Genomic DNA, 220,609 nt, shown 5'->3' on the forward strand with positions numbered 1-220,609 from the left:
AGACCAAATTTTTATAGAAGAAATTGAGACATTTAAGAAAGAATATCCCCCCCACCCCGGTAAGTTTTTGGGGAGTCAAAAGCTATATATGGATTTTTTACTGCATGGGGGGATACCAGTAACCCCAACATTGTTCAAGTGTCAACTGGACTTTCTTTTACAATTTTAAATAGTTGCCCTAGAGTTCACAATAAAGAATTACAATTAATCTATGTCCACTTTCAAAAAAACACTACCATTTCCCAGGTAGTATCTCATCTACTGATGAGACATCAATAGCATGCTTCATTTCTGTTACAGTGGTTTTGAGTTCTAGCATTTTTTTTTGTTTGGTTGGTTTTTGTCTTCACATTTTATTTTTATTTTCGTAGATTTAGGGGTGCAACTGCAGTTTTGTTACATGGATATATTGCATAGTGCTGAAGTCTAGGATTTTAGTGTAACCGTCACCCAAATAGTGAACATTTTGCCCATTAAGTAATTTCTCCTTCCTCATCCCCGTCCCACCCTCCCACCTCTCTGAGTCTCCAATATCTATTATCTGCTTTCTATATCCATGTGTACACATTATTTAGCTCCCACTTATAAGTGAGAACATATGCTAATTGACTATTTCTGAGTTGTTTCATGTAGGATAATGGCCTCCAGTTCCATCCATGTAGCTGCAAAGGACATGATTTCATTCTTTTTTATGACTAGTATTCCATGATATATATGTATATTTTCTCTATCCAACCATCTGTTGATGGACGCTCAGGTTGATTTCCTGTCTTTAGCATTTCTTTTTATTCTCTGAGTTTCACTGCTCTGCTTTCAGTGCCCCTCTGTTCTTCTATGTGGCCCACTTTTCCCATTTCAGCCCTTAGTATATTAATCCTAATACTTCAAATTCCCAGTCCAATAATTCCAAAATGTCTGCCCTATCTGAGTTTTGTTCTGATGCTTGGTCTCTTCAGGCTGTGTGGGGTTTTTGTTTTGCTTATTTTGCCTTTTAGCATGCCTTGTAACTTTTTGTTGAAAGCTAGATATGACGTATTAAGTAAGAGGATCTGAGGTAAACTGGCCATTGGTGTGAGATTTATCTGACTAGCAATTAGGCTGTTTACCGCCTCCTGAAGCTGTGGTGTTTGAGTCTGAACTTTCCCCTAATGATGTTGTTTTTGTCTCCTCTGTTGTCTTTGGGTCTCCCTGGAGACTCCTTCTTAAATAAACAAGTAGCTCTTTCTGTAATCCTCTGATATTACATAGGAACCCCACGGATGTAGTGATAAGGTGTGGGGATGAGGAAGCATTCTTTAGTTCTGTGGTTAGGTCTCAGTCTGTTAGTGAGAAGGTCACCACCCAAGTGTTTTTCTTGCCTTCACTTTCCCCCCTTAAGTGTGATGGAAAAATAATGGGCTGCATTGGGTATTTCCCAACATTCAAGGCTAGGGCAGGCTGGATTCCAGTATTTCCCTTGCCATGGGTCAGACTGATAGAACCCAAGTCAGTTAGGCTCTGGTTAAATAGTTTCCCTTGAGAGCAGGCTTTGGTCAATGAGAATAGACAGTGCTGGGCATACTTAAAATTGGCTACTTTTCTCCTTGCTCTGCCACAAACGCTGGGGGATTCTTCTCTGCTCTTCACCCTGAGAGCCTGGTGTAGCTTCCAGGACTAAAACTCATAAAAGTGTGAGGACCCCTAAAAGTGGGCCCTAAGGGGTTTTAAGCTCTCAACTTAGCCCACGCTTAGTCTCCAGCAGTTCATCAATTACCCTTTAAGTATTTCCACTGGTGCTGACTCTGCTGGGGCTTCTCCTCCCCGTAAGCTGTGATTGTCTCTGTCCACCTGTCTGTCTCTCCAGTGTTCAGGGAGGTATTTTGTTCTGTGACCTCACTTCTCTTATGAATTTAAGAACAGTTGTTGATGTTTAGTTTGTTCACCTTTTTTCTTGTTGTAAGGATGGGAGTGATAACTTCCAACCTGTTTACATGCCAAAACGGAAGCTAGATGTCACTCAGATACTTCTATAAAGAGACATCTCGTCTTCTACTATTTGGTTGCCTAGTGACAAATTTATATAGAAAAGACAATGTCTTATTCTTTTCTTTAGAAGCTCTTGAGATCATGTGATTGTTCTTTTTCACCATCTAAAGCGGGCCAATTAGCTTTTAAATGTTTTTTTTAGGTCATGGATTTAAATGTATTTGATGGGTTTCAATTCATTGCAATTATTATTTCTATGAAAGCTCAAATTGCCCCATATTTGTACAACAGGAGCTTTGCCAGCTTGGTTCCTGAGTCCTTTTAACAGTGCTGGGCATAATAGTACTAATGGTATCTGCTAGCTTTCTTTTATATGGTTTGACAAGATGTTCAGGCTCATCTGGTCTATTTCCTGCCTAAGACCTAGAGTCAGTCATTCCCCCAAGAAGTCTTGTTTTTTTGTAGTCAAACATAGTATTACAAGAGCACGATCTGAGTGCTCGGGAGATCATTGCACTGAAGTTGGGATGTAAATTCCAATTTAAGTCCAGAGCTACAGAGTTTTTACTTATATTCTTTTAAAAAAAAAGCAATCTGTAGTTTGTATTCCATATTGAAAATACTTTCATCAGTTCTAACAGTTTTAGCGTTTTGTGGGGGTTTTTTGGGTGGAGCCTTTAGGGTTTTCTATATATGAGAAATAAAATGTCATCTGAAAACAGAGACCATTTCATTTCTTCCATTCCTATTTGGATGTATTTTATTTCTTTTTCTTGCCTGGTTTCTGTGGCAAAGACTTCCAGTACCATATTAAATGGAAGTGGTGAGAGTGGGCATCCTTGCCATGTTCTTGATCTTAGAGGGAAATTTCAATTTTCATCATTGAGCATAATGTGTTTCTCAAGGAGGTGATAGCCCATAATTATTCATTTGTTTTGCCACACATTCACAAACAACAATCTCATAATCACATAATTAATGTGAACACTACCAATATGATGACTGCAAACAGCTCAGATGTTTTGGTATGGCCTTTGTTTCCTCGCAGTCTTTAATATTTGTAACTATACTTACATCGCTGGAGCACATGCCAATTATGTTCTCTTCCCTTTAACTCTCATTTAGTGTTAGTGCAACAAGTGACTGTCTATTTAATTCTGGTCCTTGAATAAATGTCTCTTATGGATGTTTCAGGAAGGGCTCATGGAAGCAACCTTCCCTGATTTCCTACAAGTATATCTGTGTTCGTTTTATTCAAAGGGCAGTCTTCCTGGATATAAGTACTTGGCTCCCTTTTTCTTTGAATAAGTATCTTACATGTGGAACTCCATTTTATTATAACATTGAGGCTTGTTGTCAAAAATATCTGATATTAATAATTCATTGTCATCCCAGCACTTTGGGAGGCCGAGGTGGGCGGATCACCTGAGGTCGGGAGTTCGAGACCAGCCTGACCAATATGGAGAAACTCTGTCTCTACTAAAAATACAAAATCAGCTGGACGTGGTGGTGCATGCCTGTAATCCCAGCTACTCGGGAGGCTGAGGCAGGAGAATCGCTTGAACTAAGGAGAGGAGGTTGCAGTGAGCTGAAATCACGCCATTGCATTCCAGCCTGAACAACAAGAGCGAAAATGCATCTCAAAAAAAAAAAAAAATTTGTTGTCTTTCTGCTATGTCATTGGTCTTAGTGTTGATCTTTCTGAATTGATTCCCAAGTAGATAATGTGCTATTTTAATACTAATATAACATTTCAAAACTTTTTCTTTTTTTCTCCAAAGTTTACTGACTCCAGGTTACCAGCCCTTGTTAAAGTTATATAGACTTGGGTTTCTTGTTTGTTTGTTTTTAGTGGCTTATTTATTCATTTATTTTTGTAGAGAAGGGTCTCACCATGTTGCCGAGGCTGGTCTCAAACTCCTGAGCTCAAGCAATCCTCCTGCCTCAGCCTTCCCAAATGCTGGGATTACAGGTGTGAGTCATCATCACACCTGGCTTCAAAACTTTTCTTAATTTAGGAAAAGTTTTAATTATATTTTATTATTTGTTCTAGTATCTGAATCTTCCTTTCTTCTTAGGAATTCTATTAGTTTTTATTTTAAACTCTTCTGCCTACTTTATTTTTAATCAATTTTATCAAACTTTACTTATCAATTTCCTTGGGTCTTTCTTACCCTTTTCTTAATTCATCTTTCGTTTTTAAAATTGCCTTCCTGTCTGCTAGCTTAATTTTCATTTATGAGATGATTTTTTAAATTTTAATATTTTCCTAAGTACTATCACCTCATTTCTATGTTTTTCTAATTCTGACTTATGCTGTTTTTTCATGTCTTGTATCTTTTTTTTTTTTTTTCCGAGACAGGGTCTCACTCTGTTGCCAAGCCTGGAGACAGTGGTGCAATCATGGCTCACTGCAGCCTCAAACTCCCGGGCTCAGGTGATTGTCCCGCCTCAGCCTCTCAATTAGCTGGGACCACAGGTTTGTGCCACCATGCCTGGCTACTTTTCTTTTTTGTAGAGACAAGGTCTCAGCATGTTGCCCAGGCTGGCCTCAAATTCCTGGGCTCAAGTGATGCTTCTGCCTCAGCCTCCCAAAGTGCTGGGATTACAGGCGTGAGTCAGCACACCCAGCCATTTTCTTTTTTTCTTTTCTGAGATGGAGTTTCGCTCTTGTTGCCCAGGCTGGAGTGCAATGGCACGATCTCGGCTCACGGCAACCTCCACCTCCTGGGTTCAAGCGATTCTCCTCCCTCAGCCTCCCAAGTAGCTGTGATTACAGGCATGTGCCACCACGCTCGGCTAATTTTTGTATTTTTAGTAGAGACGGGATTTTGCTATTGCTGTCAGCCAGGCTGGTCTCGAACTCCTGACCTCATGTGATCCGCCCGCCTTGGCTTCCCAAAGTGCTGGGATTACAGGTGTGAGCCACTGCACCCAGCCCAGCCATTTTTTTTAATCTGTTTTGAAATAGTAGATTACAGTTTTCATCTCTTTTGAGTGCTTCTCTTTCTGGCATGCTTTCTTGTCTGTAGGGGTATTATTATTCTCTTTTCTCTTGCAATAATCTTGCAGAAGATTTGATCTCAACACTTTTGCATTGCTTGTGTTTGTGAGAAATTAAGTCTTTCTGAGCTTTTATAAAGAAGCATACTTTAGGATAATATCTTTCGTTGTCTTCCTGTACCATGCATAACTGTGGCAGCTTATTTTCCAAAATTCCCTGTCTCCATTTCCCGCTTTGACTTTTTTTCCCGCCCTTCTCTTCATTTTGTCACTATTGTCCATAACCTCCCCTATTTTGCCTCCACTGCCAATGGGGTCTCCTCAATGGGACCTGGTCCCAGAAGGGAGGCTTGGGGGGCCCTCCAGCACCACCGACTCCCTACCCAAGCTGTGCCTTCTGTAGTGTGGGCTACTTGTCTTATGCTGGCCCATGTGTAAGCTGCTGCTGGCTCTCTAGGGATCTCCTATCTCCAGGCCCTCGATGCCGCTTCCACCGAGCAACACTCTTAAACATGTTGCAGCTGTTGGTGGTTTACCTTTCTCTGCTTGTAATGTGGGAAGTAGGAGAAGCCTTATCACCTAATTTTATTGTGAATGTCGTCTGTTTCTTTTACTCTCCAGTTGCTCTTTAAAAAAAACAAAAAAATTGAGACAGGGTCTTGCTCTGTCGCCCAGGCTGGAGTGCAGTGATATGATCACAGCTCACTGTAGCTTTGACCTCCTGGGCTCAAGCAATCCTCCCACCACAGCCTCCAGAGTAGCCGGGACTACAGACATGCACCACTATGCCCAGCTAATTTTTTAGATTTTTTAGTAGAGACAGGGTCTTGCTGTGTTGTCCAGGGTGGTCTCAAACTCCTGGCCTCAAGCCATCCTCCCACCTTGGCCTCCCAAGGTGCTGGGATTACTGGTGTGAGCCACCACACCTGGCCTGCTCTGTCTATTTTATGTGGAGATTCAGAGAGACCTCAATTCTATGTCATTGCCACTGCCACTTCCAGAATTCCTCGTTTGTTTTCAACAACCATTGTTATTTTCTACTCACACACATATATTTACTCTTTAGGGTCCTCTCTATAGAAGGCATTTATCCAAGGAAGAGTCGTGACTCACATATATTTACTCTTCAGGGTCCTCTCCATACAAGGCATTTATCCAAGGAATAGTCGTGAGCATTAAATACAGTCACTTGATGTACTAATAATAAATGAGAATGAGACGGGAGAGACAGTAGTGTATAACAGGATGTGCTCCAGTGGTGTAATGATAGTTACAAATATTAAAGACTGCAGGGAAACCAGAAGACCTCTTCTCCATTCCTTCTTGCAGTCCAATGCTTAAATTTGGGATCACTGCCTTTACATGAACTTCTACCATGGCGGGTATGAAAAGGGAATGGAGTGATAGCTACGGTGGGGAATATGAAAAGGGAATAGGGTTGGAGGGGACTCCCTGGAGCTCAGAATGTCCTCGATCTGACTCCAGATAGTTGTTACAAATGGGCTCACATGCACACAGATTCATTGAGCTGCTCCCTTAGAGTGTCCTCTTTACAAACGTAAATGAACACTGATCATAGAAAAATGGTATTAATAATATTTAACGAGGTTTGGGAAAAATAGAATTAGAATACTAGATATCAAAATGTAAAATTGCGGTGGAGGGAGTAGGGCTAAGGTGTTCTAAGGTCTTGTATTATCCAGGGTGAGAGTAAAGATTTTGATTAACTTTAGACTTTAAAGACTATATGCTGTAATTTTAAGACTAATCACTGAAAGAACAGAAACAGAGTTTGTCATTGTAATTAATAATGGAGGAAGTGGAGCACTAAAAAAATTTTTTAAAATCAGCCAATCCACAAGAAGGCAGGGAAAAAGAGAAAATGTAGAAAAGCAAGAAAAAATAGAAAGCACAAAATAAGGAGGTATACATAAAAACCAAAACATCAGCAATTACATTAAACTTACAATATAATACAGTTAAAATCAAACATTGTCAGGATGGTTACAAAAAAAGAAAAGAAATGCTATTACAATAGACATACCTAAAACAAAAATTAATTATAAATTTATTAAATAGAAATTTAATGTATGATAGAGAGGGCCAATAAGGTTAAAATTTGGTACTTTGAAAGAACTGTTCATTTTTCTAAGTCTTCAGATAGTTGTGTTTTATATTTTTATTTTTATTTTTTACATATTTTTTGAGACAGGGTCTTGCTCTGTCGCCCAGGCTGGAGTGCAGTAGTGCAATCTTGGCTCTCTGCAACTTCCACTTCCTGGGTACAAGTGATTCTCCTACCTCAGCCTCCTGAGTAGCTGGGACTACAGGCGTGTGCCACCACGCCTGCTTAATCTTTATGGTTTCGTAGAGATGGGGTTTCACCGTGTTGCCCAGGCTGGTCTCGAACTCCTGGGCTCAAGCAATCTATCCACCTTGGCCTCCCAAACTGCTGGGACTGCAGGCTGTGTCTTTAATATTTTATCTAGTTCTTAGTTATTTATGGGAAGGTTGAACTGATAGGAACTACGTAGCCATTAACAGAAACAGAAAGTACATTCATTAACTCACAGAGAAAAAAAATCATATGATTATCCCAATTAATGCCTTTATAAGGTTCAATATCTATTTATGATTAAAATATATGTAGGGCAAACTTGAAATATCAGGGAAATTTTCTGCCTTGGCAAAGGCTACATTTAATATCCAAGAGCAAGCATTATACTTTTTCTTGAAAAAGCAAGGTATAAAAATTTTTAAAATAAAAGTAAAGCATTATACTTTTGTAGAAAGTTTCAATTCTCCTAAAGACTGGGAACCATATAAGAATGTGTTAGATATCATATTGGGCATGTTGACCAAGTAGAAGAAAAGGGCTGGAAGAGAAGAAATGAAACTAATGTTATGGCAGATGATGGGATGATCTATCCTCCTAGAAAAATCTGCAGAATCAACAAACTCTTCAAACATTTTTAAATTCAGCAAGTTTGCCAGATACACAATCAACCTACAAAAGTCAGTTACATTTATTGCCATAGCTAGTAAATATAATCACAAAGAAAGAAAACAAAACCGTGAAGTATACATAAAACTCCTATGGAAAAAGCACTCCCACTCTAAGGAAAGGCAAAGAAGAGGAAACGAGACATCCCATGCTCTTGCATGAGACAATGTAATATTAACACATGTCTAGTTTTTCTCCAATAAATCCATATATTCAAAACAATTTTAACCAAAATTTCAATTGGATATTTTTGAAAGAACTCCATAAATTTAATCTGGAAATGTATGTGGTGGAACAAAAGGTCTGTAAATAGCTAAGTCAACCTGAACGATAAGTATAAAGTTATGAACACCTACTTCAAAGCTGTGGTGGTCTTAGTAAGAAAGCTTCTGCTTTGATGAAGGACAAAAAGGCCCGTGAGACAGAACAGAGCTCAAACAGATGCACAGTGAATGTGCTCCCCAGACAAGGAACAGCCAGGCTGCTTAGTGTAGATCATATCAGGAAACAGGGCTTGCCGTAGGGAGGAAAATAAAACTGGGTTTTACCTAACATCGCCCTTGAAAATGGCCACAGGGCCAATTAAAGACCTAGATACAAAACTTAAAATGGGAATCAAAAATGCAGAACATCTTTGCAACCAAGGACTGGAGAAGAGTCTCTCACATAGAGGCTCAAAAGCACAAACCATCTGAGGAAAAAAGGTTATTTAATTCCAGCAAGTCAAAGAACTTTTTTTTGAGACAGGGCCTCACTGTGTTGCTCAGGCTGGAGTGCAGTGGTACAATCATGGCTCACTGCAGCCTCGAATTCCTGGGCTCAAACGATCCTACTGGCTCAGCCTCTTGAATAGCTGGGATGACGGGCACACACCACTACACCTGGCTAATTGTTTTTAAATTTTTTGTAGAGGTGGGGTCTTGCTATGTGGCCCAGGCTGGTCTCAAACTCCTGGGTTCAAATGATCCTCCCACCTTGGCCTCCCAGAGAACTTTGGAAAGGCCAGGCCACTGGCACATGCCTGTGGTCCCTCCCAGTGCTTTGGGGGACCAAGTCAGGAGGATTGCTTGAGCCCAGAAGGTGGAGACTGCAGTGATCTGTGATTGTGCCACTGCACTCTAGCCTGGGCGATAGAGCAAAGACCCTGTCTCAAAAATAAATAAATAAATAAAATTTAAAAAGAGAGCCAAAAGTGGTAATAGCCCAAGTGTCCATCACCTGATGAATGGATAAAGCAAACATGGGCCATCCACACAGTGGAATAACATTCAGCCATCAAAAGGAATAAATGACTCAGGCCACAATGTGGATGAGCCTTGAAAGTCTGATGCTGAGTGAAAGAAGCAAGACTCAAAGGGCCGCAGAGTGTGTGATTCCACTTTGGACAATGTCGAGAATAGGCAAAGCCCGAGAGACAAAAAGCTAGCTGGTGGTTGTATAACTGTAGAACCAGGCCAATCTGGTTCAACTTTTATATAACAAAATTGTGAATTGTTTTTCAGTTGTCATGGACCCCAGATTGCAAGTTACCTGAACACATCCAGGTGAACCAAGCTTGCAACCACAGGCAGAACCTAAGTGCTAGACCAAGGAACAGGGTAGTGAATTAAGAAACTGACACCACAGGCCGGGTGCAGTGGCTCATGCCTATAATCCTGTACTTTGGGAGACCGAGGCGGGCACCCTAGCTCTCTTTTGGTATGATTTTCATGGGTTATCAGGAGTTCAAGACCAGCCTGGCCAATATGGTGAAACCCCATCTCTACTAAAAATACAAAAATTAGCCCGGCATGGTGGCGCGTGCCTGTAGTCCCAGCTACTCGGGAGGCTAAGGCAGAAGAATCACTTGGACCCGGGAGGCGGAGGTTGCAGTGAGTCGAGATCACGCCACTGCACTCCAGCCTGGGTGACAGAGCGAGACTCTGTCTCAAAAAAGAGAAAAAGAAAAAGAAAAAGAAACTGACACTGCATAACGGGATCCATGCTCCAATCAGATTAAGCCCCGGTGTCACCCCATGGCGGGATCCAATCAAATCGCGCCTCTCAACATCACCTCATTGCAAGATCCAATCAGATCATGCCTCATTACCCTCTTTATGAAACCTGCCTCAGATCCCAGCTCTGGGAGACAGATTTGAGCACTTCCTCCTGACTCCTTGCCAGTCAACACACAGTAAAGCCTTTCTTTTCTCAAAAGCTGGTGCCATAGTATTGGCTTCCATGCATGTCAGGCAGCAAGCCCATTACTCAATGACAGCTGTTAGGGGATGAAGGGAAGGGAAGGCAGTGTGATTGCTAATGGGTACAGGTTTCTTTTGGGGGTGATGAGAAGATTCTGGAACTAGACAGAGGTGGTGGTTGCACAACGTTGTGAATGCACCTAGGGCCACCAAGCTGTTCATTTTGAAATGGTTAATTTTATACACAAAGCTCACCTAACAAAAAGAAATGCAGTCACACAAAATGATTATGCACACATTGCAAGAATGTATTCCAGTAAAAGTGCACCTTAAAAATATGTAAATGATTACCTCAGGTAGAGAGGGAAAGGAGAATGAATGTGGCAAAAGATAGCCATAAAGAAATGCACAGATGCTGGAAAAAATAAAAAAAGAAATGCACAGATAAGTACCTGAAAAGAGGTGTGGCCTGCCCAGATCGGCAAGACCAGAGGGAAAAAGGAAAAAAAAGAATGCCGATGTCCCTGTCCCTCTGCTGGTCAAGTGGCATGGCTTGTGAGGCTCCTGTGCTGGTGAGACCTGGGCCAGGCTGGGGTGGGGAGACACCAGACCCAGGACGGGAGTTGGGGAAGGCATGGGTGGGGTCCGTCAGCAGAGGTATCTCCTCAACCCTCCAAGGGGCTTTACAAAGGCAGGTGCCATCGCACTCTGTTTTTCTTCTTGGACTTGAGATTGTGCAGGCCTGTCCCTTGGCATGCCCAGTAAGTTGTACATGCACTCCAGACCCTTTTGTATACAAATTGTACAGGAGCTATACAGTGGCTCATGCCTGGAATCCCAGTACTTTGGGAAGCCAGGGTGAGAGGCAGAGTTTGCTTGAGCCCAGGAGTTCAAGAGCAGCCTGGCAACATAGCAAGACCTCGCCTCTAAAAAAAATTTTAAATTAAAAAAATTAACCGGGCATGGTGGTGTGCACCTGTGGTCCCAGCTACTTGGGAGGCTGACGGGGTAGAATCGCTTGGGCCCAGGAGTTTGAAGGTGCAGTGAGCTATGACTGAGCCACTGCACTCCAGCCTGTGTGACAAAGCAAGACCTTGCCTCTAAAAAAGCAAAAGAAGAAAAAGTTGGACAAGATGCGATGACATTGCTTATGGGATGTGCCAGAACTGGCAAGTGCCTGGGAGAGGCCTCTACAGGTCCACAGCTCACCATGCCACCCAGCTTTCCACTGAGGCCAGGCTGTTCCCCAGCACCCCTCCCCACTGTGGTCTTTGTCCTCCAAAGACCATGCAAAGACCTCCAATGACCATGCAAATGCTCATTTTGATGAGCACCCACAGGTGCCTTCAGAGAGCTACTGATGCCTGCCCCTTCTTGGGCAGGGACTGTCAGCTCCAAAGACCTCTTTCAGAAAGTGACCTGCAACCCTGATCCTCCAAATTCACTGGCTAGGCAAGTCCCATGACCACACCTTGCTCTGGAAGGGGATGGGTCAGGTCCAGGGGAGGAGTCCACCTGTGGGCAGATGAGGGTCAGAGAGACTGGGACTGTCTACACCTGCTGCTTGGGGTGCCTGAAGATTCTAGGGTTCACGATCCAGCCTTCTCTTCTGTGGATTCCAGGATCCGCCTCCCCGCCCACCCCTGCGGGCATGGTGGGCATCCTCAGCCTGCTGTGTTTATGCAGAAAGGTGTTCCTGGGACCCTAAGGCCAGCAATCCCATGCAGTTCCCAAGCGTGGCTTTCTCATCTGTAACTCACAACTTTACAAAGTTACATCTGCAACTCTCAAATGATTTTCCTTCAAGGACAGACCAAGGGGCGGCCTTTTTCTGGTGGTGGCATCCTGAAATCTCCCACCACCAGGGAGCATTTCTCTGACGTCCAGGAAACTGAACTTCCCAGGACCCCAGTAAATTCGCATGGACTTCCCAGTAGATCCCTTCACTGCCCAGTAGGGCAGGCAGTGCCCAGAGACCCACCGGTGTGAAGCACAGTCATGGCATGGTGACACTGGGTTTAGGGGTGCTGAGATTGGCAGTGGCAAAAGGCAAGTTGAATCTGGGGGTTCCCCAATCTTTCATTTGTCTTGAGCATTGGAATGCCCCCACTAATAGAAGCTACCAGAGAGACCATGTCTATGCACAGATCACAGGTTGCAGAAAGCCCGGCCCATGGGGCTCCCTCTCACACTCTAGCCAGGCCCCACAGGGGCACACGGGGGACAAGGCCCAGCAGACTGCAAGGGCAGAGGCTTCACCATGGTGCCTGGCGGCCTGTGCACTCCAGCATTGGGCCTAGCCACCCAGCACTCGGCTCTGGCCGGGCACTAGGGCCTGCTGCTTGTGGGCCCCTTGGGGGAGGTCCTGCAGAGTGGACACATCTACTCCTGCAGGGGCTGCCTCCAGGGGAGACCTCCTGAGGGGCCTCTGCTTTGCCACCCAGTGCTGGGAATGCCACGCACACTGTGCAGAAGAACCTCAATCTGCCCTTCTGCAGCCTATGTCTATTCCTGAGATAGTGGCAGGGAAACGTGCTTCCTACACCAGCATGATCTTCCCAGATCCAGCCCCTGGCCAGCTTCCGGTGAACAACTGGCCATGAAATCCAGACAGACCGTAGTGTCTGGTGCTTGGGGTGAGGGTTTAGGAGACAGGCAGGTGCACCTGCTCCTAACCCACAGCAAACTCTTCTCTTTTTTTCCAGGTGAACTCTAGGACGCCTGAGTCTGTAAACTGAACCACATCTGGAGATGTTGTTCACAACCTGGAGATGTGAGCTGGGATGACACAGCTGCAATCTCCCTGGGGTCCCCGGCATTCGTGCCAGTGTCTCTTACTGCATAGAATCAATCCATTTTCATTGCTGTGTCCCACCGCTTCTCCAGGAAGGCTCCAGCAGGTGACATCCGCTCTCCTGACCCTCTCAGTGCCTCAGTGCCTCAAGGTCCCCTGTGTCTGTCATGATCCAAGGGCCTCTCCCCGTCAGGAGGCCTCCCTGGAAGCTGCCCATCTCATGCCCTCCCCTGGCAGTGCATGCTCTCACTCAAATCACTTTATCTTCTGCCCACCCCTGCATCCACCATGGTGGTCAGGAGCCTCCCCTGAAGTGTGAAATATCCTCTCTGAAATGTGGAGGGCAGTACAAAGGCTGCGACATTCTTCTAATGGCAACTGTGGAAGGACAGGATAGATAGAATGACGGGACATAACACCTGCAGATATAATGGACAATAATCTTCCATTAATGAAGAAAGTATGTTTTCCACTTGATAAATCCCACTAAAGATGTAGATGCATATTTTTAAGTTCATATTTTGTACATCTTAGTAAAACTTTGGAAAACCAAAAATAGATAGAAAAATCTTAAATGCTGAAAATAAACAGAAGGAGATTCAAAGTGAAATCAAGCTAATAAGGAACATACTGAATACCAAAAGAAAGTAGGGTCATATCTTCAAAGACAAAGGGAAAATAATTGTGAGCCTAAGTTTCTACACCCAGTCAAGCCAACACACCTGAGTGAGAATGAAATGAAAGTGTTTTGTCAGATATAAAAGGACTTAGAATGGACACTACAAAAACTGAAGGCCACTGAAAGTCACTACAGAATGTACACAGTGAGGAGAAAACTGAGCTCACACATACGTTCTCTGATTACAGTGAAGTTGACTAGAAATTAATAACAGAAGGATATCTAGGAAATCTCTGTGCGTTTAAAAATGGAGAAATGCACTTCCAAATAACCTATGAGTCAAAGAGGATATTAGAAAATAGTTCGAACTGAATTTTTTTACCCAAACTAAATTTTTTAAAAGGAAATAAAAAAAATAAAAATAGGGAACATCAAAACCTGATCTACAAGAACTACCCTACGAGAAATGCCAAGGGGCCCTTCAGGCTGAAATGAAAGAACACGGGACAATAATTCACAGCCACATGGAGAGATAAAGCGCACTGGTTCAGGTGCCTACAATGGTAATATGAAGGCCAGTAGAATTGTAAGGTTTTTTGTAATTCCTCTTCTTTCCCTATATGATTTAAAGGACAAATACATGAAACAACAATTACAAATATATGCTAATGGGCATACAATATATAAAGATGTAATTTGTGACAATAATAAGGAAGGAGGAATAGAACTGTGTAAGTTCAGGGTTTTTGTATACTATTGAAGTTAAGTCAGTATTAATGAAAACTAGAACATTATATTAATAAGTTTAAGGTGTTAATTGTAATCCCCAAGGAAACCACTAAGAAATAACTAAAACATATACAAAAATGTAAATGAGAAGGGAACCAAAATGATATACCAAAAAAAAAAAAAAAAAAAAAAAACACCTCAAACTAAGCAGAAGGCAGTAATGGAAGGATTGAGAAACAAAAAAAAAGAAACATTTCTAAAAATAATAAAATGGTAGTAGTCTTTTCTTATCAGTAATAATTTTAAATGTAAATTGCTTAAATTATCCAATTAAATAGCAGAGATTGGCAGAATGGATACCAATAGCAACAAAACCCCAACAAAACAAAGCTTATGGTTCATCTATATGCTATCTAGAAGAGACTCCTTCAGATCCAAAGACACACATAGGCTGAAAGTGAAAGAACAGAAAAAGATAACCCATGAAAATCATACCAAAAGAGAGCTAGGGTGCCTATACAGACAAATTAGGCTTTAGGTAAAAAACAGTTACGAGAGACAAAAAGGGACATTATATTCAAAGGTTCAATCCATCAAGAAGAGACAACAACCATAAGCATATATACACCTAACAAGAGATCTCTAAAAAACGTGAAGCAAAAATTGACAGAATTGAAAGGATAAATAAAGTTTCACAAGAATAAAGATTTCAATACTCCACTTTCAATAATGGATAAAATAACCAGACAGAAGATCAATATGAAAATGGAGGACTTGAACAATACTATAGACCAGCTAGACCTAGTAGATATATACAGAACACTCCATCCCCAGACAGCAGAATATATATTTTCCCCAAGCACACATAGAACATTCTCTAAGATATACTATATGTTAGACCACAAAACAAGTCTTAATAATTTTCTAAAAGTTAAAATTATCCAACTTATCTTCTCCAACCACAATGGAATGAAACTAGAGATTAACAACAGAAGGAAAACGAAATTCACAAACACGAAAATTAAATGACATATTTTAAAACGATCAATAGGTCAAAGAAGAAATCACAAGGGAAATTAGAAAACATTTTGAGGTGAACAAAATCAAAAACACAAAATATCAGAAGTTGGTTATGCAGCAAAATCGGTGCTCAGAGAGAAATGTATAGCTGTAAACATCTACATTAAGAAAGAAGATCAGTCCAGTGATCTGGTGGAGTTGTACAAAAAAAGAAAGAGAGAGAGAAAGAGAAAGAAAGAAAGACAAAGAAAGAAAGAAAGAGTCAGTTAATACAGTTGAAAAAAAGAGAAGTATAACAGTAACCTAGCTTTTCACCTTAAGAAACTAAAGAAAGAAGAACAAAGTAAACTCAAGCTAGCAGAAAGAAGAAAATAATAAAAATTAGAGCAGAAATAAAAAATAGAAAAATAGAGAAAATAAATGAAACAAAAGTTGGTTATTTGAAAAGATTAACAAATTTGCCAAACCTAGACTTTCTAAGAAAAAAAAGAGAGAAAATTCAAATTGCTAAAATCAGAAAGTGGGAACATTACTATTGACCTTAGAGAAATAAGAAGGATTGTAGCGGAATGCTATGAAGAATTGTACACTGACAAATTAGATAACCTCGGTGAAATGGACACATTTCTAGAAACACAGAAACTACCATAAAGGCCTCAGGAAGAAATAGGAAATCTGCACTGACCTATAATGGGTGAAGAGCTTGAGTCCATAAGAAAAGCCTTTCTAACAAAGAAAAGCTTAGGACCAAGTGGCTTTACTGGTCCTAAGGGAAGTGCTGGGTGCAGTGGCTCAAACCTGTAATGCCAGTGCTTTGGGAGGCTGAGGTGGGAGGATTGCTTGAGGCCAGGAGTTTGAGACCAGCCTGGGCAACATAATGAAACCCCATCTCTACAAAAATAATTAAAAATTAGCTGGGCGTGGTGGCGTGCATCTGTAGTCCTAGCTACTCAGAAGGCTGAGGTGGGAGGATTGTTTGAGCCCAGGAGGTCAAGGCTGAAGTGAGCTATGATTCTACCATTGCACTCCAGCCTGGGTGGCAGAGCAAGACCCTATTTCTAAAAAATAAATAAATAAAAATAAAAAATAGCACCAATTCCTCTTGAACTCCTTTAAAAATTAAAAGAGGGAAGAACACTTCAAAACTCATCTTATAAAGCCAGTGTTATCCTGATACCAAAGCCAGACAAACACATCATTAGAAAAGAAAATTAAAGAGCAATATTCCTTGTGACTATATATATGAAAATTTTCAACAAAGTACTAGTAAAATGGAATTGGAATATTAAAAGTATCATACACCATGAGCAAGTGGGATTTATTATAGGACCCCCAGGGTGGTTCAAGATACAAAAAATTATCGATGTGAAACACCATATTTATAGATAAAAACACCATATTTATAGATAGAAACCATAAGCATCTCAAGTGATGACAATAAAAATTTAAAAATCACTTGACAAGAGCCAATATCTTTTCATGATTAAAAAAAACAAACTCAATAGAATGAGCATGGTGGCTCACATCTGTAATCCCAAGGAGGCCAAGGTGGGTGGATTGCTTGAGCTCAAGAGTTTGAGACCTGCCTGGGCAACATGGTGAAACCCCATCTTTACCAAAAATACAAAAAAATTAGTTGGGCATGGTGGCACATGCCTGTGGTCCCAGCTACTTGGGAGGCTGAGGTGATAGGATCTCTTGAGCTGAGGAGGCAGAGGTTGCAGTGAGCCAAGATCACACCACTATGCTCCAGCCAGGGTGACAGAATAAGAATCCATCTTAAAAAAAAATACCACTTAATAAACTAGGAATAGAAGGAAACACCTTCAACACAAAAAGGGCATATTTGAAAAATCCACAGCTAAGAGCATAATCAATGGGGAAAAACTGATAACATTCCCCCTGAGATCAGGACAAGACAAAGATGCCTGATTTCTCCACTGTTATTCAACATTGTACTGGAAGTTCTAGCCACAGCAATTAGACAAGAAAAAGAAAACTCATTAAAATTGGAAAGGAAGAAATAAAACTATCTCTATTTTCACATGGCATTGTCTTACATATAGAAAACAAAGGATTTAAAAAGACTTATCACGGCTCATAAATAACTTTGGCAAAGCTACAGGATAAAAATCAGCATGAAAAAAATTGTATTTGTATACACTAGCAATGGACAATCCAGAAAGGAACTTAAGAACACAATTCTGTTTTCAATAGCCTCTAAACAATAAAATGCTTAGAGAAATACATTTTATCAAAGAAGCACAAGACTTGCACACCATAAACTACAAAACATGACTGAAAGAAATTAAAGAAAACCTAATAAATGGAAAGACATCCCATGTTCATGGATTGGAAGGTTTAATATTGTTAAGATGCCATTAGTCCCCAAAGCAATCTACAAATTCAATGCAATCACTATCAAAATTTCCCTACTGTTTTTGCAGAAGTGGGCATGCTAGAATATGAGACCAGAAAACCACTGGCTGGCACATTCCACAGGAGGGCCTGAAAAACACTGCATTTATCAAGAGCATACAGCATGTCCCAAATGGCTGTCCTCCATGGGAGATGCTTTTCCCAAATGGGTGGGAATGTTGGGACTCTGGAAGAGTAGTAGCCAGGGCAACACAACTATCAGAAGCAGCATGGGCATAATTACCATTATAGTCAGCAAAGTCAGAACAGCAGCTATAGGAATCTGACCTTTGAGTGTCCATGGAAATAAACTGAGTGAGAACTTGGTGTTCCTGGAGCAAGTTTGACAGGCAGCCAACAAGAGTATCACTAATCTATAAAATGGGAAGTGGTCACTGATGAACAGAAGGCTGAGGTCAACCATCCTAGTGGAGACTCACAGTCTCTTCCCTTGCTTCCAGTTCTGAAACAATTTTCAGATCCAGAACCTGGGTCCCTATGAGGAGAGACCCTACAGCTCCTAGAAAGACTGTACAGTATTGATCCCACATCCCTTCCCAGTGGGATCTATGGCCACTTCCACGGTAATCCTATCTTAGGTAAAGGGAAACCCCTAGATACTTCAAGGGCTGTTGAACACAGGGTCCAAATGGAAACTGACCACTGTGGATCCAAATGGCCCATGCTACTACATTGCATAGGTGCCCAGAGCAAGAAAGGGCTCCAGGTGCAGTAAGAGCAGACACACCTCCAGGTGCAGGTTCCAGCTGCAGTACAAGCAGACCCACCACTTGGATGGCATGTCTCAGCAGATTCCATGGTACCAGGTAGATTTAAGGTAGAAACAAACCCTGTGTGGGGCATCTGACCAGCCCCAATAGGAGGTGGGCAGGGCAGCCCCTCCCCTTGAGCCACTGTTAAAATGCTGTCCTGGGCATGCCACCAGAGCTTAGTAGAAATCAGGCATTCAGCCAACTGACCAAGTGACCACGTGGCTGAAGCTTCCCCAGACGAGGTGAGTACTGACAGACCCACTAAGTCATAAACTTAGGTGGGCCCAACTTCTAACCATTGTGATACATAGGGATTGTGTCCAGACAGGTTGAGAGGGCACAGTAACCTACACAAACAGGCAGCCCTATCCTCTGTGTCACCTGCTAGTATTGTATGGATGCCTTTCCTCAGTTCACCCCTGGCCCCACGGGGGTCCTTAAAACCGGCTGACAGAGAAGGAGGAAGCCTTGAAGTCAGTGGTGAGGGGAGCTTCCCAATGGTGGAGCTCCCAGCAGGGCATTTGGGCATCCACCTTGTGCGAGAGAGAAGTGGTCCAAGATAAGGCTGTAGGGAATACATCTAGTGAAAGATGAGCTGCAAATTGCTTAACTGGTTGGTCAGGAGACTGGAAGGAGCAACTTCCAGAAAAAATCAGGGACAAGAAGATTGGAGAAGAGACACCCAGTGGACTTATGGAAGTGGGTACAAAGTGTGAGAACATTTCATTGCATGCTAAAGCCCAACTGAGACCATCCACCACAGGAGAGGCACCCAGCCACTAGAAGGACATGATGACAGGCCCAGAGACATCAGCACATCAGCAAGCCTATGTCCCCAGCCATCCTGTGAGCCTCCATGAGGTCATGGAGCAGCCCAGAGGGCAGAGAGGGAGACCAGGCATGAGCCCTCCAGGGTGGGCTCCCTTCCTCTCCCCAGACTGACTTCACTGATGTTGCTGCCCCTGAATCTCCACTTGCCAGCAAGAGAGGCCAAAGCTAAGGCCCTGTGCAGTACAATCTTTTGAAGAGACCAACCAACAAATTTGGGGGCAAGTTTATCACCTTGGACAAAATTTTATTCTGACCAGGACTGACATATATCCCAAGAATGGGTTTGCCTCTCTGGCCTGCAATGATTCAGCCAACACCAACCTCTGACAGCTCATGAAGGTCTGATTGACATACATGGGATCCCACCGAGCCTCATCAAGGGATCACTTTTGAAGCAAGTGAGCAATGACAGAGTGCACATGTTTTGCAGTGGGCAGATCTATGCACACCTATCCCCAAAGTCTGAAGAAGTTGAGAGGCCAAAGAAAGAGGCTGACATGTGCTAAGTAGCAAGAGGAAAAAAAATATAGGTAGATGATAGATAGATAGACAGATAGATATAGAGATGATATAGATATAGATATAAATATCAATACAGAAGAAAGAGGCTGACAAATCCAGTCAGTCTCTCAAGAAGAAACATTTAATAAGGACTTACAAGCAGAAGCCAGGTCTGTGTCATGGTGGCGGTGAGACAAGATGGTGAGTCCCCATACCATTCCCCCTAGACCCAGGGCTTACATAAACAGGGAAAGAGTATACATGATTCAGAAGAGCTGTGTGGGACAACTGAAGTATGATAACATTAAGGTTGTTTGGCAAAGGGCAGGATTTATGGTAAGTACCTGCTCTTACACAAAGAACAATAAAGTGAAAATCTTAGACACCTTCCCAGAACTGAGGTTAAGTGGAAGTCAACATGGCACATTGGCATCCAAGATGGAGCTGCTTTAACTCCACAGCATGTGACCATGGGATCCATCAGCCCCTCTAGATGCTGCACCATTTGGAAGCTGCCAGCTGATAAAGTGATGGGTGGATTGTCCTCTTGAAGGTGCAGCTGAGACTCCATCTTGGAGGTAAAGCCCTATGAGGATAGGGTGCTAACTTTCAGAATATGGTATAGACCTTCAACCAATGGCCACTGTATGTGGTTGTCTCCCCAGATGGTAGGATATATAGATCCAAGAACTAAAGGAAAGACACAAGAGTAACTCCATTCACTATCTGTCCCAGTTGGAGAATGTGAGCTTCCCATCCCTGCAACCTAAAGTTTTGTGGGTCCAGAGATCTTGGTTCCTGATATATTTTGGATGTTTGTTGCCTCCAAACTTCACATTGAAATTTGATCTCCAGTGTTGGATGTGAGTCCTAGTAGGAGGTGTTTTGATCATCTCTCATGAACTACTTGGTCCCATCCTCATGATAATAAGTGAGTTTTTGCTCTATTAGTTTCCGTGGGAGCTAGTTGTTAAAAGGGGCCTAGGCGCACCTCCCTTCTCTCTCTCTCTCTGTCTCCCTCTCTCACTCTGTGATCTCAGCACAAACCAGCTCCCCCTCATTGAAGGGGTGGGTTGCCCCTCCTCACCTGTGGGTGTTTCTCGTTAGGTGGAACGAGAGGCTTGGAAAAGAAAAAGACACAGAGACAAAGTATAGAGAAAGAAATAAGGGCACCCAGGGAACCAGCGTTCAGCATATGGAGGATCCCGCCAGCCTCTGAGTTCCCTTAGTATTTGTTGATCATCTGTGGGTGTTTCTCTGAGAGGGGGATGTGTCAGGGTCACAAGACAATAGTGGGGAGAGGGTCAGCAGACAAACACGTGAACAAAGGTATTTGGATCATAGACAAGGTAAAGAATCAAGTGCTGTGCTTTTAGATATGCATACACATAAACATCTCAATGCTTTACAAAGCAGTATTGCTGCCCGCATGTCCCACCTCCAGCCCTAAGGCAGTTTTTCCCTATCTCAGTAGATGGAACGTACAATCAGGTTTTATACCAAGACATTCCATTGCCCAGGGACGGGCAGGAGACAGATGCCTTCCTCTTGTCTCAACTGCAAGAGGCATGCCTTCCTCTTATACTAATCCTCCTCAGCACAGACCCTTTATGGGTGTCGGGCTGGGGGACGGTCAGGTCTTTCCCTTCCCACGAGGCCATAATTCAGACTATCACATGGGGAGAAACCTTGGACAATACCTGGCTTTCCTAGGCAGAGGTCCCTGCGGCCTTCCGCAGTGTTTGTGTCCCTGGGTACTTGAGATTAGGGAGTGGTGATGACTCTCAACGAGCATGCTGCCTTCAAGCATCTGTTTAACAAAGCACATCTTGCACCACCCTTAATCCATTTAACCCTGAGTTTGACACAGCACATGTTTCAGAGAGCATGGGGTTGGGGGTAAGGTCATAGATTAACAGAATCTCAAGGCAGAAGAATTTGTCTTAGTACAGAACAAAATGGAGTCTCCTATGTCTACTTCTCTCTACACAGACGCAGCAACAATCTGATCTCTCTTGCTTTTCCCCACACCTCACCTTCCATGGGTGGAAGCTTTCTGAGGTCCTCACAAGAAGCAGATGCTGGCACTGTGCTTCCTATACAGCTTGCAGAACCATGAGTCAAATAAACTTCTTTTCTTTACAAATTACTCACCCTCAGATATTCTTTATAGCAACACAAATGGACTAAGACAGTTCCCATAGGGAGGAAACACCCACCAGGAAATGCAGCAAGATTCCAGCGGACTTACAGCAGCTGCTTCCACCTGATCACTTTAGGCAGAGAAAGGAGTCACAATGACAGCAGGGCTGATGGACATGGCACCATGAGTCGGGGCTGGTGACACGCCATGGGGGAAGGGGTGCTGATGAATGTACTTGATGTGCAATGTCCCTTGCTCTCCCTGTGCCATAGCCCATGAAGGGTCACAGACTCCTCAGGGATGAGGCCCTGGGCTGCTGCACTGGGTCATCTCCATCAGCAAAGGGAAGTGGGCCGTGGTGGTGGAAGAGGGAGATGAGCATCTGTTATGGCCTCAGGACGACCTGCAGCAGCTCATCTGTCTTTTATTATCCCGCTGACTCTCCATTTGAACATCTTCTCAGGAATTGGGACCCACCAGAACCCTGAGGAAGCTGGGCCAGATGGAGTGCATTTGGTCAGGGAAGCCAGGATGTGGTGGATGCTGTTGGTTTCCTGCCCAGATCCTCTCCAGCTAGCAATGCTCCCTGTGCCAGCTGTGGTGAGTGTTGGCTGCCAGCCCCTCACAGCTGTCCTCAGAAGTGTCAGCCTGAACCAGGTGGAGCACCTGGCCTGGGAGGCCCCATGCCACTGCCCACTGCAGACCAGACCATGGTCATGAATGACCTGGCAGGAGGTGCACAGGGCAGCTGCCTTGCCCGAAGATGACAACAACTTTGCCAGCTGCTCTTGGGCACGAGGTTTCCTGCAGGCTCCAGCCGAGACCACATCCTGCTTAGTTTTCCTCCTCTGTCCTGCCCGCCACTTTGCTGCTGTTCTCCTGAGAACACACCCTTGCTCAGTAAATCTGCTTTAACAAAACCAATAAACTCAACCTAAAACAATTACCATTTCAATAATTTTTTAAAAATCATGATTGATAATAGACAATTTCATCATCTACTTAGGAATAAATCTAGCAAAATGTGTGCAAGATCTCTACCCCACAAAGCTACAAACGATACAGAGAAAAATTAAAGAATCCTTCAATGAACAGAGCTGTGTCATGATGCCCCTCCAAAATTCATGTGTTGGATACTTAATCTCATTGCAGCAACGTTGGGAGGTGGGGCCCAAGGGGAGGTGTTTAGGACCTGGGGGCTCTGGCCTCATGAATGGATTGATGCCTCTGTAAAAAAGCCTGTTGGGAGTGGGTTTTCTCTCTTCCGCTCTTCTGCCATATGAGGACACAGTAAAAAGTCCCACATTGGATGCTGGTGCCTTGATCTTGGACTTTCCAGCCCTCAAAGCTGGGAGGAGTACATTTCTGTTCTTTTTTTTTTTTTTTTTTTTTTTTTTATTATACTCTAAGTTTTAGGGTACATGTGCACATTGTGCAGGTTAGTTACATATGTATACATGTGCCATGCTGGTGCGCTGCACCCACTAATGTGTCATCTAGCATTAGGTATATCTCCCAATGCTATCCCTCCCCCCTCCCCCGACCCCATACATTTCTGTTCTTTATGAATTGCCCAGTGTGTGGTGTTCTTTTACAGTAGCACAAACAGACTAAGGCACATAGTCAGGAGTTGGAACACTCAGTATTGTAAGGCGCCAACGCTTTTCAAACTGGTCTATAAATTAAATGCTATTGCAGTAAAAACTTCATTGTGTTGTGTAAATTGATCCTGATGCTAAAACTTCTATAGGAAAAAGTAGTCAAGACACACTTGAGGCAGAGAAAGGAGTCACAGTGACAGCAGGGCTGATGGACGTGGCACCATGAGTTGGGGCTGGTGACACGCCATTGGGGAAGGGGCACTGATGAATGTACTTGGTGCCTGATGTCCCCTGACAAAAGAAGTCAAGACATACTTGAAGAAGCAGAACAAGGTGGGGTGACTTCCTCTGTGGGATATTAACAAAGCTACGGTAATTAAGACAGAGGACATTGGTGTGTGGATAAACAAATAAGCCCATGCAATAGAATAGAGAGCTGAGAAATGGTCATATCTGCATATGGACACGATGCAAAACCAAAATGATTCTGCATGGTAGTGAAGAAAGAAGTGTTTTCAACATTTATATGGAAAAATAATGAAACTTGACCTCTATCTCCCAACTTGTCAGTTCCAGGTACATTTAGGTCCAACTGTGAAGACAGAACAAAACTTGTAGAAGAGAATATAATGTATTTTCACAACCTCATCATAGGCAGATATTTCTTTAAAAGGATGCACAAGTTAGCAAGGCATGTTGGCAGGCACCTGTGGTCCCAGATACTCAGAAGGCTGAGGTGGGCAGATGACTTGAGCCCAGGAGGTTGAGGCTGAAGTGAGCGATGATTGTGCTACTACACCCCAGCCTGGGTGATAAAGCAAGACCATGTCTCTAAACAAAAAATATTTAAAATTAAAAAATTAAGGGGACCTGGCAAGATGGCCAAATAGGAACAGCTCCAGTCTGCAGCTCCAAGCAAGAGCAACACAGAAGGTGGGTGATTTCTGCATTTCCAACTGAAGTGCCTGGTTCATCTCACTGGGACTGGTTAGACAGTAGGTGCAGCCCACAGAGGGTGAGCAGAAGCAGGGTGGGGTGTCGCCTCACCCAGGAAGCACAAGGGGTTGGGGAACTCCCTCCTCTAGCCAAGGGAAGCTGTGAGGGACCCTGCCATGAGGAACAGTGCACTCCGGCCCAGATACTATGTTTTTCCCATGGTCTTCACAACCCACAGGCCGGGTGATTCCTTCAGGTGCCTACACTACCAGAGCCCTGGGTTTCAAGCACAAAACCGGGTGGCCATTTGGGCAGACACCGAGATAGCTACAGGAGTTTTTTCATACCCCAGTGGCACCTGGAACACCAGAGAGACAGAACTGTTCACTACCCTGGAAAGGAGGCTGAAGCCAGGGAGCCAAGTGGTCTAGCTCAGCAGATCCCACCCCCATGGAGCCCAGCAAGCTAAGATCCACTGGCTTGAAATTCTTGCTGCAAGCACAGCAGTCTGAAGTAGACTTGGGACACTTGAGCTTGATGAGGCGAGGGGTGTCCGCCATTACTGAGGCTTGAGTAGGTGGCTTTCCCCTAACAGTGTAAACAAAGCCTCCGGGAAGTTCAAACTGGGCAGAGCCCACCGCAGCACCACAAAGCTGCTGTAGCCAGACTGCCTCTCTAGATTCCTCCTCTCTGGGCAGGACATCTCTGAAAGAAAGGCAGCTGCCCCAGTCAGGAGTTTACAGATAAAATTCCCATCTCCCTGGGACAGAGCACCTGGGGGAAGGGGCAGCTGTGGGTGCAGCTTCAGCAGACTTAAATGTTCCTGCCTGCCGGCTCTGAAGAGAGCAGCAGATCTCCCAGCACAGCGCTCAAGCTCTGCTAAGGGACAGACTGCCTCCTCAAGTGGGTCCCTCACCCCCATGCCTCTTGACTAGGAGACACCCCTCAGCAGGGGTCAACAGATACCTCATGCAGGAGAGCTCCAGCTGGCATCTGGCAGATGCCCCTCTGGGATGAAGCTTCCAGAGGAAGGAGCAGGCAGCAATCTTTGCTGTTCTGCAGCCTCCGCTGGTGATACCCAGGCAAATGAACTCAAGAAGACCTGCAGCAGAGGGACCTGACTATTAGAAGGAAAACTAACAGAAAGGAATAGCATCAACATCAACAAAAAGGACATCCACAAAAAAACCCCATCTGAAGGTTACCAACATCAAAGACCAAAGGTAGATAAAGCCATGAAGATGAGGAAAAACCAGCACAAAAAGGCTGAAAATTCCAAAAACCAGAATGCCTCTTCTCCTCCAAAGAATCATAACTCCCCACCAGCAAGGGAACAAAACTGGACGGAGAATGAGTTTGACAAATTGACAGAAGTAGGCTTCAGAAGGTGGGTAATAACAAACTCCTAAAGGAGCTATTCTAACCCAATGCAAGGAAGCTAAGAACCCTGAAAAAAGGTTAGAGGAATTGCTAACTAGAATAACCAGTTTAGAGAAGAATATAAATGATCTAATGGAGCTGAAAAGCACAGCATGAGAACTTTGTGAAGCATACACAAGTATCAATAGCCAAATCGATCAAGCAGAAGAAAGGATATCAGAGATTGAAGATCAACTTAACAAAATAAAGCATGAAGACAAGATTAGAGAAAAAAGAATAAAAAGGAACAAACAAAGCCTCCAAGAAATAGGGACCAATGTGAAAAGACCAAACCTACGTTTGGTATACCTGAAAGTGACGGGGAGAATGGAATGAAGTTGGAAAACACTCTGCAGGATATTATCCAGGAGAACTTCCCCAACCTAGCAAGACAGGCCAACATTCAAATTCAGGAAATACAGAGAACACCACAAAGATACTTCTCGAGAAGAGCAACCCCAGGACACATAATCATCAGATTCACCAAGGTTGAAATGCAGGAAAAAATGTTGAGGGCAGCCAGAGAGAAAGGTAGGGTTACCCACAAAGGGAATCCCATCAGACTGACAGCAGATCTCTCTGCAGAAACCCTACAAGCCAGAAGAGAGGGGGGACCAATGTTCAACATTCTTAAGGAAAAGAATTTTCAACCCAGAATTTAATATCCAGCCAAACTAAGCTTCATAAGCAAAGGAGAAATAAAATCCTTTACAGAAAAGCAAATGCTGAGAGATTTTCTCACCACCAGGCCTGCCTTGCAAGAGCTTCTGAAGAGGCACAAATATGAAAGGAAAAACCAGTACCAGCCACTGCAAAAACATACCAAATTGTAAAGACCATTGACACAATGAAGAAACTGCATCAACTAACTGGCAAAATAACCAGCTGGCATCATAATGACAGGATCAAATTCACACATAACAATATTAACCTTAAATGTAAATGGGCTAAATGCCCCAATTAAAAGACACAGACTGGCAAATTGGATAAAGAGTCAAGACCCATCTGTGTGCTGTATTCAGGAGACCCATCTCACATGAAGAGACACACACATGCTCAAAACAAAGGGATGGGGGAATATTTTCCAAGCAAATGGAAAGCAAAAAAAAAAAAAAAAAAAAAAAGCAGGGGTTGCAATCCTAGTCTCCGATAAAACAGGCTTTAAACCAACAAAGATCAAAAAAGACAAAGAAGGACATCACATAATGGTAAAGGGATCAATGCATTTGATAAATGGTAAAGGATAGCTAACTATCCTAAATATATATGCACCCAATACAGGGGCACCCAGATTCATAAAGCAAGTTCTTAGAGAACTACAAAGAGACTTAGACTCTCACACAATATAGTGGGAGACTTAACACCACATTGTCAATATTAGACAGATCAATGAGACAGAAAATTATAAGGATATTCAGGACTTATCTCTGGGACACAGCTAAAGCAGTGTTTAGAGGGAAATTTATAACACAATGCCCACAGGAGAAAGTGGGAAAGATCTAAAATTGACACCATAACATCACAATTAAAAGAACTGGAGAAGCAAGAGCAAACAAATTTAAAAGCTCGCAGAAAACAAGAAGTAACTAAGATCAGAGCAGAAGTGAAGGAGATAGAGACACGAAAAACCCTTCAAAAAATCAATGAATCCACCAGCTGGTTTTTTGAAAAGATTAACAAAATAGATAGACCACTAGCCAGACTAATAAGAAAAAAGAGAAGAATCAAATAGACATAATAAAAAATGAAAAAGGGGAGACCACCACCAATCCCACAGAAATAAAAACTACCATCAGAGAATACTATAAACACCTCTACACAAATAAACTAGAAAATCTAGAAATGGATACATTCCTGGACACATACACCCTCCCAAAGCTAAACCAGAGAGAAGTCAAATCCCTGAATAGATCAATAACAAGTTCTGAAATTGGGGCAGTAATTAATAGCCTTCCAACCAAAAAAAGCCCAGGACAAGATGGATTCACAGCCAAATTCTATCAGAGGTACAAAGAAGAGCTGGTACCATTCCTTCTGAAACTATTCCAAACAACAGAAAAAGAGGGACTCCTCCCTAATTCATTTTATGGGGCCAGAATCATCCTGATAACAAAACCTGGCAGAGACACAACAAAAAAAGAAATTTTCAGGCCAATATCCCTGATGAACATCTATGTGAAAATCCTCAATAAAATACTGGCAAGCCGAATCCAGCAGCACATCAAAAAGCTTATCCACCACGATCAAGGCGGCTTCATCCCTGGGATGCAAGGCTGGTTCAACATACACAAATCAATAAACATAATCCATCACATAAACAAAACGAATGACAAAAACCAAATGATTATTTCAATAGATGCAGAAAAGGCCTTTGATGAAATTCAACACCCCTTCATGATAAAAACTCTCAATAAACTAGGTATTGATGGAACATATCTCAAAATAATAAGTGCTATTAATGACAAACCCATAGCCAATATCATACTGAATGGGCAAAAACTGGAAGCATTCCCTTTGAAAACTGGCACAAGACAAGGATGCCCTCTCTCACCACTCCTATTCAACATAGTATTGGAAGTTCTGGTCAGGGCAATCAGGCAAGAGACAGAAATAAAGGGTATTCAAATAGGATGAGAGAAAGCAAAATTGTCTCTGTTTGCAGATGACATGATTGTATATTTAGAAAACCCCATTGTCTCAGCCCAAAATCTCCTTAAGCTGATAAGCAACTTCAGCAAAGTCTCAGGATACAAAATCAATGTGCAAAAATCACAAGCATTCCTATACACCAATAACAGACAAACAAAGAGCCAAATCATAAGTGAACTCCCATTCACAACTGCTACAAAGAGAATAAAATACCTAGGAATGCAACTTACAAGGGATGTGAAGGACCTCTTCAAGGAGAACTACAAACCACTGCTCAAGGAAATAAGAGAAGACACAAACAAATGGAAAAACATTCCATGCTCATGGATAGGAGAATCAACATTGTGAAAATGGCCACACTGCCCAAAGTAATTTATAGATTCAATGCTATCCCATCAAGCTACCATTGACTTTCTCGACAGAATTAGAAAAAACTACTTTAAATTTCATATGGAACCAAAAAAGAGCCCATATAGCCAAGACAATCCTAAGCAAAAAGAACAAAGGTGGAGGCATCACGCTACCTGACTTCAAACTATACTACGTAGCCTTGTACTCACTGTAGCCTTCTGTGACCAAAAGCATGGTACTGGTACCAAAACAGATATATAGACCAATGGAACAGAACGGAAGCCTCAGAAATAACCCTACATCTACAACCATCTGATCTTTGACAAACCTGAAAAAAACAAGCAATGGGGAAAGGATTCTCTATTTAATAAATGGTGTTGGGAAAACTGGCTAGCCATATGCAGAAAACTGAAACTGGAGCCCTTCCTTACACCTTATACAAAAATTAACTCAAGATGGAGTAAAGATTTAAATATAGGACCTAAAACCATAAAAACCCAAGAAGAAAACCTAGGCAATACCATTCAGGACATAGGCATGCGCAAAGACTTCATGACTAAAACAGCAAAAGCAATGGCAAAAAAAAAAAAAGCCAAGATTGACAAATGGGATCTAATTAAACTAAAGAGCTTCTGCACAGCAAAAGAAACTATTAACAGAGTGAATAGGCAACCTACAAAATGGGAGAAAATGTTTGCAATCTATCCATCTGACAAAGTGCTAACATCCAGAATCTACAAGGAACTTAAACAAATTTACAAGAAAAAAGCAACCCCATGAAAAAGTGGGCAAAGGACATGAGCAGACACTTCTCAAAAGAAGACATTTGGCCGGGCGCGGTGGCTCACGCCTGTAATCCCAGCACTTTGGGAGGCCGAGGCGGGCGGATCACGAGGTCAGGAGATCGAGACCATCCTGGCTAACACGGTGAAACCCCGTCTCTACTAAAAATACAAAAAATTAGCCGGGCGTGGTAGCGGGCACCTGTAGTCCCAGCTACTCGGGAGGCTGAGGCAGGAGAATGGCGTGAACCCGGGAGGTGGAGCTTGCAGTGAGCCGAGATCGCGCCACTGCACTCCAGCCTGGGCGACAGAGCGAGACTCCGTCTCAAAAAAAAAAAAAAAAAAAAAAAAGAAGACATTTATGTGGCTGACAAACATGAAGAAAAGCTCATGATCACTGGTCACTAGAGAAATGCAAATCAAAACCACAATGAGATACCATCTCATGCCAGTTAGAATGGCAATCATTAAAAAGTCAGGAAACAACAGATGCTGGAGAGGAGGTGGAGAAATAAGAACGTTTTTGCACTGTTGGTGGGAGTGTAAATTAGTTCAACCATTGTGGAAGACACTGTGGTGATTCCTCAAGGATCTAGAACTAGAAATACTATTTGACTCAGCAATCCCATTACTGGGTATATACCCAAAGTATTATAAAGCATTCTACTATAAAGACACATGTACAGGTATGTTTATTGCAGCACTATTCACAATAGCAAAGACTTGGAACCAACCCAAATGCCTATCAATGATAGACTGGATAAAGAAAATGTGGCATCTATACACCAAGGAATACTATGCAGCCATAAAAAAGGATGAGTTAATGTCCTTTGCAGGGACATGGATGAAGCTGGAATCTATCATTCTCAGCAAACTAACACAGGAACAGAAAACCAAACACTGCATGTTCTCACTCATAAGTGGGAGTTGAACACATGGACACAGGGAGGGGAACATCACACACCAGGGCCTGTCGGGGGATGGGGGGCTAGGGGAGGGATAGCATTAAGAGAAATACCTAACGTAGATGACGGGTTGATGGGTGCAGCAAACCACCATGGCACATGTATACCTATGTAACAAACCTGCACGTTCTGTACATGTATCCCAGAACTTAAAGTATAATAATTTAAAGAAATTAAATAAAATAAGGATACATGTACACACAAAAAGGAGTAGTCATCAAGGAAATTATTGAAATTTTTAACTATATTGTAATTAAATTTTTATGTTTATCAGGAGACACTATTAAGAGAGTGAAAACCTATCAAATCTAAAAAAAGTGTAACTCATAAAACTGACAAATATAAAGAATTCAAAAAAAATCAACAAGAGAAAGACAACTCAATATAAAAAGGGATAAGAGACTAAAATGAACACCACAAAAGAGTATATTCAGATGACCAATATGCACACATCAGGGAAATGCAAATTAAAACTCTAATAAGATAAAACTACATACCCACCAAAATACCTAATATTAAAAAAAAAAGAAAGAAACCCAGACAATAACAAGTATTGGCAAGAATGGAAGCAAGTGAAAATCTCATGCACTGCTCGTAAGAGTTCAAATTGGTTCAACTGGTTTGGAACATGGTTTGGTATTATCTACTCAAGGTGAATATGAATCTATTATTTGACCTGGTAATTCCATCTTTAAGTATATCCAAAAAAAGAAATATGTGCACATATACAGCAAGAAATGTGGAGAAGTTATATTTATAGCCTCATTATTAACAACTGTCCCAAAAAGGAAAATAACCGAATATCCAGCAACAGAATAAGGCATTAAAAATAATGGCAGCCGGGCACAGTGGCTCATGCCTTAGATGGGAGGATCACTTGAGGCCAGGAGTTTGAGACCAGCCTGGGCAACATAACGAGATCTCATCACTGCAAAACATTTAAAAATTACTCAGGTGTAGTGACATGCACCTGTAGTCCCAGCTACTTGGGAGGCTGAGGTAGGACAATCACTTGAGCCCAGGAGGTTGAGGCAGCAGTGAGCTGTGATCATATCACTACTACTCCAGCATAGGTGACAGAGTGAGATCCTATCTCTAAAAAAGAAAAAGAAAAAAAAAATAGTGGTACAGCAATAAAAACAAACAATTCAAAACAACAAGCGACAATATGCATGAATCTCATAACTCTAATATTGAGCAAAAGAAGCTAGACACAACAGAATATACATTGTATGATTCCATTTATGTACAGTTCAAAACAAAAGCAAGACTAGACTGGTATTTAGGAACACAGGTGTAAAGAAAAGTGAGGAAAGTATTTTATAAAGCTCAGGATAGTGGTCACCCAGAGGAAGTGACAAGGAGGAGGGAAGAAGGAGTTCTCAGGAGGGGCACCAGAATGTCTCTAGGGTGCTAGGAGTATATTCTGTCCTGATCCAGGTGGCATTCCCATCATAAAGATATTTCTTTTGTTATCACTCTTTCATCTGTACAATCTTCTTTTATGAAATTTTCTGCATGGATGTTATTTCTCAAAAATGATTTTAAAAATGGGAAATGAAGGATGCAATTACAAAAACAGCATATAAAAGTAAACCTTCAGGAATTAATGGAGTTGGTTTTTATAATGTAACCTCAAAAATGTAAAATATAATTGCTTAAATTAAAAAAAAAACCCACAGTACATGGGTTCAGCAGGCTACACACAGTTAAAGAGAGAAGTAGTAGAGGAGAAGAAAACCCAGAGAAGACGGGAAGATGAGAAACATGAAAGAGAGAGTAAGAGACATGAGGGGATTCAATGACAGCATCTAATATGTGTCTGTTTGAAATCTCTAAAGAAGATGGTAAGAATTTAAGAATTTACATTAAGAGAATAATGTATTATACATTAAAAGAATTATGTATTAAGATAATTTTCTGGAACTGATGAAAAATATGCATCCAAAGATCAAGGAAACACAATATTATTCTACACCTAAACATGTTATGGTAAAGTTGAAGAGTATCATCAACAAAGAGAATATCTTGCAAGAACCCAAAGAGAAGGGAGAATCACCTATAAGGAAAAGACTTGTAGACTTCTGAACAATAGCAACATGATCACCTGCCTCCAAGATGGCCTCCAATAATCCTCACCTCCTGCCATCTATGCTTTTGTGTAGTCCCTCACAACACACTGGATGGGGTCACTCCTGTGTGAGCAAGAAAGTACTGAGGAAGTGATGATGTAGGACTTCTAAGGATAGATCATAAAAGGCACTGAAGCTTCCACCTTGGTGTCTTGAGTTGCAAATCCTGGAGGAAGTTAACCACCGTACAGCGATATCACTCAAGCAGACTGTGGTGAAGTCCTCTCGGAGTGGAACTGCAGCCTCCAGCCAACAGCCATGTGAGTGAGCCATGCTGGAGGCAGCTCCTCCAATCCAACCTCTAGAAGGCTGCAGCCTCAGCCAACATCTGACTGCAATCTCATGATACAGCATGAGGCAGAACAGACCAGCCAAGTCACTCCCAAATTCCTGATCCACAGAAACCATAGAAAGAAATAAATCATTATTGCTGTGTGAAGCCATCAGTGTTTATGTAATTTGTTGTGCAATAATGGATAATCAATTTATTAGAATAACAGCTACAAAGTGCTGAGAGGAAATAAATTGTATAAATTGTCAATCTAAAATTGTATATTGAGCAAATCTATTTCTGTAAGACAATGGCAAAATAAAATCTTTTCAAAATAAATGGAAATGGAGGGGATTTAACATCAAAAGCCTGCTCTCAAGGGGTTTCTACCGTACATGCTTCAAGAAGAAGGAAAATAATCTGAGGACAGTCCAGTGTGCCAGAAGGAATGGTGAACAAATAGAATGGTAAAGAGGTGGATAAATCCAAACATCATCTATAAAATAATAAGTCAGCATTTGGGAGGCTAAAGACAGAACTAAAATACTCAATAAGATTAATTTGGGAAGGGATGGTTGGAGCTAAAATGTTCTAAAGTCCTTTTATTGCCTTGGGAATGGTCGAATGTTGTTTAAATCTTTATGAACTGGAAATATGTATGTAATAGCTCAAGGAGCAACATTAATAAAAGAATAGAATGGTCATATATACATTTAAAACACATATGGAGAGAAAAATCAGTAAAGGGGAAAGAATATTAACCCTTTTCCCATTTAGAAAAAGGAAGTGCGGCTCATAGCCAGCGCTCATTTAATTTTACATAATCACACTCTTTGAAGCTGAAGCAAATATGACTGATTTTCAATGTGAAAATAAAATACACAAATTGTTCTTGAAGTTATTTAGAAACAGAACTAACATCAGAATCATCTGAATTATCAGAATCGTCCATTTCAGAAAAATCAGATTCATCAAATGAATCCTCAGCCAACTGTTTGAGAGCAATGTTGACATCACGCATAGGAATCCTATATTTTCTAGGATTTGACATTTTCAGCGATCAAGAATTACTATATTTTGAAAATGAAAATACCACTACCCAAAACAGAATGCTATAAATAGAATGATGTCTCTTGTTTCCAAAGTCAATCAACTAGAGCGATGTGAATATAATAATAAAAGTTGAATATTTCGTGGTAAAGTTATCTCGGTAAATGTTGCAGCCGCAAGTGCTGGCGGCAAGTATTCTCAGGGCAAATGAGAAAAGGGTTAAAACAAAAATCTCTGTTTAAAAAAACAAGGCAAGAAAGTAAAAACAAACAAACAGAAAATTTGGTTACAATGGAAATAAAATGTAAAATGATAGAAACAAGTCCAAAGATATCAATAATCACTGTAAAAACAAATGAGCTATTCTTACCACCTGAAAGAGCATGTCAAAGTATTTTTTTAAGTCTACAACCCCCAGCTATATGCTATTTTCAAAAAACACATCAATACAGTAGAATGCAGAAAAGTTCAAAGCAAATATATGGGGAAAAATATATCAGACCAATATTAATTAAAAGAAAACTGGTACAATTATTTGAATATCTCACCTGATAGACTTTAAGAGAGAATACATTGCAAAGAGTCAGTGCTCTCTGAGAAAAGGCTCTTATCACATAAACTTGACCTAATAAATGTGAACAGAATTCTGCCCCAACAACAATGGGTGTGGTGGCTCATGCCTGTAATTCCAGCATTTTGGGAGGCCGAGGCAGGAAGATTGCTTGAGCCCAGGAGTTCAAGACCAGCCTGGACAACATAGAGAGACCCCATCCCTACAAATAACAAAAAATTAGCCAGACGTGGTGATGCACACCTATGGTCCCAGCTACTCGGGAGGCTGAGGTGGGAGGATCATGTGGGCCTGGGAGGTCAGGGCTGCAGTGAGCCATAATTACATCTCTGCACTCCAACCTGGGTGACAGAGTAAGACCCTGTCTCAAAAAGCAAAAACAAAAACGAAACCATTTTCAACACATTTCCAACAGCATATACTATATAGACCAAGGTCTCTGACTACAAAACAACTCAATTAGAAATAAACATATAAAAGATTGTTTTCAAAAATCCTTATTTTTGGAAAGAGTTGCTAAAAAATGTTTATAGCAAGGTGGTTGGATATAAGATCAATATACAAAAGTCATTTAGATTTTATAAGGCAATAAACCATTAGAAAATATACTTAAAAAAAGACACAATTTACAATAGTAACAGCCACAACCAGAACTCCAAAAAATGTACACTCATGAATCAATGCAGAAAACATGCAAAACCCACATCTTATAAAATCATAAATCATAAAACCATGCATACTGCTGAAAACAGTCATGCCATGGCTTGACTCCCATCCCAGTGAGAATGGGGCGAGAGGAACAAGAGAGGGCAGAGAAGAGGGGAGAAGGCAGGGACACACAGCTGTCTGAAATCTGAGAGTCAGGCAAGCAGTGAGGGGAGGCTGTGATTCCTTTCTCAGGTGGAACTTCATGAACACTTCGTGCTGCCAGGCATCTCCCTTGTGTCTCCCTCCTCCTGCCCCCAGCATGCATCCATGCACCGAAAACACAAGGCCATGGGGGCTTGGATGCACTTCTGGCCAGGTGGCTGCAGCAGGTCAGCCTGCAGTTCCTGGGTCACCCCACCTGCCCACCTGCGGGGACGCTCTCCTCAGCCACCACTGGGCGTTCACTGCAGCCTGCTGCTTTTCCACGTGAGCCTGCAGGGCCAGGCTGGGGGTCTCACCCCGAGTGAAGGGGTGAGGCGAGGCTGGGGGGTTCTTGCCCTGAGCAGAGAGGTGGGGCCAAGGGGAAGGGGCTCACCCACCAGGCCCAGTGACGTGGAGGTCAGAGGTTGAGGCACACTGACTGGCTGGGCCAGCACGGGTGTCCAGGCCTTGGCTTCAGGTGTGGTCACTGGGGTCTCTGGAGGGCTCTCTGGCTCCTGATGGTGAAGCAAGACCACCCCTTTCCCACAGATCCATTAAATCAAGAATCAGAGTCCTCATGGGGTACTCCAACCTCAAGGACAGAAGCTAGAAAAGCCGGAGAGCAGAATAAAGCAGTTTGGCTCACCAGGTCTGGTTGACTCTTCTGGGGACACCAGCTGAAGGCCTCAGGAGCTGGGCTGGGGCTCGCAGCCCAAGCCAGAGAGGCCCAACCAAGCCCAGTGTTTCCTTGGCCGCCCAAGCCAGTGTTTCCGGTTCTCAGGGCTGGGGCAGCTGCGCTGGCTCTGTTCATGGTCCTCTGAGTACCAATTGCACGGAGCCTGTGTGCCCATCCCTAGCTCCCTGTTTGCCCATCCCTAGCTCCCTGTGTGCGCATCCCTAGCTCCCTGTGTGCCCATCCCTAGCTCTGGCCCCGACGGACCCCCGGACCCCCATCATCTGGAGTGTCCGCCTGGCCCTACTTCCAGGGACCTCTGCCCACCCCCACCTGCAGGTAGCCTCAGCTAACTGCTCAGCCCCTCCTAGCCTCACTTGCCCACGCACATGGGGTCTGCTTGGCATCCCCACGTCTCTGTAGACACTCGGTGCATGCCAGCCAGCTGGCTGGGCTCACATGGCAGCCACTGGTATTCATCCTTCCTCCTCCTGGGAGCGAGTCTTGTCTAGAGTGAGTGTGGCCAGAGGTGGGGCCACTGAGTCTGAATCCCCCTCTGCCCCTCACCTGGGTGTCACCAAGCTGTTTTAGCCTCTCTGAGGACCATTTCCTCTGTGAGATGGGACCGTAGTATGCTGTGTCGTGAGGTCATCCCCACATGGATGCCACTTGGAGCCCACGGCAACAGGCCCACATCTCCTGGCCCCTGTCACCTGGGCAAGTGACCAGAGCCTTGGTGGGTCCCCGGGGAGGCTGGGAAGGTGTGTGCACAGGGTCCACCTGTAGCCCGATGGACAGGATGGTATGGGGAGACCGACACACTGCAGCCTGGAGACCCCTGGAGGCCTTGATGTTCATCGTGGGCATCAGTCTTGGCCCCTCCCCCTCAGCCTAGCCTCGTCCAAGTCCGGTCCTGTTCCTGTCCTGCCCGTGTGGAGAGGCGGGGCAGGGCAGGGGGACAAGGGCACCCCAGGGAGCTGGCTGCACTACCCCTCCACCCCCAGTCTGGGGTGCCCTGGGCTGGGCTGCCCATCTGGGCCCGCGCATGGAATCAGGAGTACATTAGCTGTTCCTGAGTGAGCACTGTTCAGGCCTCCCTGCAGGGGCCATCACTCCTGTGTGCACAGATAGGAGGTCTCAGAGTCCCCCGCCCACACCGCAGGAGGAAGCCCAGAGGAGGGGCTGCAGGACCCCCACCCACAAGGGCGTTCAAGGCATCTCTGCATCGGGTAGGACATTTGGAGGGGAGGGGGATCCGTGAGTCAGAGGCCCACTGGCCCTGGTGCCCCCCAACTCCCATGCCCAGTGATAGACCTCTTTGCCTCTTCACCTAGACCTGACCCCTCCCTGCAGACCCCCCTGAAAGCCCCTTTCCTCACCTTGTCCCTGGGACCATGGGACCCCCACCCACCCACAACTCTGTTGGAAAGCTCCTGTCCTCCCTCTGTCTACTCCTTGGGAGCCGCCCAAGGCCCCTCTCTTCACCCACCCACCCCCTTCATGGGAACCCCCGAAGGCCCCCTCCCTCTGTCATCCCCGCTCCTCACCCTACCCTCCCTGCTCTCCTGCCAGCCTCCTGTGGGGCGCTGCCTGTTCCCTGTGCCCTGGAAGTTCAGGGGCCCAGGTGCAGCAGAGGGCAGGCGGAGGGTGCAGCTGCTGTGAGCAGGGCAGGCCCAGAACTCTGTCTGCACCACCGCTGCAGACTCAAATACATGCCTGTGTGCAGACCACAGGCCAGCTGTCCCATAGGGTCTCAATCTGAGACCCCAGAGGCAGGTGTGGCCCCCCTTTGCAGGTGAGCAGCCTGTGGTGGGGAGGTCCGGATGCAGGCCAGGCTGAGGTTCCAACCCTCACAACAGGACTCCGCCCTTCCTCCGCCAGGGTTCTGCACACTGTCTGTGCTTAATAAGTGCTAGGCACCCAGGATGGCCTCCCTGTGACCTTTGGGGCCAGAGCAAAGCCCCTGCCCCAGGGAGATGGGTAAAGAGAGGGCAGCAGGACCCCTTCACCACCCCTTGTGACCCTGCAGGGGCTGTGAGACAGGCCCACGTTGCCGGCAGCCCAGCTAATCACATAGACAGCTCCTCACCCACCAGACTCGCAGGCAGGTCTACTGGCCTCTCCTCAGTAGTTTAACGACCAAAACAGACCCTCCCGGTAAAAAGCCATTTTTTGACTGCAGCCAGGACCCAACCCATGAGCCGATCCCACGCTGTTCCTGTTCCGCTGTTCACCCAGAGGCCATGAGTCAGCCATGGTGGCCCGAGGCCAGCTGAGGAGGCAGGCCCAGTCTAGCCTGTGAGAACTTACCTGTTGGGGGCAGCCAGTGGCCACCCAACCTGGGCCATTACAGACAAGGGTAGTCAGGGCAGGACTGGACCCCGGGGTGTGGGCAGTCACTCCTGTCTGCTTACAGGAAGAGCAAAATGGGGTGGGGCCCGTGTCCCCCAACCACTTGGGAAGTAAGCCTAGTACTGTGCTGGGGGGCAAGGGAGTCCCTTGTTCTCAGGCTCTACCCTGGCCCCAGCCTGTCCAGAGCTGGCATAAACACAGCATGATCTGTAAGCCAGTCAGCACCAGACAGCTGGGGTCCCTCCCTGCGCCCTCCCTTGTCCAACAGACTGGCTGGGACTCCCCTGTGGCCCTGGGGCAGGCTTGAGGCCAAGGGGACAGTGGGGGGCTCCGTGGCTGCAGCAAGAGCTTAGGCGGGGCCAGGGGTATCCTGCAGAGGGACCCCCATGGGGCTCCAGGTGGGAGGGTCCCACCCACCAGCTCAGTCACAGAGATAGGGCTGCCTGGATCTCCTGGGATTCCCAGACCTCTCCCCTGCCCAGCCTCCCCCACCCGAGACCTCTCCGCTGACCCCTTCCCCGGATGCTCCCTCCCTAGGACTGTTCCCCCCAGGCCTCTCCCCCACCTTCCCCCAGGCCTATGGTGCTCCCCTCCTGAGCAGCAGAGCCAGCCAAGCTTCTCAGCTCCTAAGTGGGGCTCTTGCGTCTTTACAAGTCTCCCACCCCATAAAAGAGATCACCGCGGAGCTGTCCAGAACCCCTGGAAACAGCTGGGTCGGACGGTGACAGGGTGGGTGGAGAGAGGCGGAACGGGAGCCCGGGAAGCCTGGGGGTCGCCCTGGGAGCTCCAGACACCCTGTCCAGGACCGGGCAGCTGCAGCCCTCCCCACGCAGGTACCTCCCCACCCACGACCCCGACCCCCACCCCGGCGCTGAGCCTCTCTGCTGGCTGCAGGGGTGGGGGGCTGGACAGGCCCTTCCAGGACATCCAGGAGTATCAGGCAGGGTTGACAACAAATGCCTGCTGATTAATAACAGTTTGATGGGAATTTCATACGCTGCCTGGATCCTAAACATTCTCCAGGAACATCTGGCTGAGACCGGGCAGCCTGTTTATGTTCACAATGAGAACATTTTTTCCGACGCAGCCCGCAGCGATTGTCTCCCTCAGAAGCAGCGCTGGGGACGCCCTCCTGGGCCGGGCAGGGGGCGGGGGACTGGGGCCGGGGCTGCAGCCAGCCAGCCTTCCTTGGGGCCCAACCCCTTCGCCGACCCTGCAGGGTGGGACCCCACCCCCGAGTGGAAGAAGGAACCGGAAGCCAGGCCCGCGGGCAGGGAGGGTGGGGGCGAATCCCTACCCCACCCGAGGGGAGGGGCCTGAGAAGGGCTTTTCCCCCCCTCTTCCTCCATTCTGCCCCCTTACTCCTCCCTCTCCAAGATTCCAAATCCCCTTCATCCCATAGAGGGGCTTCCTGGCTTCTGGCCCGCCCGCGGTGCACAGCCTTGCTGGGGGAGGGGAGGTAGTCAGCGGAGTGGTGTGGGTCACCAGGGAGGGGAGGGGACACCCAGCTGGGGCTCCCAGGCTCACGTCTACGGTGGGGACCGGGCTGTGGGCCCCTTTGGCCCTCACCTCCCTGGCCTGGTCCAGTCCCTCCCGCCCTGAGCTTAGGGCCTCCAGGGGTCCCTCTGGGGGCGTCCAGGAAGGGGAGGGCAGCCGTGGCGTGGAGGGCCTTGCGCACCCAGGTGGTGATGAGGGCGGGCGGGGCGCGGGGAACGTGCAGCCAGAGACCGTGCTAAGACCCCGAAGTCGAGCCCTGGGCAGGGGCGGCGGCACCGTCTGCCCCTCACCCCATCCCCACCGCAGCTAACGTGGCCCGCCCGCCCATGGGGTCAGGGTTTCCAGGCGGCCGGTCCTGCCCCCGGGGCTGCACCGCGCCACTGTGTGTGGTCCTTGTGGGAGCCACTCATTTATTTTTCTTTCTTTGTCCCTCCTCTTCCTTTTTAATAAAATGCATCAGAGCGGAGTGCAGACGCCACCTCCGATGTCCTTATAAAACGTGTGCGCGGGTGCTGCGCATGCGTGTGTCGCTGGGGGCTGTAGGCTGGGAGCCTCCGGGAACTCCCCTCGCCAGGCCACCAGCCTTCCTACTCATGGGGAGGGGGCGTCGAGCCCAATGAGCTCATGCTGGGCCTTGGAGACCCGTCGACACTTTGCACATAAACAGGGAAGCACCGGGTCCCCAAGGCGGTGGGGGCCAGGCTAGGAGGGGATGGATGGTGGCCACCCCCAGGCCTCCCTCCACAGCCCCGAAGGAGCTTTACGGGGTCCACTATCCTGGGACCTAAGGCCCAGGGTGCCTGTTCTTGGCTGTAACCCCTGCCGGTGGACCATGCTCAGGCAAAGAAGGGGAGGGGCCTGAACCCACAGCAGCTCAAGGATGAATCCTGCTTCTGTTGGGTAGGAGAAGGGTCGGCCTCTGTGAGCAGGTGTCCCCCACCACTAGGCTTGCAGTGCTGGATAATGTGGTCCTGCAGGCCTGTGTGAGGGCCCAGGCCTCCCCTCCAGAGGGGTGCCCAGCACTGCAAGGATGTGGGTGGATGGGACAGGCACTCCCAGCACCCAAACACTTGCTCTAAGTGACAGCCCAGGTGTTCCCTGGTGTTTATGTTTTCCTGCAGAGCTGATCTCAGCGCCTACCTGCCCACCACACAGGCAATGTCAACAAATCCCTGTAGGTAGGCCCAGCCCGGCCTCCCCTGCAGCGCCTCAGGGACCTGCCACCCCCACCGAGTCCAGACACGCACTCAGGCATCCCAGGCTTCAGGTGCCCAGAGATCAGGTGTCCAGGGCTCAGGTGCCCACAGCCCAAGTGTCCACAGCCCAGGTATCCAAGCCCCAGGTGCCCACAGCCCAGGTATCTAAGGCTCAGATGTCCACAAGCCAGGCATGCATGGCTCAGGTGTCCACGGCCCAGGCATGCAAGGCCCAGGTGCCCACATCCTGGTGCCCACAGCCCAGAGAGCAAGACTGCAGCTGGCGGAGGGTCCTGGGCTGGCTCTTCACCCCCTGACCTGGTCAGGCCAGCATTATCAGGTGTCACCACCAACCGCTGGCCACTATCTCCTGGAGGAGCTCTGTCCTTCCGACAGCACTGATAGGGCCATCCTCTTGTCACTCAGCTACAGATAGCATTATCCACCAGCCCTGCCCGCTCCCTACCCCCCCACTCCCCTGCCCTACCCATGCACCCAGGAGCCTGGGAGGGCGGGGGCTGCTCCCATGCACCACAGCCCTAGCACCTCCCATGGGAGGCCCTGTGGCCCACTCCCCTCCCCACTGTAGACCCCTTCCCAGGTAGCTCTGGGGGCTCTGTGGCACCCACGGTGGGAAGGGGCTCAGGGTATGCATCTGGGAGAGGGGTGAGTGGAGCAGGTAGGGGCTGGTGCTGCCCTGTGGCCTCTGAGGCTTGGCCACTCTCCAGCCTCACTTTCCCCTTCGCTGCAGACACTCACTGGGGGCAGCCACCTGCTGCACAGAGCCACCCAGGACACTGCCTCCCTCCATCCCCTCCTGGTCTGCCCCTCCCCATGCTCCAGCCACTCTCCCCTCAGATCTAGAAATGCCACTCCCAGCGACTGTCCCTGCTACCTAGGGCAACCCCCCTTATCCTGCTCTGGGGAGGACCTCTGACCCCTCCTGGCCTTTCTCGAGGGAGCTGTGGAGCCAGAAGGAAGGCTCAGAGGATGCCGGCAGCCACGCCGCCCCAGTCTCAGTGATGAGGGTGTGGGGAAGAAGGGCTTCCACCATGCCAAAGGCTTCCAGCAGTCTTTACTCGGGACAGCAGGACAGCATCTGGGCAAGCAGGAAACTGGTCGGCAGGAACCAACCGGAAATTTTAGGGCCCCTTGGAGGGAGTGCCCCAGAGAGGGAAGGACCAATCCCACCCTGCAAGGCACCCAGGGGACTCTCAAAGGCAGGACGATTCCAGAACCCTTCCCTGGGTCCCTGGCCTCCCAGTGTCTGTTCCTGTGTCCAGAATGCTGGGTCTGGAAGTCTCAGCAAGGAGAGCCCCCAGCCATCATGGGCAGGACTTGGCAGAAATGACGCTTTTTCTAGAAGACTCTAACTTGCCTTGGGTCAGAGGTGGCCCAAGGGACCCACAGAGAGAGGCAGAAGGGGTGTGCGTGGCCTCTGAGGCTGCATCACAGAGGCATTGCAGCTTCGGTCGTTGTCCCGGGGACTGGCCATGTCATGAGGACACTCAAGCAGCACCGTAGAGAGATTCCCATGCAGAGAAACCGAGGCCTCTGGCCAACAGCTGGCCCCAACTCGAGGGGGCTTGAGCCCATTCCCCTCGCAGATGCCCCGCCCAAGCCAGGCCCCAATCCTGACCCACGACGACCACAGAGGCAGCAAACAATGGTTGAACAGAAACCAGTTCACTTGGGTTGGGGGTGCATGGTTATGCGCCCAGAATACATACCCTTAAAGTCTGTTGGCGGATGATTTCCTGGGCACCCATGGGTGTGACCTGCTATGCTGCTGGGAAGCTGCCCCAGGGCCCACTGAGGCATACGGGCACACACATGCACACCCAGACACTGATGGCTGTGGGAGGAAACGGCCCCGAGAGTGCAGCTGCAGCATCCCAGGGCCAGGGGTGGTGCTTACATGTGCCCACTGGGGCACCAGAGGGACTGTCCATCCACTCGCACCCCAGCCAGGGGGAGGCTCCAGGCCTCCAGGGCAGAAAGAAGAGGGTGGGACCTCAAGACAAAGAAATAGGATCCAGGAGACACCTGCAAAGTCCTTCTGCAGGTGCGGGGCAGGTTAGGAAGGCCGGAGGTCGTGGGTGTCCTGTTGAGGCCCTCCATGGGAGGCCACAGGTCCAGTGAGCCACCTCTCTGTCCCTGACCAGAGACAAGGGTACCCAAGGAGGGGATCACTCTCACTTCAGCCACCTTGTCCGTGGCCACCCAAGCCCAGGGACCACCCTGTGTGCAGATGGGGAAACTGAGGCTCAGAGAGCTGGTGAGAGCTCTGACTCTATATGGCTTCCTCAGCCCCAGGATCAAGCCAGAGGTGCTCCTGGAGTTTGGGGGAGATGACATACATTTCTCTGCCTACCCAGGGGGCCGAGGAGCCAGGCCCAGATTGGGCAGGTGGGGAAAAGTCGTCCTGACCCTTCCAAGCAGCGGAAGAAGCTGCACAGACTGCACAGGAGGGGATGGGAGAGCCAGCTTGTGCTTAAGCGATGCTCACACACACACCCGTGCACACGTGTGAGCACACACACACACACGTGTGCCTGCCAAGTTGGCATGAGCTTGGCCTGGGACTCCCCAGCCTGGCCTCCCTCCTTGTACCAGGGAAGGCTCCGTGGGAGGCTGGGCAAGGCCGCCTGCAGCTGCACCCCAGACCAGCCCTGGAGCTTAGCTCCCCGGAGGGCAGCCATGGGGGCCGAGCACATGTGCTAGAGGCCCCGCCACCCCCTGCATGGGTGCAAGGGGGACCCCATGCCTGATTTACGACGGGGCTCCCGCACATGTGTCAAAGACGCCGTGTTAAGCACCGGCATAAAAGTAATATATAGGTGACCACAACATTTTTATGACCTTCCTCAGCCCAGCCCTGGAATGCTGGGATCCAGCAGGTGAAATAACACACATTTCGGCGGCTGCAGCCGCAGTGGCCCAGGGCAGGCAGGGAGTCGGGGAGGCTGCATCTGGCCTCAGCCCTGGGGGGACCCCGTGTTGGAGTGTGCAGGGTCAGACAGAGAAGGCAGATGCCAGGGTGGTGTTAGGATAGAGGCCTGGAGGACTCAGGACACACAGCATGGTGGGGCAGCCTGGGTTGTTCTGAGAGAGGGCCACCTGGCAAGGGCTCCAAGTGTCCCTTCCTGTTTACCCTGCACCTGCTTTCTGCCCCAGGGAATGGGGAATGCAGTGTCCCACAGACAGGCTGCAAAAGAGCCTTCCAGAGCCTACAGCTGTTCTAGGGTTCCCTGTCATCATGGGGGCCTCATCCCAGGGGAGCACAGCCCTTGAATTTGTGATGACCTTGGGCTGCAGCAGTGGGGAGGCTGGGAATGTCCCCCAAGTGAGCTACAGTTACAGTGAAGCAAACAGCATGTGCTGCCTGACAAACACACCCACATCATCTCTACCTGTCTTCAAGTAGTAACGGTGAGGAGTCCTTCTAAAGGTGGGGCCAGCAGGGCCTGAAGGTGCAGCTTGGGGGTCATGGCGGAGGCTGCGTTTGGACCATGAGGACACCGGGCTTGCAGAAATGGCCACAGCAACACCTCCATCAGTCTCCAGCCTTTCACTGCTTTCACCTCCCATCAGGGAGGAGAGGCCCCCAGGGCTGGGTGGACCTTTGTGATGCAGGTGGGCAGGGAGATGGGAGGTTCCAGGTCTGGACGAAAGGTGGGCCCAGCTCCCAACCATGCACTCTATCTCTCGTCTCTGCCTCTTGTCTCTCTCTGTCTCTGCCCCTCTATCTCTCTCTGGGTCTCTCCCTATCTCTCTCTCTGTCTCTCTGTCTCTTCCTCTCTCTCTCCCCCAACCTGCTCTTGGAGCCCAGTGCCGGGTAGTCAGGAAGCCCCTGGGGTGTCCAGGTGGCCCTGCAGGAACCCCCAGGCTGCCAGCCCTGATTGCTTGGTGCAGTCAGACAACAGCTGCTGTTCCACCCAAGACACGGGGGCAGCTGGGCTGGTGGCCGTGTAGCCCTGTGTGGAGCCAGGCCCTAAGATGGCGCTGGGAGCACAGAGCCCTGGATCCCACCCAGCTCAGAAAGGAGATGGGGAAGGAATTCCGGGAATTCGCAGGAAGCGGGTGGGAGGAACGAGGCTGGCGGGGCTCGGGTGGGGCTGAAGTGCCTGACTGTTCTCTTCTTCCTGGTTCTCTGAATTCCGCAAGAGCACATAGTACGTTTATGATCAGAAAAAACATCTTCTAACCCTGAGGCTCCCCTGCCCTCAAGCCAGAGACTGAATACGACTCCTGGTTCCCAAAGCCTGTGTCCCCATCTCCCCTGCTGACCACCTCCAGCCCAGGCCCCTTCCCCACTCTCCCTCCAGTCACTTCCCCCCTGCAGCCACCCAAGGCTGGCCTCTAGGCAGTGTCCCATGAGCACTTTCCAGGGAGCTGAGCCAGCGACACCGCAGCACCCACATTTTGGGGTCTGGGGAGGGAAGAGGGGCAAGGGGAAGAGCAGGCAATGACGGCTAGGGGTCTTTTCCACCTCCAGTCCCCTGAGGGCCATCAGGGTTCTTGGGCTTCCATGCTTGACCCACCAAGAAAGGGCCTCCGAGACTCAAGTTCTTCTGCCTTAGGGCCCAGGAGCAGCGAGAGAGTGAGGTCCAGGACAGGGAGTGTCTGGGAAGAGGAAGGCCACAGGCTTGAAGGGCCTAGGAACCCCCAGCCCCTTTCAAGGCTGCGGTTTGATGCCACAGGAAGGCCACGGTCAGGTCAGAGACACCCCAGCCCTGACTGTGGGTCCGTGCCTGCTGTGCTCACCAACCTGGGAGGACAGAAGAGGCCAGCACTGACCTGCCCTCACCCCTAGCTCGGGGGCTGGCTGCATCCCAGAGCCGTCCCATTGCCCACAGGCTAGTGGGTAGTTTGGGGCAGTGGCCCTGCTGGGTCTCCAGCCCATGTGGCTGGGGGAAGGGGAGTGCTTGCTGAGGAGGAGGAGAATGCAGGAGCTGGGAGGCCTGAGCCCTGAGGGTCCCCGTCTGGTACATGACCTTTCTGAGCCTGACATCCACAAACCCAGTGGGATCCTCCTTTGGCCAGCACCTCCTCCTGCAGGAAGCCCCCTGACCATTCCCTTCTTCCATTCGGCTTTCCCCCAGAGACTTTGGGGGTGGCACAGGGGGTTCCCGAGGCCCTCAAGGCACCACTCAGGGGCTGAGGGTATGTAGGGTGTCCCCAGAAGTCTGCCCCTGCTGACCTCTTCTAGCATAGAGACTGGCTCTTCTGTCCCGGCCGCCCCTCGTGCCACCAGCAGCTCCACCCCACCCATCCACCACATTCTCAAACATTCACGGCCTGACTCGGAGGCAGCAAGAACAAAAGCACAAACACAACGCGAAGGGAATGGACTTATCTGCTGCGGCATCTTGGACATTCTTCTTCTGGACTTTAGAAACGCTGCCTGGAGGCAGTTTCTCTTGGACTGCATTCAATGTTTCCGCAGGAGAAGGGGAGCAAGTGGGGCGGAGTGACTGCATCCTTTGGGTACTGGCATGGGACAAGGTGGGTGCCCGAGAGCCCTGGAGCACAGATGTCTGTGCACGGCTCTGTGCACCAGCCCAGGTGCAGGGTGTCCACAGTGCAAGAGCCCACAAGCACACAACCACAATAGGTGTTCGCACACGAGCCCAGGATGTGTGGTGCCTGCAGGCATGTGCCCAGGACCCAAGGTGTCCACAAACGTACCCATGCCCTTCACATGGACTCAGACACAGGGTGTCCACGATGCAAGCATCCACGCACGTGCCCATGCCACATGCACACAACCATGAAGGGTGTCCATACACAAGCCCCGGACACATGGTGCTTGCAGGCATGCGCCTGGGACCTTTGGTTTTCACGAACGCGTCCATGCTCTTCACATGGACTCAGATGCAGGGTGCTATGACACACGTGTCCATGCACACGCCCGTGAAGCAGAGTGTCCATACATGAGCCCAGAGACATGATGCCTGCAGGCATGTGCCCAGTACACATGGGGTGCACCCACACCCATGCATGGCACCTCCTGCCACTGTTTTCAGAGTCCACAGCTGTAAACACACACATAGATCCCTTTTCTCTGCTCACAGACCAGGTGGGAGCACATGCTTGTGCTCACAGTCATATGGCAGACAGGTTGGAGAGCACACACTCACACCTGTCCAGGGGCCCACACAAGCAACCTCCGTGACACATCTACCCCCAGGCTTAGAGGGTGGGAGGCCTTCCGGGCTTATGGAGGGGGATGGGGCACAGGGGCTGGGGCTGAGGCCAGGCTGCTGCAGGACCGTGCCCCTAGACGCTGGGTAGGCTGGTGACTCAGGGTTAGCATGGCAGCCAGAGTCATCTACCCTTCCACTCACCCATCATGCTGTCAGCCAGGACAGTAGCATTCCTGTTGCCACCGGATGGCCCATCAACAGCATGGAGACACGGGGTCATCCCCTGGACTTGCTGCCATGCTCTCTGTGAGGAAAAAATTCCTCATGATGCGTGTTAACGTCAGTGAGGAAGACTGCACCAAGGCACATCACGTGGGTGTGGGCCCCTGCCTTGGGGCCTTGGGGGAGATGGGGCTGAACCCCGACACAGCAGGGCAGTGGGTGGGGAAGCCGAGGAGCAGCATGGGGTCGGTGTGTGGGAATGACTGAGAGGAGACAGCAGGGCTGAGGGGGGTCTGGCTAAACCCACCTCACAGGGTCCTTGCTGCAGGCAGGCAGGGTGATCAGACATCACCTGGGGACAGTGGAGGATAAGGGACCCCATCGGATGTCATTGAGGGTGAGCAGATATCCAGGGTGTGGGGTTCTGCCTAAAAGGACTAAGTCAGGTTCTTTATAAAATTGGACCATGTAAGCCAGGTGCAGTGGCTCATGCCTATAATCCCAGCACTTTGGGAGGCTGAGGCAAGAGGATCTCTTGAGGCCAGGATGGCGAGACCAGGCTGGGCAACATAGCAAGACCCCATCTCTACAAAAATGAGAATAAAAATGAGCCATCAGACACAACTACGGAAGTGCAAAGGTCAGTCCTGGAGGCGGCGAGTTGGCAGTAGCCTGAGGGTAGGACTTGCGTCTCCCTGTGTACCTGCCGCCTCCAAGTTCAGATGCACTGGCCGTTCTCGCTGGGGCCATGAGCCAGGCAGCACCCGGGGCCCGGCACCCCAGGCCTGGACTCCTGGGCCTCTGCTCGCTCCAGTTTCCGGCACCTTTCCCAGGAGGGGCTCTGGGTGAGTGCTGGCCCTGTAGGTCCCTCGGCCTGTCGGGAGAGCCACTCAGGACAGCGGCTTCAGGCCCCCAGGCACTCTCAGCTCAGGAGGCCCGGCCTGGTTTCCTGCATTCCAGCAGAGGGCCAGATCTGACAGGCCAGCATTCCTCTCGCAGAGCATGCCCGGGGCGGCCACTCAGCACCAGGCCCCGCTGGGAGTCTCACTGGGCAAAGGCACCCAGCATCCAGCTGCCTCCCCTGCAGGACCCCAGGAGCATGGCCTGGGCTGCCAGGTGGCCTTGGAAGAGCACAAAGAGCTGTTTGTCTTCAGGCTCGGGTGAGGAGGAAGGGCCTGCCAGGAGGCTGGAGTCAGACTCTGACTCCTTCTGACACCACGGCTCCCTCTTCCCAGCAGCTTCAGCTGGTGCCTCCCCTCTCTCAGCCTCAGCTTCCCCACTGCCATCCATCCGCTCAGTCAGTTTTTCCCAGAGTGGTCACTCATGGACTCTGTTATGCGGCAGGGGCTCGAGCCTCCGCCCTGCCCGGGAGGGGCCCACAGTCAGGAGGGAACGCGGGCAGGCAGCCGTGGGTGAGGCCCAGGACAGAGGATCCAGGGAGCTCTCAGCATCCAGAGCTGCAGTCAGGGAAGGGGAGCCAGGTGAGGGGACCTCTGAGATGGGCTTTGCAGTGTGACTAAGAGTTCACAAAGAGAAGCGTGTTCCCTGCCGGAGTGTGGTCCTCAGGGGCCTGTGGTTCCAGGTTCCCATGATTAAAGCCTGTGCCCAGGAGAGATGAGCAGGGACAGGGTGAGGGCAGATGGGCCAGGAGGCTTCCACAGGGTAGAAGCTTTGGTTACAATGCCCTTTCCTCTTCCTGCAAAGCAGTGGCCCATGGGCCAGCCCTCCCACACCCCCGTACCTGCCAGGCTTCGCAACAGCCCACAGGGACACACAGAGCCCCTGCCCAGTATCTCAGCTCCTGTCCCCAGGCATCCCAGTGCATGGAGGCTTCAAGAGGCAGAAGCCCTGTGTTTGGGAGCAGGCCTGCTGGGGACCACTAAGGGTCAGGGTCCCTCATAAGACTTTGGGGGCAGCCTCGGAGGCCCAGGCCACTCAAACATGGGAGCCAGGCTGGTGGACAGGGCCACAGCCCCACCCAGAGTCCCCCAGCACTGGGCTTGGGCCCCCGCTTCCTCCAGGGGAGACCACGTGGGTGACTGAGTCCCACTTGTCCCCTCCAGCTCCTCCCCTGCCCCATGGGTCCTCCCTCACCCCTCACAGCCTCAGTGTCCTTATCCGGGAGATGAGCTGCCAGCCCCTCACATACAGGCTGCAAACCATCTGCCACACTGCGGGAAATCTCTATTTCCTGGGTTCTGCAGTGTGGGGATGAGAGCAGGGAGACAGGACAAAGAGGAGGGGCCCTGAGACTGGCTCTCAGCCCTTGGTGCAGGCCACAGCTGGATTGGGGTATGGGGCTCAGGCCCAGTACTCTGTATCCAGCTGACACCCACAGGACATTCTTGTAGCCTCCCCAGCAATGGGGAGCTCCCACCTCCAGGGACAGCCCATGGCTCTGGGGTCACCATCCCACAAGTCAGCTCTGCCCAAGATGGTGGCCACCGGCTCCTGGCTGGTGATGGGCCTGAGGTGGAAACAGGGCTGTCTCCTCCCTCCAGGCTGAATGGCTCTGGACCTGGCTGTTTCCAGGGATAGAGCCCCGTTGCCTGGCTCAGCCAGCCTCATGGTTGTCTAGAGAATGCATGGATGAATGAACGAATGATTGACCAAACAAATGAATGAATAAATTAATGATTAACTGAACAAATGAGTGAATAAATGAACTAGTGATTAATCAAACAAATGAGTGAATGAACTAATGATTTACTCAACAAATTAATGAATGAATAAACTAATGATTGGACAAATGAACAAAGAAATGAATGGATAAATGCACAAACAAGTGACTGAACTGATTGGATGAATGAACAAAGGAATCAATGAGTGAACAAATGATTGAACAAAGGAATGAATGAATGAATGAATGAATGAACTAGTGATTAATCAAACAAATGCATGAATGAACTAATGATTTACTGGACAAATTAATAAATGAATGAACATATGATTGAACAAAGGAACAAATGAATTGATAAATGAACTAAGGAGAAAATGAGTGAATGGCTGAATGAATGAACAAACGAATGGCACCCGGCCAGTGAGGAGTGAATGCATTTGTCCCTTCAGCAGATATCTGACCACCAGGGTCAGCGGTGCTAACAGGCCAGGGCCCAGCTCAAGCCCCCGTTTCCTTTTCTGAGGAGTATCCCCAGGGTCTCATCCTCCCAGTGATTCAAGGCCCCTGCCTGTGGCCCAGTCCCCCAGCCAGCACTAGGAGGGTCCCACCTGCCTCCTTCAGCCATAGCCCCCATGTACACCCATGGGTCTCCTCCCTCACCTCTCGACTCTGAGGTGGGTGGCAGGAGGTAAGAGAGCTGACCACCACCGGCCCAGGGATCTCACACATTGTAAAAAAAAAAAAAAAAAAAAAAGGTGCCTCAGTTTCCCCACCCCATTGCCCTCCTTTGGAATTTCTATGAAGCATACGTGGGGTGGTGCACACTTGGCACACACGGACGGACACACACACAGTCACACAGCCACACACAGACCAGGAAGTCACACACAGAACCTTGAAACCTCACATGAGACCACTGAGAATCCCATGGCAGAGGACGCCCTGCCTGTGGGCAGCCCACGCACTGACAGCTTCCTGGGGCCCACAGTGAACAAGGCCCAGGCCCCTAGGCAGACACACGCAACGAGAGGATGGACAGGTGGACAGAGGCAGAGGAAGGAGTGGATCCCTGGACGGCTGCCTGGCGAGTCAGGCAGGTGGTGTGGGTGGGGTGGGGGTCATAGTGGGAGGTGGGTGGATGAATCCTGGGAAGTTGATGGGACTGGTTTCTACCATGGGGGACACCACAAAGCTCCAAGCTTGGCTCGGGAGGCTGGGCACAGAAGCCCATCCTTGTCCCAGCTCTGCAGACCCCACTGTCCTTGCCAGCCCCACCCTCTGCACCTCCCAGTCCCTTCAGATATTTCAGTCCCCAGGTAAGTGCTTCTGTCTCCTGACACAGGTGCTCCTGCACACACACGTTCTCATGCAGCACACTCAAGCGCAGGCTTAGGCACACAGGCCACCTCTCACAGCTAACATAGGTCAAGTGACAGTGGGCCAGGGGGTGCAGGTGGGAGAGCCGGAGAGGGGGGTCTCAGAGAACCACAGGGGAGTGGCCAGAGCAGGGGGAGGGACCAGGATGAGAGGAAGGGATGGGGTAGCTCCAACAGGCGTATGACAGCAGGGTCACAGGCTGTACCCACCCTGCCTGGCCGCTGACACAGGGGGCCAGACAGGGGGCACAGGGCAGAAGTGCAGGGCACTGGGCCAGGCTGAGGACCTTCTGCTGCCCTCGGGAGAGCTACCCCCCGCCAGCCCCTGGGTGACAGGCCCTCCCCTAGATGCCACTGGTTCACCCCTGCCCTCCCCAAAGTCACGTCCTAGGCACCCCTGCCCTCTGTCCCCTCTTCTTCCCTTGCAAAGTGGCAGGTGCAGGTGCTCACGCCAGGCTCGGCAGCCCCCAGTCTGCTTTGCGGCTCTCTCTTTCAGTCTGTCTCTCTGTTTCTGTCTCTCTGTCTTACCTCTCTGCCACTCTCTGTCTCCCTCTGTCTCTGTCTCTCTGCTTCCCCCCTCTGTCTCTATCTTCCCCTCTGTCTCTCAATCTCTCTCTCTCTGTCTCCCTCCATCTTTCTCCGTCTCTCTCCTTTCCTCTCCCTATCTCTTCCTCTCCCTGTCTCTGTCTGTCTCCCGGCATGTCCCTCCCGCTAGTGTCTATGTTCAGCTGTTTTCCTCTGGCTGTGTGAGGGCAGTGGTGGGTGCAGGGGCGTCCCATGCTGCTCTGCTGTTGGAAGTTCCTTCATCCAGGGCGGAGAATGTGCTTGGGCCAGGGGTAGGAGGCGGGGCGCAGGCGGCCTGCAGTCCCACAGGAACTCGTGCAAGGAAAACTCTCTGAAGCTGCAGGGCCCACGCACCCACCTTGGCTGTGGGACGGAGAGAAGCCCCTCCGGGGTACAACTCCGCCAGACGGCCCAGCCTGAACCTCTTTTCCACGCACTTCCCCAACTTCCACAGCCTCCCCACAGCCCTAGGTCACTGGCCTATGCCCCACCATGCTGGGACCAGACCCCGGAACGCCTCCCACCTGAAAATGGCCTTGAAACACATGACTCCGTCACAGTCACAACAGACTGCAGGCAGGGCACCAGCCTAGTGCCACAGCCCACCAACAGCGTGCGGCCAGACCAGAGCACAGGCCCACAGACCCACAGGAGCCATGCTCAGTGTCCCTCCCTCAGTGTCAGCCCACAGAGGCTGGTGGCCATGGAAGCAGGAGAGACAGGACAGTGAGATAGACACATAGGGACAGACAATATCAGTGTCCCGTCTCCACAGGGTCCCCATGTCCTTGAGGTGACCTGGGCCACATGTCCCCTCAGTGTTCTGTCTTTCTACAGTGTCCCCATGTCCACGGGGAGGGGGGGGGGAAGTGGGCCACACATCCCCTCCACATCCCATCCCTCCACAGCATTCCTATGTCTACAGGGGGACCTGGGCCATGCGTCCCCTCCACGTCCCATCCCTCCACGACATTCCCGTGTCCATGGCGGGACCTGGGCCACATGTCCTCTCCACATCCCGTCCTTCCACAGCATTCCCATGTCCACAGGGGGACCTGGGCCACACGTCTCCTCCACATCCCGTCCCTCCATGGCATTCCCGTGTCCATGGGGGGACCTGGGCCACATGTCCCCTCCACGTCCTGTCTCTCCACAGCACTCCCATATCAATGCAGGGACCTGGGCCACGTGTCCCTTCCAGGTCCTGTCCTGTCCGTGTCCTGTGCTCCTGCCTTTGGGGCTGTAACTTTCAATTTCTTGGCCCAGTTCCAGGCTTGTCAACAGCCTCTGGCAGTCAGGAATTGGACATTCTCAGAAGAGTATCAGGCATGGTGCCCATTGGGTCTGTGCAGTTATGTTGTGCCAACTGTTTGCTTTTCCCGCCATGTAGGCTCATTCTTGTGTAAAAGATTCCCAATTGCACAAGAACCTGGCTGGTCTTTAGGGCTGGGTAACTGGGAGTAGGAGGGCCCCAGCCTTTTCTTTTGGGCCTTTGAATTGATAGAAGCTCAGGGTCCATCGGGAGGGATCTCCTAGTGACCTTGGAGCCCACAGACCCCAGCAGAGACCCCCCCGCCCCACCAGCCCTCCTGGTTACCTCCCCGGCCCAAAAGGTCCATCGGGGACTGGCCCTGGGAGTCAAGGATGCTGCGATACCTCCCCCTGCAGAGCTCCCCTTCCTAGGGAGCCTGGACCAGACCCAGCCTCTCCCAAGCCCTTGGCCAGCCCTCCAGCCCTGATCCAGTGGAGCTTGACGTCATGAATTCAGCAGCATTTCCATGAGTACCCCTCCTCCCCTGTCCCAGCGACCGTGCTAGACCAAGCAGTCTGTGGGGCTGTCTGGCCTCCTCCTTGGCTGTACCCAGGGTACATCAGGCCTCCTGTCCACACCAAGCCCCTGCTGGGGACAGGCACTGGGACCTTCCAGGCAGCCCACCGGGCCTCAAAAAGCCCCTCTCCCATGGGCATCATCCTTGAAGGCACCTGGCCCAGGATAGACACGTTGTCTCTGAGAGTGGCACCTAGGCCTGGGCAGGCAATCCCGGGAAGCTGCCTGGAGGAGGAGGTGGCACACTTGAGTCATTTGTGATGGGAGTTCCACCTGCACGTGAGAAGGCCAGGAGGGTCCAGGCAGAGTTCCTGGGCCTGGACAGCATGTGGGCCATAGGCAAGGCAGGGACACTGGCCTCAGGGGTCGGAACATTGTCAGGGGAACAGATGGAGGGGCAGACTTGGGGCAGGTGACCGCCCGAGGAAACTGAAGTCCAGCCCTAGGTCCAGGTAGTAGGGAGAAGGTGGGTAGGGACAAGACAATGGGGACAAGCCTCACGGTGGAGAAGCTCGGGAGGAGGGTGGGGGTGCCCATGACAGAGCCCCAGGATGGGCTCCTGCGAGGGCACAGCTCCACCCCCCGCCCCCCAGGCTGAGCCCACTTCCCATCTCCAGCATCCCCAGGGATGGGAGAGGAGACTCCAGGTGGGAAGAAACCCCTGATCTGAGGCTGCTCCTAGGGGAAGAGGGATGGCTTACCCTGACCCCTGATGGCCAGGCCAGGCCAGGCAGGTCTCTGTCTCTCTATGTCTGTGTGTCTGTCTCTACCTCTGCCTCTCTTTGTTTCATTCTCTCTCTGTCTGTCTCTGTCTTTCTGACTTTGTGTCTGTCTCTGTCTTACTCACTGTCTGTGAGTGTGTGTGTGTGTGTGTGTGTGTGTGTGTGTGTCTCTGTGTGTGTTGCTGGGTCTCCCTGGTGGCCTGGGGAGGTCCTGCGGGTGGTGTGGCCTGGTTGAGCCTAGTCAGCCGTGGGGAGGGGCCTCTCCTGCTGGCCCCGGCCTCCTGGGCCTTTGTCTCCCTACCCGTGCATTGAGGAAAAGAGTCATCGGTCTGGGATAACAACCTCCTGCCGTCCAGAGGCTGGGGGCCCAGAGCCACATGTACAGGCCAGGACAGTGGGCAGACGGCTCCATCCTGGAACTCTCAAGACAGCAGGGGGTGGGGCTGACCAGGGAGGGAGGCGGCTTCACATTGCCTGGAACACCCAACCTGAAAGAGCAACTGCTCCCCAAGCCGAGACCAGGGTACCAGGGGCCAGGCAGGGCTCGGGAACCCAGGACACGCCAGCCTGGCCTGTCCTGTGGCGCCGCCAGACCCCCATGCCTGGGCTGCCTCAGTGCTCCTGCCATCCTCTCCTCCAGTCCCACTGTGGGCACCAGTGGGGCGGGGATGCCTGATCGTGAGCAAGGAGGGGCTCCCCAAACCCTAGGCTGAGGCTGGGGGCTCTAAGGAGACCCGAGACAGTGTGGGGCAGTGGGGGGACTGGGCAACTGGCATATCCCCACATCCTACAGCTCCAAGGAAGACCTGTCCTTCCCGCAGCCCTTGAAATTCGAGCCTAAGAGAATCTAGAGCCAGGGCCTGGCCTCTGCTCCCAGCCAGGCACTAGGCACTGCAAACCCCAGGGTGGGACCCTGACCACCTCACAGACCTACCCCACACACAGCTGGCTCTGGAGCCCCACCTGGGCCGTTCACAGACTAGCCAGGCCCCGGATGGTGGCTGGAGACGGGCGCCCCTCCTCCCACACAGCCAGACCCCTCAGCCAAGAAGGTGCAGCCCCACGGGCACCACAGGGCACCCCTTGCCCAAAGGCCTCCAGGTGGAAAGGAAGCCAACACCTCATGGCAGGAGAGGAGGCCACGCCTGCCTGGGGTGTGGGGGATGCAGCCCCACCCTGGGGTCTTGGAAACACGGCCCTACCCTCGGGTCTGGGGGAAGTGGCACCACCCTGGGGTCTTAGGGATGTGGCCCCACCCTGGGGTCTGAGGGACACAGCCTCACTCTGGGGTCTGGGGGACATGGCCCTACCCTGTGGTCCGGGGGATGTGACCCTACCCTAGGGTCTGGGAAATGTGGCCCTACCCTGGGGTCTGGGGGACATGGCACTGCCCTGGGGTCTTAGGGATGTGGCCCCCCTGGGGTCTGGGGGACACAGCTTCACCCTCGGGTCTGGGGGACATGGCTCAGGGGATGTGGCCCCACTCTGAGGTCTGGGGGACACAGCCCTGCCTTGGGGTCTGGGGGATGTGGCCCCGCCCGGAGGCCTGGGGTACACAGCCTTACCCTGGGATCTGGGGGACATGGCCCCGCCCTGGGGTCTGGGGGACGTGACCCTACCCTGGGGTCTGGGGGATGTGGGCCCGCTCAGGGGCCTGGGGTACACAGCCTCACCCTGGGGTCTGAAGGATGTAGCCCTACCTTGGTTCTGGAGACACAGCTGTGATCACAGGGCTGGCAGCTCCCAGAGACCTAGTTGAACCCAACCTTGGCTCTGCCCTGGTCCTCTCTGGGCTGTGACCTGGGCATGTCAGGTGGAGGGGTGGCCAGAAGCGCACAGCGGGCCAGGCGGGCCATTCCCCATTCCTGCTAGAGCATGCCCAGCCGAGCTCCAGTCTAGACCCAGCTGTTCATGAACCCTCTGCCAAGGCCATGTAGCCCTGTGACATCCCGGCTCCCAGCTGCAGTCTTTCCCAGCCTGTCATGGGGACAAGGCAGTTGGGCCCTCCCTGACCAGGCAGGCCTCGTGGGACCCCCAGCCCTGCCCTGGGTCTGCCAAGGGGACTTTGTGCTCTGGGTGCAGACGGGGCGGGGGTGTGCATCCCCACCATGCCACTGGGGCTTGGCACTCGGCCAGTCACCCTTGGCTGGGGGCAGCGGGAGCCAGGGCAGCAGGAGGTTAGCCGGGTGTCAACGAGGCGATCTCCTGGGGTCAGTGGGCACCAGCTGAGGGCAACATCTCCATGGGATCCCGGGTGGCGGGCATGTTCCCTGGAAGGTTCGCTGTGGCTCCTGTCTGTGCCTGAGCTCCCAAGAGCATCTGGCCCTCGCATTCCATCAGGGGAATAAGAGGGCAGCTCTCACACGGCCCCAGCCCTGGACTGGGGAGGGTCATTGTCCCCTAAGCCTGGAGGTGCTGTTCATGGTGGGTGGCTCTGCAGATGCCCCTGTCCGGCCGGGTGGGCAGCCACCCTTCCTGCTGTGAGCCTCAGGCACAGTGCCCACAGCCAGCCCTTCTGTGGGGACCGCAGCCAGAGGCCCAGGAGTGGGGCACAGTCCCTGGTAGCTCCTGGACCACTCAACATGGGGTGAGAGGCCCACAAAGCCCCGTCATCTTCACACACAAGGCTGCAGGAACTAGTCTAGGGGCCTGGGCACCCCTCAGGGTCACTCCAAAAGCGCCCTGGCTCCAGTCTCTGTGTACCTGGGAACCTCAGTGCTCCTCCTGGGCTCTGCTCCCTCCTAGGCTCGAAACTGCCAGGGCACCCAGGCCCCTCCTCCTAGGATCCCTGCCCCCGGGCAGCCCCTGCCTCACCTCTCCCTTCAGGGCCATCCCTGGGAGGGGTTCACCCAGCAGCCCCTGGACAGAAGGAGTGGGCCTACTGTCTTCTTTCGTTCATGTGGCATCTGAGCATGCATTGAGCCACATGCGTTGGCCAGTGTGGAAAAGGAGCTGAGAGGCCAAGTCAGGATGGGGTCTCTGGGCCCCCGCCATGCCAGCAGGGTTCCAGCCTCCTCCCAACCCCATGGTTGCAGATTGGTGGGGGCCTTGAGGAACCAGCGTTTCCCAGCTCCCCAGTTCAAGTCACACACTTCGCAGAGATCAGCCCCGCTTCCTCTGGGAGGGCAGTGAGGACTCCTGGGAATAGCCTGGCCCACCCCCACCCCAGGCCACAAGGTCCCAGATGCCCCCATAAAACGTTCAAGACCTCCATGTGGGCCTGGGTTTCATATGTTTGTCCCCGATATGTAGGCCTTGTTATTTGGCACTGAGGACGCCCCTGGGGCTCCATAAATGTCACTGGCCGCAGACATTCGGTGCCTATTTCCACCGTTCAGCGCTGGCCACCCTGCCCAGGCCCTCGCTGTGGGCCAGGTCGGGGGACAGCTTGTTCCTCCTTCCCACTTGCGGTGTGATTCCAAGAGCTCTAGGCCTCTCTGGGCCTTCAGGTGGGCCCTGTGGAAAAAGCTCTGCTCCCAGCTGGCCAGGCCCAAGCTGAATGCCCCTGGAGGGACCCACGCCCACGTTGGAGGCAGGAGACTCCAGCATTGGAAGTACAGGATCCAAATGCCTGGGGGTCTCCAGCTGCCCATAAAGGAGTCACAGTGACACCTTCTGGCTCCATGCCCGCTTCCCTGGGGAAGGGCCCTGTGGCCAGCATGGTGGGCACTGCCTGCCTGCCCTGGCCAAGCTGCACAGGGGACCCACGCCCAGGGAAGCCCTGTCCACGCCACGGACAGAGGGGCAGGGCCTGACCCAGCACTGCCCCTGGAGGCTCCCAGGGGACTGAAGCTGGAGGAGCCTGGTCTCCATTGCTAGCCACAGAAGAGTCCACACCTCCAGCTCCCGCATTAACCGAGGCCGAGCAGACGGAAGGGAGGGGAGCCGCCAACTCCCAGTGCTAGAACTCCAAGTCCTGCCTGGGCATGGGCTGCCAAGCCTCCCACTGCAGTGGGTCCCTTAGGAGGCACTCAGCTTAGCAGCTCACTGGGTTTCCCGTCCCTGTGGCCTGGCCCTGTCACCATTCTTTAGCCCCAAGGTCCTCCTGGCAACTCAGGTCCCTCACACTGGCTCCATACAGTGCCTCCCTGCCTTCCTGGCCTCTGCGCACCCTACCCACCACCCTCCTCCTCCCTCCTCCTACTCCCTCCCTCTCCCTACTCCCTCCTCCTCCCACCATCCCCCTCCTCCCTCCTCCTACTCCATCCTCCTACTCCCTCCCTCCTCCTCCTACTCCCTCCTCCCTCCCTCCTCCTCCCTCCTCCTCCCACCCTCTCCCTCCTCCCTCCCTCCTCCTACTCCCTCCTCCTCTCACCTCTTCCCACCCTCCTCCTCCTCCCTCCTCCTGCTCCATCCTTCTACTCCCTCCTCCTCCCTCCCTCCTCCTACTCCCTCATCCCTTCCCCCTCCCTCCTTCTACTCCCTTCTCCCTCCTCCTACTCCCTCCTCCCTTCCTGCTCCTCCCTCTCCCTTCCTTCTTCCTCCCTTTCTCTCCCTCCCTCCCACTCTCCTTCCTCCTTTCCTGTTCCTGCCTCTCCCTCTCCCTTCCTTCTTATTCCTCCCTTTCTCTCCCTCCCTCCCACTCTCCTTCCTCCTTTCCTGTTCCTGCCTCTCCCTCCCTCCTCCTTTTTTCCTCCTCCCTCCCTCTTCCTCATCCTCCTTCCTTGTTACTCCTCCCTCCCTCTCCCTTTCCCTTCTGCTTCTCCCTTGCCTCCCTCCCTCCTCCTACTTTCTTCCCTCTCCCCTCCCGCTCTCTCCCTCCCTCCTAGAGGCTGCTGTCTTCTGCTGCTGTCCTGAGCAGCACAAGACATAACCAGGCCCATGCCCATTTGTCTTTTCACAATGGCAGGCTGTTACTGATGCTATTTCAATTATAAAAGCCACGAGCTGCAAGGAGTTCCCCGGGAGGCAGTGCTCCTTAGTACTTCCCGTTCACCGGGTTGTCAGGGCCGGAACCCAGGCTCAAGCCACTGCACAGGGCAGTAGTTACTGCATACCTCGCATCAAAGCACACTTAAGCCACGTGTAATCGTATAGATTAAGCATTCCACAACCAAGTGACACCTAACAGCAAGAGAAAAGGGATAGGAAAAGGGGTCAACGATCTGGTCCAAGGAGAGCCACATGGACAAGGAGCATCCTAGCCTGACCCTAACGGATGTCAGCATCTTGCAAAGAAGAGGCCTTGATATGGGCAGAGATTTGGTCTGCGGATGCTGAATCTGACCATGAGTGATAGCAGGATGGCGTCTGTTATGATGGCCGCCTCGAGCTGGTGAAGCCCTGCTCTTTTTATGGCCACAGAGTCCTTGGTGAGGACGGATGGTAAACAGCGTGCCTGGCTACGCCCTTATCTGGTGGGGGACAGCCTCTGGATTAGGCGAACGTCTGGTCCCTGCTGGCCTGATGCCCTCTCAAGTGGAGGAAGGAGTCTTTTCCTAAGAGGGAGTGACTATGTGGAGAGTGCTCTGCACACCTGTGCAGCTTGTCCCATGCCCCACCCATGCCCAAGCAAACCATGCCAGCCTCCACACCCGCATGCCAGGCCTGTCTTAGTGACCCTGGCACCTGGACTCCCAGCCAGGCCGAGAGAAGCCCACTCCTCCCAGCCCCTCACCAAGGGGCTGCCTCACCCACAGCCCACAGCCGCCTCACCAAGGGTGGCCCACAGCCGCCTCACCAAGGGTGGCACCCTGCAGGTCCCTAGGCCTCCTTCTAGATGTGGCTGACACCTGTTCTGCCACCTTGGGGGCCACTGGCTCAGAGTTACAGGGACATCAAGGCTGCGCTGGCTGTGTGGGGGCCCCTGCCACTCTGAGTAGACAGGGATTTAATGTGTGGGCCAAGTGCTTAGAAAGTCCCCAAGGGCTGGGCACAGTGGCTCATGCCTGTAATCCCAGCATTTTGGGATGCTGACGCAGGAGGATTGCTTGAGCCCAGGAGTTCAAGAACAGCTTGGACAACATAGTGAGACCCCCGTCTCTACAGAAAATCAAAAATTAACTAGGTGCGGTGGCACATGCCTGTCGTCCCATCTACTTGGTAGGCTGAAGTGGGAGGATTGCTTGAGCCCAGGAGTTTGAGGCTGCAGGGAGCTGTGATTACATCACAGCACTCCAGCCTGAGTGACAGAATGAGGCCCTGTCTCTAAAAAATTAAATGAATAAAACAACAGGACCTACGACCATGCCATGGGCCCCTACACTTAAAGAATAAACGGTGTTCTAACTGTACTACAAGGGTTTTCTTTTTCTCCAGCAGCTAAAGAAGCACTGGCCTCCAGCTAAGCAACGTCAAGACAACTGCAGCTTACCCAGCTCACAGAGGCTGACTCTCCAACCCCCTGCTCCACCAGCCACGACAGCAGCGTTCACTGGACCAGGACACTGACTTCAGGAGCTTTCTCCTGGTGAGAGACCACGACCGTGGGCTGGTCCTGGCCAGTTTACAGAGGCTGTGCACTTGAGCCCCTTTGAGTCCTGGAAAGACCTAATTGGAATACATCTACATGTGAAGCCTCCACCCCAAGGTAAGCATGAGTCACATGTCACATGCATGTGTGTTCCACGAACATGTGTGAGGGCCACCCTCATGGATCTCCATAGACCTCCTGTAGCCTGTGGAATATGTGTGTTTGGCCCCTGGACTGCACACCCTTCTCCATTCTCTGCCTCCTCCCAACCAGCTCCTCCTCACGGTCTGTGCTGCTCCTGCACGGCTCCCCAGAAGCTGATCTGGCCACACACAGGCTGGCCAATGACCTCGAAGGCCCAGTCCACCTGCCGAGTTCTTCCTTCATCATGCTCACCGTCAGTCCCCTCGTCCACAGCCTCTTCCACCGTTAGAATGACTTTCAGAAAACCAAAACTAAACAGTATTGATTGTGTCATGTATTTGTAAAAATCAAGCAAAATATAAATGCACCATGAGAGTAAAACACGACCCCAGATTCCTTCCCTGAGAAGTAAACTGTGCTAATCCTATGTGACATTTAATCCAGGCCTCCCTCGTGCATTCTATAGGATCCTGGGGTTAACATACAGGCCAAGAGAATTACAGTTTATTTAATTATAGGTCTACCTTAAATGAACAGTGTTGACTGGAAATATGTTCTTTAAATTATGGGAAGGAAGGAATGAGAAAGAAGGAAAGAGGAAAAAAGAAAAAAGGAAGAAGGGAGGGGGAAAAGAAGAGAAAGAGAGGAAGAAATAAAAGAAAGAAAAGAAAACAGAGGTGGGGGAAGGAATGATGGAGAAAAAGAAAATATGAAAGGAAAAATGAAAAAAAAGAAGGAAGGGAGGGAAGGAAAAAGAAAACAAGAACGAAAAAAGAGAAAGAAGAAAGAAGGGAGAGGAGGGAGTGAGGAGGGGAGGGAGAAGGGAAGAAGGAAGGGAGGAGGGGAGGAAGGAGGGAAGGAGGGGAGGGAGGAGGGAAGGAGGGGAGGAAGGAGGGGAGGGAGTAAGGGAGGAAGGAGGGAAGGAAGGAGGGGAAGAGGTAAGGGAGGAAGGAGGGGAGGAGGGAAGGAAGGAGGGGAGGAGGGAAGGAAGGAGGGGAGGAAAGGGGAGAAAGGAAGGAAGGGAGGAGGGGAGGGAGGAGGCAGGAGGGGAGGGAGGAGGGAAGGAGGGGAGGAAGAGGGGAGGAAGGAAGGAAGGAGGGAAGGAAGGAGGGGAGGAGGAGGCAGGAGGGGAGGGAGGAGGGAAGGAAGAAGGGGAGGAAGGAGGGGAGAAAGGAGGGAAGGAATGAAGGGAGGAGGGGAGGGAGGAGGAAGGAAGGAGGGAGGGAAGGCAGGCAAGTGAGGAGATTATCTGGAAAGATCACTGAGGGACCCTGAGGTAAATCTTTAACATGTCAGATATGTGTTGTTAAACAATCCTTCTTCTGGCTGGGGGCGGTGGCTCATGCCTGTAATCCTAGCACTTTGGGAGGCCAAGGCGGGTGGATCACGAGGTCAGGAGTTCAAGGCCAGCCTGGCCAACACAGTGAAACTCCGCCTCTACTAAAAATATAAAAACTAGTCGGGCGTGGTGGTGGGTGCCTGTAATCTCAGCTACTCGGCAGGCTGGGGCAAGAGAATTGCTTCAACCCGGAAGGTGGAGGTTGCAGTGAGCCAAGATCACACCACTGCACTCCAGCCTGGGTGACAGAGCAAGACTCCGTCTTGGGGGTAAAAAAAAGCTTCTTCCATTAAAATAAATGGGAGGATAGGAGCTGAGACAGAAGCCTTTCAGCCCGTGCTGCAGGCAGCCCCAGCCCCAGGCATCATTGCGGTGGGAGACTGTGACGCTGAGAGGTTTCTGCTCTGTTCCTCCAGGGTTCAGGCCTCGGAGGATGGTAAGTGGGCTCCCCTCAGCCCAGCCTCCTCCCTAGATGTCTCCATGTCGAGGTCTTTATTTTTATCTTAACACAAGGACCTGCTTTGTTTTGTTTTGTTTTGCACAGAGACTCACACAGGCTGGCTGTCAGGCCATGGCTATCCCTGCCTCTCTGCCTCCCTGCCCTGGCTGCAGGGCCAGCCCTGCTGCAGCTGCCGCCTGATTCCCTTCCTCACCACCCAGGGGAGCTGCTCCTTGGGACCTCCAGAATTCCTCTCCTCGGTTTGTGCCCAAGCACACCCTCAAATCGTTGACTGGAAGAGATGTGAGGGTGGTGAACTTTGCTGGAATTTGCCTGCCTGAAACTGTCTTTATTCTAGTTTTTTAAAAGCAAGCTTGGCTAGGCGTGGACTTCTAGGTTGCAAATGACCCTTGCTACGAGTTTGCAAGGGGCCGCTGCATTTCAGCCCAGCATCCCTGCCGCAGGCCTGATACTCCAGGCTTGATGTGCACATCAGTTAGGAATGACTTGGGTGGCAGATGACAGAAAACAGCCAACTCTAGCTTAAACAAACACACTTTCATTTGTTTTAAATCTCACACACAACAAAAGCTAGGATTTGGCCTGGCGTGGTGGCTCATGCCTGTAATCCCAGCACTTTGGGAGGTTCAGATGGGAGGCTCACTTGAGCCCAGGTGTTTGAGATCAGCCTGGGTAACGTGGTACGACCCAGTCTCTACCAAAAATACAAAAATAAGCTGGGCATGGTGGCACCTGCTGTCTTTATAAAACTCATATAAAGCTGGCGCCTATGGTCCCAGCTACTCGGGAGGCTGAGGTGGGAGAATAGCTTGAACCTAGGAGGTTGAGGCTGCAGTGAGCCGAGCTCTCACCACTGCACTCCAGCCTGGGCGACAGAGTCAGACCCTGTCTCAAAAAACAAAACAAAACAAAACAAAACTAGGGTTCATGCGAGAGCACCATGAGGTCACTGGAGCCTTTTCTATTTTTGCTCTGTCTTCCTTAATGGGTCGCTTCCTTACTCATGATCTCAAGACGGTTGCGGTGACTCCACCATCACATCCTGTGTCCTATGCAGGAAATGGGTGCAAGGGAAAAGATATGCTGAGCAAAATGGGCATGCTTTCAGCAAAGCTTTGCCTGCTTGCTGGAGAAGAGACCTTCTCGCTGTAGGAATTTATCATGACATCTCATCGTCCAAAAGGGTGTCAAGTGCCCACCATAGATTCTCCTACAGCCAAAGAAAAGCTGACCTATTTTTTTTCTCACTAGATTTCTTGGGCTTTATATTTCCAATTTTTATTGAAAATAATTACTTCACTGGCCATATTTTTGTTTTCAGTAGTTTACTTTTTTGTTTTATTGTTCCTTTTTCATAGATGATTTTCTTTTTCTTCTTCTTTTTCTTTTTAGACAGATTTCACTCATGTTGCCCAAGCTGGAGTGCAATGGCATGATGTCGGCTCACCACAACCTCCACCTCCCAGGTTCAAGTGATTCTCCTACCTCAGCCTCCCAAGTAGCTGGGATTACAGGCATGCACCACCATGCCTGACTAATTTTGTATTTGTAGTAGAGATGGGGTTTCTACATGTTGGTCAGGCTGGTCGCAAACTCCCAACCTCAGGTGATCCACCCGCCTCAGCCTCCCAAAGTGCTGGGATTACAGGCGTGAGCCACTGCGCCCAGCAGATGATTTTCTTTCTTTTCTCCTTCCTTCCTTCCTTCCTTTTCTTTTCTTCCCTTCTTCCCTTTTTTGAGACAGAGTAGTGGCATGATCTTGGCTCACTGCAACCTCAACCTCCTGGGTTCAAGCGATTCTTCCACCTCAGCCTCCCAAGTGGCTGGGACTAGCTGCGCCCACCACCTATAATTTTTAAAAAATTGTTGTGCAGAGAAAGGGTCTTGCTATGTTGCCCAGGCTGGTCTTGAACTCCCGGACTCAAGCGATCCTCTGGCCTCAGTCTCCCAAAGTGCTGTGATTACAGGTGTGAGCCACTGCCCTAGGTGGTATTTTTTTCCCCAGGTCTTCCTAATGATACTTATTAGAGTTTATTTAAAACTCTTGTCTGTGACCTGGATTATTTCTGTTTCTTTCAGCATCATTTTTTGGTCTGTCTCCCTGGAGCACTCACATTGATTCTGTGGACACATAAATCAGACCACATCTCACTTCTGCCTCAAACCTCTGACATCCAGAAAGCAAGGAAGTCCTCAGAGACTCAAAGAATCACAATGGCACTGCATTGAAACACACTGAATTTGAAAGAAGGAAGGACCCATGCATCTTTAGCAATACTAAAAAACAAACACAAATAAGGGAGGGAGAGTTTTCTTTCCTGAATAATGACATCTCATCAGTGTAGCAGGGGAAACGGAATGAGAAAGCTGGAAGTGCTGATGTCAGGACTGAAACAGGAGCATCCGTGGGGCCCAGGAGAATCGCCGTTCAAGGGCAGCTAACTCTTTACCTACCGAAGCAGACAGTCCCCAAAGACGAGGCATGGCCTTGATTGGAGCCTGGATCCGGGAAAAACACAAAAAGCAAGAGCAGCTCAAAGGAACACCACGGGAGGGAGGATAGGGCAGGACAGTGCAAACGCTGTGGGCCCCAGCCCATCCCGTCACGCTGTCACATGTGAAAGGAGAATGCCGATTCACGTACGGTACCAGATGCCTCCAACTTCCTCTCTAAGGGGCCAAAAAGCAAAAAGACATGCATCTTGTTTTTAGAGACAGAAGAGAAGAGAGATCAAATGACTACAGCTCATCCTGGAATAACGTGGGGGTTAGGGGCACCAGCCCCCATGCAGTTGAAAATCCCCACATAAGTTTTGACTTCCCTGGAACTGAACTGCTAACAGCCTCCTGCTGACTGGAAGCCTTGAGGAGAATATGAACAGGTGATTAGCACGCATTCTGCATTATCTGTGTCACATACTGTGTTCGCACAATACAGCAAGCTAGAGTCTAGAAACGTTAGTGGGAAAATCCCAAGGAAGAGAAAACATAGTTCCTCTTCCCTGCATTGAATGGATCCTCCTAAACGCCTTTGTCCTCCCGGTCTTCAAGCTGCAAGGCTGAGGAGGAGGAGGGAGGGGACTTGGCCTCACTGTCTCAGAGGTGGCAGAGGCAGGAGAAAATCTGCATGTAAGGGGCCCACACAGGGCAAATCCATGTTATTCAAGGGCCAGCTGTAAATGTGAGCAGTTGGTGAATCCTGGTGCAGGATGCTGGGCGCCATGGCAGACCCTCAGGCATCCCGTGACCCCTGTGTCCCAGGTTCCTGCCCTGACCTGCTTCCTGCCCAGCAGAGCAGAGCAGCGGTGCACCCTCCCCACCCCTTTTGGCAGCTCCGCAGACTTCAAGGCCCCTCCTTCCAGCATACTCTCTCCATCACCCCCGCCTTGGGAAGTGGAGGAAGCCGCCCCTCAGAGAGGCCCTCATGGCAGGTTGCTGAGGATGGCCTCGGGAGGACAGCTCCCAAGGACCCAGGCCCTCCTTCTGACAGGGCATGGTGCCTGGAAGCAGAACCTGCCCCAGGCGAGCCTCAGATGAGACCCTGGCCCTGGCTGACACATCAAGAGACCCCGGGTCTGAGGCCCCAGTCCCCCGAAATGGGTGCTGATAAGCCTGTGTGGGTGAAAACCCATGCACGTGCACTCATCTGCCACCCAGCCCTGGACAGACCCAGGGTGCCTGTGAGAGCCACTGCTCCCTTCCACAGCTTAGGACTTGCTGCAGAAGGCAGGGAGGACTGGCTGCAGAGCTAAGGCCACCCCTGGAGGCCTGGCCTGGGCCACGCCCCACCCCAGCCTCTTCCCCTGTCTCTCCCCTCCTCTCCCTCCTCCTCTTTTAACTCCCCTCCTCCATCCTCTCCTCTCTCTCCTCTCCCCTCCTCCTTTCCCCTCCCTCCCTGCTGGGGAGGCCTCTGGCTGGTAAGCACAGCGGGAGCCCCCAGCTGTTGCCATGGATGTGGGCCCAACACAAACACAGGATGCTAGGCTCCTCTGCCAGCCCTGGACCCCCCACCTCCAGTCTGGCCCTGCGCAGGGTTGGGTGGGCAGATGAGGTCATTGCCATGGGAGCCCCCTCTGCAGGGCTGCAGGGGGAGTGTTTATTTGGTCTTGTTTCCCTGGCAATCTGCTGGACCCCTGCTCCACTCCGTCCACCATCCACGGGGGCGTTCCAGCAAAGCCGGCCAGCCAGGCCCCGCTGCCCTTGGTGCCTACGCCAGCCCCTCCACCTGGCCTGGCCAGCCCCACAGCAGACCCCTGCCCAGAATCCCAGGCTATCAGGCAGGGGCTGCCTCCTAAGGGGTGGATAGGGAAACTAAGGCCCTGGAGCCTGGCAGAGGCAGGACCAGGCACAGCCAGGACTCTGGTCCCCAGCCTAGGCCCTCTGCAGCCCCCAGGAGTGGCCTGCTCTTTCCCGATCAGCCCCCTGGGCCTGGCTGACCCAAGGTCACCTCCAGGGAGGTGACAGCTCTGCCCAGCATCCGCTCCTCCTGGGCCAGCCAGTTGCTGTATGCACTGGGCAGTGGGCAGGGAGGGGCTTCCGAGGAGCACAGAGGCTGCAGAGAGAGTGAGCCCAGTGGGGCTTAGAGGAGCAGGGGCTCTAGTACACGTCAGGGGAACTAAGAAGACAGGCAGCATGGTCCGGGGACGAGATGCAGGATGGGTCAAGGCCACCCCCTTGTGAACATCCACCCCTGGCCCCAGGATGAGGCCCACCTACATGAAAAGGCCCCAGGAATAGAGTGTGCAGGCAGAGAAGGTGAACCCCTGGGACCCCAGGCCCCAATGCAGGGGCTGTGGCCTGTGTAGCCAGGTGGGGCAGGGAGTGAGTCTGAGCCTCCCACACCTCCAGACTCCTGCACCCCGGGGCCTCCTGGGCCACCTCCTTCTACCCTGACAGCAGCTGCCTGCCTCAGGAGCTGGCCCCAGAGCACCTACAGTGTGCAGCCTGGGCCAGACCCCATGGAGGCAGTGAGGACATCATCCTGGGGTCCCTAGCAGTTCCCAAGGTCCATGACACAGGAAGGGCAACACAGGACCCCACCACAGTCTGTCTGGGCTCTGGGGCGCCAGACTCATTCTTTGCACCCTCCCCTCCTCCTCCTCGTCCTTCCTCTTCCCTCGTCTCCTTCACCTCCTCCCCTACTCCTTCTCCCACCCTTCCCCCTCCTCCTCTCCAGCTTCTCCCTCCGTCTCTGAAGTCAGCCTGGAAGGCCAGGCAGGATCCCACTCAAACCTTCCTGCTGCACACCCCGGGCCCTTCTGAGACATTACCTAACCGCGCCTTCTTACCTAATCCCCTAGCCATCCCCTGCCGCTGCCTGGAGGGGAGCCAGATGCCTGCCACCGCCCCAGCCGCCTGGGCCCCACCAGCCTGGGCTCAAGCCTGGGCTTGCCTCTGGCCACCTGTGTGTCCTGGGCCTGTCTCCCACCTGCGAATGGCACCAGAGACCGCTCGGCTAAAGTAGCTCCATGCCCTCTGGGCCCTGCTTTCCTCACCCCCGCAAGCCAAGATGGGGATGCCCTGTTGTCCGGAAACTGCTCAGGAGCATCTGACCCGTGCTCGAGCAGGTGAGGAAGCACCTCGTGGATTCCAAGGTGTCTCCACCCACCTGGTGGATGTCGTTGGACAGGGTGGGCCCAGGGCCAGTGGGAGCTTGTCAGCTGGAGACCAGAGTGGGGGTAGGGGCCAGGCCTCAATCACCCAGGAAAGTCGAGGTAGGAGGCTAGAAAGGAGATGAGCTATGGCTCAGCACACACCTTCAGCACACACCTACAGCACTCAAGCACATGTGTGCATGCAGAGAGAGACGCATGACACAGACACATGGACATGTGCATGCATGTGCATGTACCCACATGGACACATGCACCTGTGTGCAGAGACACACAACACAGACTCATGGACACATGTATGCACACATATGAATGTAGCTGCATGAATCCAGCCACACATATGCACACATACATGCACTCACACATGTAGACAGATACACGGACCCAGCCATACATACATACGAGACACACACAGACACAGATGCATAGGCCTAGCCATATACATGGATGCATGCAGACACACAAAAGATACACATATGTATGCACATGCATGCACAGACACCAATGCATGGAACCAGCCACATGCACGCAGACACACTCGAGACACACATGCACATACAGACACAAATGCATGGAGTTAGCCACATATATGCATGCACACATGTGGACACATGCACAGACCCAGCCACATGTATGCATGGAGACACATGCACAACACACACACATATGCATGCTCACATGTGGACAACACAAACCCAGCCACACACACATGCATGCTTGCATATAAATGCACACAGACATGTGGACACATACAACACACATGCACACGTACACAATACCTGCAGACACAGATGCACTGACATGCAGACCCACACGAATCCAACCTCACACATACACATGTGCAGATGCAGACCAGACACACAGAGCATCCACCATACACAGGGAACCCTAGCCCACACAACTGGACCCAGGACAAAGGGGGAGGGTTGGCTGTGCACAGTGGCCTGTCCAGCCAGTCCACCCACCAGCGACTTGTCTCCTCAGCAGCCTGGCCCCCGCCTGCCTGTCGCCTGCACCCGGATTGAATTCAGCTATGGTTTCACTGCTGTCACTCAGAAGAATGGTCTCATTCAGGCCACCTGCTCCCTGGCTGGACAGCTCACATCCCCCTCCCGCCTGGGCACAGAGGCCCAAGCCCCTGACCACCCTGCCCTGCACAGGCCTGTCCCTCCAGGCAGAGCTATCCAGTGTGGCTTCACCCGGCAGTGGCCAGAGGCTGAGGGCCAGGGGCCGGCACCAGGAAGCCCCCACCGGCCTCTTAGTAGGAGCTGTGGCCATGGGTCTGGAAAGGAAGCCTGGACTGTTCCCATCAGGGAGATAATCCCACATTCCTCAGTGGGCAGCCCCTCCCTCCCCGGTGCTGTGGTGGGCGTGGACCTGGATGTCTGGGAGGGCACAGACCAGACGCGAGGTGGCAGGAGAGGGGCAGGCAGGGTCTGGAAGGGCGAGTGAGGGGTTTCCTGCAGGGCATGTTGCAGTGGTGGGGGACCCACAATGTGGGCTCAGAAGGGTGATGGAGGTGAGAGGAAGGTGAGGACTGTGGGCTGGGAACTGGCTTCGAGTCAGGGAGGTGAGGGGCTATGCCCAGAAGACCCCACATGCAGGGCAGGGGGATGATGAGGCCCTGCTTGTGACCCAGCAAGAGAGTGAGGGGCCTCCTTCAGCAAGAGGCTGTGGGCAGGAGTGGGATGGAGCTAGGTGTCTGAGAAGACGGGGCTGGACAGGGCTTCCTGTGGCACCCCAGGCTCTCCAGCCTGGACATGGGAAGCACAGAGACTAGGGTCAGCTGGGGCCATACACGCAGCCTGGAGATGCCTGCCCAACAAAGGTGCCAAATGTGGCTGGGAGATGGGGCTTCTCCCCCAGGGTTCCTTCTTAAGTCCTCCTCCTCCCAACGGTCCTCCTCTTCCTCAGGGCTGTCCTCCTCAGGTCCTCCTTCTTCCCAGGGCCCTCCTCCTCCCCAGGTCCTCCTCTTCTTCAGGGCTGTCCTCATCAAGTCCTCCTTCTTCCCAGGGCCCTCCTCCTCTCCAGGGCCCTCCTCTTCCCCAGGGCCCTCCTCCTCCCGAGGGCCCTCCTCTTCCACAGGGTCCTCCTCCTCCCCAAGTCCTCTTCCCAAGGGCCCTTCTCCTCCCCAGGTCCTCCTCTTTCCCCAGGCCCTCCTCCCCAGGGTCCTCCTCCTCTCCAGGGTCCTCCTCCTCCTGAGGGTGCTCCTTCTCCCCAGGGCCCTCCTCCTGTCCAGGTTCCTCCTCCTCCCCAGGGTCCTCCTTCGTGGATACCCCTTCTCCCCAAAACCTCCCCCTTCCTCCTCCTCCCTGGTCCCTCCTCCCAATTTCTCCTCCTTCCCAGGCATACCTCCCCGAGCCCACCTCCTCTCCAACCCTCTTTCTTGTCCTCCTCTTCGCAGAGGCCAACTCCTAGGCCTCCTCCTCAGGCCCTCCTCCTCGTCCCAGGCCTACAGAAGCCCCTGTGAAGGCAGCAGACTGAGATGAGGCTATAATTTAAAATACATTTATTTAATGTTTCCATTTGTTTCTGGTTCTGTGACACAAAGCTGTTAAATAAATACATTCTCCACAGTCCCTCTGGGACGGGCCACACAGATGAGGTAGAGAAATCATTGCACGCACGGAGACTCGGAGCACAGACAGGGCCCCTCCCACCCACCCACACCTGGCCAGAAGCCACCTGGGGGTCCAGGTCCCTCAAGGCAGGGCCTGGTGCAGAGAAGGTGGCTGGGATCCCCTGGCCAAGGAGCGGGCTGAACCCCTCCCAACAGCCCTTTCTCCTCTACTGCCCCTCAGAAGAGAAGCGCATGAAACAGGAGGCTCCGGCTGAGCGGCCTCTTCATCCAGCAAGACATTCGAATATGTATTTGTATAGAAACCAACTAGCTAGCAGACATTTTTGGTCTGCCTTGTTTAAAAAAATAGTTTTCTGAATATTTATGACATAGAGCTAAATGTGGTATTTGATTAAAAATAAAAACCTTCCTCTGACTTGACGCCCTTCATAGACCCAATAGTGACTGAGTGACAGTCTTGTCATGTCATGAGGGTGTGGCCAGCTATGCTGCTCAGGGACCAGTGGATGCGGACACTGCAGAGGGCAGGGGCTACCACCCCCACCCCTTCTAGCCAGGCTTCACCAGACAAAGGACAAACCCAGCGTCTTGCACCCACACTGTGGTACGGGGATGCAGCTGCAGGCACATGTCGGGGTGCTCTCTGAACCACAGGAGAATAAAGGTTCTTATGTACTATAACACAGGGACGGCAGAGACCCACAGCAACATAAATAGGTTTTCTTTTAAAAACACAGACACCCCGGCTTTCTGGAGACCCTTAGGGCTCTGAGACACCTATTCACTCAGTAGTTCCTGTATCCATACCAGCAACCCGCCCAGAACCCAGCCCACAGCCATCAGGACACCCACAAGACGGAGCCCAGGGCGAGAGGCTCTGGGAACCTAAGGCACCGCCATGCCACTGACAGCACAGCACAGCCAAGCTGACCATGCCAGTATACACACACACACACACACACACACACACACACACACAGACCATGCCAGCATGCATTTATACAACACACGCTTACACACATTGACCACGCCAGCACACACGCACTCACAACACTCACAACATACGCACACGTATGCACACTGACCACGCCAGCACACACACTCTCACAACACACACACACACTACACCCTCAAACCAAGCCAGGTCAGTGCAGGTCACCCTGTCCCCAGCACACACAACAGCAGGGCCATAAAGCATGGCGTTCCATGGCCAGATGCGAGCCCAAGACTGCCTCCACCGGCATCTGTCCCAATCTGTCCCCCAGTGACACAAAGCAAGCAGCTTCCTCATGACATGACATGAACCAATCAAAGGGCTGCCCTGCCCCCTCACCATGCCCGCCCCTCTCCACCACCCCCAGCTCGAGAATCTGCACTGAGCTGCCTGGAGGCCGGGCGTCTGCCCACAGGGTGCAGGGCAGGGGCCGCCGGCTGGCCCACCACGTGGCAGTGGCTGGCTGGCATGGGGCTGGGGGAGCTGGCTTCCAGAAGCCCCAAGGGCTGTGGCCAGACGCAGCTCACTGTATTTCCTTAACTACACACATCTATCTCGATTTAGTGGTTTCAAACAACTAAGCAGATCAGAGGCAGGGTTAGGAGGGAATATGTCAGGGACGGAAGGCGGGGCCCTCCCAGACTGGGGCTTGGCCGAGAGCGGGGAGCTGCAGCCGGGGAGGTGGCAGGGATGGAGAAAATAATAATTATTATATTAGTTAAATAATCATAATAATTTAAAAGTCACTGATATTTACTCCAAAGAGAAGTGCTCAACGTCAGAGGTCGGCAGTGTCCCCCCGAGCCTGGGCACCCGCACGGCCGGGCCCTGGGAGTGCAGAACAGGCTGCGTCCTCTTCTAGTGGTTTGAGTCTCTGAAGACAGTGCTGGTGTTGGGGCAGCCTGGGCCAGGCCAGTCCCCAACGGGTGGCCCACACGGAGGCCGCATGGTCACCAAGGTGCACCTGCCACCCATGCCTCAGAGGAGGTGGGGAGGGAAAGCCAATGGACTGGCATGGGGAGCCGCTTCCCAGGGACTGGTGTGTTAGGGATGGGAGAAAGCTCAGAAAGCATTGGTGCAATGCTCTCGGGTCAGAGGGAGGAAGCTGAGGCCCAGGGCACAAGCAGAGAGGTTGCATACGCCAGACCAGAGCCAACCCCCGCCTCTGGGTCCTGGAGAGGGGGAGATACAGGGCTTGGACAGCCAACCCAGAGGACCCCCGGCACCCTGCTCCAGCTGTACGCCCCGACGTGCTAGAAAAGCCTCTCAGTCCTTGCAGGTGTAGACCCCTCATACTGCATGCATGGCCCTCACCCTGCACAGCAGGGTTGGCCAGGCCCGGGGACTCGTCCCTTGCAGGTGTAGACCTTCTCACACCATGTGCAATGCCTGCACTCTGAGCAGCAGGGCTGACTGGGCCCAGGGCCTCAGCCCTTGCAGGTGTACACTCCTCACACCGTGTGCAATGCCTGTGCCATGTGCAGCAGGGCTGACTGGGCCCAGGGATTCAGCCTTGGCAGGTGTAGGCCCATTCATGCTCTGTGCAATGCCTGCACCCCATGCAGCTAGGACTGAGCCCAGGGACTCACCCCACGCTGCTAGGTCTGAGCCCAGGGACTCAGCCCATGCAGGTGTAGACCCATTCACACTGTGTGCAATGCCTGTACCCCACGCAGCTGGGCTGGTCGAGCCCAGGAACTCAGCCTGTGCAGGTGTAGACCCTTCACACCGTGTGCAATGCCTGCACCCTGTGCAGCAGGGCTGGCAGGGCCTGGGAACTCAGCCCTTGCAGGTGTAGACCTCCTCACGCTGCGTGCACTGCCTGCACTCCACATAGCAGCACCAACGCACCTGGCACTGGCAGGGCCTTGTCACCACCCGGCTCTGTGTGTTATGGCCGCGGCCACAGCAGATGCTCTCGCAGTTCTTCTCACGGTGGCACCTACGGCCAGCGGTGCCCGGGGAGAAGCGGCCAGCCAGGCAGAAGCTAGGCGAGTCATCCAGGTGCACCAGCTCTGGAGTGCGGGGCAGCGGGTCGCTGCCACCTGCCCCCGAGGCACGGCCCCGTGGTGGGGAGATGGCACCTGCCTCGCCGGCAGCTTCATTGGTGGTGCTGCCCACCTTGAGTGCCGTCTCATACTTGTGCTTCAGATGCTTGCCCACCTCATGGAAAGGCGCCAACTGCCGCCAGCAGGTCCGCACCGTGCATGAGCCTGACACGCCGTGGCACTTGCAGGTGGTCTCCACCCCAGCCTTGATCACCTGGCAGAAGGGTGCGGGAGGGAGGGCAGTGTGAGGGCTGTGCAGGTGGGCCCAGTGAGCAGACCCTGCCCTGGACCCCCAGAGGGACCCCACACCCCCACCCAGGCCCAGGCCCTGCCGGCGGGCGTCACCACTGCACATCTCACATCCAGCTCAGTCTCCCGGCTCGTAGCATTGTCCTACCTCCTCCAGGCTGCCGACTGCCCAAGACAGAGGCTCCAGGGCCGGCACCTCAGCCCCTGGGGTGGCCACCCTGGCATCTCCACAATGGGAGGCTCCTGCCTGATGTCCACCCTGCGTCAGGGGCTGCCCTCAGCAGGGGCTAGACCTTCTGCCCCCATTCCCATAATCCCAGTCCTGCCGGGACTTCACATCTGCTCTCAGCACACAGCTTGCTGGACAGGTGAGGACAAACATGACCTCATCTAGTGGTGTATGTCTGAGCTGACCGCAACCTCCCTACCCCTAATATCGGGAACCAGGTGCTACCGCACATGCAGACGCGACCCCCAACCCACCGGTGCTGAGGGTCAGCCTGCTGGGGGGCCAGTGAAGGCACCACAGGAGCAGGGAGGCCCACGCTGCAGGGGAGAGGGGCTCCTGGGGAAGAGAGAGCTCCTTATACTGCAGGAGAGTGTCCAGGCTGGCCCCAGAGGGGGGTGCACCCCTCACCCTCAGCAGGGAGGGCCAGGCACCCACAATCCATACTGGGGGCTGCCACAGAAGCCTGGCTGGGCCTGTCCCCTCCCAGGACTTAGGGCCCCACCTGCAAAGACAGGCCTGGTGGGGAGGTCCCTTCCCAGGTGGGACCCGAGCCAGGCGGCTCTGCTCCCACGCCAGCAGCCCCCAGGAGGGCCGGCTCAAGGAGGATTAAGAAATCCAGCCACCTCTGGCCCGGCAACCGAAGAGTCACATTTAATGATGCTTTGCAGAGAAACCCGGACCAATTTAATTAAAATGTCGCTGACCCAGGCTCTGTGGAGCTAATGGAGCACCTTCATGTTCCGACTTCTCATTAATCTCTTACAAAGCGGCGAAGAGGGGAAGGGGGGTCATACACAAAGGAAAAGAAAGGGCCTTGCTTAGGGCTTGAATCTGCCTTCGAAGGCTCTCCCCTGCCCAAGAAGGCGGAAGGAGGCACAAGAGACCCAAACAGGGGAGGTTGATCCTTTAGTAAGTTGGTGATTGGGTACTCTGACTTCTCAATCAAGTGGGGCTCACAGCAGGGCCGGCTCTATTTACCTTACCCCTCCCCAGGCTGGGGCTCTACATTCCCAGCCTGCCTGGCAAATGTGAAGATGAAGGCAGGAGGGAGAAATGCCCCTCAGCTTCCAATAGAGGTGTCAACCCTGCCCATCCCTGTTCAGGAACTGCAGAGATGCTGGGGGCTCTGTGCAGAGTGGGGTTACAGGTCCAGCCCGGACTCCCCCAGACATGTGGACCTGGGCACTGACAGGCTGCAGGTAGCATGAAGGATGACCAGAGAGCCAGGGTCACCCCGGGTCAGCCACCCCAACAGCCAGTGGCCCCTGGAAGGGCTCAGGAGAGAGAGTCCTTTTATCTCGAAGTCTTTAGGTTGGGATTCTGTCTCTCAGAACAGACGCCTGGCCACGGAGAGGGCTGGTGGGGCAGAAAGAGACTCCCCTGACTTGGGTGAGTGGGTTCCGTACCCCTAACCCTTCCCTGGGATCCCCTGCCCACCATGCCTCCCACCTTGGTCTGTGGGGGGCACATCTTCCTCCCACCGGTCTTCGTGACAAGCCTGCCAGCTGGCTGACAGGTGGGGCCCACAGTGCCATGATACTGGTTAGACTGCCTAACCAAGGACACCCTCCTGGTGGCCCCACAGGGACCGTGGGGGCCCCTCTGCAGGCAGACATGGGGTACCCCTCTAGAGAGAACCTGAGATACCTCTCCATGGCTAGTGCCCCGTTTGGTGGGTAGGGAGCCTTATGGGCACGAGAGGCTCCAGGACCATGACTGGCGCTGCACGGCCTCCACCCTCCTACAGGAGGCCACTCCACTGTGTGCCTGCCTGCCCTGCTGCAGCCCCGCCCCCAGTCCCACGCCCCACCCCCAACCCCCTGACGCTCTTTCTGACCCTCCCTTCCCACCCCGCCAGCCCCACCCCACTTGCCTTCACACCCACGAGGTTGTTGTGGAAGTCCACACGGGCTCGCAGATCCTTGCTTGACCGTCTGCCCAGGAATTCCTTGACGAACTTGCTGCTGTACTTAAGGTTGTCTCCGCAGCCCCCCCACTGCCAGGCCTCACGGTTCTCCAGGTCGGGTGCCTCATCGCAGGTACAGCGCTCCATGCGGCCCGCGCTGCACGCCTTGGCCAGTGCGTGCGTCAGGCCAGCCGAGGAGATGGCATAGAGGAAGGCAGTCTCCTTGAAGCCTGGGGTTGGCAAGGGCCGATCAGTGAGCCCAGGCTGCCCAGAGTTCCCCCTTCACTGTCCTGCAGCCAAATCACCCCAAGAGTATGAATCCCATGTTGGGGCTCAGAGCATCTTTCCTGGTGCTGCACTCGGGACAGGGTGTGGGTGTGCCCTGGCCACCACAGGGTAGGAAACGCCTGGGTGTCCCAGGCGCAGGGCTGGCTGGGGGGAGAAACCAGAGCCCGCCATGGCCATGGCTCCGGCTCCGTGGTCACAGTCCCCATCAGGGTCTCGAACCTCCCAGCCTCACCATGGGGCCATTGGCAAGGCCTGCCTGGCCCTGGGCCTTGGGTCCCCAATTTTTAAACAAGCTCATGCAGTGCAGTGGCACACAGCTGCAGCCCCAGCTACTCCAGAAGCTGAAGTGAAAGGGTTGCTGAAATAGGCAGTGGAGAGCCCCTGGGAGGGGGCGGGAGGAGGCTGGGTGGGAGGGTGGCTGAAATAAGGCATCAGAGAGCCCTCATGAGGGTGGGAGGGGCAGGAAGAGAGTCTGCACAGGCATAGCCCACTGGGCACTGGGCCACCTGGCATGAGCCGAGGGCTGTCGGGGCAGCCCCGGGTAGCCTGGGGCCCCGTCAAAGGCCGAGTCAGCATGCCCTGGCCACCAGCAACGACTGTGCGTGTGCCTAAAGCAAGGCAGGGCAGGCAGCACTCAGGGAGGTCCCGGGGCTGCCCTTTCCAGGGCCTAGGCCCAGGAGCTCTGGGCAGGCTGGGCCCGGCGTCCCCAGGAGCGCAGCCTAAGAGGGGCCTCTTGGGATATGGACAAGGCCTGGGCTGCCACCTGTCTGGGGCCTTCCTGAGGGCCAGGCCGGCCACACTCACCTCGCTTGAGCAGGCTGGCCCGGTAGCGGCCCTCCAGCGTGCAGTTCCAGCGCTCAAAGCGGAACTGGAACTGGCACTCGAGCGCACTCATGCTCACGGCCTCCACCAGCGTCTCTGCCACGCCCGGGTCCCGGCGGCACATGCGCCGCTGCTTCCGCTCCAGCTTCAGCCGGTCGCAGGCCTTGTAGTGCGCCTGGGCAGCCGCCTCTGGCTCCAGGGTCAGCGGGAGGATGGTCAGGGGCTCGCTGCCCGTCAGCCTGGGCACAGAGAGGCCAGCATGAGCCCGGCCCCAGGAAGCCCTGCTGGAGCCTGGCCAGGTGTCTCGGTGGCCAGGGTACAGGGGACAGGCGTGTCCATCCGGGGGTGAGGGGGCAGAAAGAATCCAGGATGAGCCAGGCAGGGGAGAGGGAGGCGAGAAGGGCCTTGGCCCCCTGCACACCCATGGCCCCCACTCCAGCGAGCATGGTCTCAGTGACCACAGGGCTGTCTCTGCTGCCGACTCGACCCCCACAGTTTCAGGGAGTCTAGCTGACTCTGGCTGCACTGGACAGATAAGACCCCCACAACACACACAACATACGCAAGAGGACAGCCCCGCCTAGGGCTGTGGGCAGGGAGGAGGCTCCGGAGCCTGAATCCCAAACTATGCCTGATGGGCGTCTGCCACATCCTCCACCCTCTTTGGCCCCAGCTGACCCGCAGGATCCCGCCTGAGGTCCCCCTACCCTCTGCCATGACCTGCTGGGATGTCTACAGTCCTGTGGCCCCCTGCAGCTTCCCAGCACTCCTGCAGTCTACGCATATGTCCCCAGGTTCCAGCTGGGGTCTCCCCACCTCAGTGCCTGGGTGTGGCACTGGGAAGCAGCTCTTGGTTCTCTGACACTCTACCCCTCTCACCTCACCAAATCTGGACATCCTCCTTTGCAGGACAGACCCCAGCTAACCCATCCCCATAGGCCACCCCTGGGGGCCTCTGAGCTGATGAACACCACCCTCCATCTTTACACGAGGCCTTGCACCAGTACCCAGCACTGAGGACGCATCCCCAACCTCAACTGCTCCAGGAACCCGGCTCCACCCCACTGGGTGCCCCCTCCCCCCAGCTGGCTGCTGGCTCACCTGCTGCTGCTGCTGGGCTCACTTCACAAGGCTTCCCTCACACCCCGCCCTGGCCCAGCCCAGCCCATATCGAGTCAAGAGCCCTCAACCCCAAACCCTGACCCCGACCCCATGTCACCTGTCTATCCTGGGACTGACCGAGCATGCTCTGCAGCTCTGTGTCAGACCTGCCAGCCCAGTGTCCCCACATGGGTGGACTGAATGTCAGGGGCCCCAGGCACGGCCACCTCAAGCCAGACTCAGCCCTCCAGCCCTTAGGAGGGCACCCACCTGGACAGGGCCAGGGCTTGGAGGCCCCTCCTGAAAGCATCACTGGACACATGACGACCAACCCACCCCCAGCAGAGAACGGCAGACTCAGGATGTGCTGGGAGCCACCGGGGTGCCAGCTTGGGAAGGCTCCCCCCACACCCTCACATGGCCCTGCTAGACCCTGCCACCCACCCCGAGGGAGTAGCTCCTGCCCAACGGTATGGAGGGGAGGGGCCCAAGAGGCTCCCTAGCATACCCCATCAAAGGCAAGGCCACATAGGTAACCCCAAGGCTACTGAGGGGCACCTGCCTCCAGGGCCACAGGCGCAGGCCACAGAAGGAGCAGGTAGTGGCCCCAGGAAGGATCCCACAGCCCCTCCACAGGAGCCACCCACCTGGTGGTCATGCTGAGATACCCTGCCCGGCCAAGCTGACGTCCTGCCCCCTAAGCTGCGGTCTGCTTCTTCAGGATGCTCAGAGCCAGCCCGAGCACCCATGAGCCCTCGGAGTTGAGCCAGAGTTGCAGAAGGACCTGCAACGGCCCCCATCAGTCAGTGAACCACCAAGAGGTGCTGCAGAGGGGGTCTTCACTTAGGGAGGCCATGCCCAGGATTCAGGACACACACCCATGTGCCAGGCTGCCAGGGAGTGGGTAGAGGAGGAGCCCAAGGGCCCTTCTAGCAAATCCCCAAGGTCCCAGAGGCACGGGCCCCATGCAGCACAATGGGCCCCATGGGGAGGACAGGAGGGACCAGCCAGTCCTCTGAGCCTGGACACTGCCGTGGGCTGAGGTTGGAAGAGGCCGCCTGGGTGAGGGAAGGAAGGGCAGTGCAGGCAGGTCCCCTCAAATGCCCTGGGGGTCAGGACAGGAGCACAGGGCGGCACTGTGGGCATCCATGCACAGACACCTCCAAGCCCCAGGGCTAGGGATGGGATGTCCCAGGACATCTGGGCACACAGAGCACGGCTAGGGCGGGAGGCAGGCGGGGGAGTAAGGCCAGGAGAGCCGCACCTCACACACAAGGGCAGCTTGCAGGTGGAGACCTCCATCCCCAGACGGAACGCCACAGCTGTGACCAGAACAGCCCTCAGGAAGACGACAGCCTCCCACCTGTGCCTCCCCAGGCCTGGACCCGCCAGGACCCACGAGCCCCAAGCCACTGTCCCAGAAAACCCCTATGACCAGGCCAGCATGGGCCCTCCACAAGCTGCAAAACCCAACTGTGGGTGTGGACAGGGGACAGGGGGAGGGGAGAGGGAGGGCACTAAGAAGAAGATGGGGAGGGGAAAAGGGGAGAGGAGGAGGGTAGGGGATGAGGGGACAAGGGGAGGAGGGTGAAGGGAAGAGGGCAGGGGAGGAGGAGGAGGGGGAGAAGCCCCATCTACCAGAGCCACCCCTCCCTCCCTGTCAAGGATATCAGCCTGCCCTGCCCTCTCCCTGTGACCCACCGCCTTGCCCACACTGGTCAGTGTGAGGCCCGAGCACGCCGGGGCACTGAGAGCTGGTTTGACGGTGACTAGCTGAGTCCTCCAGCCTTCCCTAGGGCACCCCTGAAGCATGCAGACAGCAGGGCAGCAAGTGTGGCTACACCTGGAGACTTGCCGGGCAGCTGCCCTCCCCTCTGGCCCCAGGACACCCCTCTATCAGAGGCAACTCCCTAAACGCAGCTACGGGTGACTGACCCTGATCCAAGGCCAGGCAGGGTGGGCAGGGTGGGCCGTTGGCACTGTCAGAAGGGTGTGGAGGGAGGGTTGCCCCAGCCTAGCAGTGGCAAGGGATGGCCTGAGGCCCAAAGGCTACGCCCTTCCCTGGAGTATTCACTGAATTCTGTGCTGCTCTGGCCATGGCCTTCTTAAGCTCCTGCCCCCTCACCTCTCCCACCCTGGGTAACCCCTGCCCCATGCCTCCTTCATTGTCAGGGTGGGCTCCACATGCAGCCAACTGAAGGGACTCACAGCCTCAGGGGGTGCAGGTCTGAGGATAAACAGGCAGACCACAGGCACCACAGGGCATGCTGGGGAACAGGATGGGCGATCTCAGAGCCTGGGCCCAGCAGAGGGGGCCCAGACCCTCCTGACAGGCAGGGCTTCCAGGTGGGGCTCTCTTTCTGCCACACGACAGAGCCACAGAAGGGCTGAAGAAGGGAGGAGTGGTTCCCAACACAACCTCAGAACAGAGAAGCTTTCTTCCGTGAGACTCAGAACTCAGAAGTCACTGAAAAGTGAATATATTTGACTACTTAAAAGTATAAAAATCTCTGCACAGCAAAGAACAAAAAAGAGGCAGCGCAGAGTCCAGAGACCAACAGACAAATTACATCTGGGGCAAATGCCTACAACTCACACCCCAGACCAGGGGCCGGCGCTGTGCACGTGTGTGTGTGTGTCTGGATGCATATCTCTTCCTATAAACCAATAACAAAGGAACCGACTGAAGACAGACAAAGGGTATAAACCTACAGGCCAAGGGAAGGAAACCAACTGGCTCTTCAAACCTGTGAGCCGACACTCAGCCCCACTCTAAGACATTCTGTGCCTTCCTTCCCAGCTGCTCCAGAGACCGTGACGGGAGGGTTGTTTGAGCCCAAGAACTGGAGACCAGCCCAGGCAACATAGCAAGACCCCATCTCAAGAAAAAAAACTATATTGATACATTATGCTTTGTTAATTAATAAGCACAAATCAAATGTCTGATGGGAATATCGTCAAGGACACGGGGAGACACTCTTCCACGGCTGGAATTCCAGACTGACATATCTAGGAAACTTTAAAAATAATCCACTGTAGTGGTCTGAATGTTTGTGTCTTCCCCAAATTCATATGGTCAAACCTAACACCATCAAAGTGGTAGCATTAGGAGGTGGGGCCTCTGGAAAGTGATTAGGCGATGAACAGGATTAGTGTCCTTACGGACCCCAGGCTGGGTGCGATGGCTCACGCATGTAAACCCAGAACTTTGGGAGGCCAAGGCGGGAGGATCACTCGAGGTCAGGAGTTCAAGACCAGCCTGGGCAACATAGTGAGACCTGGTCTCTATAAAATATTTAAAAATTAGCCAGGCGCAGTGGTGCATGCCTGTGGTCCCAGCTACTCAGGAGGCTGAGGCGGGGGAAACACTTGAGCTTGGGAGGTCAAGGCTGCAGTGAGCTGTGGTTAAAATAATAATAAAATAAAATATAAATAAATAAAAGGGACCCTAGAGAGACCCTTGCCTCTTCTGCCATGTGAGGACATGGTGAGAAGGCAATGTCTATGAACAAGGAAGTGACCTCACCAGACACAGAATCTGCCACACCTTGACCTTGGCCTTCCAGCCTCCAGAGCTGTGAGCAGCATACTTCTGTGTTTTATAAGCTCCCAGGCTGTGGTGTTTTGCCATAGCAGCCTGCGTAAACTAAGATGCCTGACAATTACAGATATAATCACATCTTTCTGGAAGCATAGCCTGCACGTGCATTGTACCTTCCCAGTATGCCATTCAACACAGCCTTGTTATAGGAACGTGCTGGAGACAGCAGGAGAGCAGCTGGGAACGTCGGATCCACACGCTCTGTGGCGTGTCACGTGGTCCATGAGCAGCCAGCCACCCTATGTGAATCCATGCCGAGTCGCGCCCCAGGTGTGCTCAGTGGACAAGCAGAGCCCAGGAGTGGGTGGATAAGCTCAGCAGGGGCTGCATGTGCATGCGCGTTTGTGGCTGCACCGGACCAAGCAAAGACCCAAAGATGGAGGAAGCACGTTCTTCCCCATACAGCTGTGAGTTGTGCCGGGGCACAGATGGCCTATCCAGAATCCATGGAACTCGCTCCACACTCAGCAAATGGCACAGGCCTGGGAGGTGGGGGTTGCAGTGAGCCACGGACACACCACCACACATCAGCCTGGGTGACAGACTGAGACCATCTAAAAACAAACTAACAAAAAAACCAGCCTGCATCACCCCGGTTTGCATAAAGGTGGCAGCCGCCATCCTGGTCTTGCTCTTCATCTTCAGAGGAATGCTTTCAACATTTCAGCATGAAGCCTGACGCCCAAACACCGTTTCCGGCCACAGAGGCGCCCTTTGGTTCTTAGTTTGCTAAGAACCTTTAAAAATCATAAATGAGGCCAGGCGCAGTGGCTCACGCCTGTAATCCCAATGCTTTGGGAGGCCAAGGTGGAAGGATCACTTAAGGTCAGGAGTTCGAGACCAGCCTGGCCAACATGGTGAAACCCTGTCTCTACTAAAAATATAAAAATTAGCTGGGCATGGAGGCATACGCCTGTAATCCCAGCTACTCGCTTGAACCCGGGAGGCAGAGGTTGCGATGAGCCGAGATCACGCTACTGCACTCTAGCCTGGGTGACAAGGGTGAGACTCCGTCTCAAAAAAAAAAAAAATGAATATTGAATGTTATCAAATGTCATCCCTACATCTTTTGAGGTATGACTCTTCTCTCATCTTCCTTCCTTCCTTCCTTCCTTTTTCTTAGAGGAAGAGTCTAACACTGCCACCGAGGCTGGAGTGCAGTGGCACAATGACAGCTCACTGCAGCCTCACTGTTGCAGTGAGCTACAGAAACTGACCAATGTTCTGTGGAAGTTTGTCTTCCTGGACTCAACCTGGCCAGGACGGGCTCCATCCTCTTCTATGGGGCTAGATGTCTTCCGATAGTGTCTTCCTAGGATTTTCACGTCTGTGTTTGTGATTTTCTTCTCTCTAGCTCTTCCCACTGAGTTTCAGTGCCTGTGTGAAGGGTCTTGTTTCATTTTCCTAGGAGAGTTTGTATCAGATGAGAATTGTATCTTCTTAACTGTTTGTTCTGAAGAACTGGCCATGAAGCCATCTAAGGACTGAGCTATTCTTGGCAAAAAGATTTCCTTTCTGATCCAGTTTCTTTTTTCTTTTCTTTCTGAACAGCTTTACTGAGATACACAGGCACACCTTGAAGATGTTGTAGCTTTGGTTTCAGATCATCGCAATAAAGAAAAGGTCAGAAAAAAGCAAATCACATGAGTTTTTTTGTTTCCCAGTGCTTCTACAAGGTATGCTTACACTACAGTCTTTAAGTGAGCAATATAGCATTATGTCTTAAAAATAATACATATACTTTAGTTAAAAACACTGGACTGCTAAAAAGGCTAACAATCATCTCAGCTTCACTGAGTTGTCATCTTTTCGCTGGGGGAGGGTCTTGCCTCCATGCTGGTAGCTGCTGACTGGTCAGCGTGGTGGCTGCTGAAGTTTGGGGTGGCTGTGGAAATGTCTTTTTTTTTTTTTTGTATCTTTAGTAGAGACAGGGTTTCACCATGTTGGCCAGGCTGGTCTGGAACTCCTGACCTCTTGATCCGCCTGCCTTGGACTCCCAAAGTGCTGGGATTACAGGCGTGAGCCATCACGCCCAGCCGGAAATTTCTTAAAGCAAGACAACTATGAAGTTTGCCACATCAATGGACTCTCCCTTTCATGAAAGACTTCTCTATAGCAGGTGATGCTGCTTGCTAGCATTTTACCCACAGTGGAACTGCTTTCACAATTAGAGTCACTCTTCTCAAACCCTGCCACTGCTTTATCAACTAAATTGATATCAATTCTAAATCCTTTGTTGTCATTTCAACAATGTGCACAGCATCTTCACCAGAAGTAGATTCCATCTCAAGAAACCACTTTCTTTGTTTATCCATAAGAAGCAACTTGTCATCCATTCACATTTTATCATGAGACTGCAGCAATTCGGTCCCATTTCCAGGCTCTACTTCCAATTCTCATTCTCTTGCTGCTTCCACCACATCTGCAGTGACTTCCTCCCCTGAAGTCTGGGATCCCTCAGAGTCATCCCTGAGGGCTGGAATCAACATTTTCCAAACTCCTGTTCATGTTGCTGTTTTGACCTCCTCCCACGAATCATGAATGTTTTTAAGGCATCTAGAATGGTGAATCCTTTCCAGCAGGTTTTCAATAGACTTTTCCTAGATCCATCAGAGGAATCACTGTCTATGGCAGCTGTAGCCTTATGAAATGTCTTAAATAGTAAGACTTGAAAGTTGAAATGACTCCTTGATCTATGAGCTGGAGAATTAATGCACATTGTGTTAGCAGGCATGGAAACAACATACATCTCCTGGCACATCTCCACCAGAGCTCTTGGGTGAACGGGACACTGCCAATGAGCAATAATACTTTGCAGGAATCTTTTTTTCTGAGCAGTGGGTCTCCACAGTGGGCATAAAATATTTAGTAAACCAGGCTGGGAACAAATGTGCTGTCATCGAGGCTTTGTTATTCCATTTCTAGAGCACAGGCAGAGTAGACTTGGCGTAATTCTTAACAGTCATGGAATTGTTGCAATGGTGAATGGGCATTGGCTTTAACTTAAAAGTTACCAGCTGCATTAGCCCCTATCAAGAGAGTCACCCTGTCCTTTGAAGCTTTGAAGCTAGGCATTGACTTCTCCTCTCTAGCTATGGAAGTCCCAGATGACATCTTCTTTCAGTAGAAGGCTGTTTCATTTCCGCTGAAGATCTGTTGTTACTGTGGCCCCCTTCATCATTGATCTTAGCTGGATCTGCTGGAGAGCTTGCTGCAGTGTCTCCACCAGCTCTTGCACTTTTATGTTACAGAGACCGCTTCTTTCCTTAAACCTTGTGAACCAACCTCTGTTTGCTTCCACCTTTTTTTCTGCAGCTTCCTGGCCTGTCTCAGCCTTCATAAAACTGAAGAGGGTTAGGGCCTTACTCTGAATTAGGCTTTGGCTTAAGGGAATGCTGTGGCTGGTTTGATCTTCTATCCAGACCACTCACACTTTCCCCATGTCAGCAATAAGACTGTTTCACTTTATCATTTGTATGTTTACTGGAGTAGCACTTTCCATTTTCTTCAAGAACTTCTTTGCATTCACAGCTTGGCTAACTGAGGCCCAGCTTCCAGCCTGTCTTGGCTTTGGACATGCCTTCCTCACTAATCTTAATCATTCTTCACTTTAAAGTGAGGGACGTGCGACTCTCCCTTTCACTTGAACACTCAGAAGCCACTGTAGGGTTATTAATTGGTCTAATTTTAATATTGTCTCAGGACGTGCTTGTGACAGGGCTGCTACTAATCCTTGACATGCAATGGCACCACAGAGCCAAGCACAGTGGAGCAGGGTCAGGCTGCAGCTCACACACCACAAACTCACCCACTGCAAGATTCGCTGTGAATTCACCGATATGGGCAACAATCACCACAGTCAGACGCAGGGCCTGCCATCTCCTCAGAAACCCCCCAGCCCTGATCCGCTTTCTGTCTTGATGGATTTGCCTATCCTGGATATTTAAGTGGAATCACGCAGCATTGACCTTTTGTGGCTGTCTTATTTCACCGAACACAATGTCCTCGAGGTTCATCTGGGCTGCAGCCTGTGTCAGAACATCCCTCCTCTTAAGGGTGAATCCTATTCCATTGTGTGGATGGAACACGTTGTGCTCATCCATTCATGTGCTGAGAGGCACCTGGGTTGTTCCATTTTCCAGCTTTCATACCTGCTGCCATTATGAACATTCACACATGTGTTTGTGTGGACATATGTTTTCACTTCTCTTGGGTATACACCTGGGAGTGGAGCTGCTGGGTCACAGGGAAACTCTGTGCTTAATCCCTTGGGAAATCAGATGTTTTCCAATGTGGCTGCACTTTATATTCTCAATGCCCCACTTTCTTTAATTATTATAGGATTAATGAATATTTCTGTATCTTGACTTAGTTTCTATTACTTTTCTTTTCTGGTTTTGTCAGTTTCATCTAAATTTTCAGATTTATTGTCATGAATCTATTAATTGCTTTCTCCTGTTTTTGTCTGAAGAATCTGTAGGGATTCCCCTAGACAGGAAACTAATGCAATGAGCCTCATCTTTCTGGATTAGTCTCAGATATTTCCAAGAAGTGAGCTGTCATCTCTACGGCATGTCTACTCTTATGTAATTACTGTTGGCACTATTTCCAATGTCTTCCTTCTATTTCCTTTCACGTTGGCCTGTAGTTCTCTCTCTAGCTTCTCAACAGTACTGTGCGTTCTAGTTTCTCTCCTCTTCTAAAATGTGCACTTAAAGCTATCACTGTCATCATTTCAGTTGCTCCTAAACTGGAACCTCAGTCACAACTTCAGGTCACGACGCAGAGCCTGAGTCACAGCCTCAGGGACCTCTACAAAGCCTGAGTCATAGATTCAGTTCACCATACAGAGCCTGAGTCATAGCCTCAGGTAAGCTCAAGCTGATCATAGTGGGGGCTGTGACCCCAGTCACAACCTTAGGTCACCATAGACAGCCTGAGTCACAGACTCAGGTCACTATAGACAGCCTGAGTCACAGCCCCAGTTCACCACATAGAGCCTGAGTCACAGCCCCAGTTCACTATACAGAGCCTGAGTCACAGCCTCAGTTCACCACAGAGTCTGAGTCACAGCCCCAGTTCACCATACAGAGCCTGAGTCACAGCTCAGTTTGCCATACAGATCCTGAGTCACAGCCCCAGTTCACCATACAGAGCCTGAGTCACATCCCCTGTTCACCATAGCAGAAACTGTGACCCCAGCCACAGCCTCAGGTTGCCAAGCAGACCCCAGATCACACCCCCAGTTCACATACAGAGCCTGAGTCACAGCCTCAGTTCACCATACAGGGCCTGAGTCAGACACAGTTCACATACAGAGCTTGAGTCACAGCTCCAGTTCACTATAGTGGGGACTGTGACCCCAGTAACAGCCTAGGTTTCTGTTTGCCATAGAGAGCCTGAGTCACAATCTCAGGCTGCCAAACAGAGACCAAGTCACAGATTCAGGTCATGCTGCAGAGCCTGGTTCACCATCTGGCCCTCTCCTCCTTCTTCTCTCGAGATTCCCTCTGTGCCCTAAGCCCTCTGAGTTGGTGAGTTCTCTCCCCTCCTCTAACATTCTGTATCCTCCATCCTTGGAGTGTCTCTTACAGGGAAATTAGACTAAGCCCTTAACCACACTCCAATCAACCCAGGCTTTCGCCTGGAGCAGTTCATCCCCTAGGGTCTGGAGCCTCAGTTTACCCTCTTGTCTCATCCTTTCTGTTGACCATGCCTGTCCTGGGTTTTTTCATCCTCTTTTCCTCTTTTTGGGTTTTTGTTGTTGTTGTTGTTATTCCACATATTCCCTCTGCTCATCTGAAGTTGCACAATATTTTTTGTAATTTCCACAGTCACCTTCAATGCTATACCATGTGTCTGTGACCTACCTAAGCCTGATGCTGGTTAGTGCCTTCTCTACCTGGGCAGCACAGGGCCAGAGAACATATTCCCATCGACTCTCCCGCCCTGAGTTATGTGCTAATTGCATGTTTTACCTCCATTTGGGGGCCCAACAAGACACTGTTTTATCAGTCAGCACTACCTCCATGGCACCTTCAGAGCCCACGCTCTGCCCTCACTCCTTCCTGCATCTTGTTATGCAGCAGGGCCTCCACCTCCTGAGGTCGGCACCAGCTTGTTGGTGTCCTCACGCCTCATCTGTATTCTTCTTTCTCAGGATGGCTTTTATGATTCTGTCTTCAATCTTGTGCAGTTTTTCTTTTTCTTTTTCTTTTTTTTTTCAGACGGAGTCTCGCTCTGTTGCTCAGGCTGGAGTGCAGTGGTGCCATCTCAGATCACTGCAACTTCCACCTCCTGGGTTCAAGCGATTGTTCCTGCCTCAGCCTCCCAAGTAGCTGGGATTACAGGCAGCTGCCAACATGCCCAGCTAATTTTTTTGTATTTTTAGTAGAGACGGGGTTTTGCCATGTTGGCCAGGCTGGTCTCAAATTCCTAACCTCAGGTGATCCACCTACCTTGGCCTTTCAAAGTGCTGGGATTACAGGAGTGAGGAACTGCACCTGGCCACCCAGCTAATTTTTGTATTTTTAGTAGAGACGGGGTTTCACCATGTTGGTCAGGTTGGTCTCAAACTCCTGACCTCAGGTGATCCACCCACCGCAGCCTCACAAAGTGCTGGGATTACAGGCATGAGCCACTGCACCCAGTCTTTTTTTTTTTGAGACATGGTCTTTGCTCTGTTCAAGCTGGAGGGCAGTGGCGCTATCTTGGCTCACTGCAGCCTCCAGCTCCAGGACTCAAGTGATCCTCCTTCCTTAGCCTCCCAAAGTGCTGGGATCACAGGCACGAGGCACTGTGCCCAGCATGCTGTGTGCTTCTAATGTGTCATGTTCCAGGGTGAACTTATTTTTACTTTTGGCCTGGGAAGACACTGGGCTTCTGGAATCTTCTTTACAGCTTTATTCAATTTCGGAAAACTCTCATCCTCTCCCCTCATACATATCAGCCCTGTCCCACTCCCGCACCCTTCTCAGCTGCCTCTGGCATGGCCTCCCCGTGTCACCGAGGTGTCCTGCCCTCTGTCTGACATCTTGCCGCCTCTCTGGTATACTCTGGGTAATTTCTTCTGACCTATCTTCCGTTGTGCTAATTCCCTTCAGCTGTTTCTAATCTGCTTTTAAATCAGGCCTTACTTACTTTTCTCCCCCTCTAGCTCTATTTGGTTTTTCCAAACTTGCTGGGTCAGTCTTTGTGGTTTCCCGAGCCTTGCAGCCATCCCCAAGTGTCTTCCTTCCTAGAGGCAGAGTGAGGAGAGCCGCTGCACTCAGCACCGCTGCTCCGCTTCCTGGGCTGCGGCTGTCTTTTCGAGGCCCCTGTTGTGTTTCTGTGCAGGCCTGGTTAGCTCTGACCCCGGGCTGCTCACTGTACTGAGGAAACAGTTGGCAGAAACAAGTTGAAGGAGAGGATAAAGGTACTACAGTAGGTGGAATGGTGTCCCCCACCAAATGCGTCTAACGCAACCTCAGTCAGGGGCCTTATGTGGAATAAGAGGCATTGCAGAAGTAACTGAGATAAGGATCTCAAGGCAAGATCATCCCAGACATGGTGGGCTCTTTAGAGCCAGTGGAGGCTGTCCTTATAAGAAAAAGGAGAAGACACAGAGGCGGACGAGAGGGCCACGTGAAGATGGAAGCAGGGCGTAAAGTGGCCAGTCAACCAGCCAAGGAGCCCCACGGTTCGCAGCCATCGCTGGCAGCTGGCAGAGGCAGGAAGGACCCTCCCCTCAAGCCTCCAGAGGGGCATGGCCCTGCGGACGCCGTGATTTCAGACTTCTGGCCTTCAGACCTGAGACAGAAGTCCTGTTGTTTTAGGCCAGCCAGTCTGTGGTGCCTGACAGCAGCCCCAGGACAGCAGCACAGATTTTGGAAAGGATCTCGTTATGTGCACACCAGCCAGGCTTCTAGGGCCACCTGCGGTCCCAGAGCCAGGCCACCCAAAACCCAGCATGAGGCCAGGGCCCGGGACCACGCTGGTGACTCAGGCCTCAGCGCACACGTGGTGGCTGTGCCCTGCCCTGGGGGCCACCTGGGACTGTGGGAGGGCCTCCTCTGAGTATTCTCTCCTTAGCGGGTCCTGGCCTTTACTATGCACCCTCATCCCATGAGACCAAACCAACCTCACACTTTCTTGTTCAGCATCTGTTCTTGCTATTTCTAGGGATCCCCACCAACCATTTCATCAGCTCTTTGACACTTATAAAGTTAAATATACACACACACACAAACCCCCCCACACAGATACACCCATACACACGGACACACATGTGTACACACACACCCCCATACAAACCCATAAACCCATACACACACGCATACACACACACATATACCCATACATACACACCCATACAAACCTATACACACAGACACACGCATACACACGTACAGGAACAAACACACCCACACAAACCCCCTCACACACACACACACAAACACACCCATACGAACCCATAAACCCATACACACAGACACATGCATACACACATCCACAGGAACGAACACACCCACACACACAGATACACCCATACACTCATGTGTACACACAGACACACCCATATGAACCCGTAAACCGATAGAGATGCACGCATACGCACGTGCAGACACACAACCCCCCACATGCATACATGTATACACACATGCACATGTCCATCCAAACACAAACACACATACATGCACATACACATACATATACATGCATGTACACACATAAGATCCATGTAAAAATTCGCTTTAGTTGTTTCAAGCAGAAAAGCCTCTGAGTCTTGTGGGCCTGTTGCTGAAAACAGGCATCTATGCTCTCCAGTGTCTCATGTCTTCATGTCCTAAACTACCTGGTGAGTGTGTTTTTGACTCTGCTACACCGGCAAGAAACTGAGGTTCAGGGGATTAAACAGTGTAGCGGCATGTGCAGCCTGTGAGTGCAGAGGCAGGGCTGGGACCTGAAAGCGGCCTCTGACCTGGCTGCACCCCTGCCAGGCTCACGGCAGCACCAGTTCATGACTGCTCTCCCCGGTGAAGGGCCCGGATGACGACGGCTCCACGGGACACCCATACCTCTCAAGCCCCAGCCACTTCCCACCTCTGACTGTCATTCCAGGTGCAGCCATGCAGGAGGACACAGGCCAGCTGGAGAGAAGGAAGACGTCTCAACACCCATACGTGGCTGCGGCTGCCATGCCACAGGGCACACAGAACAGTTCCACGCTGCAGATGGGGCCGCAGACAGTGCTGGTCTCAGGAACCACGGGGGAGGTGGCTCCAGGGAGCGGTGACCCGGTCGCCTCCTTGAGCCCTGGAAGCTGGCCGCGGTGGTCAGCACTGACCCCTGCAGAAGCTCCGTGGAGACCATTCCCCAGCCCCACAGGAGTGGAGCTTAGCACACATGGTGCTGAGTCTGGGGACGGCCCCCCGCTCCTCTGGCTAGGCCTGATGCTGCCATGTCCTGGCTGCTTGGGGATTGGGCCACCCTGGGAGGACCCACTCAAGACACCTTGCCCTGAGCCTGAGGGCAGCTAAACGGGCCTTGTCCCCAGAGAGAACCTGAAACACACAGGGACAGCCACCCCACACTGCCAGGTCCCTAAAGCCACAGGCTCCTTCCAGCTCCCAGCACAATAGACAGGAAGTCCTACGGAGGGAGCACACATCACCAAGGCCGGACTCCGACCTTCCTGCCTCCTGCCAGCAGGTCTAGCCACCCTGACCGGGACCCAGCTTTCTCCCCCAGGCTGGGGCAGAGGGAGAAGAGACTGCAGTTCCAGAAGCCACAACACCCCGCCAGCAAAACCTCAGTCCTGCCAGACAGCGTTTAATTTCTGTGTGAAACAAAATCAAAACAAATTCTAGCACTGAGAAACCGGGGCTGAGATCAACTCTCCACCCTCCCCGTGGTCTGCAAATCAACCCAGCCCGAGCCCAGCTTCCAGCCCAAGCACGTCTGCTGTGTCCCTCAGGGCTGCAACGCCACCAGGGCCCAGCTGCACCCAGGAGGTGGGGCACATGCCGCAAGGATGGCACGGGTGGCCTGTGCAGATGCCCAGGTGCCTGCCAGGTGAAGCATCCTCGGGCCTGAGAGAAACACCCCCCTCCACCCTGCTGAAAGCACCGTGTCCCATGGCAGCCCCTGGAATAAGCCCTGCCCTGTCTGTGTCTGCAGCATCCATGGGGTCCCCCAAACCAGACCACAGAGGCCAGCCCAGCTCCCCCAGGCTACTTGGGCTGACTGCCCTTTTCTGGGGCAGGGTCCTGGACCCCAGAAGGGGCATGGCTGGTCTGTGGGCTGCAAGACAGGCAACCAAGGCTGCACGCAGGACCCCCCGGGGGAAAGGTGAAGAGCAGAAGCTTCCAGGAGGCCTCTGTGCTCAGTGACCACAGCCCCCCATGGCCTTCCCAGACAGCCGCAGACCCACACAACTGGTCAGCAGGACAGGGAGAGCCACGCAACCTTCCAGTGGCCACCAGTGTCACCTCCCACACTGTCATCCCTTCTGGAGCTCACTCTCCTGTAGGTGTCACAGAGGGAGCATCCCAAAGTCCACCTGGCTCCCCTCCCCACCCCACAGTGACTCCAGGTCTGCAGCCTCTGTCCCCATCTGGCCAGGAGGGACGCCGGCCCTGACGTTCTCCAGCTCTGGGAGGCTCTGGCAGCAGCTCCTCCTGGGCCAGACCTCCAGCCCACTTCCCCTGGCTGCACTGACCTCAGGTATCGCTAAAAAAAACAAATGCAGCCTGCGGCTTGCCTTTTTCCATCGTCCCATCCGGCCACTGGTCCTGAGGTGCTGCAACTGCCAGCTGGACAGCTGGGCTTCCTCTGGCGGGCAGCGGCGCCCAGCCAGCCAGGACCATGCCGGGAGGGCAACAGGCTCCTGGGAGGGCCCAGGCTGCAGGTCACGGGGCCGGGGCGGCCCAGTGCCACCCAGGTCAGCAGGCACAGCAAGACCATCCCCAGCCACCTGCCACCCTGCCCGGCCTGGACCACGGATGTGCTTGAATATGACCCCTGAAGGAAAACCAGGGTCACGTCCCCGCCGGGGCTGCACTCTGCATGGCTGCTCTGGTGGGGCCATCAACACCTGGCCTATCGTCCACACACGGGAAGGTGCGGCAGCCTGGCAGCCAGGTCTGCACTGCACTACGTCTGGCCACAAGTGTAGACACAGCCCTGCCAGAGTCAGAGTCCTGTAGGACCCGGGGCTGGGCTGCCAGGTGAATGAGTGACACAGATCCACCTGGCAGGGAGAGCCTCAGGCTTGAGGGAGTCTTGGGATAGGAGGGCACACAGAATGCAGCTTGGAGAAGACCCCACAGGGACCCTTCTGGCCAATCCCAGAATTGAGCGACCAGGGAGAGAAGGATGCATCTGAGGAGAACACAAGGGGACCCTCCTGGCTGATCCCAGAGTTGAGCGACCAGGGAGAATAGAATGCATCTGAAGAGACCCCACGGGAACCCTCCTGGCTGACCCCAGAGTTGAGCAACCAGGGAGAGAAGGATGCATCTGAGGAGACTCCATGGGGACCCTCCTGGCAAACCCCAGAGTTGAGCATGCAGGGAGAGAAGGAGGCATCTGGGCAGTCACTGGGCTTCCTGCAAGAAGCAGCAGCTGGGGCCGACCTCAAGGGACAGGCGAGGCCCTGGGAGCACAGGGGAGATGGCACCACTGTGCCCCAAGGGCCTCACCTGACCCTAGGGGTCAGCCCCATCAGAGGTCAACTTCCAGCCAGAAGGCATGGGGTCTGGGGAACCCCCACTCGTGGCTGGCCTTCTGGGTTCTGGGGGCCTGGCTCAGTCCCCAGTCCCACAGACACTGCTGCGGGAGCCACCCTGGTCCCAGACAACTGCACCGGTCCTGACCCCGCCGCCCAGCACAATGCACAAAGGGAGCCCGTGCCGCAGCTGGGATCAGGTGGCGCGACCGAGGCCTGTCAACAGGTGTCGCTTTCCCGCAGCCCCCACCCTCCCACAGGCATCACCTCCTCCCTGCCCCAGGGTCCAGAGCCTCCAGGAGGTATCCGTGCCTGTGTGCTCTTTCCTAGGGGAAGAGTCACCCACACGCTTCTTTGATGGCCAAACCCCAGAGCAGGGCACCCCCAGCCCGGGCCACCCCAGCAGCCGGCGGAAGGTCCCAGGCCAGGGCAGGCACTGGGGCCCTCTGCAGCCTGCAGCAGGGCGGGAGCAAGATGAGGCCAGCTGTCTCCCCAACCAGACGTCCGCCGGCTGTGGACAGGACATCTGCTCCCTCAGCTGTGGCAGGCCAGGCACTGCTGCTCCGTCCTTACCACACACCCTCCACACCCTCCAGGGAGCCAGGACCCCCAAGCAGGTGGGGCAGGGAGAGGCTGGGGGTTCCAAGGCCCCTGGGTGCAGAGCAGGAAGGAGGAAGGCCACCAGCGCCTGCAGGGGCCATCAGGCTGACACTCCAGACCCTCCCACTTACGGCCCCACTGTCAGGGAAGCCAAGCACCTGGGTCCCTCTACTGGCCACGGGGTCCCAGTCCAGGAGTCCTGGAGAAATGCCCCGACTTTCCACTGGCCCTGTCCTCTCCTCTCCATGCTAAGAAGTCCCCAGGGAGTCCCCTGGCCCCCAGGGCCCCTCCTCTCAGCCCTCTGCTGAGGTCTGCCCCACTGAGCCACTTCCACGATCTCTCGAAACAAGGCAGCTCCCTGGCCCCTTTCCTCCCTGCCCTTCTGGCCCTCCAGAGCACTCTGTGTGGCCTTTCTTCCTGATGCCAGGCCCCACATGCTTCCTGGGGTGTCCTAAGTTGTTGGAGGGGGTGGGTCTCCAGGACAGTGCCTGCCCAAACCTAAGCCTGAGCTCTCAGCTGCTCCCAAACCCCCCGGCCCACAGTGCTCAGAGCACCCGACCCAGGCCCCAGCCATGGGGTCACCCCAGATGCCGCCTTCTTGCCAGCTCCTTCCCAGGCTTCTCTTGCCCAGCACACAGCCCCATGATTCCACACCTCAGGCCCACCCCTCCTTCTCCGGCCCTGCCAGGGACCCACAGGTGCCCCTCATCCAGGCAGCCAGCTGTGCCCCAGGCCTGATGCACAGAGAGGCAGAGCCATGGGACCAGGCAGGGTATGTCCTGCCCACAGCCAGCAGCCTCCCTCTTGGACCCTGCGGGGTCTGATGTTGGCACTAATGTGAGAAACACATCCCCTCCCCACGCCCATGACAGCAGCCTCTCCGCAGCCTCCTCTTGAGAGTCCCCTGAGCACCCAGAACTGCCCCACACCAGGCTCTAGGCAACGGGGGATGTCCTGGCTGCCCCCACCCACCCAGTGGGGCTGCCAGGGTGTCGCTGGCTCCTTGTGCAGGGGTAAGAGCGCCCACAGGCTCACAGGTCTAGAGACAAGGTTCTTCTCAGTCCAAGGAGAAATCCAAATATATAAAGAGCTCTCATAAACTCAACAGGAGAAAGACAAGCAGCCCCACTAAAAACAGGCAAAGGAGCTGCATGGACATTCTCCAAAGAAGACCCATGGCCCATGAGGCCACGAAAAGATGCTCAGCGCCACTGGCCACCTGACAAATGCAGTCAGAGCCCCACAAGGTGCCATTCCACACCCACTAGGATGGCTGCGGTAGAAAATAAAACAGAAAACCAGTGTCAGCGAGGAAGTGGAGAAAGGAGCCTTTCTGCACTGCCGGCAGAAATGTAAGATGCTGCATCCAGAAGGGTTTGGCAGGGCCTCAAAAACCTAAATGCAGGCGGGGAGCAAGGGCTCACGCCTGTAACCCCAGCACTTTGCGAGGCTGACGTGGGAGATCCCTTGAGCCCAGGAGTTCAAAATCAGCCTGGACAGCATGGTAAAACCCCATCTCTACAAAAAATAAAATTTAAAAAAATTAGCCAGGATTAGTGGCTTGTGCCTGTGGTCCCAGCTACTTGGGATGCTGAGGTGGGAGGACGGTTGAGCCTCTGAGGTGGAGGCAGCAATGAGCCTTCATCACATCGCTGCACTCTAGCCCGGGTGACAGAGCAAGACTCTGTCTCAATAAAACAAAACAAAAACATCACATGCATGTGACCCAGTACCTCCACTTCTATGTACCCCAAGAACTGAAAACACACACACACACACAAAACCTCACATACCAATGCTCACAGCAACATTATCCATCATAGCCAAACAGTGGAAGTGATCCAGATGTCCGTCAACTGATGAACGGTCAAAAAATCTCTCGGAGAGTCTTCCAGTCGAGTCTAACTCAGTCATAAGAAAGAAGGCAATACTAACGCGTGCTACAACGGTGATGCTGAGTGAGAGAAGCCAGGCGCGGAGGCCACACGGCATAGGATTCCATTTCTAGGAAACGTCCAGGACAGGCAGACCCGTGGAGAAAGAACGCAGACAAGTGGTTGCCAGGGACTGGGGGAGGGGAACGGGCAGCGACTGCCTAATGCGTATGAGGTTTCTGGGGTGAGGAAAATGTTCTGGAATTAAACAGTGGTGAGAGCTGCATGGCCTGGCAAATGAGGTACTCAAAATCACGGGGCTGTATACATTAAAAGAGTGGATTTTACAGGACGTGAGTTACGGCCAATAACAAAAAGCCTCAGCCAGCCCTGAGGCCCACCAGGCCCCCAATTCACAGTGGTCACTCCCTCCAGCCTGGCTTCTGGACCAGTTCCAAGCACCTTTCCAGCCCCGATGGCTGGCTCTGGGGCCACAGCCGGGGGCACCTCAACAATCCCTCAGTGCCAGCCTTGGTTATGCCTCTTCCAGGCAGGCCTCCAGGCTACTGAGGCCCAGAGAAGGGGGCAAATTGGCAGGGCCTGGCCTCCCACCATCGTGCCCCCGCAAAGTAACCTGCAAATGTTTCCTGAGTGATGTAAACTGCAAGGGCCACCACCACAAAACAGCCTCAGGGTCTTTAAAAAAGAACTCCAGTGGGAAGCCTCAGACCTCATCCCGAGCCAGCCCAGGACCCCTAAGGAAAGGGCTGCAAGGTGCCAGGGAGCCAGGCAGCCTAGCAGCCAGGGGTGGGGGTCCAAGCCCCGCTGGGCAGGAACAGCCCCCAGACCCAGGCCCAGCCCTGACTCCACATCCAGAGGGTCTGGGCCCAGGAGAGAAGCAGCCCCGGCGTCTAATCCGGATCTACCATCTCAGCTGAAACCACAACCCAGCAAGGGCGAAGCGAGAGGGGCCTCCCAATGGAGGACAAACCATGTCCTCAGACCACCACCAGGCCCACCCTCTTGCTATAACCTTGGGGAGAGGGTCTGAGTCTGTACCCCAAGCCCTCCCTATGACCTCGGGCTGGCCTCCCTGCTTACCCCTCTGTCTAGAAGGGCTTGGGGCCAGGCCAGCGAGGAGGCACATGGACATAGCCATGGGAGAACCAGATGGAGATGCCACCTGCTAGCCAGGCCAAGGTGCAGGGCCAGGCCAAGGGGAGCCTCTTCCCCACAGGGGGTCCAGCCTGGTGGCCAGAGGCCTCTAGGAGGGCAGCGGGCGCCAGCCAGGGTTGGGTTGCAGCTCAGGGAGCAGGCAGGGAGGGCTCCCGTGGGTCCACGTGACCCTCCCCCAGGCCAGCCTCTCCTCTCCGGGTTCCTGGGCTGTAACTGGAGCCGTGTTCCTGCCTGGGAGACTCCGTGCCAGGCAGAGCTTTTGAGAGGGGGAAGGGAGAAAACGGCCCTAGATCCCAGCCCCTTCTCCCTGCTTCCTGGACTGGAGCTGGGAAGGGCCACCCCAGCCCCCCTCCAGCTCCAGCCCCGCCTGGCCTTTAATGCCCTGGGCCACCCCCTGCCTTTGCTGGGCCAGGAGCCACAGCAGGAGAGGCCTCCGCACAACCCAGCCTGGAGCCCTTTGTGCCCTGCTTCCCCTCCCCAGCCCAACCTTGGGAACTGACTTACAGGGGGCCCAAGGCCTCCAGCAGCCCAGATGGAACCTGGCCTGCCCTGACCCAGGATGCCCCCCCAGCCCCTGGTTCAGGAAGGTGCTCATTCTCCATCAGTCAAACAGAGTCCTAGCTGCCCTCTGCAATGCCAGCTGTCCCCAAAGGCAGCACACTTGCCCTCTGGACTTCCCACAGGGCAGCTACATGGAGAGCTGCCCTCAGACAGGACTCAGGAATTCTCCCTTGATGGGTCCTTTGGAGCCAAGAAGCAGGGCCAAGGGGGCCTGGCCAGAGAAGCCACAACAGCACTTAAGTCCTTGCTATGCGCCTGGCACCAGCCTGGACTTACTGTCTGCAAGAGAGCTGAAACACACGCACACAAAGCAGCAGAGCCCCTTGACCTTCTCTAGGGCACAAAGCCCAGAGATAGGTCAGAGAAGGAGAGGCCAAGACCCAGCGCCACCCCGTCTCCAGGAATCGGATCACAGCAGGGACAAAGCCGCTGCAGCCTGGACAAGCCCAGGGTGTGTCCCCAGCCCAAGAAGCAGAGCCTCCGCTGGGCCGGAGAGCAGGGAAGCACAGCTGGCTGACAAGGCCACGGTGAGTCACCGCGGACCTGTGGCCCTCCCTCCTGCCCTCCCGGGTGAGGCTACGGGTTGCACAGATGGCGTGCAGTGGCGTGCCAGCCCAGGCCCAGGGCCGTACCCACAGTTGGAGCCAGGAGAGGGCTGCGGGTGGGGGCCCCAGGGAACTGAGACACCGGGCTGACCCTGGAAGACGACCCAGAAGAAAGGAACAGAGAGAAGAAAGGGAGAGAAAGAAAAACACAAAGGGAAAGTTTCCCATGAAAATATTTTATTTTCTTTGAGAACAGGATACACCTGCAGGGCTCCTCGGCCCAGGCGGCCTCTCCCTGCCCGGGCGGGTGCCAGATTCCTGGACCAACGGGGCCCTCTGCCGGCCAGCCCGCCGCGCGCTGGCGCTCAGGCCAGAGGGCCGGGAACAGGTGACCGGCGGAGGGCGGCGGCCCGGCTGAGGGAGCGGCCCAGGGCGTCCAGGTCGGGGGCTGGGATCCGAAGGCCAGCCAGGGCTCCCAGCGGCGGCGCTCGGGGTAGGAGGCTGGAGGGTGGCGGGGAGGCCCGGGGCGCTGCCTCGCACGGCGCCACCCTGCACCTCAGCGCGCCCAAAGCGCAGCGAGGGTCCCTGTAAAGGTCGCAGGACTGGGCATCCCAGACCTCAGAGAGGGGGAGGGAAGAAGGAAGGGAAAGAAAGGAAGAGAGAGACGCGCCGACAGCCCGGCAAAGCGCTGCTGCAGAGACACGTGAGCACGGGCAATGACACCGCGGGACGCCCCGGCCGGGCCCTGCGCTCCCGGCCAGGTTCCATGGACGCGCTCCCGCGGGCCGGGGCCCGGGCCACAGAGTCAGAAGCAAAGCGCAAGAAAAATAAATTCCTCCAGCTTGGAGGATTTCTCTCTTTCTCTCTCTCTCTCCGTTTGGGGCTCAGCGCGAGGAACATCTGGATTTTGTACGTATTTTTGTTATTGTTAAATTAACTTCTCGAGAAGAGAAAGGGGGGGAAGCTGCTAGGTGGGCGATGGCCAGGGGCTGAGGACTCAGGCTCCAGCCTTTTGGCAAGGACACGGCGGCCCAAGGAAGTCGGGACCTGATCCCAGTCCCTAAGCGCGAGGCAGTCCTGCTCACGGCGGCGACTACGACGACGACGACTCTGCGGTCACGGAGGACCGCGGCCCGGCGCAAGCCGGACGGGTCCACCCGCCTCTCTAGCCGTGCCGCGCAGCGGACGGAGCGACGCGCGCGCCGCAAACAAACAGCGCCAGGCAACCCGGCGGCCCCGCCGCGCCCCGGCCCCAGCCACCCCGGGTGCCTCGGGGACTCCGGACGACCCCGCCCCGGCCCCGCCGCCCCCGCCCACCAGTGCGCGCCGGCCGCCGAAGGCACCTACCCGAAGTAGGCGGCCGAAGGGCGCAGCGCGGCGAGCAGCAGCGTCAGCCCGAAGGCCGCGGCCAGCCAGCGCGCCAGCGGGGACCCATCCAGCATCTTGCCGCGCCTCGGCGGCCGACCATCGCGCTCCCAGCTCCGCGCAGGGCGCGCCGCGGCCGCCGCCCTCTTATAGCGCCCGGAGCGCGGCCAGCTGGGCCCGGCCCCGCCCCGCGCCCGGGAGGGGATCACGCCGGCGCCGGGGGCGGGCCGAAACCCGAGCCGCGCGCGCCAGCCCGCCAGCCCCTCCCGGCCACTCGGGGCCCCGGCCGCCGCTCCCGGCGCGGGTCTCGGGCGCGCCCTGCCCGGCGGGGATGGAGGAAGGGGAGGCGGAGAGCGGTGGGAACCGAGGGCGGGGCGTGCGAGAACCCGGGGCGACCACGGCGGGACGGCATTGGGGGGCCGGAGGCGGGCATCGGGAAGCGGGTAGAGCGTTGGGGGCGCTGCAGTGGGAGCTTGGGGCGGCCCCCGGGGCGGGATTGAGGGGGAGGGGAGGGGAGGCGTTGGCCGCCGGGCTAGCCGCCGGCGGGGCTCCAGGCCGGGACGGTCGGGGATGGTTCCACAGAGGACCCAGCCGTCTGCCCCGAGCTGGGCGCTGCGCGGCTGCTCCGGGGGAAGCTTGGTGAGGAGGAGTCGGGCCAGCCGGTGATGCCTGCGCCTCTTGCGCATGCTGACCCCCTCAAGGAGCGGGGCCAGAGAATCGCTCCTTTCTGGCAGGGACTGTGGCCGCTTTCGGCCTGGGAATGAAGCGACGTAGCCTGCTGGGGCTGTGAGGTGAGTAGCTCTACCTTTTGGGGTCCTGATGGTCTCCCCATTCTTAAATTGTGGGAGTGGAGCTAGCGGCTAAGTCAATGAAACACCAGCCATCGGGCAACGCCCTTCTCAGAGCCTGTGTCCTGGCCGGGACGGGGAGAAAGAGGACTCCTGGGATGGAAGGTGCACACCCAGGCAGCTGGAAGCGCTCAGTCACAGCCCGGGGACTCGTCCCCTCTGCGATACGGATTCGGAGCTGCTTCTGAAGCAGAATGGTGTCAGAGGACCCAGAGCTGGCATTAGGATACAGGTGCACACATTCCAGACAGACCTGGGGGTGGCATCCAGGAGAAGGCTTATAAGTTCCCTGGATGGGGCCTCTGTGCCATGCAACAAGGGACACAAGAACAGGGCTTGGGGTCCAGGCTGGCGGTGGCATGCCTGCCACCTGCAGACCCTGGTCAGTGCAGGATGGTGCCTCCAACACGGGCTAGGCTGCCAAGGCTGAGGACACAGGGCCAGCGAGCCTGCCCAGCCACGTGCTGCAGGGGCCTCAGAGACCTGGGCTGCGGTGCCAGGTCTCTAGGCAGTGCCCTCTGTGCCTGCAGGGACTGATTCTGGCACAGTGACCGCAGAACCTGGGGGGCGGAGCACATGCCCCCGGAAGGCTGTGAAATCCCGCCAGTGGCAGTGACAGAGGCGAATATGAGGGTCCTCAGAGGAAAAACAAAGAAGATAGGAGCAGCAGAAAATGGCCCCCACGAGGATCTGAGCCAACCTCGCCACCCCTAGGGCTCCCGGCCCTGCTTCCCTGGGAAAGCCTGGCCATGTGGGTCACCCCTGTGAGCATACCCTTTCTGAGTGTCTGATGGCCAGTTTGCCAGGTGAGCTTCAGGTGCATGTGGGGCAAAGCAAGGGTGGGGAAGGGAGGAGACCGGGCCTGAGCAGTCACTCCCTCTCGGGGCCTCGGTTTCCCCATCTGAGACCCATCCAACTCCAGCGAGTGGTGGCTTTTCTCCAAGGCATGATGTCCTGTGTGGGAGCCCTGGCCCCTGGTTCTGCTTTTCCACTAGGTGTGACTGGTCTCACATCCTTCCCCATCCATAGGACCCCCCTCCTGTGGGGAGAGGGCACTTGTTTGTCCTCTTTTGCTCAGGGGGCTGGGCCACCTCCCTTGAAATGGGGCTGACTCAGCAGAGGGAGTGCAGACGGCAGCCCAGCCCACCCAGGCTGCAGCGACCCCAGTGGGAGGCCCACCCGCCCCACGGCCATGGGCTCCAGTGAGCCCCCAAAGTCTGGCTCCAGCACCAGGAAGTGAGAGGCAGCAGAGGGAAGCAGACAGGACGGGAGACCCTCCCCACCCCCCACACACCCCCCTGCAATGATGGCATGCTTAAAGGCATGGAGGCTGCCTCCAAGAAGACGTGTGAGATTGTAAATGTGCATCACAAGCGCCTCCGGCATCACAGAGCTCCCTTCCACTGGGGGTGAAGCACTCTCCCAGCAGCAGCTTAGTGGTCCCCAAGGAAGGAGGCAGCTGCCTGGCCGGCTGAGGGGCAGGGGGCTCTAGTCCCAGTCCTGGACTCTCAGGACCACATTTGGTGCAAGAGGGTGCTGAGAAGGATGATCCGACATCCATGAACTCGGGAAGGACCCTGCTGTTTCGCCAGAGAAGGGAGGCCATCAGCTCATGGCAGCTTTTGGTGGTGGTGGGAGTGGCAGGCCAGCCCTGAGTGGCCCCACCAGACCCCCACTTGAAGCCCTGGCCCAGCTCCAGCCAGGAGCCTATCAGAATGCCCAGGAGCCCAGGGCATGTGGTTGGTAGGACCCAGTGCCCCAGGCAGGGTAATATCAGAGATACACCTGAGGTCTGGCAGGGCTGGCCCAGCTCTTACCTCCCTGCACCTAGGATGATGGCGGCAGATAGAGGCAGTCCCCTCAGCCTACCTGGACCCAGGGAGAATCACACCCCCTCCCACGAATGTCCCAGGCTCTAACTCCCTTTCACGTCTGGCTGCCCTCGCCCACCGTGGCCTACCTGCTGCCTCAGCCACAGCCGCTAGTGTCCCTTCCCAGAGGGCAGCATTCACCTGCCCCCACCTCCTGCTTCTCTCAAGCCATATCCAGACAACCTTGGGCACAGTGTGAGGTGGAGACGTTTCCCAGGAAGTGTGGGCTTTTTTATTCTCATCTGCCATAATGCAGTCTGGCCCCTATGTTTCTGTTGGAGAAGCTGGGGCTGGCGGTTCTCTGGCTGGAAAGTGCATTGTACCCCACAACTCCCCACGGCCTCCCAGGCCTAAGAAGCTCTCCAGGTAAGGGATGGCTTGTCCAGGTAGGCAGGACAAGCCATCACTGGGCCCACAGTCAGGTGAACAGAAATCCACCTCCAGTCAAAAACAGGCCAGGTGTGGTGGCTTACCCCTCTACTCCCAGCACTTTGGGAGGCCAAGGCTGGAGGTTCATTTGAGGCCCAGGGTTTGAGACCAGCTATAGACACATTGCAAGACCCTGTGTCTATTAAAAAAAACAAACAAACAAATAAGCGGGCCAGGCGTGGTGGCTCATGCCCGTAATCCCAGCACTTTGGGAGGCTGAGGTTGGGGGATCACCTGAGGTCAGGAGTTCAAGTCTGGGCTGACCAACATGGTGAAACCCTGTCTCTACTAAAAATACAAAAGACATTAGACAGGCTTGGTGGTGGGTGCCTGTAATCCTAGCTACTCACGAGGCTGAGACAGGGGAATCACTTGAACCCAGGGGGCGGAGGTTGCAGTGAGCCGAGATCGTGCCATTGCACTCCAGCCTGGGCAACAAGAGCAAAACTCCATCTAAAAAAAAACAAAGAAGAGAAAATAAGAAAAACAGATTAGCAAATTAGCTGGGCCAGGCACAGTGGCTCACACCTGTAATCCCAGCAATTTGGGAGGCCAAAGCAGGCGAATCACTTGAGGCCAGGAGTTCAAGACCAGCCTGGCCAACATGGCGAAACCCCGTCTCTACTAAAAATATAAATAAATAAATAAATAAATAAGTTAGCTGGCCATCATGGTGTGTGCCTGTAGTCTCAGCTACTCAGGAGGCTGGGGAAGGAGGATTGCTTGAACCCAGGAGTTCAAGGCTGCACTGAGCTATGATCGCACCACTGCACTTCAGCCTGGGCAACAGAGTGAGACTCTGTCTGGGAAAAAAAAAAAAAAAAGTCCAAGCTCCTCAGTCAAGTCCCAAATTTGAGCCAGTTTGCAGACCCAGAACCCGCTGGATGGAGGGGACTGGGCCCCCTTGAGGGGGACCCGCTGCACTACCAAAAACTTACTGTTCTTACCTTTCTCCCAGCCTTCCCCAAAGGCACTTCTGGCCTTTTACCAGGGTGACCATGCAGTGGGGAGAAGAGATAATCAGACCTTTCAGGGATAGCTGGACACAGCCCTGCACCGACATTGATTCCAGGAGAACCAGCAGGTCGCAGTGGCCCCAGGCACAGTAGGGGCTTGTGGAGGTCCTGGAACCCATGGAATTGTAGCTCAGTCAACTCCCAGTTGGTCCCACAGCTCCTGGAGCCCCTCCTGTGGTGGTTTCCCCAGCTCCAGATGTGTAATTATAATGGATGCGCTGGGCCCCTGGCAGAAGCCCCAAGGGATTGCAAGAAGTGTTTAAGGCCAGGCTGGGTTTTCCCTGCCCTACCCGCAACTAGGGTTCAACATGCTTTCCAAGGGGTGGGGAAGGCACAACCCTGACAGGTTGTGTCAGCGCCAGGGAGGAGGCGTGGGCTCAGGAAGGAGCCTTACCACATAGAGAGAAAACCCAAAAGTAAGCTGCCTGTGAATGCTCATCACGTCCAGGCGCTCTTGCAAACATCCGTCTTCGTGCAGACCCCTGCCCTGTGAAGTGCTGAATCCCCCACAGCCGCAGACCCTGACTATGCCCACACAAGACAGCATGTACAGGGGCTGCCTGAGCTGCCGTGGTGTCTGGGCGCTGCTGGGACACCCTGCTGGGCAAAGGCAGCCACCCCCCGAGGCCAGGCTCATCCCGACTCCCCTTCCAGGCCCAGTCTGGATTCCTCAGGGAAGTGGTGTGGGTTGTGAGGAGCTTGGAGGGCTCTGGGCTCACACACCCCCAACGGTGGGCCCTTCTCGAAAGCCAGGGTGCCCCCACCAAACAGAAGCAGCTCTAACATCCTTCGATCCACTCAAGTCACCATGTGGCTGGGCAGAAATAAGTGCTTGTTACCCTAGGCCTTGCCAGAAAGCTCACGAGGCGGGACCCTTGGGAAACTGAGCGACGCCTCCGCCCCAGGGCCACTCCTGCCCCACTGTCCCTGGCTGCGCACAGCAACTGGGCTGGGTGAGGATCCTGCTAGTTCCTATCTCCACCTCTCCAGTCCAGTGATCCAACCTCCTCAGTCTCATGCTCCCTGGGCCAGAGTCAGAGAGAGAGACAGAGATGGGAAGAGAGACAGAGATGAAGATAGGGAAAGAAAGAGAATGAGAGACAGAGACGGAGAGACAATGAATGAAAGACACGGAATTAATGAAAGATGAAGAGAGAGAATGAGAGGGAGACAAAAGAGACAGATGGAGAGAGATACGAAGACAGAGAATGAGAGACAAAAAGAGATGGAGAGGGAAAGATAATAAATGAATGAGATAGAAAATGAGAAACAGAATAAGAGCATGTGAGAAAGAGACAGAGAGACAGCATGAACCAGTGAGAGAAAGGGATCCTTTCCCTTGGGGCAGGGAGGACAGAGAACAGGAATGCCCACAGCCACAAGCCCCTGATTAAACCCTTGCAGGAGGGGTGTGCAGCAGGGCTGCCTGAGCTGCCACAGTGTAGGCGCTGCCAGGACGTCCTACTGGGCAAAGGCGCCCCCCGCCACCATGCCCACCAAGGCCTCGGAGAGCAGGGGGAGGCCTCTTCCCCAGCAGATGTGCCCCTCTCTGGACCTGGCCCAGCTAACAGAGTACATGAGGATGGGGTTCCAGGGAGCTGCACACCACTGCTCTGAGCTCAAGAGGCCGTGGGGAGGCCCAGGACGGGGCGGCTGTTGGCACCACCCAGGGAGGGGGGGCCAATCTCTTGGGTGGTCTTGGAGGAGTGGGGCGAGAGGCTGCTTATCAGGAAATGTTGCCTCCTTGGGAAGGTTTATGACGCCAGGCAGGGGGTGTCCCTAGGGGAGAGGGCAAAAACCACTCATGAGTCATCTGAAATGGAGCTGGACAAAGAGCTCAAGCAGAAGCAACCCACCCAGACTGCCAGCCGTGGGCAGAGTGAGCTCACAGGCTGCGCCGTGTGTGTGTGTGTGTGTGTGTGTGTGTGTGTGTGTGTGTGTGTGAGAGAGAGAGACAGAGACAGAGACAGAGACAGAGACAGACAGAGACAGAGACAGACAGACAGACACAGAACAGCTCCTCGGCTCACAAGGCCAGGCCTGGGAGGCTGAGCCCAGCCCAGGGGCGTCTGCTGAGCCCAGATCCCTGCAAGGCGGGGCTGCCCCCTGCAGGCCAGCTAGAGAAGGTGCCTGCATCCCCGCCGGCACACACACACCCCTCAGGCGGCATCCAGCACAGGACCTGTCCTGCTTATTCTCATGGATAGCACCATGTCCTCTGTCAGATGCATGCTGGACACTTGCATAGAAATAGTGCAGAGAGACCCTTGGTATCCTTCCCCCGGTTTTCCCCAATGGTAACCGCTTGCAAATCTCTAGGACGTTATGACAGCCAGGAAGTTTACATTGTTACAGGCACTCATTTGTGTGTGTGGGTGTTTAGGTCTATGCTAGCTTCATGTGTCCACCGCCACAATCAGGATACTGGACATTTCCATCAGCACTGGACCCCTCCTGCTGCTGTTGCATAGACACAGCCCAACCCAGGAACCCACTCATCTGTTCTCCATCTCTCATTTTGTCTTTTTGAGGATGCCATTTACCTGGAATCCTATAGCAGGTAACTCTTTGGGATTCATTTTTTTACTCAGCAGAATTCCCTTGAGATCCACCCAAATGGATCAATAGTTCTATGGATCAATATTTCATGACTTTTCACAGCTGCATAATATTCCACTCTACAGATATACCACAGTGCATTTCACCATTCACCCATGGAATCTGGGCTGTTTCCAGTTTCTGGCTGTTACAAATAAAACTGCTGTAAGCATTCATGTCCATGTTTTTGTGAACATGAGTTTCCTATCTCTAGGAAATATGCCCAAGAAAGCAAAGACTGGGTCACAGGGCAACTGCATGTTGAGTTTTGTAAAAATCTACAAACTGTCTTCCAGAGGGGCTGTGCCAGCAGGCACATTTTCCACCCTCACCAACAGTGAAGGAGTGATCCAGTTTCTCCACACACTCACCGGGATTTGTAGTTGTCACTTTTTTATTTTAGCCATTCTGATAGATGTGTCATTGTGGGTTTAATTTGCATTTTCTTCATGGCTAATGATGTTGAACATTCATGATTTTTATTTGCCATGAGTGTATCCTCCTTGATGGAATGCCTGTTCATCTTTTGCTCATTTTCCTTTTTAATTTTTAAAAATATTTTAAATATATATAATTTATTATTTTTGCCCATGGAGGCAAAAAGCCTCTGAAGGTCCTGAGAACATGTGCTCCTGCCCACTCTCTAACTGGATTTTTAATGTTGAGTTTTGAGAGTTCTTTATATATTTTAGGTATAACTCCTTTGCAAATGTGGTTTACAGATATGCCCTTCCAGTCTGCAGCTTGTCTTTTCATACTCTTCACATGGACTTTTGCAGAGCAAAACTTTTAAATTTGATGAAGTCCCACTTAACAATATTTCCTTTTGTGGATCATGCTTTTGGTGTCAAGTCTGAGAAACTCTTTGCCTAGCCATAGATTCTGAAGATTTTCTCTCATTTATTTTATGTGTTTTATAGTTTTACAGTTACGTTTAAGTCTGAAACCATTTTACGTTATTTTTTGGATAAGGTGTGAGATTTAGGTTCAGATTCAGTTTTTTGTTGTTGTTGTTGTTGTTTTTGCCAATGGCTATCCAGTTGCTCCAGCACCATCTGTTAAAAGGGCTGCCTTTTTTCTATTGAATTGCTTTTGAACCCTTATAAAAAGAATCAGCTGTGGATAGTCGGATGGAGCTATTTCTGAGTTCTCTGTTCCATTGATCTATATGTCTATCCCTCAGCTGTTACCACACTGTCTTGGTTTCTGTAGCCATATACTGTAGGAAGACTTACCATCATGTAGAGCAATTCTTCTCATTTTATTCTTCTTTTCTAAGATAATTTTATGTAGTTAGGATCTGTGCCTTCCCATACATTTTAGAATAAACTTGTCTATACCCACAAATTGGCTGAGGATTTGATAGGAACTACATTATTCCTGTGGGAATCAATGTGGGAACAATTGGCATCTTTGCTATTTGAGTCTTCCAATCCATGAACATAGTATTCCTATTTATTTAGGGTTTTTGTTTTTTTACTTTTTTCATTATCAATTTTGCAGTTTCAACACATACTTGATCCTATACATGTTTTTGTTAAGTGTAACTGAATATTTCATTTTCTTTGGAGTGATTGAAAATGGTGTGTTTTTATATTTATTTCAGCTTCCACATGTTCACTATAAGTATATGGAAATAAGATTATTTTTGTGTGTTGATATTTTATTTTGCAGCCCTACAGAACCCATTTATTGGTTCTACAAGGTTTATTTTTTAGGATTCATTGGTGTTCCTATGTAGATAATCATGTCATCTGCCAATAGGAACAGTTTTATTTCTTCCTTTCCTATCTGTATGCCTTTTATTTCCTTTTCTTGCCTTATTACACCAGCTAGAACATTCAGTACTGTGTTAATAAGAGTGATGAGAGCTGACATCCTTGCCTTGTTCTTGATCTTATGGAGAAAGCATTTCTCTTTTATCATTAATTATGACATTAGCTATAAAGATTTTTATATTTTTAATATAAAATATATTTTTAAAGTCCCCCTCTGTTCCTAGTTTGCTGAGAGATTTTGTTATTAATGGGTGTTCCTATTTTGCTAAGAGATTTTGTCATTAATGGGTGTTAGATTTTTCCAAATTCTCTTTCTGCATCAATACAATCATATGCTTTTTCTTCTTTAGCCTGTTGATATGATGGATTACATTGACTTTCAAACATTGTCCTAGCCTTACATACCTGGAATTAATCACACCAGGTCATGGTATATAATTCTTTTTATATATTGCTGGACTCAATTTGCTAATATTGTGTTGAGGATTTTTGCTTCTAAGTTTGTAAGGGATATTAAAAATGAGTTGGGATTGATTCCCACCTCTTCTGTTTTCTAGAATAAATTGCATAAACTTCCTAGAATAAATTGTATAAATTCTTTATTTTTTCTTTTTTAAAAAGTACATAGACAGATTCTCACTGTGTTGCCCAAGCTGGTCTTGAACTCCTGAGCTCCAGTGATCTTCCCACTTCAGCCTCCCAAAGTGCTGAGATTACAGACATAAGCCACCATGCCTGGACTTATTTCTTCTTTAAATGTGTAGTAAAAGTCTCCAGTGAAACCATCTGGCCTTGGACATTTGGGGAAGGAATGTTTATTTACAGCAATTTTTAAAAAATGGCCATAGGACTATTCAAGTTGTCTATTTCATCTTGATGGAGTTTTGCTAGTCTGTCATTTGTGAGGAATTGGTTCATTTTTCCTAAGCTTCTGAATTTGTGAGAGTAGAAGTGTTCATGGTGTTACCTGATTATTCTTCTAATGTTGCAGGATCTGTAGTAATATCTCCAGTTTCATTCATAATATTGGTGATTTGTGTCTTATCTCCTTTTGTCTTTTTCAGTCTTACTAGAGGTTTATAAATGTTACTGATTTTATTTTTTTATATTTTTTTATTATTGTTATTATTTAGATGGAGTTTCAATCTTGTTGCCCAGGCTGGAGCGCAATGGCACAATCTTGGCTCACCGTGACCTCCGCCTTCCGGGTTCAAGTGATTCTCCTGCCTCAGCCTCCTGAGTAGCTGGGATTACAGGCATGCGGCACCATGCCAGGCTAATTTTGTAACTTTTTTAGTAGAGACGGGATTTCTCCATGTTGGTCAGGCTAGTCTCAAACTGGCAACCTCAGGTGATCTGCCCGCCTCGGCCTCCCAAAGTGCTGGGATTATGGGTGTGAGCCGCCACGCCCAGCCCTGATTTTGTTTTTTAAAGCCAAATTTTTGTTTCATTGGTATTTCTCTATTTTTCTGCTTTTGATTTCATTTACTTATTTTTCTTGTTTTTATTATTTTCGTCCATCATCTCACTTTTGTTTCATTTTGCTCCTCTTTTCCTAGTTTCTTGAGGTGGGATTTTAGAATATTGATTTGAGAGCTTCCCTCTTTTCTAGCATTTACCGTTACAAATGTCCCTCTCAGCACTGCTTTAGCTGAATCCCATATATTTTGATATGTTGTATTTTCAGTTTTGTTTCCAAATGTGTATGCACCAAACAACAGAGCCTCAAAATCCATGAAGCAAATCTGATAGAGCTGAAGATGTAGACAAATCTGCAATTATAGTGGAGGACTCAAAATCTCTTTGTCAGAAGTTGATAGAACTACTCTAAGAAAATCAGCAGGGATATAGAAGAACTCAATAATACCATTGACCTGGAGGGTCTGCTTGACACCGATAGAACACTCCACCCAACAACAGCAGAACATACATTCTTTTCAAATGCCCATGGAACATTTGCCAAGATGGGACACACTATACACTTCAATGAATTTAAAAGAATCGAAGTCACAGGATGCACTGTCTAACCTCATGGTGGAAGATGAGGACACCAAGCATGAAGCTGGCCAGCCCCGTGGGGAGGCAGGTGAGGTGCTGGGCCAGGTTTTGGTCTTCCCACTGGGTTGGTAGCCCTTCTCTCCCGAGATGTTCTCTAGACTTGAGATTCACATCTGCAAAGTTTCCTTTTTCATCATGGCAGTAGCTTTGAGCAGTAATCCAACTAAAAGCCGCTCTAGATTCTGCCTGGCTTTTCACCTCCCCATGGCTGGGACCCCCGCCCTTGACTATAGCTCCCTAGTGGGCCTCAAGGGGCATGAATTCCTGCATCAAGGCCCTTCCTGGCCCCAAGTACTTGTCCCTCCAAACCCCAAAGCAGCCCAAATCTAGTCAGGGGCCCCTGGTCCAAGGGTGCTCACTGATTCTCCTGGGAGGAGGGTGTGGGCAAGCAGGAGGATGCTGAGCTCTTCACCTGCTCATTGGCATGTCCCTGAGGGTGGGGCCAACAGCCTCCAGGGTTGGCTCTGAACTAGTAGCTCTTCCCCACATTTGACAGGCTCAGCCTTTGAGGCCAGGAAGGCCTGTGAGTGGCCCCTTCACCCCTCTGAGCCTCTCTGCCAAATTTAATTGACTCCCTGAGCTAAAACACGATTCCAGGGAGTGTGGGCCCCAGGAACATTTTTGTCTGAGATTTGGGTAAAGGAGCACCTTGTGTCTTTAAGCCTGGATGCAGGCACAGGCAGATCTGTCCCACCCAACAGTCAGCATGGGACAGTGACTAGGTCCATGGCTCCCTACTCCTGCTGCATCCTATTTTATTTTATTTTTTATTGTATTTTATTTATTTTATTTTATTTTATTATTTTATTTATTTTATTTTATTTTATTTTATTTTATTTTATTTTATTTTATTTTATTTTAGAGATAGGATCTCACCCTGTCACCCAGGCTGGAGTGCAGAGGTGTGATCATGGCTCACTGCAGCCTCAAGTGATCCTCCCACCTTGGCTTCCCCAATTGCTGGGATTATAGGCATGAACCACTGCACTCAGCTTTCCTGCTGGATCTTTTGCCTTGGCCCCGCCCCCCACAACCCTGACCAGCCAGCGGGTGTTTAATGCAATACAAAAGGCAACATCCTCTCCTGCATGGACCCATCACTGAAGGTAGAGGCTGGGAGGTGGCAGGAGATCCTTCCGGGTCCTGCTGCACCTTCCTGGGCTGTGACTCTGCCTCACAGGAGCCTCATATCCACCTCATGCCCATCTTCCACTTCCATCTTCCCATGCCACGAACTTTCAAGTCAACAGCTTTCAAGAAACAGTATAGGCCGGGCGCGGTGGCTCACGCTTGTAATCCCAACACTTTGGGAGGCCAAGGCAGGCAGATCACCTGAGGTCAGGAGTTCGAGACTAGCCTAGCCAACATAGTGAAACTCCATCTCTACTAAAAACACAAAGAATTAGCCCGGTGTGGTGGTGGGTGCCTGTAATCCCAGCTACTTGGGAGGCTGAGGCAGGAGAATCTCTTGAACCCGGGAGCTGGAGGTTGCAGTGAGCTGAGACTGCACCACTGCACTCCACCTTGAGCAACAAGAGCAAAACTCTGTCAAAAAAAAAAAAAAAAAAAGACGGTATAACCAGCTCCCAAAGTGATGTGAAGTCAAAAGTCAAATTTCTGTCATTAGCAGGTACACATCTCCAAGCTGTTTACTTCTCCAATCAAACCCTGACTGATAGATACCTTGGGGTATGATGATAAAGCCATCTTGTCTAGGGGCAGTGGCTCAAGCCTGTAGTCCCAGCATGTTGGGAGGCTCAGGCAGGAGGATCGCTTGAGTCCAGGAGGTCGAGGCTACAGTGAGCTATGGTCATGCCACTGCACTCCAGCCTGGACATAGAGTGAGTGAGACCTTGTCTCTTAAAAAATAATAATAATAATAAAGACATCTTCAGGTGTGAGTCAGCTTTGCAGTGGGCGAAGGTGCTATAGTCTAGAATTGGTTGGTACGTAGCGGTTCTGGTATCCATATCCACATCATTATAGCAGGGCCGTCAGGATAAAACTGGGGTAGATTCCAGGGCTCTGAGAGAATATTTGGTCCTGGGGATCCTCCCTCCCCAGCCAGACACGACCGCAGGCCCAGAAGCCAGTGTTACCCTGTGTATCTCCCTTGCAAGCACCCAGGTATGGCCCCAGCTCAATTTGAGGAGGGGAAGGAAGGAGAAATGTTCCACAAAGAGGTGCCAATGGAAACCCATTTTGAAGAGAGGAAATTAACTGTTTCCCAAATAAAAATAAAGTCACACCCTCGCTTATGCCATAAACAATTTTCAGGTGGATTAGGGAGAGACTTTAAAATAATTGAAATATAGGAAAACTTTTTATTGATTCCAGAATAAGAAAGTGCTTTGTAAGCATAGGAAGAAAGCGTTGGTAGTATCTGGGTAGAATGATACAAAATTTTTGGTGGCCTTCTGGCAATATACCTCAGAGGTTTTAATTTTGTCAAAGATTTGACTGAGTCTCTAAGCATTTATACTAGAAAAGTAACCGAGATGCACAAAACATTCTGCATGAGGGCAGTGATCAAAGCATTATTTACAATAGTAAAAAGTTATAAGCATTGTAAATGTCCCCCAGGAGAACATCTGCCTTCAAATAATGTTTCCAAGAAACTTTAACTGTTTAAAGACATGAGGAAATGTCTGGTGGAAGACGGCAGTTTAACCTGTTTACACTCACTGGTTTCTTCTTCCTTTGAAGATCTCACTAAAATAATCATGAATGAATGAAAACATAGAAGACCCATAGGGACAAGTTGATCAGGAGAAGCTCACTCAAGAGATTACAACAAATCTTTGAAAGAAAAAAAAACAGAGAAGAGGTAACTGATAAGTCACGGCAGAGAGAGCTACAAGAGGACGGATGGCAGGGTCTCTGGGTAGCAACCTGGGACTCTGCTGAGGGCCACCAGGGCTGGGATGAGGATGGAGTGGAAAACAAGAGGACGGGTTAAGCAGCTGTATTGTAAGACTTCTACTCCAGCTAAGATTAAGTAAAAAGGATCAAATTTACCCTCCCTCCTGAAACAACTGAAAAATCTAGACAAAATGGATGGAACCACAATTTCCAACATTAGCCAACAGGCAGCACAGGATAACAGGCCCTAAGAGGGGACAGAGCGAGGTGGGTCCAGGCAGGGGCCAGTAGTCTCCCTGAGGAGATAGAGCCAGAGTCCCAGAGCCTGTTCTGGGCTGAGTCCTGACACTTTCCTACCCCCAAAATCCATATGTTGAAGTCCTAACTCCCAGTACTTTAGAATGTGACCAGATTTGAAAACAGGGTCTTTAAAGAGGTGATTGAGCTAAAATGAGGCCACAAGGGGGTCCCTAATCCAATCTGACTGACGTCCCTATAAGAAGAGGAAGTCTGTACACACAGACACCAGGCTGCGTGTGCACAGAGGAAAGGCCATGTGAGGACATAGCAAGGAAGTGGCATCTGCAAGCCACAAGGAGAGGCCTCAGGAGAAACCAGCCCTGCCCATACCTTGACCTCAGAATTCTGGCCTCCTGAACTGTGAGAACATAAATGTCTGTTGTTTCAGCCCACCAGCCTGAGATATTTTATTATGACAGCCCAAAGCAAGCTGGCTGGAGTTCACAGGGCAGAAGACTGGAGAGGAGGAGGGAGCTGCAGAGGGCTGCAGAGTGTCTTCGTCAGGACTGATCAGTGCACAAGGGCAAGAAAACTACCTAAGACATGGGAAAGAACCACCCAAATTGCAGGAGAAAAAATCAGTGGAGCTCACACAAAGCTGGGAATAGGTCGCTAATAGCCAGATCAGAAAACTTCACAATTAATGGGACATAGAGAAGAGGACAAGAAGGACACAGAGATGGCCAAATGAGCCCTTGACTATGAGTCACTCTGTGCTTGTTGAAAAACACTCAAAAGCAGTCTTTGAAAGGATCAGATTGCATCCCAAAACAAAGCTCAAAAACATTTAAAGAAATAACATTCAACAAGGTGAAGTTCACAATGCCAGACATCCAATCAAATATAACTAGGCATGCAAATAAACAGGAAAATATGACCCATAATGAGAAAAAAAATTATCAACAAAAACAGATCTAGAAATGAAAGAGATAATATAATTAGTAGATAAGATCACTTAAGCAACTGTTACAAATATACCCCACATGTCCGAGAAGATAGAGGAAAGCAAGAGTATACAAAGGAGGTCTGGGCGCGGTGGCGCATGCCTGCAATTCCAGCATTTTGGGAGGCCCAGGTGGGAGGATGGCTTAAGGTCAGGAGGTTGAGACCAGCTTGACCAACATGGCGAAACCCTGTCTCTACTAAAAATACAAAAATTAGCTGGGTGTGGTGGCAAACACCTATAGTCCCAGCTACTCAGGAGGCTGAGGAGAATCACTCAAACCTGAGTGGTGGAGGCTGCAGTGAGCCGAGATCATGCCAATGCACTCCAGCCTGGGTGACAGAGTGGGACTCTGGTCTCTCATACAAGAGGGAGCACACCAGACCTGATTGGCAAATTATTGTGCATGTCTGTCCTAAGCTGCCTGAGGGCTAGGGAGAGGTGCCTGAAGGACTCATACAAGGTGCTTGTCTTTGTTTTGCCTAACTCAGAATGCATATGGAAACATGGCAGATATTGTGTGTGTATATATATGTATATATATATATATCTACTATATATATAAAAATACTCTAATATTATATATATAAATATATATATGTCTGTAGTGTATATGTGTATGTGTGTGTATATATATATTACATTTTACAGTTTCAGAGAAAGTTTGATATTTATCTAAAATTTTTCAATGTATGAACTTTTTCATTTGACAAACCATAATTGTACATATTCTTGGGATACAGAGTGATATTTCTTTACATGTATAGAATGTGTAGTGATCAAATCAGGGTAATTTCCACTAATTTAAAATGCCACCTTTATGTTATTGTAATTTATATATATACTATATATATATACACACACATATATATACATGTCCACATACAGTGTGTGTGTGCACAGGTACACACATGCATATGTGTATATAATGCCCAGTATAAGCAATGTGCACAAATAAAATTAGCTAACAGAGATAGTATAGAGTGAGAGGAGAGGCAGATTAATCTTTGAGGAAAAGCACAATTTTATGGCTGCATGGAGAAAGCTGAGGTGGTTTCTAAGATGGAGAATAAGACGAAAAATGTAAGTACGTTGTTTGACTGAATTCAAGAAAGAAGGGTAAAAGAGAAGAAAGTAGTGGTCTTATCATTAAATGCCACAGAGAGGTAAAGATAAAAACAACATATTGTTTTGGGTTTAGTAATTTAAGGGTTACCAAATTCTGTTTTGGAGGAGGAACAGATTCCATGTCCACTAGAATGGAATGAACAAGAAATGGAGGAGGAAAACAGGTAGTTTTTCAAAAGTTTTCAAAAATATGAAAAGAAGAAATGAAATGGTACTTGGAAGAGATTGTTGAAATGGGAGAGACTATGGTGGCTTGTTTAGAAGCAGTTGAGATAGATCCAATTGAGATAGAGATATTGACTATATAAACAAAAGAATGACAAATTAATAGTGTAATGGATAACTTGACTTTGGCAAATATTGTGAATTTTTGTGAAAGTACAACTAAAAGGTAATGTCACTCCAATAATCACCAGAGTAATCAATTTGCTTATTGCTGTCCCTTTAAATATAGTTCTCTGGTTTTAACTAACATATTTTTAACTAATGATGCTTCTTAAAGAAAAGGGAAAAGACCTTTTTCTTTCTTTCAGTCTTCAATGATTCACTGCTTCATCTCGCTCCACCAAAGATAAATGAAATCTACATCTCTTATACATTAACAATGCATGACAATTTATAAATAGCTAAATTTTTGGAGCTAACTTTAAGTACCTGAATGGAATTTAATCAACCCACTAATCTCCTTCTCACTTCTCAGTTATCAAGTTTATGTCAAGGGACAAGGAAAAATTATCCAAACATTGTTTAAAACAATCATCATTAATTAGTAACACTTATCCAGGGGGGTTTTTAACCTTTCCCCCACTCAAGGATTATTCTAATGTCAGAGTAGAATAAAAAATAAGTGCAGCGATGCTGACTCTTCCAAGCTTAACATTTCTCACAAGTCAATTAGCTTTGTACTGGGAGGAGGGCGTGAAGGGCTGCTTGCGGTAGTTATGTAGCAGCAGCACAATGGCCGCAGACAAGGAAAACAGTTTCTAGGAATTCCTCGTATATAATTTTATATTTTTGACAAGATTAATGACCCATGCTCCCTTCCTCTCCATTTCTTTTTTAGGAATTCTGTGTTGGTATGTAGTTACTATATTTTATTAAAGGAAATTAGCCTTATCTCATTATATTTTATTAAAGAAAATTATTATATTATTCCTTTATATTTTTATTAAAGGAATTTATTATTATTAAAGGAAATTAGCCTTATCTCTTATTATATTTTTTATGACCTTCAAAGTAGTGTCTCTGCTTAAAAGTGTACCCTGGCTGGGCGTGGTGGCTCAAGCCTGTAATTCCAGCACTTTGGGAGGCCGAGGCGGGTGGATCACGAGGTCAGGAGATCGAGACCATCCTGGCTAACATGGTGAAACCCCGTCTGTACTAAAAATACAAAAAATTAGCAGGGCACAGTGGCGGCCGCCTGTAGTCCCAGTTACTCAGGAGGCTGAGGCAGGAGAATGGCGTGAACCCAGGAGACGGAGCTTACGGTGAGCTGAGATCGCACCGCTGCACTCCAGCTTGGGCGACAGAGCAAGACTCCGTCTCAAAAAAAAAAAAAAAGTGTACCCTGAAGCACACATCAAGCGACATGTAGAGTTCATAAATTCTGGCCAAATGGTCATACCTCAAACCTAATCAGCACTAAGGCTCTTTACTTGCACTGACAAATATGAATGCTGGGGAATTTGGAAATGATATATAATATATAATATTATATATATAATAGATATATAATATATAATATTATATATATAATAGATATATAATATATATTATATATATAATATTATATATATAATAGATATATAATATATATTATATATATAATATTATATATATAATAGATATATAATATATATTATATATATAATAGATATATAATATATAATATTATATATATAATAGATATATAAATAATATTATATATATAATAGATATATAATATATAATAACTGTAGGGAGTCACCATCCCTACAGAAAAATACATGAATTAGCCTAGTGTGGTGGCATTTTCCTGTAGTCCCAGCTACTTGGGAGGCTGAGGTGGGAGGATCACTTGAGCCCAGGGAGGCTGAGACTGCAGTGAGTCATGATCAGGCCTCTGCACTCCAGCCTGGGTGACAGAGTGAGACCCTGTCTCAAAACAACAAAAAAGTAGCAGCTAACATCAACTGACCTTTCATACCAGGTGCCTATTGATATCATAGTTTAATTTCTTATAACTGTTTCTTATTTCACTTACCAACTCTGTCTTCAGTTACTCCCAGATTTTTACTGTGTTTGTACAGATGACCTTTTGTTTAGATTGAATTGTCTCCCCAGAAGTAAGATTACTGTGAGACATGGTGAATGGACATTCTCATTACCCTTGATGTAAATTGACAGGGTTTTGTGTGCCTCCCAGCTATAATCTTAGCACTTTGGGAGGCTAAGAGAGGAGGATTGCTTGAGGCCAAGAGTTGGAGGAGGCAGTATGGCAGTATGGTGAGACCCTGTCTCCATTATTTTAAAAAATTGACAAGCCTTACCCGGGAAGGCTTATACACAATTTAAACACCCCTCACTATGTAGTATAAGAAAGTGCCCATTTCACTGCACCTTTGCCAGCACAGGGTATTATAATTTGGTAAGTCATTTTTTGTTTGATTATTTTAAATAGATAAAAGACCTCATATTACTTTACTTGTCACATTTCAACATCTTTCCTTAGCTTATTAGCTCTATTTCTTTTCTGTCTGTAAATGGTTGTTGTTGTTTTGTTCTTTGAGACAGGGTCTTGCTCTGTCACCAGGCTGGACTGTAGTGGCATAATCATGCCTCGCTGCAGCCTTGACCTCCCAGGCTCAAACTTCAGCATTCCGAGTAGCTGGGACTACAAGTGTGCACCACCACTCCCAGCTAACTTTTTTCGTTTTTTGGATAGAGACAGGGTCTCACTGTGTTGTCCAGACCAGTCTCTAGCTCCTGGCCTTAAGCAATCCTCCTGCATTAGCTTCTCAAATTGCTGGAATTTCAGGCATGAGCCACCATGCCTGGCCTGGGCTAGTCCTGTATTCTCTAGAGTTCTCTTTACTTTGTGCTAGCCAATCTCTCATTATGCTGTTCACCTGTTATAATGAATAATTCTCCATATTAAATTTTACCACTTTAAACTTTTGAGTGGTTTATGCTTCCTGATTGGACTCTGACTAATATGTTAGGAAGAGTCCCAGGAGATAAACCCACACAGATGGGATTTGGGCCTAGGTTTGGTTTCCCAGGGGGCAGTGCTGAGCTCTTTGCCAGTGGGAAATGGGATGCTGGTGATTTCCAGGAATTGACCTCACAGTGACTCAAGCTACCACTTACTGTTGATTGTGATGAAATGCCAGCTGAGGCACATGCCTTGGGAGCTAAGTGGTTGCTGCCCTTGACCACTATGAAGACCGGTGTGGGAATGTGGGAAGGGTCGCTTTGGATGCACTTGAGCAGGGGTCCCCAACCCCTGAGCCATGGAGCCGTAAGGAGCCACACAGCAGGAGGTGAGTGGTGTCGAGTGAGGGAGTGAGGGAAGCTTTGTCTGTATTTACAGCCACTCCCCTTTGCTCACATTCCCGCCTGAGCTCCACCTTCTCAGATCAGCAGCAGCATTAGATTCTCATAGGAGAACGCACCCTGTTGTGAACTGTGCATGTGAGGGATCTAGGTTGCGCTATCCTTATGAGAATCTAATACCTATTGATCTGTCACTTTCTCCCATCACGCTCAGGTGGGACCATCCAGTTGCAGGAAAACAAGCTTAACACGCCCACTGATTCTACATTATGGTGAGTTCTATAATTATTTTATTATATATTACAGTGTAATAATGGAAATAAAGTGCCTAATAAATGTAAATGTGCTTAAATCTTTTGGCCCAGCTCCTACCTCCCAGCAGCCTCTCCAGGCCCAGAACTTTCTCCAGTCAGCCTCTACAGACCAAGCTCATGACTCACAATGGCCTATTTAGGCCCATACCCTACCTCACGGCAGTCTCCGCAGATGAGCCTACTGCCTCACAACAGCCTCCACAGGCACAGCTCCATCGTTACAATGGCCTCTTTAGACCCAGCTCCTGCCTCCCAGCCTTCTCTCCAGGCCCTGAACTTTCTCAAGTCGACCTCACCAGGCCCAGCTCATGCTTCTTTGCAGCCTCTCCAGGCCCAGCTCCTGCATCTTGGTGGCACCTCCAGGCCCAGCCTCTGCCTCCCGTCGGCCTCTACAATCCCAACATCTGCCTCACAGCAGATTCTTCAGGCCCAGCATCTGCCTCACTGTGGACCCCCCAAGCCAAGCTCCCAACCTTTCAGCAGCTTCTACACACCCAACTCCTGCCACCCAGTGGCCTCTTTAGGCCAAGCTCATGCTTCACAAGGGCCTTTCCAGGCTCAACTTTTGTCTCATGGCAACCTTTCCTGGCCAGATTCCTGCCTGTCTCCCAGCAGCCTAGACAGGCCCAGGTCTTGCCTCACACTGGCCTCTCTACATCCAGCTCATGCCTCACGGTGGCCTCTCCAGGCCCAACTCCTGTCCCAGGACGTCATCTCCGGGCCCAAAACTTACTCAAGTCAGACTCTCTAGTCCCAACTGCTGCCTCCTGGTGGCCTATGAAGGCCCAAAATCTCCTCAAGTGGACCTCTCCAGGCCCAGCTCCTGCCTCCTGTCAGCGTCTACAGGCCCAACCTCTGCCTCATGGGGGCTTCTCCAGGCCCACCTCTTCCTCTTGGCTGGGTCTACAGGCACAACTGCTGCCTCACAACAGCCTTTTTTGGCCCAGTTCCTGTCCAGCTCATGGCGGCCAATGTAGGCCCAAAACTTCCTCAAGTCAAACTCTCCAGGCCCACCTTCTGCTTCCCGGTGGCATGAACAGGCCCAGCTTTGACTTGAGAACAGCCTCTGCAGGCCCTGCTCTTGCCTCCCAGGGGCTTTTTCCAGACCCAGCTCCTGCCTCATGGCAGCTGCCCCAGGCCAAATTTCTGCCTGCCTGCCAGCAGCCTCAACAGGCACAGCTCCTCCCTCACAGTGGCCCATTTAGGCCCAACTCATGACTGTCGGGCCATTTCCAGGCCTAGTGCCTGCCTCGTGGCTGACTCTTGAAGCCCAAAACTTCCTCAAATCAGCCTTTTGCCCAACTTCTGTCTACTGTCGGACTCTACAGGCCAGCCTCTGCCTCACAGTGGACCCTCCAGACCCAGATGGTGTCTCACTGTGGCATCCTCAGGCGAAGCTCCTGCCTTTCCGCAGCCTCTACAGGCCCAGCTCCTGCCTTGCAGTGGCCTCTTTAGGCCAAGCTCATGCCCCATGGCGACTTTTCCAGGCACAGCTTTTGCCTTTTGCAGCCTGTCGAGGCCCAGAATGTCCTTAACTCGGCATCTCCAGGATGAGCTCATCCTCCCAGTGCGTCTACAGGCCCGTCTCCTGCCTCACAACAACCTCCTTTGGCCCAACTCCTGCTGAGCTGCTGGCAGCCTCTGTAGGCCACAGAATTCTTAAGGTAAAGCTTTCCAGGCCCACCTTTGGCCTCCCGGCAGGCTCAGCAATCAAACTATTCCCTCACTGCGGCCACCGAAAGCCAAGTTTCTCCCTGCCTCACGGCATCCTCCGAAAACTGAGCATTTGCCTCACGGTGGCCTCCCCAGGCCATGAATCTGCCTGCCTCCCAGGCAGCTGCTGCCTCACAATGGTCTCTTTAGGCCCAGCTCATGCTAAAAGATGGACTCTCCAGGCACAGCTCTTGCCTCCTGGCAGCCTCTGCAGGCCCAAATTCTCCAAAAGTTGGCCTCTCCTAACTCAGCTCCTGCCTCATGTCTGCCTACACAGGCCCAGACTCTTACCACACAGTAGACCCTCCAGGCCCACCACTTGCCTGATCATAGCCTCCTAAGGCCAAGCTCCTGCCTTTCGGCAGCCTCTACAGGCCAAGCTCCTGCCTCGCAATTGCCTCTGTAGGCCAAGATCATGCCGTGAAGTGGCCTTCCCTAGCCTAACTTTTGCTTTTTGACGCATACTCCAGTCCCAAAACTTCCTCCAGTCAGCCGGTCCAGGCCAAGCTCTTCCTCCCAAAGGCTTCTGCAGGCCAAAATCATCCTGAAGTCACCCTCTGCAGGCGCAGCTCCTGCCTCCAAGTGCTGTGTAGGCCAAGCTAATGCCTCACAGCACACTTTCCAGGCTGAGCATTTCCTTTTGTGCATCCTCTCCAAGCCCTGAACTTACTCCAGTTGGCCTCTCCAGACCAAGCTCTCCCTCCCAGTGGCCTCTACAGGCCAAAATTGTCCTCAGGTCAGCCTCTCCAGGGCCAACTCCTAGCTACCGGTGGCTTCTGCAGGCCAAAATCGACCTCAAGTCAGCCTCTTCACACCCAGCTCTTGCCTCTGAGTGGCCTCTCCAGGAGCAAAACTTTCTCAAGTCGGCCTCTCCAGGCCCAGCCTCCTGCTTCCCGAGGGCATGTACAGGCCCAGCCTCTGCCTCACAGCAGACTCTTCACACCCAGCTCTTCCCTGTCTGCGGCCTCTCCAGTCCAAAGCTGCTCCTGCCTTTTGGCAGCTTGTACAGGCCCAGCTCCTCCCTCACGGTGGCCTCTTTCGGCCCAACTCATGCCTCTTGCAACGTGCCCAAGTGTCAGCTCCTGCCTCACACTGGCCTGTTGAGGCCCAGCTCATGCCTCTCGTGGCCTCAACGGGCCCATCCCCTGCCTGTCGGCGGCCTCTACAGGCCCGGCCTCTACCTCACAGTGGGCTCTCCAGGCCCACCTCTTCCTCACCGTGGCCTCCTGGGGCAATGCTCCTCCCTCTCGGGAGCCTCTGTGGGCCCAGCTCCTGCCTCCCAGTGGCCTCTGCTGGCCAAGCCCGTGCCTCAGGGCAGCCTTTCCAGGCCTAGCGTTTGCTGCTTTGCATCCTCTCCAGGCCCTGGACTTCCTCCAGTCGGCCTCTCCAGGCCCAGCTCTTCCTCTCGGCGGCCTCTGCAGGCCCAGACTGTCGTCAAGTCGGCCTGTCCAGGGCCAGCTCCTGCCTCCCGGCGGCCTCTGCAGGCCCAAGTCGTCCTCAAGTTGGCCTCCCCAGGCCCAGCAACGGCCTCTCGGCGGCCTTTCCGGGTGCAAAAGTTCCTCGAGTCAGCCTCTCCAGGCCCAGCTCCTCCTGCCTCCCAGTGGCCTCTTTCGGCCCAGCCCAGCTCATGCCTCCCGGCGGCCTTCCCAGGCCCTGCTTTTGACTTTCGGTGGCCTCTGCAGGCCTCGACAAGGCCAGGCCTCCTGCCTCCCAAAGGCCTGCACAGGCCCAGCCTCTGCCTCACAGCAGACTCTCCACGCCCAGCTAGCTCTCGCCTCACTGCGGCTTCCCGAGTCCAAAGCTCCTGCCTCTCAGCCGCTTCGGCAGGCCCAGCTCCCGCCTGCCAGTGGCCTCTTCAGGCCCATGGGGCTCATTCCTCACAACGGCCTTTCCAGGCCCAGTTTTTCCCTTCCGGCGGCCTCTCCGGGCCCAGAACCTCCTCAAGTCGGCCTCTCCAGACCCACTTGCAGCCTCCGGGCGTCCTCTCTGGGCCCAGCTCTTCCTCCCGGCTGCTCTCCAGGCCCGACTCCTGCCTCTCAACAACCTTTTTGGACTCAGTGCCTACCCATCTCCTGGCGGCCTTGGTCGGCCCACAGCTTCCTCAAGCCAAGCTCCCCAGGCCCAGGTCAGGCCTCACGGTGGCCTCTCCAGGATGAGCTCCTGCCCTCCGATGGCATCTGCAGGCCCCAAATGGTCTCCGGTCGGTGGGCTCCTCCACGCCAAGCTTGGGCCTCCCGGCGACCTCTGCAGACCCAAGTTGTCCTGAAGTCGGCCTCTCCCGGTCCTGCCTCCCAGCAAGTAAGCAAGCTCTTTTGGCTCAACTCCTGCCCAGCTCCCAACCGCCTTTGTAGGCCCCGAACTTTCTCCAGCCAAGTTCTTCGGGCCTAATTCCTGCCGCCCGGTGGCCTGTACAGGCCCAGCACTGGTTGGAGAACAGCCTCTGCAGGCCCCGCGCTTGCCTCCCAGGGGCCTCTCCAGGCCCAGCTCTTGCCCCCATGGCGGCCTCCCGGGGCCAAGTCCCTGCCTGCCTCCCGGCAGCCCGCGTGCGGCCCAGCTCCTCCCTCACGGTGGCCTGTTGATGCCCAACTCATGCCTCTGGCACCCTGCCCAGAGGCGTGAGCCCTTGCCTCACACCGGCCCCTCCCATGCTGACAGAGGTCAGCCTGAGCCCCTATTCTCACACCGGCCCCTCCCAGGCTGACAGAGGTCAGCGTGAGCCCCTGCCTCAACAGGCCACCGTGAGGGAGGAGCAGGGTCGCACGCGGGCTGCTGGGAGGCAGGCAGGGACTTGGGCCTGGGAGGTCGCAGTGGGGCGAGAGCTGGGCCTGGAGACACCCCTGGGAGGCAACAGCTGGGCCTACAGACTCTCTTCTCCAGCCGGAGCTGGGACTGTTCAGGCACTGGGAGGCGGGATGTGGGTCTGAAGAGCTTGGTTGCAGAAACTTCGGGGTGTACAAAGGCTGGCGGGAGCTGAGCCGAAAGAGCTTGTTTGCTGGGAGGCGGGAGATGCAGCCAGGAGGAACAGCTGGGCCTGCAGAGGTGGCCATGCAGGAGGCAGAGGCCGGGCCTCCTCAAGTCGGCCTCTCCAGACCCACTTGCAGCCTCCCGGCGTCCTCTCCGGGCCCAGCTCTTCCTCCCGGCTGCGTCTCCAGGCCCGACTCTGGCCTCCCAACAACGTCTTTGGACTCAGCTCCTGCCCAGCTCCCAGCGGCCCTGGTAGGCCCACAACTTCCCGAAGCCAAGCTCCCCAGGCCCAGCTCAGGCCTCACGGTGGCCTCTCCAGGATGAGCTCCTGCCCTCCGATGGCATCTGCAGGCCCCAAATGGACTCCGGTCGGTGGGCTCCTCCACGCCAAGCTTGGGCCTCCCGGCGACCTCTGCAGGCCCAAGTTGTCCTGAAGTCGGCCTCTCCCGGTCCTGCCTCCCAGCAAGTAAGCAAGCTCTTTTGGCTCAACTCCTGCCCAGCTCCCAACCGCCTTTGTAGGCCCCGAACTTTCTCCAGCCAAGTTCTTCGGGCCTAATTCCTGCCGCCCGGTGGCCTGTACAGGCCCAGCACTGGTTGGAGAACAGCCTCTGCAGGCCCCGCGCTTGCCTCCCAGGGGCCTCTCCAGGCCCAGCTCTTGCCCCCATGGCGGCCTCCCGGGGCCAAGTCCCTGCCTGCCTCCCAGCAGCCCACGTGCGGCCCAGCTCCTCCCTCACGGTGGCCTGTTGATGCCCAACTCATGCATCTGGCACACTGCCCAGAGGCGTGAGCCCTTGCCTCACACTGGCTCCTCCCACGCTGAGAGAGGTCAGTGTGAGCCCTTGCCTCACACCGGCCCCTCCCGCGCTGACAGAGGTCAGCCTGAGCCCCTGCCTCAACAGGCCACCGTGAGGGAGGAGCAGGGTCGCACGCGGGCTGCTGGGAGGCAGGCAGGGACTTGGGCCTGGGAGGTCGCTGTGGGGCGAGAGCTGGGCCTGGAGACACCCCTGGGAGGCAACAGCGGGGCCTGCAGACGCTCTTCTCCAGCCAGAGCTGGGACTGTTCAGGCTATTGGAGGCGGGATGTGGGCCTGAGCGCTTGGTTGCAGAAACTTCGGGGTCAACAAATGCCGGCGGGAGCTGAGCCAAAAGAGCTTGTTTGCTGAGAGGCAGGAGCTGGGCCGGGAGATGCAGCCAGGAGGAACAGCTGGGCCTGCAGAGGCCGCCATGGGGGAGACAGAGGCCGGGCCTCCTCAATTCGGCCTCTCCAGACCCACTTGCAGCCTCCCGGCGTCCTCTCCGGGCCCAGCTCTTCCTCCCGGCTGCGTCTCCAGGCCCGACTCTGGCCTCCCAACAACGTCTTTGGACTCAGCTCCTGCCCAGCTCCCAGTGGCCCTGGTAGGCCCACAACTTCCCGAAGCCAAGTTCCCCAGGCCCAGGTCAGGCCTCACGGTGGCCTCTCCAGGCTCAGCTCCTGCCCTCCGATGGCATCTGCAGGCCCCAAACGGCCTCCGGTCGGTGGGCTCCTCTAGGCCCAGCTTGGGCCTCCTGGCGGCCTCTGCAGGCCCAAATCGTCCCGAAGTCGGCCTCTCCAGGCCCAGCTTGGGCCTCCCGGCGGCCTCTGCAGGCCCAAGTCATCCTCAAATCGGCCTGGAATTGGGCCTGGAAGAGCAGCAAGTCGGCCTCCCCGGGCCCAACTCCGTCCTCTCGGCGGCCTCTCCAGGTGCAAAACTTCCTCGAGTCAGCCTCTCCAGGCCCAGCTCCTCCTGCCTCCCAGTGGCCTCTTTCGGCCCAGCCCAGCTCATGGCTCTCGGCGGCCTTCCCAGGCCCCGCTTTTGACTTTTGGCGGCCTCTTCAGGCCCAGAACTTGACCTCCAGTGGGCCTTTGCAGGCCCGGCCTCCTGCCTCTCGAAGGCCTGCACGGGCCCGGCCTCGGCCTCACAGCGGACTCTCCACGCCCAGCTAGCTCTCGCCTCACTGCGGCCTCCGGAGTCCAAAACTCCTGCCTCTCGGCCGCTTCAGCAGGTCCAGCTCCTGCCTCCCAGTGGCCTCTTTAGGCCCAGCTCATTCCTCACAACGGCCTTCCCAGGCCCCGTTTTTCCCTTCCGGCAGCCTCTTGGCCTCTAATTTGTTTATCTTTTGGGTATAAATCCCAAAATATTGAATTTTGGAATATTTCCACCATTATATAAATATTTTTTTCGGCAATTTATTTGGAGTGAGTTTCTGCACCATGCCCGAATTTTTTATTCTATTTTCCTTATTATTTGGTGTTAAACAGGTTTAATGACGGTCATGGCAACTTTTTGGCACAATGAAAAATATCGCCCATGATCAACGTGTTCTTTTCTGGGGAAGGGGGCAAAGGCAGGGTGAATCACTTTCTTAAAAAGTATAGCTCAAGTTGGGAGTGCAGAGGGAATGGGGAGAAAACCCTCCCGCTCCCTGTGTCGAAGTGCAGGAGCCCCCACCCCCATACTCACCTGAGTCCAGCCCCTCTGAGGAAAGAAGGGGTGCATGAACTCCCCCTAGTCCACAGGCGCCTCCCTGTGGCCCAAGGCCCTCTTCACACTCCATCTTGTAGCCCCAGCAGGAGCTATTTTCCGAAAAGTGAAAAGCTCTGAAGGTCCCACAATTCATGGTATGTACAGGGGCTCGGAGGAGGGAAACTGCCCAGCTTTCCCCCGGCACAGCTGCAGGGGTAGGGGGTATAGATAAGAGGAGCAGGCCTTGGCCAGGCGTGGTGGCTCACGCCTGTAATCCCAGCACTTTGGGAGGGGGAGGCAGGCAGATCACGATGTCAGGGGATCGAAATCAGCCTGGCCAAGATGATGAAGCCCCGTCTGTACTAAAAATACAAAAATTAGCTGGACGTGGTAGCGTGCACCTGTAATCCTAGCTACCCGGAAGGCTGAGGCAGGAGAATGGTGTGAACCCAGCGGGAAGAGGTTGCAGTGAGCCAAGATCGCACCACTGCACTCCAGCCTGGGCGACAGAGCAAGACTCGGTCTCAAAAAAAAAAAAAAAAAAAAAAAAGAGGCAGGCCTTATTCCGTCCCAAACTGAAAGGATTAAATGGCTTTACCTGGGAGAAGATAACCATCCTGCCCTCCATTGCTACCCCCACATACTGTCCATGTTCTCAGGGGGTACTGTGAGTCCTGGGATCTTCTTTGGGGTCGCCCACCTGCCTGTGGTAGTTATGGAGACCCCCAGGTGTTGAGGCAGGGCTGGGGTGTCCCCTTCCAACCAGGCTGTCAAGGCCCCAACTCTGGGGCAGAGGCAGTGGCAGGGCAGCCAGGGTTGCGCCAGAGCCTGAGCAGGGTGAGGTGGGGTCAGGCAGGGCTGGGAGTCAGGGCAGGGGCAGCAGCAGTGGACCCGCTATGCACACATCTTCTTCTCCAAGGTTTGTGTGCAGAACATCCTGCCCATGCTGCCCCAGCAGCTTCAGTTGGCACCTGCCCCAGTCCAGCCTCTGGGAACCATGCAGCGGCTCCCAGCGGCCCTGCACCCACCACCAGCATCCGTTTCACCTGCAGTTGAAGATCCGTGAGGTGCCCAGAAGATCATGCAGTCATCAGTCCCACGGAGCAGCCCGCGAGGCTGAGGCTCCTCCCACTGGACCGCCCCCCCAACTGGCACCACTGCTGCCCCTGCCCCTACTCTCAGCCTCACGTGACTCTCGGGCAGAGGCAGTGGTGGGGCAACCAGGGCAGCGTCAAGAGTCTGAGCCAGGTGAGGTCCGGTCAGGAACCCCACAGGGCTGGGAGTCAGGGCAGGGGCAGAACAAACCTTGGAGGGGAAGATGTGTGCATAGTGGGCCTGGAGAGCAGCTGTGGCCTAGTGGACAGGAAGAAGCAGTGGGCCTGGAAGAGCTGCATGATCAGGGCCGGCACTGGTCCGGGGCGCGTGCAGTGAAGAGGACAGCGCCTTCTCGGTCTCCGGTTCCCTGAGCCTGTCCTCAGCTTCTCCACCTGTACAGGCAAAGGGGAAGCTGTCCCCATCACACATGGCACACTTGGGGGTGTTGGGCTTTGGGCTGCAGCTGGAGCACCTTCTCATCTTGCATCTGGGCGTGGTGGGGTCCTCCAGTGTGGGATCCATGTCCGTGGGGTTCCCTCTGCCCTGACCCCAAAAGCCCAGTCAGTTTCTCTTCAGGCTCTGCCCCCTGGGTGGCTCAGCCCAGCTCCTGCCTAGGAAAGCCTTAGTGTTGGGAGGGACCCTGATGACTGAGGAGCCTGGTAGTTCCAGGTCGCCCACACTTTCAGGTCTCTTGCACCAGAAGGTGGCAGGATCCATTGGGAGGAAACAGATCGCCTTGGAAGGCGTCCCTGGGCCCCCATCCCCAGGGGTAGGGGCCGTAGGGGGCCCGCTCTGCTGTCTTGACCAGACTCCTGGGCTTTGAAGGCTCCTGGGCCCAGTAAGAAGGAGGTGGGTGCCAAGGTTGAGGAGGAAGCATCCGAGTATGTGTAGGAGGAGGACAGGGTGGGACCATAGACTTTGCCAAAAGCTGCAGGTGGATCGGGGGACCCTGGGGGCTCAGGATCTAGCAAGGGGCGGCAGGAGTAAAGGAGGAAGGAATGACAGGTGCAAATACCTTCCCACCAAAGCCCTTGTTGCCCTCTGGCTCCTCCCCAGAGTTGTCCCCACTCTCAGTCGGTCACCCACTCCTTGAACTTGAGATCAGTGTCAGTGGTGCTAAAGCCATCATCAGCAATGACATCATCACCCCCTCCTCCTCATGGATGACCGTGTGCTCCTCGTCACTCGCTATGTCCTCACTGGCCATGTGCTGGGAATGAGCAGCTCAGGTGGGCAGCAGCAGGGCTGCCCACTGGTCACCTCCCTCACCAGGGGCTGCAAAGTGGCCTGGAGCTCCATACTGAGTAGAAGGCTTTGGGCCAGAGTATGATGCAGTGCCAGACACCACCTGTGTCAGTTCCTGTAGTGCCTGACGGTCTATTTCCCTGCCGTCCAGGCTGTGTACCCCACTGTGGGAGAAGGCTTGGGCCAGGCTGAGCCAGGTTTCCTGACTGTGTGCAGCCGTTCTGCCCCACAGAAGCTGCTCCTTGGTATCCGAGCTCTGGAGTGTTTGGGCTGCAACTGACAGGAGTTCAGAGGACACCCCAGGGGCAGTGGCAGTGCCCATCTCTGATATGCTCCACTCCCACGAGCCCTTGTTACACTCCTGCTAGCCCCTGGCTTGTGGGCTTGGCCTCTGAGCTGGACTTCTTTTGGTCCTTGTTGCAAGTGGGCCACCTTCACCTGGAAGGCCAGGTCGTATTTCTGCATCTCATTGGGCCCCAGGGTGTACCATTGCTCGCTCAGCATCTGGCTGATGGTCCGGTTATCCTGGTTGGGGTGACCCTGGTGCGCCCTGCCAGGGCCTGGTGCTGCTTGCTGAAGATTATGACTGCCACTCATGGGCCACCAGATGTGGTCCTTGTCCCATTTGTTGGGGCTGCGTCCATCCTTCTCAGAAGATGAGTCCTGTTCCTTGCGCAGGGCACTGAGGGACTGGGCCTGACATCATCTGAGTGGTAGAGGCAACTGGGTGTCAGGAGACATGATGGAGAGGAAAGCATCATCATGGTCATTCTCTGTCTCACTGTCCAGCAGGGACTCCCCTGAGGGGCTCAGGGCCCCTCCTCCATGGTGGGAGGTGAGCTTTTACCAGGTTCCACCACCCCCAAAGTGTGTGGGGTTGCGGGCCCTGGGCTTTCAGGGCAGGTGGCTCCAGGGGGCCGCCCAGGGTCAACACTCCCCGTCCCACCTGGTGGACGCTCATGAGCAACAGCTGCCAACTTGGCAGGTTGTTTTCTCTGGTTGGAGGCCACTGAGTGACTGGCAGTTTGCTGGGCCTCATGTGGCTGCAGGGAGGGGTCAGGAAGGGGATGGAGTACCAGGGGAACACGGCCACAGAGTGACCTTCCACATTCCTCCACACGAACATGCTGACGCCACGGGAGGCCTCACTGAACGCAGGCCTGGGGGCCGAGTACTTGGTCCGGGCAGGGGGTTCCTGGCAGGGGCTCACACCTCCTCGCCCCCTCCTCAGCCAAGGTGGCTTGGGCCCAGAGAAGGGGGGGTTGGAGAGGAGCAGAAGGCCAGGCCTCAAGTTTTGTTTTTTTTGTTTGTTTTGTTTTTTGTTTTTGAAATGTAGTTTGACTCTTGTCACCCAGGCTGGAGTGCAGTGGCACGATCTCAGTGGCCTTCATACCTGGCTAATTTTTTGTATTTTTACTGGAGGTGGGGTTTTGCCATGTTGGCCAGGCTGGTCTTGACCTCCCGTCCTCAGGTGATCCACCAACCTCGGCCTCCCAAAATGGGATTACAGGCATGAGCCACCGCTCCCAACTTCATTCATTTTTACTTGAAAAACTCCGTTAAGCATTTTTTTAAGGTAGACCTAGTGGTCCTGAATGCCCTCAGCTTTGTTTGTCGAGGAAACACATTATTTCTTCTTTCTTTCTGAAGGACAGCTTTGTCAGACATAGTATTAGTTGCTGGCAGTTTTTTTCTTTCAGCACTTTGAATGTATTATTCGATTCTGTCCTGACCTGCAAAGTTTCTTTAACTTTTGACTATTTGATTATATTGTGACTTGGTGAGTATCTATTTGGTTTGAACCTCTTTAGGAATCTTTAAGCTTCATGGATTTAGATGTCTAAATATTTCCCATGATTTAGGCAGTTTTCAGCCATTCTTTAAATAAGCTTTCTTTTCCTTTCTCTACTTTCCTTCTCAAACTCTCATAACCTGACAATGGTTTGCCTAATGGTGTCTTGTTGGCTTTCTTTTCTCTGTCTCTTTTTTTTTTTTTTTTTTTGAGACAGAGTCATGCTCTGTCACCCAGGCTGGAGTGCAATGTGTGGTCTCGGCTCACATTGCACTCCAACCTCCGCCTCCTGGGTTCAAGCGATTCTCCTGCCTCAGCCTCCCAAGTAGCTGGGACTACAGGTGTGTGCCACCACACCCGGCTAATTTTTGTATTTTTAGTAGAGATGGGGTTTTGTCATGTTGGCCAGGCTGGTCTTGAACTCCTGACCTCTTATTCTGCCTGCCTTGGCCTCCCAGAGTGTTGGGATTACAGGCTTGAGCCACCACGCCCAGCCTTCTTTTCTCTTTTTTATTCTTTTTTTCTTTGTCCTCTGACTGGATAATTTCAGAAGATCTATATTCAAGTTTACAGATTCTCTCTCCTGTTGAAGTTTACTATTGTGTTATATCACCCAGTCTGGTCTTGAACTCCTGGGCTCAAGCGATCCTCCCACCTTGGCCTCCCAAAGTGCTGAGTTTACAAGCATGAGCCACTGCATCCAGTCAGTCCCAGCACTTTGGGAAGCTGAGGTGGGAGGATCACTTGAGCTCAGGAGTTTGAGACCAGCCTGGGCAACATACCGAGAACTTGTCTCTATATTAAAAAAAAAAAAAAAGTCTTTGAGAGGCCAAAGCGGGAGGATCACCTGAGGTCAGGAGTTCGAGACCAGCCTGGCCAACATGGCAAAACCCCATCTCTACTAAAAATACAAAAATTAGCCAGGTGTGGTGGCACACGCCTGTAGTGGTGGTGCATGCCTGTAGTCCCAGCTACTCAAGAGGCTGAGGCAGGAGAATCACTTGAACTGGGAGATGGAGGTTGCAGTGAGCTGAGATCGCACCAGTGCACTCCAGCCTGGGCAACAGAGTGAGACTCCATCTTATAAAAGGAAAAAAGAAAGAAAAGAAAAATTCCATATCTGAGTGTTTACTCCTGAGTTTTTGAGATTGCTATTAAGATCGTGCTCTACTGTGATGATTTGGGTTTGTTTGATAATCAGAAAAAAGCATATCCTTTTGGGTGTTCAGCCACACTGCTTTGGTGTCACAACTGCACATTGGTTTCACAGCTGCAGGACAAGTTCGAGCATCTTAAAATCATTCAACAGGAGGAGATAAGGAAGCTCGAGGAAGAGAAAAAACAACTGGTAGGAGAAATCATAGATTTTTATAAAATGAAAGCTGCCTCTGAAGCACTGCAGACTCAGCTGAGCACTGATACAAAGAAAGACAAACATCGTAAGAAGCAATAGTTTCTCTTACTATTCTGAGAGACTTATCATTCTACATCCCATGTTCCTGTGAGATTGTCTTTGTAGCATTTAACTCTAATTGCAGTTCTCATTTTAAAAATTGGCTTGCTTATTGTATATTTTCCCCAACTAAAGCGTGAACTCCTAGCAGGGCATGGTGGCTCATGCCTGTAATCTCAGCACTGTGGGAGGCCGAGGTGGGTCGACTACCTGAGGTTAGGAGTTCGAGTCCAGCCTGACCAACATGATGAAACGCTGTCTCTACTAAAAATACAAAAATTAGCTAGGCGTGGTGGCTGGGACCTGTAATCCCAGCTACTTGGGAGGCTGAGGCAGGAGAATCACTTGAACCCTGGAGGTGGAGGTTGCAGTGAGCAGAGATCTCACCATTACACTCCAGCCTGGGTGACAAGAGCAAAACTCCATCTCAAAAAAAAAAAAAAAAAAAAAAAAGGGTGAAATTGAAGGCAGGTCCTGTGTCCATCTTTTCAGATTCTGTATCCCAGCACTTAGGACATAGACAAACACGAAGATGACAATCAATATTTGCCAAAATGAAAAAACAAAAGAAACATGTAATATCATGTAAAAGAAGCTGGTTAGGTGGAGAAATTTATTTACCATAGTCTTGCTTGTGGATCCAGTAGTGACTTTTACATTTTATATCTAAATAGAAGCTGGAGGCTTTGTTGGGGACTCATAGGCATAAAATATTATGTTATTTATTATAGAGTTAAATGCTACAAAGACAAATCTAATTAATAGGCCTATTTTCCTTTTTAAATTCTACTCATAATTTCTTCATAGTTTTTATGATAAAAGGTTGGATTTTGATTAGAACTCCCATGCTTTTGTGTCAGAATTAAAACTGGTATTAGAATAAATAATTCAAAAGCTAGAGAAAGAGTACAATGAGAAGCCATGAGTTGCATTTGAATTATAATATTATGTCTTACAGATTTGGGGTATATGCTAAAGTTACCAAAGTTGTAGAAAATAAGGCCGGGCATTGTGGCTCACATCTGTAATTCCAGCACTTTGGGAGGCCGAGGTGGGCGGATCATTTGAGGTCAGGAGTTCGAGACCAGCCTGGCCAACATGGTGAAACTCCGTCTGTACTAATAGTACAAAAATTAGCCAGGCGTGATGGTGTGCATCTGTAGTCCTTGCTACTCAGAAAGCTGAGGCAGGAGAATCGCTTGTACCCAGGAGGCAGAGGTTGCAGTGAGCAGAGATTGTGCCACTGCACTCCAGCCTGGGTGACAGAGTGCTATGAGTCACCACACCTGGTATGAGCCACCGTGCCTGGCCCACAATGACTTTTACACATGTTGTTAAATCATCTTACAGATTTTATAATTTGGGGGAAGAAAAGTTTTACTAAATGGTCTTTTAATGGAAACTCTACAAGAACCAGAATCTTTGCTTTGTTCACTTATGTATCCATTCCTAGGCCTAGAAAAATGTCTGACACATAGCGGCAATTATTCATTGAATAAATGGACCCAGCGATAGTACATTAGCTGTGCTATATGCATACATTAAAGATGTAGATTATTGACTTTCAAAAGATAATTAATGTAACTTCTTACTGCTTCTGAACATGTTTGTGAGTTATATTGCTGAGGGACCTTTATCTTCTCATTCTTTCATCTTAACCCAGTGTTATAAAATTGAAATCACCAATATTATTCCATATCTAAAATTAATATCTACCTTGTAAAAAATATCACTCTGCTGCATTTGAGAATAGACTTTTTAGGTAACAATGATGCAATCCATAGGGTTTTTTGGGGGCACAGAGGGATTCATGCTAACAGAACATTTTATTTTCTATTTTCCCAGAGCTGTAAAACATGAAATTAGGGTAGTATAAGGCATATTTTTACTCTTTTTATAATTTTTTCTAAAAAAAATTAGTGTTTGTTCCCTATATAACTTTTAACTTTATAGGTAAATATTTGTCTCTTTCAGCTCCAGTTTTATGTGAAATAGAGTTTTCAGATTTATGTAGCATGGAAAGTTTTAATACGTCAGAGTTACTGATTTTTGCCATTTTCTCAATTATTTCTTTTTTATCTTTAGTTGATTTTTTTGTAGTGACACATTTTGTTTCTAGTCTCATTTCCTTTTGTTTATATTCTATGTATATTTCATTTTTGGTTACTATGAGAATTACATAAAACATCCTAGAGTTATAACATTTTAATTTGAATTTATTTCAACTTAAGTTCAATCACATACCAAAATTCTACTGCTATATATATAGCTCTACTCTTTTTATGTTATTGATGTAACAAATTATGTCTTTATTCATTGTATACCAGCTAACAGATTTACAATTACATTTTATGCATTTGCCTTTTAAATTATGTAGAAAATAAAAAGCAGAGTTACAAACCAAAATTACAATAGGACTGTTTTTATGTTTGTTTATGTATTTACCTTTACCAGAGAGCTTTGTATATTCATACAGCTTGCTTATTTACTTATATAGTTATTGCCTAGAGTTCATTTATTTCAACCTGAAGGACTTAACACTTCTTGAATGGCAAATTCAGGGATAAATGGATTTTTTTCAGTTTTAAAAAAAAATCCGGAAATGTCTTAATTTCTCCCTCATTTTTGAAGGATAAGTTTTCCAGCTATAGATTTCTCAATTGACAGGTTTCTTCATTATTTTAAATATATAATCCACTGCCTACTGGCCTTCAAGGTTTCTGCCGAGAAATCAGCTGCTAATGTTATCTGGATCCCTATCTGTGAGAGTTGCTCTTCTCTCTGAGTTTTCAACATTCTCCCATTATCTTTTTTTGTTTGTTTTTGAGACAAATAATTGTACATATTCATGGGATACAGAGTGATATTTTGATACATGTATACAATGTCCAATGATCAAATAAGGATAATTAGCATATCCATCACCTCAAATATTTGTCATTTATTTGTATTGTGAACAGTCAACATTCTTTCTTCTAGTTTTTTAAATTTATAAACATTTAAATTTTATTATAGAAATTTAAATTTTTTGATTCTGAAAAAGTCATATATGTATGCAACATCTTTTTATCATTTATTTGTATATTTATGCATCTTTCCTTTTAGTTTTGACAGAGATTTTCTATTTTATCATTATTTCAAAAGAACTCTTACCTGTATTTATTTATCAATTATATTTCCCTTGTTTTTTCCTAGTATATTAATTTATTTACTTATCTTCTAAAAATCCTCCATATAATCTGTTTATTTTGTTTCCTTTCTATAATTTCTTCAATGATTAGTTCTGTTCTATTTTCCATTAAAATATTTAAATCTCGTATGAATTTTTGTCAGATTAGAAATTTAGGGCATTTCTTAATTTCTCTATATTCTAGCTTTTGACTTTTTTTTTTTCTGACCTAAGAGGTATTTAGGGCACATTTTAGATTTTTTATTTTGACTAATCATTTAAAATGTATACTAATCTTCAATTTAAATAAAAAACTGGTCTATAGTGACAAAAATTACAAATGAGCCTAACTAATAAATTATCAGCTGTGTTTATATGTATAAGCATGCACAGATTTTGGTAAATATGTACATAGTATATTGGTGAGCTTATTTTTATCATTCTTAACTCGTTGTGTAGTCTAAACGCTGGGGAAAAAATAAAATACAATAATCAGATGGTGTGAATAGGAAAATAGTTCTAATGTTTGTAAACCAAGCAACTGTTTTAACTGCTCCCCTCTTCCTGATTGACTTCTAAAAGGGATTAATCCATATTGGGTCCTATCATATATGTCACGGTATAACATCTCCAGCTATAAAATGGAAATTTGAGAATAACTTTGCTGCTACTCGGATACATTTTATTTCAAAAACATACACTAAGGTGTTGCTGTTGGATCTTTCCAAAAACATATTCACACAGAACTTTCAATCACACTGAGCCATATTTGAACAATCTTTCAAGGTCAGCTCTGGCATAAGCTAACATTATACCATTTAACTCAGAAATTTCTTTAGTATTTGATTAATGGGTTTATGTTTGATATGTAATGTAATTTTCTAATGCTAAATCAAGTGGTAATTTTGTTAGTCAAGTTGATTTAGTGGCTTGGGAAGAAAGCTTTTAATGTTCCCCTAATTTTTCTTACCTTTGACATGATCCTTCACATGTCTTATTTTGCTTAGTGATTTTTCTTTTTTTTTTTTGAGACAGGGTCTTACTCTACCACCCAGGCTTGAGTGCAGTGGTGCGATCACAGCTCATTGCAGCCTTGACCTCCCAGACTCAAGCTATTCTTCCACCTCAGCCTCCCAAGTAGCTGGTACTACAGGCACATGCCACCAAACTTGGCTAATTTTTGTATTTTTTGTAGAGACGGAGTTTTGCCAAATTCTCAGGCTGGTCTGGAATTTCTGGGCTCAAGTAATCCTGCCTTGGCCTCCCAACATGCTGATATTACAGACATAAGCCACAGTACCTGGCCAGTTTTCTTTTTTAAAAAATCTATTGGTTATTAATTTGAAGCCTTCCTTTTCATAGCTGTGCTCCTTAATTGGGAGCAAACATGAATGGACTACAACTTAGCCAATTTTTTATATACAATCTTTGCCATCCTAATTTAAAGGAATATTAATTCTTTCTTTTCCTCTTTCATTCCACAAACCTGTATTGACTACATCTAAGTTCTAAATGGTGCACTGGATGTTGAAAAAGTTGATGATGAGCAACAACAAAATTCCTCCTTTCAGGAGACTTACAGTTCAATATGGGAAATATAATTTGTTAAAATATAAAAGTGCAATTGTGTTACATGCTGTACGAAGTACATGTTGACATGTGAGCATATAATAAATGGGCTGGAGGCCAGAGGATTGCCAAAGAGAATGGGCCTCCTGCTGAGACGAAAAGTTGAGCAGGGATTAGTTGGCGAAAGTGGAGGGACGATCCTTTCTAGGCAGGAGGAAGAACATGTACAGAATCTCTGAGGTGTGATGCAACAAAGTCTATATAAAAAACTGAAGAAAGGTCTAATGTGGCTTAAATACAGAAGCTAGTAGGAGAGGAGTTGAAAAGAGGCTGGAGAAGTAGAAAGTGTCTGCATTCTGCAGGAACTTATATTGTATAAAAAGAATTTCTCTTTATTCTAAGTGCAATGTGAAGCCAATGAAGTGCTTTAAACAGGTGATGTGATTTGATTGAATTTATTACTTCACTTAACAAATATTCATTACATGCCCACTGTTTGTCAGATATTGCTGTAGCCCCTGGTGATACAGTAGGGAATAAAACAGGCAAAAATCCCTGTCCTCTTGCAGCTTATAATGGACTGCAATGTTTAATATGTCAGAGGAGGTCCACGGAGGAGTGACTTCTAAGCAAGAATCTGAAAAAAATGAGGATATCTAAGGAGGGAACAAATGGTTCAAAAGCCCTATAATTGCAAGCAGGCGTGATGAAGCAATTGTAGTTTTCCTGACTCTCAACACCATGGAACTCAAAGGAGATGGAAAGATTCTTTCTCTCCCTCATATATTTTCTCCCTTTCTGTCTATATATATAGAATATGAGACATTTCCCTAATCATTATGCGTAATTACAATTACATATATATATGTATGTAATATATAAACATATATATATGTAATTGTAATTACACATAATGATTAGGGAAATGTCTCATATTCTTCTACTCAGAAATAAGCAATATAGCAATTACTTGCTATATATATATATGTAGCAAGGTGAACTCACATCCTGCAGATGCCTAGGGCAGAAGATTATAGTTGAGACCTACAATAAAACACTTAAGACCCAGTAGTAAAAGCTGGTGAGGGTTTATTTGGGAAATCAGGGCATTCAAAAGCACCCATGTGTACAAGGGGATTTAGAAGGCCACATGCATGCCCAGGGCAAGATGCATCCTCAGAAAACACCTGAGGAGATCCTAAGCTTCCACTTTGGGCTGATCCCTAAGCTAAGTGCAGGCTTGGGTAAGTGTTGAAGGAGTGCCTGGCACAGAGTCAATCTGCAAAGTCTGGGAGTGGTTATTTGGTTCCTGCTATTTGTTTGTTTGTTTTTAGTTCCTGATATTGAAGGGAATCTCTGTCAAAACACAAGCTGAGATCGAGTGCAGTGGTTCACCCTTGTAATCTCAGCACTTTAAGAGGCCAAGGTGGGAGGATTGCTTGGGCCCCAGGGGTTTGAAACCAGTCTGGGCAACATAGTGACACCTAGTCTAAAAAAAATTTAAAAATTAGTCCAGCATGGCAGCACACTCCTGTAGTCCCAGCTACTCAGGAGACTGAGGTGGGAGGATCGCTTGAGCCTAAGAGGTGGAGGCTGAAGTGAACCATGATCATGCCACTACACTCCAGCCTGGGTGATAGAGTGAGATCCTGTCTCAAAAAATAAAAATATAAAATAAAAAAACACAAGCTGAACACAGGCTATGGACAAAATGTCAGTGATTGAATATGGCAAGGAATACAGTCTTTGCAAAAAATAGTTTGGGAAAGTCATTATAGAAATTATCTGCTACAGCCTTCAACAATCAAAAATCCAGCAAACACTGGGAAAAGGGGTAATCTGATTTCCAAAGTTATCACATTATAATATTTAAATGTCTAGTTTTCAAAATAATTACACAGCATAAAAAGAAACATGAAAGTATGGCCTATTCAAAGGAACAAAATAGATCAAAACTGTCCCTAAGGAGCCCAGGCATTGGACGATTGGATAAAGACTAAAACAATGATCTTAAATATGCCCAAACAGCTAAAGACAATGAAAATCAGGAAAACCATGTATGACAAAATAAGACTCTCAGTAAGAGATAAGAATTATAAAATGAGACCAAACCAAATTTTTGGCATAAAAGGTGGGATAACTGAAATGAAAATTTCACTAGAGGGGCTCAATAGCAAATTTCAGCAGGCAGGAGAGTCTGCAAACCTGAAGGTAAGACAACTGAAATTATTACGTCTCAGGAATAGAAAGAAAAAAGAACAAATAAAAGTAAAGAGAGTCTAAGAGCTGTATGAGACACCATCAAGTGGACCGATATACACAGTTAGAGATTCACAGAAGACAGAAAGAGGTAGAAAGAATAGTTGAAGAAATAATGGCTGAAAACTTCCCAAATCTGAGGAAAGACATGAATATACTTGTCCAAAAAGCTCAATGAACTTCAAGCAGGATAAACTTAAAGACACCCACACCAAGACAAATTATAACCAAATTGTTGAAGGAAAAAGACAAAAAGAAAAATTTGAAGGCAACAATATGAAAACATCTCATGCACAAGGGATTCTCAGTAAGATTAACATCTGATTTCTCATCAGAAAAATAAATGATGCCAGAAGGCAATAGGATAACATATTTAAATCTTGAAAGAAAAAAGCCCTGTCAACTAAGAATTCTATATTTAACAAAAATTTCTCTTTATTCTCATTTGAGAATAAAAGATAAATTAAGACATTTCTAGAAAAACAGAAGCTGAGGGAGTTTATTATCAGAAGATTGTTCCTACAAAAAATGCTAAAGGGAGTTCTTCAGGCTGAAAGGAAAGGACATTAGACAAAATCAAAGCCATAAGAAAAAATAAAGAACACTGGTAAAGGTAATTACATAGGTAAATATATAGGCCACCACTAATGTACTTTTGGTATGGTTTGTAACATCTTTATTTTTCTATATGATATAATAGGCATACACATAAAATAATATCTATGTATCTAACTTAATTGGCATATAATGTATAAAGATGTAATCTGTGACAAATAATAATATAAATGGGGAGGCACAGAGATGTATAGAAGCAGAGTAGTGTATAGAAGACAGAATTGAAACTAAGTTGGTATTATTCAAACCAGGTTGAAAGTGGTTACCTTGGGGTAACCACTAAGAAAATAACTTTAAAATACACAGAAAAGGAAAGAAGGGAATCAAAATTGTACATTACAAAAAATCAACTAAATATAAAAGAGGTAGTAATTGGGGAGCAAAAAATTATATAACATATAGAAAACAAATAAATGGCAGAAGTAAATCCTTTTATCAGTAATCACATTAAAGGTAAATTAACTAAAATCTCTAAGAAAGCAGATTGGCATATTGAATTTTAAAAGTCAACGTGCATCTATATGCTGTCTACAAGCGGCTCACTTTACATAGAAGGATGCAAAGAGGTTTAATATAAAATAATAGAAAAAGACTTTCTATGTAAATAGTAATGAAAAAGAGCTGGGATGGCTATATTATTGTCAGAAAAATATACTTTACAAGAGACAAGGAAGAACAATATATAGAGAGGAAAGTCTTCATACAGCAAGACATTATGGCTATAAACATATAAACACCTAACAGACACAAAAAATTTATAAAGTAAACATTGACGGAATTGAAGGGACGAACGGTTCTACAACAGTAGTTGTAAACTTCAATATCCCACCTCAATAATGGATAGAAAAACCAGACAGAAGAACATTCAGAAAATAGAGGATTTAGAAAATACTATAAACCAATTAAACCTAAAAAAACATATAGAGCATACCACCAAACAACTATAGAATGCACATTATTTTCAACGGCACATAGAACATTCTCCAGGATAAATCACATGTTAAGCCACAAAACAATTCTTAATAAATGTTAAGAGATTGAAATAATCTGAAGTATTTTTCTGATCAGAATGGAATGAAACTAGAAATCAATACCAGAAGGAAAACTGAACATTTTAGAAATATGTGTAAATTAAACAAAACACCCTTAAACAACCAAGGGTCAAAGAAGAAACCACAAAGGAAATTAGAAAATAACCTTGAGACACATGAAAATAAAAAAGAAACATACCAAAACTTCTGGGATACCATGGAAACAGTGGTAATAGAGAAATGCATAGCTGTAAACACCTACATTAAAATAGAAAAAATATTTCAAATCAATAATTGTACACCTTAAAAATTAGGGGAAAAAAGAGCAAACTAAACCCAAAGCTTCCATCCAAGAGAATGGAAATAATAAAAATCAGATCAAAGATAAATGAAAAAGAAAATAAAAACACAATAGAAAAAAATCAATAAAACCAAAAGTTATTTCTTTGAAAAGGCCAGCAAAAAATGACAAATCTTTCAATAGAACAGCCAAGAAAGAGAGACACAAGACTCAAGTTAATAACATCAGAAATGAAAGTGGGGACATTACTACTGATTTTACAGAAATAAAAAAAATGACTAAATGCCATGAACAATTGTATACTAACAAATTGAATAGCCTAACTAAAATGGATATTTCTAAAACACAAAATGTGTTAAAACTGACCCATAAAGAAACAGAAAAATTGGAACAGACCTATAACCAGTAAGGAGATCTAATTAGTAATAAAATCAAGGCCAGGTGACCTCACTGGAGAATTCTACCAAACATTTACAAAAAAGAACTGGGTGTGGTAGCTCATGCCTGTAATCCCAGCACTTTGGGGGACCAAGGCAGGAAGATCACCTGAGCCCAGGAGTTTGAGACTAGTCTGGGAAACCTAGTGAGACCCTGTCTCTACAGACAAACAAACAAAGAACAAATAATTAATTGGGCATGGTGATGCACACATATAGTTCCAACTACTTGGGAGGCTGAGGTGGGAGGATCACTTGAGCCTGGGAGGTCAAGGCTGCAGTGAGCTATGATCATGTCATTGCACTCCAGCCTGGGCAACAAAGCAAGACTCTGTGAGAAAAAAACAAAAACTAATACCAATCCCTTTCAAACTCATCCAAAAAATTGAAGAGGAGGGAGCGCTTCCTGACTCATTCATTGAGACCAGCATTACCCTGATACCAACACCAAAGTACAAGAAAACCATAGACCAATATCCCTTATGAATGTTGATGCAAAAACCCTCAAAAAATAAAAGCACAATGAATTGAGTAGCATAGTAGAAAGATTATATATCTGACCAAGTAGGATTTATTCCTAGAATGCAATAATGGGTCAACATACAAAAAACAATCAATAGAATACACCATATCAACAGAATGAAGGGGGAAAAAACATGACTATTTCAATTGATTAAAAAATGATTAGAAAAATCATTTGACAAAGTCAAACACCCTTTCATGATTTAAAAAAAAAAAAACACTCAACAACCCAGAAATAGAAGGAAACTTTCTCTAGTTAAAGGCCATATATAAAAACCCCACAGCTAGCGTCATATAATCAATGGTAAAAGACAGATAGCTTTCCCCCGAAGACCAGGAACAAGAGAAGGATGTCCACTTTTGCTATTTCTATCCAATGCAGTAGTAGAAGTTCTAGCCAAAGCAATTTGGCAAAAAAAAAAAAAAAAAAGGCCAGGCACAGTGGCTCACACCTGTAATCCCAACACTTTGGGAGGCCGAGGCGGGTGGATCACCTGAGGTCAGAAGTTCAAGACCAGCCTGGCCAACATGGTGAAACCGCATCCCTACCAAAAATACAAAAAATTAGCCGGGCGTGGTAGCAGGTGCCTGTAATCCTAGCTACTTGGAAGGCTGAGGCAGAAGAATCCCTTGAACCCAGGAGGCAGAGGTTGCAGTAAGCTGAAATTACGTCACTGCACTCCAGCCTGAGCAACAAGAGTGAAACTCCATCTCAAAAAAAAAAAAAGAAGTTAAAAACACAATGGAAAGGAAGAAGTAAAATTATCTCTGTTCACAGAGGATATGATCTTATACAGAAGAAATCCTAAATGATCCACAAAGAAACTGTTAGAGATAATAAAGAAACTCAGCCAAGTTGCAGGATACAAAATCAACTTGCAAAAATCAGTTGCATTCTATACAGTAGTAATGAACAATCCAAAAAGAAACTTAAGGAAACAATCTCAGGCTGGGGACGGTGGCTCACGCTTGTAATCCCAGCATTTTGGGAGACTGAGAAGGGCAGATCACTTGAGGTCAGGAGTTCGAGACTAGCCTGGCCAAGATGACAAAACCCCATCTCTACTAAAAAAAACAAAAATACAAAAATTAGCTGGGTGTAGTGGCTCATGCCTGTAATCCCAGCTACTTGGGAGGCTGAGGCAGGAGAATAGCTTGTCTCCAGGAGGCAGAGGTTGCAGTGAGCCGAGATCACAGCACTGCACTCCGCCATGGGCAACAGAGCAAGACTCCAACTCAAAAAAAAAAAAAAAAAAAGAGACAGAGAAAACAATTCCAAAAGCTACAGTTATCAAAACAGTATGGTACAGGCATAAAGACAAACATATAGAACAATGAAACAGAATAGAGAGCCCATAAATAAACTCTCATGTACACAGCCAAATGATCTCCAACAAGACTGTCAAATCCATACACTAGAGAAACAATGCACTCTTCGATAAATGGTGTTGGGAAAAATGGAGATGCACATGCAAAAGAATGAAGTTGGACTCTAAGTTTACACCATAAACAAAAATTAACTCAAAATGGATTAGAGACCTAAACTTAAGACCTGAATCTATAAAATTTCAGAAGAAAATGTAGAAAATTTGACATTGGATTTTGCAATGGTTTCTTGAATATGACACCAAAAACACAGGCAACAAAGGCAAAAATAGACAAATGGGACTAGATCAGACTTTAAAACTTCTGCACAGCAAAGGAGACAATCAACAGAGAAGACAACTTACAACATGAAGAATGGGAGAGAATACTTGTAACACATATATTTTGATAAAGATTAATATCAACAATATATCTAAAAACTCTTACAACTCTTCAACAACAAGCACAACCAAATAACTTGACTAAAAAATGGGCAAAGGACTTGAATAGATGATTCTCAAAAGAAGACATACAAATGGCCAATAGGCACATGGAAATATGCTCAACATCCTAATCATAGGGAAATGCACATCGAGACCAATGAGATACCATCTCACACTCCTTAGGATGGCCACTATAAAGAAAACAAAAACAGAAAACATCAAGTGTTGGCAAAGATGTGGAGAAATTGGAACCTTTATGCACTGTTGGTGGGCACGTAAAATGACACAGTTGCTATAGAAAATAGTATGGAGGTTTTCTGCAAGATTAAACATAGAATTACTGAGCCAGGCAGGGTGGCTCACGCCTGTAATCCCAGCACTTTGGGAGGCCGAGGCGGGTGGATCACGAGGTCAGGAGATCGGGACCATCCTGGCTAACACGGTGAAACCCTGTCTCTACTAAAAATACAAAAAATTAGCCGGGCGTGGTGGCGGGCGCCTGTAGTCCCAGCTACTCAGGAGCCTTAGGCAGGAGAATGGCGTGAACCTGGGAGGTGCAGTTTGCAGTGAGCCGAGATTGCGCCATTGCACTCCAGCCTGGGCGACGCAGAGAGACTCCGTCTCAAAACAACAACAAGAAAAAAATACAAAATTAGCTGGGCATGGTGGCGCATTCCTGTAATCCCAGTTACTTGGGAGACTGAGGCAGGAGAATCACTTGGACCTGGGAAGCGGAGGTTGCAGTGAGCCAAAATCATGCTGTTGAGCTCCAGCCTGGACAACAAGAATGAAATGCTATCTCAAAAAATAAACATAAATAAATACATAAATAAATAAAAATAGAATTACCATATTATCCCTCAATCCCACTCTGGGTATAGATCCAGAGAACTGAAAACAGGATTTTGAAGAGATATTTGCACATCCATGTCCATTGCAGCATTAATTACGGTAGCCAAGGGGTGGAAGCAACCTAAATATCAGTTGACATAGGAATGGATACACACATACACACGCACATGATATATAGTATATATACAAATGTGATATGTGATATATACAAATGTGATATATATACACAAATGTGACATATACATATATACAAATGTTGGCTGGGCACAGTGGCTCACGCCTGTAATCCCAACATTTTGGGATGCTGAGTCAGGTGGATCACCTGAGGTCAGGAGTTTGAAACCAGCCTGGCCAACATAGTGAAACCCCCTCTCTACTAAAAATACAAAAGTTAGCTGGGCGTGGTGGCATGTGCCTGTAATCCCAGCTACTTGGGAGGCTGAGGCAGGAGAATCAGGAGAATTGCTTGAACCTGGGACGCAGAGGTTGCAGTGAGCCGAGGTTGCACCGCTGCACTCCAGCCTGGGCGACGGAGTGAGACTCTGTCTCAAAAAAGAAAAAAAAAGTTATATATACGCATATATAAAAATGTGATGTGTGTATATATATATATGTATATATAAATGTAATATATATTATGTATATATATGAATGAGATATATACAGTTGGCCCCTCAACAACATGGATCTGAACTGCATGAGTCACTTACACTCAGATTTTCTTCTGCCTCTGCCACCCCTGAGACACCAAGACCAAGCCCTCTCTTCCTCCTCCTCCTTACTATATTGTAAGAATACAGTATATAATACATATACAAAATATGTGTTAACTGACTGTTTGTGTTATTGGCAAGGCTTCTGTAGTTAAATTTGGGGGAGTCAGAAGTTATACATGGATTTTCAACCATGCAAGGGTTGGCATGCCCTCGGTTAGTATGGTCACTATGAAGAAAACAAAAATAGAAAACAGCAAGTGTTGACTGCAGAATGAAAAGGCACCCTACAAAATGGAAGAAAATACTTGCAAATTATATATCTGCTATGGGATTAATATCCAGAATATATAAATAACTCCTACAACTCAACAACAAAAAACCAATTTAAAAATCAGCAAAGGACTTGAACAGACATTTTTCCAAAGAAGATACATAAATGGCCAATAAGCCACACTGGAGGAGGTTGAAGAGACATGACGGCTAAATGCAATGCATGATTCTGACCAAGACACTCTTTCTTTTTTTTTTTTTTTTTTTCTGAGGTGGAGTCTCGCTCTGTCGCCCGGGCTGGAGTGCAGTGGCGCCATCTCGGCTCACTGCAAGCTCCACCTCCCGGGTTCACGCCATTCTCCTGCCTCAGCCTCCCAAGTAGCTGGGACTATAGGTGCCCGCCACTACGCCCGGCTAATTTTTGTATTTTTAGTAGAGACGGGGTTTTGCCGTGTTAGCCAGGATGGTCTCGATCTCCTGACCTCGTGATCCACCCGCCTCGGCCTCCCAAAGTGCTGGGATTACAGGCGTGAGCCACCACGCCCGGCCCAAGACACTCTTTCTAAACAAGGCTTTTTGGGACAACTGGTCACCCTTGAACTGCTGTGACAATTAGACAGCAGTAATAGGTCAAGGTAGTGTCTTGATTTCAATGGTTGTTATTGTAAGTATCAAAGTTCCCAAGACCCTGCCTTGTGGGAACCCACCCATCCCTCAGTAGGAACCTAACCTCCCACCCAGGCCCTGAGCATTCACTCATTCCTTGGTCCTTTGACTCAGAGACCAGGCTGCTCAAAGATTAGACAGTCAGGTGGAGGGGTGGGGACAGTTGTTCTCATGCCATTGGTGAGGTTTCTTTCTGAATGTCAGTTTAATGATATGTAGTAAAATCTTCAATGTGCATGACACCTTGGGGCCAACTGTCCCACTTTTGAGGAATTTGTCCTAAGAAGGCCTTCAGGGAAGGAAGAACACAGCTGCCTGTTAGCAGCCCCAGGACTCATTTGACAAGCCCTCCCTGAGGAATGAGATTCTCCCCGCCCTGTAGTGTCTCTCCCCCGGAGGCATTCTCCACCATCTCTGTCTACAGGCTTGTAAAAGCAGAGTCACCCCGGAGGGGAGGAGGCAGATGGGGAGATGGACCAGATAGGACAAAAATGTCCAGAGCGTATCCTTGCATGTGAACACAAGATGGGATTCTCCTTGTGTTTGTCTTCTCTGGAAAGGGCCAAAATGGGTACCTAGAGAAGAGGGAAAGCCCTGCAAGAAAGGGAGGGAGCAGAGACAAAAAGCAAGATAGAATCAGAGAACATGCAGAGAGGTGGGGGGGACAGGCCAGCCGGCCAGGATGGAGGGTCTGGAGGCACAGGGGGCTCCAGTCCAGGCCCCATCACTATGTGCTATGTTTGGATGCAAGTCCGTAGTCTCTCTGGACTGGTTTGCCCACCAGTGAGATGTGAGGCTGGGCGTTTGGGCTGGAATTCTGGGATTTTCTATTCCATGGCACTGCCTAGGACAGAGTAAGACCCTGGAGGCTGGAAGTGTGGAATTAGTGTCTATTTTTCCAATGTCACAATGGCTCCCCTTGAGTTTATGATGGTCTGAAAACTGTGCTATTTTCTGAGTCAAGATCTGACAGAACTGGGCTAGAAGAGGGGGCTCTTTGGAGACCAAAGCCCAGCTAAGCATCTGCCGTACTGCAGTGAAGGGTAACTGCTAACTCTGCTGCAAAACCCTGAATCTTGGTCCATTTGCTGTTGCTTATGACAGCATGCCTGAAACTGGGTAATTTATTAAAAAAACAAAATTTATTTCTTATAGTTTTGGAGGATGGGAAGTCCAAGACCAAGGGGGTGCATCTGGTGAGGGCCTTCTTGCTGGTGGGAACTCTCTGCAGGGTGCTAAGGAAGTAGTGGACATCCCATGGGGAGGGTGCTGAGCATGCTAGCTCAGGTCTCTCTTCCTCTTCTTATAAAGCCATCAGTCCCACTTCCATGATGACCCATTAATCCACTGATCCATGAATTGATTAATCCATTCACAAGGGCAAGACCCTCTGACTCAATCACCTCTCAAAGGCTCCACCTCTCAATACTGCCACATCAGGGATTACATTTCAATATGAGTTTTGGAGGAGACAAATGTTCAAATCATAGCACCCAGCTTGAACTAGGAAAACGTAAGCCCACCTTGGACAGGTGATAGACAGGTGAGCTCTCCACTGTGGTTTTCCAGGCTGACCAGAGCCAGCTGAGCTCACACATGTCCTGACTGCAGAGAGGGCAGAGCTCATTTCCCAAAGGAAGAGCAGAGACTTCTCATCCCAGGCTCTCTACCAGCTGCACTAGAGATTGAGCCATCCATGGCAGTAGCCACCAGCCATGCGTGGCTACCTACATTTAAGTTGAAATTCATTAAACTTAAAATTCAATACTAAGTTCCTCAGTTGCATTAGCCACACTGTCTAGAGAGAGTTTACACTGCAGCAGGGAGGAGGACTGAGTCCAGGGAGTTCAAGTTGGCTGGGGTTCACAAGGCAGAGTGCCAGAGAGGAGTGACTGCATGGAGAGAGCTCCCAAGACTTTCAGAAGGGTTCCTCAGTGTATCTACCTGAGTGCTGGCCAGTGCACACATGTGATGAAACTACTTCCTCAAAGAATTAGAGAAGCAATCTTCAGAGCTCACACAGTGCCAGCAACAGTTTGTCTTCCCAACAGCCAGAGTGGAAAAATCTAGTGATTCATAGGACATCAGGTGGAATGATCAGAAGGGTATTGCCTCAGTACTGGGGAAAAATTAGCCCTAGACTAAATGCTGCTTAGGTTCTGCCTAACAAAGCTTAAAAGCAAGCCTCAGAAGAATTAAACTGTTTTCAAGTAATTTTACTGCATTCCAGAATAAAGCTGAAAAATATTTATAAGAATACAAAAGTATTCAGAACCAAGTAAGGTAAAATTCACAATGTCTGGCATCTAATCAAAAATTACTAGGCATGTGAGTAAGAAGAAAAATGTGACTCATGAACGAGGAGGAAAATCAATCAAGCAATAGAAACAAACATGATGATACAGATGATAAAATTAATAGACAAGCACATCAAAAAATTGCCTCTAGTGCTTCCACATGTTCAAGAAGGCAGAGGAAAGATGGAGCATGTTATGTGTGGAGAAGGAGTAGATATTTAAAAGCACCAAATCAAACTTCCAAAGATGAAAACTATGATATCTGAGCAGACACATGCACTGAATGGCATTGATGGCAGTTTAACACTGCAGAAGAAAAAATTAGTGAACTTGAAGACATAGCATAGAAAAAAGGACTGCAAATATGAAAAGAGAATCAGTGAGCTATGGGAAAACTTCAAGCAGCCCAACATAGATGTAAGTGGAGTCCCTGAAGGCAGGACAGAGTTATCACAAGGAAGTGCCTTATGCATTTGTAGAGGCTGAACATGTCCAAAATTCATAGGCCAGGAACTCAGGAAGACCATAGACAGGCTCAACCCATGGGCTTTCTGTCTCTATCCAGACAACCCAGGAAAAAGAGAGAGGACAATGACTAATCTCAATAATTAGAAAGGTGACATCTCTACAGATTCTATAGATATTAAAAAATAAACAGGAATAAACATCTACATGTGTATAAATTCAACTTCTGTAAAATGAACAAATTCCTTGAAAGACATCAACTACCAAAGCTCGCACAAGAAATAAATAAACAAAATGGTTCTATAGCTATTTAAAGAACTGAATTGTGGTTACAAGCCTTCCTACAAAGAAACTTAAAGGCCAGATGGCTTCATTGGTGAATTCTACCAAACATTTAAGCAAGACATAATAACAATTTCCACAAACTCTTCCAGAAAATTAAAGAGTTGGAAATACTCATGAGTATCTCATGAGGCCAGAATTACCCTAATGCCCAAATCAGACAAAGACATTATAAGGAAAAAAAATTCTAGATCAGTACTTCTCAGGAACATAGATGCAAAAGTTCTTAACCAAGTTTTAGCATATCCAATCCAACAATATATAAAGAGGATGATACACCATGAGCAAGTGGGATTTATCCCAGGAATGCAAGGTTAGTTTAATATTTGAATATAAATTAATGCAATTCACTATATTAATTGGCTAAATAAAAACATATAATTGTCTCAATAGATGCAGAAAAATCATTTAATAAATTCCAATATTTATATAAAAACTCTCAGCAGATTAGAACTAGCTGTGAACTGCCTAAACCTGATAAGTGGCATCTATGAAAAACTTCAGCTCACATCACACTTTAATAAAACACTGTGTGTTTCCTCCCTAAACATCAAGAACAACACAAGCACATCCACTCTCACCACTTTTATTTGACACTGTCCTGGAGTTTCTAGCTAGTGCAATAAGACAAGAAAAAGAAATGAAAGGCATCTAGAATTTAAAGGAAGAGGTAACCTGTCTTTATTCACAGGTAACACAATTGTTTATATGGAAAACGCCAACAAATCTACAAAAAAGAATAAGTCTGCTGGAACTAATAAGTGAACTTAGGACAGTTGCAGGAAACAACATCAATGTACTAAAAGTCAGCACTTGCAACAAAACATGGAAATGGAAAGAAATAATACCACTTTAAATAGCTGATAGCTTCTGGACTAAGAGGAAGCTGCAGGTAGAGGGGGCAGGTGGAAGATTTAGGAGAGTATGGAGGTGGTTGCTGAGCCTGATATGAGAAGAACCTGGACAGAACAGGAACAAATGCTTTGCCGAAGCTTCTGGACCCACTGGGCTGGAGGACAACCAGCAAGGAACAGCAAGGAAGGAACCAGCAAGGAAGCTTCTGGACCCGTTGGGTTGGAGGACAACCTCAGCAACCCTCTGAGGAGGGAGAGACAGAAACTCTCTGCAGAGACTGCAGGTTGTGACACAGAAGCTGATGGCCTCGATTTCCCTCCATGAAATGGGACAGTAGGGTGCCGTTGACAGTCAGAAAGGGTGTGCAGGAGGTGGATGCTAGGGAGGAAGCCCACAAAGGGGCTGATGGACTGGCCTTGTAAGAAACAAAACATCATGTCTCCTTGGAGCCATGTCTCCTGTGCCTCGCCAGGGACAGTGGGCCCCAGCTTCTTCGACCAGGGAAGATGGCAGTCAATGGATACCCCAATGGCTTTTTCTCTTCACCTGTTCCCCCCACTCTCCTGTTCCCTAGAACCATGTTCCCACATAAACCACCTGCACTCACTACTTGTATCATGTTCTAAAAATCCCACCATGTCCCTGGAGCTCAGGATCTTCAAGGCCAAGGGGAGGCCCTAAAGGTGAAGTTGGGGGTGAACCAGAGTGAAGGAGAGCATCTCCAGTGATGAGGGAGTCCAAGACCCATGATCCTGGGTGATGGGGGTGGACAGGAGGAGCGTGACTGTCAAGCTGCCCAGGCCCAGGCCCATGTGTGAACAGCAGCCCTGTGAATCTTGCTCTTGGCCTCTGAGCCTTGGCTCTGGCTTATGCTCCAAAGATGGTGACACTGCATCTCCTGTGGTCTCAGGGATCAGCTGGGTCATGCAGGTTTCAGCAGGGGTTGTGGTCACCACTATTCCCATGAGAGAGGTCATACCCACAATGTAAAATCCCACTTGGGCTGCAGGACAGCCAAGGGCTAGGGAGGAGGCGCCGCTCATGTCACCCACAACCTTGCCCAGAAGGGGCACTGCCTCTAGGGGAAGATTGGACCCAGGCACCCCTTCAGTGCCGCCCTCCTCTGGCATCTCCACTTGGTGGCAGTATTGGCCCAGAAGCGGAACTCCAGCAAGCAGCCACCAACCGGTCCCTAAGAGCTGCTGTGGCAGCAAAACTTAGCTCTTTCCCAACAGGAAAGTCTGGGGAGTCTATTGCCCTCATTTCACAGGGAAGTAAGTTATGGCCTGGGAACCAGGATTCTGGATAATTAATCTGCAGGATTCCAGAACTCCATGATACTGTGATTTTTTTTTTTTTTTTTTTGAGTAGTGGTCTCTCTCTGTCACCCAAGCTGGAGTGCAGTGGCACAGTCATGGCTCACTGCAGCCTCGAACTTGTGGCCTCAACCAGTCCTCTCACCTCAGCCTCCTGAATAGCTGGGACTACAGGTGCATACCACCATACTCAGCTAATTTTTTATAGAGACGGAGTCTCACTATGTTGCCCAGGCTGGTCTCAAACTCCTGGGTTCAAGAGATCTGCTGGCCCCAGCCTCCCAAAGCACTAGAATTACAGGCATGAACTACCTGTCTGGCCCATTGTGATTTTTTTTTAATTCTCAAATTTGATTTTCTTATGGTTCTAAGACTCTCCATCTATGGGTCCATGCTTGAAGAACCATAAGATTCTAAGATCAGAGGGTTCTACTGACTCAGTTCCCCTGCATCCTATAATTCTGTGTTTGGATGATTCCAGCATTTCATGGCCATTTCATGGGATCAACCAGGATTAACCACATGGCTAAAGGGAGAGGCTGATGGCCCTACTTCCATGGTTCCCAGATTCCATCTTCTCTTCCTCATAGGGAGGTCCACAATTCCCCACATATCACCAGGCCACCTGCAAGGAGAGCAGGTCCAAGAAGTCACCTTGCAATGAGAATGAGATCGTGTGCCTCCTACATCATGCCCTAAGGGAGAGAGGACAGCATGGAGCTAGGAGGTGGATGGCTGGGGTGTCAACTGAGAAAGACATGCCTGTTGGACCCCAGAGTTGACTTTTATGGCATCCAAGAGCTGCCTGTGAGAACACACATGGTTTGATTTGTGAAGGGATGTTCACACAACCATCATGCGTCAGCCTTCTCAAAGGTGGCGTTCGTAGCACAGCATGCGAAGGGCTTTGAGTCAACAGACATTCCTGGAAAGAAAGCAGTGTGGGGGTATGGAAGGATCCCTGGAGGCTGGGACCTGGAGACCAGGGTCTTTCCTGCGGGCCCATTGCTCCTTCCACTTTGCCTTGAGCCCACTCTTTCCATACAAGGAGAGGCTGACCTAAGGTTCCAGTTGCTTTCATCAGGTGGGATCTGGTGAAGGGTCAAAATGGAACTCTAAGATGGGTAGTTGAAGGGGTGACACCCGAGGAGAGAGTGATGTCTCAAAACAGACTGAATTATTTCCCAAAGAGGTGCCCCAAGCCCCTGCAAATGCACTCTCTAGGAAGTCTGGCCACTGGGCCCCTTGCCCTCGTCCCACAGGGCAGCTCAGAAAGGCAAGCTCATGAGGACCGGCTCGTGTCCACCTACCCCCCTCATTGCCTACAAGGACTCCCGAGCATGCCCCCCATCCTGGCGCAATCTTCTGCCCTGGAGCCAGGAAAGGATGGCCTTCTGAGTTGGAGTCCTGCAGTCGGTCTTCCAGTCTTGGAGGGAAACATATACTCTACAAATGGTGAGCCTCGGAGAGAGCCCAGCCCTGCTGTGCTGCCTCCAGGAGGTTCAGGCGGCTATGCCTCCTCATTCAGCCTCACTGAGCCTTTTCCACTTCCAGAACATGGTGAAATTCACTTCCCTCTGACCACACAGTGCTTGGTGGATCACCGGGCACACAGTGGGCCTACAGTGGGCATGGTAGTCGCTGTCATCACTCCGCTCCAGGAGCCTTCAAGAAATCATCTCATCTGACAACCCACATTTACCATAAGGACCTTTTGGAGGCCAGGCGCAGGGGCTCACCCCTGTAACCCCACAGTTTGGGAGGCCAAGGCAAGAGGATTGCTTGAGCCCAGGAGTTAGAAACTACAGTGAACTATGATGGCACCACTGCACTCCAGCCTGGGCGACGGAGTGAGACCCTGTCTCAAACAAATAAAAAAGAACCTTCCGGAGAACTGAAGGAAAGTGGAAATTTGATAAGAGATCTGGGCTGGAGAGGAGAAAAGTCTTTTAAAATATAAATATAACGGCAAGCTCAGAAAGATAGATACAGGGCAATGGTAAGAAGCAGACAGGTAACCAGATTGGGCTAGTGGGAGATGCTCATTGAGACAAGCAGTGCAGTGGTGTGCCACTGTGAGGGGGAAACGGGGATGGTGCCCCCGCCATCCTGCTTTGTGACTGGCGTGCACGGCAAGGGGGCAGAGCAACAACTTCTGTGGGCTGGACCTGCCCTGGGCAGGGGCCACGGGGAGGCCACAGACTCCGGTCTGAATAAATACACAGCAGGAACCCAGAGCTGTGGATATGTAGACCCCACACACAGCCTCCCACAGAGGGCAGGTAACCCACAGGAAGACAGACAGCCCTGAGCTCACAGCCATACCTGCAAAGCCCTGCCAGGACATACCCACATCAGTAATGTCCACGGGGGCTCTCATGGTGATATTAACGCGGAGGAGGTAATTCCCACAGTGCCTGAGCTGAACAATGCCAACAAAGGTGGAGACGGGGCGGAGGGACAGACAAGGAATGTAGAGAGGGGCTGCAGACAGGAAGAGCAACTCACAACTGTGCAGGAGGGCTCATCGGCTGTGACAGGAAAACACACAGAGACTGATAGAAAGACAGGACAGCCATAGACAGGAGGTGGGAGGCAGACAGGTCTGTGGCCCAGAGACCCTGTCTCACCACAGCAGCTTTGGGGAAGCAGGTGGCCACGTCATTTTCCTTGTCTCTGTTTGGCTGACCTGTGCATCTCAGGCCCAGCCCTGGCTGCTGTTTTTCCAGCTGCAGTTCCCAAACTGTGTGCTAAGGCACCCTGGGACGCCACAGCAAATTCCCAGGGTGTTGCAGAATATCACGCCTGTAATCCTAGCTCTTTGGGAGGCCAAAGTGGGAGGATCACTTGAGCCCAGGAGTTCAAGACCTGCCTGGGCAACATGGTAAGGCCCTCGTCCCTGCAAAAAAAATTTGTTTTAAAGAAAGTACAATTGAGTCTTGGACAACATGGGGGTTAGGGGCACCAACCCCCTGCAAAGTCAAAAACTTGAGTATAACTTTTGACTCCCTGAAAACGAAACTACTAACAGCCTCCTGTTGACCAGAAGCCTTGCTGATCCCACACACAGTCAGTCAGAACATACGCTGCATGCCACATGTGTTATCCCCTGTGTTCCTACAATAAACTCAGCTGGAGAAAGGAAATTCCTGCTCAGAAAACCTAGAAAAGAAGCCAGACTCACAGTTCATGAGGCGGCAGTGGGTCCTCATAAAGGTCTTCATCCTAGTGGCCTTCATATTGAGTGGCTGAGGAGGAAGACAGAAGCGGGGCTTGGTCTTGCTGTGTCAGGGTGGCAGAGGCAGGAGAAATCCATGTATAAGTGACCCACACAGTGCAAACCTGTGTTGTTTGAGGGTCACCTGTCCTGCATGAACATCTCCTTGTATGGCCTGAGAGCCAGGACCTTGAACAAGAAGTGAGAGTGTTGCTTCTGGAGGGCCAGTAACTGCAGTTATGTGAGGATGAAATAAAAATATGATTCATTTATTTTTAACTGATATGATTTTTTTTCAAATAGCTACTGATCATTAAGTGGTTGGACCTAATTACTTAATAAACAAAGCTCTTAGGTATTTATTTTAGCCTGAGGAGCTGGGCAAAGAATGACTATAAGTTGTTTTCTTGATTAATTTAATTTAATTTTATTTTATTTTATTTAGAGTCAGGGTCTCACTCTGTCACCCAGGTTAGAGTGCAGTGATGCAATCATAGCTCACTGCAGCCTTGAACTCCTCAGCCCAGATGATCCTCCCATCTTGGCCTCCCAAAGTGCCGGGATTACAGGTGTGCACCATCACACCTGGCCAATTGAAAGTTTTGATCTCAAGAACCCACTGCTTATGGAGAAGGCATCCAAAGAGTGACCCCCACAAGGAAGGTCAGGGAAGCTTCCAGAAGGGACCAAGTTCCAATGGAACTGACTGTGGAGGGGCACTCCGTCTTCTGACCCTGGACCCCTACCCTGTCCTGCTGCTGTTCCTTCCAGGGTCCCTCAGCCAGAAAGCCCCCAGAGCCTTGAACTCTGTCTGCCCAAACCCCTTCTCTGTTTTCCCCCAACTTATTTTTGCTCAAATGAGAAAAAAAGGAAGCAAAAGATGACCAGTTAGTGTCTGAAATCCTGGCTTGCCCCACCCATAACAGGGACTCACACCCGCTGTAGACAGGGAACCCACTACCTCACACAGCAAACTGTCCATCAGAGATGCCCCTCCCACCTGGCTTACCCCACCCAAGCAGGTATCTTACAGAGCTTCCGGGGTGGGCAGCGCCTCCTCTCGCCTGGGGGCCTATTCTGGAAGGAGGGAGCACGCTCCCTGGGCCCTCCAGCAGGCCAGAAATGATGTTCCCTCCAGCACCATCCATACATGGGGAGTTTTGTTTTATCAAACACATGGCTGGCTGCTCAGGGCTTAGCTCCAGAGCTGCCCGGTTGTCAGGCCTTCTCACACGTGCCCTCTCTGAGGACGATTAGCCCTTTCCTGACGCTGGCTTGCAAAGGTCTCACCCACCTCCCCGTTCCAAGTGTTGGAATGTGGGTCTGTGTCCTGGCCAACAAGGAGGTCTGTGGAGACAGGACCGGGTCTCAGTCACCGTTCAGCAGCCACCCGGCATGCCCCCAGGAGCCTGCCCTATGCCTTGACCTCAACCTACGCCATCCCAGTCCCCAGCGCAATGCACAGGTGGGGACATAGACCTTGACAGACTGGTCAGGGACAGCTCCCTTTAGGCAACAGCAGAGGGCGCTTCCAGGGAGGCCCCTCACCTTCCTCTGCACCCCAAGCAAGGGACAAGAGGTGCTGTAGGCAACATCACCCGAGCCTGGAAGACACTCAGGAGAAGCCCCTCAGGCCCCTGACACCCAGCTGGGGTCCCACCCTTGCTCTCCCACTCTGCTCTCCACCCCACCCCAGCCCAGCCCCACTGACTTGGCTGCTCAGGAGCCGAGGCTCTCGGAGGCTCACAGAGGGAAGGAGGAGCCCCACGTGGTACAGGCAGGTACCGAGGAGCTAGTTCCAGAAGCCTCCGCTCGTTCCTCCATGCAGCCTACCCTGGCTCCCTGGTATCCAGAGTCTTCAGAAACAGGAGCCCTCGCTTGAGAGCCTGGCCTGGGCAGGCTGAGCTCCTGCCTGGGGCCTCGGAGTCTGCTCCTCCCTTCATCTTCTGCAGCCTGGGAAGCGGCCGGATCTCAGTGTGTGTACTACCCAGGTGGCACGGGCAGAGGATGGGGCCTGATGGGGGAGAAGAAAGCAGCCAGGAGGAGGGGCTTGGGAAACCAAGGGGCAAGAGGGCAGGACTGAGCAGGCTGCGCTCACCTGCCCCCTTCAGTGAGGTCACGAGGCCCATCCTGTCGGTGGGCAGAGCTGGCATCCTCTAGGGGGCTCTAATCCCCGAGCCTCATTTCTGGGGAGGTGGGGGTAACAAGAGTCTGCGTGCCTCAGGCTGGGCTCAGGCGCCCACCCCACCTGCAGCCCAGGTTTTCCCCAGTACCACAATTGGGTGGGATTTTTGCTGCAAGGCCAAGTCCAGAGGAGCACAAACACGCTCCTCCCCTCCCCCTCCCTGACCCCACCGCCGCTTCATTCCAGAGCTCTTCCCTCTTTCCCTCTGAGGGTGGGGGCCCCGCAGTGCCTGGGAGAAGCGGGTGGGCGGCCGGGCATGCGTAGCGGAAACTGGATTCCCAAGGTAGTGAGGAGCAAAGGGAACTTTTTTTCAAAGAGAAAGGCTGTCACTCTGAATTCAGGACTCCTGACATAGTCACCAGGTGACCCCTAGGGCCGGTGTCCACAGGACCACAGGCTCCCTCTGCAAACGCAGAACCAAGTTGTGAGTGGGGCACACTGTGGGAAGCAGCTGCCTCCATCAGCCAGCCAGTGACACACCTGGGGACATCTCAGCCACCCCCTCCCTGAGAAGCTGCACAGAAGCGGCCACATGCCCATCCCTGCCTCTCCATGCACCTCCCTCCCGCAACTCTGCAGCCGCACAGGAGGCCTAGCCCACAGGCTGGGCAGTGCAGTATCCCCAGAGAACACACCACGGATGAGTCTGGAGTTGCTTGGAGCTCTCAGAAGCTCCCGGAGCCTCCTTCCTCAATTCCAACGCGGTAACCAAGATTCCTGCTGAGCTTAGGTCACAGTGTGACTGCAGGAGGACCAGCCGCGATGGGAGAGTGCCTCTTAACCATCCCAGTTATCAGGTCCCCCGGGGGAGGCTGGGGACACTTCCCCTCTGCAAATTACAATCTCCCCAGGCGGCTCCCGGGGCAACACATGGATATGCAAATGACTGGGAGCTGGAGAGTTGACTGGTCACTGGGTGACCTTGGGCAAGTCACTTTCCCTCTCAGGTCTTCCCCTCTCCATCAGCAAACTCCTAAAGCTTAACTAAACAGTCAGAAATCCCTCTGTCGGAACAGGCTGCATAGCTCTGGGCAGACCTGGAGGTTGGTGGTCCCAGAACCTGGGGGCAGCACTGCGCTTCCCCACCGTCCCATCGCGTCAGGGGCTTCCACTGTTCTCTTCCCTGGTGGAGTGATGGGGAGAAAAATGGAGGGGTCAATCCCTGCGCCACAGAGAGAGTCCCACTCGTCCCCAGCTGTGACCCACAGACGCGTGGCTGCACCTTGGAGGTCCACCTGGCCGCTGTCCCCATTGCAGGCTGCACCCATCCCGGACCCTTTCTATCCGCCGAAGGCGCAGGCAGCTCTGGTCTCAGCGGAAGGAGTCCGGCCGCAGGCAGACGGGGCCAAAGGACGTGCACCCGACAACCGTCCGCTCCCTCCCCAAACCCCCGCCCCGAGAAGGTTGATGGATGAAGGGGAGCCCTAGCCCAGCCACCTCGGGGGCAAGAGACGGAGCTCGCCACAGACCAGGAGCGAGAGGGGGACTGCGGGTCCCACCGTGAGCGCAGGGCGCGCGGGGCTGGAAACCCAGGACGCGGCCCGGGAGCTCCAGGAGGGCGCCTGCGGATCGCGCGGCCCCGGGCCGGCCGCCTGCCCATCTGGCGCACCCCAGCGCGCCGCGCACACCTGGGGGCCCGCACACCAGCACGTCCTCAGACACACCGACACCCACGGCAGCAGGCGGGGGCCAACGCCGCCGCCGCGGTTCGGGCTCCCGTGGCCCCGCCTGCCCCTGCCTGCCCCGCCCGGGCCCCGGCCCCGGCGGGCGCCCCCCGCGGCGCTGCCCCGCCCCCGCCGCCCCGCGCCGCCCCGGGCCTCGGCCCGCAGCCCGGCCGCCGGCCCACCTGGCGCAGCGCCGCCCTCGGAGCCCGCGCACACCCGCGCACCCGCGGCCGCAGGAGGGCCCAGCGACGCCGCCGCGCCAGCTCCCAGGGCCCGGCCCCCCCCGGCGCTCACGCTCTCGGGGCGGACTCCCGGCCCTCCGCGCCCTCTCGCGCGGCGATGGCCCCACTCGGATACTTCTTACTCCTCTGCAGCCTGAAGCAGGCTCTGGGCAGCTACCCGATCTGGTGGTGAGTGAGCCTCCTCGCGTTCGCCCCTGCCCCTGTGCGCCGCGCCCGCAGCAGACGGTCCCCTCGGGCAGGGACCCCGCGGTGGCCCGAGCCCGCGCCCTTCTGCTCCAGCCCCGCGTGCGGGCCGCGGGCGGTTGGTTTTCCTTGACGGCCACTTTGGACCTGTTCAGGCCGCTGGGACGCGTGGGTGGCGGAGTTTCCGGAGACATTGATTCCCGAGCGGGGGAGTAGGGGAGGTTGCGGAGGTCCTAGCTGCCCCTGGCGTCGGACAGGGCGAGCAGTGGGCTGGGGAGAGGCTGAAAGAAGGTCGGCACGCACGGTCACCGAGGGGACAGGCAGCTCGAGGCCAGGGGACAGGCGAGGGAAGAGGGCCAGCGAGAGAGAATTCGCCGGAGACTTTCCTCAAAAACCGTATCTTACACACAAACACACACACACGTTTTAAAACAAAGTCGATGAGACAAGACTGAACAGCTCGGAGCAGCGTGGTTACGTAAAGAAAGCTGGGACCCGGCGGGGAGTGGCGCAGAGCCGGCGGCGGGGCGCACTGGGGGCCGGCCCTGGGCCCCGCGCGCCTCCCCGCCGCAGTCCGGGCACGGGGGTTTCCAGGGGCCCTCTCTGCGAGCCCTCCGCATGGGTCCACCTGGCAATGAGGGGCTGCTGTAGAGAGAGTTAAGGGTGAGTTAAGCACGGGGTGTGAGGGGCTCCAGGACCCTCAATCAGAAAGCGCTGTGCTGCGCCCTCCACACCAGAAAAGGCGCGTTCCGTGAGACCCTCCCCAGCCTGGCGATGGAAGTGCAGATAAACCAAAGGAAGGGTCCCGAAAGGTCTCTCTCAGGCCTCCCACCTCCACTGCACATATCCTGTGGGAGGGGGAACGGTGGCCACACTTTCGCCAGGGCTTGTGATCCCTCAGAGCCCTCACCAAGCAAGGATCACCCCAGTTCCGAATTAAGGGCGCTCTGAGATGCCCAAGATTGAGGAACACAAGTGGGAGGAATGTGGGCGCGCAGGGCCGGGCGCAGCGCTGGTAGGACCCACAGTTGGAGAGAAGCCTCCCCACAAGCATGCACACTCCCCCCCATCCTTCTCCGACGGCAGCCTGGAATTATAATAATTACGCCGAGGGGAAGGGGGGAGACCCAGCGAGCCGAGGTACATCTAATCCGATAATAATTTTTCTCTTCGAGATGGTTCAGGAGCGGGGGCTCCCGCGGTAGGGGCGCCGGGCCAGGAGCAGCGGGGAGGGGAAGGGGCAGCCCTAGGCAGCTGAAGGGCCTGGAAGAGGCCACGAGGCCGCGGGGACGCGCTTCGGGGACCCCCGCGCGCCCCTATTTCCGCGTGCCCCATTTCCCGTGCGGCACCTGCTGCGCCCAGTGGCCCACCTGAGGGTCAGGCTCGGGGCTCGCCTTGGGGTGCGGGGATACTGACGCGCGTCCAGACGGCCGCAGGGAGCCAGGGGCAGCGCGTCCGTCCGAGAGAGCCCCGAGGGCTGCCGGCTTACGCACCAGGCTTCTAATTAGAACCCGCCGCCGCGTTCCTGAGCGCAAAAGGAAGCTCCTTCGCCCCGCGCCCTTCCCATAAATGTCGCCAGCCTCCTGGCAACCCCGCGCCCTAGGATCTTTGTCTTGTCGGCCCTGAGGGTTCCTAGCCTCGGTCCCCATCCACCTCATATGCATGTATACCTCCTTTTCACCTGGGCCCCCTGTGTTCTACCCTGAATGGACCCTGAGACACCCTCGGGGACAGTCAGGCATTCTGCAGGGGAGCCAGGAGGAGCAGAGAAGTGAAGTCCCTGTACCCTCCGCACCCTCCTATCAAGAGTCCAGGACAGCCCTTTGGCCACACAGGGAAGCGGGGCATAGAACCCCACCTGACACTGACCGGGGTGGGTGGTGAGGACCCCTCCCCCATCCCCACCACCACTTTGTTCTCAGTAGGGTTCTCACACTTGGGGATTCTCTGCTTCCTGAGAAGCAGCCTCCCCTTGGGGGAGGCTGGCTCCCTGGGGACAAGTCTGCCCCCTTCTTGATCCCCTCTCTGCTCCCAGGCAGGCTGCTCGGGCTGGAGCAAAGACATGGCTTCCCCCAGGCATGAGCAGCACCCCGGCAGCATAGGGAAGAAGACTCACAGAAGGACGCAGTGCTGCAGGACCCCTGCTGCTGGACCCCTGCCGCTGGCATCCTACAGTTTAATAGCCTTAATAGCCGGGGAAGATTCTCTCTCTTTCTCTGGTCTTCTACCCAGTAGAGCATCTCCTCCTTTCTCCTGCCTCCCCGCATCCACCCCAGATTAAGCATCACCAGGGGAGGAGGGGACCTTGGCCCCTGCCAGGTGGGCTCCTGGTGAGCCCCAGTGGAACAGAGCAGGCTGGGGTGGGGGGCCTCCCTGTAACTCCTCACCTGTGCCCCCAGCCCCTCCCTAACATGAAGCCGCTGGCCCCTTGATTCTCCCCCCTCCACCATCACCGGCACATGAAAGTGAAAGTGAAGGGGAATCTCCTCACCTGGAGAAACAAACCAGGAAACAGCCCAAATCAGGGTAATTAGGCTTTTGAAGTTGGCAGAGGGAGAGGCAAAGGTGTCCCTGTGGCCAGCAGCCCTGTGAGAGTGTGAAGGGCCACCTGCCTCCCCAGGGCTGGGTGGCCCAGAGGTGTCTTATACCCACGCAGCAGATGCCAGTGGTCCCAAGGCTGAGCGGGTCTGAAATGCAGAGAGACGGGCCTAGCCTAACACTGAATGGCCCAGAGCTGCACAGATGTCCAGGGGCATCCATTCTGAGCTCATCCAGTGACAGAGAGGAGACAGGCAGGAGACCAGACCAATGCATATGCATCTGCCCACCTGCGTCCCATGAGGCCACAGACGGCAGGAACCTAGTGGCCCCAGCCTCCCAGCACGCCCCTTCTAAGCTGAGTTCTCAGGAACAAGAATTCTTGGAAGAGCCCACATGGACAGAGGACAGGGCAGCTGCGCTGCAAGGAGACCATGGCTCCATCTGAGAACAATCCCCAGGCACACCCGCACTCCAGGGCACTCTGAGCACCTCTCCCTTCTTCCCATGTCTGGGTTAACGGAATCTTGTCATCTCCCCAGGGACCCCACCAGGACCCTAGAGGTGGGCCTGTGCCTCCCGCCACCGCCTCCCCAGGGTCCAAGCCCACTTCAGGGCTTGCAACTGGATTTTGTTCATCTTTCAAGTCCCTCTGCTGCCTTTACCAGACTGGGCTGTGGCACTCCCGCCACGGCCACCTCCTGCTTCCGTTCTCAGTCCTGGCCCTCCCCTGGGACCCACACCCTCCCAGCCACCTGGAGTTGCTGCCAGGCCTGGCCATAGCCACCGTCGCTGCCTAGTGGAGCACAGCAAGCTCCACCCCTTACCCAGCCCTGCTCTCCCTCTCAGGCCGTTCCTTCTGCCCGGCCGTCACCAGCTCCTGCTGGACTATGGGATCCCAAGCACAGAGGCCTGGCTGCTTGCAGATGGCCACCCCAGTTGTCCCAGCGAAGTGCAGTGTGGGCTGTGTCCAGCCTTTTGCCTGCCCCTGGCCTGCTCCACAGCCTCGCTCATGCTCCCTCCAGGGTCTCCCTCACATCCCTCTGGGCCTCGAGCTTGTCACTATGACAGAAACACATCATGACCTCCATTTTTATAGGGCACCTCACACAGCCCTCAACAGAAGATGTAGGCCCTTTCAGGCCCCCACTCTCCTACACACTCATGGGTGCAAACAACCTCCTGGGCACAAGAGCTCAGCCCCTCCTCCTAGCCCTTCATGGGCTGGAGGGCCAGCACACTTGGAGGCCCTGCTCAGCCAGTGTCTGCACTGCACCACCGCCAGGCACTTCGCCCCTGTGTCCTCAGTCCTGGTGGGCCTCATTGTGGTGGGGAGACAGCCTGACTGGAAGAGGGGTCGGGTGAAGAGGCAGCTTAGAGAGGCAGGAGCCAGGAAAGGGTGCAGGAGAGAAGGAGCTCGGCTGGAATGATGGGTCAGGCATACGTGTGTGGTGTGTGGGCAGGTGGCTGCAGCATGGGTGTTTCGGGGACTGAGAGGGGCCAGTCGAGCAGGGCAGGGACATGGCCCAGGGTACCCAGAAGCTCAGATGGGAAGGGCCTTGTGATAGGAGGGATGGTTGCCACTCCCAGAGTCACCCTGCCTCCACATTAGCCTGCCACTGGCCCACTCCCTCTGCAGGCCTGGCCTCACCCTAGCCCCTTCTTCCTTCTCCCTTCGCCCGCATCTGTCTGTGTCTCTCTGTCTCTGTTTCTCTCTTCCCTGCCTCTGTCCCTCCATATCTCCATACCTTTGTCTCTCAGTTTCTCCCTGTCTGTCTCTCTCTCTTCCCTGTATCTGTCTCTGCCCGTCTCTGTCTCTATCTCTCTGTGTCTGTCTCTCTCTTTCAGTCTTTGTCCTGTCTCTCTCTGCCTGTTTCTGTCACTCTATCTCTTTTCATCTCTGTCTTTCTGTCTTTTGCAGTCTCTGCCTCTCGTCTCTGCCTCTGGTGCTGAGGACAGCAGTCACTAGCAAATAAAACTCGTGAAACGAGCTGAGTGGAGCCACCAGGCCAGCCCTCCCAGAGCTGTGGGATCTCAGGGCCCTGGGGGTGGCATTGCTTCTCAGAGCTGCCCACACACAAACCCCTCCTGAGGGTGACGGTCAGGAGTGGCCACACGTCAAGTGTCTGCAACCAGACATTGGCCCTGCATAACTGCCAGGATCCGTAGCCGCCTCAGGGACGCACAGCACCCTTCCAGAGTGCAAAGCTCCTCCTGCCTGGTGCTCGCACCTCAGGCACTGGCCAGCTTGGGCCCTTGAGGCCAGCTGCCCCTCTGACTCACGGGGCTTGTTCTAACGATGTTTGCTTCGCATAAGCCTCCTAGAATCTTTTGTAGCAGGGAGAGCAGGATGAGTAGATACAGTCATAGCAGCCCAGTCTTAGGGGTGGTGACTGCCCGGTGGCCACTTCTTCCACTGGGTCCCTTGTGCACATCACCGTACTGTGAGGAGGGAAGCTCCGGTGTCCAGCAGCCCTCCCAAGATACAGGTGACAGGGCTCCCGCCATCTCCATCCAGGGACCCCGTTGGGGCTTCTCAATGTGGGGCCTACCATGCAGAGCCCAAATGTGAATGCTTGGCCACCTGCCATGAAGAAATCAGAACAGAAATGGGAATTTAAAAAGGATTTGGTGACATTGTAGCGGTTTGACGGTGCTGCAACCATTTCTGTGGATTTTGTAATAATGGAAATTTAAAAACAAACCAACCACGTCCCTCTGTTGGGACTCTAGTCTGAGAAAGCCAGCCTGAAGCCACACCTGGAGTAATGGGGGTGGGGGGGCTCTCTCAATGTGGACCACTGCCTGTAGCCCTCATCCATTGGATTTTTGACCCAAACGTGAGACTTCTAACTTGCCCCCTTTAAGAGTAGTTGAAGGGCTGGTTGCTGTTTCTGTTCAGAAGACCCGCTTCATGTCTCTGAAGGCTATTGGCTGGGGAAGAAGGATTAGACTGTGGCTCAAGGGGCAGGGGCTGGGGCAGAGGTTGCAGGTGCCAAGGAGGCTGGTTCTGGCTCCCAAAGAGAAAAAGCTCCCTAGGGATGAGAGCCTGTGCCCCAAGTGGTACCAGGGAGGTGCTGAGCTGCAGCTACCGAGGCCGAAGAAAAGGAATGTCATTCACAAAGGAGACCTGTACAGCCCCACAGACAGGGTCTCGCTCTGTCACCCAGGCTGGAGTGCAGTGATGTGATCTTGGCTCACTGCAGCCTCGACCCTCATGGGCTCAAGTGATCCTCCCATCTCAGCCTCCTGAGTAGCTGGGACCACAGGCGAGCACCACCACTCCCAGCTAATTTTTGTATATTTGTAGAGATGGGTTTCTCTCTCTACAAGAAACCATTTCTCTCTCTAGAAGAAACCATGTGGCCCAGGCTGGTCTCGACCTCCTGGGCTCCAGCAGTCCTCCCATCTTGGCCTTGTGAGTAGCTGGGATTACAGGCTCGTGCCACTACGCTTGGCTAGTATTTTTCATTTTTTGTTGAGATGGGGTCTTGCTCCGTGGCCCAGGCTGTGCACTTTAATGTTGGACAATCCCCCACCCCACCCCTCACTGGTTACAGCCCTGAGGCTGGTGAGGGGCACATGGCCTCTTCCTTGGCCTCCCTACTGGCCTCCCCAGGTGACACCCTGGAGGTGTCTCTCACGTTGCTGCTTCCACATTCCTTCCCCGGCAAAACGTGCCGCTGCCGCCCAGGGAAACTGGCAAGTGCGTGGCCGCGGGCACAGGAGCCGCTGTGCCTGCTGGGACTCGTTCAAAGTATGTGTCAGTAATCCCAGCTGGGCCGGCGGGCAGGAGGAGGTGCGGGTTGGGAGAGCTCCAGGCAGGGCTGGGCAGCCTGGACTGGGAAGGGTTGCCGACACCCAGGAGGGACCTGGGGGCCTTAAGTCCTGGGGACCCTGGCCGGCTCACAAGGTGCTTGAGCTGCCGAGAGTGGTCTTCTAGGCAGCTGCAGTTCCACCACTGGGTGTGAGAAGAAACCAGAACCTTGGGGGTCTCCCAGGCAGGTGGGTGCCCTCGGGCAGTCTCAGCCTGGGCGAGATGGGAGGTCATCCACCAACAGGGAAACACTTCGAGCCTCAGGTCTGAGGAAGGAAGCCTTATCACCGCCCATGGAGTGGCCCTGATCTTAAGAAGACAAAGATTTGGAACAGGATGTTTGCTCCAGAGGCCCCACAGAGGGGAAGCCCACCTGCCCAAGCAGGACCCTCAATGGCAGAGACACCCACCTGCCCTGGTCCTCCACACCTGCCTGCATTGCAGCTGTGCTGGAGCCAGAGGGGTCCCAGGAGGCGACCAGCTGGACTCAGGGCACAAATTGCATCCTGGAGGGGTGGCCCTGGCAGGTCCGCGAGTGGGGTGCACTGGGTCCCTCTCAGGCCAGGAGGAGGCTGAGATGACATCCAGCAGGGCAGCAGGGCCTGAGATCAGTGTCCCCATTCCATGCACTGCTCCCCTCCTCTCTCAGAGCTTCAGGTAGGAGAGGGGTCCATTACCCCATTTGACAGATGGGGAAACTGAGGCCCAGGAGGGGAAAGAGAGAAAGAGCAAACAAACAAGCGAGTAACAGGGCCCGAGTTGGAGCCCATGCCCACCTTCCAGGCCTGTCCACACGCCTGCATGGAGCATTACTGTGAGGTCCCCACGCCCCCAGCAAACATGCAAGCACAGAGCCGTGCCCTTGGTACATGGGTGCTCTGAGTTCGCTAAATTTTACTGCTAAAAGACACCAGGCCTGGACTTGAGAAACCTAAGAGCCTGCCAGCCTCAGAAGGACTTGCACAGGAACAGTGGAGGCTGGATATGGTGGCCACTCAGGACCCCCACAGCTGTGTGGCTGCGAGAAGGCCCCCACGCTTTGCCCTGAGCTTCCATCCACAGGGATTAGGTAGCACCTCCAGTGCCGCCACGTAAGATGGGAAATTGCACATGGGACCAAACCAAGCCGGGGAGGCCAGCGTGGCCCGGACTGGGCTGGCCTACCGCCCGCCTTGTGGTCCTGGGCCAGCCTCCTTCTTCCCCTGCATGTCACAGCCAGCATCTCTGCCGTACCTCTGGCGAGCTGCCCAGCCTTTCAACAGAAGTGAGGGAGTGGGGAAGAAAAACCATTAGTGCTTGTGGGCTGGAGGCATGGCTGCTGTGACTTTGGCCACAGGCGGAAGCCATGGGTCTAGGGACTGGGGCCATTTTATAAAACTACATTTGTGTGTGTTCTGAGTGAATATGACAGCCTCCCCTTCAAAACAAACGATTGTTAGGAAAAAAACAAAACAAAACAAAACAAAACCTAACAGCATTAGTGAAAATCTGGAAGGAAAGACAAGTCTGTGATCTTATCAACTTTTTCAACTTTTTGTTTTTCTAAGGATAGAAACAGTTTGTGTTCTGTTTTTGAAAACTCACTAAGCATCATCTCCATTTCTGGGGCCTTCTGGATGATCACACGATGGTTCCACTAGGTCTTGTGGTGCTGGTACTGCGATCTGCTAGCCCAGCCCTGCCGTTCCCTCCAGAGCTGGGATTCCAGGGAAAGGGGACAGAGCAAGAGAGGCTGGAGATATTGGAAGAGCAGGGTCACATTCCCTTGGGACACCAATTTTGCACAGCCAGAGGGATATCTGGTGTCCCATCCAGTTGGGCAGTTAGAATTCCAGCCACTCAGCTGTGTGGCAGCTGGACGTGGGAAACATGGACTCTTCCTGGGACGCTGTGGTGTTGGCAGTGAGAGGGGAGAGGGAATGAATTCCTCATCCGGTGAATCACAGGCTCGGGGTGCAGGGCATGGGGGCAGGGAGGGCAGGCTGGCCTCAGCCTCTCCCCGGGGACTGGGCCCAGCCTTCCTGCCCCTGCTGTTCCCACCACCCTGAGGCAGGGCCCAGACCTCACTGTGATCCAGATCGTTGGCATCCAGGAAGTGAGTAGGGAGTGACGGATGGCAAGACCACCACCCCCGCCTCCCCCCCACCCCCGCCGCCCAAGTGCTTACCTGTGGTTCCTTGTGTGAGTGATCCTCAGCAAGGACCCTTCGTCCTTGACCAGACACTTGTTTGCATGCCTACAAAGCGTGGGAGAGGTCGAAGGGGAGATTGGAGAATTCATCAGAAGCCCCAGAAGCCCAAGTGGGAGCTCCTGGCCCTGCCTGCTGGCTGGGGCCACGCTTGTCTTAGGGCACCAGGCAGGACAGTGGCCAATCGTGGCTGCTCCGCCTGAGGCCATGAGCAGGCAGGAGCCACGGACTGACAGCCAGTGCTCAGGGTCTGTCTGTGCCCGTCACCTTCTGGGCACCCGATGTTGCCCCTTTCTGTCCCCCGCATGTGCTTTAAGCGCCTGCTACTACCTTGCTCTTTTGGGGATCCTACTGACTAGAGGGTGGAGGTAGGTCCCTGACCCCCCAGGGTGATTATCAGCAAGGCTGACTCCCCAGGGACTCAACCCAAGGGAGCCCCCAAGGACCCTCAGAGTCCTCATGAAGACAGACAGGGGCCATGGAGCAAGTTTAGACTCAAGGAAGCCATAGAAGTTTCCCCGTCAGCCTTAGAATGTCCAAGCTAGAGGCAGCCTGGGTGAACCCAGCACACATTCCCTGTGGCACTCACGCTCCTGGGGCCACCCTGGGAGGACCCTGTTCTAAACCACAACTGCCCAGTTCAGTTGGGGAAACTGAGGTTCCAACAGTCCCAAAGCTGCAGGTGCAACTGTTAGGGCCACCACCCATGTCCCCCTGGGTGGCCTCCTGGGGTGGAAAGGGGGCTGCATTGGGGACAGGAAGCCCTATGATGTCTTGGGTCATCAGCTGCAAGGAGGCTGTCCAGGGTCTGTGTGACTTGCGCCATTTATCTCTGACTCATTTATAAATGTTATTTTGCAGGGACTGGGGTTTCATACGTGTACTTGTCCATTCTGCATTGCTATAAAGGAATGCCTGAGACTGGAAAGAAAAAAGGTTTAATTGGCTTAGGGTTCTGCAGGCTGTACAAGCATGGCACCGGCATCTGCTGAGGCCTCAGGGAGCTTCCACTCATGGTGGAAGTCAAAGGGGAGGTACGTGTGTCACACGCGGGAGAGGGGGCAGGGGAGGGTGCCAGGCTCCTTCTAACAACCAGCTCCTGCATGAACTCAGAGGGAGAACTCCCTCATTACCGCAGGGAGGGCACTGTGCCATTCACGAGTGATCTGCGTCTGAGACCTAAATGGGTGGGGCCCACTAGGCCCCACCTCCAACACTGGGGGTCGCATTTCAACATGAGATTTGGAGGGGACACACATCCAAACTATATCAACACATTTGAAGGGCATTGTAGGATCTTAGAAAGCAGTGGCCCCTGGAGGCCAACATGCGGGAAGCCCTGTTCTGCTGTATTAGCCGGTGGCTGTGGCAAAGCTCCATTCCCTGAGCCTTGGCTTCCTGCTCTGGGAGGTCCCAGTGCCACCTATCCAGGTCCTGTGGGTTTCAGGGAGCCACATAACTAGAGCCCGTGGGGAGGTCACCAGTGAGCTCTGCCCAGCAGGTGGAGGCCAGGTAAGGGGCTGGGTGGTGGTAGTAAGAGGAGCGATGCTGGGTATTGGAAGGGAGAAACAACCAGCTTCAGCAAGCCTCCCTTTCAGAGACAAGAGTGCTGGAAAGGTGGAGAGGCCGCAGGAGGAGGGAAGAGGAGGGACTAGCTCTCTAAAGACCACAGTGGCCAGGCGCGGTGGCTCACACCTGTAATCTCAGCATTTTGGAAGGCCGAGGCGGGAGGATGGCTTGAGTCCAGGAGTTCAAGACCAGCCTGGGCAACATAGACAGACACCATCTCTACAAAAAATACAAAAGTTAACCGGGCATCATGGCACAGGCCTGTGGTTCCAACTACTTGGGAGGCTGAGGCTAAGATGGGAGGATCCCTTGAGCCCTGTAGGTCAACGCTGCAGTGAGCCCTCAGCCTAGACGACAGAGCAAGACTTCATCTCTAAAAAAGTAAATTAATAAAATTTAACAAATAATAAAGGCCATGGCAGTGGGCTGGCGGAGACAGCGGTGGCTCGGGCCCCTGGAGCTTGCATAGCAAGATGCTGGAGGTGGCAGCCTGGCCTTCAGATCCTTCTCCTTCTCTGGGTCTGAGAAGCTTAGGTGTTGGAACTCAGAGGTGGTCAGGAAATGCCAGCATGAGCAGGAAAGTGAGAGGGAGTATCTGCTGGCTCCCAGTGCTGCAAGACCCTATCTCTACAAAAAATACAAAGCAAGAGAACAGCACGGGGGCTTTGCCATTGGCTAACGCAGACTGACCTCCCCAGTTTGGGCATGAACATCCTTTTCACGTTCCAAGGTGGGATCCGGGAGTCCAGGTTGCATTGTATTTGATGCACCCTGAGAACTTGCGCTGAGAACAGGACCCTGGGGACACTCGATCTCGAAGACGGGGTTCTCATTCACTCTCCATTTGCAGAGCCCCTCCCCCACTCACTGCAGCCAATACTCCCTGGCGAGACCCTGAGACAGGCCTGTCTGTCCCTTGTCCCAGGCAAGCCTGGCCCACAGGGTGTGGGAGGAGGAAGTTACAGGTCATAGTTTCCCAAGCACTGATGGATTCCGGGCATCTGCATTCTCCTTGGATTAGAAATTTGGATCCTAGGAGCTTTTGGGGGCTGGTGTGGGGATAGTGCCTGTGCAATTTAGATTTTTTTTTTTTTGAGACAGGGTCTCACTCTGTCACCCAGCCTGGTGTAATCAGAGCTCACTGTGGCCTTGTCCTCCTGGGCTCAAGTGATCCTCCCACCTCAGCCTCCCAAGCAGCGGGGACTACAGGTGTGTGCCACCACACCCAGCTAACCTTTGTATTTTTGTAGAGATGGGGTCTTGCTCTGTTGCCCAGATTGGTCTTGAACTCCTGGCCTCAAGCAATCCACCTGCCTCAGCCTTCCAAAGTGCTGAGATTACAGGCATGAGCCACCATGCCCAGCCTTATATTTGATTTTCTTTTTAATGACCCAACTGATCCTTCAAGGCCCAGCCAAAATCTGGTGGCCCAGTGAGCCTCCAGGGCCCTCCTCTGCACTGCTCCCTGGCCCCACAGGAGCTCCCCGCTGCCTGCCAGCTTTCCACCCTCCTCAGGCAGGGTCTGTGTGGCCCAGGCCTTCTGGTGGCCTGGTGCTATCAGAAGGAGAAATCTCTCAGGAAGCAATTCAACGAACTGGAGGGGCCCTCTGGTCCACAGGAGGCAGGAGAAGCCCATCCTGACCCCAAATCCACAAGGGCCCGTCAAGGGAGGGGTCCCATCAGGGCTGTGAGAGGCCAGGGATGCTGGAGCCACCTCTGGCCTGGCAGCTGGCCACCTGCACCCTGGCCATACTCAGGAAGGTGGTGGGCCAGGGCCCACCCGGGAGGAGGGTGAGAGGGGCACAGAACTGGCTGACTCAGCACCCTGAGAATGGAGGCTTCAGACTTGGGAGTCCACCTCTCTGCTTTATCTAGAGACCAGGGACAAGGCCGCCCCTCCCAGCCCCGAGCCTGCGAGCTGAGGTGGTCCCGGCTCCATGCTGGTCATAGTGTTCTGGGGGTGGGCAGAGTGACAGCCCCCAAAATGAATCCAGCATCTAGCCTCGGAGAAGGGATGAGCCTTGGAAATGGCCGCATCCCCCAGGCCAGTCCCTGTTTTGTAAGCAGCAAGCTCTAAGTGGATTCCTTTGTTTCTCCTCATTCTAAGTCTCCAAGTAAAAAGGACATTCAACTACTCTTGCTTTTCCTTCTTTCAGACACCTCTTGCTCACTTCCCTGGCTGTAAGCTAGGCTGGCCCTGGAGCCTGGGTACCCGGCCCTTCTCAGACACACTCCCAGGCCTCAGCCATGACACTCAAGTGTTTGTCCTCTACAACATTCCATTAGGAAAATTTTCAAACATCTGGAAAAGATGCAGCCTTTGGACATCAAAGCCTTGTGTGTCCACAGCTCACACTGAAGTCAGCCTGCTTTATCTCACACCCACCACCCTCTCCATTCTCTATCTATCCGTCTTATCTTTTTATGCTTACGTCAGTCTGCTCTGTCCCAAATACTGTAGCAGGCACGTCCTGAACCAGTGCTGGATGTTTTGCAAGTAACATCCCACATGGAGTCACACCATAGAATGGGTGAAGGGGAAGCATCTGGGTTCATGGAATGGAGGCACCTCACCTGGGGCAACCACCTCACCCTGGCTTAAAAATGGAAGCCCCTTGCCTGGGCACGGTGGCTCATGCCTATAATCCCAGCACTTTGGGAGGCCAAGGCAGGTGGATCACCTGAGGTCAGGAGTTTGAGACCAGCCTGGCCAACATGGCAAAACCCCGTCTACTAAAAATACAAACATTAGCCAGGCATGGTGGTGCACACCTGTAACCTCAGCTACTCGGGAGGGTGAGGCAGGAGAATCGCTTGAGCCAAGAGGGGGAGGTTGCAGTGAGCTGAGATCACACCACTGCACTCCAGCCTGGGCAACAGAGCGAGACTCCGTCTCAAAACAAACAAAAAAGGAAGCCCCTGCAGTCCTGGGCGAAGCAGACAGTTGGTCTCCCGGCCTCACCCATGGGCACCCCCAGGCCCCTCTGCTGGCGTTCCTGGGTGCTCTGAGGTGCATGGTTTGAAAACCACGAGTCCAGCCCCTACGGTCACCTCCCTGGCCTGGTTCAACCCACCTTCTCCTGTCCAGAGGCCTCTCACCCACAGTCCAGGTCACAGACAGCTGACCTTGGTCACCACCACTTGGCCCTGGGCAGTGGCAGTGCAGACCATACCCCAGGGACCCCGGATGGTCATCCAGTTGCCGGGACTCAAAGGAAGAGAGAGGATGAGGAAGGAGACATGGAAAAAGACTACCCAGCTACCTACAGCAGGAACACCAACCCAGGCTGCATCAGCACTTCCTGGAAGTGCTGGGATCTACAAAATGGTGGAGGGGGTGTGCAGGGACACCTGGGGCAGGATACCTGCGTGTAGTGAATGAATAAAGAAGTGAACAAGGGAGCCGACTGTGCAAGGACAGACTGCAGGGGTGCAGGCTTGAGTGGTGGCCTGGGGATGCACGTGGGGTCTGGCGCGAGGTTATGCACTCAAATGAGGGACAGACAGGAGGGAGGGTGACTAGGGAGAGGGAGGCCAGATCTCCAGGGGGTAGACATATTGGGGACCCTGAACACTGGGAGTCCGGTCCGGAGGCCAGACTGGTTGGATCCAGTGGACACATCGACAGGTGGTCATAAGCATAAGGAACTCTCTCCCTCCACCCACCTCCACCAGTGCCCAAAAGGACCTGGTGATTTCTTTAAATTGAGGTGTATTTTGTACAGCAAAATGGAAGACCCTAAGTGCATGGCTCAATTCGTTCTGACGTGAAGCACTCACATAACCAACATCGCAGTCAAACGCAGAGCACTTCGGCCAGGCTGGCCTGGCAGAGCTTCCCTGATGACAGGCACATTCCCTATCTAACTGTCCCATTCAGGGTAGCCACGGGCCACACGTGAAGCATGGCTGGTGCCACCGAAGGGCTGAGTTTTACATTTCTTGCATTTTAATTAATTTTAAACTTAATTACATTAATTTAAACGGCACAGGTGTCGAATGCCTTTTGCCAAAAGCAGAGCACAGCCTGGGAGCTGTTGGGACCTGGAAAACGAGGAGTGAGGTTGCCACGGTGCTGACCTCTCCCGCGGATGAGTGTTGCCTGGTCTTGAGCTCAGACTGGGGGATGCGGAGGGCCCCAGGAGCATCTCACAGTTGAGCCCCTCCTCCCCACGTGCTCACGGGAGCCCATGCCTTCGGGTTTCTGAGCAGCCTGGCACCCTAGAGGCAGTCTTCATTTGTTTATTCACTCTCCTATTGACGGATGCTTGGGTGGCGTCCAAGTTCCTGCTCTCAGGCTCAAAGGCCTGGGAAGATTCCTGAACACGTCTCATTGTGGACACGTGTTTACATCTAGGGGTACATAGCCAAAAGTGGGCCTGCGGGCTGGCGGGATGGGTCTGAGTTCCACAGTGATTTCTGCGCTGGGTCACGCCTACATCCCGGAAGCCAGGCCTCCTCCTCCAATCCCAAAGCCAAGGGCATCCCTTCTCTGGGCAGCCCCCACCTGACCCGGTCCCCAGCCTGAGGTTCTCAGGTTCTAGCCCTGAGTCCCCCATTGGGCTCCAGGTCAACCTGGTGTGAACGGGGCCCATGCAGTTGTGCTGAGCAGGAATGCGGGGCTGCATCATTTCCTGTTACAGATCTGGACGACTTGAATTCTGAGCTGAGTTTTGGGGATAGGGCAGGTCAGGGTCCTGGCCTTGTAAAATCAGACTTCCAGATAAAACATACAGAAAAACACATAGATGATATCAAAACATCTAGAAAAAATTAAATAGCCAGCATTGAGTATTTATTCTGCACACAACATTGTATTAAGCACTTCCTGTATAACATACAGGCTTAAGAGCTGGGCAAGGTGGTTCATGCCTGTAATCCCAGCACTTTGGGAGGCTCTAGCGAGAGGTCACTTGAGGCCAGGAGTTTGGGACCAGCCTGGGCAACATAGCAGGACCTTGTCTCTACAAACTGTAAAAATAAAAATTAGCTGGCTCTGGTGGTGTGTGCCTGTAGTCCCAGCTAATCTGGAGGCTGCAGTGAGCCATGATCATACCACTGCACTCCATCCTGGGCAACACAGTGAGATTCTGTCTCAAAAAAAGAAAAATTAGAAGGCATGGTTTATGAACATTATTTTAGAGGCCACAGAGAATCCTTAATTGGGCTTTTAAGTAAAAATTCTCTTACTTGCAAAATAAAAAATCAGATTTCCTTCATGGTGGAAGCTGCGTCTCGCCCCCCGAATGCACTTGAGGCCCCAGAGCAAAGGGTCTGTAGCCTGCTCATCTGTGTCGCTGTCCCAGCCCCACACTCACCACCGGATCTTGCCCTCTGCAGGTCGCTGGCTGTTGGGCCACAGTATTCCTCCCTGGGCTCGCAGCCCATCCTGTGTGCCAGCATCCCGGGCCTGGTCCCCAAGCAGCTCCGCTTCTGCAGGAACTACGTGGAGATCATGCCCAGCGTGGCCGAGGGCATCAAGATTGGCATCCAGGAGTGCCAGCACCAGTTCCGCGGCCGCCGGTGGAACTGCACCACCGTCCACGACAGCCTGGCCATCTTCGGGCCCGTGCTGGACAAAGGTATGGGGGTGGTCTGGGGGAGGGCAGATGAGTCTGGAGTGGGACAGAGTCTCCCGCCTAGCGCTGCCTGACATTCTCATCTGTGCACACGGTGGGAACAGTGCCTCACGCGGACGCTGGGGTCCTTCCCGCTTACCTCCAGGAGGACGGTCTGGGGCTGAAGCAGGACTGAGCCTGTGGGGTTATTCGGGTATCCCTCCTCCTCCTGCTCCCTGGAGAGGAAAGCGGGCATTCTAAGGTGACTCCAACCATGGCCAGTGGCGGGGCTGCTCCCAGGAGCCAGGGCACAGGCCAGGCTTGCAGAGGAAATACACAAACTTAAAGACCTACAAGAAGGGAGAGGTTTGGGGGCACCCTAGAGAAGAAAGAGAGACAGAGAGAAAGACAGAGAGAGACAGAGAGAGAGAAAGATAGAGACAGACAGAGACACAGAGAGAGACAGAGACACAGACACAGAGAGAGAGGAACAGTGAGACGGAGAAAGAGACAGAAAGATGCAGAGAGAGACAGAGAAAGACACACACACAGAGAGACAAAGACAGAGAGAGAGACAGAGAGGGACAGAGCGACCAAAAGAGAAAGACACAGAGGAATAGAAAGACAGAGACATAAAGATGCACAGAGACAGAGAGAGACAGAAATAGAGAGAGACAAAGAGGGACAGAGAGAGACACAGAGAGAGAAACTGAGAGACAGAGAGACAGAGACGGAGAGAACATGGACAAGATTAAAACTTTAGCATCTTTTTTTAAAAAGTTGAGGTGAAATTCACATAACCGAAAATCCGCGATTTTAAAGTATTCAATTCAGTAGCATTTGGTATACTCACAGAATTGTGCAACCATCACCTGCCTAGTTCCAAAATATCTTTATCACCCAAAAAGGAAATCTGTGCGCATTAAGCAGCCATTCCCGTTCTTCTCCCTTCCATAGCCCCTGGCACCCACCCGCCTGCCTTCTCCCCTGTGATTTAGCTACTTTGCCTGTTTAAGAAACGGCATCACTCAATATTTTGCGTCTGGCTTTTTTTCACTGAGTGTGTTGATTCACCTGCACTGTGGATAGTTTCAGCACTTCATTCCTGTTCATGGGCTGAATAATATTCCATTGCATGGATGGAGCACACTGGTTTATTCGTTCTTCAGGTTGACGCATATGAGCGTGGTCTCCACCTTTTGGCTGCTGTGGCCTTTTCTTGGACATGCATGTGTTTGAACGCCGTTTTCACACCTTTTGGTTTCTGTATCTAGGAGTGGAATTGCTGGGTCACAGGGTAATTCTGTTTCGCTTTGCTTGACCTGGGAGGTCAAGGCTGCAATGGGCTGGAACCATCACACTATTTTCCACAGCAGTTGCACCATTTTATATTCCTACCAGTATTGTTTGAGGGTTCCAGATTCATCCTCACTGATACACTGTTTTCTGGTGTTTGTATTTCTTACTTCTGGCCATCCTAGAGTGTGAAGTAGAACCTACTTCTGATTTCAGTTTGCACTTCTCTGATGACCGATGATGCCAAGCACCATTTCATGGGCTTTGGGGCCATTTGTAGACCTTCTTTGAAATGTTTAGTCAAGTCCTTTGCCCATTTTTAAATTGGATTCTTTGTCTTTTTGTTGTTGAGTTGTGAGTGTTCTTTATATATTCTGGATACTGGATGTGCATCAGATGTATGATTGGTGAATATTTCTCTCTCATCGTGTAGGTTTTTTTCATTTTTGTGAGAGTGTCCTTTGATACACAAAATTTTTTAATTTTGGTGAAATCCAGTTTATATAGATGTCATACTGAAGCAAGAATTAGCTAACATAAGGTCACAAAGATTCACATCTATGTTTTCTTCAAAAAACCTAATAGTTTATCTTTTACTTTGAAGTATTTAATCTATTTTGAGCTCATCTTTTTATATGGTATGAGGTAGGAATCTAACCACATTTTTTTGCATATGGAAATTCAGTTATTCCAGTACCTTCTATGGAAAAAACTGTTCTTTTTCCCATCAAATGGTCTTGGCACCCTTGTTGAAAATCAATTGGTCATAGATGTATAGGTTTATTTCTGGACTCTCAATTCCAGTCTATTGGTCTGTATGTCTGTCCTGTCACCAATACCACATTATTTTGATTGTTGTAGCTTTGTGGTATGTTTTGAAACTGGGAAGAGTAAGTTTTCCAGCTTTGTTCTTTCTTTTCCAGATTGTTTGGGGGGGACAGGAAAAAAGATTGTTTTGGCTATTTGGGGTCCCTTTCAAATATATGTAAATTTTAGGAGCAGTTTTTCCATTTGTGCAAAAAAAAATGCTGCTGGGATTTTCATGGGGATTTCACTGATTCTGTAGGTTGCCTTGGGAAGCATTGCCTCCTTAACAATATTAAGTTATTTAATTCAGGAGCTCAGGGTCTTTCCATTTATTTAGGTCTTCTTCCTTAATTTTGTTTGTTTGTTTGTTTTTGTTTTTGAGACAGGGTCTCACTCTGTTGCTCAGGCTGGAGTGCAGTGGCATGATCACGGCTCATTGCAGCCTTGACCTTCCAGGTTCAAGCGATCCTCCTGCTTCAGCCTCCCAAGTAGCAGGGACCACAGGCATGCGCCACCATGCCCTCCCAGTGTTTGTATTTTTTGTAGAGATGGGATTTTGCTGTGTTTCCCAGACTGGTCTCTAACTCCTGGGCTCAAGCGATCCACCTGCCCTGGCCTCCCAAAGTGTTGGGATTACAGGGCATGAGCCACTGTGCCCAGCTTCTGTAATTTCTTTCAGCCATGTTTTGTAGTTTTCAGGGTATGAGTTGTGTACCTCCATGGTTAATGTATTCCTAAGTACTATTTTTCTTTTTGATGCTATTGTCAATGGAATCATTTTTCTTTTCTTCTTTTTGTTTTGAGACAGTGTCTGGCTCTGTCACCTAGGCTGGAGTGCAGTGGCACCATCTCAGCTCACTGTACTTCCATCTCCCAGGCTCAAGTAATTCTCCTGCCTCAGCCTCCTGAGTAGCCAAGCTTGGCTAATTTTTTGTATTTTTTTTTTTTTTTGTAGAGATGGAGGTCTCCCTATGTTGCCCAGGCTGGTCTTGAACTTTTGGGCTCAAGCAATCCTCTCGCCTTGGCCTTCCAAAGTGCTGGGGTTACAGGCGTGAGCCACTGTGGCCAGCTTGTAATTGTTTTCTTAATTTTTTTTCAGATTTTCCATTGTTAATATATAGAAATTTAACTTTTTAATCAAGAAATACATTTTTTTTTTTAGTTTTGATCCTCAACTGTAACCCTGCTTAATTTGTTTGTTAGCTTTGAGAGGGTTTTGGTGAATTGTGTAGAATTTTCTACATATAAATTGATGTCATCTGTGGATGGAAACTGCCTCCTTTCTTCCTATTTGAATGTCTTTTATTTCTTTTTCTTTCCTGATTGCTCTGGCTAGGACTTCCAGTGCTATGTTGAACAGAAATGGTAAAAGTAGGCATCCTTCCCTCGCTCCTGATCTTAGGGTGAAAACTTTGAGCTGCCTGCATATATGGTGTTGGCTGCAGGTTTTTCTTTCTTTCTTTTTATTTATTTATTTTTAATTTCTATTTCAATAACTTTTGGGATACAAGTGTTTTTTTGTTACATGGACAAATTGTTAGTGGTGAACTGAGATTTTAGTGCACCCCTCACCTAAATAATGTACATTGTAACCAATATGTAGTGTTTTATCCCTGGCTTCCCTCCCAACCTCCCTCTTCTGAGTCTCCAGTGTCCATGATATCACTCTGTATGCCTTTGTGTTCTCATAGCTTAGCTCCCACTTATAAGTGAGAACATAGGATATTGGTTTTCCACTCCTGAGTTACTTCAGTTAGAATAATGGCTTCCAGATCCATCCAAATTGCTGCAAATGACATTATGTAAATCCTGTTAATGTCTGAGTAGTATTCCATGGTGTATATATACCACATTTTCTTTATTTTATTTTATTGAGATAGGGTCTCACTCTGTCATCCAGCCTGGAGTGCAGCGGTGCGATCTCGGCTCACTGCAGCCTCCACCTCCTGGTTTCAAGCGATTCTCCTGCCTCAGCCTCCCGAGTAGCTGGGACTACAGGCACCAGCCACCAAGCCCCACTAATTTTTGTTTTTTCAGTACAGACGGGGTTTCACCACTTTGGCTGGGCTGGTCCTGACCTCCTGACCTCAGGTGATCCACCCGCCTCAGCCTCCCTAAGTGCTGGGATTACAGGCGTGAGCCACGGTGCCTGGCCTTATACACCACGTTTTCTTTATCCACTTGTGAGTTGATGGGCACTTAGGCTGGTTCCACATGTTTGCAATTGGGAATTGTGCTGCTGTGAACATATGTGTGCAAGTGTCTTCTTCATATAATGACTTCTTTTCCTTTGGGTAGATACCCAGTAGTGGGATTGCTAGATTGAATGATAGAACTACTTTCAGCTCTTTAAGGAATCACCATACTGTTTTCCACAGTGGTTGAACTAATTGACATTCCTACCAGCAGTGTATAAGCATCCTCTTTTCCCCACATCCATACCAACATCTATTATTTTTTGATTTTTCAATAATGGCATCCTTGCAAGAGTAAGGTGGTATCTCGTTGTGGTTTTAATTTGTGTTTCCCTCATGATTAGTGATGTTGAGCATTTTTACCTATGTTTTTTGGCCATTTGTACATCTTATTTTGAGAATGTCCATTCATGTCCCTTACCCACTTTTTAATGGGATTATTTGTTTTTTCTTGCTGATTTGTTTGAGTTCCTTGTCAATTCTGGATATTCGCCTTTGTCAAATGTATGCTTTGTGAATATTTTCTCCCACTCTGTGGGTTGTCTGTTTACTCTGATGATTATTTCTTTCTGTGTGCAGAAGCTTTTTAATTCAATTAGGTCCCATTTATTTATTTTTGTTTTTGTTGCATTTGTTTTGGGGCTGTTAGTCATGAATTATTTGCCTAGGTTGATGTCTAGAAGAGTTTTTCCAATGTTGTCTTCTAGAATTTTTATAGTTTCAGGTCTTAGATTTAAGGCTTTGATCCATCTGGAGTTGATTTTTGTATAAGGTGAGAGATGAGCATCCAGTTTCATTCACCTACATGTGGTTTGCCAGTTTCCCCAGCACCAATTATTAAGTAGGGTGACCTTTTTCCAATTTATGTTTTTGTTTTCTTTGTCAAAGATCAGTTGTCTGTACATTTTTGGCTTTATTTCTGGGTTCTCTATTCTGTTCCATTGGTCTATGTGCCTACTTTCATACAAGTTCCATGCTGTTTTGGTCACTATAGCCTTGTAGTATAATTTGAAGTTTGCTTCAAATTAGTATAGTAGTATAATTAGTAGTATAATTTGTTTTTGCTTAGGATTGCTTTGGCTATTTGGGATCTTTTTTGGTTACATATAATTTTTTTTTTTTTTTTTTTTTGATGGAGTCTCACTCTGTTGCCTAGGCTGGAGTACAGTGGAGTGATCTCGGCTCACTGCAACCTCTGCCTCCCAGGTTCAAGCCATCTCCTGGATTCCCTGCCTCAGCCTCCCAAGTAACTGGGATTACAGGCATGTGCCACAATACCTGGCTAATTTTTTTTGTTGTTGTTTTTGTTTTTTGTATTTTTAATAGAGACGGAGTTTTGCCATTTTAGTCAGGCTGGTCTCAAACTCCTGACCTCAAGTGATCCACCCACCTTGGCCTCTCAAAGTGCTGGGATTACAGGCTTAAGCAACCACACCTGGCTAGTTCCGTATAAATTTTAGGATTGTTTTTCCTAATTCTGTGAAAAATGATGTTGGCATTTTGAGGGGAATTGCCTTGAAGCTGTAGATTGCTTTGGGCAGTATTGTCATGTTCACAATATTGATTTTTACTGTCCATGAGCATGGGATGTGTTTCTGTTTGTTTGTGTAGTCTATGATTTTCTTCAGCGGGGTTGGCTGCAGGTTTTTCACAAATGCCCTTTATCCAGTTGCCCCAGGTGGCAGTGGCTTTATTTAACTTTCAAGGTTTTCAAAGACCACCCTTCAATTAGCCACTGCTCTCTCCTGAGACAGTTCTGAGTTAGGCAAAACGAGTTTTTTTTTTACCCAGACAGGTTAAAACAGACAAACAATTCCTTGGGGAAAAGGTCTGCTCCGCTCCCTCCAGAACTATCCACCCACCTGGGGAACGCCGGCCTTCACTGTCCCAGGCAGGTTTGTAGGCACCACCACATGAAAACACTACCAGGCTCTCCTAGCAAGTCAAGGTCATCATTTCCTCAAGTTGGCATTCAGTGGGTTGCGGTGACCCTTTGACTACTTTCCAGAGAGCTAACAATGTCGGTACTAACCGTTTGTGTCTAATTTTTTGGAGGGCCCTTGGAGCTTCCTTTTGGGTTCCAGGCTGCGTTCTGGGGTAGAGGACACAGATCCCACCACTCGATGGAGCATCAAGGTCACCTTGGGAGACCCACATGTAGGGCGGAATGTGCATAGTACCATCCACCCCAGGGTGGCTCAGCACAGTCCTGCCGGCAGAGGCGGGGCCCAGGGAACCACAGCTGTGCTGAGCATGTGGTCAGCAGGCCGAGGAGACTTTGGAGACCATGGTGCCGAAGGAAGGCTACTCAGACAAAGCGAGACAGGTCACGCTGGGAAAGTCCTCCCAGGGACCTTGCAGTCCTGGGGGTCCTGTTGGCAGAATGCCCAAGGCCAGAGTTCATCTCACTTCTCCACAAATCTGCTTCCCCGCTGTCTCCCTCATTTTATAACGGACAACCCCAGTTCTCTGTTGCTTAGGTCAAAAACCCTGGGCCCCTGGCTGCCACCTTACCCTCCTCCCTGTCCTCCCCGCAATAGTATGAATGCTTGTGCCCACCCCCCCCCCAATTCCTACATTGAAATCCTCACCCACAGGTGACGGTGTTAGAAGGTGGGGCCTTTGGGAGGTGGTCAGGTCATGAGGATAAAGCCTCATGAGTGGGATCAGTGCCACTGAGGCTGAGGTGGGAGGATTGCTTGAGGCCAGGAGTTCAAGACCAGCCTGGGAAACATAGCAAGACCCCATCTCTGCAAAAAATAAGTTAACATATATTAGCCAAGCACAGTGCCTTGTAGTCCTAGCTACTCAGGAAGTGTCACTTGAGTCCAGGTTGAGGCTACAATGAGCCATGATGGCACCACTGAGCTCCAGCTTGGGCAACAGAATGAGACCCTGTCTCTAAAAAAATATAAAAATAAAAATAAATAGGCCAGGCGTGGTGGCTCACGCCTGAAATCCCAGCACTTTGGGAGGCGGAGGCGGGCAGATCACTTGAGGTCAGGAGTTCGAGACCAGCCTGGCTAACATGGTGAAACCCTGCCTCTACTAAAATACAAAAAAATTAGCCAAGGGGGGTGGTGGGCATCTGTAATCCCAGCTAGTCGGGAGGCTGAGGCACGAGAATCACTTGAACCTGGGAGGCGGAGGTTTTAGTGAGCCGAGATCGCTTCACTGTACTCCAGCCTGGGCAACAGAGTGAGACTCCATCTCAAAAAAAAAAAAAGGAAAAATATAAATAAATAAACAAATAATAAATAAATAAAAAGGAACCTCTCAGTCCTTCCACCATGCATATGCTGACCCAGCGAGAAAAAGAGGTCTGACCCAGTGAGAAAGAGAGGTCTATGAACCAGGATGTGTCCTCGCCGGGCACTGAACCTGCCAGTGCCTTGCCCTTGGACTTGTGCTGTTTATGAGCTGCCTGGCTATGGTGTTTTTTTAGAGCAGCCCACACGGACTGAGACACTCTCTGTGTCTTCCAGCCCCACTGGCCTCTTGGCTGCTTCTCAAACACTGAGCATGATGCCCCCTCCCTCCCACCTTTGCACTTTGCAGTCCCTCTGCCAGGAACACCCTTTCTCCTGTAGTAATTCCCACAGGCCCTCTCAGGAGTGTCCCCCACGCTTGCTCCTATCCCCCAACCCTGCTTCACAGCCTCTGGTCAGCCCCATGAGCTGATGATTCTGTGGAAGGACAGCATGGCCTTGCTCAGCCCCTGCAGCCAAATGCGAAGGAAGACCACAAGTCCTTTGGAGGGGAGGTGCCTGGCCCTGGGGGGCCTGGCATGTGCACTGACCAGGAGAGCTCCTGAGTGTGCAGCTGACACTGCCTCCAGGGCTGGTGGGGCCTGGCTGAGGCCATCCATGGGCAGGAGCCCTCCAGCATCCAGTGGCCATGGCCACGCCCCAGCCCTCATCACGGGCCTGTGTTCTTCAGGCGTGGGGAAGGCACCGTGGGGCAGAGAGTGGGGACCCGAGGGTCAGGCTCAGAGTCCGGGCACTGGTCACTGTGGGTCTGGGATGAGGAGGACGTCCCTGAAGGACAAGTCAGGGTCCCTGTAGGAGAAGAAACTGGAGCTTGGGGAGCTTGGATGGTGGCCTTCCTGTGATCTTGAGTGAGAGGCAGCTCACTTCCTGGAGCATCAGCCTCCCATTTATAAAGTGGAAGAATACTTACAGCTTGTCAGACCTCACAGAGCTGCTGGCTGGGGTAATACACCACGCAGCTCCCCTGGAGATAGCTGCCAGGGTGCACAGGAGTCAGGTCCCAGGGCCGTGCAGCTCATCGAGCGTGTCCAAGGGTGTGTGTGGCGTGTGATGCATTGTGTGTATGTGAGTGTGCACGTGTGTGGGAATGTGGTGTGATGTGTCATGTGTGCACATGCATGTGGTGTGTGGGGTGTGTGCCTGTGCATGTGTGTGCATGTGTATGTGTCAGGTGTAGTGAATGTGTATGTGGTTTGGTGGATACATGTGCCTGTGCATGGGTGTATGTGGATGTGCCTGTGCCGTGTGCATGTGGCTGTGGCATGCATGTGCATGCCTATGTGTGCATGTGATGCAGTTGCTGCCCGCTAGGGTTCCTGGGCTGTGCTGTAGCCAGTGGTGGCATGGAGGGAGGCATGGGCAACATATACACTGCAAAAGGCCAAGAGCACCAGACTGGGCCCTGTGCCATGTGCTTGCTGGCTCCAGAGCCAGGATGGGGTGCTTAGGGCTGCCACTCCCCCTCTGAGAAGGAAGCAGCGATTTTAGGAAGAAAGCAGGAAGCCTGTCCTGCTTGGAGCCATACCAGGTGATGGAGGAAGGCTGTGCTGCATGGGGTCAGAGGGGAACATGCCATTCCCTAAAGCCCTGCTACCCTCGGGAATCTTTAGGATATTTCATTGCCCTCCAGAATGTCAGGGTGTCTCTCACTTGTGGAAGCAGGGAGGACATCTCACTTGCCAAAGCGGGGAGGGCTCCTGCCCATGGACGGCATCAGCTCACTGACTCCCAACCTGGGCATCTGAGCCCAGCTGGAGGCCAGGAGGAAGCTAGCCTCATGAGTCACACCATTCAGGAACCCTTGGGTCTGTCCTCCAAGCTGAGCCTTGGGGAGCCTGTGCATCACTGTCTGGATTGGACGATGCCCATGGAAAGGCACAGATCTGCACAGATGGGAATCCCAGCCAGCAGATTGGCTGGGGGCCCAGCCAGCTGAATGCAAAGCCCCAAAGTCGGTGAATAGCACTGGGTCCTAAACCTGATGGCAACTCCAGCTGCTTCAAGGAAAGGCCTATGAACGAGTCCTGCTCTGGAGTCCCCAAATCTATGGTCTAGGAGCCTGGTCATATACCAGAACTTCCTTCCCTTTTATGGCTGAGTAATATTCCATTGTATGGATAGACCATATTTTGTTTATCCATTCACTCACTGATAGGCATTTGGGTTTTTTCAATTTCTTGACTATTATAAATAATGCCTTTTGTGTGAATGTGTATTTTCAGTTCTCTCTGGCATATACCTAGGAGCAGAATTGGGTCACAGAGGAACTCCATGCTTAACTTTTTGAGGAACTGTCAAACTATTCCAGAGTGTCTGCACCATTTTACATTCCCATCAGCAGGATCTGAGGATTCTGATTTCTGCACATCTTCATGAGCACTTGTGATTTTCTGCTTGTTGTTTTTGTTCTAGCCATCCTAGTGGGTGTGAAGCAATGTCTCACTGAGGTTTTCATTTGCATTTCCCTGATATCTAAGGATGTTGAGCATCTTTTCATGTGCTCATTGGCCATTTGCCTCTCTTCCTTGGAGTAATGTTATTCCATTCTTCCACCCACATTTTAATTGGGTTATTTGTCTTTTTGTCGTTGAGTTGTAAGAGTGCTTTATATAGTCTGCTTACAAGTCCCTTATCCAATACATGACTTGCAAATATTTTCCCCCATTCTGTGGGTTGTCTTTTCACTTGCTTGATGGTGTCCTTTGATACATGCAAGATTTTAATTTTGACGAATTCCAAGTTATCAGTTTTTTATTTGGTTCCTTGGCTTTTGATGCCATATCTAAGAGACAATTGCCTAACCCAAGCTCACAAAGATCTACTCTTCATTAGGTTTTTTTTAAATAAGAGTTTTAGCGTTTTAGTGCTTACATCTCGGTCTTTAATTTTCATCGACGATGTGAGGCAGGGATCCAATCACATTCTTTTGCATGTGGAAATCCAGTTATTCCAGCACAATCTGTTGCAGACTGTTCTTTCCCCTTTGAATAGTCTTGGCAACTTTACTGCAAATCAGTTAGCCCTAGATGTATGAATTTATCTCTGTGCTCTTTATTCTATTCCATTGTTCCATATGTCTGTCTTTATGCCAGTGCCACACTGTTTTGATTATTGTAGTTTTGTAGTGTTTTGAAATTAGAACATGTGAGTCCTCCTGCTCGTCTTTCTTTTCAAGGTTATTTTGGCTATTTGGAGACAATTACAGTTCCATGTGAGTTTTAGGATTAGCTCATCAATTTCTGCAAAAAAAGCTTAGATTTTTAGAAATTGTGTTGAATGTGTAGATCGGTTTGGGAAATATTGTTCTACTAATATTATGTCTTCTGGTCCATGAACATAGGATATCTTCCTATTTAGGTCTTTAATTTCTTTCATGACATTTTGTAGTTTTCAGCATACAAATCTTGCACTTATTTTGTTAAATGTATTCCTTAAGTATTTTATTATTTTTGATGCTGTTGTGAATGAAATTGTTTTATTAATCTCATTTTTTAATTATTTGTCACTAGTGTATAGAAACACAAATGAGGCCAGGTGCAGTGGCTTATGCCTGTAATCCCAGCACTTTGGGAGGCCAAGACAGGGAGATCATTTGAGGTCAGGGGTTCAAGAACACCCTGGCCAACATGACAAAACCCTGTCTCTACTAAAAATACAAAAATTAGCCAGGCATGGTGGCACATGCCTGTAGTCCCAGCTACTCAGGAAGCTGAGGAACAAGAATCACTTAAGCCCAGGAGGCGGAGGTTGCAATGAGCTGAGATCACACCACTACACTCCAGCCTGGGCAACAGAGTGAGACTCTGTCTCAAAAAAACACACACACATACGCACACACACATACACACACAAATGATTTTTAATATAGATCTTGTACTCTGTAACCTTGCTGGAGTTGTTGATCAGTTCTAATGTATTTTTTAATTTGCAGATTCATTAGGGCTTTCTACGTATAAGATAGTTTTATTTCTTCCTTCCAATCTGGATGCAGTTTTTTCATTTTTCTTCCTTAATTGCCCTGGCCAGAGCCTCCAGTGCCATGATGAATAGCAGAGTTGAGAGTGGACAAACAGCTTTCAGTCTTTCACCACTGGATAGGATGTTAGCTGCAGGTAGGCCCCTCTTGCTTTTAAACTTAGTAGTTCTAGATGTGAGAAAAACTTTGTTCACATAAATAAATAGATAAAAATGGGAGCACTTAGTTACCATGCATCTCTCAATTCTTTGAATTTTTTTAGAGTTATATATGCCAAAAATCACATGGTGGCCTATCATCAAAATGTGAAAAAATCCTATCAGCCCATGACTCAGTTAGGTCCTCCTTAAAGTTTGTGGAAAACAGGGAATTAAAGGTGCCTGATTTTCACAAGTCCCAGTCATTATCAATGGCTCCCACTCTTGCTTTCTGGGAGAAACTCCCTAGGGTATGGCACACTCCAGGAAGATCCAGGAGTCTCCTGGAACAAGAGCTGGGACCCTTGGGGGTCTCCCATGGGTCTGGTGTGTGACAGCATCCCTATAGCATATGCCACACAGGTATACATGTGGCGCAAATGTACACAGTCGGTCCCCTGGGAAAGCACAGAGATGCACTCTGCCACACAGCATATGCTTAGAAATGATGTATTAAGCCAGTGACCTAAGGACAATGGTGCATGACTCGGGGAATCCCAGGAGGGCTTCCCAGGGGAGGTGGCCCCTGGGCTGAATCTTGAAGGATTTTCTTCCTTTAAAACACACACATATGCAGTATTTTCTAGGCACCATTTAAGTGTTCGACACACCATGGCCAGTTGAATCCTCATGCCCATCTGTTGAGGCCAGCAGTGCGGTGACCCTGTTTTACAAATGAGGAAGCAGAATCACTGTGACAAAGCAGAGACATGAACCTTGGCAGCCTGGCTCCAAAGTCCCCAGGCAGAGGGGACAGCCCATGCCAAGGTTGGGGCTGACGTGGGGGTGAGCAGAGCCCTCAGGCAGGCCCAGCAGTGACAGAGCCTAGCTGGAGCATACAGTTTAGGAATCACTGGAGGAACCCCAAGCCCACAGGGAGGGCAGGTGCAGCCCGGGAGGAAGCAGAGAAGGTAGGACTCCAGAGGATACCCGGTCCCCATGTGTGCATCCCTCCGGGCAGGGCGGGGATGGATCTGAGCGGTCACTGAGAATTTCTCAATGGGGCTCTTGGATTAATGCCGCAGGCTCTCCAGGGGCAAGTGGGCCTCACAGATGCCCAGGTCCTGCCCTAAGGTGCCAGCGTTGGGTTGGGGCGGGGAGCCCCCATTTCCGGTTGTTTTCCTGCTGCTATGCCGGCCTCTCTGCAAAGGGCTGAGCTCCTGCTGTGCTTCTAGCCTCCCCTCCCATCCCACTTACCTCCCCTGGACCCTCTCCTTCTCCGCTTCTCTGATCCTACTACCCCCTTCTCCTCCCCTTTCTGATAGAGGAACACAGTCTGGAACCCCTCCTACCTCCTCATGGCTTAAATAGGTTTAAGTAGGAAAGGGGAAGTCCCGGCTCCTCCCTCCTGCCTGCCATGGGGACTCAGAAATGCTTGGAGTCCTGGTGGCCTGGGAGGAAGGAGCCCGCCGGGTGCCTCAGAGAGAGGCCTGCTCAGGAGGCCATTGTGGAGGCCCTGGCTGCGCTCTCCATAATCATATGATTGGATTAGGGTCAGGGCAACCCTAATCATGTCAAAGGTCACCCCAGGCTTTGTGGCAGTGGCCACAGGGTGCCTGACCACCCCTGCCAAGATGGCCTTGTTGAACACAGTTAAAAACCCTCAGTCAGCTGTGAAGAGAGGGGCCCAGCCTCTTGTGTGTGTGTGCACATGTGAGTGTACACCCTAGCGTGTGCATTGTGAGGGGTGCATGTGTGTGCCTATATGTGCACATAAGCCATATATGTGCATGCCTGTGTGTATGCATGTGCATGTGTGTGTGTGTGTGTGCATGAGTGTGAACATATGAAGGAAGAAGCTTCATATCCTCACACCTCCTGCTTTCATCCCCATCTGCCGTCCACCTGGCCTGGGGCTGGGGACTGGGGCCACCAGACTGAGGCTGGGAGAAACCATCAGTCCTTGGAACATGGGGCTCTGTCACAGAAGCTGAGCCTGGTCCCTGAAGAGCCCTCTCTTCTGGGGTCCAAAAGGAGCAGGACATTCAACCTGCCTGGGGTAGAAAGCATTTGAGGAATTTTAAGTGCATGGAGACTGGGCACACCGTGCAGCTTCTCTGTCCCCTGCCGCAGGACCCAGGCACTGGGAGGGCTCACTTCCCTGCAGAGCTGGAGACACCTCACTCTTGACCCCTGGCAAGGTAAAGCTGGCAAGGACACAGGTACAGAGAAAGGGCAGGGACGGCTGCAGTGGATGCAGCAGCCCAGGGCCCAGCAGCTGGATCTCAGGCAGCACGTGGCTCTGCAGAGAGCCTGGCCTGCTCTAGGCCAGGTGGGGCATGTGCTCCTTAGAGAAGGGGACAGAGGCCAGGAGCGGGCGAGGCCTGGAGCCTAGGGATGCCACCTGTGCCCACATGCTCGGTGCCCTCTAACATGGGCTGGGCCCAGGAGTCCCCCCGGGCCCTGGCACCTGCCAGATAGGTCGGGGGGAGTGGAGTGGCATGGGGAGGTATGCAATCTCTTGTGCTTCCCAAGTAAGTGTGCTTCCCACAACTCCCAGTGGACACTTCCCAGAGCCCTGGGGTTTGCTTCTTCGTACCCAGTGTGGGTGGGGCCTGCAGCAGTGGCCCTCCCACTCAGCCTTCACACACCACCCCCTCTTCAAGCATTTCCAGTCCCCACCCCCTGCCCTATTCTGTGAACCCCAGGGTATCCCCACTCAAAGCACACGGCCAGATTCCTGGTTGGTGCCCCAGGACCCCTCCAGCCCCAAAGGGTGGGGAGAGTAATGAAAGGGTCCTGCGCACCACATGTCAGTAAGCCTTGTTGGGTGCCCCACAAGTCCCCCTTCATCTCTCCAACGTCTTCCCCAGGCAGGAGACAGCCCAGCCTCCTCTCCTCCCCGCTGAGCCCCCAGGAGCCCCTCGGGGGTGGTCCGCCACCTCCCTGTGTGTCCCCTGCCTATGAGGGCCGGCACAGGGGTGGGGCCTGCCTGCTAGGACATGGGGACACACAGGGCAGCTCTTTAGGGAACCAGCGTCCCCAAAGCCAGGTTGCGACCCCTGACCCCCCCCATCGGAAAGTGTTGCCGTTTAAGATGCGTTGGGGTGGGGGGCTCCCCTGGCTCCAGCGGCCTCTCTGGTATATCATTAACTCTCCCCAGTGGGAGGGGAACCCCGGCCGACTCCCCGCCGCGTCCGGCTGGGAGCACAATATCCCAGCGACGGCGACAAGATTAAGCACAAGGGGAGAGTGCAAATGCGCGGGCGGTTCACACGCCCTTCGCGGTGCTGAATTAAAGCGTCTGAATGGGGATTTCCCCTCGCGCCGGACGGCCTGGCGCGCGGCGCATACTTCCAGGTTGCTATGACTGGCCTGCGCTCGCCTAATCACCGACTAGGGGGAAATTCATATAAAATATCGCCGGCCATTGTGGGCCTAACTCGGCGTGACAGTGGCGCACAAAGCCGGATTCAAGCGCCCCAGCGGGTCAGCACGGCGCCCGGCCGCGCGGGCCGCCCGGCGGTGTCAGGGGCCGTGGCCGCGGTGGGGCGCGGGCCGCATTCCGCTCTCAGGTGGCTCCGGGGCCTTTTGTGCAGGCCATGATTACCAAATGCCACCGCGACACCCCCTCCCGGCCGCCTGGCTCCTCCTGGGGCCGCAGGAATGAGGGAAGGTGGGCAGCCCCCGAGGGGAGGCGCCCGGGCGTCGGCTCCGGCGGGCTCCGGCGGGGACCGGGGCGCGGGCTGAGTCCCCCTGTGTGCCCCACAGCAAAGGGTCTTCTCCTTCCCCTGTGTTCAGGCCTCAGTGGGGGAAAAGGGCCCACGCGTTGGCTGCTCTGGAAGCCTGTTGTGGCCTCCCGATGGGCACGAGAAGGACTTTGCTTGTCCTTTTTCAGGGGCGATGGTCCCCAGATGACATGACATTTGGGGCCACAGTGACCTGCAGGCCCCTGGCCAGTCTGGTCAGGTGGTCCTAGCTGGGATCCAAGGCACCCCCCTCACTCAGCCAGCCCCTTCCAGCAGCTGTGGCGTGAGCAGGCAGGAGATGGGGGCAGCACCAGGAGGGAGGGACCCAATGCATTCGGGGTGGCCACTGTCCCCACAACTCTATGGGTCCCAGGTATGTGGTGGGGGTGTGGTAATCATACAGGGTGCAGCGTGCACGGGGGGCTGTGTTCGCTGTGACCCTCCATCCCCCAGGATGCCTGAAGGCCAGTCCCTGGAGTACAGGGAGACTGCTCCTCACTGGTGCATGGAAAGGGCTGGCAGATCAGGCAGGGGGAAGGCCTGTGGGGTGGGGCATTTGCCCTGCAGACCTGGGGAGAGAAGCTGGCTGCAGTAGGGTGCACTTGGGGGACAGAGGGCATTTTTTTGTCACAGTGGAGGTGAGAACTTCCCGGTGGAGATTCAGCAGAGTTTTTCTCCTGGGCAGTGGGCAATGTTGGGAGTCTGGGCCCCCAGCACCCGGCTGGACTGGCCACCATGGAGTCCTGCCCTCGGCCAGTGCATCCCTGCCAGAGCTGGGGGTGTCCAGCCAGACAGTCAGCATTGCCAGGGGAAAGAGACGAAGCCACAGGTTTCCAGGGGCTGGGGACAGCATTGGAGGGCCCCAGGAGGCATGGCCAGGTGAGCATGGGTCAACATCAAGAAGCAGACTGGGCAAAGGCGGCATCCCAAGCTCCTAGGAAAGGAGGTGTCAGCTGCCCCAGGATGGGGCCACAGAGGCAGAACCATAGCCCCCTTCCCAGACTAAGCAGCCCAGCCACCAGCTGCCAGCAGCCAGGGCCCTGAATCCCAGAGCCTGTGACCAAGGTACCCACCTCCAGGAAGAGGCCAGGCCAGAGACCCAATGACCACTGTCTACTCATGGGGGGATGGCCATCAGCATATCAGAGACACCCTCCCAACCCCCTTCTCCTGGCAGGCTCCTGTTCAGGGTCTTGTCCAGGGTCCCATAGAGCCCTTACAAAGTCATGGCCAAGCTGTCCATAGCCTTCTTTCTGGTCACAGCCCAGAGGAGGGGTCAGCACGGAATGGAATCTGAGCTTGGGAGATCTCATCTCAGTTGATGCATCAGAATCACTGGAGACCCTTTAAGATATAGGTGCCCCCCACCCCAGTTGAACTTGGGTCCCCAGGGCGGCCCTGCAGTGATTCATTGGCCCCCCAGCCATGACCATTGTTGGAAGCCTCCAGTCCTAATTCCCTGATGGGCTTCCCAGAGGGGCCAGCCTGGGTGAAGCCCTTCAGACTGAGCACTCTGCCTCCCCGAGGAGCTGGATTTCATTGTCCTATGGTCGCATTTAACAACAATCCCCACCCCCTGACCCAGAACTTTCCCTCCTTCAAGTTGTTTGTCCCTCAGAAAAGCCACTCAGGAGTCCCCTCTGGACCAACAGGCATGTCCCAGGAGCCCAGGAGTCCCAGGCTGTCCCTCTCCTCTCGCCCTGTATCAGCCCCCACAGCCTTTCCACAGATAGGCATGTCCCCCTCAGCCATGCAGTGGGGGCCCAGCCAGGCAGGTGGGCTCCCTGCTCCCTTGAGGCTATGGCCATGGAAACGCCAGCCATGGGAACACCCATTGGAGCTGCAGGAGCCCATAATGATGAGTTCAGGGACCTCTCTTGGGACCCCTCTGTCTGGGCTCTGCACTCACTGCTGTGCAGCCTGGGGCCCATGGCTGACCCTCTCTGAGCCATCTTCCTGTTGGGGCCACTTCTCTCATTAGTTAATACAAGGATCGGCTTGGACCTGCTTTTCCCACTGTCACCCCCTAACAGGGCAGCCTCCATGCTATGCTGCCTCAGCAGCTACCTTCTGAGCAAACACCTGTCCCTGCCGAAATGCTTCTTGGGTCACCTCCCCATGGTAAGGTCAGCTCTGAGAGGACAGAGGCTGCAGCCTTCTTTGCCACTTAAAAGACAGTCACTGCGTAATAAATAGTGGCAACTGAGCAACTTTAGTGAAATGTGAAAGACAAGGATTTTGGAATGATTTGGGCAAATGTTGTTCAACGTTTAAGAATTTGGAAACATGGCCGGGCGCAGTGGCTCATGCCTGTAATCTCAGCAGTTTGGGAGGCCGAGATGGGCGGATCACGAGGTCAGGAGATCGAGACCATCCTGGCTAACACGGTGAAACCCTTTCTCTACTAAAAATACAAAAAAAAATTACCTGGGCATGGTGGTGGGCACCTGTAGTCCCAGCTACTCGGGAGGCTGAGGCAGGAGAATGGCGTGAACCTGGGACGTGGAGCTTGCAGTGAGCCGAGATCGCGCCACTGCACTCCAGCCTGGGCGACAGAACGAGACTCTATCTCAAAAAAAAAAAAAAAAGAATTTGGAAACATATCCTTCCTGTTTGATGTTCAAAGGTCCTTTTCTGAAGTTATGATGGTAGATATTTTATATATATATATATATATATATAATATCTACTACATATCTATATCTATCTATCTATCTATCTATCTATCTATCTATCATCTATCTATCATCTATCTATATCTTTTCCTGTCTCAACAAAATAAAAGCACTTGGCAGTCCTCTGTTAGTCCCCAGATGCTCTCTGATACTTGAAAAGCCCATTAAATCCAAACCTAGAAACGAAGGATTTGTTAAGATCCCTCTAGTCCAAAAGTTCTGAGATGCAAGAGACAAAGGAACCATCAAAGCTCATCTCATGATTCCCTGCATCTGACAACTGCACTGCCCTCAGCTGTGATGGAGCCTTGCCTGGCAGCTCTTCTGCCTTTCCCTAAATGCCCACCTCTTACCACCTAGAACTCCCTCACCTTCTCCGACTTTATCCATCCATCCATCATCCATTCATCCATCATGCACGATCCACCATCCATCAATTCATCCATCCATCCATCCACCATCCAACATCCATCAATCTATCCATCTGTCAATCTGCCATCCATCAATCCATCATCCATCTATCCATCAATTCATCCATCCATCCATCCATCCATCCATCCATCCACCATCCATCAATTCATCATCATCCATCTATCCACCATCCCTCAATCCATCATCTATCCACCCACCCATCCATCTACCCATTATTCATCACCCTCCCATCCCAGGCCTGCCTCAGAGCTCATGTTGTCAAGCCTTGCTATGTGTCCTTGTCCTCTCTACTGCCTCCCTTGTGAACTGTAAGCTCCCAAAAGCACATGGTTTAGCACAGTCCCAGGCAAAAAACCTAACACACACACCAACAAAGCCTCCCACCAGAGATAGGGAAGGCTTCCCCTGGTTCATTCTCCTTACCAAGGCAAGGACTCTCTTCTCCTGAAAGTGGGTCATCCAACCTCTGTTTTATTATCACCAGGACAGGAACTCCTTCAACTTTCAGAAAGCCTAGGTTGTTAGAAATTGTATCATATTGAGCAGCAGTCCACTTTCTGGAGGATTTTTTTTTCTTTTGATGGAGTCTCCCTCTGTTGCCAGGCTGGAGTGCAGTGGTGTGACCTCGGCTCACTGCAACCTCCGCCTCCCGGGTTCAAGCGATTCTCCCACCTCAGCCTCTTGAGTAGCTGGCACTACAGGTGCACGCCACCATGCCCCGCTGATTTTTGTATTTTTAGTAGAGACGGGGTTTCACCATGTTGGCCAGGATGGTCTCAATCTCTTGACCTCGTCATCTGCCCACCTCAGCCTCCCAAAGTGCTGGGATTACAGCTGTGAGCCACCGCGCCCAGCCTCTGGAGGATTTTTTTTACTGTGGTTATTGAGAGTGGGCACCTTGCTTCTTATTCATCTCATATTCCTCATTCAGCCCAGTGCCTGGCTCATTAGGGACTCTCAGATCCTGGATGGATGGATGGATGATGGATGGATGGTGGGTGGTGGATAGATGGATGAATGGATGATGGGTGGATGATGGATGAATGGTGATGGATGAATGGTGATGGATGGATTAGAGATGGACAGATGATGGGCAACAGATAGGTGATGAATGTACAGATGATGAAGGGGATGATGGATGGATGATGGTTGAATGGTGGATGGGTGATGAATTGATGATGGATGCATGATGAATGGATAATGGGTGAATGGATGGATGAGTGGTGGTAGATGGTGGATGATGGGTAATGGATGGACAATGGATGGATTGTGGATGGATGGTGGATGATGGATGATAGATGTATGGATAATGTATGGATATGGATGATGAATGGATGAATGGTGGATGATGGATGATAGATGGATGATGGATAGATGTGGATGATGGATGGATGGATAATGGATGATGGATGGATGTGGATGACAGATGATGGGTGATGGGTGGATGGATAGATGGGTGGTGGATGGTGGATGATTGTACATGATGGATAGTAGATATATGGATGATGGATGGATGGATGGTGAATGGATAGATGAATTTATAAGTGGATACATGGTAGGTGGTGGTAGAGGATGTATGATAGGTAATGGATAGATGGATGGATGGATGGATGGATGGATGATGCACGATAGATGAATGGATAGATGGATAGATGTGGATGACGGATGGATGAATGAACGAAAGGAAGGAAAGATAGATAATTGATACTTTGGATGAATTCAGTAAATAACTGCTAAATGAGACCACAACAAGTTTCTGGGAAAGATGGTTTTCCCAGGTGGAAGATACTTCCCTTACAGAACAATTTTGTTATGCAGTTTCCTTTCTTCTTCCTTTCTCCAACAACTGATTGCTGTGTTAGAATAAAAGTCTTGGGCCTGAATGGGGCAGGCCTTAGGTGGCTCAAAAAGTTCAGCCAGGCTCCTTCCCAGGTGACTTGGCCAAATTGGCAGCATTTGTGTCTAAGCACCCTGCCTCCCAGTAGCCTGTGTCCCATTCCAGTGGGAACTCCGACAGTCCACTCTAATGAAGGCATTTTCCTGCTGACTGGGATGATTTCCTGGCCTTCTGGGATGGCTGGCACTTCCCACGGGCAAGATGCCTCCGTTTCACCCCCATAGCTGACTCTGTTGTGTCAACAAAAGCAGAAACCCCTGACAAAGGTGTTTGTGGTAGAGAACTTGGTTTCCGTGGAGGCTGGCTGCCAGAACTCCAGAGCCTGGACGTAAGTCCTGGCCTCAGGGGAGCCCTGAGTCAGCTCCTCTGTAAACAGAGGTGACTCTGGGCAGTGGTTCATAGCCTGCATGCTTCAAACACCTGTGGAAATCTGATCAAAGCAATGGATTCTCTCTCCAGAAAGATGCCCGTGCTCCCAGACATACCCCATCGTTTGTGCTATTTTGGGAGGGTAGTGAACCTGCTGCAGATTCCCTCTAGAACCTTGGGTGGAATCCAACCCATAGGCTCAAATCTCCTGCCGCTGTGCCTGCCACTTGGACATTCTGGGGGGTCTTCCTTCTGCATGGTTTCAGGACATTTTTTAACTTTTTATTTATTTTATTTTATTATTTTTAGATTAGAGATGAGGTCTCATTCTGCCTCCCAGGCTGGAGTACAATGGTGTGAACACGGCTCACTGCAGCCTTGAAGTCCTGGGCTCAAGCAATCCTCCTGCCTCAGCGTCCCAAGTAGCTAGGACTACAGATGCACACCACCATGCCCAGCTCATTTATGTTTGTTTGTTTTTTAAGAAAGGGGGTCTTGCTATGTTGCCCAGGTTTAACTTTTTATTTTGAAATAATTTCAGACTTTCATAAACATCGCAGGAGTGGCACTGAGAGTCCTGGGTCCCCTCGTCCAACCCAGTGGTGCATAACTATGCCAATTGTTCAAAACTAAATGTGTTCTATTCACCACACTCTGGACGTCACTCAGCTTTCCTTCGTTTTTCTATCAAGATCCCTTTTCTGTCCCAGAACCCCCTCCTGGGTCCCTTGTTACTTTTGGTGATGCCATGCCTCTGGCTTCTCCACTCTTCCCTGTCCCTCATGCCCCTGAGACCTCTGAGGAGCACAATTAGGCATTTTGCAGAACAGCCATCAATTTGGGTTGGTCTGATGTCTCCCGACAATTAGATGCAGGCTGTGCATTTTGGGTGAGAATACCTCAAAGGCTATATTTGGCCTTCATGCATCATCCCTGGAGCCACAAGGTATTGTGTGTCCCATTTCAGGCAAGGTTAACTCAGTCCCCAGAATAAGGTGGTGTCTGCCAGGCTTCTCCTGTGCACAGTTAAGGTTTTTCCCATTGTGCTTGATAAACACTGTGAGCAGTTGCGGAACCGCTTAGAGACCTTGTGGCTTCAACTTTAATGCAGGCTCTCTTTGCCAGAACATAGGGTCTCACGCTTTTCTGGCCTGTGGTCTTGCAGCCTGCAGCTTCTACTTCAGCCTCGGATGGGGGTGTCTGTCCTGGGATCTGAGCCTCTCTGCAGAGACTTCTTGTCTTCAGTCTTCACGAGTGAATTGAAGGCCTGCTCCAGGGTTTTCTCAGCCTGGCAGGGAGCTCCACCTCCACATGTGATGGAAGAGAAAATCAAGGTTCAGCCAGCTGGTGACCAAACTGAGCAAGAATGAGCTCTTTTCTGTCCAAGTGGAAGCCCTCAGCACCACCCGCCCTTGCCCTTGAGTGTGTCTGGCTATTGGGGCTGTTTGCCTGAGTTTTGATAAGCAGGGATCTCGAGGCCCTTGTTATGGGCAGGGCATGAGTGAGGCACAGAGAGCCCTAGCCTCAGGCTCTGGTTCTCCTCTTACCAGAAGCTCAGGAGCAAGAGGGAGGGGCTGGCCTTGGAGACAGACTCTTGTAGTAGCCAGGCCGTGAGGTGGGAAGGCAGACTCAGCTGGGGTGGGGTATTCAGGGTGTGGGATGCCCAGGCCATTTGGGAGTGAGAAGGTCCGGCCAGGAGGGCAGGTGGAGCTGTGTGCCATGCGTGAGCTCCAGGAGCACCCAGGACACTCCTCAACTCTACCTCTCAAGCTGCCCTAGAAGGGAAGCAGGGCAGATGGCAGGGGAAGGGGCGCTGACTAGGGAGGGGACGACCTGAGTCCTTTAAAGACAAGAACAGGCGCTCAGGCCTGGAGGCTTAGAGAGGAAGTGCTCTGCATCCAGCCACACGTGTATTCACTCAGAGGCAGTGGGTTCAGCAAAGGCCCCTCCAGGCCTGTCTGTGAACTGATCAGTTGTGTTAGGGAAGTAACATGGGGTCAGGGGTGGGGGCTTTAAGTTTCTTGGAGAGGTGCGGAGGAGGTGGCTGCCTAGCTGCTCCCTGGGAAAGGAAACAGCGGAGGTTGCATGATGGGCCTGGGTGCCTTAGAGGGGCAAGGGTGGGTCTGCTCTGGGTAGGCTCAGACCCTGCTCATTCCTTGACTCAGCCCACGGCTCCTGCCTTTCATTCTGGCCCCAGGAAATATCTATGGGCTGGGCCTTGTGCTCCAGATTGCAAATAAAAGGTGAGCCAAACAGTCCCTGCCCCTAGGCAGCCGCGGCTAGGGAGGGAGTCAGTGGGCAAATCTTCCTGGTTGGGGAGGGGCAGCCAGGTGTAGAGGACACCCGATCCCTGGCCGCTCCCCTCAGAGCAGGCAGGGGCACAGCAGGTCCAGCCTGAGCCAAGGAAGGAACCGGAAAGAGCCCGAGGGGAGGACAAAGGGCTGAGTGCGGCCTGAGGCCAGGGAGTGGCATTGAGGTCAGGAGAGGAGATAGATCCAGAGGGGGCCTGGCATGGCCAAACTGGCATTGGGCGAAGACCTCAGCCTGCAGATAGTGTGTTGCGAGGGAGAGGTGTGCATGTGTGTGCATGCATGTGTTTGCATGTGTGTGGTGCACATGTGGAGGGGTGTGTGTGTGTGTGCATCTGTGTGCATGCATGTGTTTGTGTGTGGTGGGTTGTGAATGTATATGTGCATCCGTGGGAGGTGTGCATGTGTGTGGTGTGTATGGTGTGCATGCATGCATATGTATGTGTGTGCATGTGTCTGTGTGTGCATTGCACGAGGCGTGCATGTGGGGGTTGTGTGTGCATGTATGTGTATGGTATTCATGTATGTGTATGTGTTGTGTGGTGTGTGTGTGTATTTGTGTGTGTGCATGTGCATGGGGTGGGGTGTGTATATGTGGGGTATGTGCATGCATGTGTGTGCATGTGTATGGTATGTGTGGTATGCCTGCATGGTGTGCATGTGTGGGGGGGATGTGCATGTATGTGAGTGCATGTGTATGCTGTGCTTGCATGCATGTGTATATGTGTTCATGTATGTAGTGGGGTGTGCATGTGTGCTTGTGTGTGGTGGGGTGTGCATGTGTGTGCATGCGTGTGATGTGTGCATGTGTGTGGTGTGCATGCCTATATGTGTGTGTTTGCATGTGTGTGTGCATGTGCATCAGGTGGGGTGTGCATGTGTGTGTGGTATGCATGTGTCTGTGTGCGCACGCATGTGCGCATGTGGCTGTGCATGCATGTGGTGGAAGGAGGAAGCTGGAGGCTGGGGCCTCCTAGGGGCCTCTTCATGGCGAGGTGGGAGATGGACCCACAGATAAGAACCAGGAGGGGCAAATTGGCTGAGAGGCCCCAGGGCCACCTGGGAAGGCCACAGCAGCCTGGGCGGCTGGGGCTGTTTCAGGACTGGACAGTCTCCAGCCAGCAAGCAGAGCCCTTCCTGAGCTGGTGGTGGGAAGTGGATACAGAAGAAATGGACAGTTTTCTTCTGGGCTTGTGGCTGGATGCAGTGGGTGTCCAGGCCTGACTTGGACAGGGCCCTAGGGAGGGACGGGGCTGCTGGGACCCGCCATCAGGGGGCTGTTGGCCAATCCACAGAAAAGTCAACCAAAGCAGGCCCGAGGGGCTCAGGGGGCTTTGTCAACAGCCAGGGGGATGCCAGTGCAAAGCCATAGCCTCAAATACCTTCCACTTTGTATGTTCTTGTTATGGGAGCAACGTGCGTTCTTCTGTGCTGGCTGTGTGTGGATGTGTGTTGGGCCGTGTGGGAGCGTCTGAGTGTGTGCACACTCACTCGTGCCTTTCTGTCCCAGCTGGCCTGGGCTCAAGGGCATCACGAGCCCCAGGGGCTGCTGTCTCGGTCCTCTCCTAGGCAGCCTGCAACCACATGCCTGTGTCCCTGAGTTAGGCCATTCTTGCATTGCTATAAAGAAACACTTGAGGCTGGTAATTTATAAGAAAAGATGTTTAATTGGCTCAGGGTTCTGCAGGCTGCACAGGAAGTGTGGCTCTTGCTTCTGCTTCTAGGGAGGCTAGGAAGCTTCCAATCATGGCGGAAGGCAAAGGGGGAGCAGGCATGTCATGTGGCGAGAGCAGGAGCGGGATAAAGAGTGGGGGAAGAGGTGCCACACACTTTTAAACAACCAGATCTTGCAAGAACTCACTCATAATCTCGAGGACAGCACCAAGCCATGGGACCCACCCCCCATGACCCAGTCACCTCTACCAGGCCCCACCCCAGCCCTGGAGATCACAGTTCAACATGAGATCTAGGCAGGGTTAAATATCCAGACTACATCAGCCCCATCCACCCGAGGATGAAAGCTCCCTGGATGTCCAGGTGGCAGAGGAGGTCACAGCCCCCTATGATGACTCTGTTGTGACCCTAAGGGGTCCATTGCAGGCCTCTGCCAAGGAGGAGCAGGGGACACTGTGGGACGTAGCCCTGTATCCCCGCCTTGTCCCATGGGAGGACCCTGGCTCCAGGAGAACCTCAGGCCTCCTTCTATCCCCATAGAGAGGGCCCATCGGAGCTCCCTTCTCCCTCCTGCTCTCCCAGGGCCTCGAGGGGAGAGAGAAGGTCAGAGCCAAGGAAAGGTGGAGGCTCAGGACTCTCCCACAACAGAAGCAGAGACATGGAGGAACCTGCCCCAGGGCACACCTAGCCCCCAGAGGCCAAGCCGAGGCTCAGGGGCTCCAAAGCCCAGGTGTCTTCTTGCTAGGTCTGTAAGATCCCTGCCCAGCAGCAGGTCAGGCTCTTTCCTGGTTGGCTCCCTGCTAGTTCCCCAGCTCAGACTGCAATGCTTGGCAAACAGCAGGCACTCTGTTCCTCACCTGTGTCAGAGTGTGGGTCCAAAGTGAGTGCCTGTCTCTTTTTATTTTGTTTTTTTGAGACAGGTTCTCACTCTGTTGCCCAGGCTGGAGTGCAGTGGTGTAATCATACCTCACTGCAGCCTTGAACTCCTGAACTCAAGTGATCTTCCTGCCTCAGCCTCCTGAGTAGCTGGGATTATAGGCCCCCAGCCCTGAGTGTCTTTTATCAATGGAAGCAGGGCCTGGCCAGGCCCACCCCCTCTCCTCATGCCCTTGCAGAAGTGTCTGCATACACCCACCCCCAAGACACAGCTCATTCTTTCAACCTGTCTGGGGAAGCCTGGCTGGGGTCCTGGCCTCTGCAAAGCCCACACCACCGCTCATTCCCATCCCTCTGATCCTAGCCTCCAGAGCTTTCTCCTAAATTCCAGCCCTCCCCTACCACCCTTCTGCACAAGCAATGCCACTTCCCCAACTTGGCCTCTATTTCCCCATTTGGGGAAGAAGGAAGCTGTGTACAAGGACCCAGGCAGCTCCAATGTCAGCAGCGGCAGACACCCTGCAGCCTTCCAAGCTGGAGGCAGGGGCATTTGGGGCACTGGGGCTGGCCCTGGGGAGGCGGGCACTGGAAGTCACTGGTGTTGAGAAGATTCCAGAAGAGGCAGCTGTACCGCTGAGCCATGCAAGTGTCGGTGCTTGGGGTGGAGGAAGGCAATGGCAAGTGGCACAGCAGAGGTGGGCGGTGTGTGGGGTGGAGCCACACTCTGGGGTCTGCACCCCAGGCTATCTGGGCAGCAGAAGGAATTAGCTCTTGTCTGGTTTTACCTGCCTTCGTTCAGTTGTATGATTATTTTGAGATCCTTTGTGCTATTTTTCTTGTTATTCCTAAATTAAATGCTGTTACAGACTTGCCACTGCTTTTTAACCATCCCTGTTAATGGACATTGGGGTACTTCCAGTTTGTGGCTTGTGTGAACATTTGCTTACAAGTCTTTGCACAGACACGGGTTTCCTCTGGGGCAAACCTAACGGCTGGTGGACGTTTACCCTTGAAGACACTGCCAAAGTGCCTCCCAAGGGGACTGCACCTTTCCCCTCCATCCAGCTGTGAACAAGGGTCAGGGTCTGATTTCTCCACATCCTTGCCAACACTTGCTACTCTTTGACTCTTTGATTGCAGCCATCCCCGTAGGTGTGAGGCGGCCCCTTATTGGGTTTTTTGATTTGCACATCCCCAGGATGGGTGATGTCGACCATCTTTCCAGGTGCATGCTGGCCTTCCTTGTGCCTTTTTTTTAAAGACAGGGTCTTGCTCTATCACCCATGCTGGAGTGTGACTATAGCTCACTGCAGCCTCAAACTCCTGGGCTCTAGCAATCCTCCCACCTCCGCTTCCTGAATAGCTGGGACTACATGCACACACCACTGCACCTTGCTAATTTTAACATTTTTTTGTAGAGATGGGGTCTTGCTACATTGCCAAGGCTGGTCTCAAACTCCTGGGCTCAAGCAATCCTCCCACCTCTGCCTCCCAAAGGGCTGGGATTACAGATGTAAGCCACCTTGCCAGCTGTATGTTTTTTAAGACAGGGCTGGAGTGCAGTGGTGCTATCCTGGCTCACTGCAGCCTCCACTTCCTGGGCTCAAGTGATCCTCCCGCCTCAGCCTCCCAAGTAGTTGGGGCCACATCCAGTTAATATTTTTAGTTTTTGTAGAGATGGGGTCTTGCTATGTTGAAAAGGCTGTCCTGGTCTCAAGCAGTCCTCCTACTGTGCCTCTCAAAGTGCTGGGATTACAGGCATGAGCCACTGTACTTAGCCAAAGTTGCTTGTTAAAAAGAGCCTGGTACCAACCTCCCCTCTCTCACTTCTGTCACCATGTAATTTCTTGCACACACTGGTTCCCCTTTACGCCCCCTTTCCCTTCTGCCACAAGTGGAAACAGCCTGAGGCCCTTGCCAGAGGCAGTTGCTGGAGCCATGCTTCTGTGTAGCCTGTAGATCCGTGAACCAAGTAAGCCTCTTTGCCTTATACACCACCCAACCTCACGAGTTCCTTTATAACAATGCAAATGGGCTAAGACCCCTGACCTGCCCAAGGCGGTCCTTTGAGCTGAGCCCTGTTAACCCTGCATCTCTCCTCTCTCTACAGCTACCAGGGAGTCGGCCTTTGTCCACGCCATTGCCTCAGCCGGTGTGGCCTTTGCAGTGACACGCTCATGTGCAGAAGGCACGGCCGCCATCTGTGGCTGCAGCAGCCGCCACCAGGGCTCACCAGGCAAGGGCTGGAAGTGGGGTGGCTGTAGCGAGGACATCGAGTTTGGTGGGATGGTGTCTCGGGAGTTCGCCGACGCCCGGGAGAACCGGCCAGATGCCCGCTCAGCCATGAACCGCCACAACAACGAGGCTGGGCGCCAGGTAGGTTCGCCGCCCGCAAGGGTGCTTGGGAAAAAGGAGCCTCCTCAGCAGGGTGTGTGCCCTGGTTCCTTGGGGCATATGGCCCGGTGAGGCAGGATGGTGGCCAGGCTGAGGGTCTTCTCGACCCCTGCCTGGGGTGTGCGAAGCTTAGCACCATCCAGCTACACCACAGCATCCAGTGCGCTCCTGGGGATGGCGAGCCCACCTGTGGACTGGGGTAGCCAAGAAGGAGTGATGAGGCAAAGGCCTGGTCAACAGGAGCCCCGGCAGAGCCCAGGGAGGGAGACAGCCAGGCAGCCACAGAGACGGGGAGGAATTCTGCAATGAGGAAATGCAGGCACACAAGGTGACCCGATGTCAAGGACAGCTGGCAGTAATTTAGGGGGAGGGAGGCTGGGAGAGCCTCCCAGGCAGCCTGGAGGTGAAAGACAACAAGCGACTTGGTGGGCAGAGCACAGAGTGTAATGGAACAAAGAGCATCTTGATCTGCAGAGGCCAACCCAAACCAAGCCGTGTAAAGCTTCGTGAGCCTGTGTCTTATTCTGTCTGTGCTGCTACAACAAAATACCTTAGACTGGATAATTTATAAACAATGGGAGTTTAGTACTCACAGTTCTGGAGACTGGGAAGTCCAAGGTCATGGTACTAGCAGATACCTTGTCCGGTGAGGGCCTGCTCCTCATGGATGATGCCTTCTGTGTCCTCACCCAGGGTGTGGATCGCTCTGGGGTTACTTTTATAAGGGCATTGTTTTAGGCCATTCTTGCATTGCTACCCGAGACTGGGTAATTTATGAAGAAAAGAGGTTTAATTGGCTCATGGATCTGCAGGCTGCACAAGCTTGGTAACAGCATCTGCTCAGCTTCTTGGGAGGCCTCAGGGAGATTTTACACATGGCAGAAGTGGAGTGGTAGCAGGCACGTCACATGGGCCAGAGCAGGAGCAAGGAAGACAGAGTGGGGGAGAGGTCGCCACGCACAGATCTTGTGTGAACTCACTCATTATCATGAGGACAGCACAAGCCATTCATGAGGGATCTGCCCCCATAACCCAAACACCTCCTACCAGGTCCCACGCCCAACACTGGGGATTACACTTCAACATGAAATTTGGAGGGAACACAGATCCAAACCGTATCAGGCACGAATCCCATTCACGATGCTCCACCCTCATGACTTGACTTGATCACCTTCTAAAGGCCCTACCTCTTAATGCTGTCACCTTGAGGGTAAAGATTTCTTTCTGGGGGGGTGGGGACACAGGGTCTTGCTGGATACAGTGGCACCATCTCAGCTCACTGCAGCCTCCACGTCCCGGGTTCAAGCGATTCTCCTGCCTCAGCCTTCTGAGTAGCTGGGACTATAGGCGCATGCCACCACACCTGGCTAATTTTTGTATTTTTAGTGGAGATAGGGTTTCACCATGTTGGCCAGGCTGGTCTTGAGCTTTTGGCCTCAAGTGATCCACCCACCTCGGCCTCCCAAAGTGCTGTGATTACAGGTGTGAGCCACCATGCCCAGCCGAGGGTAAAGATTTTAACCCATGAATTTTTGAGGAACACAAACATTCAGACCACAGCAGCTTGCTAGAAAGGATGTGGTCAGAAGATCAGTGGATGGCCAAGGGAGGAAAGATGGCTGATGGGCAGTGACGGGCGTAAGGACCAAGTGGCGTCCACGGGATTTAACAACATGAAGATGGCAGCTGACCTTGGCTGTAGAATCAGGGGACCACAGAGGGGTGACGAGTGAACAGGGGATATTCACCTTTTAACAGTGAGGAACTAGATAACTCAGACTAATCTTCCTGCAGAAGACAACTTCAGATGCAGGATGAACTATAAAAAGCACCCTGTTAAAAGTGTGGAGTCCCCATAATTACCCAATTCATGATAGATGAGGCAGTGCAGTGCCATGGGAGAAATGGGCTTTTCAATAAATGGTGCTCAGTCAACCGGGTGGTGCTATGGTCTGAATGTGTCTCCCAAAATTCGTATGTTGTAAGCTTGATCTCCAGTGCAACAGTCTGGAGAGGTGGGACCTAATAAGAGGTGTTTAGGTGATGAGGGCCTTGCCCTCATAAAGGGACCAATGCTGCTGTAAAAGGGCTTGCAGAAGAGGGTCTCTCTCTCTCTCTCTTTCTATTACTTTCCTGCCATATGAGGACATGATGTTCCTCCCTTCTGGAGGACATGGCATTCATTCAGGGTGCCCTCTTGGAAGCAGATAAACCAAGCCCTAACCTGTCAGCACCTTGATCTTAGATTTCCCAGCCTCCCAAACCATGAAAGAATACATTTATGAATTACTCAGTCTCAGGTGTTACGTTGTAGCAATACAGCATTGACTAAGACAGATAGCAACATGGAAAAAAAATAACCCTGGCTTGCTACCTCACACCATCTGTAAAAATCAATTACAAATCCCAGTGGGACAGGTAAAACAATAAAACTTTTACAAGAAAATATAGAATATCTTTGTGACCTTAGAGTAGGCAAAGGTGTCTTAAACAGTCCAAAAAAGCACTCACATTGAAAGAGAAGTGGAATAACATAGACTATATTCAAATTAAGAACTTTCATCCATAAAAAGACACCACTATGGGACTGAAAAGGCAACCCATAGAGGACACATTCACATACATACATCCACACTCACATATGCAGCAAATGTAGAGAAGCTACAGTAGGAAAAGAACTCTGCAGACTAAGAAAAAAAAGATAGACAAACCAATGGGAAAATTGGCCAAAAAATTAAAAGCCATGTTATGAAAGAAAATATAGAAATTCCACTACCTATACAAAAGGTGCTCAATGTTATGAGTCATCAAGAAAATGCTGTGAGAACCTATGTCCTGGAAAGAGAGAGGAGGATGGGGGTGTCTGAGACACTGGTGTTCTGGGGCAGGTAATTTGTAAAATTTTGTATATTTTGCACTTATGACACATATATATTTTTGTATGTCTATTATACTTCCATAAAATGATTTTTAAGTGTCAAATAACTGACCATCTAGTGAGGAATTAGCAGCCCCTGATCCAAGAGAAGATCCCAAGTCTGGTACCTGGGGTAGCTTTTGTCTAGGGGCCATTTGCTGACCTGGAAGAGACTACAGAGGTTGCACTGCATTTCCAGCAGACTCACAGAGCTAAGGGGCCCACCAAGGGTGCCATCTCTGGTAAATCCTTCCTCAGTGTAGGCTGTGACCCTGAAGAGCAAAGCCAAGCCAGAAGTAGTCTTGTCCTGTTCACATGGGCAGACTAGAAATCTCTCAAAACCTGAACTTGGATTAAGGTAATCCCAAATTGCTGGTACTCCCATACACCTGGAAAAAGCAGACAAAATCCTCTTTGGAGAAGGATGATATCCCTCCTCTAAGCCTATAAATGTTTCTATAATAATTTTTTAGAAAACACAATGTTGGCTGGGCGTGGTGGCTCACACCTATAATCCCAGCACTTTGGGAGGCCGAGGTGGGCGGATCGTGAGGTCAGGAGATTGAAACCATCCTGGCTAACATGGTGAAACCCGGTCTCTACTAAAAAATAACAAAAAAAATTAGCCAGGCGTGGTGGCAGGTGCCTGTAGTCCCAGCTACTTGGGAGGCCGAGGCAGGAGAATGGCGTGAACCCAGGAGGCGGAGCTTGCAGTGAGCCAAGATCGCACCACTGCACTCCAGCCTGGGCGACAGAGTGAGACTCTGTCTCAAAAAAAAAAAAAAAAAAAGAAAACACAATGTCCAGCACACAATCAAAGATAATCTATCACATGATCTGATGACACAGTGAGTTAAACCAGAAAAAAAAAAAAAAACACAAGTACACAGGGAATTCAGACAATGGAATTATTAGACACAGACTTTGAGGGGAAAAATGCTTACTTAGGTTCACAAAGCTAAAACACAAGTGTGAACATTGCATCAGGAAACTAGAAACTATAAAAATTATATAATAGGCTGGGCACGGTGGCTCGCACCTGTGATCCCAGCACTTTGGGAGGCCGAGGCGAGTTCGAGACTAGCCTGACCAACATGGAGAATTCCCGTCTCTACTAAAAATACAAAATTAGCCGGGCGTGGTAGTGCACGCCTGTAATCCCAGCTACTTGGGAGGCTGAGCCAGGAGAATCACTTGAATCCAGGAGGCGGAGGTTGTGGTGAGCTGAGAGTGCACCATTACACTCCAGCCTGGGCAGTTTTTTTTTTGGAAACTGGGAGTTTTTTTTGGAAACTCCGTCCCAAAAAAAAAAAAAAAAAAAAAATATATATATATATATATATATATATATATATATATATATACACACACACAATAGATTTGGAAAATAATTACACAGAAATTGCAGAACTGAAGAACAAATAAGGACTTCCAGTTAAAGATGAGAAGCTGAACACTTCCGTCTGCACTCTCCTGGAACCCACTAAAATAACAATAAATTAATTTTAAAATAAATAGATATGTAGAGATAAATATAAATAAAATATAAATAGATACAGGTAGGGACAGGTAATAGTAGATATAGATGATAGATATAAATGGATATAAATAGTGCATAGAGATTATACATAGATATAGATGCTAATACAGATAGGATGGATGGATAAATAGATTAGATAGATGGATGAATAGATAGAGATGGATACTCATGAGAATACAGAAAATAAAGAGGAAACAATGGTAACAAAACTTTGAAAGCTAAAAGCAGATAGATGAATACTCAAGCAGACTCAAGAAAACTGAGTCTTAAGCCAGTAGAGAAGAAATTTGAGAACCAGTCTAGGAATTCCTAGTGTCTGATATCTTGAGAAGTTGAGATAAATATGGGGCTGAAAACAGGAAGATTGGTTGAAAGATGACTTTCAGGGTACTTTATAGCCCACTCACTCCACTACCCAACTCTTTGTAGCCAGGCAGCAGCCTCTCCTTTCCCTGTTGCTGAAGCCTGGAGGTTTGTTTTCTGCAAAGCACAGGTCTCTGATCTGAGGGACGCCAAGCACATCTCAGAGTGAACCTTCCAAAGTGAAAATTTTCTCTCTACATATGGAAGTTCATGCCTTTCTCTCTCCTCCTGATTTCCTAATGCTAGCTGTGAACCCTAGTTATCCTCCAGGCAAGAGGATGGAAGATTCTGCTCTGGGGACTCTGACCAACTCAAAAGAGGAGACTTCAAGACAGTTACCTGTGGAAGGTCCCAATAAAGTGATGCAGCTAGATCACTCTATAGAGAGGACCAAAGTTGACAAGTCTCTCCCATGTACAGGAACTTCCAATAAGATTTTTAGTGTCCCATTTTTAAATACGAGCAGACAGCCAAGGATCATCAGACCTCTGAGGAAGGACTCTAACAACAATAATGGCAAAGTCCAAAACAAACAAACTCAAACAAAATTTATGGGAAAGAGACATTGTAAAGAGAGATGAAACTTCGAAAGATGATCATTAATATCCCCAAAAGATAAAACACTATATCCATGAAATTGGAACAGGATGGTAATTTTAAACATTCAGGTTACAAAAGAGCTCTTAGAAATTAAAAATATGATAACAGAAGCAAAATCCTCAAATTGAAAGATAGTTGAGATACCCTCCCACAAGACAGAAAGAAAAAAAAGACAAAGAGATTAAAAATAAGAGCAAGGAGAAGATTTGGAGGATCTGTCCAAGAAAGACAATGACAAACAAAAAGAGGAGGCAGTCAGCAAAGAAACAAGGCAGGAAGCTTCCTCAGAACTGTGGAGCACAGGTTGCAGACCAAACAGGCCACTAAGTGACGAGAACAACAGAAGAAAAAGATCTACTTCAAGACACACTGCTGTGAAGCTCAGAGCCTACTGCACAGAACAGCCCTCCAAGCTGCCAAGGAGAATGTTTGGGCTTCAGGATCAGGAATCAAAATAGTACCAGACTTTTCGGGAGCAATAATGAAAGCTAGAAGAAAACAGTAATAATACTTTTTGAACTCCAAGATGTAAAAATGATTTTAAGCCAAGAATTCACTTCCCAGCAAAACTATCAATTAAATGAGATAGTAGAAAAGATTGTTTTTAGACATGGACATTTCAAAAAATTTACAAGGCCTTTTCTGGGAAAAAAAAATCTGCAAGAAAATGAAATTGATAGAATAGCTGATGTGTTTGGACATCTTGAAGAGAATATGTAGATAAGTAAGGGAGAATTTGAGGCTGAATCAGTTACAGGTACATGGATAACACCAACTACAAAAAGTCATTTAGGAAAAGAAAAGTCATCATAATATATGACACTTAAAGTAGTCCCAATACCACCAGCAGTGAATATTGATGTGAAATTAAGCTAGTTTTTAGGGCAGGAGGGGTTGGTGCTTGGGAAGTGTGCATCAGTGTGGTGGAGTAAGGAGAGAAAACTAACTGCCACCCACCATGGCTAGAGGCCAATAAATAATGCCTAATGCTGAAAAATCAAGAGGTGTCAAGACAAGTGTGTTAACAGAGTTGTAGACATTGCAAGGGGCTGCATGTAGGACCAGAATTCCTGTTTATCTAAACAGGTCTTGGAAACTGTTGGACTCTTCCAAGTAAGCACCTATATAACTTTGATCCAATATAAAACTAAAACAAAAGAGGAAATAAAATGGATATTAGATAAACTAGACTGGGCAGGGCGAGGGATATGTTACTCTACAGATGCCCATAGGAAACAGTCAATATCAGAGGGAGGAGTTCAAGAAAGAGCCAGAAGGGGACGAGGAGGAGGCAGGATTGGGACCCAGAGCCCAGTTGAAGCCTTAGATTAGAACTGTCCAATAGAAATAGAATGGGAGCCACAAATGGCTCATAGATTATTATAATTTGTCCCACAAATGACACAAAGATCATTATAAATTTTCTAGTAGCCACATTTAAAGAGTAAACAGGTAAAACAAGTTTTTTTGGTTTTGATTTGGTTTGGTTTGGTTTGAGACAGACTCTCGCCCTGTAGCCCAGGCTGGATGGAGTGCAGTGGCGCAATCTCCGCTCACTGCTGCCTCCCCCTCCTGGCTCAAGCAATTCTGCCTCTGCCTCCCAAGTAGCTGGGATCACAGGTTCCCGCCACCACGCCTAATTTTTGTATTTTTAATAGACACGTGGCTTTGCCTCAAGTGAGCCACCCGCCTTGGCCTCCCAAAGTGCTGGGATTACAGGCATGAGCCACCATGCCCGGCCAGAAACAAATTTTAATACCAAATTTGATTTAACTCAGGATAGCCAACATGCTATCATTTCAATAATGTAGTCAGTATTAAAATTATGAATGAGCTGTTTCTCATCCTTTTCTTACACTAAGTCTTGGGAATCCAGCATGCAGTTGGCACGTATAGCATTTCTGAATTCACACTGCCATGCCTCATGGGCTCCTGTCTGTCCAGTGGCTGCCACAGTGCAGTGCCACCTAGACTGTTCTGATGTTCACATGCCCCTTCACGCTCACCCCTACCCCTTCCCCAAAGAAAGAAGGGAAAAGAAGCTGAGTTCTACACTGCCCATAGGGGAAACCGTTCGCTCCTCAGCGAGGTCCTGCCCGGTCCCCCAACAGCCTTATGTCCCAACATTGCCTTCCTCTTCCTCTGCAGTCCCCATACAGTGACCAGCTTCCTGGGCCACTCTCTTTACTCATGCTCAGGACTCGTGCCTTTCCACCCAGCCGTATACACCTCTGGGCAGCGTGCCTGAGTCCTCAGGGTCAGAAGGAACGCCTATCCCCCTGCATCCCTGCACTCTGACTGCTGTGGCTCTTCGTGTATGGCATCCCACGCTGCAGCTCTGTCCTTCATTCGCTCCACCCTAGACAGTGTAGAAGTACTCAGCTAGGAGACGGGAAGAGGGGAGCCCCCCAAGCCCTGACCTGGGAAGGCTTGGGTCTGGCAAGGGAGCAGGCACCAGTATCTGCACCATAGGAAGGGGGTGGCCCTGGGGCCCTGCCTGGGAGTCTGCCCCCTCTGCCCGGGGGCTTTATGGAGCAGGTAGGCTGCAGGCGACATGTAATGCTGTTTCCTCGGGGAGACGCACCAGGGGGCCGCCCTGACGCTGGCTCCTGCGCGTGCCCCGCAGGCCATCGCCAGCCACATGCACCTCAAGTGCAAGTGCCACGGGCTGTCGGGCAGCTGCGAGGTGAAGACATGCTGGTGGTCGCAACCCGACTTCCGCGCCATCGGTGACTTCCTCAAGGACAAGTACGACAGCGCCTCGGAGATGGTGGTGGAGAAGCACCGGGAGTCCCGCGGCTGGGTGGAGACCCTGCGGCCGCGCTACACCTACTTCAAGGTGCCCACGGAGCGCGACCTGGTCTACTACGAGGCCTCGCCCAACTTCTGCGAGCCCAACCCTGAGACGGGCTCCTTCGGCACGCGCGACCGCACCTGCAACGTCAGCTCGCACGGCATCGACGGCTGCGACCTGCTGTGCTGCGGCCGCGGCCACAACGCGCGAGCGGAGCGGCGCCGGGAGAAGTGCCGCTGCGTGTTCCACTGGTGCTGCTACGTCAGCTGCCAGGAGTGCACGCGCGTCTACGACGTGCACACCTGCAAGTAGGCACCGGCCGCGGCTCCCCCTGGACGGGGCGGGCCCTGCCTGAGGGTGGGCTTTTCCCTGGGTGGAGCAGGACTCCCACCTAAACGGGGCAGTACTCCTCCCTGGGGGCGGGACTCCTCCCTGGGGGTGGGGCTCCTACCTGGGGGCAGAACTCCTACCTGAAGGCAGGGCTCCTCCCTGGAGCTAGTGTCTCCTCTCTGGTGGCTGGGCTGCTCCTGAATGAGGCGGAGCTCCAGGATGGGGAGGGGCTCTGCGTTGGCTTCTCCCTGGGGACGGGGCTCCCCTGGACAGAGGCGGGGCTACAGATTGGGCGGGGCTTCTCTTGGGTGGGACAGGGCTTCTCCTGCGGGGGCGAGGCCCCTCCCAGTAAGGGCGTGGCTCTGGGTGGGCGGGGCACTAGGTAGGCTTCTACCTGCAGGCGGGGCTCCTCCTGAAGGAGGCGGGGCTCTAGGATGGGGCACGGCTCTGGGGTAGGCTGCTCCCTGAGGGCGGAGCGCCTCCTTAGGAGTGGGGTTTTATGGTGGATGAGGCTTCTTCCTGGATGGGGCAGAGCTTCTCCTGACCAGGGCAAGGCCCCTTCCACGGGGGCTGTGGCTCTGGGTGGGCGTGGCCTGCATAGGCTCCTTCCTGTGGGTGGGGCTTCTCTGGGACCAGGCTCCAATGGGGCGGGGCTTCTCTCCGCGGGTGGGACTCTTCCCTGGGAACCGCCCTCCTGATTAAGGCGTGGCTTCTGCAGGAATCCCGGCTCCAGAGCAGGAAATTCAGCCCACCAGCCACCTCATCCCCAACCCCCTGTAAGGTTCCATCCACCCCTGCGTCGAGCTGGGAAGGTTCCATGAAGCGAGTCGGGTCCCCAACCCGTGCCCCTGGGATCCGAGGGCCCCTCTCCAAGCGCCTGGCTTTGGAATGCTCCAGGCGCGCCGACGCCTGTGCCACCCCTTCCTCAGCCTGGGGTTTGACCACCCACCTGACCAGGGGCCCTACCTGGGGAAAGCCTGAAGGGCCTCCCAGCCCCCAACCCCAAGACCAAGCTTAGTCCTGGGAGAGGACAGGGACTTCGCAGAGGCAAGCGACCGAGGCCCTCCCAAAGAGGCCCGCCCTGCCCGGGCTCCCACACCGTCAGGTACTCCTGCCAGGGAACTGGCCTGCTGCGCCCCAGGCCCCGCCCGTCTCTGCTCTGCTCAGCTGCGCCCCCTTCTTTGCAGCTGCCCAGCCCCTCCTCCCTGCCCTCGGGTCTCCCCACCTGCACTCCATCCAGCTACAGGAGAGATAGAAGCCTCTCGTCCCGTCCCTCCCTTTCCTCCGCCTGTCCACAGCCCCTTAAGGGAAAGGTAGGAAGAGAGGTCCAGCCCCCCAGGCTGCCCAGAGCTGCTGGTCTCATTTGGGGGCGTTCGGGAGGTTTGGGGGGCATCAACCCCCCGACTGTGCTGCTCGCGAAGGTCCCACAGCCCTGAGATGGGCCGGCCCCCTTCCTGGCCCCTCATGGCGGGACTGGAGAAATGGTCCGCTTTCCTGGAGCCAATGGCCCGGCCCCTCCTGACTCATCCGCCTGGCCCGGGAATGAATGGGGAGGCCGCTGAACCCACCCGGCCCATATCCCTGGTTGCCTCATGGCCAGCGCCCCTCAGCCTCTGCCACTGTGAACCGGCTCCCACCCTCAAGGTGCGGGGAGAAGAAGCGGCCAGGCGGGGCGCCCCAAGAGCCCAAAAGAGGGCACACCGCCATCCTCTGCCTCAAATTCTGCGTTTTTGGTTTTAATGTTATATCTGATGCTGCTATATCCACTGTCCAACGGAGTTAGACGAATAGATGTGTTGTGTTTTTTTTCCCTTTTCTTTCTATGAAAGAAATTGTTTTAGTCATAGCTTGTGGGTTTCAAACAATGGGAAAAGTGAAAAAAGAGAAACAAGCCATCAAGGCTGTGGTCTGGGCTGGATGTTTGGTGGTGGGTCAGCACGGTGTTGAAAGAGTAGAGAAGATGCCCACTCAGGGGCTCAGGGCCTGGGTCCGGGGGCAGGGGGATGCCCCAGGGCCGTGATGGGCAGGGGACCTCCAGAGCTGGAATTCCATGGGGAAGGAATAAGGATAGCCAAGCTGAGGAAATGAGGGAACGGCCACTGGCACCAAGGCCTGGAGCAGAGTAGAGCCTCTGACAGGGAGAGAGCAGCAGGCACCTGGAGGCCCCAGGTAGGCAGCCCTAAGGTAAGGGGGTTGGCCGAGCCCCCAACAAGTCAGTAGAGCAGCAAGACGCCCACCACCTCCCCTCCCGCAGAGCCTGTACTCACTCAGCTGATACCTTAGCACCAGCTATGGATGTGCCCCCTCTCTAGGTTTGGGGACAGTGGCCTGGTGGTATAGGATCAGCTGGATCCCAGCAGGACCTTGGGATGGGACTGGCCATCAGGAGTTCCTCTGGGATCCTCACCTCGTGGGGCTGTGCACAGGGGTGCCCCCTGTGCGAGCCCCCATCTCCTTTCCCCAGCCAAGGAAGGCAGGGAGAGCCCCTGGAACAGGTGAGCCATCCTGCCGACAGGAGCCCTCATGAGGCCTTACTAGGGGTGCTGGGTGTGCCTCTGGAAACAGGCAGCAGGAGCCCAAGGGCTGTCTCAAGGCCATGCCTTCCCCGTCCCAGCCCCACCAAGGATCTCTGCTCCACTCTCTGCCCTCCCATGCCTGTCCAGTCCCCATGCCCATCTCTGGGCCCTGACTGGATGCTCAGCCAGACCTTCAGGGCAGTGAATGCCAAGGGAAGAAGCTATGGAGATGGGGCAGCCAGGAGCAGCCAGTGTACCTGCCTGCAGGCCGGGCCCAACACAGCCACCATACTCAAGCCATGTGCACGCCGGCGGGGAGCCAGGCCTTCATAGAACAGGAATGGCTGGCCATCCCCCAGTGTGCCCCATGGTAGGAAGGGGGGTCAAGGCAGCCCCAGGAGTGGGGTGGGTGCACCAGCGTCCTAGGCATGGAGGTCATGGGAACACAATCCCCAGGCCTCAAGAGCCAGAGAAGGGCCAGCCCCAGGCAGGAGCATAACCCCTCCAGGAACAGTGTCCCCTGACCCTGCCACGCACCTGCTGTCCTGGACCCTGAGGGCACAGGCCCAGGGCATGCAGCTAAGGCTGGGCAGAGGGGCCTGAGGGACTGCTGACCTCCCTCCCCACACCCTCACCCCAAGGTGCCCTCACGGCTGCCCAGCAGGACACCCTCTCTAGGCCACACTGGGCCTGGCCACCCTCTCTGGGCACCATTTTCAAGCTAGAGCCCTTGCTCCTGACCTTTGTGACGGGTCCACTAGAAGCCTGGCCTTCCCAAACCCCCCACCTGCCCCTCACTATCCACTTCCTAGGTCCCCCTGGTCCTGTGCCTCATCCACCTCCCTAAGGCTACAGATCCAGCCCGGCCCCCACCAGAGCCCTGCTCCTCCCCACCCCAGGTCAGGTCTTTCCACCCCACTCACTGCCCAGGGCCTCCTCACAGTGCTGGCATAGTGAAGCCTCACAGCACCCACGGAGCAAGAGAGCATACCGCCCTCTACCATACCCTGCTGGCTGCACAGGGCTTCTGCCCAGGTCTGGCTGCTGCCCAACCCCTGCCTGCAGCAGCCTTGCAGAACCTCATGAAGCAGAGGCTCCCACCCGAGGACAGTCAAGGAGGCCAGGCCCAGGAGGGGATGAGGGCTGAAGTGTGGCTGCTGGGGTGGTTGTAGGGAGGGAGTGTTTCTCCAGAGCCACCAGCCATGGGAGCACAGAGCTACCCAGGGCCTGTCAGGGCCAAGGGAGAAGGGACCCGGTCCAGGACTCTGGAGGTCAGGCACCCCTCTCCTTTGCCTCCCAAAACTGTGCCTCAGCTTCCATGCACCCCCAAGGTCTGGTGGGCACCCCAATATCACTCCCAGCCATGGCCTCATTGGCTGGGGCCGTGACACCCATCCCAGGTGGGTCACCCACTGCTCCAGGGCAGCCCTGACCCTCCATAGGCAGGGCCACTGGAATTCCCGGGGGGCACCAAGGGCAGCTGTGCTACCGTCTACAAAGAGGGAGCCAGTGACTAAGGGCATAGGACCCCTGTGGTGCATCACCAGTGGGGGGACCCCAAGCCCGCTCAACCCGCCAGGCCTTCCTGAGCAATAGCCATAAAGGGTCAGTCCTTGGGGGAGGGCAGTGCCCCACAGGAGCCCCTGGTCAGCCCCAGCCCATGGGCACAGTGCCTCTTAGTCGGGACCCAGGTCACAGCCACCCTAATTAGCACCTACTGGGCCCCAGTGCCAGGGGCATTGCAGATGACAGACACTGACCCAGCCGGGAGGCGGCTGGGCAGGCAGAGGGCACGAGATCATGGGCATGGCTGCCAGGTTGCAGGGACCTGAGCAGTCAGCATAGGCCGGGGCAAGAGCCCACACCCAGATCCAGGCCAGGGCCAACTCGGGGCTCAAAGCTGAGGTAGGCCCCAGAGAGATCCCCAGCACCCAGGCTCTATCTCCGCTGCTGGGGCCCAGAGAGGAGATGGTGCTGGCCTGAGGACACACAGTCTGCTGGAGACCCAGGGGGCCATCTGGGTGGAGAGCCGAAGGTCCCCTTGCAGGCCAGGTGTGAAGGACCACTGTGAAGATGGTCTCAGCTGTCCCCATCCCCACTGTGGCCCTAGCACAGACAGAGGGTGACCCCACAAGAGGTTCTGGATGTGTTTCTGAGGAATGGGGGTCGGCTGGTCTGCAGCCCCTGGGGCCATAGGACACACCCCAGTTTATAGGCAATGGGGGCTGGGAGGTGAAACGCTCAACTCACCCTGTGTAGGAGCAAGGCCCACTCCTGCCTGGGCCTCAGTTTCTTTTCTATGTAAAAGGCAGTGAGCCAAGGGAGGTCTTCCCTCCCACGGGCCTGCTGGCTTGGGCTGCTGCACCTGGTGCATGGCCTCCCTCACCTGCCAAGGGCAGGCATCACCCCGGGAGCCCCAGCCCCCAACCCCCCCGGAGCCTGCAGGCCTCCAAGTCAGTCTCAGAAGCCACCCCCCAGGGCGTTTATAGCCCATCCTGCCCACCCGCCCTGCAGAGGGAGGAAATGCGCCTGGTGGGCCTGTTCGCAGGTAGTTGAGACAGGACAGGAATAACCATATAAAAGGCCCGGAGGTAGTGGGGCCCCACCCCACCAGGGCTCCCCTGCCCAGCCCCCTGCACATCTCACCCTCCATGCTTTGAAGTCCTGGAGGGGTGTGGCCAGCCCCCAACTTGGGCACTCCTCCTCTCTCTGACACTCCCCTCCTGACACCTACTTTCAGGATCCTGGGGCCTCAGTTTCCTCCCTTCAAGGAGGATCCTGGAGGCTGCCAGCCTGGCCTCCCCAGGACGCTGGGACCGCAGCAGGCAGGTGCAAGGCCAGCTCCAGGTCCCCATGCCCGACATGGGGTGGGGGTGAGGCCCTACTTACTGACTGCCCAGTGCCCGTCCCCAGTGCTGAGCCTGGGCTTGGTGTGCCCCGGGGCCCTGCCAGCCCTGGCCCTTGCCCCTGCTCCATCATGGGTCCTCTCTGGACCATGCTGGGTCGGTGGGGGCCTGAGAGGCTCATCAGTGGAGACGGCCCCTCCCCTCTCAACCGGGTTCCACACCCAGCCTAACTCCCCTAGTGTGGGCCTGGCGTCACCATCCTCCAGTGGGTGGGAGAGGAGAGGGCAGAGGGCAGGACCCCTGACCAAGCTCTGGGCCTGTCAGCTCCCAGGGGCACAGCTGCTGCCCCAGGAGTTGACACAGCCCAAAAGATGACCTTGGCTCAGGGGGTCCTCGGCCTGTCCAAGGTTGGAATGTGGTCTGTCACGGCCTCCAGGGAACTCCAGGACACAGGCTGAGCAGCCAGGAATGAATTCAGGGCTTCCCCGCAGTCCCTTGGGCTATCCTCAAGAAGGAACATTCTAGAAGCTTCTTGTTGGGGGAAGGCGAGGCCTGGGGAAAGATGCCCCTGAAGAGGAAGAGAAGCTGGGACTTGGGGGTCCCACACCCCAGTCCTTGGAGGGGGTCCTCCAAGGACCAGGGCATTGCAGAGATGATGTCAGGCCCAGCTTGCCGTCCAGGCCTCAATACGCCTGTTTGTGTATGGGGTGGAGTGTCTGAGACGTCGTCAGACATCAGCCACTCCTAAGCCCTAGCAAGGCTGCCCTGGCCACAGGTCCCCCGATAAGGTGACCCTGTAACTTCATTCCCTGGAGCCTTCCTCCAGCCTGGCCCTCCCCGATGTTTCAGCCGGATGGATACCTCCGCCCTTTCCCCTGCAGATAGCCTCTCACCAGGAATTACAATCAGGGCCATGCACTCAGAGCCTGGCATCATCAGAGTGGGGGACCCAGGTCCCCGAGCCCAGGGCGGGGCTTGGTGGGTGGACTGTCCATCCTGCACTGAAGCCTGGAGTGACAAGCCATGAGAGAAAGTCCACGGGGAGAACCAGAGGGGGACTCCTGGGATGCGGAGCCAGCCTCTGCCCTCTGCCAGGCTCTGTCCTGAGACCCTGCCCTTCCATCTGTAGGCCCTGCCATTCCTGGGCTACTGGCAGAGAGGGTAGAAGACGTTGGAGCACCCTGGGCTGCGGGCCCAGGTAAAACAAGTACAGACCCTGAGCCTGGACTGAGCTGAGGATGTGCCCCATCCTGGAATATAAGAAGACACGGCCCTGCCCTGGGGTCTGGGAGACACAGCCTCAACCTGGGTCCTGGGGGAAGCAGTCCCACCCTGGGGTCCAGCTGTCGACCTGGGATGAGCCCTAGTTCCCTCTGCCCTACAGTGGCACCACCGCCCCCCACAGGCCCCACCCCCTCCCCTGGACAGCTCAGCCCTCTTTCCCAGTCTCCTCCCCTCATGGATCCCCCTTTCTGCCTCTGAACCCCTAGGGATGGATGCCTCAGGACAGGGCACTCAGGTCCCTGTCGGAGTCTTGCTTGGATCTGGAGCCCTGGATCCCAGGGGCATGACCTCCTGGAGCAACTTCCAAGGTCTGGGGGACTAGGTCAGTGTTCCTCCCTGCAGAACTGGACTGCTGTCAGTGGCTGCCTTCGGGATCATCTGGGAGGGCTTCCAGGAGGAGGTGAGCATGGGGACACTTCCTAGGGCTCCAACATCCTCCTGTAATTCTGAGATTGCATCCCTGCAGACGCCAGGAAAAAAGTGGGTTCCCATGGCAGCCGGGGAGCCCTCAGAAGGGGCCCCACTGAAGCCTGGGAGCCACCACCCGCCTGCCTGGCCAGGATGGGAGCTCAGCAGAAGGTGCTAATTGCTGTTTAGCTCCAAGCTGACTCCTTGCTCTCTTTTTGTCTCTCTCTCTCTCTCTCTTTTTTTTTTTTACTTGAGCCTCTAGAGCACACAGTAAACAGTCATTTGGCTCTTGGGGCCCTGCAAATTGGTGTTTATGGTGCGAAGATGAGGAGGATTTGTCCACCCAAACACAGGCTGGCTGGGAGGGAGGAAGCAGGGGTGGGACATCCCATCCAGGCCCAGCTCGGGGAAGCCTCCTTCAGACTGAGGAGCTGTGGTCTCACAAGCAGGGGACTGTGATTAACCCAGGAGAGCTTCTAGGAAGAGGTGAGGCATCCGCGGCAAAAAGACCTCCTCCAGGGGAAGCTGCAAAGGCTCCACCATACCCTCAGGTGCCCATGGGGAGCCCTGCCCTCCAGACCCAGCTGGGATCAGAGCTTCTTGGCTGGGTCACAGCCTGGGTCTCCTTCCAACAGCACACCTCACCTGCCCACCCAGCAGCCAGCTGCAGAATTACAAACTGGAATGCCAAGGCCCGGTCTCCTGGCAGGAGCAGGAAACACAGAAGTCCAGGCGCAGGCATATGGGCTGGATGTGTGGCTGGGAAAAGTGGATTTCCCCAGGTATCTCCCCCTCGTTCACGAACCTGAGGTGGGCAGACTATGCCCCAGAGCCAGTGCCCGGGCTCCTGTCTTCTTCTGCTGCCCAAACTCACCCCACCATGGCAGAAGGCCAAGAGGCCAGACTGGCATTGCCCTCTCCCCACTCCATCCAAGGTCTGGCATGAGGCACCGGCCCTGCAGTGCCACTCCTCAATGGAGCAGGCAGCCTGCAGCACCAACACCAAAGGCTGGGGAGGACATGGGATGCTGGACATGGGAACCATCAGGAGTGTGCAGGAGGGGCAGTGTTGGCGGGTAGTGTAGACCAGAATGTACAGGGCATGTAGAAGAATGGATAGTGTAGACAGGGTAGTGCAGAGGAATAGCACAGGTGGGATAGTGTAGGGGGATAGTGTGGGGGGATAATGTAGGGTGTATAGTGTAGAGGGATAGTGTAGGGGGATAGTGTGGGGGGATAATGTAGGGGGTATAGTGTAGAGGGATCGTGTAGGGGGAATAGCGTAGGGGGGATAGTGTAGAGGGATAGTGTAGGGGATAGTGTATGGGGATAGTGTAAGGAGGATAGCATGGGGGATAGTGTAGAGGGATAGTGTAGGGGGCATAGCGTAGGGGAATACTGTAGGGGATAGCACGGGGGATAGTGTAGAGGGATAGTGTAGGGGGAATAGCATAGGGGGATAGTGTAGAGGGATAGTGTAGGGGGAATAGAGTAGGGGAATACTGTAGGGGAT

The 220,609-nt window shown here is 51.6% G+C and overlaps 3 protein-coding genes, 2 long non-coding RNA genes, 1 other non-coding gene and 3 pseudogenes across 7 annotated transcripts, besides 25 other annotated features; 6 read left to right on the plus strand and 3 right to left on the minus strand.

Moving 5' to 3' along the window:
* Positions 38,385 to 38,980: an enhancer, noted in NCBI's record as "H3K27ac-H3K4me1 hESC enhancer chr1:228073527-228074122 (GRCh37/hg19 assembly coordinates)". NCBI's record gives its function as "activates a minimal SCP1, AML or CMV promoter by ChIP-STARR-seq in primed H9 embryonic stem cells {active_cell/tissue: H9 hESC(primed)}" and the evidence as "EXISTENCE:reporter gene assay evidence [ECO:0000049][PMID:30033119]".
* Positions 38,981 to 39,577: an enhancer, noted in NCBI's record as "H3K27ac-H3K4me1 hESC enhancer chr1:228074123-228074719 (GRCh37/hg19 assembly coordinates)". NCBI's record gives its function as "activates a minimal SCP1, AML or CMV promoter by ChIP-STARR-seq in primed H9 embryonic stem cells {active_cell/tissue: H9 hESC(primed)}" and the evidence as "EXISTENCE:reporter gene assay evidence [ECO:0000049][PMID:30033119]".
* Positions 48,501 to 49,347: an enhancer, noted in NCBI's record as "H3K27ac-H3K4me1 hESC enhancer chr1:228083643-228084489 (GRCh37/hg19 assembly coordinates)". NCBI's record gives its function as "activates a minimal SCP1, AML or CMV promoter by ChIP-STARR-seq in primed H9 embryonic stem cells {active_cell/tissue: H9 hESC(primed)}" and the evidence as "EXISTENCE:reporter gene assay evidence [ECO:0000049][PMID:30033119]".
* Positions 52,110 to 52,610: an enhancer, noted in NCBI's record as "H3K4me1 hESC enhancer chr1:228087252-228087752 (GRCh37/hg19 assembly coordinates)". NCBI's record gives its function as "activates a minimal SCP1, AML or CMV promoter by ChIP-STARR-seq in naive H9 embryonic stem cells {active_cell/tissue: H9 hESC(naive)}" and the evidence as "EXISTENCE:reporter gene assay evidence [ECO:0000049][PMID:30033119]".
* Positions 53,844 to 54,844: an enhancer, noted in NCBI's record as "H3K27ac-H3K4me1 hESC enhancer chr1:228088986-228089986 (GRCh37/hg19 assembly coordinates)". NCBI's record gives its function as "activates a minimal SCP1, AML or CMV promoter by ChIP-STARR-seq in naive H9 embryonic stem cells {active_cell/tissue: H9 hESC(naive)}" and the evidence as "EXISTENCE:reporter gene assay evidence [ECO:0000049][PMID:30033119]".
* Positions 66,683 to 66,832: a silencer, noted in NCBI's record as "fragment chr1:228101825-228101974 (GRCh37/hg19 assembly coordinates)". NCBI's record gives its function as "represses an EF-1alpha promoter that drives an FKBP-Casp9 reporter gene in an ReSE screen in phorbol 12-myristate 13-acetate-treated (for megakaryocytic differentiation) K562 erythroleukemia cells {active_cell/tissue: K562(+PMA)}" and the evidence as "EXISTENCE:reporter gene assay evidence [ECO:0000049][PMID:32094911]".
* Positions 67,539 to 68,336: an enhancer, noted in NCBI's record as "H3K27ac-H3K4me1 hESC enhancer chr1:228102681-228103478 (GRCh37/hg19 assembly coordinates)". NCBI's record gives its function as "activates a minimal SCP1, AML or CMV promoter by ChIP-STARR-seq in naive H9 embryonic stem cells {active_cell/tissue: H9 hESC(naive)}" and the evidence as "EXISTENCE:reporter gene assay evidence [ECO:0000049][PMID:30033119]".
* Positions 68,337 to 69,133: an enhancer, noted in NCBI's record as "H3K4me1 hESC enhancer chr1:228103479-228104275 (GRCh37/hg19 assembly coordinates)". NCBI's record gives its function as "activates a minimal SCP1, AML or CMV promoter by ChIP-STARR-seq in naive H9 embryonic stem cells {active_cell/tissue: H9 hESC(naive)}" and the evidence as "EXISTENCE:reporter gene assay evidence [ECO:0000049][PMID:30033119]".
* Positions 71,215 to 100,491, minus strand: WNT9A (Wnt family member 9A). 2 transcript variants are annotated; one of them, NM_003395.4, is made up of 4 exons: positions 100,352 to 100,491; positions 77,822 to 78,078; positions 76,697 to 76,959; positions 71,215 to 74,559 (listed from the first exon to the last, which is right to left on the minus strand). In NM_003395.4, exons 1-4 carry the CDS (start codon positions 100,444 to 100,446, stop codon positions 74,077 to 74,079), a joined length of 1,098 nt encoding a protein of 365 aa, NP_003386.1. In that variant the 5' UTR covers positions 100,447 to 100,491; the 3' UTR covers positions 71,215 to 74,076. The 2 variants fall into 2 exon arrangements, with proteins under 2 accessions (NP_003386.1, XP_011542573.1); XM_011544271.3 differs by lacking the exon at positions 100,352 to 100,491 and adding an exon at positions 96,642 to 96,780.
* Positions 72,014 to 72,877: an enhancer, noted in NCBI's record as "H3K27ac-H3K4me1 hESC enhancer chr1:228107156-228108019 (GRCh37/hg19 assembly coordinates)". NCBI's record gives its function as "activates a minimal SCP1, AML or CMV promoter by ChIP-STARR-seq in naive H9 embryonic stem cells {active_cell/tissue: H9 hESC(naive)}" and the evidence as "EXISTENCE:reporter gene assay evidence [ECO:0000049][PMID:30033119]".
* Positions 72,878 to 73,740: an enhancer, noted in NCBI's record as "H3K27ac-H3K4me1 hESC enhancer chr1:228108020-228108882 (GRCh37/hg19 assembly coordinates)". NCBI's record gives its function as "activates a minimal SCP1, AML or CMV promoter by ChIP-STARR-seq in naive H9 embryonic stem cells {active_cell/tissue: H9 hESC(naive)}" and the evidence as "EXISTENCE:reporter gene assay evidence [ECO:0000049][PMID:30033119]".
* Positions 78,875 to 79,627: an enhancer, noted in NCBI's record as "H3K4me1 hESC enhancer chr1:228114017-228114769 (GRCh37/hg19 assembly coordinates)". NCBI's record gives its function as "activates a minimal SCP1, AML or CMV promoter by ChIP-STARR-seq in primed H9 embryonic stem cells {active_cell/tissue: H9 hESC(primed)}" and the evidence as "EXISTENCE:reporter gene assay evidence [ECO:0000049][PMID:30033119]".
* Positions 82,392 to 82,952: an enhancer, noted in NCBI's record as "H3K4me1 hESC enhancer chr1:228117534-228118094 (GRCh37/hg19 assembly coordinates)". NCBI's record gives its function as "activates a minimal SCP1, AML or CMV promoter by ChIP-STARR-seq in naive H9 embryonic stem cells {active_cell/tissue: H9 hESC(naive)}" and the evidence as "EXISTENCE:reporter gene assay evidence [ECO:0000049][PMID:30033119]".
* Positions 86,936 to 88,121: a silencer, noted in NCBI's record as "S7 fragment used in the reporter construct". NCBI's record gives its function as "represses activity of a beta-globin enhancer-driven SV40 promoter in transfected K562 erythroleukemia cells {active_cell/tissue: K562}" and the evidence as "EXISTENCE:reporter gene assay evidence [ECO:0000049][PMID:30886051]".
* Positions 86,936 to 88,170: a biological region, named in NCBI's record as "negCOR silencer S7".
* Positions 86,971 to 88,170: an enhancer, noted in NCBI's record as "P300/CBP strongly-dependent group 1 enhancer chr1:228122113-228123312 (GRCh37/hg19 assembly coordinates)". NCBI's record gives its function as "activates an origin of replication core promoter dependent on BRD2, BRD4, P300/CBP, MED14 and CDK7 cofactors, with strong dependence on P300/CBP, by STARR-seq in HCT116 cells {active_cell/tissue: HCT116}" and the evidence as "EXISTENCE:reporter gene assay evidence [ECO:0000049][PMID:35650434]".
* MIR5008 (microRNA 5008) lies at positions 94,149 to 94,242 on the minus strand. Its single transcript, NR_049806.1, has one exon. It is a non-coding gene; the product is annotated as a microRNA 5008 (primary transcript).
* Positions 94,689 to 95,591: an enhancer, noted in NCBI's record as "H3K4me1 hESC enhancer chr1:228129831-228130733 (GRCh37/hg19 assembly coordinates)". NCBI's record gives its function as "activates a minimal SCP1, AML or CMV promoter by ChIP-STARR-seq in naive H9 embryonic stem cells {active_cell/tissue: H9 hESC(naive)}" and the evidence as "EXISTENCE:reporter gene assay evidence [ECO:0000049][PMID:30033119]".
* LOC124904533 (uncharacterized) lies at positions 98,417 to 99,862 on the plus strand. Its single transcript, XR_007066912.1, has 2 exons — positions 98,417 to 98,986; positions 99,261 to 99,862. It is a non-coding gene; the product is annotated as an uncharacterized LOC124904533 (long non-coding RNA).
* Positions 99,313 to 99,422: a silencer, noted in NCBI's record as "silent region_1903". NCBI's record gives its function as "represses an Ori minimal core promoter by ATAC-STARR-seq in GM12878 lymphoblastoid cells {active_cell/tissue: GM12878}" and the evidence as "EXISTENCE:reporter gene assay evidence [ECO:0000049][PMID:35858748]".
* Positions 100,396 to 100,445: an enhancer, noted in NCBI's record as "active region_2686". NCBI's record gives its function as "activates an Ori minimal core promoter by ATAC-STARR-seq in GM12878 lymphoblastoid cells {active_cell/tissue: GM12878}" and the evidence as "EXISTENCE:reporter gene assay evidence [ECO:0000049][PMID:35858748]".
* Positions 100,526 to 100,605: a silencer, noted in NCBI's record as "silent region_1904". NCBI's record gives its function as "represses an Ori minimal core promoter by ATAC-STARR-seq in GM12878 lymphoblastoid cells {active_cell/tissue: GM12878}" and the evidence as "EXISTENCE:reporter gene assay evidence [ECO:0000049][PMID:35858748]".
* Positions 119,570 to 120,479, plus strand: LOC107985355 (uncharacterized). The gene is made up of 3 exons (NR_153418.1): positions 119,570 to 119,721; positions 119,949 to 120,006; positions 120,100 to 120,479. It is a non-coding gene; the product is annotated as an uncharacterized LOC107985355 (long non-coding RNA).
* Positions 120,480 to 122,363: 1,884 nt separating this feature from the next.
* Positions 122,364 to 124,485, plus strand: LOC124904532 (nascent polypeptide-associated complex subunit alpha, muscle-specific form-like). The gene has a single exon (XM_047439119.1). It carries the CDS (start codon positions 122,364 to 122,366, stop codon positions 123,915 to 123,917), a length of 1,554 nt encoding a protein of 517 aa, XP_047295075.1. The 3' UTR covers positions 123,918 to 124,485.
* Positions 124,486 to 125,730: 1,245 nt separating this feature from the next.
* Positions 125,731 to 126,929, plus strand: LOC729033 (putative uncharacterized protein FLJ44672; annotated as a pseudogene).
* CICP26 (capicua transcriptional repressor pseudogene 26) lies at positions 128,932 to 130,763 on the minus strand (annotated as a pseudogene).
* SEPTIN14P17 (septin 14 pseudogene 17) lies at positions 132,608 to 132,985 on the plus strand (annotated as a pseudogene).
* Positions 152,059 to 152,118: a silencer, noted in NCBI's record as "silent region_1905". NCBI's record gives its function as "represses an Ori minimal core promoter by ATAC-STARR-seq in GM12878 lymphoblastoid cells {active_cell/tissue: GM12878}" and the evidence as "EXISTENCE:reporter gene assay evidence [ECO:0000049][PMID:35858748]".
* Positions 152,159 to 152,208: a silencer, noted in NCBI's record as "silent region_1906". NCBI's record gives its function as "represses an Ori minimal core promoter by ATAC-STARR-seq in GM12878 lymphoblastoid cells {active_cell/tissue: GM12878}" and the evidence as "EXISTENCE:reporter gene assay evidence [ECO:0000049][PMID:35858748]".
* Positions 157,071 to 157,120: an enhancer, noted in NCBI's record as "active region_2687". NCBI's record gives its function as "activates an Ori minimal core promoter by ATAC-STARR-seq in GM12878 lymphoblastoid cells {active_cell/tissue: GM12878}" and the evidence as "EXISTENCE:reporter gene assay evidence [ECO:0000049][PMID:35858748]".
* Positions 159,557 to 213,830, plus strand: WNT3A (Wnt family member 3A). Its single transcript, NM_033131.4, has 4 exons — positions 159,557 to 159,758; positions 175,226 to 175,467; positions 203,215 to 203,480; positions 211,545 to 213,830. Exons 1-4 carry the CDS (start codon positions 159,688 to 159,690, stop codon positions 212,022 to 212,024), a joined length of 1,059 nt encoding a protein of 352 aa, NP_149122.1. The 5' UTR covers positions 159,557 to 159,687; the 3' UTR covers positions 212,025 to 213,830.
* Positions 188,850 to 189,813: an enhancer, noted in NCBI's record as "H3K4me1 hESC enhancer chr1:228223992-228224955 (GRCh37/hg19 assembly coordinates)". NCBI's record gives its function as "activates a minimal SCP1, AML or CMV promoter by ChIP-STARR-seq in naive H9 embryonic stem cells {active_cell/tissue: H9 hESC(naive)}" and the evidence as "EXISTENCE:reporter gene assay evidence [ECO:0000049][PMID:30033119]".
* Positions 201,523 to 201,729: a silencer, noted in NCBI's record as "fragment chr1:228236665-228236871 (GRCh37/hg19 assembly coordinates)". NCBI's record gives its function as "represses an EF-1alpha promoter that drives an FKBP-Casp9 reporter gene in an ReSE screen in phorbol 12-myristate 13-acetate-treated (for megakaryocytic differentiation) K562 erythroleukemia cells {active_cell/tissue: K562(+PMA)}" and the evidence as "EXISTENCE:reporter gene assay evidence [ECO:0000049][PMID:32094911]".
* Positions 216,425 to 217,398: an enhancer, noted in NCBI's record as "H3K4me1 hESC enhancer chr1:228251567-228252540 (GRCh37/hg19 assembly coordinates)". NCBI's record gives its function as "activates a minimal SCP1, AML or CMV promoter by ChIP-STARR-seq in naive and primed H9 embryonic stem cells {active_cell/tissue: H9 hESC(naive and primed)}" and the evidence as "EXISTENCE:reporter gene assay evidence [ECO:0000049][PMID:30033119]".

The sequence above is a fragment of the Homo sapiens genome, chromosome 1 (assembly GCF_000001405.40).
Source record: "Homo sapiens chromosome 1, GRCh38.p14 Primary Assembly".
NCBI classification, from domain to species: Eukaryota; Metazoa; Chordata; class Mammalia; order Primates; family Hominidae; genus Homo; species Homo sapiens.

What these genes read in the sequence shown, in the direction of transcription:
- WNT3A (NM_033131.4), top strand. Translation starts at nt 159,688, where the DNA reads ATGGCCCCACTCGGATACTTCTTACTCCTCTGCAGCCTGAAGCAGGCT. An exon ending in GGCAGCTACCCGATCTGGTG is followed by an intron (nt 159,759 to 175,225) that starts GTGAGTGAGCCT and finishes TGCCCTCTGCAG; the next exon opens with GTCGCTGGCTGTTGGGCCAC. An exon ending in CGGGCCCGTGCTGGACAAAG is followed by an intron (nt 175,468 to 203,214) that starts GTATGGGGGTGG and finishes CTCTCTCTACAG; the next exon opens with CTACCAGGGAGTCGGCCTTT.
- LOC124904532 (XM_047439119.1), top strand. Translation starts at nt 122,364, where the DNA reads ATGCCTCACAGCACACTTTCCAGGCTGAGCATTTCCTTTTGTGCATCC.
- WNT9A (NM_003395.4), bottom strand. Translation starts at nt 100,446, where the DNA reads ATGCTGGATGGGTCCCCGCTGGCGCGCTGGCTGGCCGCGGCCTTCGGG. An exon ending in CCTTCGGCCGCCTACTTCGG is followed by an intron (nt 78,079 to 100,351) that starts GTAGGTGCCTTC and finishes CTCTGTGCCCAG; the next exon opens with GCTGACGGGCAGCGAGCCCC. An exon ending in ACAACCTCGTGGGTGTGAAG is followed by an intron (nt 74,560 to 76,696) that starts GCAAGTGGGGTG and finishes CCCTTCTGCCAG; the next exon opens with GTGATCAAGGCTGGGGTGGA.